Genomic DNA, 286,297 nt, shown 5'->3' with positions numbered 1-286,297 from the left:
GCAGCCACCTATGTCATGCAGAACATAAAGATAAAGACGGAGAGAGTAGAAAAGAAAGAGAGCTTTGAGGAGCAAGAGCAAGAACCCATCTCTCTTCCTCGTCAGTTTGACTGATTGTGTGGATGTGAGTGCAAGTGTTCGTTTATGTACAGACAGACAGACTTTCTGTGATGTGATCTGATGTAATCTCACAGTAGGAAAAGATGTCCAACAGGGAGGGGGACCCTGGGAAAAGCCACAGGACAGAAGCAGCAGGAAAAGGGGAGGAGAGCTCACCGTTCCAATTAGTCATCTCTCACCCCCACAAACCACCTTCAGGGCCTCCGTGTGCCCCCCACTGCTAGTATTAGCACAGTGTCTCACTGTTTCAGGGATGCATCATCCTCTTATCTAACACCCCTTAGCTTACAGCAGCTCCCTTCATCCTCACAACACAGATTTAAACCCTTGGATCAAGGGATAAAATTGGTTAATAATCATGCACAAACAAACAGGTGAAATCCTGAACAGACAATAAAGCATGTGTCTGTGTAAGCCGTTTTTTTACTGGTTACACTGATTATGTTTATATGATTTTACTGAGCCTAATTACACTAATAATGTGGACTAACTGGGGAAAATATCCTAAAATGTTCTATGCCTACTCTTAAGAATAAAGGTTCTTTATTAGCATCAATCGTTCACCTTTAACACCCATTGAACAAAAGGTTCTTTATAGTGGAAAAGGTTTCTTTAGATTATTAAAATGTTCTTCACACTAAGAAAAAAATTGTTCTTTGGGGAACCAACATTTTGACTGCGAAAACCCCACCTTTTGGAACCTTTATTTTTAAGAGTGTAGCTACACTGATTTTACTCAAGACCAAATATTATAATCAAATTAAACCCATTGTGTTACACTAATAAAGCCAGGTTAGATCAGGTAGAAGCTCGTTTATGTAGGCTAGCTAATAATTGCAGATTAGCCTACCACTTTTTTAGTGTACAGTTAGTTTCAAATCTTCATTGACAAAAATGACAAACCAATTACGTGATTCTCACCTTCCATGTAGAGAAAACACCTTCTCTTGCCACTAAACAGTTAAGAAAGGAACATAAGATTTGAGTATTTTAGCGTGGAAACGGTAAAACGGTCGATTTTGCATTTTATTTGCAGCGAAATGTGCGTCCACTCAATCTAATGGTCATTAACATTAATCACTAGCGTTTGAAGTACACGCACGCTATTGTGTCTTTGTGAAAGGTTTAGTATGTGAACACAATGACTTCTAACGCGTTGACTGAAAGATGGACTGAAAGGAGCACAAGGCGAGGCCCTACTTAAATCGAGCACTTTATGCTAATGCGACGCTCTGTGCAACATTTCAATGAGGCCTTTTACTCAGGAAATTGAGCCGTTCCTGTTTTCCCAAGCTTTCAACGACAACAACGACCATTAAGACCGACGCAAGTGCCATTTCGAATCAAGGACGGTTTCTGGGCAGAATGTGCGCAGCAGGAGATTCCCAGAGTAAACACTGAGAAAAGAGATACATTCACATTAATTTAGTTGAACTGCATATCAGTGCTTAATGTAACAGTCAGAGATAGGAGTAAATGAGTGCAGGTGGCGAACTGCTTGATTTGACACGCAGGTGGCAGTAGCGCATATGTTTGTGACTTTTCCCAGCTCGTTCAGATTGAGTGAAAATCTGCAGCTACGTAATGAGAACAGATTAGCTAAAACACACAAAGGTCATATGTGACAAAATTCGGCATTTAGGGTTTTTTTTTTTAATTGGAGGGAGCCCGACCGAACAATGTGGTTTTATTGGGTGTTTCCTAACAGCTATAGCAAAAATATGATGATATTGCAGCTGTAGTTTACATATAGGCCTATTATTCTAATTCCACAATTTGTGTAACTGCTCTTGACTTAAAACGTGCAGTTACTGAGATATAGTGTGACCAGTGCTGGGTAACTGATTACATGTAATCTGGATTGGCCTACATAATCAGATTCCAAAAATTAAGTAAACAGAATACATTGTTTCGAAATACTCGTAATCAGACAGTTACACTTTAATTGATTACATGATTACATATTATTTACACAATGGCAGTAAATCATTCATGTCCATTAAGTCTTAAAATTCCCTTTCTAAAAAATGCATATCGCTTAACGTCATACATTTAGAAAATCTTATAGTTTTGTGAAATTACACACACACATTTCAGCCACTATATGACTATAATTACAATTACAAAAATGAGGGGCCACAAAGGATTTTAACCACTGGATTTACAGAAATCATTTAACTTTTAAAGGGATAGTTCACCCAAAAATGTTGTCATTATTTACTCACCCTCATGTTGTTTCAAACCTGTATGCGTTTCTTTCTTCTCTTAAACACAACATTTTTAATATTTTGAAGAATGCTGGTAACCAAACAGTTGACGGTAGCCATTCATTTCTATAGTCCCCCACTATGGTGGTCAATGGCTACCGTCAACTGATTTGTTAATTTTTGTAAAACTATCCCATTAAGGAGTTTTCTCAACACTGCAACATTGAATAAACATGTATTACTGTCTTTGGGAGGCTTTTGTATGTTAAAATTATTTATTTAAAATTTTTATGATTTATGTAATTATTAACTTTTCATTAAACGAACCCCAACCTGATGTAATGTTTATTGCACTTCATGTTGTTAATAACAAAGAATGGAATTTATTTTCTTTCTCTTTGTATTTTTATCAATAAGGTACAATATTATCCTATTCAATTTGATGTGATAAACTAATTAGGTCAAAAGTAATCTAAAAGTAATCTTAAAGTAATATGATTATGTAACCCTGTTAATTTTGCCCCAATAAAGTCCCTGAAATGACCTTTAATGCAAACACTCAAAAGTAAAGTTCAATATCTAGTTCGCCACTAGGTGGCAGTGCACAATGAAACGTTCTTCTTCTGCTGTTTTCTGCCATTCGCCTTGCCTTAAAAAAAAAAAAAAAAACCTGAATTTAAGTTAAATATAAATGATCACTTGAGTGACAACTGCGTGATCTGACTGCTGTGATCAGTTTGTATATTAAACTTAAATTCAGGGGGTTTTTTTATTTTTATTTTTTTATATAAAACTCCGTCGCTATAGAAACAAAGACGCTAAAATGCAATCATGCAATGAGCTTCTCTACTAATTGTGAAATTGATATTTTTATATTTTCTATTAGTATTATCCATACTGCAAAATCCTTATGTTTGTATTCAACTATGTGTGGGCCTAATGAAAAATACGGGACAAATCCCGTCCCTTATTGATTTGATACGGGACGCATCATCTTACTTGTAAATACGGGACGATTCCGTATTTTAAGGGACCTTATGTACAGAGCACTGTTGAAAAATATCATTAAGAACTTTTTTTTTCTGACAAGATTTAGTTTAGCTGTTATTATTTCTTGCTTTCACTCAACAGCAAATGACCTGAATAAAATAAAATGCTTTATTTTAAAATGTTCTGTATACACGCAATAAATCCATCACATTTAGGTTTAAAATCATGTGATTTAAAATGTTGTAAAATTAACTATTTTGCATGTATGTAGAGAGAGAGGAAAGCATCACATTTATGTAAATAATTACTTATTCATCAATAATTACTTATTACTATTTATCAGTAGGCTACTACACAGGTTAGAACGTCATCTCACCTAAGACCAGCGCATGCAAATTATGTTCATGAACGTGACAAATGAACGAAAGACTTGGAAGGTAAAGTAATTATTTATGTTCCCTGTAAATTATTTTTGACTGCATTATAATGATTTCTTAATTCAGAATATGATCAAGATTGCGTAGGTGGATGTGTTCGGGGAATTTGCCAGTTAAAAGTATAACATTTAAAGCCCCTTAAATGAACGAAATGACTCGAAAAAAGATTCATTCATTTTGATGAACGAGATCGAACAAGAGAGTCAGCAAAATGATCCGAACCTCCTATCCAATACGTATTGGATCATCCAACTACGTCATCGTGCTACAGGCTGCAGCGAGGACTTCTTGGAAAAAAGCCTGGAAAAACGGGAGCCAGAGCAGAAGTAAATATTAGGATTGAAACTTATTTAGAAAACGAAATATATCCTCGAGGTTGAACTACATTGAAAATTAGATGACACCTGTTGTAAAACAAAGTTATCTCGGTGAGTAAAAATTATCATTTTGTGTTGATTAGCTTGAAGTTAAAATGGTGAAATGACTAAAAAGTTTACATTTCAACGTTACAGTGGATTACAGTGGATTAAAAAAAAACAGTCTGGCTACAATAGCAGTGGATGTTACCACACAGGTACATTTTGTTGTATATTTTAGTTGTACATCTGTTGTATATTTTGGTACAATGAAAAATGCATTTTGAAAGGAAATAATTTTGTTTTGAGTCAAGTATGTCAATTTTGAGTTACTATGCTATACTGTACTTTTGTTTGTCCAATTCCATTTTATTGATTTTAATTTTAAGTTGTATTATTGAGCATATGGACTTTTAAATGATGAAAAGATGGAAAAATGACATTTAGTTGAACATTAGTTAATTTTCTGCACATTTTTGTGTAGACTGTTTTTTTTTTTTTGAGGCTTCTTCTGGTCCCGGATCCCTGGTGTTCTTTCCACCGAAGTTGGATTCCTCTCTGTTCGCCCTGGTGCCTGGTTCCCTTGTCCACTGCCTCAACTAACAGCGCTGCAACGGTCCCATTGGGTGGTTTGATATGGACGCTAAGTATTAAAGGGGTGGTTGGACAGTTAAAATATTTTGAGTGCACTCAAGGGTAACAATTTTTTTTCTTTGAAAGATTTTTCCTTTTGTTTTGTTTCATGAGATCTCAAAGTTGTGGCTGATTTGTTAACATCAATGGTACTAATGCTGTGTGAACTGAACTAAATATTGAATTTTGAATAAGAAAATAAGAAAAATAATTTGAATAAGAACTACATTTAAACTTTATTCTATTGTCCTGTGCTTCCTTTGGAGTGGAATCTATGAGTCCTTTGACCATATGATTAGTACATAACCAGCCTCCTCATCGAATCTAGATTTAGATAACTCCTACAATAGATTCTTAGCCTGCCTATGAGCAGAACTACCACCGTAGGGTTACAATTATATTACCTAAAATGTGTAATGTAATGGATTACGTTACTAAACTATTGCTTATTTTCTGGTAAACCAGGCACAGATTATCCAACACACTAAAAGATCAAGTGCCCAGAGGCCTCCAACCACTTGAGGGCCCCATACTGCAGAATGTATTATGCACATAATAATAAAGAGACATTTTTATTTGACTTCCATTGTGTTGAAATCCTCCTTCACAAAAGTGTAAAACCTCGTATCTGCTTTTTAAATGACTTAAAAAAGAAAGACGACAAAGAAAGACGACATATTTAAGCAAATCTAGGACATATATATTCATGTATCCGGTTATAAGAAGCACAAACAACATATATCTGTCATCACAAAAGCATGTTTCAATTTATTTTGTCTTAATAAAATAGTGAGTTCTAGACAACTATACCTTTAACACATTTGCTTATCTCATTCAGAGTATCTTGAATTGTGACTTGAAAGGACCTCTACAATCTAGTTTACAATATTATTTTTGAATTAACTTTGTTTCTTATACTTTTTGTGGGTTGTAAACTCAATTTGCCCCAATGCATGTAAATGTCATGAGAGAGACAGAAATCCTAGAATATGCAGGTATAAGTTCGCAAATGCCAGCAATGGGTTTCTTAATGGGTTTCCCCTGCTTTCACAGAAAAAAATCTAATCAGATTCTCTTGTTGCAGGGATGGAAACCCTGTTATCTGCAACCAACCGACTCATGATTCATTCATTCTTCCATTTTTATCTATTTTCAGAATTAATCAATAGTTTAACAAACCATACTCGTATGAGTAATTACAACCTGGCCGTATCTCCCACGAGACTGTGAATAATTATGGGAAAAGAGAGAGAAAACCCATTCTGTGACTTTGTGGAACCTTTCTTTTTCTCATCATCTGTCACTAAACCTCAAATAGCTCTTATATAAGATTTAGGAGAAATTGATTTAGCTTGTTTAAACAAATATAAGATCACAAAAGAAATATTCAACTTAATTCACTATTAATTATTTATATTATATTCACAAGGAAGGCATGACAGAAACAGAAACGTGATTGATTGATACAAGAAATATACTGTAAATAATACGCGGAGTTTTAAAGTTGTGTCTGAAATTACATTTCAAACCACATTTGACATCTTGGATCCACAAATTGAAAACCGATGAGCAAGAGACGTTTCTCTATACGCGTTCTTCAGCGACTCCATCTTTACAGAATCTGTTTTGGTCATATAGTGCATATTGATACTCATAACTGACTCCTCAGGCTTCCTTCACTGTCAGAGACATTCAGCAGTTCCACCACTTCATCTTCATTGCTGTCCTCCTCTTCCTCTTCCTCCCTGGATGTCTGCAGCTCCAGGTAGCCTTTGGCGGGACGGTTAGCGCCCCTGCTCCACACCCGAGGGTCGGCCTTGTTCTTATCAGCCTGGGCCGTGGAGGTTTGATCATCCCAAATTGAAGCTTGCATGGTGCTGTCAGCTTGGTCTCCTGAATCAGTGCTTTGAATCCCAGCATAGGGAGCCACTGCAACTGTAGACTTACTGGAGCATAACCCCATGAGTTCTCGCTCGGTGTCGCTTTCAATACGAAAATACTCCTTCCGCATTAAGACTCCTCTTTGGATAGGAAAGCAGCTAATCTTGCACTCACTTCTCATTGTAATCCAGAAAAAAAGGTTATTGGGAACCTATTTTAGTATTTCCCTCTCCCAGCTGGTTTGAACAGAAGTCTTTGTCTTAACACTTCTACAGGATCTGGAGAGCTCTTAACTTCACATGTTCCAACAGTCTGCCAGCAGAAACATATGAAGAATGGCTAAAAATAGTCCAAATCATATATTATATTATAAACAACAGCTAACCCGGACACCGACGTCACTTCACTGAGTTGAGAAAAGCGTGTAAAAGTCCTGACAGAAAGCGATGCATAAGGATGTAGTGGAGCACTACCATGTAGGGCCTTAAAAACAAATAAAAGTATCTTAAAATTAATCCTATAGAAAACCGGCAAACAATGTAGTTCTCTTAATACAGGGGTAATATGCTCATTTTTCCGAGTGCCTGTCAGTAACCTTGCGGCCGCTCAGTGAAGTGACGTTGGTGTTCGGGTTAGCGGTAGCATGAGCCGTCAGGCAAGTGTTATTTAAATAAACTCCTGACGTACTTACAAACTTTCCAATGCCTTGTTTTATGAGTACAGAACCTATTTGTACTGCTGTAGAAGTTTGGTACCATTCTGGGCATTATTAGTGGGGTAATTTACGAGATACAAATTTGGAGCCAATAGCGCCTGCACTAAGCCATTCGGCTGATATCTCTAAATAAGCTCTAACTTTAATAATGTTCGACCAAGGGAAAAAAGGCTTCTGGGGGGGTGTTTGGCTCGATGTCATGGTGCAAAGGACCCTAGGTTGATTTTACTCCGAACCATCCCTTTAAATTCTTTCTCATATCAATTATAGCAGGTCGTTATTTGTCAATATTTCTAACAGTTATGTTACACACTTCCCAAAAACGAAAGGAACGATTCGAGCGGTGTCTTCTGTTCCTGTTTTAGATAAAAAGCCAAGTCTAACTCGTTCATTGTAGCGGCCAAAGCCGTTTCAAACAACTGGTATTCATCCATAGCCATCTTGCAATGTTTACTAATGACTTCGACGTCACAGCGCTGTCGTCATCTGTTTAGCTCGCCTCTGGCAGATAACCCGATGTGATTGGTGCAGCTCAGATCGAGGGGCATATTTAATGAGCATCATTATTGGACACCAGAGTAACTCACTGAGCAAATTTCAACTTGTGCTCTCGCAAGAACTCTGGATTACCAGGAAAAGACTCTTTCTTGCTTAGTTGGCTTGCTAGGTAATTTTGTTTATTTGTTTTTTGACTCATTTTGATTTTAATTTGATTGTTAGAGAGTTTTAAGTTTAAGAATGTTGCAAGAGGTGCAATATTTTCTGGCCTGTTGGATTGAGAATGGAAGTGCGTGCTGATTGTTTAAGAGCTGTTTATTGCATTATGTTAACAACCATTATAAAATCCATTACTATTTTTACAACAGTTTTTTAAAAACATTTTTTTAAGTAAATGTTTTTTGGGGAGAGGGTGGATATAATTTTATTTCATGATATATTTTTTACATACACACACACACACATACACATATATATATATATACATATATATATATATATATATATATATATATATATACATATATATATATATATATATATATATATATATACATATATATATATATATATATATATATATATATATATATATATATATATATATATATATATATATATATATATATAAATTACAAAACAACTAGAAAAAAAAAAACATTTTTGTTGCATATCAATTTGTGCTTATTTTTAGCTATGTCAGAATCATTTGTTAGCTTTCAGTGAGTTGCTCATGCTGGCCATATGAAGACCAAAATTTTTGTGATGCTTTAAACTACCACGATAATGTAATACATGTTATAGACATTCATAAAATTGTAATGCGTAGAGCTTGTATGCAGTCTATAGTCAAATCTTTTTAAACATAATTTATAGGAGCTTTTGAAATGATATGTTGTTCGCATGCAAATAAAGAGGAAAGCTGGTTAAAAGTAAATTAGTTCAAAATTCCCTTATGAGAGATAACCTTTCACCCATCATAGAGTCATTTTCCAATGTACATTGTACATTGATGGATATTCTCATAATGATGCTGATAAATTTACAGAGAGATTCAGAAGATTTGCTAATTTGCCATTGGGGTTGTGGGCATGAATACTAATAGTAAGCAAGCCCAGCAAGGAATTTCCCTCTATGGATTTTTTACTCCATTGTTTTCAGGAGTTTAAAAGCTGAAGCACTCAAAACACATCAATCAGATCAATTTAAAACGTATTCACGACAACTCAACGTAGAGATATGGATACCAAAGTATGCTTCGTACTTCTGCTGGCCATTGGTCTTTCTGCTCAGAAGTCGATTCATTCTGTTCATAGGTCAATTCGTTCTGTGTCAGAGTTCCAGATTGACTTCAATAATTTGGTGAATCAGAATGCTGTAAGACTGCCGGACGGTAAAGGAACTCTTTTGGTAAGTACAACAGTTCATGCTACAAACCTGACTCTTTTGAAGACGTTTAAAAATCACACATTTCTAAATGTTCAAATAATCTGACATTCTTCATTTCATTTGCAGAACTGCATAGAAAATTGCGATAAGGTAAAGGTAAGTACTCACAACCCGTTTTTGATTACTTGATTCAGAGCTTTTGGAGTGAGTGCTGGGCTCCAGAAGGTGCTCAATTTGAAACGTATAGACGTTAATACGCTGGATCTCATACGTGCTGTTGAACCACAGACTAATGCTTATCAGAACAACATGAGATGGTATCACAATTGTGCACTGTTCAAACTTCCTTTCCATTTGCATGATCGTTCCATCTGTATAAACAAATCCTTTTGTGACCAAAATAAGACATTTTGTTTTGACACAGCAGGTCTTCTCATTATTATTTCTCATCCTGCTGCTGCTAGACTTAGAAAGATTTTGCTTTAGATAGACAATACTTTAGACAACAAGTCTGCTTTAATAAAGCAATAACAATGGATTCTTTATCTCATCCAGGAAACTGCATGCAAATGTGTCCACTTCGACCACTGTATGGTAAGAGATGTTAATTTTACATCACGCTGAACCACAATCAGTTTGGTGATGCGTGTCATTTATTCATTTCGATTTTCATTACTCAATTGTGCTTAAACCGTCTTTCCATTTTTTAGAAAAGCACAGTTTTCAACTGCATTTCAACTGGCCTTGATAGGTTCAACTTTCCCCGTTCAGAAGAAACAAACGAATTCCTCGAAAGACTGGTATGTTTGCCTTACATTACATAAAATTATTTGTTTGCCTATAATATTACAGGAAATTATGCTTAAGGGAGGAAAAGCCATTATGATTTACACCAGTTAACTGACATGAATAATGTGCAACATTAAAAAAAAAAATGGCCTCATTTTGTCACAACACATTGTGTTCAATCCACCTAATATATTTAAAAGTGAAGTTTACTTAACCTGTGTTGGGACTACATGAATAATTTTGGTTGAGATAACTAATTGGGCAGTGGGTCTTCGGTTCCCAGCATGAAATATGAGAGTAAATTTAGTTGGGTTTTTTTTTTTTTTCATTAAAGGTAAATATATGTTTACTATTCAGTTATGTTGGATATTTAGAAGAGTTTCTGTAATGTTTTGGGATGTTGTGGGCAGCTGTGATAGTTATGCTGTGAGATTTGTTGCTTAATTTAGTGAGTAATAACAATACTATGTCAAAAACAGTCTTCAAATTATTTTGGCCCTCTAGTGGTAAAAAAAACCTACATTTATTTTGCAGAATAACATTGTTTTGGTTGTGATTCGGCTCTGCGTGACTGTGGATGAATATGTTTCTTTCTCATAACAAAAAGAGAGAGAGAGAGAGAGAGAGAGAGAGAGAGAGAGAGAGAGAGGTTATCCTACTGCTCATAAAACATTCACTACTAGGCTTAAGAGATATAACCAGTTTAGATGAAAATGATCTCGACTCAAGCTGACTAGCTGAAGACGTTACTGTAGCTATACACATTAATAGGTACTTCCTTGAAAATAAATTCCAGCACAGCTCTACAACAACCATAATGAAATAACCCTTCATAACAGATCATACAATGCACTCTGTTAGAGAGCTACATATGGCAATTTATATGTTCAATAAAATACACTACTCACCTGTTGAGTAATAGAAACGTCATCTCTACGACGCTTTTACAACATTTCAAATCACTCAGTTCTCTATCTCTGAAAAGCCAAGCCAATGTTCATTCTTGTTTTATTACGAGCTCTGTCTCTTTTTGCCAGCAGACTCTCCTCTGTTCTGCATGTTTTTAAATGGGAAATTGCCTGTATGATGTAGATCTGTAATGTAAATGTATAGACCTTATGTAGCCCCGCCCCTTTTCAGCGCTGCCCTCGCTTCCGGTCTGTATTTTCACAGCGATCTTGCCTATTTATGAATGAACAGCTCGTTTTAAAATCTTCCCGGTCTACTGACATTTGTTGAGACATCAGCTTTAAATCCACTTCAAAAGCTAATTACCCCTGGACAGCAATGCCATAGAAATATACAGAGCGACCGCAAAAACGGAAGTTCAAAGACAATATTCTAAAGATGGCGGCGCCCTCGTTTCGTTTCTCTGGCGCATAAGGTCTATATTGCAAATTTTGAACAAAAACGGTTACATGGTGTTCCTTTAACCCACAGTAAAGTTTTTTTGTTTTTGTTTTTTTTTAAAGTTGGGCCAACATAAAAAGTTTAGTTTGACAAATGTTATGAAGTTAATTTATACATACAGTACATTAATTTTATTTAGTAAATAAAGTTTTTTTTCTGTTTGTTTTTTGAATGAGGAATCACAATGAAGAAAATAAAGTCTGTTTTCATCATCTGAATTAGATATGCAATTTTGGTTGCATTTTGATTGTAACTTCAACAGAGTCTTTTCTTTCTCCATTTGACAGAGTGTTAAGATTCCTGGCTTGCTTACAACACCAGCAGACCCAGAGCAATGGCAGAAACCAGTGTCTCCTAGAGTCTTCCTCAACTACATCCTAGAACAACATCAAAAATCAAATGCGCAAATGGGTTGATATTTATAATTATCTATTTGTTTGATTTGTGACAATTTAAAATGATGCATGTTTGTTTAATTTATGAATTATTTATATATAAAAAGTTCAGATGCAAAAGCCTCTAAGTGCAATCTGAAATTTTCTTCTAGAATGATCATTTTTATCAAGCTTGTATATTTAAGTTCAGTAAAACTGAACTCTGAACTCTTCATATGCATTCATCAAGATAATTATTTATGTTTAATTTATTAATTATTTATATATTTATTCATTTTTTTATTCTTGCCAGTATGAATGTTTCTAACTGTCAAATGGTTACACAATAAAGTCCACTTTAAACAAATCCTCTGATGTTTGTGTTAAAATTCAGCAAATAATGGTATCTCATACAAAACTGTTAAATAATACACATTAGGCCAATGTGTTAAATGCTCTTCGAGTTGAATTGAAATCAATTAGAGGTAGTGTATAGTCTTGTCAGCACATAGGCTATATGACCATTCCTTTATATTCTGATGCTCCACAAAGATAGAAATATAAATATACTATACTTGAATAAGATGTCCGAAAATCACTATTGTCCACTGGTTTCACCTTGTCATGTTAAGGTTGTTATTAAGCAAGCAGCAAGCCATATTAATATTTGATATGTTGCCCCTTTTGACATGGTGTACAAACTGCTGCTGGAATTTAACAATATTATAATATTCATATAGAATAATTTATCTTAAAACAAAATCTTTTTTTTCTTCATGCACTCATTAAAATACATATGACCTGACCATCATTTCTCCTATATGTGAAAACCGGTTCCCAAATACACATTTTCCACCACTAGAGGGCAGCAGCGGACAACAGGACACACAAACAGAAACTCCAAACACTATATTGCGTTGTTGTGTGTAATGTGTTATCAGTAATGTGTTCAAATTTGAGAAAATAACAGTAGCCTAACTGCTAGTTATTTGTGGTTAGACAAATATGAGAGGACAGTGATGAATGTGAGAGTTTGGAAATTGTAACAGAATATAGCTACATATATTTAAATTATATATTGATTATATATATATATTAAAATATATTTATATATAATTCATAAAATATAAACATTGAAATATAATTACGTAAAAATACATAAATGTTATATTTATGTAATATATTAATATATTAAATACATATTAAAATAATATATCAGGCACAAAATGATAAAAACAATCAAATAATATTGTTTTGTAATATAGAATAAATATTTAGAATTTAGTCCACCCCCATGAATGTAATTTTGCCTGTTTAACGTGTCCAAAATATTTTCAAACAGGTACATCTCTCGCTTGCATAAGAGTTGCATGTGTGTGTGTCCTAGTGGTTAAGTTCTTCAGTTCTTTTCTTTTTCTTTTTTTTTCTTTTTTTGAGGTGCTGTGAATCTGAGTGTCTTGCTTCACTTGAAATCAGGGGATGGGATAGAGAAAGTGAGAGCTGCCTTGCTGCCTTTAGGGTTCCTTTTGGTGAAAGGTTTAAGTCTGTCTCCATCCTCCCACCACTCTCTCTCTCTCTCTCTCTATCTCTCTATCTCTCAGCATGGTAGTTTTTAATTCTGTGTTTGTGCAGATGGCTGGTTGCCCCATTAGCATTCATTACAGATTCCTCGAGCACTTAATTATGGAACAAGAGAGAAGAGTGGCAGACGGAAACATGGAGGAGTCTCTCTCTCTTTCCCTGTCACTTCATTGCACCTTTAGGTCTGTGCATGGCACAGAAAAGATCCACGAAAATGTTTTTCAGAATGCCAAAATACCATATTCTTGATGTGCAGGGGGAATTATATAGATATGAAGTATGAAAATATAATTTGTGTGACATTTACTGCAAATTATGATTCACTGCTCATTTTATGCAATGCCGTGGACACAGCTCTGTCAGAAAGGTTGAGCATATAAAATGCTGAGTTTTTGTAACCAATGATGGTCCATTAAAAAATTCTCAAGGATAATAAACAGACACATTAATTAACACTTGAGTAATTGTTATGAACAGAGATGTGAATGCTACCACCTTAATTTCAGATATTGAGAATATCTTTAAGTCATTATTACTCATTTTTTATGGCTAGAGAATGCAGGCAAAATGTTTACAACTGCTGCATTGCCACTCATCCAATCAAAACACTAAATGCCAAGGGCACTTGAAAGTACTGGAAGTTTTAATTAAGTGTAATTTAATGTAAGTAATTTAAAGACTCAAATAAACAAGTGGTCTGTCTGACTTAATAACAGGACATATAGGAATCACAGGAAAGGCAGCCATGTGCAAAGGCTAAAGTTGTGTTTTGATGGGGGGGGAAACAATATTCACAAAGACCAATTTAGAAGATATAGTTGTTTTATTTGCCATATAATGTATAGTAGGCCTACTAAATATGCTTCTTGTTTGTCAGTTATGATGTGCATAAAACATTTTTTTCAACGTTCAACAAGCCTTAAACAATTTATTGAATGATCTTGGCACAACAGCTAATAATAGGCCTAACATTTGAACAATAAACAAAACGACCTTTATTCCTTTGATAGCGCAAAGAGGTCCATCTTAAAGCATGACTGTGCGCATTCACGGGTTTTTGCTTTCTAATTAGGCGCTCAACATGTTGTTCTGCCAACTGTAATGATTTTCTAATGCGCACTGGAGTTAACGAGCCAGTCAAACATTTAGCCTAATCATTACCTTTAAAAACACAACATGAAACGTTCGCTGAACAGCCACTCAAGTCCCTAAATATACATGGGCTTGTAAATTAATAGCGAGTCAGAAGTTTGTGAGCTATGCCGCTTGAAGGCTTCTTCCCAATGTTTGCGCATGCAACTCTTGTCAAACCCTGAGCTGAGACGGAATATTTTCAATAATTTACCCACTCAGTCGCATGAGCCTCATAATGCCGTGTTGTAGGCCAGTCCTCCGCCCGCGGGTGAGGGTTCGGGAACAGGTGCAGGCGGCTCGGCCTGACATGAGATCTTATCGATGTGCAGTTCTGGAAACACGCAGTGACCAAGTTAATAGGTTACTGCGTAAACGGGTCAACGATTCCCCATTTTAATGGACAGGCACTGGTTAAAGACTAAAAACGAAGACTGTAATAGACTACAGTTTGTACAGTTCTTTAGGCTGGTCAGTAGGCTAATGTCCGCGTTATCATGCAAAGCTTCTGTTTTCTGTTCTCTTTTGTTTTGTTTTTTTGTTTTTTATTAAGTGCTTTATTCTATAGCTCTAATAAAAGTATAGCTTCAAAATAGTAATAATAATAATAATAATTATTATTATTATTATTATTATTATTATATAAATAAAAAGACATTTAATACATACAATATAATATAATAATAATAATAATAATAATAATCTTCCGGCGGCATGATTATAATGCCGCCGGAAGATTATTAATTATTATTAATAATTAATAATAATAATAATAATATTATTAATAATTAATAATTATTATTATTAATAATAATAATTATTATTATTATTATTATTATTATTACTACAAGGCTATTAGCCCAGTAGCCTGAATAAAACATTTTTATACCGAAATTATCTCATTTATCATCTATATAATTATGTAAGTTAGGCCTATTAAAGGTGGATGAATGATAATAAATAAAACTCATCGCAGGCATATTTGTCAGAGAATTATAAGAACAGAGAACTTTGGTCCACTCTCAACTCTGTGGACGCCAACATTATAAAGATTTCAAATTTAGTACAGCAGGGATGTGGATTTTGGGTTTATTCAATTGAAAAACTCTTATATTTGTTTCATAGAAATGCTCTTGTGGCTTTTGTGGCAACAAAAAAACAATCAAAGCAACAGAAAAATCCACGTTTTTACTGTACTAGGCTATATTTTGGATTACTACGGCACAGCAACGTCGCTGTAATTATGAATAGGCCTAATTGAAAAAAAAATATAGGGCTTTTTATGTTGGTCCATACTATCTATATATTATGAGTTAAATGAAGACAAGTTCAAAAGCAAACATTTTGCTATAGCCTCCTTTTAACGAAAGGCTGGAATGAACTGCAGATTGTAGTAGTCTACACCCTGAAGGCTTGCGTAGCCCATAGTTGGAAGTGTGACAAGGAAAATAGTTTTTGATGATCTACCAGCGTAGGAACTGACCTGTTGGAGGCAGCCCCATTGAAGTGAATGATCAAACTAATAGAGTTCATTATCTAACCCAAATGAACATAGGACCCGCCCAACGCATGAGCTCTATGCGCCAAGGGCTTTCATCCAATGAGTGGCAGTCTCACACGACACTGTGACTGTGGCGTCCCTCAAATCCAAATCCATATCCATGGGTCTCGAGCTTCTATTCTCACTTTTTCTTTCATGATTTATGGACACTCGTGGATCGATGGATTACACGGCAATTGGCAAAAGTAGGGAACATTAAAGTGTTTTATATTTAGTTTATGTCTGACTTAAATACTGCTGCTGACAGAGGTCACTAAAGGAGTTGTGAAAGGACATAAAGGCGAACCTCTTCTGTTGGACCGTACTGGTACCGTCACGGACAATGTTCTCGGCAACGGGGAAGCGCTGTTTTACCATTGAGTCTTTGGTGGCGAAGGAAAACCCTTTAACACCAGAAGACCCCATTCGCCCTACCGCCCTAAGCTATTCGACGCCTGCTGACAGTTTTCTTAACGGGTATCAAAGCCCCGCAGGCCGCGCGCTCTATCCAAACCCTGAACTGGTGTTTTCGGAGACTGTGAACCACGCACCTCTGAGCATGCACCCACACCCTCTCGGCAGCACACACCTGCAGCACCCGCACTTCTTTGGCACGCAGCACCGTGAGCCACTCAATTTCTACCCGTGGGTCTTAAGGAACAGGTTTTTTGGCCATCGGTTTCAAGGTAAGAATCTAACTCGGTATTTTTGTCAATCACGCATTAAGAGATATTAAACTTTTTCACCTAAATAAAAATAATAAAATAGCATATGCAGAATTTTTACACGTACGCAGGATACGTGTCCGATAATAGAACAGGTAAAATACAATGCTGTGCGCCGGTGCGTGTGTCTCTGAACTTTTCTTGAAATAGGCTATTCTCATAAATGCCCCCCGCGGCAACAGGCTATTACCACTGTGGAGCGGGATAACACTGATAGATGGAGTTTGTATTGGAAGGTAATTCCGGTTAAGCTGCAAATGAAAATCACAAATGATATGCTTACAGCTTTGGCCATGTCCTGAGGCGATACTTAAAGAGGGACACATAGATTTAGACAAAGCTGTCCACGCACAAAAGCTCAATGTTATATCTCCCAAAATGAATGCATTATGTTCGTATAAGCATATAATAGCAGCATTGGAGAACAGCTCTGATAACAGTTATTGCTTGATCTTGAATTCAGAATTTCCACCAGTTTCATGTTGTCAGCCTATACGGCAAAATGAGAGGTGTTTAAATATAGGCAAGTAAATCTTAATGTCGTTTGTCAGTTGTTTTTTTTTTTAACGTCATATTAGGCTTCCTCTTTTTTAGTGTCTAAGATAACCTTTAATTATTTATTTATTTTTTATCTTATTGGGTGACTTAATTATTGTTATTTTGTAAAAATCAGCTTACTATTGCACGCTATCGCCTTCTAATCACTGTCTTTGCAACGAGAGATAATGACAGATGACGAATCTGCTCTGATGAACTCGTTACAGCTCATCATTATCACTATTTAATTGTTATAGGTCATTCGATAAATTGTCCTCTTCTGGTGTTCAAGCTGTTGTCCAAAGACGACGAAAGTAAACGAATGTAGCCTATGAATTTAATTAATAGGCCACAAAACGCTTATATAAAGGTCAAATATTTATTAAGCTAACAGTGTTAATAATTTAGCTAACTGTGATGACCTTTAAAGAAGAATCTAATTTATGAGGGTAAGTGCATGAAAAAAGTCTAAATAATAGGTTGTTCTTAAAAATGAATTCCTGTTAAACAACACTTGTTCGTGAAACCTTTTTAATTGAGAACATTTAAAATCGACAGACTTTGTATACTCCATCATACGGTTGCAAAGCTATGCGTAATGAGTGTTTAATTCATTACATGGCCATTAATTATAAAATTGCAGGCCAATTTGTTGCATAGGCTAGCTATCAATTTTAATTAATGCTTACATTATTTGGACTTTATATTTTATAGACAAATATATACAAATAGACAAATATACAAAATAATTGATTCTATTTTATTATGTCCTAGCTGTAGCCAACTGTCCGCCAATTACCGTGATTTTATTTAAAAAAAATATATATTATTTTCCAGTCAGTTACAAATAAATCGCTTAAAATAGTAGGCCTAATTATGTAGTCAATCATTTAGCCTTTTCTTACAGAATTAGGCTCAGGCTAAAATAGCAGGGATAGCTAAAATTACAAAAGCTCAAAAACAAGTTGGAATGGCATAGCTTATGTTTACAAACAGTATTCAAATATTCTAAAATTATAACGAATACACTATAGTTCATATTATTTAATCAATTAAAGCCCAAATAATAAAGGCATTAAAGCAGGGTAGTCTACATTTTTGACACTTTTTGATAAAGTCGATAGTTGGTGTTAACTTTTGATGAAATATGGGCTAAATCCAGAAAGCTTTCATGGTCCCTCTTAAGCTAGTTTTCTTCTTGGGTTTAATTAACATTAGCTACTTCAAGTTGTCCCGTGCTGTAGCTTGAATTTCACTGACCTAGTCTACGCTCAAAAAGAATCACATTGCTATAATCAAGCTGTGTTTTATTGATTAGTATTATTATAATTTCAGGGAACGACGTTTCACAGGACACGCTGTTACTACACGGACCTTTCGCGAGGAAGCCCAAACGGATCCGCACCGCGTTCTCGCCCTCTCAGCTCCTGCGCCTGGAGCGCGCCTTCGAGAAGAACCATTATGTAGTCGGAGCCGAACGGAAACAGCTCGCTAACAGCCTCAGCCTGTCTGAGACTCAGGTAAACACGAGGGAACGCATGCTATACCACACAACAACAACAACAACAAAAAATCTAGGCTATTAAAACAATTAAAGTAAAAGTGGTATTTTGTAGCCGCTTACAATAGAGAAATTGCCCCGTGGAACTAACTAGCCTATTTCACAAGTAGCTTAATTACAGACAAAAAGTAGGATATTGCTAATTAAAATGATTGGATCAGTAGAACTACATGTTCGTTTAAAAAAAATTAAAAAAATATGTTTAAACGGTAGCCTAAATGTTGTGCAATATAGGAAACTGGGGACTAGCCCATATTAACGAGACACTGCTTTATTTTGAATGATTAATGTTGTACTGACAAGCTGTTGCTGTTGGCCTACATGATAATGTAAACAACACTCGCTAAATCCAGAAACGGGCCAGAATCCCCGAGTCTGCAAGGACGCTGGCTGGCCATGTGTCAGTTGTTTGCGGCGCTCTGACTGTGATATCATTTTATTTTAGACCAAGACTTCAGAGGGATGAGTAGCTAGGCTATTAGTTGCTTTGCACAGATGCCACTATAGGAATAAACCCATTTTCCCTGATCCGTTAAAACAATGATGTAAAGCTGATTTTGAAAACGTTATTTTAAATGTCAGAAGAAAATATATTTGATTCGTTGAGTTTTAGCCTACATTTCCAAAAATCCAAACGGTGGCAAAGTTATTGTTTTCTTCAACGTTCGTCTTCATTCGCCACATGAACTCGTCAACTGGCATGATTTGAAGCATCGCAACATAGCCTATATTTTAATTTATAATATCTAGGTCTGACGCTGGGAATGATCATGTTCTCTTGCTGCTTTTTTAATACTTTTTTTGTGGTGGAGTTTTATTGCAAAAACTAACCTAAAAACTAAAATAACACCAAACATGCTTGACACGGATAGCACACATCTCAGGAGAGAGGCAATTTTGGTAAAATAGGCTACTGGCCAATACATAATCAGCCACGTGACGTTTGTGAATTGTTTTATTAATTTATACGTTTTATGGAAAGCGATTCAGAAGTCAGTCAGCATCTTGATAATTTATTCAATGAATAGCGCATGAGACCACTTCAGAAATAAATAAAATAAAAATGGTAAGCTGTGGTAAGCTATTTTTTTTTCCACTTCTGCGCGGTTGTTTTCAGCTATGTTCCTTATGACAGTATTAATCTCTTGAAATGTGTGAAATGTGAACCGTTGTTGCAAAAATAAACCCGTGTCTTTTTAATTAGAAGGCCAAATACACTAAATGCCTACTTTATATTTTGAAAATCTGTTAGTGGATGTAGGCTATTTGAATTAAATTAAAATGTAAAATCTATAGACCTGTATGTTTTAAATGGCATTATCTGAAGAAACGTTTGGATTTCTTCTGATACACAACAGTTCTGAAACAAGTGTAAACATTTACACAGTAGCCTAGACTAGCCTATCATATAACATGAATGAATTCGAACGTATAGGCTAGTCTCGTCGTGGACTGCGTGTCATGTGGTGTAAAAATGGTTCGATTAGAACTCTAAATGCGTTTGAACTTTCTTGCGTCACTCACAGTCTGTCGCCGTTTACCAACTGTGTAACGTATAGCCATACTCACCAAAACGGTTATGGCACTGATGTCTTGTCTTGTGCTCCCCTCAGGTGAAGGTGTGGTTTCAGAACCGCAGGACCAAGTATAAGCGACAGAAGCTGGAGGAAGAGGGCCCGGAGTGCACACAGAAGAAGAAGGGAAGCCACCACATTAACCGCTGGAGGATTGCCACCAAACAGAACGGATCTGAGGACATAGATGTCATGTCTGATGCCTAAGACCAACCTAAACACTGCCCAAATGAACACACAAGACCAAGAAAAGCACTATTTATTTAATGTTATTAGTCATGGCATTTCAGATTCTAAACCTAACTGCAGAGGACCTGACCACTTGAGTGTGGGAAACGTGAGTTATGGATGAATTAAACCAGTCAGCAAGTAATCTTAACCAAGGACTGAACACTATAGTTGTGTAACATACCTCTGCTGGAATTATCTAATGTTTGAGACATGCCTCACCTGTAAGAAGAAATAATTTTATAGGCTATGTCTTTCTCTCACTTTTTTTTTTTTTTTTGGGGGGGGGGAGGGGGATTGTATTTAAAACTAACAATTAAGTTAATTTTCACAAGTCAATATATTTTTTTCTGATTATTTTGTTGTTTCTGTGCATAGTCAATTAGTAAATTTAGTTTTAATGGATATTTTTTATTAAGTTCAAAACTATGTTGCCTAACATCCAAAATTTATTCAAACAAAAAAGTTTGAAATGCTTTAAGACATGCTAATGAAATTGGTGGCAGTTTATAATAATTATTTTGTGATGACTCAGTGATGACTGATGTAATTAAAATTAAAATGACTGAAGTGATGTGAGGAATCAGTTTTACCAGCCAGTTTTAACATGAGCCATCCTGTACCCACAGCATAGAGGCAAGGTGTCTGTGTAAATAATGGTCTCTGTATCTAAAGAAGTTTAGGAATTTGTGTTTCAAGAGCGTTTGAGTGTGTGTGTGTGTGTGTGTGAGTAATTTGCGTACTGTCATTCAGTAGGCCTACTGGTAAATACAGGCTGATGTATGCAGGTCCTTGATCATTCTACTGGAGTCATAAACAAATGAATGTTTGCCAATTTACACATTAGCTTCTTTAGAGTGTTCATTCACCTATACTTTGCAAGAAAAACATGATAAAAAATGTCCATTATTAATAAAGATGTTTCAGAGACAAACCTCATTTGTAGCTCACACCTTATTGTTCTAAATATATATATATATATATAGCCTATATATATGTATGTATTTTTAACTTCACTGATTGTAAATATATGTTTTTATAACTTTTTATAAAAACTATTTACTCTTTCAAAATGTTTGCACACACACATACACATACTCAGACAAAGGGATAACGCCTGCTAGCAATTTTCCTCTCATCTCACCTTGCTAACTTCCTGTCAAAAGACATAGAGGAAGATTGTTAAACGAACCCGCAGGAGACCTTTCACCTCAACATTTGACCCTGAGCCTGCAGAGTGATCAAGGGTTGTGAGAGTGAAATGCACAGACTGATGACACCCGAGTATCACTGTCAAGTACGACAAGAGCCAATTGAGATGGGGTGAAAAAGATTGTTTTGGTAGGTTTGTTTTGAGGCCATCAGATATCCAATCCTGTGTGCAGGTGCACACATCACATCCTCTGTAGCTTTACATCACACATTCCATTCATTCCCTAACAGCACTCTTTCCTCTGAGAAAGTAAAAAGACTGAGAAAAAGATGGGTGTTTGTTTGTGCGCACGCAACACAAAAGAGTGCAAACACGCATTTCATTTTGTGCGATCGCAAAAACGAAATAATAATCAGTAAATTTGATTATAATTTTACATTTTAATGGCAAAATGCAACAGTAAAAACTTAAGTCATCATGGAATCAAAATAGAATTTTTTTTTTTTTATGGAATATTGCAGTTGTTACAAATTATTTATCTGAATACTTTTTAATTAATGTGCTCTAGTAATCTTTAATCAAAATAGCTTCCCCTCCCTCTTACAATGATATCTCTTCTCTCCTCTGATGATGCGTTTACTGGCAAGAGGGCGGGGCAAACCGTCACTTACTTGAGATCGACCAATAGCAAACCACAACCATCTAACCATTCAATCAATTCCTGATGGACAAAATCAAATCCCAACCTACATTTTTTTTTTCTTGTTCAAGAAGCCGTTTATAGGATATATGTCACAATAGGGAAAAAAGATTATCATATCTTCCTTTTCATCTATACGATGAAAACTGTAATAGATCTACTGAGATATTTCATGTAATCAACATTAAAATATTGTTAAATGTACAGTTTTTTAATAATAAAAAAATGTAAACTGACATTCCCAGAATTGTGTGGAAGCTCACATTTAATGTTTTTTCCATTGAACATTTATTTAGCTTTCTTATCAGTTATGTTCATTGGGGTTTTGTTGCATCTTATGTTGTTAAATTTATGCCCATTGCATTATTTTAGTATTGTGTGTTACCATGATGGTGTTTTGCATTTGTGTGCACCTTTTATGTATTACTATACCTCAACTTGTGGAAAAGCTATTTGTGATTCACTTTGAAAAGGGGCTAAATGTAGAATTCAGAAAGCCTTGTTATTAGCGACACCGGTGGTCGTTAAGTGAACTGCAGTTCATGCACACCCTCCATAGTGATACGAGTAAGTCTCGGATGGCCAAATCAGTCACATAACGTACAAGAGACTGAACATGATTCAAGGCCTAATTTACTCACGGGGAAGTTCTTGTTCGTTCTTTGCTATAAGTAAAAAGAAGTTGGAAATACCTTTGTTGTAATATACTGTTAACGACATCCTGACGCCATGAGAGCGACATTTAGATGAGTAAATATGTGTTGCGCGTTTTCCTCTCAATAATTACAATTACAATGTTGATTATGTTTGGTCTTGGCGGAATAGATCTGCTATGCTGCTGCAGAGCAATCTACTGCCAATACATACACAGTCACGCTGCTGTGAGCAGTAAGACATACTGTTGCTGTACAATGTAGTATACATGAATTACCTGAAGCAGATCTATACAGGTGGAGCTGGGGAAGGTGGAGGGTTTCTGAAAGTGCACTGTTACAGCAAGTGCTGACCAAGTATTTGAAAGTTGAGCAACGAGCTAATTGGCTACTGATACAGCAGGAAACAATCAGCAGTGCTCTATAGAGAATGATGTGCTTGCAAGCAGTTAAGGACCTATATCAGCCTGCGCCATCTAGTTTCATGACAGAACTTTGAATTTAACAAAGCATCTGATCATAGCGATGTGGATATTTTTGCACAAGCTCTGCAATTCACCGGCATAATGTCGACAGATGATGTAATTAAAATTACACTGTTACGATAGTTTGATTTAAAAGTATATTTGAAACTATAGTTTGAATTAATCCCTTTTCTTTGCATTAAACATGGACACAGTACAGAACGGCTCTTTTGGAATTATCCTGAACATTTTATAAGCATTCATTTCATTTGTCATTGAACGGACATAAACGTCACATCCTTTCGATTTTCCCGGCAAAAACATGAAAGTCATTACATGAAAATTCTTACATATAACCCCTTTAAGTTCAATCTGTAAAACTTAAATTGTTGCTACCATATTTTCTACGGTAAATTTCTGGCAACCACAGCTGCAGGTTTTTTATGATTATTAATATTTTTAGGTAAATTTCACAGATCTTTACAGTGTGAACTGCTTTAAGCACAGTGGTGTAATGGAGAACCTATGGTAGGTAAACAAAAGCTTGTTGATGTAGAGTGCCACTCTAGTGGAACATGCTTGGCTGCTCGCTGCAAGAACTCAGTCTTCTGGGTTAACAAACTATTATTTAAAAAAAAATTGAAAATTGAAAGGATCCAGTTGAAAACTTTCTTATGACAAATTATGAATATATATGACAAGTGCAAGTGACACACTACACAGTGGGTGCATGTTCAACAAGTAACTACACTAACACTGGAACAAAGAAAATGGTATTTTATGAAAAGTATTTTATAAAATTTTTAGATAATTTTTTGTATTGTTTTTTTCTGAAGATGAGAATAGATAAGCCAGACCTGTCTGTCACAGGACAGATCATATTCTCATAGACCTGATTCGGTCATAACTCGATTTTGACAAGATGTTTTGTCTTTACATGGCACTGTACTCACAGGAAATCCAATTTTAATTAGGCAAAACCCCATAAAACCATTTTTATCTTGATTTTGAAATTAAAGCAAAAGCTAACAAAAAGGTAAGAATAAGAATGTTACCCTCATTAATCCGGTTGTGTGCATGTTGTGCAACTGTTTCTGTGTATGGAAGTCTAGCACGGTTAATGATTCTACATGCGGCTTCATGTCATGTCTCTCCTCACTACTGCCCACTGTGATCTGTTCCCGTGACAACCAGGTAGAAAAACACACAGGTCCACTCCCTCACTCTAGCGATGGATCTAACGATAAAATAGAAGTTTACAGGAATCATTTTACAGCCCTGTCAAAGGAACTCAAACACATCCAAATAAAAGAAGATATAATCATCTAAAACCAATAGAACGAATGGATGGAAGAGGAAGAAAGTAAAGCAGGAATTGTAGACTTGTGTGCATTGTTTCCATTCATTAACCATGATAATAATGTTTTCTCGAACAAAGCCAAAAGGCAAAAGCATGTGATTTTATGTACATTTGAGTGCTTGTACTTACTGCATTGAAAGAAATTCTAGATAAAATCAACCTAGTCTTATAAAGTATGTTAGTACTAACTTGTATTAAACAGTTATAGAATAATCTTTCTGTAGCAATAGTGCATATTCTGCTATATATATGTATGTATGTATGTGTATGTGTATATATATATATAATGCTGTCAAATCATTTAGTCGTGATTAATCGCATCTAACATTAAAGGTCTGTGTATATGTGTGTCTATATAATATATACACACATACACACACACATACATTCTTCAGACTAAAGTAGTTGCAGTAGTAAAAAGAGAAAAAAAAAATATGATAATGACAAAAATGTAACAAATAAGGTTTATTAAGTAATATAGATCATAACAGAATATATATTTTATTTATCTTTTTCATAAGTGAACTCATTTTATTTTTTAAATTTCAGTTTACATTCCTATTCATTCTGAGAATGATTTGTGGTTCGTAAAGGAATTATAAGAAAATAACACAAAGGCAGCTGAATTCTGTGTAAACAACATTTTTTCCTAATTACAATACAGTTTAAAATATCAAAACTGGTTATTTATCGTTTTAAGGCAATTACTTTGCAAACATTATAATTACAGGCAGTTTGTGTGAGAAGGCTGATAATTATGTAAAATTGTAAGTAGATCAGAGGGAAATTCAAATATCCTCTATTCGCCACTGCCATGTTCAAGTACAAGTACAAGGCAAGAGGATGATTAGCACTGGTGTGAGTCTGTCTCTGTGTGTGGCTGGGAGAGGATTCACACACAGCAGGAACAATCCAGTGAGACGCAATCAAGATTTGCATTTTTACTGTTCGCATTAGAGTTTTACAGTGAAGGACAAGGACATTAGTTGCTAGGTGTCAAGCATTTACTGGTTAAAGACCCTTGTTGTAGGTCAGGATCTTGCACTCTGTTGCAGCAGAGATCTCTGGCTCTAGCTCTGACACGTGGATCTGAGAGACAGAAAGCAGGTGCAGTCAAAACACTCTTCAGGTCAGCGTTTACAGCTCCATTAATACTTTATTAAAATGCTAATTTATATCTCAATTATATTCATTTAATTCAGCTTCAGCAGGAACAGAAAAACAACACGTATATCAAAAAGCGGTAAGGATAAGGTTGTAAAATAAAATCGCCTCACATATGAATCTGCTGTTTTGATTACGGAGTGTTTTTATTTTTGTACTGACATTAAGATTCAGATCGTTTGGCTACAGTGAGACAACCATTCACAGCAATCGTTAAGTCATTAAGATGTTTAAAATGTTTCATCAAATGAGAATTAAAAGTGTGCCATGTCTTTCCAGCCTCGAGCATTTTTCACAGTCAAAACTGACACTTCTGCCATCATAAAAAGCTAAAATGAAGCAGCGAGCACTGGTAAATATCCAAACCAGGGCCAAAACTTGCAATATTTTGCTCAGAAACAGATGGCAATGAGTGTGTGAGTGTGTGAGGCAGAATCTGAAACAGACATCCTGTGGGGTGTGAAAAGGTGGGGGGGGACAGGAGTGGAGTTTTTTGGGAGCGTTCGTCTGGAACCCTCGGAAAAGTGTAAAGAGGGAGCGAGAGAGTGAGAGGAGAGGAGGAGGGGAGGGGTGGGAGAGGAATAGAAGTAGTTGGCAGCACATATGTCTGCAGTTCAGTAACCATATGGATGAACAGCTTAATAAACACCATTTTAAACCATAACCGTCTTCATGGCAGACAAAGAGAGGGGACGGAGAGAAAGTGAGAGGGAGAGGGAGAGCAAGAGCGGATGGATGGAGGGAGGCGTGTGCGAGTGCTCACCTGACTGTTTTGGGGGAACAGGCTGATGGCAACAGGCAGCGCCAGGCCGAATGCAGAGAGACACACCATGCTATGAACAGGCAGCGCGAGACGAGGGTGCTTCTGCAGTGAAGGGAGCCTAATGCACAAACACCCACAAAAATGCACACGTTATTGGCAGAACACTGAAAATCATGAGCATTCCCGCCATTATCGTTATTGAACTCGCTCGCTGACACTTTGGAACTGCTGTGCCTGATTGGTCTCTGACACCTCCGCCCTTCCCTCCCTGGCCGCAGTGTGTGTGGGGGGTTGTGGGATAGCATGCTCTGCAGGAGTCCTCCAGAGTAGCCCTGTTTTAATGAAGCCAGCGACTGCTTAATGATGACTTCATCAACACATACGCATGATGAGCTTTAATTGGCCACCAGACACTCTCTCTGTGCGCGCATGCTTGTGTGTATGCTAGGGAGAGAAAAGCTGCGGTGAGAAGGATCAAAGTACGTTAAAGACCTTTCATCGTGTCCGTCAACTGCTCTAAATAAATCACTCATCCGTCACACTTACGTGAAGAGGTCAAAGCCAAACTGAAGTGACAGAGCAAACAGTAGTGCTGACTTTACACGAAATATACACATAGGAATTCAATGTTTGCACGACAGCCAGTCTACTCAGATGAATTGATCGGGGTGATGTATCCTTTGCTGCTTATGATATCCGGGACGCACAATATTTATTTTCATGTTACGAACAAGAACCGATAAAATGGGCGAAAAAAATAGTTAAAATGTAAACTAACAGGCTACTAAAAACTAAATTCCATTTTAAATGCTGCAAGTGAACTTAGTATAAAAACTGGATATTCATCTGTAGATTAGCTAAAGATTACATTTAACAGTTTTATTATCCACACTATTGTGTTGCTTTACAGAAGAATTTAATTCTTTGATCATTATCTTCCTTTTTATCATTGTAAAGTTGCTTTGAAACAATCTGTATTTGTACACAACAAAGGTGACTTGACTTGACTTATTAAATTAGTGTTTTGAAGATTAACTTTAAGTGGGTTAGATGGCAAAGGTAATCTCAATGTAAAAATGAGTAAAAATGGCATACACAATTAAATCAATAAAAAAAATTATATAATAAAAAGTCAATATATTTTTGAATAATCTTGAAATGTTACAAATTACTATATTATTTATTGGCAGTCAATCCCTATAACATCAGCATCTGAAAGTAGAAAAGTAAATCATTAATATCCTTTTTTTTCCAACTTGTAATATTTCAACCAACAAATAAGCATTGTAGTAATGAAATATTTGCTTGGTTATGGCTAAAGCTCACTTAAATTTCCTCCAGGTCATTTGATGTGAACCTATTTTCCCTATGGTCCTCCTGGGAAGTTCATATACGACATTTAAGTCACTTTTTTCGGAGTAAGATGGCAGTGTTCCTTCTCTTAATTAACTTCACAAAAATATAGCAATTTTTAACTATACTTCAAGAAAATGAAGAACAAAGAATGCTCATCAGGTGTATTTTGCTTTTTATGTTTTTGACTAATTTATGAAAATAAAAGTACCGTAAACTAGAGATGTTGATTCCATTGATTCCGCAATGTTTCTCACATACACCCAACTAGTAAACTTGGAGCTCAAAGAAAATCCTAAGTTTCTCACTCATAATTCCGACTTTTTTCTGGCATTCATGTGCGCTCAACTCGTAACCACAATATTTCCGACATGACTTGAACGCACCATTAGGCGGTACCTTCATGTAAAAATGCCGTCAATAAAGCCACTGACTGTTCAGCAAAGCAGCTGCCTTCGGACAAAGCAAGAGAAATAGGTGAAAGGTTGAAACGCCCCACATATATCACACAGACTTCTCTCAGCGCTCTAATTAATCAAGGATACCCCTGCCACTCGGTCTCACCCTTAAAGCAGTGACCCTCCTGCATCACTGTTCTTGCTCCATTGAGAGCCAGTGAGGGTGAGCTGACAGTCAGCATAGCAGAGCACAACTCACCATTTACTGCCGCTCACACAGACACACCTACACACACACATAACCGTACACACCTGCGAATCAGAGCAGCAAGAATTTGAGGAGGTTGCAACATAGTCTATCAGTCATAAAACCAAACAAATTCTGTTGAAGAGTCGATCCTATACATGCAATGAGGCCCAGAAGTCACAGAGCAAGCGAAAATGTGCGTTTGCCTTTTATAATTTGATATAAAAGGAATTATATTATCAGCATAGCAATTTGAGTAGTTATAAAACTTTTTTCCCCCATACATTCTAAAACTTCTCTTTAAACGGAAGAAAATCACAGATTTTTAATGTGGACTCCAATGTCACATAGCCTACAGGACAGATAGCCAGACACTATATATGGCAGCCGTCGGTGTATGAATGAGTGAGTGAATGGGTGAATGTGAGGCAATGTAAAGCGCTTTGGTGGCCATAGGTCTGTGAAAGCGCTATATAAATGCAGTCCATTTACCATTTACCATATATATATTTAACCTAAGAGCTAAAATCTCATTCCAAAGTGTCTATGATTTTCTTTCCTCAGGGAAACATAAAGTAGATAAACTACTGTTTAAATGTTTGTGCTCAGTTTCAATTTTTTGAAAGGAGTCTCTTAAGATCACCAAGGCTGTATTTATCATACTGAAAATCCAGTAAAAACAGTAATGTTGTGAAATATTATTACAATTTAAAATAACGGTTTTCTGTTAAAATGTAATTTATTCCATTGATGGCAAAGCTGAATTTTCAGCATCATCACATCATTCTAATATGCTGATTTTCTGAAATAGAAATCTTTTGTAACATTATAAATGTTTTTACAGTCACTTTTTATTCATTTAATGCATCCTTTCTGAATGAAACTATTCATTTCTTTCAACAAAACAAAATTTTGTAGAATGCTGACAGTAGTCGATGTGACCTGTGACTATTTTAACTTTATTTGTATTGAATATTGAAGTTGCAGTATATTTAAGAGCTGTGGTAAAGGGGAAGATTTTAGTGATTGTATGGCTTCAGAAGCATATTGTATGTACCACTGTTAAGGAACTTTTATAAATCATATTTTGAGCATTGACATTTTTTTTGTGCCATTTTGCATTAAATTTGTATGTAAGCTACTCCTTTAAACACATACACAAATGTGTTCACATCAAACTGTGAAATAAAAATATACCAGGACATATGGGTGTGTGAATTCCCGAGGTGATGGAGCTGTAAAAATAACTCTGAAGTCTGAAATACAAGATTTTCTCTGACCTCTCCAGTATGGCCATTACTAAAGGCGGCAGCAGGAGAACAGGCATGGGCAGCACGACACGCGTCAGGGATGTCTCCATCAAAGCCTGAACAAAAAGACATTTTGTTCATTTAGTCATTTGCTAACAACCTTTCCCTTAACACATGCAAAATGTCCATACTCACATGCCTGGCAGCCAGCTTTGAGGTGCCCACCACATTGCCTTTGTCATCCAGTACACTGATGCCCTCTGATAGCTCAGTGTGGCGCATCAGCAAAACATTACACACGTTGGCACTTGCTAAATGAAGGTAGAATTGCAGTTAGAAAACAAAGGGACTTCCATTTGATGCCCAACTTTTCCTTATTTGGATCCAACACAGACAACTGATTATGATTGAAGAGAGGATCGTGTGAACTTGACTCTCTTTGTACCGTCACTATCCCGGATCCGTTTTGAAACAAGAAAACACACACACAAATGTAAGAGGCAGTCAATGGATGAATGTCGCAGTGCATTTTAACTTAGAGGAGAATAATGGTGTAAGCTGTGCAATTTTATTTTTAAATTGTCCTCTAGGCCAGGAGAAATGAGACAAAACTAATATACAGTGAGGAAAATAAGTATTTGAACACCCTGCTATTTTGCAAGTTCTCCCACTTAGAAATCATGGAGGGGTCTGAAATTGTCATCGTAGGTGCATGTCCACTGTGAGAGACATAATCTAAAAAAAAAAATCCAGAAATCACAATGTATGATTTTTTTAACTATTTATTTGTATGATACAGCTGCAAATAAGTATTTGAACACCTGAGAAAATCAATGTTAATATTTGGTACAGTAGCCTTTGTTTGCAATTACAGAGGTCAAACGTTTCCTGTAGTTTTTCACCAGGTTTGCACACACTGCGGGAGGGATTTTGGCCCACTCCTCCACACAGATCTTCTCTAGATCAGTCAGGTTTCTGGGCTGTTGCTGAGAAACACAGAGTTTGAGCTCCCTCCAAAGATTCTTTATTGGGTTTAGGTCTGGAGACTGGCTAGGCCACGCCAGAACCTTGATATGCTTCTTACAGAGCCACTCCTTGGTTATCCTGGCTGTGTGCTTCGGGTCATTGTCATGTTGTCATTGTCATTGTCAAGACCCAGCCTCGACCCATCTTCAATGCTCTAACTGAGGGAAGGAGGTTGTTCCCCAAAATCTTGCAATACATGGCCCCGGTCATCCTCTCCTTAATACAGTGCAGTCGCCCTGTCCCATGTGCAGAAAAACACCCCCAAAGCATGATGCTACCACCCCCATGCTTCACAGTAGGGATGGTGTTCTTGGGATGGTACTCATCATTCTTCTTCCTCCAAACACGTTTAGTGGAATTATGACCAAAAAGTTCTATTTTGGTCTCATCTGACCACATGACTTTCTCCCATGACTCCTCTGGATCATCCAAATGGTCACTGGCAAACTTAAGACGGGCCTTGACATGTGCTGGTTTAAGCAGGGGAACCTTCCGTGCCATGCATGATTTCAAACCATGACGTCTTAGTGTATTACCAACAGTAACCTTGGAAACGGTGGTCCCAGCTCTTTTCAGGTCATTGACCAGCTCCTCCCGTGTAGTTCTGGGCTGATTTCTCACCTTTCTTAGGATCATTGAGACCCCACGAGGTGAGATCTTGCATGGAGCCCCAGTCCGAGGGAGATTGACAGTCATGTTTAGCTTCTTCCATTTTCTAATGATTGCTCCAACAGTGGACCTTTTTTCACCAAGCTGCTTGGCAATTTCCCCGTAGCCCTTTCCAGCCTTGTGGAGGTGTACAATTTTGTCTCTAGTGTCTTTGGACAGCTCTTTGGTCTTGGCCATGTTAGTAGTTGGATTCTTACTGATTGTATGGGGTGGACAGGTGTCTTTATGCAGCTAACGACCTCAAACAGGTGCATCTAATTTAGGATAATAAATGGAGTGGAGGTGGACATTTTAAAGGCAGACTAACAGGTCTTAGAGGGTCAGAATTCTAGCTGATAGACAGGTGTTCAAATACTTATTTGCAGCTGTGTCATACAAATAAATAGTTAAAAAATCATATATTGTGATTTCTGGATTTTTTTTATTTAGATTATGTCTCTCACAGTGCACAGACATGCACCTACGATGACAATTTCAGACCCCTCCATGATTTCCAAGTGGGAGAACTTGCAAAATAGCAGGGTGTTCAAATACTTATTTTCCTCACTGTACCTAATTATCTTTCAGAATATATCCATTCAATTAGAAGAAAGCTTCTATAAAGTGGGGCCATAGAAAAAAATAGTAAGGGGTAAGCTGTGTCACGTGAAGGGAAAGTTAAATCACTGGGGAAGACATTAACAATTTCCATTTGAAATAAAAAATATAAACATAAGTCCTTATTTAACAGAAGACAACTTACCATTTACAGCCACACATCAGTCAACATGAACTAACAATGAAAAATATTTCCAAAGCATTTATTAATCTCAGATAATGTTAATCTCAACATTTAATAATACATTTTTAAAATCAAAAGTTGTTTCTGTTAACATTAGTTAATGAACCTGGACCAACACATTGGGGTAGATTGGGGGTGACACATCTTACCCCACTGCTAAATACTATAGAACTAACAGGACAAATTAGAGTACTAATAATCTGTTAGAGAGTCACCGCCTGTGAATATTGAAATAAAAGCAATCAAAACTGGAAAACATTCTTGATCTGGAACGTCTGCGTTAAGAGGGGTTAACTGGATATAAAACAAATAGTTTCATATGGTCATGTCAAAGTGCGCACATGAATTACAAGCGTAAAAATGATTAGAATAATGATTTACTTTCTGGCATTATCATCTGTGGCATGTGGTGAGATTGGTGTGGGTGTGTGTGTGAACAGAGAAATAAAGAGAGCCTGAAGCATTTTTAATTTACAGACCTTGTGTTGTGAGTTATCAGTGTTCAGTGCTGCAGTGTTGTGGGGCTGAGTTAATTGGCTGAGTAAATAGCTATTCACCTCTGAGGGGTTCAGACCCAGGCCAATTAACCACACACACACACACACACACAGAGAGGGAGAGAATCAAAAATGGATAACAGTGAAAAACATATGCATACTAAATTTTACAAAGGAAGTCCTGCTTTAGGTCACCATATAGATGCCAAAAATCATTATAAACTGTCTTTATATAGGCGCTGATTCCAAGTGTGTCATTTTGAGGTTAAGAAAAATGATAAACGAATGCTGTTTTGCATAAAATGTATATAATTGTGAACGCAAAAAACGAAGCAAAATAAAATCCAAGGCAAATTTGTTTCCACTGCGTTTCATTAGCTGTGTTTGATTGCCTTTTATAACTAAACACTGAAAAACAACAACAACATGGCGGCCTGGAGACAGGGAGCCCAGTGCTAACACAGAGAGCACTTTAGGCCTAATTAACCAATTAGAGAGCGGCAGCCGAGAGCTAACAAGGTCCCGTTACTCCAGTCCAGAGAGGTGAGGGGGGAACCTGCTGATTTAATTAAAGGGGTGGGGTGGGGGACGAAAACAATTTAATTACAGCCAAGGATCCCCAAGGCATTGTGGGACAGTCTCCCTCAGCCCCTCTGGACCTGTTTGAGCCTCAGCACGCTAATGGAACACTGAGATAACATTTCAGTAGCGTCCCCCTCTGACAACAGGATCAGTCAAAACACAACATGAGAACAAACAACAATAAACAAACGCTCGAGGTTTAATGAAAGTCTGAGCCAATGCTCATTTAGAAATTGAGTGTCATTACAAATGCAAAGACGTGCGCTTTCAGACAGCAAAAGAGCTGATAGAAAACGGCATGCATTAATTAATATCGTATATTACTGAATCAATCATTTTATGTTTTACTAATCAGCAGTTTAGCAAGACCACATGACAGGAAGCCGTTGCTTGATTTCTGTCATAAATACATAAGGGCAGAGTAAGTGGTGCGGGAAATCAAGCTCACATTAATCGCTAACACGTACATAAGTACACTCTCGCACACATGCACATACCAACGGCAGGGAACGGGATGAACCTCTGGACCAGGATTCTTGTAGCCGGACTGAAATGCTCAGCTTTCTTAATAAGAATATTCAGCCCCACCTGTGCACATAATTTCATTTAATTTTAGTATTTTTATTTAAAAAATGTCATTAACATGATAAATGTTTACATTTGTAGTTTTGGGTCAGTAAGATTTTTTTTAGTAAAAAAAAGAATAAAAAAGAATAAAATGTTATTCAGCAGAGGCATAAAAACTGATCAAAAGTGAGAGTAATAACTTTTATAGTGTTACAAAAGATTTCCATTTCAAATAAATGCTGTTCTTCTGACCTCTCTATTCATAAAAGAGACCTTAAAATGTACCACAAAAATATTAAGAACACTAATATATTATTATTATTATTACTAATTAATACTATTACAACATTGACAATAATAATAATAATAATAATAATAAATGTTTCTTGAGCAACAAATTATCATATTAGTTTTAGACACCGAAGACTGGAGTAATGATTTGCATCACAGGAATTAATTACATTTTAAAATATATGAAAATGATAAATTATCTATTTTAAAATTAATTGTAAAAATATTTGACAATGTTACTGTTCTACTGATTTTTAATCAAATAAATGCAGCCTGGGTTAGCATAACAATTTTACAAAAACACATATACACACATATACATACATATACATATATATATATATATATATTTATATATATATATATATATATATATATATGTATATGTGTGTATATATATATATATATACACACATATACATATATATATATATATATATATATATGTATATGTGTGTGTGTATATATATATATATATATATATATATGTATGTATATGTGTGTGTATATATATATATATATATATATATATATATATATATATATATATGTATATGTGTGTGTATATATATATGTTAAAAAAAATCTTACCAACCCCAAACTTTTGAACTGTGGTGTGTATATATTTTTTTATTAGAAAACATATATATATATATTTTTTTTTTAAATGAATTCGAATTTGAGTGCCCATGAACACAACAGCTTTCACATAAAAAAGCTGTGCCACAGCTCCGAACTGAATTGTTTTTTCATGTCTTCAAATTTAAACTCAACTGAAAAACAGAAACATGTGCCTAGTGAAACAATGAAAACTTACATTAATCTAATATGGCAAATATTACACGTGAAGTCAAAGACGTTATGGTGACAATGAATACACATTTGTTTTCATAGTGACCTTAAAAAACTCCCAGTGGGCTTTATGACAGGTCACGACAGGCTATGCTAAGTTGTTTCTGGTCTCGCCTTGTGAGTCTCTGGTCATCTCTGAGAGCCCGTCTAACAAACATCTGAGAACACATCGCTTCCCTTCTCAGCAGGGGTGTTCAGAGGGATTGTAGTTTTAATTAGTGCCCCCCTCCCGCATTTCTCACAGGCATGGGGCCATTTGTAGTTGTCGTCACCATGGTTCTGCTTGTCATGCCCCTGGGCATCAAACTGCCACCCAGCAGGGCAGCTAATTGGCTCTAGAGGACACATGGGCGTGACTAGAAGGATATGCAATTCAGCAAAGTGAAATACAGCATAGGGCTCTGTGTGCCTATATGTGATGCTATTAGACTCCATTAGTTTGCTTATTAAAATTAAATTCACATAGTACCAGAAAAGTCACAGATAACATTATTCTCTGTTAGCGTGAAATGGCAATTCAAAATTTAAGGATTAAAAGAGAATTCTTTCTACACATCAAATTACATAATACAATTTTGTGTAGCAGACATGTGAACTCACTGCAATAGTAACTGCACTGCTGACTGCACCAAGATAACCCTGGAAAAATGTAGACATTGGTGTGGGCTGAAAACAAACAAAAAATATAAATTAATAAAAAAGTGAATTAATATGGCATTTTTGGTAACACTTTCCATGAAGCCTGTATTTATAATGCATTATAAGTGTACCCTTACGGCATTATAACGCATGAATAATGCCTTACAGAAAAAAGAAAAAAAAACGAGTATCACAGAGCATCACTTTACAATAAGGTCTAATTTGTTAAAGTAAATGCAAGTAAATTAAAAATAAAGTAATTTTACAGCATTTATTACCTTTTTTTAATGTTAGTTAATAAAAATAGAATTGTTGATCACAGTTCACAGTTTGTTAACTGATGTTAACATACAAATTTTGATTTGAAAATGTCTTAGTAAATGTATAAATTGACAAAGTAAGTTTTGTTCAACATTAGATCATGTTAACTAATGTAACTTAACATTAACAAATGAAATCTTATTGTAAAGTATTACAAAAAAACATACATGTTGTATCATATCATGAATTGTAACAACAGCTATAATACCTTTTAATTACATATGGGCTATAACTTGCAATGCCAAGATGTGAGACTTACAACACATTATAACTATGGGAACTATAATCCATTATAATTTAAGTGGATATAACATGGTGTTCAATGTGTATTTTATATTATCTTACTCCTAAAAGTTATAACCACAAGTATTATTATGTATTATAAGAGTTTTTACGATTATTCATAAGATGATACAACATAGTATAATTTGCATTTTAGTACTTCCAGTTCCAAAGATCTGAAGTCAATGGGTTTTTTGAATGGGCGTTAGGTTAAATATCTGAAATAAGGTCTGTGGGTAAACAATCTGAAGACATTTTCATGTTTTATTCTATGACATAAAATACATCCATAATACCACCTTGTGATTTTTTTAATGCTCATAATTTTTATACTGTGTTGCTAACAGTGGTTAACTGGGGTTGCTGAGGACAAGTTGAACAGGTAAACTCATCCACTCGCTAGTCCGCTTTCACAGTCTCGGTGTGTTTAATAATCACGCTTTTGCAAACTATTCTTCCTCAAACTTTAAGGGAAAATGTTCTTTTTTAATTAAGACTGAAAGAGTCTTCAGAAGCTTAATGGTGGTGACGTTGAAGTCATGTGACAGTGGTACAGTTCCTTTATAGCCTACTTTTAGCTTTTTACTTGTATTTAGGCCTCAAAAAGTTGTGTTCATATGTGAAGAATATTATGATGAACAAAATGAGTAAGAATCAAACTTATTTTCTGCAATAATCTAAAAACCAATGTAAAAATCCTGTATTGGTTTTGTCGAGGGAACCAGGGTGATGCTAACTTATGGGTTGGCCTACAAAAATATATTATCTCTGCAGCACTCGTTTAAATGCTTTTTAATAACTTTAGTTTGCCTGTGAACATAAAATATGCCATGTCATCATATGTACTGGTCAAAATTACATTAGTTACACCATACCTTAGTTGCATTACGGTTGCAGTAGTTGACACAGGCGTTGTGACTCTGGTTCAGCCACTGTGAGAAACAGTGAGAATGAGTTCATAGCAAAGCGAGCTTGAGGTTAAAGTCAAGCATAAAGACCAGAAAAACACATGTGTACCACACCTGCCAGAAGATGGTGGAAGCAAATGTCTGATTGGGTAAAAGAAGTCCCACAACCTATAAATGGAGGAGTGAGTGATTTGACATTGATTTAATGTTAACATTTGGTGACCAAGACAAGGAAATGTTTAAAAAAAAATTTCCACATCGACCTACCACTGGAGTACCAAAGGGGACAAAACCTGAAAGAAAGAGGAAAAACATGTGCCAACACAAAGAATAGGAAGGAGGTGATTTCAGGAGAAAAAAATAATCCTTGATTCAATAATGGAATAACACTAAGAATGTAATTTTGACATTTGAATATGCTGGATCAGGCCGCAAAAGTACATTTCAAGTCATGTTTGGTTTAATAGTCAGAATTATAGTCTCTCATATGACATTATGACATTATTACTGACCTTTAACAGATTAACAAAATCCTCATTACTCATAAAAGATAGCATTGTTCAGAGGTAGCCATCATAATTGTCAGGCAGGTCTCTCCCTATCTGTTCTCCCTTTAAATAGTAGTGTTAAGAGAAGACTAAAATACTCCTATTTCTGAGTGGCCCAACAACACTTCCAGACAGCAGGAGGGAGAGGGTTTAATCAGAGCCCAGCTGAGTGTGACCTTTGCCAACAGATCGGTCCAGAGAGACCCCCTACCACCAAGCTCTAGTCTCCAGAGCTGGTAACAAGCAGAAAACTGCCTACCACCCATGACACAGACACACACACACACACGGAAAACACACTCACACCCTTACCTGACATGCGAAAGGGCATGGGGATCTTCTCTCCTGTGTCTGGATGGATGATGGCCTGAGGACATAATGAATCCACAGACAGCAGACAGGATGAAGAGGAGAAAACGAGAGAGAATAAGAGGTGAGAGCGGACTGATGGGAGAATTACCATGCTGAGGTTCTCCGCAATTCTCCTCTCATTACACCACTATTCAGAACCACAGCTTGCGAGTGTGTGTCACACTGCGCACGAAGATGTTGAGTGATTTGAGCAGGTTCTTTCATCATAAGAACCTGTAAAAAGGCTTTCAACGCTGTTCACACTCACCTGTTTAATCTTCTGTGCTTCCCAAAGCTATGCGAAAAACAGAGAGAAACATGCATTCCACATACATGAAACATTCTTTACAACTGAATTGTCAAATTCTGATAATTTGATGTCTTCTATTCTGCTTACATTCTCATTAGCTAGACACACTCTTTAAATACACTCTTTAATTGGCATATATGGCTCCATGAATAGCCTTTTACATCCATGGAACCTTTTCATTCTTCATAGTGATTATTAAAATGTTCTTCACATAAGAAAAACATGGTTCTTTTAAGATCTGTTTGCTGAAAGGATCTTTGGGAAATCTAAAATAGTTCTGTGGGATCACTGTGAAAACCCCCGTTGTTTTTAGGAGTGTACCAGAAATGTACTTTTAATGGGCCCCAAACTTACCTGTACATTAGTCACACCCAGAGGCAGAGTTCCATTTTTGAACTGATCCAGAAGTTTCATACATTCATTTAAATGTTTCTAAAATAAAAAAAGAGAAAACAGCATTCACAGATAAACTATCAAATCAATTGAAGCTTACATTTCAGGAGACTCTCGCTTACCTCTGAAACAAAGAGCGTTCGAGGGTCGATCACATTCAAGAAGTGTCTTAATCTGCCAGAAAATGAACCCTGAAGTAACAAAGAAACATTAAGAAATTAACCAATAAAATGCACTCCATTAACATGTTGGGAGTTTCAAAACACTCTCATGGCAATTCAGAACTACATTTTGGTGAACTGGTGCCTAATTCACATACATTTTTCATACAATCTGCTTTTGCTCCCCTAAAGATTAGGTTTAGGGGTGGACCTTCATGCTTGCTTTTCCCTAAAAATCAAGGGTTTTCATACGAATCACATGGAACGGATTTGTACGAAATTGTCACCTTGTAAAATAGTTCAGTTTTCTCATATAAATCAGTAACAAGTTAAAGGCTTATAGATTTTAAAGATCTTAAAAGTTGAGAGAATGCAATAAAAGAAGTAAAATCATCATAAAACCCCACTTGTCCAAACAATATTAATTCCACCTAATTAGATCTTATATAATTTAGAAGTTAAACATCTGCAGTGCAGTGTGCAGTGCATACCTGGTTTGTTAAGAGGGTCCATTGTTTTTAGTTTAAAAATGCAATAGAGATAAATGCAGAATAGGAAAAGTAAGACAATTTTGTATTTTATATGTCTTCCTTTTTACTGAGTATAGTGTAGTGGAGCTATTTAACTGTTTAAAATGGCATTGTTTGATAATCTAAGCCATTTGGCTTCATATTTTAAAACGTCAATGACAAATAATCAGATATTTGTCTCAGCTCACTTGCACTAACCCTATAACTACCATATCTTATAAACTAAACTATCTTGTATTATTTGTTGGTTAATTTTAAGCTTGTGATTGTTTAGACTGATTTGTTTATTTATTTTATTGTGTAAAAAAAAAAAAAAAAAAAAAAAAAACTGATTCCCCCCTAAAGAATCAAATGAATTCTACAAATATTACAGGCAACTCATCTTGAGGGGCAGGTTTGTGTGGAACAAGAACAGTTCTCCCGAGAATAATTGGCATGATTATTATTAATAATCATATGTTCACAATTTCTTTAAATTATTCAACAAATTATTTCTGAGGTCCCAGAAACTTTCTCCAGACGCGGGAGTCAGCTGCTGATGCAGACTCCGACACCAGGGCCGAACCAGTTGTTTTCGCACGCCAGGTGTGTCCGCCTCATTATGCGTGCGCACAAACTGCTGCTGGCTGATCTGTGGACCTAAAAAAACTTCTTCCAATGCAATTAAAATGTTCAAATGTGTGTGAGAGAGAAAGATTTCAAAGCAGCACGCAACATATTCTCTGTTTATCACATCTAACAGGCGGCCCTTTACACATATGAAGGACGGTAGCGCTAGAGCTATAACAGCAGATGTGAATCATCTGTATTAAATAAATCAATGAATAAATAAATTACCTCTCAATTCCTCTTCCTCTGAGGTTAAAGTTATTGAATCACTAATGCATATAAAATGGCTTAAATTGTTTTTTGTCGCAGTGAATGTTCGAGTTTCCACATGTTTTAATAGAGTAGTGTTGCTAATGAACTTGCTTTGGCAAAAAAAACAGTTGACGATGCTTTATCTCTTCATATTTGATGCTGAAGCTTGAAAATAATTAATTGAGGCCGGGGTTTGAATTATAAGGGTCTGGGGCCTGACCTCAAGTAAAACTTAACTACTAAAGACTGTCAAGAAAAATAAAAAGTTTGCAAAGGGTCTCTAAATATGTAGTTTTTACATACAAGTAATATATAAGTAATTTATATATATTTACAAAAAAAGTAACTCTGAAAAAAGTAATCTGATTACGTAACTCATGTTACTTATAATGCGTATACTATAAATATAGTAACGCAAGTTATAATATTAATCAGATTACTATTTTCAAAAGTGAGCATGCATTTACTCACCTCACTTGCACAAAAACAGATTCAGTATTCCTCAAAATTAATAAAAACTGTAAAATGCAAACTCAGAATATTACACAAAACCTGCAATTAAATGTTAAATAACACAATTTGTGTACTCTATGTATTTAAATTCACTTTATTAACCAATGTATTTGCCTCTGACCTTCGATGATCCAATTCAACCATACTAAAATAAACAGATATAAGATATATGTTTATAAGATAAACATCACATTTGTGTTTCTTTTTTTCTTTTCATTGCTTAAGTAAGAGTGTTGAACTTTCTTCTCCTGCCTCCTATTCTTTTGCAATTCAGAATGACAGAACCGCTGAAAGGTTTGTTTGAGCTGCGCCCTTTTATATTGTTATTAAAAAACAAACAAGCAAGCCCCATGAAAAATTCATGCAAAAGTAACATTACTTTTCATAAAAAGTAACTAAGCAACAGTTTGTTACTTTTGTAAGTAACTCAATATTGTAACGCATTACTTTTAAAAATAACTTTCCCCAACACTGTGTGTGTGTGTGTGTGTGTGTGTGTGTGTGTGTGTGTGTATGTACACTTAGTGTATATATAGTGTATATACTATATATACTTTTGTGGCTATGTTTTGTTGAAGATAGGCCTATATATAACATAGCCAGTAGTCACACCAGTTAGATTACAAGTTAATCAGGGCATACTAGACAGACCTTACGAACAGGCGCCAGCTGCATAAACATAACCACTAAGTTATACTGTGTCTTAATTCCTAAATTCCTATTTTCATGGAATATTGTAGTATTTATTATAAAATATTTAACTATAGAACATTATTTTTGCAAAACTCATTTATCCTCGTAATGTTTAATCAAAAACAACTTTCCCTCCCTCTAGCAGCGACATCTCTTCTCCTCTCTGATGACGTTTTTATTGGCGCGAGGGCGGGACAACCTGTCACTCACATGACATCACAGCAATATCAAACAACAAAGATCCGATCGATTCCCAATAGACAAAACCAAGTCCTGCACTACATTTTTTCCTAGTTCGAAAAGCCGTTTCACTCGGATATAGCCTGCTACGTCACAATACAATCTTAAAAATAAAGGTTATTTACTGGCATCAATGGTTCAATGGAACCTTTCCATTCCACAAAATATTCTTTATAGTGGAAAAAGGTTCTTTAGATTATTATAATGCTTTTCACACTAAGAAAAAAAGTGCACTTTTAAGAACTGTTCACAGAAAGTTTTTTGGGGGAAACAAAAATTATTCTTCAATGGCATCGCTGCGAAACCCCGCTTTTGGAAGCATTATTTAGTTAGAGTAGGGAAGAAAATACTAATTTCGTGCCGAGCAGTTAACCGCGGTCACGGTGTAACTTAATCAGTCTTACTTTCCAGATTTAAACTAACTTAGATTAAAATATTTTTTACGTAACTGACCTTAAAAAGTTATGAACAGTTTTGAAGAAAAAATGATGACTAACTTAAGCAGTTCATAAGACTAGTCTAAGCAGTTCATGCAGCCGGCCACTTAAATCTGGTAAGCCTTATGAAGTAACCATAGCAACAGCATGTACCATCATTATTTATCACAAGTTGTACAAATTGTAGCTATATGGCATTTTGGGCTGACCCATTGTTTGAGGTTATACTATTGTATTTGACTTATTCTAGGCAACAACATCAATATTTAACACATTTTGCAAAGTAGTTATGTTACCAACAGAGGTCACTGTTAATGCGACTGAACCAGAGTGTGAGGGAGGCAGGCGGAACAGGGAAACACTGCAGAGCACTGTTTGGTCTTGTTTTGATTTGGTTTGGTTTAGCGAGTAAAGTAAACGGCAGCTCATTCGAGCAGCAAAATGCGATTCCTCTAAATAAACAATTCACTTGAAACATTCTGTCTCCAAACCCGTCTGCAGTGAGCCTGAAGAAATCCACCAGATACAAAAACACAAAGGTCTCACATTCGTAACGTTATATGAACTGGGTCCGGTTGTTATTTACCTGATCAAACCGAGACTCGCCGAGTCTAAACGGAGGGTACACAGTCGATTTAGGCATGGCAGATTTTGCAAACTAGAGTAACTGTAACGTTAGACTTCCCTCAGAGTGGGCGAGTCATCGGTATCGATGCATTTTGGGTAATGTCGTTTTCTAACAGGTCAAAGGAAGCTTGTTTCCGCCACAGAATAAAAAATTAAAAAGATAATTGTGACTTTTTTTTAAAATCTAAATTTAATTTCAATTTACATTTCTGCAATTGTGAGTTATAAAATCAGAATGAGTGACACGCAATTCTAAGGAGAAAAAAGTCAGGGTTTTTTTACAGTGGCAAAAACAAGCCTCCATAGATGGATGACGTTTGAAGAGTAGTTTTAAGATTTGTCATAAACGTCAGTAAAACATTGCTTTTCTTTTATTAATAAATTAGTTAATTAATTAATAAATTAATAATTAAAATTTCAATCGCCTTAACTACCTACATCAATGTGGTTCAGTTTAGTCATTATGACCTTGTTATTGCACAGGGTGTGACATATAGCTACATAATTTATCCAAGATAGTCATTCCCCAAATTGCTTGTCTACAAGCTGTGTAATATTAATTGTGCTAAAAATGATGTTCTCCTAGTAATACTCTCTAAAAAAATATATTAAAAAAATGAACTCATTCAGTGTGAGCACATCAAATCAAAACACTTGATCACAAATGATCTTGGGGAATCTTTTTAGCATATTTGTTTCACTAATGATTGCTTGAAAGATAAATATATCATCTAATCATTGAGGCAAATATAATTTAGGAGGATATATAACTACAGTAGTGTCATTGAAATAGTGTTGTAGTGTTTAAATAGTGGTTTAATATTCAATATCACTGCATACAAAGACATATGAGTGCTTTGTCTTTTTTGTCAAATAAGGACAGTCAGAGATGCATCCCAAAGTGAAAAGTTTATTTCATCAACAGAGACCTTTTCCTAGCAGAGATGCATAAGAGTACACCAAAAGTCAATTGAACATCTCTCAGATGAGGCATTGAATTAAAAAAATACATCACAACCTCCAGTGGACACTCATGTAACTACACCCTAAACATCCAACCAAACAGCACCTCAGGGAAGCACTTCAGATATTTTGCACCTAAAACAAATTGTTCATCTGAACATTCCTATCATGTTTGGTGCTTTATATACGCTACTTAATATGTGAGGTTAATTTATGCCATTCTCATCCACTGAAATTTACAACCAAGAAGGAAGAATTGAGCCTATACTTTTAAGAATGAGGATTCGGGCATCAAACTTCTTTCCAATGCATTCTTACAACTTTAAAATAAACCCATTGTAATTCTTTAAAAAATATCTAGGTTTTAAATTACCTTAAAAGAAAAAGGACATTCCGCACCTCTAAAAATAAAATGAAATGTAGTCTAGTAAACACAAATTTTTATTTGCAAGTTCCAGAGTTTGTACTACATAAAATGTAGCTTTGATTATCAACTTCACCATTAAAAGCATACAAATCTTCTTCTACACACACATCTCATGACATCTCATGATATCATTCAGCCAAGGGCACTTGAACACTTTCTTGTTAGGCTGCAGGCTGTGTGTGTTTGTGAATATTTATTATATAAACTGTTGTTCGACACAGTGGCAATCTAAGCAAATATTTCGTATTACATTCCATCTGTTTAGACCTAGAAAAGTATGAATCTCTTAAATTCTGCAAAAGCCTGGCCTTCACATCTATTGCTTTCTGTTACTACTGACCTTTAGAAAGGGAATCCTAGGCTTAGTAATCATGATGTACATAAACAGCATTCAACAAAATGAGCAAAAAAAGATTGTACAAACCTTATTACCACCCCAAAATAAAGGTGACAGAAGACCTTCCCACAAAGCAAAATACAATAAAAAAACCATAAATAGATATTTGCATGATTAAAACGTAACATATTCTTGAAAACTTGTAAACTTTTAAGTTTAATCCTTATTAAATGAACATTCATTAATCCACCTTCAATAGTCAGAGACAAACCTTCAGAGCACACAAGTCCTTAACTGCTTCTAATCACAGAAATATGTTGATAAATCTCAAGATTTCTAGAAGGGACTAGCACTGAAACACCGTTAATATCCTGTGTTTAGAGGATTATTAGTCTGTGCAATGAACGTGTGCGTTTGACTGTGTGCACTTCCTAAGCTGTTGAGAAAGAATTGTTGCAAATGCCTCAGTGTGAGGTTTGAAAGTGCTGCGGCCTACGCCTCTATCACATATCTACATATAAGTGCTACATTGTACACAGACAGTGGCAACACTGATGGTGGCGACATCATAAAAACACCAGAATAACATTACAGTGACATTAACAGAGCCGTTGCGGTATTGACAATCCTGTAACGTTAATTTAGAGCAGATAGTTTCTGGCATTTGCATTTTCATGGCTTTCGTTCTCTCTACAGATCCATTTGATCATTTTGTTATTTAACAGTCTTGGGGAAAGTTAAACTTTGTACACTTCATCACCTTTTTTTTTGTAATATAATGTGCAATTTAATTAAAAGTGATGAGTTTAGCGACAACAGAATGGAGAAAATACTGTATGATAAGGCAGCATTTGGCATTTTGTCCGAGTGGCATATATGCAATGAATACAGTATTATATATCCTATTCATTACACCTGAAAGCACTGGCAGCGATGTACGTGCATTGGCTCAAGCAAAGGAAGGAAGAGGAAGGACACCGACCTACAAAACAAAGCTAGAAGGTCGGTTGGTGTGAGCCTCTGCCCTTAAGCTCTTAAGTAAAGTGCAGAGACATGTAGGGAGGCACAAGCAGATTCAAAACTGGCTGATTCGTCTCACGCTCCCTCTAGCACGCTTTCAAGCCACCTCGAGTTCTCAAACCTGTTCTTTTGTTTAAGCAGCTGAGCGTTACATGTCAAAACGTGATAGAAAAAAAAACGAAAGATAAAGCAATGCTTTTCTTCGTGCATTAAAAACCATTCACACTAGCACTAGAAGACTGGCACGTCACAGTCTTGCCTTCCTTTTGACTGACAGGTGGTTTTGGTGCTTAGCTGGACTATCATGTATCTTAGTGACATGTCTGGTGAGTGAATGGATCATACCAGCTTTGAAGTTTAGCAGCAGAGTGCCAACCTTTAACCATCAACGCAAACCTGCAGTACTATACAGACCCCATAGAAGCCCAGGTATTTTTGGACACAGTTAAGAACAGCAAATCTACACTCTCTCCTCCATGTCCATCACCTAGCTCCAGATAGCTCTCTACATTTATATGGTTGCTGTAGCAGTGCAAGGTTGTGACGTACACCTGGGATTTATGGAAGGATAGTGAAGGCGTTTGTTGTATCATTTCATCTTGTTGCGGACCTGCAGCAGCGTGGGGGTCTGCTCCATGATGCGTACGAGCAGCGTGTCGATGTAATCCTCGAGATCTCGGATCAGAAGCTTCATCTTCTTTATCTCCGTCTCACGTTTCTCCAGCAGCGCCCTTCGCTTCTCGTAGTCCTCCCGCTCCTGCCTGAGCTCAGTATCTCGCTGGATCAGCAATTTAACCAGATCGCTGTGGTTCAGGTGATAGTACGAGCCTCCTCCCTCCACTAGCGGCTAAAACAAGAAAGACAAGCAAAGATTTACATTGCAAGACTATTTTGAAGTTGAGAAAAAAAGTCACTTCTGAATTATATTTTGATTTGTGATCATGGTGATGGATTTAAATGACAGAACTATCATAGAAGTACAGTAGTACACTGCAAAACCTAACAATCAAATTCATTAAATGAAAGGGGTTGTTAATTCACTCAAATATTACTGAAACTTCATTGCACTTAATAGAAAAAGTTATGTGAACTCAATAACTGATTATATTAAGCAGAACTCAAACTGAATCTGAACTGAATTCTAGTTCCCAGTATACTTTGCTTCAGACTCTGTAGAGAGAGTAAATGTTAAATGAAATGCTATTTTATGTTTTTGCACAAGATTAATGCAGGCAGAGATCTCTTAGTGTTTATTGTTGCTATGTTGGGATTTAAAAGGTTTTCTGTCAAGTCTGAGTTTTTGGGGCGTTACCATTATGCTGAAGAGTAGAGCCTGTGGTTAGCTCGAGGATGGGCCAAAACATGTTAAGACTATACACTGCTTTGTTTAAAAGTAGTAACTGCACTTACCAATGCAGTGATACGGTGCCACAAAAACCATGTACTGTCTGAGTAGGTATTACATTTGCATTTAAACTTACTTCGCGAAAAAGGATGTTTTATATAGTATGAATGTGTGTAGTATGAATGTAATCCGGACGTACTACATCCGCCATCCATCATTATCATGTGACCTACCAGCGTCAGTTGAGTCGCTTCACCTCCATTCATAAATCCCCTCCCGTGGCCTCATGGGATAGTAAAGTGTCCATTGAATGTGCACTTCAGAATCTCGCCGGAAGTAGTAGGTCATCCGGGGACTTTCCGCCTACTGTTTTTCGAATACTATGTATTTGGACATACTAATTTGTTGGCGTTCTGTTTTTCGCATGCTATATAATAGAGAAGCAATAGTCTCTTGTGGTATTAGCACATGTTAAGCAGTAGCCTGCTAAGTAGCTAGCTAACTAACAGGTAACTATAAGGGAATAGAGTCAATGGATTTTACATTGAATAGTTTTAATCAATTCAGTTGAGTTTCAGCAACATAAAATATTTGAGTGAAGTTTAGGAAATATTATTTTTGTGAACTCAACTGAAATAAGTTTACAGAACTCATAACTATTGGTTTGTAAACTTAAATGAATTGAAGCAATCTGTTTCCTCAATTGAAATTAGTTTACAGGTGTACTATTTTACATTGTAGTAACTAGTACTAGTGCTTGTTTTAATTTGATTAACATTTAAACATTTTAATGTTAGTAAATTAATATTTACAGAATGTTCATCTAAATATATTTTAAAAAAAAGAGGAGTCATGTCTGAGCATGATAGGTTTCTACAAAAATGTCATGGTTTCTGCAAAAATATTAAGTAGCACAATTGTTTGATAATAAGAAATGCGCCAAATCAGCATATTCTGAAGGATCATGTGACACTGAAGACTGGAGTAATGATGCTGAAAATTCAGTTTTGACATTACAGGAATAAATAGAAAATAGAAATAGAAAATGGTTATTTTAAACCGTAATATTTCACATTTGTATTGTTTTACTGTATTTTTGATCAAATAAATGCAGTCTTGGTGATCAGAAGAACATGTGGGAAAATTACATCTAATACTTTTGAAATAAATAGTGCAAAAATATTACGTATACTAAAATAATGACAGAGTAGGAAAAATGTTTGCATTGTATTGAACTGTATTTAGATGCCAATAAGGAGACATGACAAGTGAAAGCTGACAAAAATATTTTTGGGTTCATCAGTGTCAATGAATTCATGTGTTAAATCAGTTTACTCAAAAGGTAGCCAGTACCTTCTTGTCAGCATCCTGATCTGAGTGGTGACTTCGTCCTGAGTGGATGGTGGATTTAAGCTTCTCTAGTACGGAGCGACCCTCTGACCTTTTCTCATCAGGGGGTGTCAATGGCTTCACTGGGTGTGGACTAAAAGACATTGACACAGCAAGATTAGACAGGGTACAGGGCAAAAAAGAATGGTGACAGCTTAATATAATAAGTCAATCAATTTATTCACAACAGCACACCATTTAAGATGTTTTCAAGAAAAGCTCTTAAGGCCCATTCACACTAAGGAAGATCTATAATGATAAAGATATAGCTCTAAAAATCGTTCTAAATATAAATATAAAAGAATAACAGAGTCCACACAACAACTATAACGATAACAGCACAGAGAAACAATATAATTGGAAAAATTCTGAACAATTACAACAGCAGACAGTGAAATGAATGATATCGTCCGCTGGTATAGACGCTAATATAGTTATTATCGTTATAATGATCTTTAAAGTTATAGTTCTTGGTGAGAACAGCCTTTAGTTCTGAGACAAGGAGATCTCTTCTAGGACACAATAAATGTTACCTTCAGTCATCATCCAACAACTCATTAGACTAGCTGCAGTAAGGGTAATCAAGCAAACAAATATGAAGCTAAAATTTACTCAGGCAAGCTTCCTGTGGACCGAACCGAGTCACTCAATTGGTTAACACCTGCTAATTGAAGTGAGGCTCCCCCATCCCAACTGTAGGATCCACAAGAGAGTGTGAGCCTATGTGTGGTTGTCCATGGAGAAATCAGTAGACATGCTGCTACCACAAACAAATTAACACAAGAGAGAAGATGTGGATGAAGGGAAAGAGAGTCACCCTGCAACCCGAGAAAGTGAAGTGCATCGATTGCACATATAATAAGGAGTCCCAAAAGACACCTTGCCCAACCCCATAACACCATTTTCACAAGAAACATACCTTGCACCACATATCTGCTAAAACAGGAAATCTGTAGTTACTGAAACTGGCAAGACTGTAGAAATAGTAGATGTACTGTGAGGAAAATAAGTATTTGAACACCCTGATATTTTGCAAGTTCTCCCACTTAGAAATCATGGAGGGGTCTGAAATTGTCATCGTAGGTGCATGTCCACTGTGAGAGACATAATCTAAAAAAAAAAAATCCAGAAATCACAATGTATGATTTTTTAACTATTTATTTGTATGATACAGCTGCAAATAAGTATTTGAACACCTGAGAAAATCAATGTTAATATTTGGTATAGTAGCCTTTGTTTGCAATTACAGAGGTCAAACGTTTCCTGTAGTTTTTCACCAGGTTTGCACGCACTGCAGGAGGGATTTTGGCCCACTCCTCCACACAGATCTTCTCTAGATCAGTCAGGTTTCTGGGCTGTCGCTGAGAAACACGGAGTTTGAGCTCCCTCCAAAGATTCTCTATTGGGTTTAGGTCTGGAGACTGGCTAGGCCACGCCAGAACCTTGATATGCTTCTTACAGAGCCACTCCTTGGTTATCCTGGCTGTGTGCTTCGGGTCATTGTCATGTTGGAAGACCCAGCCTCGACCAATCTTCAATGCTCTAACTGAGGGAAGGAGGTTGTTCCCCAAAATCTCGCAATACATGGCCCCGGTCATCCTCTCCTTAATACAGTCGCCCTGTACCATGTGCAGAAAAACACCCCCAAAGCATGATGCTACCACCCCCATGCTTCACAGTAGGGATGGTGTTCTTGGGATGGTATTCATCATTCTTCTTCCTCCAAACACGTTTAGTGGAATTATGACCAAAAAGTTCTATTTTGGTCTCATCTGACCACATGACTTTCTCCCATGACTCCTCTGGATTATCCAAATGGTCATTGGCAAACTTAAGACGGGCCTTGACATGTGCTGGTTTAAGCAGGGGAACCTTCCGTGCCATGCATGATTTCAAACCATGACGTCTTAGTGTATTACCAACAGTAACCTTGGAAACGGTGGTCTCAGCTCTTTTCAGGTCATTGACCAGCTCCTCCCGTGTAGTTCTGGGCTGATTTCTCACCTTTCTTAGGATCATTGAGACCCCACGAGGTGAGATCTTGCATGGAGCCCCAGTCCGAGGGAGATTGACAGTCATGTTTAGCTTCTTCCATTTTCTAATGATTGCTCCAACAGTGGACCTTTTTTCACCAAGCTGCTTGGCAATTTCCCCGTAGCCCTTTCCAGCCTTGTGGAGGTGTACAATTTTGTCTCTAGTGTCTTTGGACAGCTCTTTGGTCTTGGCCATGTTAGTAGTTGGATTCTTACTGATTATATGGGGTGGACAGGTGTCTTTATGCAGCTAACGACCTCAAACAGGTGCATCTAATTTAGGATAATAAATGGAGTGGAGGTGGACATTTTAAAGGCAGACTAACAGGTCTTTGAGGGTCAGAATTCTAGCTGATAGACAGGTGTTCAAATACTTATTTGCAGCTGTATCATACAAATAAATAGTTAAAAAATCATATATTGTGATTTCTGGATTTTTTTATTTAGATTATGTCTCTCACAGTGGACATGCACCTACGATGACAATTTCAGACCCCTCCATGATTTCCAAGTGGGAGAACTTGCAAAATAGCAGGGTGTTCAAATACTTATTTTCCTCACTGTATGTACGGTCTTATCTGTATCAACCAATAAATGAGAATTTTTAATGATCCAATATATTTAAGCCTATACATAACAGTCGAATAATTTTTCTAGTTGGCCTACCTATCAATAATTATTAGTTGTCAGCATTAGCCAAAATTTCCATATTACTGTGGAAATGACCCGTTTCAGTAATTACAGATTTTACCTTTAAACATCATTGAAGACAATAAGTTTTAAAGCTGAATGGAAGTGACTGGAAAGCCCAAGGAATAAAAACATCTCCAGATGTGCCCATTAGATGTGCACCAGATGTGCCGATCTCCCATAACAACCACAACAAAACGAACTGAGACCTCACCTGCTCTGATGATCAAATGTCTGTGTTTTATCCTGGATAAAAGGATTGTATGATGTAGAATTCACAGGCTGCATAGTAGGAAGAGGAGCATGTTCTGGACGTGGTAATGACTCTGCTGTGGTAGGGGGAATTATGGGAAAGGGGAATACTGCTATATGTGGTGTTGAGGAAGCTACAGGTGAAAGGTCGAACAAAGAAGATGTAAAGTTAAGGTTGTGGTCATGCCTTGAAGCCAGCGTTGGCTGTTCACAGAGTGAAGGTGCTGATGGCTGGGGTAAAGAGGGCCAGTTCACTGGAAATAAGTCAGGTGTCTCTGAATCTTGACCAGCTGGGGTTGTCCACATTTCAGCATTTCTATCTAGACTCTCTGCAGATTCAAGGTTTGCGACTGGACTTGTGATAGTACAAAGAATGTGCGTTTCAGTTGGTTGGGGTAGAAAGATGTTTTTCAGGCCAGAATCAGTTATGACAAGGTCCTGTGTGATACTGGAGGTTTGTTCTAATGCACAATCGGATAAAAACACGTTAGGTTCAGTCAGCCTGGATAAATGTAGGTTGCCCTCCGATAAAATCCCAACCGATTTAATATTATGGGATTCGTCTTTTTGCAGTTCTTGGGAATCGTTTTGTTTGGTTGGGCAGGTTTTACAGTTATTTACCAGACATGTTTCTGTATCTAATGGTGCAAGCTGAGCCTCAAGTTCTGCTATCATATCTGAGGTAACAACAATTGGCATCATATCTTTGGAAAAGTCATATTTTTCAACATTGTCCCCTGAAGGGTTGCACTGTACCATTGCTTCGTCAAAATCTGACTTTATCATGTCAGACATGTTCTCAGATGATGTATTGCATGAGGGGGCTGATTTTGGTGTTAAGGTATGTGTTTCTGGCAGGAGGTCCAATAAGCAATTTCTTGGTTGAACATCCTGAGGGGATTCTGGCTTTGGCAAGACTTCTTGAAATGGTTTAATGTTTTCCTCTATGACCTGATTTTGCTTACAAGCCATTTCTGGTAAAGCCTTTACAGATGTGTCATCTTTTGGCATGGCATTAGAGATATGGTTTGGCAAGGACTCAAATATTGAAGTGTCCTCTACAGACCAATTGTGTATGGGTTTCACATCCTGTGTGAGCTCTAAGCTAGGGGAAACTGAATCCTGCTGAGATACACAAGTAATGTACTGGTCTGATTCTGCACTCTTGTATAGGCTGTGGAGGAGCACACTGCCAGGTGAGAGCACAAAGTTTGGATCTGATGCATCCTTGTCTGTCCCTGTTCTAATTCCAGTGGTGGGGAGGAGATGTCTTACAGGATGTGTTGTCCCATTAGAATTAGTTATTTCTTGTTCTTCACTGATGCTGGCGAGTAGATTACCCGTTAAGTCACTCTTGCATGGACTTGTGGGCAATTCACTGACTTTCTGTTTGTCCTCCTGCATGTCATTAGGCATGGTTTTTGAGAGCCTTGGAAAGGAAGGGCCATCAAATAGGTTCTCAGGAACAGACTCTTCGATTTCAGAACGGATATCTTTACTACTCCCACCCTCTAAGAGACCATCTCCTGATTCATTCTGAAGCATGGTGTCCATAACTGCATCTGTTTTCTCCCCATTCTTCACTGGCAAAGCAGCTGACACTAGGGAACTCGGTGCTGACTGAACATGGCTTCTTGAAAGCTCAGTGGTTTCAACTAGGGACTTTCCACTTACTGCCACAGTTTGAATGAGTGAGGCATTTGATCTCCAAAATTCTTCATCAGATTGTATTATATTACCTGGAATGATGTCACTCTGTGGAGAAAGGCAGGGCTCAATAGACTGGTGGGCTAGATCTCCACCTAGGGAATCAGATTTCACAGTGGACTGTTTCGGGGTGTCACCTGAGCTGTTGTCTCTACAGAATTGCAAAGGATCCTCATGGTCTATCACAGACTCAATATCTGTAGCAGACTCGGGTGCTTCGGGCCTCTGTGATGTTTCAGGATTCACAGACACCCCCTCTGAGAACTCAATGCAGATACTATGAAGAAGGTCAACAGTGTCTGCTTCTGATAATGATGGCTGTGTGACATCTGATCTGGCATTTTGTGAGTTTAGGGACATCTCTGGTTGGTCTTCAAGAGTTGTGGCATCAGAACGGTCTTCATTCATGGAGCAAGGTGACAGTGCAGGATAAGGGCATGCAAGTGTATTCAGTTCAGAAAAATCTAAACTGGAATTTTCGGGTAAGGAGATTTCGGATAAATTCATATTAAATTCTGGGAAGCCATGTGCCCCGTGATCGGTGTGGTCAGGCTTGTCAGAACTAGAGCAAATATCATTAACATCACTTCCTGAAACTTGAATTGTGTCAGCAGCAGTTTCCTTGGGTGTCTCTACACTACTTGCTGAAGCAGTTCGCTCTAAATCAGTTAGATCATTTGTATCCGACACCATTAAGCCACCCAAAGCACCTGAGGGCTCTTGATTATTTGTTTTCAGAAGGAGAGGAGGGGGTGTAACCAAATTCGTTGTTTCATTCACCTCATCTGAAGACTTCAGTCTATCCTCAGCTAAATGTTCAAATTCATCCTTTTCTGTCTTTCCCTCGAAGTGAGAAATTAAAGGATCAAATGAAAAATCCATTTGGGAAGGTTCTTTTTTGTTTCCAATCCTTAGCAAATCTGGGGTGGCATTACCGCCAGACTGTGAGCTAAAGAGAGAGGGCACATCGGGAGTTAAAGGAGCAGCAGAATGAAGCTCCTGAAAAAAAGGATTCTGCTGTGCAAGTGGGAGGAAGGGATTGGCTTCAGAAAAGGGTGGGAGAGAAGTGAACGGATTAGCGTGTTTGTCAGCCATACTCTGTGAAGGGTCATTAAAGTTCAAGGGTACAATTGGACAGATTGCACTGGCACCTGAGTGTGACCGAGGAGACACCAGCGGGCTGTGAAAGGAAGGTATATACAGTGCACTTCATTAGAAACCGTGACCTCCATTAAACCCTTAATAACAGTGAGAAACAATGATGGCCAAGTGCAATGACCAGTGACCTTCACCATTTAAAATGCAAAATCCCTAAAAAAAAAAACAATTGTGCACCATGCATTCTAAACAAAAAAGATGTTTGCTATAGGAAACTTCTAAGTAGAGAGCACTAAATATTTGTGTTAAAATTGTGTTGTGCTCAAAATCATATTTCTCATAAAACTCCTTAAAGAAAAGCAGTTTCCAGTGTGCATACTGTGGATAGTATGTTTGTTTTTCTATATGTGTGTTATCTTAATGACATTTTATGATGAATTTTATGTGCAGTATAAAATCAGAGCACAAAAGGTCAGATAGTTTCCTAAAAAGCAATGCTAAACATCTGGAAATATACATGATAATATGCCATATGACAACTACTAAATATATTACAGTTTTATAAATTTACTAATGCGTACTCAAATGAAGTTTAAAGACTTAGCATGCAATAGTGCCTTGTGATGTGGCAAGCAGTATGACATAGGATAGTATTTTGAAAACAGTGTCTGGCTGCTCTACACTAAGGCATGTAGAAACGCTGAGATTGAAAAGGCCATAACAAATCACCCAACCGTACTAGAGGGGGAGGTGAGCGATAGAAAAAAGAAAGAAAGATTGAGCAAACAACAGACTTTTACAGACTGACATCTTTGCCCTTTTAGTTAAGTTCATACATAAACTAAATCACTTTTTGCTTCAAGCAAGTACCGTAAACATAAGAGAGCATGTGATATTGGTTGGGGTATTTGACATGTTCCAGTAGCTAAACTTAAAAGAAATACCTATGAAATAATTTGAACTAGATGTCACAGTTAATAAAAACATGCTAGAAGCCAGTTGCTTAGTAAAATATTAACAATACTTGTGAGCTAAACTGCATTGTAAATGGTGATTTTCAAAAGAAAACTGTTTTTATGTTAGGTCAAGGCTTAACCTGTATCCATTTAATAGGTCATTAGCCATGAAGATTTAGTCTGTTATGGGACATTTCATGGGTGAATAATAACTTGATCAGCATAGATTATATTATCTTTGAGATCTATGTGTGTAAATCCGTTTATCTCACTCCAATCAGGATTTCAAGGGACTTTTTTCTAATTATTGCAACCCAGAAACGGCACTGCTATTTGATGCATTTTTGTGGGTTTTTTGCATTGAAATTCCACCATAAATTATGCAATTAATGTCAGTAACAGCAGAAGTGCAATTTTTACCTGTAAATATGTTTGTGCATAATAACTGAATATGCATTAATAAGCACGCACCAACTAGGCTCAACAATGAGTCAATAAATTTGTATAGTAAACAGTTTATTTTTGATCTTTACATAACCAAGTATCAAATTCCAAAAGGAATTCTGCATCTTTGACAGATGCAAGTATGCAAACATTTGTGCGCAAAAATGGCGCATTTAGTAGGGCATTTAAATGTAAGCAACTAAATTCTGCCAAAAACCCTTCCTCAGGGCCATTAGCAAAGAGTACAGATGACTGTCATTTCAATGAAGTCAAACCAAGTATGATTATTTTAAAGGAGAAGGTTTTACTTGGACTTTCAAAACCCAAGACACAAAAGAACAACATTGGAAGCAAAATCGCCTGTTTTGTTTAATAAATAGGATTTAAAATAAAGTGGCAATGACGTCTTCGCACATGTACCAAATGTGAAAATATGAGATGTAAAGCTGCTCTCTTCTGGGTAATCTCACTTCAAGTGCCCTACAGAGTGAGTACAACATAATGAAGCTCACTGTGGAATTTGCTCCAAGACCTCAGCAGGAAACTTCAACATGAGATTAATTTGATAAGCCTAGAATTCACAGACCTTAATTAGTCAATATTGCTTTCTTTTTTCCTCTCAAGTTTTCATTTTTTGTAGATGTGACATAATTGCAACCTTTAGCAATTAATGCAGGGATTTGTTTAATTAGCCAGTTTTTGCAATTGCAAAAGTTAATGCAGTTTATGAGTGTGTGTGTGCACATTTTTGTTGCACAGCATGAAGAGGCATTTCCCTGCTTTTCAAAAACCCAAACCAAAGCTCAGAAAAATGAAACAGAGTGTGATCACCATCACCCATGAAAAAAGAAAATATTTACCAAACAATGGACAGCATACACACCTACACCAGAAACAAGAATGTAGTTATACTGGTTTAGGTCAGTGACAGATTTAAACTGATTGACTCCTCCCATTCATAGCGAACACAAACACTCCCACACACACATTCAGATCCATCTGTCTGCAATACAAAAATAGCACTTTCCGATTAAAATTGAGAAATCATAGCTTGGTATTTAGGGAGAACACATGTGAAAGAGAGAGAGAGAGAGAGAGAGAGAGAGAAAGAAAGTTAAAGGAAATAATTCAAGAGTTCAGGTTTCCAGGCAACACCTCCCTCTGCAATGCAGATGCTGAAACTAAATCTATGGCTGTATGTCACAGCATTTACTCTCGCCGAACCACAAATACACATGTACACACTTCTATTTGGCATCTGTAACATAAATATAGCAAAAATAAGTTACCTGGGTTTACTGTGCGAGTCCTTGGAGCCGAACCATCCTTTGTGTTTGACTTCTACAAGTGGTTGAGCGTGTTCTGCTTCCTCTTTACTCCTGATTGGCCCTTTCCCAGCCAAATCACCTCTCTCGTGTGAAAACAGGCCCCTCCTTTTCTTCCTCTGAGTCTCTGTCTCTCCAGCAGGTATCACTGTTTCCATCCCCGCCTCATCCGTAACTCTTCCAGCATGCTCTAATGCTGCTACGATGGCAGCTTTTTCTTCCTCTCCGGGTTTATCGAAGGACCAGCGACGGCCATCCACAGGGCCGCCGTTTTGCTTTTCCTCCCCACGGCGAGGGAGGTTCTGTAGGGAGAGGGAGAGAGAAGAGCCCTTCTGAAGCACCCCGAGGGCTGGGAGCTGGGGCTCAGGCCTTGGCTTTGACTCGGACTTGGATAGCCGGGTTTCTTGGGATTTCTGTTCAGTTGATTGAGTTTTCTGAGGCTTAACTGGCAGCTTGGTTGCCTGTGGTTGACCTGACTGAGTTACTGGTTTGGTTGACTCTCGTTGAGGTTGCTGTAGTATGAGTGACGGTGGGTGGTGAGTAAGAGGAGACGTTTCCACCGGATTCCCGTTCACGCACACTGAAGGAAGTAGAATAGGGGTGTCGTTGTCTGACGTCACAGAATGAGGCACTGGTAAGCTGATGTCGTACATCATTTGTCTGACAGGAGAAACCTGTGGTGAGGGAGCCACTGTGTGTTCTGAAAGAGAAAGAGTTTTATTGTTTTCTTAAAGTCGCACTGTAATGGATGTAGTAACATCTTTTCCATGTCACATATCCGAGTGAAACAGATTATTGAAAAACAAAATGTAGCATGGGGACTTGATTGGATGGAGGGATGCAAGTATGCAGTCGATTGTAAGAAAGGATTGGAATGACTGGAGAGTCCAGCATATGTCACAAGAGATAAGTCTGACATTTCACCCAAAGGTTGAGTTTTTTTTATTTAAGAAAACGAGGGATAAATCCAAATAATGTTTTTGTGGTACATACAATATAACTTAATGGGGCCAATTTTTGAATGATTTAAATGCAGAAATGTGAAGCTTATATTTTAATAAAAGCAGGGTCACACTTATTAATAGTTAATAATGTAGTTGTTAAGTTTAAGTATTGGGTAGGATTAAAGGATGTAGAATATGGCTATGCAGAATAAGGCATTAATATGTGATTTATAAGTACCAATAAAAAGCCAATATCCTAGTAATATGCATGTTAATAAGCAACTAGTTAATAGTGAGAATTGGACCCTAAAGTGTTACCAAAAGTATATACTAGTATTAATGCTGTCAAATTGATTAATCGCATATAACATAAAGGTTTGTATTTCTATAATGTGTGTGTGTGTGTGTGTGTGTGTGTGTGTGTGTGTGTGTGTGTGTGTACTGTGTATATAAGGCATTTTCAAATGGCGGACTAAATCCAGAAGAACTGTGGCAACGAATGAAGACACATGAAGACACCTTCCTCCAGAGCTACAGTAGTGTGAAAAGTTTAAGGCACGTGTGTAACAATGCTGTAAAGTCAGGACGCTTTTAAAAATAATACCATAAATAGATTTTATTTATCAATTATCTTCTATTAACTAAATTAACTCAATATTTGGTGAATAGGTACACTTGCACATAGTTTTTCAGTTAGCTTTGCAGGGAAGGTTTCTTCAAGTGTCTTGGAGACATTGACGCAGCTCTTCTAAAAGAGTATTATTATGTTTAAATCAACACTTTTACAATCATTTTAGTGTTTTAGAATTTTTGACGTTACGTGGTCACTTCAGCAAAGTTGTACAAATGCATATAACTTTACACAGAACAGGTTAATAAGCTTTTTTTACACTAAAATCATGTGAACATACTTATTGTTTATGTCTTGTGGCTCAACTACTTAAATGTTAAAATACTTGCTGCTTATGGATGCCTCACTGTAACCCAGATTTTAGCTTTTTGTTTTTTTGAAGGAAACCAGAGACAAGTTGAGATTCATTTTTATATTGACTGAGCTGAACTTGTACTGAACCCAGGATATTCCTTTAAAAAACATCAAATGCTGTTGTGCATACCTGGACTGCTGTCTGCAGTCAGGTTGCTGCTGTTACTCGGAGAGTTGGACAGATCTGAGACCACCACACTGATTCCTGCCGTCGGGCTTAGGCTTCCGCCCCGCGATGAAGACTCGCTGCTCTCGGAGCCCAGTGACGTGCTTGAGCGTGTGTCTGAAGACTTCCTCAACCTCCCACGCAGGAAAAAACTTCTCATCTTACTCCTGCGGATCTCCCCGCCTTCATCATCCTCGTAGTCTTCCTCGCCGCCCCCATCACTTGGCAGCCGCCCCCGCACACTTACCATTGACCCGTATCCTCCAGAGACGATGGCGGAAGAGGAATCTTCTTCTCTAGAGCGTTTCTTGGCCCGCATGCGTTCTCTGAGCTTGTCGAAAGCAGAGCGAGGTTTGTCCTTCATGGAAAGGTCATACATGCTGGCTGTCAGGTTGTGCCGAGTGAACTGCACAGTCAACTGAAGCTCCCCTCTTTCCTTCTCCTTTTTGCCAGTTTTAGAATGCAGCAGGTGCCACCTATGAACAATAATGAGTAAAGAAAACTGTTAAAGGGAGGCACAAATGATATAGTGGCCAAAATTTGTTTTAAAATTTTAATGACAAGTTTAAATAAACCAACAAAATATGAGGAAAATATTTTATATATTTTACGAGGGAAAATCAAAACATTAAAGTTGGTTAAGGCAAACCTTTTATTTTACCATAAAAAAAAAAAAAAAAAAAAGCTCACAGGAAAAACTAAACACGGACTCGTTTTTGCATGTTTGTAAGTTTGTATGACAGCCTGCCCAAAAATCATGTCCACACAATCTGGCATGTTTCATTGTGTGTTATCACAAATAAATTGACTCCAAGCACAACTACGCCATATGCTTACAACATCTTTAACAAATTGTTAATAATATTTGAATAAAGGGTGAAGATGGCAAGTTTCCTAGGCCGGACATTACTTTTGGCCACTGCTGTACACCTAAACAATACTTTATACGAGAACAATATACTAAGGGAGATCAAAACAAAGCATCAAAGTATTAGGCATCTAAAAAATAAAAAAAAAAGTTCATTAATTTCCAAATATTGCTAAGCCAAAAGTAATTTCAGCTATGAATGCTGACCTTGCAGATCTGAAAAATGTCTGTCTTTTGGATTGATGGAATTGTGAGAAAAACATTGTACTTCTAGCAGTCAATCTACTGAAGGATAGAACTTGAAGGATAGATTAATAGATTAAAGATCTGATGTTCCAATGTTTTACCAAGTGCCCTTTCCCCTACATTCACATTCACATACAGTTTTCATTTTCAAGCAAACACAAATACACAAGCTTTATGTTTGAACTTAGATCAAAAGGTCTCCCTGCTAAATTAATTGAGGATTTCCTGATACTCTGTTTTTTTTGTTTTTTTTTATGTAAACACATACAGACACACACACACACGCTGACAAAAGCAGAGCTGGGACAAGAAGGTCAGCTTTCTTCAATCAGCATTATCGCTCTTCTAGACACTCCAAGAGACAGCACACACACACACACACACACACACACACACGCTTATACACAATTTCTTATTGTTAGAAATTTGGCTGACACATTAAAAGAAAACAATTAACCAATTAACAGATGAACAGATAGGCGGATCCACCCACACATGAATGCCCATTAATTATTCACATTTACTAATAAACACATTTGGCATTACTCCAGTGCACTTCTGTTGCTGTGGTAGAATCACATTGAAGTGACACTGGGATATGTTGTTTTATATTGCAATTAGTAAAGGTGATAAATACTTTTTTTTTTTTTCAGTGTTAAAAATAATTTCTCCAGTTCAAATTGAATATGCAGACACTACTATATGTAGGTTGAACTATATGTAGATTTGATGAACATTATATAACTTGGATTCCATCCAAATCCATATATAGCTGAAAGTGAAGACAGAGGGCGTTTCTTTTCTTGTTTTCTTTTTTTTTATCTTTTTTTTTTAATATAGTATATTTCACTTATAATTCATTATGTACATTTTACAACATGTAGACACATGCACACCGTCTCATTGGACTATGGCTTTAAATAAGGGTAGTTTGATGTTCTGATTCCAAAGCAAATTAAAATGTTATCAGTCGTAGTTCATCTGGGAAACACAAATATTCACACACATATACACAAACAGAAAAATATACCGGCCTTGCGATGTCATGGCAAAGTATCAAAGACCACCAGAATAATGTCAACGTTCTCCTAGGTCGTACATCTACAACATTTCTGATATTCTCACTTTAAACACAGAGGAAAGTCACTTCATCCAAAAAGGAACACAATTTATGTCTCACAGATGTGAGTACCTTATTATATTTCATCCATTCCCACTGTTGCCTCACCATGCCTTTTACAGTCTTTAAAATCCATATATTTCTATACAATTTTCTTTCATTTATGCATAGTTCCTTTGACTAATGAACATTATTACGACCTATACTCAAAATGAGCAGACACAACCTTCTCAAAGCACAATAATCTATTAGTATGTATAACAGACACTTCGAATTGGGCAGCTTGTTGAACAGGGATGTGCTATTTTTTAAGTGATCAGACTGAAGACTAGATAAAACTGGTGAATACCATATTCCATAGAATAAAGAGACAGGCGACAACAACGTTGTCAAAACGATCCGCGAAAACGATTCAAAAGGCTGTATTATGCTGCCAGGTCAGTAGTTGACGATGTCACTAAAACTATGCGCCTATTGACTGAACAAGTAATAGTCATGCGCATTACATCACCGTTTTCACAAATTCGTGTTTTTGGAGTTTACACATAGACGATAAAGGTTTAGTTTTCAAAAGTCTGCGTCTTCAGGCCCCCAAAACCCCGTTGTCGTGTAAATGAACGGCTAAAACGCATAAAAAAGTTTTCCGTTTTTAGTTCAAAGCGGTTTTGTGTAAACGGCCCCTCAATTAATGTTAATCTCAGCATTTACTAATACATTTTTAAGATCAAACATTGATCTGTTAACATTAGTTAATGCACTGTAAACTAAAATGATCATGGACATTTTTATAAACTACCATTAACAATTGATTAAAAAATACTGTAAAAATATATTTTATATATTTTTTTCTTTTTGTTAACAAATTAGACCTTTTTGTAAAATTTTGCCAAAATGTACAAAATGTGAAATAAATTAAGCCACCATTTTTCCTTTACCACTTGAACTTAACTGAAGTAAAAGCTTCTGCAAAATACCTTTTCTGCAAAGTTTATTAAGTTACGAGGTATTATGAACTGTATTATGCACAATGGTGTGATCAAACAATGCCTGGCCAACTAAGCAACAGAAAAGCAACATGAACCTACTAAACTAGAAATTAGTTACTGAATATTTTGTCTTCTTTTACTTTTTATTAAAAAACTTTGTGTGGTGGTTGAAGCACAAAATGTAACTGCCTGTGTCTTTGAAGAGCTTAAGATTCAAAAGTGTCTAGTCAGCAAGTCAAATAAGTCCTTTGTTTCCTTTGTAGCATCTTTTATGTTTACCACACCAAACCAATGGGCCCCAAACACCCACTAGTTCCAGTATCAATGTGAATAACCCAGATTCAACTCTACAATCATTTCACCTCTGTGGTGAGCAGCAGACTCCTGCCCAGTGTGGTTAGATGTGGGCTTTATTACACGGCATCCAGCGGAACTAGCTCTTTCAGAAAAATTCTGTAAATACATGGAAACACTTTTTTATATCAGTGCCAAGTATAGAAAACTCACATCTGACGGATTCAAGTTTTAATCATGAAGTGCAGAGTCAAGAGTAATCTAATCGTTACGTCTTACAATGGTAATTTGCCAACCCACACACTAACTACATGATTCATCAGTACCCGACACACCTCACCTACACAAACAAGGGGAGATACCAAAACGCAATCTGGAAATCACCAGGAACCAAGAAGTGAGCAACATATACAGCATATATTAAACCCTCAGTGTCAACATTTAGTGCACTTAGTAAATTGAGAATAGAGGTCTGCTACCCAGGCCTGATGGCTTTGGCCCAGGCTCAAGTGTTCTTCCATGTATAACTTTGGGGTTGTAGTTTATATGGGCTAAAAAATATTTATCCTAAAAACTTAATTTACACACACCCTCCATCTTTGAGTCAGAGCCTGAGAGAATCTGTGCATCTGGTCTAGTCAAAAAAAGAAATAAAAAGAAAGCGAGCGATTTTGGATAGTTCACCCAAAAATTCTGTCATCATTTACTCACCATCAAGTTGTTCCAAACCTGTATGAGTTTCATTCTTCTGCTGAACACAAAAGAAGATATTTTGAAGAATACAGTTGATGGGTCCCATTGACTATGGAAGTCAATGGGTGCCGTCAGCTGTCTGGTTACCAACATTCTTCAAAATATCTTCTTTTGTGTTCAATGGAAGAAAGAAATTCATACAGGTTTGGAACAACTTGGTGAGTAAATGATGACAATTTTCATTTTGGGGTGAACTAGCCTATCCCTCTATGGCTAAAATGCCATTCCTGTGCATACATTTAATTGGGAGCATTATGTAGGCCATAGTATACAGTTACAAAATAATTGTCATTGTGTCACATGACCTACTCTTGAGGTATTACTACCTATTCGTGTCTTATATAAAGGAGTAGGCCTACCTTTTTTAAAAACCTTCTAATAAGTTAAACACATCCGTTCTGGTTACATCTCAACAGAAGTATAACCAGAAGAGCACTGAAGGGCCTCTATATAATAGCCTACAAATAAATGATTTCATATTTGGTTGCCAGTTACAGGAAGTGGGGCGTATACTGTGAATAAATATCTCACAGCTGTAGTGTTAGATAAAAGTGTAGAGCCTCACTCATCCACAACCACCCAGGAAAACAGAATCATATAAATATATGCACAGAGACTCTACACAGAGGTTAAAATGCATCTTAAAACACTTTCCTCTGCATGCTACAGTGAAACACATAAGAATAGATTTTCTTTAGCCTCAGGATGAATGAGAAATGTTCAAAAATGTATCAATAAATGAAACATGAAGAAGTCATGCTCCACTGGTCTGATCAAGCATCCATCTTGAGCTATTCTGAGCTTCTGATATCTGTTATCTAATACCACAGATGCTTTTGTTATTGCTCAAAAACTCTTGGTTACTGGAGGATAATAGCTTAATGTGAATGGACAAGTATGGCACGTCCTGTAGCTGACAAATGGTCGTGCAATGTAACAAATTATTTTTGTAAGTATAAAAAATGCATTTTAAAATGGTTTGAGATGCTACATAGAGTTTAATAGCTACACTGCAGTCAATGCATGTTAACTTAATTAATTAATAGTGCGATACTTTTATTTTGTTAGGAAACTTAAATGTTAACCACCTTTGAATCACTAAGATTCTAGCATAAACGAAAGAAGGGCAAACCCCATCTCGAGAAAACAGCTATTTTATGAGGTGACAATCTCGTATTAATTCGTACGAAGTGAATCTTACGGGGAAAAAACTATTTATTTTGAAAAAAGTAAGCATAAAAAAAGTCTATACCTAACCCCGCCCCAACACACTGGAGTGTACGCAGATAGAATGAAAAAGTATGAATAAGATTGTGCAAATTCATACGAATTAGCCACAAATTCACCAAAAAGTGAAACATTGCCATTGCCATGCGATTGTGTTGGTGAAGCCCACAAAAAAGGGGCATTATGAGTAAAGAGCCCTGATGCACCTGGTAGAGTCAGCACATGACCCAAGCCTTCATTTTCCTGCTTGTGCCTTTATCTTTCATAATCAGAAAGCAGACAGAGCAAAACTAGACTGTTCATTCGCATAAGCAATGACACATTACTAAATCAGACAGATGTGAAAAATACAGATCTAAACAAGCATTTTTCAACACTGATCCTGGACGCCCTCTAAGATATGTTTAAACTGTCGGTCCAAATCTGTTTATTTGTGTATCCGAATGGAATCTGATCTAAATGATTAACTGTCCGCACCGTGTATCGCAACTGTTCAGATCCGATTTGTGTGGCCTGCCGCAGCACACTTTCGATATTCGAAATAGCCTATCTGCGTTGGTTTCTTGGAAGTGTTGCATTGGAAGGCCTATGCCAAAACTACATGGAGTGTCTTACAATATGACAATGTGTAGCCACGGCACTGGACTACTACGTCTAATGAAGCAGCGGCAGAAACGCAGGAGGCTGGCATGAGCAACTTTATTCCATGCTGCCGTCTCTGCCAGTCTCAAAATTCAAAGAGGGGTTTTGACCAGGCCGACTAGCAGTGACTAGAGGACTCGTGCGGCATCACCTCATCACTGGACCACGGTGATATCTCCATTATATTATCATTTTCTGAGCGACCTGCACATCGACAACACACCCTTGTTTCTGTAATGACATCTGACGTTTTTACGTGGCGTGAGAAAAAAAGCTATGCAAAATCCAATCAGAACGGTCAGAATAAAACAGATTTTCAGAAATGAGATTTGAATAGGATTTCAAACCACATATGAACGCAGCTTGAAACTAATTTGTAAAAATTTAAACATAATATCCTGGCTCTTCCAAGCTTTATAATGGGAGTGAATGGTACCTTAGATTTTGAAGCCCACAACAGTGGGTTAATAAAGCTCAAGGGGGTTAATAAAGGCCTTCTGAAGCGAAACGATGCGTTTTTGTAAGAAAAAAATACATTTTTATAACTTTATAAACTATAATCACTGGCTTCTGGAAACGACCATGTGTGAGTTGAGTTCCGGCATAAGAGTGACCTCTGACCCGGCGAGTAGCATAAGCTTTGACGCCTCTCGTGGTTCAAACTAATAGGGCTGAGCAACAAACTCAAGCTTCTCTTCTCTTATATCGAAATCCTTTGACATTTCTCTTTAAAATTTTTGTTTTAGACTTCCAATTCGTGACCGGTGTTTTGTTTTGCTCTATCCTCTGCGCTTCCGCGTTCATCAATACATCATGCTTCGGGTCAGAGGTCACTTTTCTGCCGGAACTCGACTCGCATATGGCCGTAACCAGAAGTCAGTGATTTTAGTTTATAAAGTTATAAATATGGATATTTTTCATTACAAAAACGCATCGATTCGCTTCAGAAAGCCATTATTAACCCCCTGGAGCCGTATGGATTTCTTTTATAATGGACTGATTAGCTTTTTGGGGTTTCCAAAAAAATGGAACAATTCACTCCCATTATAAAGCTTGGAAGAGACAGGATATTTTTTTACAGAACTCTGTGTTTGGCTGAAAGAAGAAAGTCATACACCTGGCATGATTTTTATTTTTGGGTGAACTAACCCTTTAACACATTTAGGCTGTCTCCCTTGTGGGACACACCCATCTTCAGGTCTCAGGGGTTGAATCTGCAGTGTTTGATGAGAAAAATGTTCAAAATTTGTACCATTTTAAAGCCTCCAGAAACAGGAAAGGAAAACACCAATGAAAATTCCCCTACTTTCCTCAGTCAACATCCAGGCCCACTTAAGAGGGCGTGACTGCAGAGGAACAGATTGCAGCACTCTGAGAGTCTGAGCAAGACATATCCGACTGGGCTAATGGCACATGTATTAACCCTTATTCCTTGAGCCACAGCTGCTGCTTCAGACGAATAAATACATAAACAGTCAATGCAAAGACAAACTTACTCGTTTTTCATGCTTTTCCGATTCTGGAAGGCTTTATCTACCGGTATAACAGCCTGACCCAGGAACACATCAAGTCCTATGAGAGCACGGTGCATAACGGTGAGGGTCAGGTCGCCACTACCGGGTGGGTACGCGTCTCGCCCTCCCTCTTCCAGGATCCCCGGCTGCAACTCGAACGCGCATTCCTCGCCCCATTCCGGGTCCGTAGTCTTCTCCATCACGCACGTGGAATATTTCTCTTTGCCCAGCTGGATGATGGTGTACACATCGCTGGTGCCGTGTTTACCCTTCCCGCGCAGCCCTCGGGCCCGTAGCACAGTTACCTGCACGTGCGTTGGCACCCATCGCTGCTCCTCGTCATTCTTTACCAAGGACATGGTCACCGGTGCACCGCACACGGACACATAGACAGTGGGGCAGCTGATAGCGGCTGATCTCCCGGTCGAGCGTCGCTTAGTAACCGCCAGCCTATCGTCGTGGTCCACAGTGAAACATTTTTAAGATTCAGCTCGCGATAAAGTGGCTGGTTTGTGTCCGGGTCGGGCGGACAGGTTTCCCTCTGCAGCGTTACAGCCACCGTGCAGACCGGTCCACCGACGTCACTGCTTTATCCTCTCCGCAGGACAAGGAAGTGACTAGAAGCGGTACGGTACCCCGGCTACATCATGCTGCATGCGTGTTGCTCAAATACACGTTCCCTCGTGTGCATTTAAGAAAAGCAGTTTCACTCGGCAACCTCAGATTGAATAAACAGTCGTTCGTTGTCGAACTTTGCGAAAATGCCGTTCAGGCGAGCTATCCTGCGTGAGAATCCGAACACTGCCTTACGATGACATAATATTGCAGATATACGAGGATGCGCGGAGTTTAAACCGGCAATCCTCTGATACAGGGCAGGGTTTTAACCCTCATGCTATCTTGAAAAACTTCACCCACCAGGATCCTCTTGTCAATTTTGGGCCACATTGAAAACCATTAAAAATGAATGAATTCTTTAGTAGGATGTCATGTTCAAAAATGTGTTAGTTGTTGAAAGTTAAAAATAAGAAGATAAATAATTTAATATTGAAGGAGAGACACGATTTCTATACAAATAAATGTTTAAAAACTTTGAGACTCAACTTTGGCACATGGTGTTTCTCTTCCTGGTTCATTTCAGTCATTTCATAATATCTAATTTAATAACAACTTATGTATTATTGTGCATTTAGTTTATTAGAGCTAACACTCCCCATGTAGTTTTAGTTTTAACACAAGTTTTAACCTTTTTTTACATTTAATTTAATATGACACCACAGGTCAATTTCCACATTTTAAAAACAATAAAATGAAAATCAATGAAGCATCTGTTTACACCAAGGTATAAAAAGGTAGATTACAGAGTAGATTGTGGTAGATACTGTTTGCACCAAATAGCAGATAGCATCCTGTTTACAATATAGCGATATATGATTTTCACACAAATACTAAGGTTATATTGTCTGAGCAATGGTTGGTGGAGTTTGTTAATATAGCCTTTGCCAATATTTGCACTTAGAGCAAGGAGATTTTAATCAATGATCAGTCATGAATCGGAAACCTGTTGTCAGGACCTCTGACACGTGAATTGGGTTTGAAGCAATGCACTAAAATAGCACTGACAACCACAACTTCAAAGGGTTAGTTCACCCAAAAATAAAAATTACTCACCTTCATGTAACTCAAAACCCATAAGTGTTCGCTGATATTTGGAACACAAACAAAGATATTTTTAATGAAACCTGAGAGATTTCTGTCCATTTATTGAAACTCTGATGCTTCAAAACATTCATAAAGAGATTGTAAAATAAATCCATATGAAACTAGCAGTTTAATCCAAGTCTTTGAAGAAACACTATCACTTTGTATGATGAACTGATTTAATTTAGGCTTTTATTCACATATAAACATTAATCAACAAACATACATAGCACTCAAATTTGGTAAACGGAACCTCAAGCATGAGAACCAATGAGGCTCATTTTTGCGCATCACCCGAGTTTTGGGTGAATAGACTTTCAATGGAGGCACAGACAAAAATCTCTCAGATTTCATTAAAAAGATCTTCACATGTGTTCCAATGATAAACAAAAGTCTATTGGTTTGTTACAACATGTGTGTGAGTAATTTATGACAGAATTTTCGTTTTTTTAGGGTGAACTAACCCTTAAATTGTAAGTTTAATAATGCAATAATCTCAATTTCTGCTTTTGCTTGATGACATTACATGACAATTAAAAAAGAGAATAAGCTGCCTCCCTAATGATGTCTTACTTTAGACCTAATTAACTTCTAACTATGCTATTCTTAGAGATAAGATGTCTTTCCACAAGAATCCCTTACATGCGCATTGTCCTCACTTCGATCAAACACACACACACACACACACACACACACACAAAACATTTGTGCACGCTTGCTAAATGACAGTGGAGACACAGAGGTGCAGCTGACATTCATAAGCGCACTATCTGGGCCAAGAGAAACACACACACATGGACCCTCTCTCACACATACTTATCTGGAAAGGGTTCAACTCCAGCACCAAAGTGCAAATAGACCACTTACAGTCTAAACTGGGTAATTAGATACTTAATCAGGGATCAGAATCACAGAGTGGCTTCTACATAATGAAATTCCTCATTCTTCTGAACATACTCATATTCAACCTGACCCAATCTACTTGCAAGCACACTGCCTTGAACAGCTGTGACTGACACACTTCCTGTCACTCAAAAATAAACACTTGCACGTACACACAGACTATTTCCCATGATCTAGTCGTCAAGCATTTCTAACAAGCATCATATAAGACAGAAGAATCTAAATAGTGAAACTGAATTAATATATATATAGGCTAGGTCGAATTTTGTCAAACATGTATATTTACACTTAAGCTAATGCATTTAAAAAGAAAAGAGTTTAGGGGAGAGTGGGGTGATTTGTGCAAGGGGGGGAAGTAGTTCCACCCTTGTTTCTGGAAAACCATAGAAGAAATTGGTCATGTGACCACATCATTTTGAAAAGCAATCACTTTTACTCGTCCTCCAAAGAAGAGAGACACATGGCATGAGAGTTAAGCATATTTTAGTGTTTTTTCCCTTTCAAAGTAAAATTTCTATGATTAAGGTTTTTTGATTGTAGTGTCTGAACAATTATAGACAAGTTTGAAAACATTTCACACATGTTTTAGTGCTTTAGTAGGCTACACAATGAGTCTATACAGTTAGCATGATGTTAGCTCTTAACTGCTGGATCATGCTAGTTTTTCAAACTTGTGGGTCCGGGGTGATTTGTGCCAAAGGGCCTGGGTTAAGTTGTGCCAGATCCAGACCACCTAGACCTACATTCTCACAGGGGATAATCTTGAGAAGTGAGGAGATGGGCATGCCTCATCATTGTTTTACTTGGGCCTGCCTGTTATTTGTTTAATTTAGCTAACACTGATTTCAGTTTTGAGTTTGCACTATGTTATTAAAGAGAAGTTTTATTCCGTTTTTAAGTGGCCTATGTCACAATAGGATGTTTAGAAATGAGCCTAGTCACTTTATTCTTATATGTTACATAATTGACAAACAGCGCTATGTCAACAGGCATCTATTGCCAAAGCCTTTTTGCCTGAAATGATTCACAAATATCATATATTGTGTTGCTATGGTGCTCTAAATGGTTGCTAGGGCGTAGCTTGATAGCTTCACAATGATCCTGAGAGACTTATTGGTCGTCTGAGTAAAATGAGCCCGCCCCCTTGTCTCTATGACACTGTGATCCAGAGTTATGTTCAATACAAAATCCCTATGCAATTGACCATAGTAGGAAAAACGCATGCTATGGTATTCCAGGGTGACAATATCTAAATAAACCTTAAATGAGTAATTTTGTATTGAATTTATCTTGCTTTCATATAGCATTATGGTTCATAACATTAAAATGTTCTGTTTTACTTCAGAAATCACGGGCACAATTTACCCCCATTGTATTCCCCCAAAGGCACAACTTCCCCCGCACCAGGGGCAAGTTGTGCCATGAGACCACTTTTTTTCCAAGAGCTATATTTCTGAAACAATTTATTTCAGATCCAAAGTTATTGTTCTCAGGGATGCACCACATCCTGAAATATATGTACATCCTTAAGTTGAAGGCATTACTGCCATGGCCTCACTTTAAAGTCACTTTGAGTAAAAACTGGCACAACTCACCCCACTCTCCCCTAATGGTTGGTCAGTCATGAACTGAAAACCTGGTCAAGGCCTCTGATATAGCCTATATATCCTTTGTTAAAGGGATAGTTCACCCAAAAATCTAAATTTGTCATCATTTACTCACCCTCTGTTTCAAATCTGTATGAGTTTCTTTCTTCTGTTGAACACAAAATAAGTTTTTTTTTCCTACTATGGAAGTCAATGGGTGCCATCAACTATCTGGTTACCAACATTCTTCAAAATATCTTCTTTTGTGTTCAACAGAAGAAAGAAACTGTACAGGTTTGAAACAACATGAGGGTGAATAAATGATGACACAATTTTCATTTTTGGGTGAACTATCCCTTTATTAAGGTAAAGATTACAGTGATGGAAAAAGCCCATAAAGGCAGTGAAGCCTCAGAAGTCTTGAAGGAAAGGTAAGCGACATGTGTCCCATTGTCTTGCTGGTTGTTCTATTTGTTTATGAACTGGTGGTCTCATGGGAATAAACCGAATTCGAAATGCCCAAGTGAGACGATTAATAATATGCATGTTTCCGCTCGCTCAGGCGGATATTATCCTGTCAAAACAGCTCGTGAGACTGCAGACGCGTCTCGAGGCCTTGTCCTACTAGACTGGCGTCATGGCCGCTGCTCCGGGCTCAAAGCGCACACTTGTTTGACGCAGCTGGCCGCACGCTGCGCTTTTCTGTGTTCTAGGGCTTTACTCGCGGTGTCAACTTTCAAACTAGAGGCATCAAGATTTTCTTTGAGCGGTTTAACTCGATTTAGAATTTAATTATCCGCTAAACTGCGCGCGGAAGCATTTTGTGGGAACAAGCGGCACTTCACAACCTCTCGTGTCAATCATACGATAAAGAGGGAACACCAATAATCTCAACAAGCGATCACGTTACCCAAATCAAAATAAGCTTAAAATTATATCTATTATAAAACATAAAAGTATTTTAACATTTCGACAGATTTTATATTAGGCTTCTAAAGTGTGGATGGTGGATTTATAGAATTTGATTAGATTTAACTATCTAACCAGTGTATCCAAGGACTAGGCCCAAAACAGAATTCATTAGGCCTATTGATATTTTAGGGGGATTTTTTAAAACATACTTTTCAGTCATTTTTCCTTCACTGTTAAAACTTAAGTTCGGTTGCTGTCTTACATTTTCTAATCATAATCAGTTTGGCTGTACAAGTCATTTACAATTAAATTATATCAGACTTAGCTACTTAAAGTCAGAGTTGAATCTTGTTTAACTTATAAATTTTTTTTTTTTTTTGATGAGTTAAAAGTAATGTAAAACATATTTTACCATGACTTATTGATCATTTCATTTTGACAGTGTTGTCACTTTAATTTAATAATTTATTTTATTTATTTTATTCATTTATATTTAATTAAAATAAAGCAGCACAATTAAATAAATTCGGTCACAATTTTATTGCATGCAATCCACTTAATTTTGTAAACAGAAGTTTAATGCATGTGTATTGGGACTATACAAAAATAGTGTTTGTTTGCATTAACTGAAATTTGGCAGGGGACTGTTAATTCCCAGCATGCTTTGCATTGGACTGGATGGGAAGAGTGTGTTTTTGAGATGAGAGATGACTTTTTAGAGTCTAATGGTTTGTTGGGGTTTAAAAGTTTCAACAACCTACATTACATAGTAGAAATGTACATATAACATGCTAACATGCACTGTTGCTTGCTAGCAACTGAAAAAGACTAATGTACTTTTGGTTTATGCTACACAAGGTTTTAAGAGGAGTTAATTAGAACACTTAACAACAACAACAACAACAAAAAAGCTTTTCTATCCACATATATATTCAGTTTAGCCAAATAATTATTTGTTTGAGTGCAGTAAAACAAGTGTACTTCCATCAGCAATGTTAAAACATGTTATTCAGTCACATTGCCCTCCACTGGTAGGTTTTCAAAACAGAAATGTGTACTCATAAATACCAGATCTGGTTCAGCAGTACATTTTTGAATTTTGAAACAATATTACATAACACACACAATAACTTTTATTTATCAGCACTTTTCACAGCACTTAAGGACACTTTATAGCATAAAAGAAACAATCAAGCAAAATACAAAATAGCAATAATCAGTTATAAAAAGAATAAGATCATTTGAACAGACATGTTTCAATCTAAGATTTAAACATAAATTTAAACATGATAACTTATATAGTTACAAGTTACATTTACAAAGTTGACATGTTCTCAACATCATGTTCAAATGCAAAAAATAAAATAAAAATAAAGTAAGCCTGTAAACGAAACAAAACTGATTAAGTGCAAATAATGGCCTTTAATGTTGCGGATAAAAAAGAAGAAATAATTATGCACCCTTTTCCAAGTATCTGTGTATCATTCTGATGACAGATGTCTCTTTTGAATATATCACTTAATTTCAATCACAGACTGATCTTTTGAACAGAGAAAGAAAGATTACAGACTCAATTTGCTTTAGGTTTTTGAGCTAACTGTGGTGTGGCGTTTGAATGAGGGTCCGTGTTTGAATCATAATGGTCCAATCTGTCAGTGATCTTCAGTGTTTATCTAACAGCTTAGACAAGGCAAATAGACACTTGGGTTTGATCTTGAGGTCTATTGTGATTGGACACCACAATGAGCAGACACATTTGAGCAGGTTAGAGGTTACAGGTCAAAGGTCACAGGGTTTGTGGTCATGATCATGGGTGGCATATCCCCACAAACATCATAATTTGAGATTCTCCTAGCCATCTGTGTGCATTTATGTGTAAGATGACTGAGTATGACAGGATAGAAACGCAAAGCACACATTAACCTTTCTCCTCGTCTCTGAATCAAGGGAGATGGACCTCAGCAGAAAATATTGATTATGAAATTGTTAAAGATTCTTTGCTTTTGCTCAACACTCTTAGAAGAAAAGGTTCTATGTAGAACCTTAAAGGATTATGTCATGTGCTATATATTTTATAGATTTAGTTTTAATTAATTACATTTTATTTGTAAAATAACCAGTTAAACATGAAAGTATTATGTAATCGTTGAAGACGTTTCTCTTTATATTCTGGCATAAAGGCTTCTTTAAAATAAAAAGAGTAAAGAACCCTATTCAACCCTTTTTTCTAAGAGTGTTGGGAAAAAATGGTTTAGTTAACTGTGATATGAGGACATTTTAAATATCAATTTATTTAGTTAACTGTGAAATATTTTAAACTAAATTTATATATATATATATATATATGTACATATATATATATATATATATATATATATATAAAACACACACATCACACATATATAAAATATCATTGCATGTGAATTTATATTAAGAAAAAATTAATAAGATAGATAGATAGATAGATAGATAGATAGATAGATTTCCTACCTAGCAAAAGGCCTTTTCTTATCAAAAGTATTCTTCCCATGTTCATATTGACCCGTCCCGCACACATGCTTCACTTCTGTGTGACCCTGGATTAAAGGCGTACATACACCATAAACTCTGGAGCTAATCGAACAGCGTCTGCAGGTTTAGTTGTGTCATTTGTTTATTTGTTTAGTTGGAGACCATCATCTCTGGCAGTCCATATGTTGTGTCAAAGCCAAAGGCGAATATCTCTGTGCATTAATCAAAAGGATTTTAGTTCATTTATGAACATGCTCGCCCGGCACCACTGTTTTAAACTCTGCTGTCTTAATCTGAGTGAACTGTGCGTCTGCCGTTGTTTTGGTCTTTGCCCTTGACCGCTGATTGATTTGTGCTCAAACAGGTCGGTAGTGATGCATCTGCTAGCAGTTTGAAAGCCAAACATCATTAACCTTTATAAGCATGGCCTTCGATTTTTAACTGAGCATAATCTGATGACCACAGAGAAAATGTTACTGTTATTAAGACTAAAATTAGCGTTCATTAAAGGTACACTATGTAACTTTTTTGTTTAAAAAAATTGTTACAAAAATTTTCAACTCTGAAATTGAGTCAATATCATCATCAGTCCCTCTTCCAAAATGTGTTGTTTGTCTAAAATTGATTCGCTATGGTAAGCATATTATAAGTGTTTATATTTTAGACCTGACGGGATGCCGAGCGAGAAAGGTTGACATGGAGCAGCTAAATCTTGAACCTCTGGAGAATCACCCTTTTTTTTAAAAACGCAGAACAGAGGAGAGTCTGCGGGTAAAAAGAGAGCGTGACAGAGCTTGTAATAAAATAGGAATCAAGACTGGCTTGGCTTGACTTTTTAGAGATGGCGAGAACTGAGGGATTTGAAATGTTGTAAAAGTGACGAAGAGATGCCATTTTTGTTACTCAACAAGTGAGTGAGGTATGAACAGATAAATTGCCATAGCTCTCTAACAGAGTTCATTGTAAAGCATTATCTATTGTAAAGGGTTATTTCATTATGGTTGTTGTAGCGCTGCCCTGGAATTTATTTTCAGTACCGTGTCTATTAATGAGTAGCTAGTAACGCCTTCAGCTAGTCAGCTTGAGATCATTTCCATCTAAACTGATTAAATCTCTTAAGCCTAGTAGTGAATGTTTGATGAGCAGTAGGATAATATCTCTCACTTTTTTAGTTATGAGAAAGAAACATATTCATCCGCACGGTCAAGCAGAGCCGAATCACACCCAAAACAAAGTTCTTCCGCAAAATGCATGCAGTTTTATTTTTAACTGCTAGAGGGCCAAAAGCTACATAGTGTACCTTTAAACAAAAATAGGCAGCTATGTAGCATGTTGTCCATAATATATACAGTGGACAATATACTGGATAAATTATCTCACAATTAAGTGACCATAGAAGTAAAGACTTTTTTCACTACTTTGTTTTGTATGGATTTTGACATGGATTATGACATGCAAAAAATGTGTTTTTCCATTTTTCTAATCAAAATGAAGAAAAAAAAAATGAAAAAAAATTGGGTATTTTGTTTTATTTGGTTCTTATTTGATTGGTCTTTCCTGTGTCCTTTATTTAACTTTCTAACCAAGTCTTTTGTAAAATCATTTTAATAAACAAAAGCTAATTCCTGATGGAAGTGAACATCACTACTCAGTCTGGAGGCCAGAGCCCTTGAAATGAGCTGTTTGAAACACATTTAGCGAATTGAGTAATGGAAAAACAACCACATTTTCTCTTTATATGGATTGACCTTTCGTATGACATCCAGGCCTTAATGCGACATTATCCTCCAGGAAGTGCTTTTTTTGTTTTGTTAGGAAAACCAAGCTAGTTTTAGCAATGTGATGTTTTGTCCTTAAAGTTTTGCCTCATTCTAAAACATTCCATCCCATTACATCAGAATTTCAAAAGATATTTACATAGAATTGACACCCTGTAAACAAGTGAACTCACTTTGTTTAGTTCTAGGGGTGAATCTAGGTTTATTGGGACACTTTTTGCCATTGAGAGGACTGGGAAAAAGTGTCCCACTCAACCTGAGTTCACCCCCTATATTTCTATCCTAAGGCAGCTGTTGGCATCCTGCTCATTTTCTTGCAATGTTTAAATAAACAAGCTATAATTTAAGTTTAAGGACTTGAGCTTGACTAGAGCATATTTCTGAAAGTTGAGTGTATTTTACAGTAACATCATGGGAGGAAAATTAAAATAGTAACACAAATCGTTAAGCTTAGTTACCACATACAGTGCCAGTGGTTCACAGAAGGGCCTCAGTGTTTGTATAGGGGACGTGTAAAGCAACAATCAGAGAATATTCAAAGAGTTTCAGGAAACGCATGCAGAGCGCTTAAGGGCAGAAAGCAAAGGAGAGGATTACCACAACTGAGCGTAGGAAATGACATTTAACTTGTTAATATTTCTAGCTTTAGATTAATGATAAATTGTCTATTATTTTTCCGTAAAAGAAAAAGATAAAACTGGTGTTTGGCCGTGGGCCCGAGCGCCGTTCGTATGCAAAGTGACAGCCAATTAATGAGCGCCGAGCTCGGCTAATGACGTCATGCCTTTCAGCGTCTAGTTTCGGGTAATGACTTTCAAATGAATCTACTGATTGAAATGTAACTTGCCTGGCCTCGGGCGAGCAGCTAGAAATAGCTAGAACAGAGGCAATCAGAAGATGGTTGAAGACAAAGGATACTCGCCTCCTTACAAATCAGTTTCTCCGTACAGAGCTGCAGCCAGCCGATGTTGGGAATCTATAGAGGAGATATGCATAGGCCTATATTGATGAAAAAATTATTACGCCAGAGACTGCTTCCAGCAAACATGCATTAGCATATTCATAGTAAATATGAAGGCTGTTTACGATAATAAGGTCGGATTATTCAATTCAATGAATGTTAAATAGATGAGCAAATAGTGAATGCGTTATCTACAATGACTTCTATTTATTCTTCATCTCTTCCCAATTGAACTCTTCATTTCATTTAACTTTTCTCCTTTTTTTAATTTCAGTCGATTTCGTTTTTTTTTTTTTTTTTTTTTTTTAGGTCTACCTAACGTCCGGGTTATGTGCTGAGTAGCTTATTTGTGGGAGAAAGCCCGGCCTGCGGCCAGCGCGCGGGATAAGCGCTTTTTATTATACACCACCACAGATAACCGTGGAGATTAGCGCGCGAATGCTGCTGTGCATAAAAGTATATGCGTGTGGATCAAGATAAACATTGTGCCATTTCCGCGCGTTTGGCGCCTCACTTTGTGTCACAATTACTCTGCAATTGTGTGAGGAAAGTTTTTAAAGCAGTGTGTCAAACTCAGTTCCTGCAGCCTGCCAAAGTCCTGCAGAATATACACTCTTAAAATAACCTTTTTTTCCCCTCAGTGTGAAGAACATTTTAATAATCAAAAGAACCTTTTTAGGGTTCTTTAGATTATTAAAACCACTATAAAGAAACTTTTGTGCAAAGGTTCCATAGATGTTAAAGGTTCTTCATGGAACCATTAATGCCCATAAAGAACCTTTATTTTGAGTGTAGCTTTAACCCGCTCAGAATTACTTCAAACAATGGCAAGTGGATTGGAGCAGGTTTGGAACAAGACTGTGGGCTGTGGCCCTCTGAGACACCCTTTTTTAAAGTGGAACTTGTTCTCTTGCCAAATGTAAAGAAAGGCTATATAGAAATAGACCCTGAGTTTAGCTAGGCTACTTCTGGGGCCGGTTGCATACACCACTAATATTAGTCTTAGTCATCACATTTCTTAAACTGTTTTAAGTCAGTTACATAAAAACGTATTGGTCTAATTTGATACCAAAAAGTAAGACTTGAGAAGTATTACTTAAGAAGTAAGTCATACTAGTAGGCTACTTAAGACACAGTTTTAACATAGCCTATGTTTATGCAACTGGCTCCACTGAATATTTGTATTCAGAAACAGAGTCGATGACCCCTCCATTTAGCTCTTCAAAATCATTTCACATGCAATATTAAAATATTAAGGTTTATAGAGCCTCTAATGTAATTCTAATTACGTCATATGATTATGATAGTAATCGCTTACCGCTATGGTATTTGGCTTTATGGACTCTGCCTCCCTCTTCAGGATAACTACATGTATTACAAATATCTCTCTTTTTTCATTCAAAATATTGAAAGCTGTGGAGATTTTAAACATTTGCAAATTATTTAATGTTTTTGTGTAATTTAACTTGTTCTTAATGTATTGGTTATTATTTGGTGTAACCTGATAGTTGTTGCAAAATTGTCAGTATTAGGCCATAAAAAATAAGTTGGATAGGTTGTGGATTCATGTGATATATTTTATTTTAAAAATAATTATTTAAAGTCAGTTTAATTAATTGTATCTTTATTTAATTGTTCATTATTTAGAGAACATTATGAAATATCAAATCTAATAAATGTAATAATTACAAAAAATAATAATAATACACTGCATGGTTTAAATTATTGTTTAACTTCTTGATTCTAATTGACAATAAAAAATATCCAAACCCTGAATGAAGTAACTATTTTCGTTATTGTAAACATCATTACAGATTCAAGTTTGGGATGGCAGCATTATATAATCACTAAGCAAATTTGCAAAATGGAGATTCAATCCCTTATAGAGATCACCTGTTAAAGTAAGACAAGTGAGAAAAGTGCTTTTGAGAAACTAAGTTAATATGAGAATGCTCAATATCATGAATGATTAATTAATTTATAGTGCCTCAGTGTTGCTCAGTTATGTACTAGCATGTGTTTTTCATGAAAAATGGCAATAAAGGTCATGACATTTAGCTAAGAGCCGCCATGATGGCTCAAGAAGCCCCCCCCCCCCCCCCCCAAAAAACATAGCCCTATCAGTGGGTGTTTTTTTGTTAGTTTGTTTACACTAAAAAATATATTTTATATTGAAAAAAGGAAAGTTCATTTAAGCCCGGGTGTTTTCCTGCCTATGGACCAATACTCTAGAATAGGCTCCAGCATCCACACAACCCTATACTGTGCATATAGGACCAGCATTTTGGAGAATGGATAGATGAGATCATACTTTGCTGTTTTCCAAATACATAAGAAACCTCTCGCTGAACCCCATTCCATTGAATATGCTGCCCTGATTTTTCACATTGTTTATGTCAAAGAGTGTTATTAAGAGATTTGTAATGCCCCAGGGGCAATTACATACATACGTCTAAAAGCACTGACTGACAGCGGAGAGAAAAGGCGAGATTGTGTGTGTTTGTAGAATCTTATAAAAGCTGGTCCCTGAAGTAAAAACATTACTTTGACCGTAAGAGAAATTCTCAGAGAGGGATAAAAATAACCTCCCCGGCTGTCTTTGTGCACATTAAGCAAACATTTTTTGCTCTTTCTTTGTTGTTAGAAATTGCAAAAGCAAAGCCAAGGGCATTGTCAAGAAGAAAGTACATACACTGGCCCTGAATTATAAAAGCAGGTCTGAAAGAGTGACTGTAGGGCCACAAGATGCCTGAATATAGTCAGAAAAAAGAACAAATATGACAAAGCAAAACACCTTTTTTCAGTGGTAAGTCACACAGGAGATGCTATAGGCCTATCTATAGGACATATATAGCACATATATATATAAAGCAGACATGATGTTATTTTACTTAAAATAGTTTTCAGACTCCACTGTAAACCTCAATTTATTCATAATTCTTGAAGTGGTAAAGATCACAATGAGAGTTAGGCTATGTAGTCAATGTTTTGATAATTATCTGAACGGTTGTCTTCTCAAATGTTTTGTATTTATGATCAGTGACTTCGGTCACCATTTGCACAGTAAAAACACAATCCACAAAAAGTATAGCCTAAGATTTTTTGGGATTGTTTACTTCATTCAAGCTGCACTGGTGAGAAAAGGGGAACGCCATTAGTATGTTTCAAACACACAATAGGCAAATCTGGGTTTGTGTTTCCCTACAGCTACGATGACGTTGATGCTGGACGACAGTGAATGGCATCTCTTTAAATATCATTTGTGCAGCCAAGCGCGCGCTCAAAAAGGTGCATCCACAGCCACAGCAGAGTAGTTCCCACTGGATTACGTCTGGCATTGGACATGGCAGCAAACAGCACATTTGTGAGCTTCAATGGTGGCATTCAGCAATTAGAAGGTGAAGATACTAAAGTAATTGTACCGGCTATTCTCAGCACAATCAGTGGGCTTGGGATCGGCGGGAATTTTTTGGTGCTTGTGATACTAATGTACGTTTTTGCCAGCCAGAGTGCATCCGAGGCATATATCATGCTCGCCAACTTGAGCGCGACTGATTTGTTAATACTCTCTCTGTGCGCTCCTGCGCGCGCTCTCACATACTACAACCGCTCTTGGACACTCGGACCACTGGCTTGCAGAACTACTGAGTGGATCCAGCATAGTTGCCTGGCGGTCAAAGCTTTCACACTGTTTGCGACGAGTCAAGCACGCCATGAGTTTTCCACCCATCCCGAGGACCAATCGAATTTCCGTCAAAAGAACGTTGTGATCACCTTAGTGCTCATATGGACGGTTGCACTCGTCTTTCCAGCTCCTGATATCGTTTTTTCCAGGTTAAAGGAAGAGGGAAATATCAGTCTGTGCGTCTCTGAGTTAACCTTTCACTCCCAAGATGCTATGCGAGTGTTCAGTAAGATGCTACCATTGGGTATCTATGTTCTTCCCATCATCCTCTCTGCTGTGTTCCACATCAGGACCATCTTCCTCATCAAACCGAGTACCAACGAAGAGGTTTTTCTTTCACGCCAATATGAGAATTCCTTGATGTATTTAAGTGTCATCGCCGTGAACACGCTCATGATGCTTCCTGAATGGGCCTCTTGGGTGTGGATGCGTCATAGTTCTGGCGAAAGCTGCAAACCTTCAGCCGGTTTGCTGATTTTCTCTCAGGTGTGCATTTACCTGAGCAGCATGTTCTTTCCCGCCATCCTTCTCACCATGCATGTGCCGCTCAGAGAAAGTCTTAGCAATCTGTGTTCGCTGTTGGCTTGTCGAGGTGCTAAACACAGGCTGAAAATTGAGGGCAACGGAAATGAGATGCGCACAATGGTTATGAAGGTGTTGGATGAGCGGGGGTGTGTGACCATAACAGAAAGGCATTCAGATGCATTCTGTCAAACTCTCCCAGATCTCGAGCATTTTTGGAGCGAACGGCGAAACACCACAGTAATGGAGGAAAGTGACCCGTTACCATGGGAACGACTAAATCAAAGTAATGTTGAACTCTAACCCTCGTTCCCCTGTTGGCAATTCCAGTTTAAGATGATCGCTGAATCTAGCTTGTCTAAAGGCATTAGCTGGTCCAAACTAGGAAACCATCAACAAACCAACTGCCAAATGGTCATACCATCTTATGTTGGTCTTTGGAACATGAATAATGTAATTCTTTATTAAAAGTGATGACAGAAGTCTAGTAATATTTTGTACATATGACACCTTGGAAAATAACTGTGCAGTCATATATTGACTAATGCATGTATTGACTTTGGAAACCTTTTCTGCTTGCCCTGGATAGTTACACAAGGCCCAAAAGTTTTATTTTTATTTTTATGAAATAATGAATGTTATTGTCATTAGTCAGCTTCTGTTTTGTCTGTTGTATGTTTAATTAATATATCATATGTTCTGACTCCGAAATGTTTTAAGTATGCAAACAATAAAAAAATGCTTTACAAATTATGAGTATCGTTTATTCCCATTCTTGGTTAATTTCAAACGCAGCTTAGAATGTTGGCTAACATTTCAGAACATTCAGCATGATTTGTTGATAAATGTTTCATAGAAATATTACATATTTACATACATTGCACTCTTTTTACCCATGCTATATAAAAAAATCGAATCCAGCATAAACCAGCATTAATTGCATGTCCAGGCTGGTTTATGCTGGTTAGAGCTGGTATAGAGCTGGTCTAACTGGTGGACCAGCATAGTCAAGCTGTTCTCAAACAAAAACTGAGATGGTGTACCTGTTCCACCAGAACTCCTCTACTACCAGAAACCATATCTTCTCATGCTGGTCCCAGCATGCAAAACATACCTTATAGTATGCAGACCTCATACCAGCAGAGACTATACAGGTATATATATATTTAATACTGTGGGGCCTATATGTCTTTATTTGTGGTATCAAAATATGTGATGTAAAAAGATGAAAGGAAAGACTGTGGCCCACAAAAACCATGTGAGCATGTTGTATTATCAGTCAAGAGCTCACAGTGGATGCTGTTTTAGTGGAGGCTCTATTAGTGCCGAATGGATGATTACCTTTAGGTGCTTTTTGCAAGAGAAGATTACGGTTCTTTCAGCTAAAAGCCTTCTTGGTTAGTACAAAATACACTCTGACATTTACTCTTCCAGGGGTGAACATACTATGACATTCAATATGCCAGCAATGAATGCTCACCACAGATGTGATTGGAATACATAAGCAAATGCATATGTTTACTTAGAAGCTCTTCAGTTAGATGTGACCTTAACCAAGCTGAACTTATTTTGTACAGCTAATCTATAACCTATAGCAGCTTGGCAGAATTTTTTTTTTTTTTTTTTGGTGGTGGTGAACATGCCACTACTTTTGAAAATCTTAGTATGTGTATTCATGCCAACAGTATTTACAGCAGTTTAATTTAGCCTACAAATATTTATTCACTCAATGTATTTACTTTAGAGAGTATGAAAAGGAACTGTTATACAATATTTGAAGTAGGTATTTGCATCGTTTGTTTTAGCTAAACATACGTCCATTTGTTACACACAGCATTCTACCTTTAGTGGCCCATACTGAGACACATACTTAGAGGGATTGGCTGTAGCCTCAGGAGATATTCTTATATTATTCATGCATTTTCATGTAGTAGTAGTAGTAGTACAGCTCCACTCTGTGTACATGGCCATGGCCAATATTGTGTTAACCCTTATGTCATTTTTGAACAAAAAAAGTTTTGTTTCTTTAAAAATTGTAACTTGGTATGAAATTTGACTTGGTCAAATGACGACCAGCTCCTCCTCCTACAGCTCCAGCGAGGAGGAGCGAATGTAGAGCTCCAGAAAGCAGGAGCTGGACTAACCACGCCCCATTGGAGCTCCAGAGAGGAGGAGCTGGTCGTCATTTGACTCTGCAGTGAGCACCACTTGACTTTTAACTCAACTGTGCAAGCATAAACGCGCATGTCTGAAAACGCGCGTCTGCGCAGTGAGTACACACACAACCCGTACACAGTCTATTCATATCTACACATTTAGGCTAATATATATTTTTAATGGTGACATTATCACCCGGGCCACAAAAACTTTGGCTTGAGGGACTTAGACCCATAACTGGAAGTAGCCTATGTGGCACGTTCAGCATATCTCTCTGTCGTTACCTCGGAGAGTTTATCAGTTTTTCATTGGCGTCTTTATCAGCTTTTACAGCTACCATACCTAGAGCTGTATAATTAAAATATGTAATCATGTATTTCAAAGTCTATCTGACCAGGCATAATTTTAGTTAAACGTACTTTCGAGTTTCGACCTCACAGTTGGTCCCCTCTGATCACTAGCTGCCACCATAAGATAGCCCACACATAATAATATTAAGGTTTTAAAAGTCGTCCAATTCCAATAAGATTCCAAAATAATTTTATCGACACGGAAATACAAGAATTTAGTGGCGTAATGTAACAAGTTGAAACACAGTTCGGAGATCCAATGAAAAAGACAAACAGCGTGTGATGACAGGGGAGGGTTGTGCCTTAAATGCTGAAAGGAAGACGTGCATATCGAAAGTGTCTCAGTCTGCGAAAGAATTGATAGACTGACTTTCCTCTAAAGGGTAAGCTCAAATACACTTTACATTTGAGGAATTTTAGTTGTTATGTGCGTTAATTAGCCTATAGTGCAGGCCTAGCCTACTTGTGTTTCATGTGTAAATGCATAAAGCTCGCGCGCCAGTTATGCTAAGGGTTCTCCTTACAAACAGCCGGATTGTAGCCTAATACCCGTCGCATAAACTCAAAATGTTATACTTTTATGCTTGGGATTCAAAGGTTTGTTCCTCGTACTAAGTCAGGCACAATGTAGCATAGCTACTTTAAAGTGTGGTATACTGTATATCAAGACAAGTAGTGCTTCCTGGTCACCTCAAAATACTTGACAAGGTTTCTTTAAGATTTTACAGGGAAACGGTTCGGTCGTTTAGAGGACATTCCACATAAGAGTAGGTTTGCCAGTTTCCTTGAACAGAAGCCAATTAAGCTGTCTGTCATTGTGACCTCAACCTCGTGCTTTAAAGCCTATAATAGATTATTAAAAACTGGGAATAGTCTTGAATCTGGCTGGCTGCACCTGAATACTTGTCTAGTTTAGTGTGTCTTTATTAGAAGAGTGAATGGACCCTCATGTGCCTGCTATCATACATGATGACAGATAATACACATGGCTCTGTTCCAGTTAAACTATTTCATGTTTGACCTTTGAGGGACATGAACTGTGGATTGACCTGCCAGTGCCTTAGTTTAGAAGAGCAGCACTGTCATTGAATCTGACAACAGATTATAATTGCTGAGCTGTTTAAGTGCAAACAGACCAAAGTCTGATGACCTGTTCCCACTTCACCGTTATTCTGTCGATTGAACCTGTAGTCTACTTGAATCCTCCTTTTGGCTATAAGGAGAATTGAAAACTTGATGCAAAAAGTGTGAACAAATCGCACTGCGTGTGTCACAGATGCAGGTGATGCTTGTGTGACTTTGTCTGCTTTGGCAATCTTGTCTAAGGTAGGACTTTGGACTGTATTTGTGGGCTTGTTTGGTTGGACTGGCTTCAGGGGTATGAATGTCAAAAGTTTGGTTACACATGACTGAATACTTTTTTTGAAAAGTATTCACATTCCATCTGTTTTCATTTGTTGACTTTTATTCTGTTATACTTTTTATATTGTATACTGTTATAAATTAGTATTATACATTATGCAGTACTATTATACTGTACATTTTTTTCTATTATTCTATTGGTATACTACTTATATACTAATAATCTAACATGTGGAAAATAGTACTAATAATGAATGAGTACAGTAGGTGTGTCCTGGTAGTTTATAAAATGTTATATGGAGTGTATTGAATGGGAACATTTTTTATTTATTGCGAGTAAATATGCAGACTGAACAGGTCAAATGGTATATGTATCTGTTGAAGAGCAGGTCTTCGAGATGTCATTTTACTCCATTGGCATTGATTTCCTTCCTTCTAGGAACAGCATATATATGTGTAACTCGACATTTTGAGGGAAAGAGGAGCAATGGTTGCAGAACAGCAGTAGTTTATGCTTTGATGTTTGGAGATCATTAATTTTTCCACTAGCTGGGTAATGTCCAGGTCACATCAGTTTTGTGCTCTCTACCAAACAGAAATACTAAATTATTCATACATTTCAAGGTCACTTTGCTGTGTAGTTCTATAATATGCCTACTAATGACCATTTTAAGTGCAAATTATTTAAATGTTTAAATGGTAAAATGTTTAACACAAATGAAAATTATTTACAGATATACTGTACATGTGCTCAGAAGCTTAGCACACATATTGATTAACTAGTATATTATATGAGGTAGAGATCTGATCTGTCTGTCCCAAAATAACATAAAATATATATGTCCTCTTTACATGATGGCACAATTTAGAAATACTTAAGACATCCACATCAAGAACATCAAATACTTTATATTAGTCACATTACATTACAAAAGCTGGCAGAAAAAGTTTGGGAACCACTGCAGTAGAGAAACATATTTTCATGCCCCAAACATGCACCCATATATAGACACTCTCAGACATGACCTTACTTGTAAAATCCTATAGGATTTATTTGAAACATTGTAATTTATACAGTACTACAACTTCTCAACTTCAATGGGCTTTTCTTTGTGTGATGTGAAGTCTCTAGGGCTATGTTCACGCTGTCCAATTATTTGTGTATCCGATTGGAATTTGATCTAAAATTAGACTGTCTACATTGTGTGTCACAACTGTTAAGATCCAATTGGTATGTCCCATGCTTCTTTCATTTTCTGAAATATCTGCATTGGTTTCTATGGCAATAACGTTGCGCTGGTAGTTATACGCCAAAAACAACAACAACTGCAACATGGAGGGATTTGCAATGCAGATGTTGTCGATTTACCACATGTCCATATGTGTAGCCATTGCACTGGACATTCATTTAGCTGGATTTCAATCGGATATGCACAAAAAAACAGATTTGAACTCACAGTGTGAACGTAGCCTTTGTGGCGTCTTAACATGTTTGGTTTCATATACTGTCAGTAGCTAATATTTTGAGGTACACAACACACTGTGGTCTCTCTTCATTAATCACCGTTGTCCTGGATAGTCATTTAATAATAAACTGCAGAGCAGCAGAGCCATATGTCACAGCAGTCTGAGGACAGCAGCGCCAGGCCAGCCCAGCAGTCTCAGACCGGTTTTGGGGTGAAGCTTATAGCGTCATTAAGGGTAGGTTAAGTGATTGGGTGGGGCATGGTGTTGCCCTGGCATCCCAATATAGTGAATAATGCTGTACTCCTGTGAGTTTGGGCAAATATGGGCATTCAGGGACATCCCCTGTACTGATGAGTAAATGTTGCAAAAATGATCTGCTTTACATTCATCACATCTGCTCTACATTTCACAAACATTTATTTCTGGTTGCAGTGATGTCAGATGAATTTTCATTTTTCTGTTCTGTTCTAAACTCTTTTTTTTTTTTTTTAATGAAGGCCAAATGGAAACTTAAGGATTTCCCTAAAATTCTCAATATACACCAGTTTCACTTTCACTTTTAGCTGAAAGCTTTCCTCATCCAGAAGTGCCGTTCATGATGGATTATGAGATGATCATATTTCTGGCATTGTCGGTAGATTGTACTCTGCCTAGCTGATGATAATTTAAGCCAATTCACAGTTAACCTTCACATTCAACTTTTAAAAAAAAGGCTTTTAAGGGTTTCACAACAAAGATTTGAATGAATAAAAAAATTCTAATTCTTTTCCCAGGGCTAATTTGGAGTCCAGATTCAAGGAAACAAAGAAGAGGCTGTTGAATTTTACTGTTTAAAGCAGGTACTAATATTCAAGTATGTGTTTTTATTTAGTGTAATTGAAGACAATAAAATCACTAAATAAAACTCTTTTTCTATCACTCTCTTTTGAAGTGCAAAAATGTCATTGACACGTGAACAATTTTATAACAAAGCGATCAGGCCAAATTTGGCTCACTTTTCATCAACGGTCAAAGTGAGAGCTATCATAGCTCACCTGCCATGCCTCACACTCTCTGATAGGGTAAGCCAGATCACATTAACCACAAATAACATCACCACTATAACCAGATATGCAAGAGTGAAAAGCTCAGCTAGCTAAATTGTTTTTGTTTACTAATTATAATTTTACATTTTGCAGGAAGAGATTGAAGCCAAGAGAGAAACTTCTGGAAACTTCACTGCTATGCAGACACTTCTGGACAATCTACGCAGACGAGAGAACTGGCCTAATGAGTTCATCACTGCACTGCAGAACTGTGAACATTGGGAACTGGCCGCTGAGATGCAAACTGCTTATGACAGAATCAGAGGAATCACAAGTAAGAGCTATCTTGCTTGTGTTCAAAGCAAATTTTGAAAAGGATGGACATTATTTATGAATGCCTTTTTTGTTTATGTTTTGTCTATAGATAATCCAGCTTCTGCTGCTCCTGTGCACAGACCTGCACCTACTCCAGCTCCTTCTTATTCTCCAGCTGGTGCCACAGCAACCGTAATCACAGCAACAATTCATACTGTCCCAGCGACCACTTCTTTGCTGATTCCACCCGCAGGGGACGTCCCAGCACATTCAGCTGCCCTTTCCAACATGCCAGCATCAGAACCTGCTCCTGCTCCTGCTCCTGTTCTCGAAGTTCCAGAGACACAGCAAGTGCAAAAACTTCCTACTCTGGTTCCAGCTCCTTCTCTTGAACCAGTATCCCAAGCTGAAAATGCACCGCTGGTTGTTGCTCCTTCCCAAACACCTCCCCCTGCTGAAGTCTCAGTCTCCAAAGTCCCAACCCACACAGGGCCAGCTGAGAACAAAACGCCTGTTTTAGATACTCCAGATGGCTTGGCTTTAACAGAACAAACCACCAACTCCTTATCAACTGGTGAAACTCTCTTCTCCACCTCAAGTGCTCAAGCATCCTTGTCAAACACCTCTCAAATTCAAATTACACAGCCTTGCACCACCTACCAGAGTTCTCAGATGTCAGAGAAGATCCAGGTGCCAATCGCAGTCAAGGACACCAACACCTCTGTGAATGTCCCTGTCCAAGAAACTAATTCCCCATTGAGAGAGGAAAGGACAATGCAGGGGCCTGAAGAGATCTCTGACCCAACTGCAAACGAGGTAATGCTCAAACCAAAGCAATCCACTGTTGTTCTTAGCCAAAGCTATAATATAGCAAGTTTGTTTCAATTAAATTCACAGTTATTTGTATAGCACTTTTCACAATACATATTGTTTCAAAGCAGCTTTAACAAAAATCTACATTACGGTACAATTAAGAGCAGGGGTGGGGAACGTTGGTCCTGGAGGGCCACTATCCTGCAGAGTTTAGTTCCAACCCTAATCAAACACACCTGAACAAGTCTTCAGGATCATTAAGGCTACAATCAGTTTTTTTCTTTTCAGGGTTGGAGCTAAACTCTGCAGGACAGTGGCCTTCCTGGACCAATGTTCCCCACCCCTAATTTAGAGTAATCTGCTATCAGATGTAAATGTGTGCCCAAGTAATGTCCATATGTCAGAATGTACAGTTCTAAGATGAAACAAATCATGTAGTTAGCTAACATCATGTATTCATTTAGGCAGAAACAATGAGCTCATTAAAGCAATTATTACAAGTTGTGATCGTAATGATATAAAAAACTTTCTCAGTAGGCCTTTCTCAGTTTTTCAATGGTTAATCTGTTGTATTCTGTGCCTTAATCTTCTGTTTTCTCTGCAGCATGTTCAGAGGAACAACACTGCTGGATTACCAGTTTTTAATGGCCAAACAAATTCGACTAGAACAGGTCAGGCAACATCATCTGCACCTGCTGAGGTGCACCCTCCCTCTTCCATCGACCAGGAATATTTCAGCAAACCTGGCATCCTTCAGCATCCAGAACCCCAGCAGAACAGAGCAGAGATTCTTCCTGTCTTGCCAGAACAGCCTTGTTCAGTGGTTTCAGGTGATTTGGAGATCAGCAGATCAATAGATTGTTCCACAGAACCTCGAAGGTCTCCTAGTCTTGCAGAGCAGACCTCCACTCCCATTGCTTCCCTTGATTCTGCCTCTCAGTCCTTAAATGACATTGCTGTTCCCTTGACACCTAACCAGCCTGAGGAAGACCACTATGAATCTTTTTATGAGAGTCAGACACGGGTCAATGTATTACGGTTTTCTGAGGAGCCACCTGCTGAAAATTTTAATGGTCAGCCACCAAGCATGCTGCAACGTAGCAGAGACCAGCATACCCTGAACCATAGCGGCACAGAAAATGTAGTTCCTCTCAGTGATCCATCTGGGCATGATTCAGAGCCATCAGACCGAGAGCAAGAATCTAATGCTAGGCCAGCAATTATTCTACAGCCAGTGCAGAGAGAAGTGGGCGATGCAGGGTTATTCAGGATAAACAACTTCCAACTCATTGCTGCTGCTGGGATTGCTGTATCTGCTGTTTTCTTGGCCTGGAAGCTCAAGCATTAACTGAAAAGGTCTTAAAATGATAGTTCACCCCAAAATGATTTTTTTTTTTTTTTTTTTTTTTTTTGATGAAATGCAAAAGGTACTTATTAAGAAGAATGCCCAGGATGCTCTTTTTCAAAGAACAACAGTGCATGGTAAACGCTGCTGTCAAGTTTAGAAAAGGACAAAACGTACCATAAAAATATACCATACCACTATATACCAAGTATTTTAAAGCCGGAGCAGATTGAAATTCTAGTTACTCACTGAAAATCTTGCCTTCAATCTTACATAACTTCTGTCACCAAACTCTTTTGTGGTTTCATCCTTATGTATTTATTTTCATGTGCGTATATTTGGGGCTATATATAATACTTGTCTGCCATGTGCCTAATGCATGCCTTGTATGCCAGGGCCGTTAATGAATTTGACTGCCGTTGCACCTGTAAAATCAGATTCACTAATGTACCTTTTAAATCATTTGGAAAAACTAGCTTGACAGGTGGTATTACATTGTACAACAATTGGTTGTATTGTCAATTGTAAAACATTGCAAGAGTATATCCTGTGTGACTGACCATGAATATAAGGAGCTGTTGCATAACCCCTGTTGGACATTAATAGAAAGCTCATTTGGAGCACTTGCTCAAGCATTATGTAGTAGACTGTGCAATTGTTCCAACCCTCTCCGTTAGCCCCCTCACAGAAGATTCTGGAGCAGTGTTTGTTCTCAGACTTATCTTGTTTCTCATGAATCCTCATTCACAGACACCTTAGTGAACTCTCTATTTCATCACTGTCCTGTATTTTGAAGGCAGTTTAACCTCTGTGAGACTGTCCAACAGACACTTTCTGTTTTACTGGAACATCAAAGCATACACACATGCACACAGGAAGCATTTCACCATTGACAAAAATCTCATTTTTTTGGTGGGAGGGGGGGACTGAGTCCAGGGAGTGAATTTCAAGGGTGGGACATCCATGAAATGGCCTCAAAAAGCTATTCGGATTTCATACATAAATGAAATAGGATTTTTCGGCATCTGTGTTTTAAAAATATACAATATGTCCCCCACCACTGGCTGTAAGAGGTAGGCCTGCCTATAGCGGAGTAACTGTTAAGATGGATAAAACTAAATTCAAACAAAACCAAGTGCCTAATGTGTGGAGGGTAAAAATCTGTTAGGTTTATATTGCAGCCTTGATGTATATAAGGTTTGTGTCTGTATACATGTTTATGTCCATTTTGAAGTGTAGTTGAATAAGATAATTTTTGTCAAATGCATTTCTTACATTGTATATGTTTTTGTTTTTTAAATTCAGTTCACATGTTCTCTTGCATTCAAACTCATGTTCTATGGGGTTGCTAGTGGCATTTGCTACCTTTTGAGCTGGAGAATGTGATACGATTCATGCTCATAGCATCAAATTATCTGTGTAAGAGTAAACTGAATTATATTGTATGTAAACATTGTGAATGACTCTGAATGAACAGAGTACACTTAAATGCCCGGTTTCACAGACGAGGCTTAAGCCTTGTCCCAGACTAAAATCCAAGCTGTCTTCATTGAAAGCAACTTGCACTGACATATCTTAAAATATATAAGTGCCATTGTTTTGTCTCAACATGCACACCAGTAATATTTTTTTCTAAGGCACGTTTATAAAAGCTACTTAAATGTTCTAATTTAACGAAGGCCTAATCCTGGCTTAATCTAAGACCTTTCTGTGAAACCAGGCCTAAATGTAATATTTTAATCAGCAATTGCACTTGTATCTACACTTTTTGGTATGAAGTTTAGACATGTATGATTGAACATGATTTTAAATGCACTATGTGGTATTGTTACTACTGATCTTTTTAAGTACTGGTATTATCTCTGGGCCTTTATTTTAGGGGAATATTTATACTTACTAGGTTCAAGTTTTTTGTGTACTGGTCATTCTTGATGATGCGCAGTCTTAATGATTTCCTGGAATGCTTCTGAAATAAACTGTCCTACCTTGTGTCTTTCTGGTCAGTCATCATAAGCATCAGTAAGGGTTTTGACCATAGGGTTTTGACCATAGACTGTAAAAAATAGGTTTTGACTCGATGATGCGTGTAGTAGTGTTGTTATTGTGAAGCGCGCCATCTGCTGGTGATGAAGAGAACTGATCGCCAATGTAGACTGAGAACTTGATTGGCTCGATGCGATTTCAGTTGACAGGAGAAGCGCATTCATTGGTGACTCGACTAACTGTGTTGTAAACACAGCGACGTAAACATTTTCTATATCGACCTAAATAACAAAATGAAATAATGACAATTCATTTATATGTGTTAACGGTTATTTTTCTGCTTGACAATCGATGTAGAGATTTTTGTCAAACGACATAATGGAGCTGAACGGCTTTAACTGTGACGGCGAGGGATGTGCCGAGGAGCAAGAGGAAGAATCGACAGCGCTCAAGCTGCCTCGATCAAAGACGGAGACGACATGTAGCATAATTGCTACACCGGGAGCAGACAGTGCAGCGGCCGGTGGCAGTGCACCCATAGAGCAGCGGATGTCAAAATCGACGCCGGCGATGCTGAGGCTCGATTCGCTGAAAAAGAACAGGCCGCGTAGGTGAACCATCTTGTGTTATGGCGATAAGTAACGGGGTTAACGGAGTTCATGCTCACATCACAGTGATAAAGATGTCGAATATAAATTAATAAAACCTGTAGTCAGATATTTGATAGCCAAGTTTTTCAATTTTGTACGCTCACAATTAACATCGATTAACACTTGCTAGAATTTTTATTTATTTTTTAAATCGGAGGTTCCTTGTAATCTACATAAACAAAATAAGCACTAGTTCTGGAATTAAATATTGTTTAAATTATAGATGATGTATAATTGGATTTAGAAATAAACGTAACAGTTAACACAATTCAGAATATTTGCACAAGGAATTGATACAGTCTAATTTCCAGTTGATGAATTTAGGCTAATAAGCAAATGGTTCTTAACTAGATTTTTTTAGGTATTTTATAGGCTATTGGACAATAAGTGGCGACTCAACACTAAAGTAAAATTGTGCATTAAGTATACATATACACAGTATATTCACACATACACATTGGCCACTTTATTAGGTACATCTTGCTAGTACTGGGTTGGACTCCCTTTTTGCCTTCAGAACTGCCTTGATATGATAGCATCACACAGTTACTGCAGATTTGTCGGCTGTACATCCATGATGCAAATCTCCTGTTCCACCACATCCCAGAGATGCTCTATTGGACTGAGATCTGGTGCCTGTGGAGGCCATTTGAGTGTAGTGTGTGTCTATCTATCTATCTATCTATCTATCTATCTATCTATCTATCTATCTATCTATATATATATATATATATATATATATATATATATATATATATATATATATATATGAAGAGTTCAGATGCAAAAGCCTCTAAGTGCCAACTGAAATTTTCTTCTAGAATGATCATTTTTATCAAACTTGTATATTTAAGTTCAATAATTTCACTGAAATGGCAATGACAATTACCTATTAATTGTCATTTAAGTGAAATTACTGAACTTAAATATACGAGCTTGATAAAAATGATCATTCTAGAAGAAAATTTCAGATGGCACTTAGAGGCTTTTGGATCTGAACTCTTCATATATATATATATATATTTGTGCATCTGCCATCTCAGACGTTTTGATATTATGATACAATTACAATAATTTTAATAATAACCTATTAAACTAATATTTAATTTTAATAAATTTGGCAATTTTACTCATTGCAGTGTTGACATTGTCAAGTGCCACCATTCAACCCTGCCCAAGTGATTGTACGAATAACCAATATTTGTACTTAATTTAGGAGAAATATAAGTTAATCATTAACTACAATTTATTAAAAAAAAAAAAAAAAAAAGCTTAAATAAGCTTTAATTTGTATTATTGTTTACTTGCAGAAAATGTGTTTAGAAAATGCACAAGGTACTCAAATCACTTACCTGTCATTGGTCCCCAGCTTTCCCATGGTTTGGCATGGACATTGGTGGCACACTGGTGAAGCTGGTCTACTTTGAGCCCAAAGACATTACAGCAGAAGAAGAGCAGGAGGAGGTGGAGAGTCTGAAAAGCATCCGTCACTACCTCACCTCACACACCGCCTACGGCAAAACAGGTATTCGAGATGTCCACCTGGAGCTGACTGACCTATCCCTTTGGGGTCGCAAGGGCAGCCTACACTTCATTCGCTTTCCTACGCACGAGCTGCCTACCTTCCTGCAGATGGGCCGAGACAAGCACTTCTCCAGTCTGCACACCACCCTCTGTGCCACTGGAGGTGGTGCATTTAAATACGAGGATAACTTCCGTACAGTATGTCCAAGCTCATGTTGTTTCACTTTGACCTCATCTATGCAATCTGTTTAACTAAATGGCTCACTGTGCTCTCTGTTCTCTTAGATGGCCAATCTGCAGCTGTTGAAGCTAGATGAGCTGGACTGTCTGATAAAGGGGGTTCTGTATATTGACTCGGTGGTCTCAAGCGGTCTATCCGAATGTTACTATTTTGAGCACCCAACAGAACCTGACCGTTGCGAGCAGAGGGCATACAACCTGGAGAACCCCTATCCTTTGCTGCTTGTCAACATTGGCTCAGGTGTCAGCATATTGGCTGTATACTCCAAAGACAACTACAAGCGTGTCACTGGAACCAGGTCGGTCATGGCTTTATAATTTTGCTTTCATTTCCTAATAAGTTTAACAAAACAGTATAACAAAATAAAAATGGATTTTTACTGTAAAGCTATGGTAATTTTTTTCTCCAGTCTTGGTGGTGGTACATTTCTAGGGCTGTGTTGTCTGTTGACTGGATGCTCCACCTTTGAGGAGGCATTGGCAATGGCCACTGAAGGGGAAAGTACACGTGTAGATAAACTAGTCAGGGACATCTACGGTGGTGACTATGAGCGATTTGGCTTGCCAGGATGGGCTGTTGCCTCCAGGTACAGGCATATACACTACAGTTCAAGCATTTGAGGGCATTTGTTATATTTTTTTTTATGTTAAAGGGTTAGTTCACCCAAAAATGAAAAAAATTGTCATCAATTACTCACTCTCATGTTGTTCCAAACCTGTAAGTCTTTTGTTCATCTCAAAACACAAATTAAGATATTTTCAATGAAATCAGAGATATTTCTGTCCCTCCATTGACAGCTACACAACTACCACTTTGTCGCTTCATAAAGTTCATAAAGAGATTGTAAAACTAATCCATATGAATTGAGCGGTTTAGTCCAAATCAGCAACATAAATTCATCAACTAACCAATCAGAAACGTCCTCTTGTCACTTCTTCTTGAGTCTCTCCATCATTGTCCGACTCCAGTTTAAACATAAAAAGCAGAACAGTTTCTGACATTTTAGTGCTTGTCTGCTGCTGACACACACAAGCTGTTGAAGGGACAACTTTAATATGCTGTACAAAATTATCTGTGGGGTATTTTGATCTAAAACTTCACATACACTCTCTGGGGACAACAGAGACTTATTTTACATATTGTAAAAAGGGGCATTATACCACCCCTTTAAATGTTCTTCATGGAACCATAGATGCCAATAAAGTATCTTTATTTTTAAGAGTGTATACTACTAATACATGTAGGCCTATATGGCGAACAATTACAACGTTATTCATTATGTGATACTGTTATAATTTAAAAATGTTTCTGTTATGACACATATAATCAATATAATGTGTATGTATTGTATGTTTTTTTGTAGCTTTGGGAACATGATGTGTAAGGAGAAGAGAGCCTCAGTCTCAAAGGAGGATCTGGCTAGAGCAACACTTATCACCATCACAAACAACATTGGCTCAATCACGCGCATGTGTGCACTTAACGAGGTACACATGTACACCCACACTATAAATCGCTATTATGTTGTCCTTGCCCTTGTCTGTCAGCCTCTTTACGGTGCTGCCTTGTGAAATCTGGATCAAGCAGCATTGTACAGGGCTATGAGAGACCAGGGGCCAATCAACTCGTTGGAAACTTCTCTTAAAACAAAATTGCATTTTCAGGATGAATGCTTATCATGAGTTTCTTCTATTTAGAACATTGAAAGAGTGGTGTTTGTTGGGAACTTTCTGCGAGTGAACACGTTATCCATGAAGCTGCTCGCTTATGCTTTGGACTACTGGAGCAAAGGACAACTCAAAGCCCTTTTCCTTCGACATGAGGTGTGTGCGAGTCTGTATGATACATCCAAAGCTCAAACAATATCTAAACAAATCACTCATAACCATTTTATTTTTGTTTTTCAGGGATATTTTGGTGCGGTTGGTGCACTTTTGGAATTAACAAACCCGTTCTGATCTAATAATCAATCTTAGTTCATGTCTTTTAACAAAAGACATTTATGCAAACAGACCAAAGTTGCCTTCAAATATCAGACCATGTCCTCAACTATAAAGACCAAGCCCTGTCATCTACCACATACCAAATATATTATAGTCACTATAATAATATTACACATTCAGGTCAAACAATCAGGATAAACCGCATGGCAATACTAGTTTTAGGAATTGCTGCAAGCTTTAAAAATGTTAAACCCTTTAAACTTTTTCAACGTCTTATATTATGGTATGTCAAAATCAACAGCTGATATGAGAATAAAGCAATAAGATTTGATCTATAGCTTTATCTATAAAAGTTGCAACACTTTTTATATACTGAAATGTGTCAGCTATCATTTTATACCATTAATGGTTATGGATTGATTTTGCATCAAGCAGCCGTTTACTCAAAACCTTTTTTTCTCTATTATTTATTTAACTGATGCAACGTAAATGCAAAATTAATAAATATAATTGCTGTAGAGGTCTGGTTATGAAAACAGTTATTTTATAACTGTTCAGAATCAGAATGTCATGGATATACGTAGCTCATATTATGTGCTGTGTTGTGTGTGTTGCTCGACAGCATTTTGCATAAAAAACTATTAGAGAGAAAGGGACCAGGCAAAACTTTGACCAATTATTAGGGAGGTTAACAAAAAATATTACAATATGGATAATTCTCCTCTTCAAAGATGAGAGCCTGACGTATCGTTTTTTTTTTTTACCTTTGGAATAATTTTGGTGTCCCTGTTGCTGTAACATTGTATGAAACAACACAAAACCAACATGTGCTCTGTTACCGTCTCATAGTCTTTTGTATATTACTTGCTTGATTGCTCATGTCTGTACAAGTAATAGGCAGTTTGTTCCTACATCAGTAAATATTATGCCTTGCGTATTGTGTTCTACAACAAAATGTACTTTTTTTTAATCCAAATGATTGTACATTTTCTTTGTAATAAAAGATGTAAATCACAATATAATTAGGCTTCTTCATGCTTTTGACAGGAAGAAACATTTAAATCGAATTTATTACTGGTAACACTTTACAGTGAGTAATACATTTGTTACAGTGTTTATTTGTTAGTTCAAAATAAACTGTTCATTGTTAGCTCATGTTAGCTCAGGTCCATCAAATAATATTTACAGATACAACTTTTGATTTTAATAATGTATTAGTAAAAGCTGAAATTTTAAACTAAGATTAATGAATGCTTTTTAGGAGTGAGAATTTCTCATTGTTCATATAGTTAACTAATGTTAACAAATGAAACGTTATTGTAAAATGTTAACCTATTACTAGCAACATGTGATTTTTTTTTATTTTTATTTAAACAATTACGCATTTGATTTAAATTTCACGAAGATCAAAATCCCTCCATGCAATTTTACAAACGTAAAACGTGTCTGACCAGAAGAACGTTCCGTTATGTGGACAGTAGGAAAATCTTTTCCTGAACTGTGAAAGGGCTATGTGTTTTTCCTCAAATAAATCCTGCCCCTTTTTCATTCGAGTGAAGTCGTCCACGAGTCAGCTCCACCTCTCCCTCCTGCTCCCCCTGTGCCCCGTCTTTCCCATCTCTCTCTCTCTCTCTCTCTCTCTCTCTCCCTCCCTCCCACCCGCACGATTGTCCAGCTGGCAATTCACTCCCATTACAGTCATTTATCACCGCTCATTAGGTGCCTTTCTTTGCTTCATACAAGTTTTCGCTCCTGAAACAGGTATCCCATTCTTTTCTGGATGCTTTTCAGGTTCTGTGCATAAATACAAACCGCTTGAAACGGTGCTAAGATTGTGTGGGAAGAAACCGACTACCTTGAGGTAAGGGAAAAATGAAAATGGTCTGCCTTTTTTATTCGTCTGTGAGTATTGCAAAGTCACAAAAGTTTACTCTTTTGTAAACAAGTGTCAAATAGCCTAACGTTAGGCTACTGTTGAATAGCGTGTTTGATCATCTGAGAAAAAGCAGCTGGACGCCAAGTAGCCTACACTAGACTTTTAATCTTAGTTTTGTCAATAAAAGATGTCAATGCATTTTTAACTATATAGGCTGCCTATGCATACTTATATATGTTTTAAAGAATACTGTAACGGAAGTTTATTTTCTCCTCATCCGCTTGTATTGCTTAAGAATGGACAGCAGTGTTCAACGGTCCTTTCTTTGCGCAGAGACGTTGTTTAAGACCTGAACTAGATTTGGGGTCACTATAAATTAATATATAAACATTTGTATTTTATGTTTAGGAACTTTATGTTAAGTAGTAAATTGGTCCACTTACTTACCCCTTTAATCTCCTCATACTATGGGATCCACATCTGGCTGAGTCTCGCCGCTACCTCAGCACAATTGTTTATGTAAGCATTTCAACTTGATGTTTACAGATGACATGATTTAAAATCGTGTACTTAATTGTGTCAGTTTGATTTAAATATGATTACAGTTGAAATACCATTATAATTTCATGTGCTTGGGTATCATGTGTTCCTGAGCTACCGAAAATCTGTTTTCAATTGCGCGCCAGTTCTTTACTACCTTGTATAATTGGATCCATCCACGGTAGGAAAAGTCGTTTGTCTATTCAACTTTGACATGCTTTGACACGTTTTGCACATGTAACATTCTTAAAATTACTAATATGACTTGTCTTATAAAGATTGAATAGGCTATGTGGATCAGCATTAGTACTTTATTACAAAATTGACAAAGGAAATACGAGACATTGATGTAAAATAAAGGTAAATATCTCTTGTGAACAGAATAGTTTATTTGTATTTCATATCCAGTCAAGCTTTCATGTTGACAAATTATGCAAGTATGAACATTTTAGAGTGTGTATACCATACATAAATGCTAGCTACGAAATTCCCATTGCAAAACAAATGAGTTTGCCATTTTATTCCCAAAAATGTTTAGGCTACATTTTGATTTCCTTCACCGTCATTTCCATTGTACGTAATTAAAGATGTGGCGGAAATGACACCGTGGTGAAAATGTTCATAACAGAAATGAAAGAATTCCTATTGGATACATTCCCCCAACTGTGTGACATTGTTAATGGTCACACTTTATATTAGGTGGCCTTAACTACAATGTACTAACAATAAAGACCTACAAGACTGTGGATTTACTGTGCAACTACATGTTGTTCTGGAAAATTCCCACATTTACTTCTAATGAGTTTGATGTATGGTTATATTTGGGAGTAAAGGTATAGGGGGAGTAAAGGTATAGGGTTATATTAGGGGTTACAGTAAGAGGTAAAGTGTATCTACAAATGCTAATTAAATGCAAGTACTTTTAATGTAATTACAATGCATCAACATGTAGCTACATAGTTGTATCAAATGGTATAGTTAAGACCACCTAATATAAAGTGTGCCCAAATTAAGTAAAGCTAATTGAAAAGTGAGTTTTAAGAGTCTATTTTCTTAAAGTTCACTGGAACAAAAGTGGCTATATTTAAAGGAAATATTAGGGAATCACCTTTATATGAGGATCTGCATGTAAAGGCCATAGAGTTAGTGAAGTTTTTATATGGATTTAAGTTTGTGTTATGGCTTACTTGATATTCAAATGAAGGTAATGCAAAGATGCTGTCTAGTCCCAAAGCTGACAGTTGAAGGGCATGTGTTTGGGTAATGGGTCTGTTACATTCCTCTGTGGCCTACAGGCTCCAGAGTGACTTGTCTGTTAAGCTGTTGTTACATTAGTGAAATCCCATAACCGCACTGGTGAGGGGCTGTTATATCATCATCACAATTTTCAGTCCAATGTTGTACTATATACAAAGGATTTAAACTATTCTGTCTACAAACACTATAAGATGAACCTCGTCGTGTCATTCACACATGCAGTAAGTGGATGGCTCAATTAAATGTTTTATTGCTTCCTTTATACCAGCTGGAAATACTGGCTACTGAATCAAAGGAGAGTGCTGTATACTGCTGTATTACATTTTGGTGTGTTTTATTGCTAAATGTAAAAATTCTGCTTTGAATCCACAAAATGACATTTACAGCTTGTTCAAGCCAGGTTTTTAATTCATGTACCTTTTTTGTAAACCCTGAAACAGCTTATGGTGTTCAAAATATCAAAATAGGTACTTGTACACGAAAGTATTGAGTACAAGTTTATGTTGACTAGAATATGTGTGTGTCAAAAGCAGTAATTGTCAGTTTCCTACCCACTTTTTCTACAATACACCGGGTACCCCAGGGTGTGTTGGGAATTCGGGAGACATGCTAAATCTTTGATCTGTGGGTGAATCTCAAGAAGTCATTTCTAAGACACATTTTTGTTCCAAATAAGTTATTATAAATCATTATGATTTCATGGTGACTTAAATTGTCTTTAAGTAATATACGATTTTGCAGTGAAATGTGACCCAGACATAATCCCAGGTTTAATTAGCTTCATCCTGTCTCATCGAATTTGCTGTAGAAGTGACCAGCATGCAATATAAATTTAACAGTGAGCTGGAACATGTTCTGTGTGGACAATTTTGTACACATGATAGTAAACAAATCCAAACATAGTCGCACTCACACAACAGTAACTGTGTTTCCCCTCTTTGTTTTTATTCTCTGCTGTAGAGCCACACATGGAGCCGTGTCAGTGGTTGCTACACATTGTTGTCTTCGTACATAATGCTTGGATTCAATCATGCTTTGCCCAAACCCCACCGCCAGTACGCTCAAGCCCCACACCGACCCCTCTGACGGCACAGGGGCCAGAGACTCTGAAGTTCCGGCTGTCTGGTTTCCCCAGGAAACACAATGAGGGGCGAATTGAGGTGTTTTACAAAGACGAGTGGGGGACCATCTGTGATGATGACTTCTCACTGGCCAATGCTCATGTCCTCTGTCGCCAGCTTGGCTTTGTGTCCGCCACGGGCTGGGCACACAGCGCCAAGTATGGGAAGGGCACAGGTAAATGTGCCTGCTCTCATTCGCACATTCACTCAGACTAGATATAAAGCGATATCTGCATGCCTGGTATGTGCTCAGAGAGTTTGTGTTTGTTTCAGGGAAGATTTGGCTTGACAATGTGCAGTGCAGTGGCAGTGAAAGGAGTGTGTCGGTGTGTAAGTCTCGTGGCTGGGGCAACAGTGACTGCACTCATGATGAGGACGCTGGAGTGATCTGTAAAGATGAGAGACTGCCGGGATACGTGGACTCCAATGTTATAGAGGTAAAGGACCCTACACCAGTGTTGGGGAAAGTTACTTTTTAAATCTTAGTGCTTCAACTTTAACTTGTTTAAGTTAGTTGCCAAGGCAACATTTACAATTTTTAGTCTATCATCTTATAGTCATATTTTATTTTATTTCAGCTTCATTTCAATTAACATTTTTTTTTTTTAATAGTTTTAGGTTTAGTAAACAATAACCCTGATCTAACATGCAGGAAGCACTCCAAGCACTGCTTTCTCACATGCTTCTTCACTCTGTTCTGGTTTGACTGTCCACATAGATTCTATTCTTTGCATTGTGCGTCTCTCTCAGGTGCAGGTAGATGAGAATAAAGTGGAGGAGGTCCGTTTGCGTCCTGTGTTTACCATGGCAACTAAACGGATGCCGGTCACCGAGGGAGTGGTGGAAGTCAAGAATAAGGACGGGTGGGCTCAGATCTGCGATAATGGTTGGACACCCAAAAATTCTCGAGTGGTTTGTGGCATGATGGGATTCCCCCATGAGAAGAAGGTCAACAAGAGCTTCTACAAGTGAGTGTTGATGACATGTTGAAGATAAGGCGGGAATTTTATCCATCAGGATTGTGATTGGCCATGGAAACATTGGTAAAAAAAAAAAAAACCCTACTAAAACCATTTTTACATAGATGAATATTGCTCTTTTAAGACTTAGAGCATTTGTGTATTCATATGTCTTGTGTGTGTTTGTGTGTGTGGCATCTCACTATACTGTGGCTGTTTTGCCAATGTGAGAGGAAATTATGTTTACTTTCTCAGTCATCCGTGAAATGCAGTTTTGCCTAGCAGCATACACACAGTTTAAACCACAGACAAACACGTGAAGAAGGAAACTATTGCATAGATGCACAGCATTCATGCACACTAATTAGTAGAAAGCACACTGGGGTCTCATCCCCCAAATCCAGTGGAATGTTACAAGAATATTCCACTTACAGGAATAAGCCCTTTGTAAAACACATATGAATTTAGTTTCCAGACCTAGACTTAGACAAGACAACCAGTGAAGATTTTATAATGAGTAGAAGCTTAGAGGATGTCTGTGTGCCTCCACTGGACGACTGTCTGCATTTATTTCCCATGTGTTGTTTTATAGACAACATGAAGGTTTCATTTCTCAACCTGTCTCCCTACGGCACGTACGCACCGTTACTGACCCCACATTCCTGAATCAATGGCACACTGTGACTAATGAGGTTTCCATAACCTCAGGAAATCAGAATCCGAAAAAAATTTCATAAGTTGACATCTTTAAAGCATGAAAAAGATTATTAAAACTTAATGATTTAGAATGTACTTTAAAGTAAAACTTTTAATTTGACCATTACAAAGTGCAATTTTTAAAAGTGCGTTAAGAAACAGTGAACGTATACTCTCTTTAAGTACACTTAAGTGGCCTTTTATTTCATTAATATTATATTATCTGCAAGTACATTTTTTTTTTAATTTTACACTTTGAAGCACACTACAAAAGCACATTCAATACAAATGAGCAGACTTCTTTTTCACAATAGTATGACCATTTCTATCAAGTAAGTGTTATGGTGATGCAGATGCAGATGCTACACAACCTTTCCTATCTCAAACAGCCTGAAGTGGACAAAGAGAAAGAAAGATACAGTAGTCAGTGTGTATGTGTGCTTGACCCCATTTCCCTGTTTTCAACAGGCATCTCAGAAAGAGATCTGCTGAGCCAAAAGCTAAAGTTAAAGTAACAGCGGCCAGGTACCATCTGAGGGAAAGAAACCAGTAGTTTTCTTTCCCTAGAAGACTGAAGCACATATCGTGGCTTTAGTAGTGATCTTACACGCAGCACTATTAGTGTTTGTCATCCTCTAACTAACTTCAATCTAATGCGTGCTTTAGTCAGTTATCCTATTTTGTGATTGAGTTGTGTTGATTTGCTCTCTCAGTAGGGTGTGTGTGTGTGTGTGTGTGAGTGAGTGAGTGAGTGAGTCAGTGTATATCTGAGAGAGTGGTGGACGTAACATTTCCCCATGAAGAACTTATTACCATCTGTTAGTTTTACTCACATAGTTTTGAGATGAGACTGTGCTTGTGTAAGAGTTAAAGCTTTCGTGGGAGATATCTTGAAACAGAATCCCTTATAATAATACTAACACAAATCCCTTCTTCTGCTTACTGCACGTTCACCTCAGATATGTGCGCTTCTAATGTGCTTGTTTCAATGTGTATATAACAGTCATGGGAACGTTAAATCACCTCTAACATTTTTTTTAATTGATGTGGTATTTTGTAGTTCTCATTTTACGAAGTTTCTGTTTCTGTCACCTAACGTAATTATATGCCAAATAACTTGTGACGCACTGCATCTTGTTAAATCTTTAAAAAAAAAAAAAAATTAATAAAATCTCATCGCCTTCTTTTCCATGCAGCTGGTATGCATATGTGTGCACATGCATGCTGGATGTTGCAGTGGACATTTTAGTGTTTCTGAATGCTTAATGGATGTTTGCATTACAGGCAGGGGCCCAAAGCTAAGGCTATCACTAAAACTAGCTCTAAGCCTAAACCGGGCAAATCAGCTGCAGATAAAAGGTAACCTTGGTAAAAAGGGGAAACATACAGTACAATGCCTTCGTGTCTCAGACCTTTCTAACCTTTTCTTTTGTTCTCTAAATCTAAATGTGTTGCCAGTCAGAAAGGCTGCATTACAGGTGATTCTGCAGCCTAAACAAAACCTCTAACGAATTATAACGAATAATTGGTTAAAAGATAGAGAAGCCTTGTGGAATAAAAAATATGTAGACATACAAGTCTGCCAATCAAAGGTTTGGAGTCAAAGATGTATTTCAGAAATTGCACATTAAAGGGGCTATATGTAAAAAAAATATTTTTTGATTGCCAATGTATGAACAGCTTGTAACAAAACTTAAAAAATGAGATCTTCCCTGAAATCCTAGGTTGTCTATAAAAGCCTGAAGACTGATTTTAATGTGAAGGACTCGGGACGTTTTTACCGGGAAAATCAAAAGGATATGACGTTTCTGCCTGCTCCCGAGAGCCTCTTCTGTTCAATGATACATGAAGCGAATGCTGCTTATACAATGTTCAGGATAATGCCGAAAGAGCCATTCTGTACTGTAATGTCAGTGTTTAATGCAAAGAAAAGGGATTAATTCAAACTATAGTCTCACATAGCCAGATCTATAGTATATAGTCTCAAATATAGGCCCAAACTATCATAACAGTGTTATTTTAATTACCCCATCTGTTGACATGATGTCAAGGCTTACCAAAGTTACAAAAGATTTGTATTTAAAATAAATGCTGTTCTTTTGAAATTTTAAACTGTTTTTAACATTGATAATAATAATAATAAATGTTTCTTGAGCTCCAAATCAGCATATTAGAATGATTTCAGAAGGATCATGTGACACTGAAGAATGGAGAATGGAGAATTTTAAACTTGAATATTTCACAATATTACTGATTTTACTGCACTATTTTGATCAAATAAATGCAGCCTTGGTTAGCAGAAACAATTGTACCGACCCCAAACCTCTGAATGGTAGTGTACATTATGCAATTCTGTTGTGCTGTTGTATGTCATTGTTAAGGACATGAATGAGAATGAGATAAGTTTATTAAATATACTGTCCAAAATTAATATAATGCAGCAAAAAAAGCATCTCCAATATTTCAATTTAAAAAATCAGAGAAAAAATGTGTGACTACTCAAGAATATTGCTGTAGCGGTTGAGTGTGTAAACATCTTTATCAGAATAAAGGCTTTACCTGACCTTAATCTGAAAAGGATGTGCATGTAAACATGGTAAGTGTGTATTTCACTTATCCTCTCTCAGGCTGTATGCTGAGCGGCAGAAGAATCGCTTCCTGGTTCATTCAGTGGCATGCTTAGGCACAGAAGTGCACTTGGCTGCATGTCCTCTAGAGTTTAACAATGGCAATGCCACAGAGTCGTGCCCTGGAGGAATGCCTGCTGTGGTCAGCTGTGTACCTGGTCCACTTTACGCTCAGAGCACTGCCATGAGGAAGAAACTCAAGATGCAGGTAAAGTGTGTTCTTGTATATGATACATGCAAAAGACTCACTTTTACATGTATTTCATTAGCGCTGTGGTTACTGTTCATTTGAAACTTTCTTCCTCTCTCTCTCATCAGTCTACTGTACGCCTGAAGGGTGGAGCGAAACATGGTGAGGGCCGTGTCGAGGTGTTGAAGGGCAGTGAATGGGGGACGGTTTGTGATGATCGCTGGAACCTGCTCTCTGCCAGCGTCGTATGCAGAGAATTGGGCTTCGGCTCTGCCAAAGAAGCCCTCACAGGAGCCCGCATGGGACAAGGTAAGAATGCAAAGGAGTAACCAAATGTGATACAGAGTTTTTTTTGTCTGCAGCAATGGAATGCACGGAATGCCTTATTACCTGATCAGTGACTTGGACTCTCATCTCTGAGGTCATCAGAGATAACAACCCATCACTGAATAATATAAATGCCCTCATTTATTACCCTACTGCCTGGAATATTTCATTCTGATTGGTCAGTTGCTACAATCTGATAATGACCAGGAAACTATAACTGACCATCGTCCCTGGCAAACCAGTCTCCTATATAGCTATGCTAGTTTTAAATCGTGTAACTAAAGCATTGATTTCTTTAATCTGCGCCGGGCGTAACAGCTTAAAAGCGCATGGATTTGTGGACATCCATTTTGTCCAGCCTTTCATTTGGAAATGTATTTTGCATTGTAGCGACATTCATACATTTTTAATTGTGACCTATGTGTTTTAATACTTTTTAGGGTCACTGTTTTACATGGATAAAGTTGTTAGTTACACACTTTTATATTTGTTTTAGCTATGTTGGTATGAATTTGACATTTTACTATGCATTTGCTTCTGTGTTTTCTCTCAGGGTTGGGGCCTATCCATATGAATGAGGTGCAGTGCACAGGTCATGAGCGCTCTCTGTGGAACTGCCGCTATAAAAACATCACTGCTGAGGACTGCAAACACACTGAAGATGCTTCAGTCCGCTGTAATGTCCCATATATGGGCTATGAGAAGACGGTCAGAGCAACACACATATACTCATACTCATAACCTTTTTTCTTTTAGTTGTGTATTTGTTATATCAAAATAAATTTATTTTATGGCATTTTAAGAAACTGTATATTACACCCACTTGCATCTATTGCTTGTTTCTCAATTCAAGGAGAACACAGCAATGATCAAATGAATGAATGATGTTATGCTTAATATTCATTTTGACTCAAAATGGATGACTGGAGTGTTGGGTATCATTGTCTGTCTCAAGAGACAATTACTGTAATTAATCATCTGTTGCGATTTACGATTATGATCTCAACAGATGCAACACACCTTAACCATTATGCCCCTACTGCTAGAAAACCTCCTTTATGCATGCAATGGTCACCGGGGATAGTTGTCACACTATATATATATACTTAGTATGTTGTTTCCCATAGCATGTCTTTATGAGTGAGTCACTGAATAATTCACTCAGCTGATTTATCTTATATATATGGTCCAATTACACCAAAACAAATTTTTTATGAATTATGTCTGTCAAATTAAAATTCAGATATCAGATATGCAGATAATTTTTTAATTAATTTAAAAAAACAAAAAAGCTGTTTGGAACCACATTCATTTTTTTATATTAATACTTTCATTCAGCAAGCAGATCAATTACTTAATACAATTGATCAAAAGTGACAGTAAAGACATTTCTAATGTTACAAAACATATCTACTTCATATAAATTCTGTCCTTTTGAACTTTTTATTCATCAAAGAATCCTTTAAAAAAAGGGTATCATGGTTTCCACAAAAATATTAAGCAGCTCTATTTTAAACTTTGATAATAATAATAATAAATGTGTCTTGAGCAGCAAATCAGCATATTACAATGATTTCTGAAGGATCATGTGACAAGACTGGAGTAATGGCTGCTGAAAAAAACAAATAAACAAACAAAAATACAACCTGAGAAATATTCACTAGAGTAAAAAGTGTGACAATTAGCCCCAGTCTCCCCTAAAATCCCTCTTACCCCTTGTCCCTGGTTGTGCCCTGCTCAGGTGCGCATCTTAGGGGGCCGATCTCGCTATGAGGGCCGTGTGGAGGTGTTATATACTGAGGCCAACGGGACGTTGCGCTGGGGCCTGATCTGTGGAGAAGGCTGGGGCACTGAGGAGGCCATGGTTGTGTGCAGGCAGCTGGGCCTCGGGTACGCCAACCATGGTCTACAAGTAGGATGCTAACAGTAACAGCAACACACACTTGCATGCTAACAATGCCTTGAACTTCCTGCTACCATCGAAAAAAATCAGATGGTGCTGGCTTACACACTCCCTCGTACATATTCAAAGCCTTGAACTTTGAAAACCACATGAAAACACAGTCAGTGCATGTTGTACAGAGACAGAAGGAAAAAACCCTGCTGAAAAGATCGGTCACCACAATTTGCTAATGAACAACTTGGTTACACTAGCTAGACCAGCACCAAACTAGTACTAACCAGCCATGCTGTTCTATACTAAGGCCTCCTTTATAAAGACATGCATAGAATGATCCTAAATGTGAATGAACGACAATTTCCGAAATGTTCCTATGAAGGATTTATGAAATAACACAGAGACCCAAACAATTATCATTAAAGGGGCAATAAATGATTTCTGAGAAACGCTGTTGAAAATTTAAATCAACACCTAAACAAAAAAAATTCTGTGCTGAAAAAAATATTGCATTTATATATATCCATGGCTATGTAAATAGGAGAAAAAAACAAAGTGGATTGAACCAATCTACGAAACACCATAACACTCTTTTAGCCAATCAGCAATAGGGGGCGTGTCCGCTCATGATGGGGGATGAGCAAGCATTTGTAGAAAGACTGTAGAAAGAGAGATGGCTGAGAAATGACTTAATTAATTAAAGCATATTGTGATTGTCTCATTTATCTCACAATTTAGTAAACAATGTTGGATTATTTTGATTACTGGTATATACATGGTCAAACAATTTGTACGCTTGCTCTTCAGTTGGCATATGCATAAGAATTTTTTTTTTTTTTTAGTTTTTGCCTTTATAAATTCCAATTTGTTCCTCACTTTTGAAGGGATTAAATCCCGGGAATTTCGGTTCAGATGAAATTCTGTGTTTTATAAATGAGGCTCTTGGTCTTCTCAGCAGGGACGTCTGTCTTGGTATGTGGGTTAGCATTGAATGGCAGGAGCCAGATTGGTGAGCGTGGTAAGAAATGAGTGTGTTTGACGTTGCGTAGGTTGTGATTTCAGGTGCGTCTGTCGGGTGGGCGCTCACAATATGAAGGGCGAGTGGAGGTGCGGGTGGGGCAGCGTTGGGGCAGTGTATGCAGTGAGGGCTGGACCACCAAAGAGGCCATGGTGGCATGCAGGCAGCTAGGGCTGGGGTTCAGCATGCATGCTATTACAGTGAGTACATGACATACACACATGCTGACGCAGAAGCAGCTGTTTTCCTTCACCAGGAATGTTGTTTTAAGCAACATGAATGATTAGGAATAAGATGTTTCTTGTATTATTTTTATTTTATTTTATTTAAATTTTTCAGGAAAATGAGTTGAACACTTTTGTGACAACTGTATAGACTAGAACAGCCAATGACGGTTTGGATGCTTTGCCCTGTTTTTGTCTTGTGAATTTGGCCCACATGTCTGGGTCATATTTTACCCCAAATAAAAGAAATAGCCTAATTGAAATTATATTTTAGGACCTCGATTTTTTGCATTGTGACATTTATTTTCATAACAACTGAGCACATTCCACAACCCAAGCCCCCTCCCCTCCACACCGCAAATTCTCATTACCGTAATGCAATAAATAAATAAATAAATAAATAATCTTTTCTTAAGGATAATTTTTTTTTTTTTTTTTTTTTTTTAGAGTGAAGGATGACCTAATCATATTTTTCCCTGAAATAAGGAAATTACATTATTTTACATTACATTATTTATTTTAAGGACCAAGATATTTTTTCCATTGTGACATTATTTTCATGACAGTTAAGCACATTTCCCCCAAAATTATCATTACCGTAATAAATAAATAAATAAATAATTTATTTTTCTTTCTTTCTTTTAATTTGTTGTTTTAATTTTGAGATTAAGTGTGACCTGGTCATGTTTACCCTAAAAGAAATAAGTTATAAAAAATACATATTTATAACCAATTTGTGACATTATTTTTATGACAATTAAGCACATTTCCCATAAATTCTTATTACCATTATGCAACAAAAAAAACTTTTTTTATTTTGATGTAAAGTGACTTGGTCGTGTTTTCGTGAAATTCACACAGTTGTTGTAATTTTTTCTTGAGTATAAAAGGTACAGTACTCAACAGTACAATCTTCAAATAGTTATGAAAATGATATTTGAAAATGGCATGTTTACCATGTAGGTCTGTTTTGGATTTTCATTCTCTTCATAGTAAACCACTTATCACCGTCTGTCTGTGTCTGTTTGTTTGTTTTGATGCGTGTTTGCTAAGGAAACATGGTATTGGGATAGCAGTAACGTGACAGAGATGGTTATGAGCGGAGTGAAATGTACAGGAGATGAGATGTCTCTAAGCCAGTGCCAACACCACAGAACGGTCAACTGCCAGAAAGCAACTGCACGATTCTCAGCAGGAGTTATCTGCTCAGAAAGTGAGTAATCACATGCACACACGGAAACAAAGTGACCCATTTAAAAGGTCCTCGAATTTGATTGGCTGAGCAGCTGATGTTATTATTTTTAGTAATTAGACCAAATGCACCAGGACTTTTTACTCATTTTAGTACATCTGTCTTTGTGATTTACAGACAGACTGTCTTTCTTTGGTGTGGTATAATATTTTTCAGTGACTCTTTCTGCAGGTTACATTGTTAAACCAGTAGGTGACTGTCTTTATAAGTGAGTCATTGAATCATTTATTCAACTGGTTCATTCAGCAACACTGAATAATTCAGTGACTCTCTGAGTCCGAATATGCCTACTTCCCTACTATATAGTAGGGGGAAAAGAGTAGTATTTCCGAATTCATTGTATTCATAAAACAGTAGGCGAAAAGTACCCGGATGACCTACTGCTGGCAAGATTCTATAGTGCGCATCTTATGGACAATTTACTATCCCATGAGGCCATGGGAGAGGATTTGTGAATAGCAATGAAGTAACACAACTAAAAAGTAACTTGTCAAATGTCAAACGTACGTCAGAGTTCATTCATTCTACATACATTCATACTACATAAAACATACTTTTATTAACAGCCTCCAAGTAGGTTCTTAATTAAATATAGTACCTACTTAGTATGCGATTTTGCATAGTATGTCATTTTGACTACAGTCACTGAATCAGAATCATTTTCTCAACTAATTTGTTTAAAAACCCTGATTCATTATAGGATCGAAACACCACTACTGCGTGTTGCTCGGAAACGCACAAAAATAGACTAAGTGATTGGCAATATTGTGTCTAAAATGTAGGTTACTCAGTATAGACTTATGGTTTATGGAACTGTTGTATAAAAGCAATGTCATTTTCAGAATCTAGTTTTAGAGTAGTACATTCAGTCATTATATTTTTTATGGATGACTGGAATTCTCACCTCTGAAGCGGTCAGTCTGCTGCTGATGCTAGACCTAAAAGCTGTGGTCAGTCTTGTTTATCTTTCTCTGAGCACTAGGCTGTCATTAGTGAACCTCACATGGCAAAGGCTTGACTTTAAATGACTTACACCTGTCTGGATTATGTATAAATGAGACAACATATCATTTTCTTAACTGTTGAACTGTTTGTTCAGACATCAAAACCTCAGAAATCCAGTTCAGTTTCCAACATGCAATGCCATAAAAATAGAAACAAAACTCTAAATCAAATTCCTGGACCAAAAATATATATTTATTTTCATCTTTGAACTTTCGTTTTAAATTGCCTGCATGCTATTACAGAGTTTTCATGTTTTAGCTTGATCTTGATATGTACAAGTTTATTTCCCCAGCTGCATCAGATCTAGTGCTGAACTCACCATTAGTGCAGCAGACGACGTATATAGAGGACCGGCCGTTACACATGCTGTACTGTGCAGCAGAGGAGGACTGTCTGTCCAAGAGCGCTGCTAAAGCTAACTGGCCTTACGGTCATCGCCGCCTGCTCCGCTTCTCCTCTCAGATACACAACATCGGACGAGCTGACTTCAGGCCCAAGGCTGGTCGTCACTCGTGGGTGTGGCACGCATGTCACGGGTAACCGTACTGTTAAAATGTCTTTTTTCAGTAGAGTAAAAATAATTGTTATTCATGTTGTGTTGAACATCTGGGTACGCCTTTTGTGTTGCTGGTCAAACTGACCCCCCATTGGTTCCATGCAATTTGTATGAAAGATTGTTTCTACCACAGAATAAAATAATAAAAAGGGTAATTGCGACTTTTAATTGCACAATTCTGACTTTATAACTTGCAATTGCGAGGATATATCTATATTGTGAAATAAAAATTGCTATTACCTTTTCTATTTTTAATTCCGTGGCAGAAACAAGAAAACAAGAAAAAATTTGGCTAAATCAACACACACAAAAAAACAAAAACAACTAAGGATTCATGGAAAAACAGAAAACCACTATTATAACATGTCAGAGATTAAAAATATCACAAATGAGAAATTATAAACTCCTATTGTGTTAAAAAAATGTGTTCCTCCCTTTGTGTTTGGGGTAAATTTTACCCACATATTTTTTTTGTTCAAAATTAGCCGCAGACACAAAATGAAAAGATTTCCTTGATGTGACTATTTGCACACTGATCTGTTACAACCAAGTATAAATAGTATCTAACATTTGTACAAAATGTAAATAGTATGTATCAATAGGCTATTTGTAATTGGTGTAAATAGCCTCTGCCTTTTTATGTCTGGTTCTCAAACCTTTGTGAGAGTAAAATGGGTTTATCACACTTCTTTTAAGCGCTGCAACAGACTAGTAATTGCGATCCAAAAAAAAAACAAATAACCAAAAACATCATTTCAAATACTTTTTGTCAAATCAATTAGACGAAGAAACAGCTAATTGACTTTGCATTTAATGTTTCACCAAAATGAATTGTTTATTAAGTGTTTCAAGCAGTTTAGCAATCAAGTGTGGGTTAAATTGACGGACAACACAACACCCACTGCTTTTCTAGCTGGTTTCTTTTCAGTCAGTTCTGATGGGATATGGATATACAAGTTTATATATGTTTGATATGTGTGTATGTTACTCCACAGGCATTATCACAGTATGGACATCTTCACACACTATGACCTGATGTCTGCCAATGGCACTAAAGTGGCAGAAGGACACAAAGCCAGCTTCTGCCTGGAGGACACTGATTGTGAAGAGGGTAAATCACACTCATCCAAAAACACCATTTACAGTCAGCTGTTTATTTAGACACATTATCAGCGATTAAACATCTGTGTTAATTCTAGGTGTTTCCAAGAGATATGAGTGTGCTAACTTTGGTGAGCAGGGCATCACAGTGGGATGCTGGGATTTGTATCGCCATGACATTGATTGCCAGTGGATCGACATTACTGATGTCAAACCAGGAAATTATATCCTTCAGGTCAGAAAATGGGTGCAGATCATTGTCCCAATGTTGTCCCAACTCATCTTTTATTGATTCAAGAGTATCCAGACTTGTTTTTGCTTGCTTTTTCTCCTAGGTTGTCATAAATCCTAACTATGAGGTTGCTGAGAGTGATTTCACTAACAATGCCATGAAATGTAACTGCAAATATGATGGCCACAGGATCTGGGTCCATAATTGCCATATTGGTGAGAAACGAATACAAACAAAGCCTCAAAATTACTAGAAAATGTCTATGTTTGGAAGCGAATACTACTGTCGCTTACTACTTACTGAATTCTTTTCAATATATACTTTTAAAAGTAGGATAAGAAACAGAATTATTTTTTTATTTTTTTAATACAGTAGTGTTCTACATTCATGTCACGTGACCTCACGTGATGCAATAACATCGTATGTAATTCAGAGAGTGTTGTCTCTTTATCATCTTGGAATTAAACTGTTATTTCGCATTTTGACAAACTTTCTTGGCAGTCTGATGAAATAATGATTCAAGAAAAAGATTGTGGTTGATATCAATTCCAGTTCAAGTGTGTACTCTTGTAACAATATAGATTATGCATTGAAAATAGTAAGAGAATATGGTAGTGTGATATGGTTCTGAATATTGTCAAAGTGTTCCCATTGAATGTCAAATACTGAAAGATTTATTTTTCCATGTCTTCATTTCAGGTGATGCTTTCAGTGAGGAGGCTGAGAAGAAGTTTGAGAAATACCCTGGACAACTTAACAACCAGATCTCGTAATCATATCACCAGATTGATCTAATTAGCATATTGAGACAATCTAACATTGTAGGTTAATCCAGAGTAAAATATTTATTCATTCAAACCAGCCATAAACTAATTATCGTCTCACATTGCAAGTTACAGAAACCCTAAAATCTACAAAATCTACAGTATAATTGTATTGACATTACCAAAAACAGAACTCCAAAAGACACTCTGGGCCACTGAGTCTGGCTTAAGTTGTGTGAAGATTCGATGTAAATGAACATTTGCCTCAGGCGTGCAGTGGTACAGGTACAGCCTGATCTGTGTTTACAGCGCAACCAGGTGCTTATTTGCTTAAAAGGTTTAAAAAGCCTTGTTGATACATCACAGCCAATGTGCTGCTGTCTCTGTGAGTTAAAAGTACTTGAATGTTTCGTATTCCAGATGAGCATTCGTGTTTAAAAGCTGTTGCAAAGTGTGAATGTATGTTATGCTTCAAAGCTCTGACTCAATGTAGGATCCTGTTTTACTTTCAAATGGTCTTTTATGTATGACTTGTTAAAGCTTCAGTGACGTTTTTTTTACACACTGTCCTGTTTACGCATTTATGTGTCCAGCTACAGTAAAATTAACATTTCATAGGCAACTTTTAAAGATGAAAAATAAAGTTTTTAAAGTTGTAATACAAATAATTTCAAGTTTCATGAGACATTAAACATAAATGGTCAATAAATTATTAGTCATACCTTACTTTACCAACATACGGAAGCTTGTAATTGTGATTAATCTCACAATTCTGACTTTTTTCTCATCATTGCATTCTGCGATTTACCTGTAGCGTGAAATGTGTTTGACTGGAACTGACATCGGCGACGACGGTTGTGTAGAGTGAAAAGAACAGCATTGGATCTATTTCACACACGTTTCCAGTTTTCTAGTTTCAAAAGTTTTCTATATTTTCATTAAAAAAAGAAAAGAAAATTATATACACAGTAGTCAACATTTTAAGTGGATCAAAGTTGTCCAGACAAGAAACAGGTATTGTTCAAAATTCATGAATAACTTCAATTCAAATGTTGACTACTATATATATATATATATATATATATATATATATATATATATATATACACACACACACATAATGCTACTTTGTGTTATATAAACTTGGCAGTAAATTACCTTGGCAGTTAATTAACGCTGATGCGAGGGTTTCTAATAAAACGGTTGAGGGAATGATGGCAAATTTGACACTTTATTCTCTCCTCTCACTCAATATTTTTCCCTCATTCGGAAAGTCTTGGAAACGCTATCATGGATTTTTGCTATTGTAGAAAATAGGGATAGGGCCTACAAAAAAATAATGTTTGCTCTCATTTCCTGTTCATCATTTACCAAACTATGATGATTTCCGCTTCTGGAAATGTGAAACGGTCCATCATACAACTTTGAAAGCTGTGTGTGGGTGGCTTAACAAGTTGATATTTTCTGGATCAAACTCTATTTGGTTTCATGCACATGTGCTCTTGCACATTCAGAATGGAAATTCAATAACCACGCAGCAGGACTCAGGGTAACAACTCTAAAGACATCTAAACTGAAGATTCTACAACTCAAAATATCAAAATAAGTCGGTGGGAGTTGATTACTTTGAATATATAATGGAGATGAGCCAAATACTTTAATATTCCAATGTTTTACTGCAAAATCACAGCTGTTTTTGAAATGTATTAGAATACAAACGTGGAAAACAAGATAAATACAAAACATCTGCAATGTTGTAATAATAGCACCCACTTTTATTAGGGTAGTCAAATGTTCATTGATCTTTTGACAATCCCAAAAAAACAATAATTAGAGGTTTTCCTTTAAAAACAATACTGATACAGTGTAGTTTGCGAGAATTCACATACGTCCAAAACCGTGGACAAACTGCACAATAAAAAGATTTCAACTACATGAATGTACAGCTTTGCTAAACAAACTAGACTGTTCAGCCTAGTCATTAGTTACCTTCTTAAATAATTTCCAACAATAATTTTTCCTCTCATGGATTCTCAAATTATCTCTCGCTTCTCATTTCTCACCATCTATCCTCAGAAAAAACATTTCTTACTCTCTTTTTCAAATTCATACGCTTCACATAATGTCACTCCGTGGACTCAGGGGTCATGTGCAGCATAAGGAGGTCTTCACCCCGGCGGACCACCGCGTTTAAGCTGTCACTTGTCCTCACAGCGTTATAGATCTCCTCTGACGTGTTCACCTTTGTCCCGTTTATCTCAACAATAACATCCCCTGATTTCATTCCGGCTCTGTGAAACAGGAAATGACATCAACAATAGGAGGCCTCTATCAACAGGCTGAGAAGAGCGCAGTGGGGTCAGACCATTGCTGCTTACCTACTGGCTGGAGATCCTATAATAACACGGTGGATAAGAACTCCATGAGAAACATCAGGAAAGGACATGTCACGCATCTTCAACTCTTCGATTATACTGAGGGGAGAAAAAGACACCATTTAAAGTTTTAAAAAGTCACTTGACTCAGTGTCCATCTCACAAATACTTAAGGACCCGATATACTACAAGCGAAATCTAAGAACGAACTACTGTCATTTCCAACAAAATCAGGCCAAAGCAAAGTTTGTTTCTGGAAGAAACTTTCAAGAAGGGTTCGCTCTGGCTTGTAAACGTCTTTCGAACAACCATCAATTATGTATTAGGCATATTTGACACTGAGGGAACGCCTTCTTTGACATGGAAATCTTCAGGTGCTGATATACTTCAAGCTAAATAGAAGAATGAATTGGTGTGATGTCATTTCAAATAAAAACAGGGCAAAACAAAGTTCATTTTGTGTTCATTTCAGGAGTTCGAAAAGGCTAGCCAAAGCAAACTTTCCGGAAAAGGCTGGGAAACACCTTTACTACCATTAGTCTGTGGCGATTACATAACAGGTAGGTGTGAGCGGAAAGACATTCATTCATCTTTTCTTTCACGCAAGACATTCTTTCTTTCATGTTGGATTTTTTTTCTAGTTCACTTCGAGTTCAAACATCCGTGGGTAAAAACACAAACACACTGAAGAGTCAGTTTAAAGTAGATAATTAAAGTTGTACTTTTGATGACACTGTTTTTCATGTTTAATACTGTAAATATGCATGCTTTTCAGCAATCTTTTGTATAAAGTGCTGTATAAATAAACGTGAAGTGCAGATTTGCAGAGCTCAGGCAAACATATCCAAATAGCTTTGATCAGATGCTTTTCTTAAAAAAAAAAAAAATGCTTGCCGTTTTCTCATTTATATTTACATATTCATCTAACCGTCGCTCTCAGCAGTGTTGGATGTTCACTAACAGTATATCACTGCTCACGTATTTCAACCTTCTTTTTAACCCTAAGTGAAGAACAAAAAAGAACTTCGCCGTGAGTATATCGAGGCCTTTAGGTTCTGGTATCAAAAAACAGTTTGTCACCTGGGGGTCAAAGTCAACATCATCACTCCAATGTAACGCCGTTTTGATCCCGATTCTCCAAACCAGGACTCTGGAAACAACAGATACATATTAAAAACAGTCAATGAGCTCAAAACAAATGATAACAAGAACCTCTAAGGTCAAGGGTCACTCTTACTCTGCTTGTCTGCAGCACGCTCAAGGAAGAGGCGGACTCTGTCTGAGGGAATAGCAAAGGAAATCCCTGCAGTCACTTTCATGGTATTAATTCCGATGACCTCCCCATCCTGAAGGTTACAAACATTTCATTCCATGAGGCTAACATGTGACCAGTCATTAGGTTCTCAGATAGATTGATCAGATATTTGTTCTTGTTGGTTATATTTGTTCTTCTATTATTAGTCAAATGAACTGTAAATGAAATTTGATGAGCGAAATGAAACGCCTCAACTTCTTCGTTCTTAAATCCAAAAGGCACAAGCAGTATGTTATTTAAATGTCAGTGACTCACCAGGTTTATAAGGGGACCTCCTGAATTTCCAAACTGTAAAATAGACATTAACTACTGAACGATGCAATATATTTATTATTCGATTAATGAAATAATTGTAATGACACAAATATAGTGTTCACATGCAATTACACCCAAATTCTCCAATGCCATTTCCTGTGCGCTTACATCTATGGTGGCATCAGTCTGGATGTAGTCTATGTTGGAGTTGGACAGGCCGAGTTCTTTACCACCTCTATGGGCAGAGCTGACGATTCCAGATGTGATTGTGTTTTTAAGAGAAAAGGGGCTCCCCATGGCAACCACGAACTCACCCTGACGCACATCAGTCGACTGACCAAGACGCAACGTTGGGAGGGGATGCTGGGATGAGACACAGAGAACACCATGAGAGCATTGATGCGTCCGAAATCGCATACTGAGTAGGTACAAACACACACACATACACTACCATTAAAAAGGATTTTGATTGAAAGAAGTTTATTATGCTCACCAAGGCTGCATTATTATTACAATTCAAAATAACTGTTTTCTATTTTCATATATTTCTAAATGTCATGTATTCCTTTGAGCTGAATGGTACCTTAGCATTGATTTTGATGGTGGCGATGTCTGCAGCCTGGTCTACATCCTGGACTGTGGCATTGTAAGTCTCTCCATTGGTCAGTTTGACACGGACGCCACGCTTGTTGGCAACCACATGGGCATTGGTCACTATCAGGCCATCACTACTTATGATGAAGCCGGAGCCATTCGAGATGGGCACCTCACGGCCAGAAAAAGGGTGTCTATAAAGAAATATTATTTAATATAAGACACAAAGAATCCCAAAGAATCAATCTACTCATGTTAACAGATTCAAAAGTTCCCTGTTGAGAAAAACAACTTGAACGAGCCTAAACTGGTTTGCTCGACTCCAAGTCAAGTCAGGCTGACTGGTCTGTTGGCTGGTTTAAAGAGTTAGTTCATCCAAAAATGAAAATTCTGTCATTAATTAACCACCCTCACGTCGTTCCAAACCCACGAGACATTCGTTGATATTTAGAACATAAATGAAGATCTTTTTGATGAAATCTGAAAGTTTCTGTCCCTCCATAGACAGTTACGCAACCAACATTTTGACGTTTCAAAAAGTTCATAAAGAGATGGTAAAACTAATACATATGAACTTCTGAAGAGACTCGACCATTTTATATGATGAACAGATTGAATTTAGGCTTTTATTCACATATAAACATTCATCAACTCACACATCAGTTGTGGTAAACAGAAGCTCAAGCATGTTTGCTTGAGGTGCAAGAACCAATGAGGTTCATTATCCAGTGTTACGCAGCAGTTTGAGCTTCAGCAAGAACCAATGAGGTTTGTTCTCCTGCATCAAGCAGGTTCGGTTGAGCTTCTGTTTATGTTCGCTGATCAATGTTTATATGTGAATAAAAGCCTAAATTAAATCTGTTCATCATATAAAGCGATCGTGTCTCTTCAGAACATTTTGGACCACTCAATGTATATGGATTAGTTTAACAATCTCTTTATTAACTTTTTGAAGCACCCGGGGTAGTTGCGTAGCTGTCAATGGAGGGACAGAAAGCTCTCATATTTCATAAAAAAGATCTTCATTTGTGTTCCAAATATGAACGAAAGTTTGGAACGACATGAGGTTGAGTAATTAATGACAGAATTTTCATTTTTGGGTAAACTTTTCCCTTTAAGAAAGGTTTGGGTAATGTTTCAGCAGCTTGACCACGGTAGGAGACCATATTAAACAGACTGCGAGACCCTTTTAAACCAGCTAAGACTATTTTAAGCTAGTTTAAGATGTTTTCAGTGGAGCTAGTACACAGTTACACAGACTCACCGCCCAACGATCTCGATGTAGACTACAGCAGGAGTGGACTTCTCAACCACATCCGCGATGAAATTGTACTTGTGCCGCGGACTGTCAGGTTTAAATGGAGAGGCACATTGGACAGTAGGTAGTATGCTGTCAATCAGCAAATTTCTGACCGAGACTGTGCTCTGTAGGGCATCTTTATTGTTCTCGTTTCTTAATGAATACAAGGCTGCTGCTCCTCCGAGTCCCAGTCCAAAAGCGACTGCCAGGCGAGCGGTGCGACTGTTGTCTCCCGAACTCCGGTGTGAAACTACAGTTCGCACTTCTACATGATCCTGCTTACCTGAAGAGGAGTTAGAAAAGTGTCCTAAAGGTCTTACTGTCATCACATTTGGTTGGCGACGGCTGTCCCGGAGACATCTCGTGATCGTCCTTATGAGACATCGATTTACATGTGTACTTGCCATGTTGCATCAGACGTACCGTAGTAAAAAAACAGTCAATCCAGATGGAAGCAGGGACTTCACTTGACCGCTGGGTCTAACACATTATATTATCAAAAGTTTCTTTGAAAATCTTTAAATAGTTCATCTTTATTCTACATAGGAATATGAGGTTAAAATAGTCTTCACATACGCGTGTAGAGGTGACTGTCCAATCCTCGGCTCTGACTGACTGTAGAGTCTGTGACAGTACCGGAAGTGTTGGTCAACGCATCTGCGCATGTATGGACATGTCTGATGAGAGGATGAGTAGGAAACTCCCTCCTGCTAGAAATTATTAGAATATCTGACAAGTCCGGTGTGTAATGTAAAACTTATTTCATCGGAAATATTTTCAATATTTGAATAGATGAAAGTGTAATAAATATAATTATTCATGTAACTATTATTTAATCATTAATTTATTAACAATGTAGTATTCATATTAATAATAACCTATTATTGAGTGGAATTATTCAATCTGCATTTATATAGAAAATATGTATATAAGTATTGTGAACGTTATTGCTATATCACGTGAACGAACTAAGAGCTGGTCTGGAATAAGATAAGTGTGAAGCGGACGGAGAGTTCTCCTCCCCGCTTCTGAAGTCGGTCGGCTCCAGCTCCTAATCCATTCCGAATTTTCCATGTCCTCGTTGCCTTCAGCAAATTAACGTAGATCTGCTTTTACTATAAAACCCGCTTTTCGCTCTGGGCAGAATCACACAAACTTAGCTCTACTTATTATCTAGTAGTGCACATAGTGATGGGGAAAACGAAGCTTTTCAAAAACCTCGAATCTCGCAAAAGGATTCACTGTTTCGAAGCGCTCGAAACACTACAAGCTGATGACCCCTGCTGGTCAGACCAGTGTGTAAATGCTGCGAAAACTCAGCAGACATAAAACACCTTTTACAAACCAATTGCAAACGTTTTATTGAAGGTTTAATCAATTAAATGCAATTAACAAATAATCTAATACCATTAAATATTAAGTGTCTTTATAATATGTGATATTTTATTAAATTGTAGGGCTTGTTTTGTTCATTTTATAGAGTTTTGTAAATTAGACTTTTAAATACAACTCTTCCTTTTATTATACAAATGTCATTAAATGTGTACACATTTATAATTGATCCGAGATCAGGGGCCTGTACCATGAAGGTAGCTGAACAAATTCGGGGTTACAGGATTGGTTTTGAGTCGACAAAACCAAACCGATGCAATCAGGCTTTATTGGTACCATGACGCAGCTCATCAACTTTCTCTGTCAACTCAGGCTTTGATCCTTAAACTATGATTAATCCACGCGCGCATACACATAAAAGAGTGACGTCGACACTGAACAACCAATCGCGTTCGATATGGATAGAGCGAGAGCTATATATTTTTCCGCGCAGGTGCAAGAGATTATTCTTCAAAAATAAGAAGAATATAGAAGTGTTTTTCAAGCACGCAGTAACACTGTATCTGCTGCCAAAGCAAGAGAACAATCTTGGAGGAAGATTGCGTTAATGCGTAGGTTAAACAATTAATGTACATTTATGTAGGCTAATCATATTAAAAATATATTAAATGCTAAAATGAAAATGTATTCGTGTTGATATATACATACATACGTGTGTGTGTATGTATGTAAAATGTGAATGTATAGGCTATTACATCCTAAGAAAGATTGATATTCATTGATTTTTAGATGCAACCCCAACTCCAAACGTTCTTGGCAGCAGATCAAGACAAAATATAAAATATATAATTCAAAGTGGTGAGTATTTACCACAACCTTTTATTATTTTTGTGATGGGATTGCAAGTGCTGTACAGTCTGACCCTGGTGCTGGCTCCTCTAAGCAAGTGACACTGGGTATGTGTGTGCAATGCATTACTAATGTTTTAAAAAAAAGTTAAATATGGCTGACTCTGTTCTGCAGTAGAGGGAAATACAGTGTCCCTGTTGAAGCCAGCACACATACACACAGTCTCCCACACAGAGGTCAGTATGCAGCAGACAGAACACCAAACATAACCTGCTTTATAACAGTTATGCTTTACATTGGCCTTTTATTTATTAGGGTGAACCAAACGATGAAGACACTCTGTCTGTGTGTTCTGAGACAGTTGCTGAGGTGAATGCACTGAGCTTTTTATTATGGCACACATTTGAATGTCATAATTAACTGACTGGCCCTTACACATCTCTTTTGTAGGATTTTTCACAACCTGCCCCAGAAACTGAGGCCTCTACCTCAATGGGCTATAGAAGGAATGTGAACAAGGTAATGCTTTAAACCCTTGACATAAATTACAGTCAGTCCTGTGTTTGTAGAAAGAAAACGTGTAATGTTTGTGGTGGAATTGTTTCAGGTGGAAACAGACTCAGTCAGGGCCCTGTACAAAAGGAGTCTAGAACTAGACTGTTCACTGAAGGAGCTGGACTGTGAGCTGAGGAGGCTCCAAATTAAAAAAAATTAAATTGGAGATCAAACAGCTGGAAAAAACAGATCTCAGTATGTGAACTTTTTTTTAACCAAGTAACCCTTTAGTATGAACACTATGAATGTTTATTAATGTAATTTTTCTTGCTCTCTTTCTTCCCCCCTAGCCACATGATGACCAATAAAATAGTTTGAGACATATCTGCAGTGTCAGTGTGCTTTTATTAAGTAAAATATTGTGTTGTGATTGCATCTCTGACAGCTGCGCCAGCTGGGTGGTCAAGTGTGATGGGGTCAATTTCATCAGGGAGAAGCTGGTTTTGTGGTGGTACTCGCTCCTTTCTGATAGTGGCTATATTATGCAGAATGGCACATGCAGCCACTATCTGTGATGCCCGCTCTGGTGACACTCTTAAACGCCTAAGGCAGTTGAAACATGCCTTTAGGATGCCAAAGGTCATCTCGATCTTGACCCTGGTTTTACTGAGGGCCACATCGAAGCGGTTTTGTGGCCCTGTCTGAGGGTCAGGATAGGGGGTTAGCAAAAACCTCTGACATGCATAATCTCTTACCAACAGGCCATCAAAAAGCCCTGTCATAGAACAGAAAAGGGGAAAATTGTGTAAGTTTTGCTATTAAAATTAAAACTTTAAAGTGTACTGTACCAAATTTAACTTGCCTTCCTCAAAGCGCTGACACAAAATAGACTCACGGAAAATTTGTGAGTCATGCACTGAGCCCGGCCATTTGGCATCCAAACTTGTGATCATGCATTCATGATCACAAGTCATCTGCAGATGAAATGTACAGTAAATAATCTGTTAGTTACTATTTATTTAAAGATTGATCTCAATGCAAATAAAAATCATTTCACATAGGCTATATAGTAACCCTACCTGAACATTAAGGCTGTGAAAGGACTTTCTGTTCACATAATCTGCCTCATGTTCTCTGAGAGCTGTGGAGATTGCAACGTGTGCAGTCTATTGCTCCTATGACTCTAGGGAATCCTATCATAGGAATTAAAAATATATATTTAAAATCATTCTTAACAGGTAGCTACTGCAGACTACTGTATAATAGATTTCTAAGTGTGAAATATGCTTTTTTGAAGAAGAAAAAAAATGAGTGTGAAAGGTTAAATTTGTTCATGTGATGTCACCCTATCAAGATATCTTACCGGCAATTTTATAAAAGGCCTCTTTTATGGACATGGTCGATAAATGTCCAGGGAACACAATGAAGCTATTTATGTACCCCTGCAGAGGACCACCTTTCGAATGGTTCGACAGACCGTGTTTTTCCCTAGATTCTCTGCATCCCCGACCGCATACAAGTATGTACCACTTGCAAAAAAAGCAACGCAATACATACCATTTGTGGTACAGTAAGGGCATGGCTTCGACGAGTCACATTTGTTATGTGCGGCTCAAGAAGTTCACAAAGATAAGACATTCCTTCCGCGGAAAATCTGTATCTTTCATACAAGTAAGTAGCCTATCAGGAAAGTCAAATGGATTTTGTCTGTCCCTAAAAACTCTTTCTCTACGAAGTGCTCGTCTAACAATTTGCGCGGAGATGTCCACCGGATTTGGGAGAAAAGGTGAAGCCATTGCAACAGAGAACAGACGCTGGGAATTAGTTACGTCACCTATATGTTTCTTTGCTCACAGCTGATTGGTCAAACTTCAGTCTGAGATCTTGAATCCAGAACATAACCTGCCCCGGAGCAGGTTAGCCGTGCAGCGTAAGAGACCATGGCAACGAACACCGATTAAAGCCGAGCTACTTTCATAGTACCTGAAACCCAGGGTTGGCGGAAACTAAACTGGAACATAGCTGGCTAGCCACCTAAACCGGCTTCATGGTACAGGCCCCAGGTAAAAATCGTAAGATAGACACTGGTTCATGAGATCTCTCCTAGTGGTGAACCATTGAACTTTTGTTTTGTTTTTTGTGAATCACTAGCGATCACTAGGCTTGTTCGACTTGAATCGGCGCTGCACAAACCGATGGGTGAATGACATCAAAATACCGCGACAAATGATTCGCTAAAGTTTTTTCACTAGTGTTTCAAAAAGCACTCATCACTACGGCATAGGGAACTTCACTTCTAATTGGAACTCATCCATAGTCTCTTGCTAACATGTTGCTGTATCCAAATGGTCAATGTATAATGTCTTTTTAAGAGGATGCAAGTTTCTTCCATAAATATTCATTACTCACTTCTGCTTTGTCTCTTCTACCTCTCTTTTCATTCAGCAACGATTTTACTTCTTTTATCCTTCTTTCTCTATACTCTCATCCTCACAATCTTCATCTGTTAGATACAATACTTTGGATTTTATTATAAACTAGATTTAAAAAGGTAGGTTGATTGATCGATAGACAGACAGATAGAGAAAAAAAATGATCCTCTGTGTTAAGTTCCTTTTTTTACATTTAAGGTTTAGATGAATTCACCTGACAGGGACTTTTTGGCATTTTTAGATGCCAATTAAGACATAATTTGTTGCATTCACTTCAACTAATGAACAAATCACTTCCAAGAGACTTGAGTATATTTGAGACATTTTGAAAATGAGTTTCTCACATAGTACATGCACAAAGATATCACTCACCACAATTTTGAGAAAAAAGAAAAATTGTCCAAACAAACAGTTTAAACTATATCACTGACAGTGTATATTTTATGTACATAGGTATTTTTGTTCTTTAAATTGTGTATTTATCATTGTATCGCAGTCCGTTTGACAACACGTCCTTCTTTATCAATGGCAAAATTGTAGTTTTTCGGGTTGTCAAGAGCTTCTTCGATCCGTTCATCTAGATTGTCCATTGTGATGAAGTCCTTTGCCTCTTCCTGAAACATGAATGCAAAGGGTTGAATCATAAAACCATCCTCCCTCCAACCCACCTCTAAAAAAAAAACTGTACTTATTAACTGCACAATCATAATAAACATCCTTTTCAAGAAATATATCAAATAACTTAAAGCATGCCAATACAACTCATTCTTAGTTTAAACTTGGACAAAATGTATAGAATATACTGTCTTTGTCAGAGGTCTGATATTTTGTTCTGTTGCATTCCATTATTGCTCAGTACTGAAAGATTCACCTGTAGTTGAAGAATTTGTCTTTCTTTCTCTTTAATGTAGTCCTCCAGCTCTTGCTGGCGTAAGAGGACTGCTTCTCTCCTCTTCAGTTCCGCGGCCTCAGTCTCCTTCTGCACGCGCTGCTCTCTGGAAGACCAGATGACACATATCCATTTTAATCATCAACAAAATACGGTGTATCCGACTGCGTCTTGCAGTACTACAAACGAATCAGAGCGGTATTCAAGGCTAAAGGCCCGTTTACATCAAGAACGAGAACTAGAATGATAACGATAAGGATATAGTTCTAAAAATAGTCCACACCACTACTATAAAAATAATGGCAGAGAAACGATATATATATATAAAAACTGACAGCCAATTAGAATCCATCCTGCTTTAAAGAGGTCACACATTTAAAGCGGCAGACGATAAAACTGCAGGACACACTTAGAATAAACAGAACGATATTGTCCGCTGGTGTGAATGCTTATATAATTACCGTTCTTGGTGTGAACGGGCCTTAAAGGAATAGTTTAACCTAAAATGAATAGTAAGTAATTATTTACTAATGCCGTATGCCCTTCTTTCTTTTGTGGACCAAAAAGGAGAATTTTAAATAAATTCCCACTCGCTCTCGTCCTTATAATGGCAGTGAATAGCGACCAGCATCAAGCGTTTTGAAAAAGATGAAAAAGTATCACAGAATGACCCCATGTGACACATATGTATTATATATTCCAAGTGTTCTGGGGGTAAACGATAGGGTTTGGTGAAAAACAAACAAAAATTGAATGCATTATTTAATGAAATTCTTGACATTGGCCATTGGTCTTCTCTGCACGATGTGTGCGTTCGTGAGACGCTATTAGCTCCGCAGTTCACTTCACTTCGACTCGCCCAGAAAAAGCACACAAGTTGTGAGAAATCAAGATAAACAAGGTACATGGGTTGTATTTTATGTCTTGTTTTTGTTCATCTTGATTTTCACAACTAGCGTGCTTTGGGCGAGTCGAAGTGAACTGTGATGCTAATAGAGTCTCACGAACATGCACGTCTTGCAGCCATGCAGAGAAGACCAAAGCCCAAGGTCAAGAATTTTATTAAATAATACATTCAATTTCATTTAGTTTTTCACCAAACCCTATCATGTACCCCCATAACACTTGGAATAGGCCTATACGACACGTGTCGCATGGGTTCATTCTATGATACTTTAGGGTCTTTTTAAAAAAAGCTTGATTCAGGTCGTATTTACTGACATAATAAGGATGAACATGAGTGGGACATTTTTTTTTTTTAAATTCTTCTTTTGAGGTCAAGGGCATACGGCATTAGAACAACACCAGGGTGAGTAAATGATGACTTTATTCTAATTTTAGGGTGAACTATCCCTTTAAGCATATCCCAGCCAGAACTCATCCCCTCATGACCCACATATCTGATATCTCACAGCATCACATCTAAATGACTCACCGTATTTGACGTAATCTGAGGTTTTCAGCATCATTCCAGGCCATTAGTGACCGATGCTCTTCAGCCTCCCTTTTAGTTCTCTCCTCTGCTGCAGAACCAACCTCATCTTCATATTTCTTCCTCAACACCTGCTCCTTGAACTCAAATCTACATGCATAAAATGTTCAAGTATGTTAAATCGTCAACCTCAAACGGCAAAAGTAATAATAAAGAGACAATTAGAGGGGTAGAGTGACCTTGGTAATGACAGATCTACATTCACTAGTCATCATAATCATGCCTGGAAATCATAATTAGTTTTATGATTTAATGTCATGCAATGTCTTACCGCAGGGCTCTAAGGATCAAATTGTACTCAGTGAAACGCTCCTTTAGTACAACCATTTCCACTGGATCCACGGGAGGGGGAGTCTTGATTCGGCCCAGTTTTGACTTCGCTTTGGGGTCTGTGCGAGATTTTCTTCCCCTGACAGTTTCGATCAAAACAGTATTGCGAGGAGCGAGAAGACGGACTACAGGATCATGACACCGCGATAAAGCCCGCAACATGTTGAAGATTATATATAGTTATGATTAACGGTAAGCGTCTATACAGTTAAAACCTAAAAGCATTAATGAATGAATATAGTACAAGCAACAGATTCCAGCATGGCTATATAACATTGAGCATCTTCGCATAGGCCGCCATGTTCTTGAACTTTAACCACGGAAGATGTTTCTTCGCTCGATGTAGTCACGGCTGAGCTGAACGCAAAGCGCTCTCTACTGCCGCGCGCTGGAAATAAACAGAACTGTCTACGAACGTTTTCAATAACTGCTACAGGGAGGGAGATCGTGAGGTAATTAACGATTCTATTTCATCTTTATGGTTTTCTGTTCCTTAACGATCTATTAAATGTTCTAGCCTACTTCTGAGGAAGAAAAAAAGCGTCTAAAAGTGGTTGGAGGCGGCATAAATTACGGTAAGTTCAGGTAATCAAGTGGTCTTAACTGTCGGAGAAAAATACTAACTTAAAGTGCATTTTGTAACATATTTCGAACATTTGTTTTTGATTTAACACCACTGACAAAAACGCATAATCTTTAAACAATGTGTTATGAACAGCCACTAATACTGAGAGACTGATTTATATGGAAGGTATGTTTTTTTGTCATAATTATGACCTCTTAATATGTCATAATTTTGACTCATGTCACAAAGAATTTTTTTATTATATGGTGGAATGTGTTCGTGATTTTATATATATATATATATATATATATATATATATATATATATATATATATATATATATATATATATATATAATTATTATTATTATTAGCCTATTATTATTATTATTATTATTTAATTGGACATGACAAAACTTAGGTTCAGTACGTGAGTTAGACTGAATCAGTGACCGCTCTGGCTGATTTATAATGGTTTTGTTGACTAAAAATAACTGGCTCAAAAGAGCCACTTGCATGTTTCTTGAATGAACTAAAAGAAGCCAGTTCAAGTCGTTCAGCATTAATTGAAAACCTGATTATCCATCATATCCAGCATAAATATTCCAAAGAGGTTTTAATAAGCAAGTTTCTGACTGTCTTGCACACAGGCTCACACTCAAACACACAGCAGAAGAGGTACTGTTGCTTTATTCAGCATGTATTTAGGTACAAACAAACAGCACCATTCAGTTCAGAGACTGTCATGATAAACAGACTCGGTTTCTTGTTCATTTTCAAATTACTGATAATTGACTAACATTATAACTAAGATGACACAACAAAAGCAGATGAGAGCCAGTTGTATTTTAACCACAAGTCTAAAAACTCCAGTTCTAGAGCTTTTATTATTACTCTCGATTTTTCAGTCATGCTTTTATCATGTCAAACATTGTAAATGCTAAAGCAAAATAATCAAATATCCTCAACAAAACAAACATATGAGAAGCAGAACACAGACAGATAGCAAACTAAATGTTATGCTACTACAACGTTTACAAAAAAATAATACATTCTAACCTAACTAACATAGCTAAAACATAACTTGCACTTAATACATATAATCTAAAGAGCCAGGGATGGTGGACAGTGTCCTGATGGCTGATTCTTGGTCTAATTTCAAATGAACAAATTGGCTTTAGTCTATTCCTAGCATCCAAAGCAAGCTGAGATCAAACAGCGATTCACCTCAACAAACAATTGGTTAAAAGTTTGCATATAGGGGATCATTGGTGAATCAGATGCTCAATGGGTGCTGGGAATCAAACAAAGAAGTTACAATTTAGTGAAAATTTCAATGGATTTATTTGCAGAACCGTATAGTATATAGTGTTCTTGGACTGGAACCTTCTATGGTCCTCCACGAGAATCGGCCAACATGACACTGAGCTCTGGCTGAGTGAGTGCTGCCCCTAGTGATGTCTCCAAGGTGGTCATTTTTCCATTTCGAGTGTAAAGAAGAAGGGGGACCTCCTTATGTGTACCTCTTGTGTGACACAAGGGCTCGTCTGACTTGAAAGCAATGATATGCTGAGGCTTAGTTTCATGGTTGGATGGTGTAATTTGGGTGTAAGTGACTAATAAAGAACTAGGATCGGAGGTTAAAACAATGGTTATGGATGTGATTTTGACAAAGAGGGTCATAAATGGTGGGTCCAGTTTAGTCGTTTTTGGAGAGAAATAGTAGGTTTATTCACCTATCAATATTTGAATCTGGGGGATGATGTTGTAGGTTAGTATTTTAGGATCTTAAAGTGGGTCTCTCCCTCAGCGGTATTCAAAATATGAATATGATGAATGTGAGTTATGATGATTTTGTGTTTTAGGGAGTTAGGCAAGGGCTGGGAAGGTGGAATATGTAAATCGAATTTCTTCTCCCTCCAGGAGTTTCCTGTTAAGGCAAAAATGAAGGTCAGTTCAAAACAAACTACAAATCAATACCCATTTGTGATCTACCATCTAAGTTACTTAATTCAAGTTAGTACTCCCATATTTGTAATTCTATTTTCAATTAACTGTGATTCTGATTAAAGAAACTACAGGTGTCCTTCTGTCAAGAATATTACCTGTAAGCTGCAATTTCAACATCCAAAGCCATCTTCACGTTAAGCAGATCTTGATACTCCCGCAAATAGCGTGACATTTCCTCTTTCGCATCAGCAATGTCGCTCTCTAGGTCATTTATCCTCCCCTAGAAGTTATTCAGAGAAAATTTCAAAGCATCAATTCATGCCTAAAGGATTAACTGACAGAAACATTCCCTCATACTGGATTTGTGCCAGAGATACAGAGTAGTAGCATCATAGATCTAACAGATTTTGCTCAGCAATACCTTTTTCCTCTAGAGTCAGTCTCATTTGTTCTACTCAGTTTGTCAGTCATGACTCAGCACTGATGGAATGAGTCAGCATCAGTAACATTTCTGCAACTATCGTTTGGACATTACAGTGACAAAAGCACAGCAGAAATAGTATTCCATCAATGCTCAATCTGTAGAATAGTAAAGGTCAGCACACTGACTTATGCAAAGACTTAAATGATGAAACAGACTTGATACAGAGACTCGGGAATATGTTTTCTCGTGAGGAAGCACAAAGACTCTAGACAGAGAAAATGTGCAAAAATTGTTTTGTTTTTTTTGCAAAAAAAAAGCTTTTATGGGTACAACAGCTTATCACTGGGGAAGTACCCTTAAAGGGATAACTTTAAACCTTTTTGTCTGTAAAATTATCACAGTAGTACCTTAAAGGTACATTAATATTATTAATATTAATATGTATCTTTTATAGGTAGATACGGTACAAAGTTGTCCTTTTAAGTGTATGGCCTTAGTGACCTTAATGTGCCTTAGTTTTTGCACATTTTGTGTATTATACCCCTAAATACAAATAAAGATTGTTTCATTTATTTTATGTTTATATTAATCTTCTCTTTATCTATAATGTTTCTGCAGTCAATATCAGAATGACTCTGATAGTGCCTCTACAGAGGCATTTATTTGGTTATATTGCAATTATGATAAACGACTGCCAGTGATCTATACCTGGTATTTGGTGACCTCAGTGTTCTGCGTCTTCTCTTGTTCCGCTAGTTGTGCATTCAGTGAATCGATGACGTTCCTCAGTGCTTCGACCTCAGCTGAATGGGACTGCAGCAGCCGCCGGTACTCATTGGTCTCCTCGCGTACCAAGCGCACAGCCTCCTCCTGCTTATCTGTGAGCTCCACTACGCTCGCCACCTTCCCCTGGAACCAAGCCTCTGCGGTTTGCATGTTGCGTCCAGCCAAGGTCTCATACTGCGCTCGGATCTCTCTCAGAGCGGCCGACAGGTCCGGTCTGCTTGTGTCCAGCTCCACGCTGAGGCTGGCGACCTGTAGCTGGACCCTCAGCCCCTCCTGCTCCTCAGCAAACACTTGCTTCAGGAAGTCCATCTCCTTTGTCAGGGAGACAACGCTGGCCTCCGCATCACAGCTGCACAGAGCGGCTTGGCCCGCCTCCTCTCGAAACCTCTGCAGGTCCACCTCGGCCCGGCTACGCAGCCGTGCCTCTTCCTCCCAGCGCGCGTGCAGCTGTGCGTGCGCCTCCCGCAATGCCTCCCTCTGTGCCTCCATACGCGCTTTAGCCTGGGCCTCCTGGTGCAGCTGCTCCCTGAGGCCCCGTACTTCCTGCAGGTAGAGCTGCTGCAAGCGGGACGGCTGACTCTGCCTGCGCCGCAGGGCCTCCAGCTGCAGGAGCAGAACCCGGTTTTGCTGCTCGAGGTGTCGAACCTTGTCAATGTAGGACGCAAAGCGGTTGTTTAGACCCACCAGCTGCTCTCGTTCTTGGGCCCGCAGGTCTAACAGCTCGGCGTTCCCTACGGTCACCTGACTCAGGTCGCTCTGCTCCCAGCGCTGCAGAGGCTCCAAACGCATCGGCCACCTGGAGGAAGACAAGGGCCCCCGGGAGAGCCGATAGGTGGTGGTCCTGGAGTAGGAATGTTCCCTTCTCCGGGAGAGGGAGGAGGAGATGAATGGGTCAAAGCTCATGATGCAGGATTTTTTTGTTTTTTGGTTTGGTTTTCAAATGATGTTAATGTTTTGTTGGTTGAAGAAGTTTTTCTTTTTAAGTCCCCCTTGTTCTGCACACCATTAGTGGAGATGAACCGGCACTGCACCAGTTCAGAAATGCTGCAGAGCAGTCTGCTTTATACAGGACACACATACACACTCTCTCCGCACACACACACACACATAGATCCTCAGCCAATCAACAGCTCAGCAGTGTCATGATGCTGCCGATTGGTTTTGTGTTTCTTTTTTAGCTGGAGTAGCATATCAGGAGGAAGGGCTGATTTATATATTAAAGGGTCACTCTGCATGTTTTCAGTTTGAAATGTTATTCAAATGGCTATATGAGTCTGTGTGTGATAGATACTTTAAAATATGGGAATAAACAATAATGTTAAGGTAAGTTTTTCATATACAATTATTAATACAATTCATTACTCAAAGAATCAGCAAAACAGCATTTAATTGTACAATAATGCTTGATTTTTCTATTGAAATATATAGAATTAAATAAAGTTAGCACAGAAAGGTTAACATTATAGCTCATCATACGTTGTGTTATTGCTTAAACTGAGATTTTAAACCTCTAGTTCTCGCTCTTCCAGGAATGGTGCAGCCTCTGGCTGACATCTTTGAGTTTCAGAAAGGTGAATCTCTGAGAAATTATCTGATGCACCAATGTCTCCTTCCTGTAATGAACACACAGTTATTTCAGGATTTATAGGATAAATGTTAAGAGCAATAAAAGTTTAGTTCCCCATTGAGGAGTTTTTCCACTAGATTCTGTCATCAGAGCCAAGATATTAGGGTAACCTATATTACTGCAATGCAATAACATGCTTTTAAAAAGCGTTTAACATTATTTTAGTCCCTTAATTTTGTTACAGAACAACTAAGTAGTAAACCAAACAACATAAACCTGTGACTTCACTCTTTGCTATCAAATATTCAGCCTCTAAAACAGTTACCTGTGGTGTGCATTGTGTCGCAAAGTCCGTCAGCGCGTTCAGCTCCTTCTGTACACTGAAAGACAATCAATTAACACCTGTACTAATAAACTTGAGCTGTGAAAAAGTTCCATTACTGGGTCATCATATACTGCTGGCTTCAAATCCCACAGGTAAAAAAAAAAGAAAAAGGAAACATTTAAACTTACTCTCTCCCTGAAACTGTCCCTGTAAATCAAGAGTAAAGACAATGACAGTGAGCTGGGTCATTAACATTAACAGCTTTTATACATGATTTAAAACATACCAATGAAACTTACAGTATGCATGGATCTGTAAAACCAGCCACACACCAGACATAATGCTTTCAAACGGCAGCACTATTACACGCAGATCATCCACTGTTCTCTCTCCCTTGTCTAAACAGAAGAATTTAGTGCTCTCTCCAACAGAACCTTACAAAAAATATCGTTTAGGTGTTGACACTTACACACTTGCTGTATTAATTCTGTGGCAAGAGAAACAGAGTTGACCACTGGCAGAACTGCCACCCCATACATGAACAAAGTAGTGTAAATGACATCTGCAAAAGAGGAAATGTAAGAATTACTGCAGAATAAGGATGCATTTTTAAGCCCTACTGATTCATTGAAATTGTTTACGAATGCTTTTGCCACAAAGTAACCAAAAATCTGTATGTTTTCTTGACTTTCTTATCCTCATTTGTTACCAGGAACTGTTCTGGAGAATCGTGAGGGTGCAATCGCAGTCAAGACGTGGAGCAGAACTGTGACAAAGATCCATCCAAAACGCTCTATGATCAATAACACATTATAATAGTCAGGTTACAATTGCTGGAAAGCCATGCTATTGCATAAAAGCTAACAAAAAAAATTAAGAAAATGTTTGAATGACAAATTTGGATGATATATTAGCATAAACCACACAAAACATTTAAGTAACAATGCAAGCAATTTGTTTTGTTTTTTCAAAATGGATAGGGCAAATGATTTTGCTGACATTTGAAACCAACTTACCGTTAGTAAGTTGATACTCCAGAATCTTGTTAACATAATATAAAATAAATGCACTATGCCCGATGAGCGAGACAACCATAACGTTGACCCAAACTAAATCTAGGATAGCGAGAGACAGAAAAATCATCATTTATACAGCCAGCATGTTACTTTAACAAATATAATTTAACACATTCCAAGTGTGTGTGTGTGGGGTGTGGTTTCAAAGCCAGTGCCAAACAGCATTGCTTTTGGAGTATTTGTCTGTAAGCTAATTATTTACTTGTCCTAAAGCAGTGGTTCTCAACCAGGGGCCTTGGGCCTCAGCAAATTTCCAAGGGGACCTTAAGATGACTTAAAATTACATTAAAATGAGCTAAAATGACTTAAAGTCAAGATATTTATTATTTTAATTCAGTCCTCTTTTTTTGTCTCTGAAGAACCAGGATTTCCAAGGTCTTGAAAAAATTTGATATATGAGGTGGCTTCATTTAAAAGTGATTTGTAGATTATTTGTAAATTAATAAAATCTTAAAACTGGGGGCAATTTTAGAATGGCTATGCATTTCTAGTTATGCCAACCTCTAAAATATTTTTTACAAATCTTATCCAGTAAATTATGAACAACTGGCAAATGTATGGGGCCTTTGAATATTGTTGTGGACAACAGGGGGCCTTGAATTCAAAAAGGCTCAGAATCATGTCCTAAAGCATTTTTTTCTGACCACCATTCTGATTTAACAACTAAATGGTTTAATATTCAATTTAAGCGGCCTCACCAGTCAGAGGGAACATTACAAATAAACATTTTGATTTGTGACGTGTAAAAAGAAACATTTGTTTGTGTACTTACAGCATCTCCATATAAGTGCATAAAGTTGATTTTTGTCAAGTTTAGAACAAAGGTACTGTCGAATTGCTGGAATTGGAAGAACTATGAATGAAATGGCAGCAGATATTCCCCCAAAAGCATATGTCATTGTAATCATGTCTGAAAATAAAAACAGACACATTTTAATGACTGTCAGTAAATAAATATCTAAAACAAGAGACAGATCCTGGATAACTTATAAATACAATATCTACTTACATTCATCAACGCTTGTTGATCTAAAGAATAGGAGACGCATTTGAAGAAAGTTGCTTAACTGCATGAGAACATGTCCTAACGACTCTACATGACAAAAATCACACATATGACCATTACACATAACATGCAGCCTAGTGGTTAAAGACCTGAAAATCTGGCCTTGATGTAATTGTAGATGATTTCTAAAGCATTAAAAAAAAAAACAGAATAAATGTTTACATACTTGTTACAAATTGAAGGGAAAAATGAATATCAAAAAAACGTATGAAGAAAACGTTGCTTAAAGCTAGAAGAGATGCTGGCAGGGATGACAGCAGAATAACCCCAACACTGACAACCACAGCTTCACTCCACTGAGATGCATTCCAAAGATCATGAAGAACAGCTACAGAAGAAAGATGATACAAGAATTACATATATCCATAATACAGGCCCAGGTTAATGTATTCTGCAAAATTTAAGTGCCCCAGCAGTCAATAATTGAATCCCTTAAAACTCATCTTTGATTATCAAAATGACATTAAATTATAAGTTTTTTTTCCCTTTGGAAATAAATTCTGTTGAAAATAGCTTGAATGTAACTATTCCATAAATATGCAAATTAGACCCCACCTCCACTCAATCACACCATCTGATCCACTCGGTAAACTGTAGTAAACAGTCAGAAGAAGGAAGAGCGAATTGCGATCATCTACAAGTCGATGTATCTGATTGGTAATGCGTTTTATGTATCGCTCTAGTCTCTACAATGTCGGACAGAGGCTAACGGTAATTGATATGATTAGCCTTTGGCTTGACTACATTATCAAACAGCTAATAATGTGTTTTTAATTATGTAATTTTAATTATATTGTGCTTTTCTCAAACCCAAAGCACTACAACACAGTAATTATAATAAAAACAGTAATACAATTTTTGTTACAAAATACAAAGATTGCTCCTGTCCTGATCGATTGCTCCTGTCTGCCTCGCTGCCTGCTGTGTGAGTTTGTTTGCTTCGGTGCTGTAAGCTCCGTATTTCTTTGTTTTGAACCATCATTTACTACAATTTCTAGTTGTTTATACTACTAAAAACAGCTTACCCAACATCTCAGATTAACCTGACATCGCTAGCTTCCGTTACTACTAGCACAACACGCTAGTAATTCGCTAGCTAGCCTGTTAACGCGCCACCCGTGCGCTCAGTTATTTTTTTTCTTTATTGTTCTCTCGTGCCTTTGAGTTCATAAAAAGCTCAGGTGAGTAAGAATCAGTCAACAAACACGGTGAGTAATGTCTTGTCCTGTTATTGTCACCTGCACTTCATGTCACATGTTTAGCATAGCCTTCTCTGTCGGCAATATAGGATTTATATGTGATAAATGCAAGGAGACAGTTAGGCTGACGGAGAAGATTTCAGAACTAGAGACACGCATCCAAACTTTAATTGAGGATAGTAAGAGTGCTAGAGCTTCAGATACTATTTTGGATGCGCCTAGCATAGTGAACTCTTTACATGATGCGGTTCCGGCTGAATTAGTGCCTGTGCAGCCAGGCAAATGGGTGACAGTGAGGGATCGCTCTAGTCGCGGATCAAAAAAACACACTTCCGTTCCGATTACCATAACAAATCGATTTGCCCCGCTCAGTGAGAATTCTGTTGATTGTGCCCTAGTTATTGGCGATTCTATTACACGGAACATGAAAATAGAGACACCAGCCACCATAGTCACATGTTTGCCGGGAGCCAGAGCGCCTGACATCAAAGCAAATTTAAAAGTGCTGGCTAATGCTAATCGTAAATTCTCTAAGATTATTCTTCACGTCGGCACTAATGATGTTCGACTCCGCCAGTCGGAGATCACAAAAATTAACATTAAAGAGGTGTGTGAACTCGCAAGTATGATGTCAAGCACTGTAATTTGCTCTGGCCCCCTTCCTGTTCGCAGGAGTGATGAGATAGTTAGTAGATTGTGTTCACTGAATCGCTGGCTGTCTAAGTGGTGTCCACTTATTAATATAGAATTCATAGACAATTGGAAAAGTTTTTTGGGCAAACCTGACCTGTTGAAAAGAGATGGTATTCATCCCTCCTGGTGCTGCTCTTCTCTCTAGTAATATGGCATATAGTCTTAGAGCTCAAACATGACAATCTGGGGCTCAGGTCAGGAAGCAGACAGACTGGCTTAACCGACTGTCTGCTAGCGGCCTCGCGTCACCAAGGTCAGATACATCCCATCACATAGAGCCTCTTTCACCTAGATATCATCATATAGAGACTGTGTCTGTTCCCCGAATTTGGAAATCCGTAAAACGTCCAAACCCATCTAAGGTTAAAAATTTAATTGATGTTCAACAAATAAAAAACAGCTTAATATAGATGAGCAAATGATAAAGCTTGGGATGCTGAATATTCGATCCCTTACTCCAAAAGCACTCATTGTTAATGATATGATTTCAGATAATAATCTAGATATGCTGTGTTTGACAGAAACCTGGCTAAAACCAAACGATTACATTACTTTAAATGAGTCCACCCCGCAAGATTACTGTTATAAACATGAGCCTTGTCTGAAGGGCAAAGGGGGAGGTGTTGCTGTAATTTATAGTAATATTTTCAAAACCACTAAGAAATCAAGTTTTAAATATACTTCTTTTGAAGTGTTGGTTCTTAATGTAAAAATATATAGTGTAAACGATAAATCACATTTGAGATTTGTGCTGGCTACTGTATACAGGCCACCAGGGCACCATAAAGATTTTATCAAAGAATTTGCGGACTTTCTATCAGAATTAATATTGACTGCAGATAAAGTACTAATTGCTTAAAGAAAATAGTCCAACGCTGTGGTACAACGAGCACACTCAGGCCCTTAAGAGAGCAGCCAGAAAAATGGAACGCAACTGGAAGAAAACAAAACTAGAGGTATTTCGGATTTCATGGAAGGAGAGCTCGATTACATACAGAGAGGCTTTAAAAGCTGCTAGATCTGCTTATTTTTCAACCCTATTAGAAGAAAATAAACATAATCCTAGGTATTTATTTGAAACAGTGGCTAAACTAACGAAAAAGAAAGCTTCAAGCCCAGAAGTTTCCAAGCAACACAGCAGTAATGACTTATGAACTTCTTCACTTATAAGATTGATAATATCAGGGAGAAAATTATAACTGCAACCGTCTACAACAGTATCGCATCAGGCAGTGCACTGTAGTGTCCCTGAGGAAAAATTTCATTCATTTATTGCTATAGGAGAGGAAGAATTTTGCAAACTCGTTAATTCATCTAAATCGACAACATGTATGTTAGACCCTATACCGACTAAGCTACTGAAAGAGATGCTCCCAGAGGTCATAGATCCTCTTCTTAATATCATTAATTCGTCTTTGCCTCTAGGATACGTACCAAAAAACTTTAAGCTGGCTATGATTAAACCGCTTGTTAAAAAAACACAACTTGATCCTACAGAATTAGTCAATTACAGGCCGATCTCGAATCTACCTTTTCTGTCAAAAATATTAGAAAAGGCAGTATCCTCACAGCTATGTTCCTTTTTAGAAAGAAATGATATCTGTGAGGATTTCCAGTCTGGGTTTAGACCGTACCATAGTACCGAGACCGAGCTCTCATTAGAGTCACAAATGATTTGCACTTATCATCCGATCGTGGTTGTATCTCGCTATTAGTGTTACTCGATCTTAGTGCTGCATTTGACACCATTGACTACAACATTCTTTTAAATAGACTAGAAAACTATGTTGGCATTAGTGGAATTGCACTAGCATGGTTTAAATCATACTTATCTGACCGTTATCAGTTTGTAGCAGTAAATGAAGAGATGTTTTATCGATCACAAGTTCAGTATGGCGTACCACAAGGCTCAGTACTAGGACCGCTGCTGTTCACTCTGTACATGCTACCATTAGGAGATATCATTAGGAAACATGGAATTAGCTTTCACTGTTATGCTGACGATACTCAGCTGTATATTTCTTCAAAACCTAACGAAACTTACAAATTCACAAAATTAACGGAATGCATAGCAGATATAAAAAATTGGATGACTAGTAATTTCCTACTACTTAATTCTGAAAAAACTGAGATTCTAATTATTGGACAAAAAACGTCCTCACGTAATAATCTAGAATACTGTCTAACACTTGATGGCTGCTCTGTTAAGTCTTCGTCGTCAGTTAGGAAACTGGGTGTGCTCTTTGATACCAATCTTTCATTTGAAAGTCACATGTCTAGTATCTGTAAAACCGCATTTTTCCATCTTAAAAATATATCTAAATTACGCCATATGCTCTCATTGACAAATGCGGAACAATTAGTCCATGCGTTCATGACCTCAAGGCTAGATTATTGTAATGCTCTACAGGGTGGTTGCCCTGCACGTTTAATAAACAAATTACAGCTAGTTCAAAACGCAGCAGCTAGAGTTCTTACTAGAACCAGGAAGTATGACCATATTAGCCCGGTTCTGTCAACACTGCATTGGCTCCCTATTAAACATCGTATAAATTTTAAAATATTGCTGATTACTTACAAAGCACTAAATGGTTTAGCTCCACAGTACTTGAGCGAGCTCTTAACGCATTATAGTCCTTCACGTCTATTGCAATCTCAAAATTCCGGCCAGTTAATAATACCTAGAATATCAAAATTGACTGCTGGCGGTAGATCCTTTTCCTGTTTAGCACCAAAACTCTGGAACAGTCTTCCTACCATTGTCCGGGAAGCAGACACACTCTGTCAGTTCAAAGCCAGATTAAAGACACATCTCTTTGACCTAGCATTCACATAACACATTATAGACTTCTATAATCCAATGTTAGGATGCATAGATTAGGTCAGCTGGAACCGGGAACACTTCCCATAAATCCTGATGTACTCGTTACATCATAAGAAGAATGGCATCTACGCTAATTTTAGTGTCTTTGTTTATCCCGAGGTTTTCCCGCAGCCTGCCGGATCCAGGCCGTATCCAGATCTGACAAAGGACCTTCGCCTGGACCCGATGACAACGCAGTGCTGAAGTGCCAACTAGTCTCTCCCTATGGAGGATCCCTTTACCACTCTACAGATAAAGCGTTTTCAGGAAATTCGTTTCGCGTACCTACCCCGAAGTGATAAATAAAATAAAATAAAATTCTGTATCAAAATTTGTAAGGAAAGCCCAGTACTTTGTTTAGGCTTGGTCTGTAGGGATTTCCAAACCTGCGCACATATATTCAAACGTACATAACTATAGAATTAATTCTTGATGCGCATGTGAACGCCATCAGCGTTTCTCACAGGTTCGCGTTTAAAGTCTGTGTAGAGAAAATGGTGTCGTCTTAGCGGCCCCTAATTTAATAACAAATGATCGTTGCGACGGAAGCGAATCAATCAAAACTAACTTTAGCTGGAAATTAACTTTAAAGAACCGCTATAAAGCCAAAACAATCTGTTACCTTAAATTATACGCTTATCTCTGTAAAGCTGCTTTGAAACAATCTACATTGTTAAAAGCACTATAAATGAAGATGACTTGACTTGACTTGACAATTAAAAAACAAGATTACAAATACAACAAAAACAAGCAAAAGAAAAAGACACTCGAAGACAATAAGTAGAATATGAGTCTAAAGAGATTTCTTAAAACAGTCCAGTGTTGCTCGACTCCCCCATAGACTTTAATTTAAATGAGGGCTGCTGAATACAACCAGAAGAGCGAAGAGACCCATGAATGGCCTTATATGTCAGAATCAGAGTTTCAAAATAGATACGTGTCTGTATGGGAAGCCAGTGTAATTGATAAAAGTACAGGGGAAATATGCTGGCAAACAGTTGTTTGAGTCAGTACAGTTGAATTATGAATATTTAGCCGTTTTTTTATTAGGAGGACCAGAGTAAAGTGCATTGCAATAATAAAGCCTAGACATAATAACAGGGTTGCCAACTTTTCATTTTAGCTCGGAGTGAGACTTCTCCAACGGGGGGGGGGGGGGGGGGGGGGTTCTAGTTGTTGTCCCCCCAAAAGTTGTTGTCTAGTTCTCCCCCCAAAAAGTCATAATTTACTCTCTTAAGTTGTTTTAAACCTGAATAAGTTTCTTTCTTCTGTTGAACATAAACGTTATTTGAGACAATGTCGTTAATGTCGAAATTCTATTCAGATCAGTAAATTACCAAACAATCATAAAAGAAAGAAATATTATTTTACCGTCATCGTGAGGTGAAAATGAGGATCCACTCTGCCAGACTTTCATGAAAGTGCTTATCTATAGCACGAAATTTATTTCTCGTACCATTTATTCGCCAAAAATAGTTTTTGCGTGCATATGATACGCACTTTATGGCGTGTAATACGCACGTACTCCACACCCCTAATCCTACCCAAGGGGTTTGCAGTGTTGCAGTGCGTATCATTTGCACGCAAAAAAACAACAACTATTTTTGGCGTATTAATGGCACGATAAATAAAATGTGTCTGTTTATAAATTCAACAGTCTGTAAATTCCTTCAGAAAACAGCGTGTGGCGCACTTGAGCGTCTTTTCAGACGCAAATCTAATTTTAATTACTTTCTAATGGGAGCGGCAGTGCAATACTTTGATTAAATATATATATACCAATATATATTGGTTTTAATGAGAAACCAGGGGACCCCCCAAGGTAATTTTTTTTTGGGCCTTATGGGGGGTCCCGGACCCCCCCAGCCCCCCCTCAATTCGAACACTGAATATAAGACTCAAAAGATAACTTTTAGTCCAGTAACAGGCTTTTAGTGCATGTGCGCGTCGAGTGTACGCGCTCAGTAAAGCGCATATTTGAACAGCTCATCAGCAGCGAATGACACGTTTAACCGGCAAGGCTTTAAAGCACATGCAAATAATTAACTTTTGTGAAGTGCAGTGTCCCGTTCCTCTGCGTTAACATTTGATGTGAATATACGTCGTGCTGCAGTGTAGCAGATGAAGGCGCCGCAACTGATAAAATGCGCAGTTGTAAGACTTTCCCTCTCTGCCGTGCGTGCGCGCGCTATCGGTTGGTTTGCACGACAGTCTCTGTCTCGCATGCGTGTTCGCTCTAGGTTCTGGGAGATTTTTTAACTAATTTGCGCCATAACTAGTGGTCCATCCAGTAGTTAAGAGCCGGAATTGTTTATATTAATTCTGAAATTTAGTGCACATGAGTGAAAAAAAAATACAGCACAGAAGAATGTCTATTTTTGCGTGAGATTTCTTTGTTGAGCGTGAGAGCGTGAGACTGAGGCTGAATGCGTGACTGTCACGCGAGATGCGTGAGAGTTGGCAACCCTGTAATAAAAGACATGAACAAGCGTTTCTGCATCGGGCAAGGAGAGAGAAGTTCTATGTCAGTCTGCCAATATTTCTAAGGTGGACAAAAGCAGTTTTTCGAGACCATTTTAATATGGGCATCGAATGTCAACTTTTTCCCAAACATACATACTTGGAAACTATCAATGAGATAGGATTTAAACCAATCAAACACAACACCAGAGATGCCTAACCACCTTTCAGAGAGGATGGAATGGCATACAGTGTCAAAAGCAGCACTAATGTCTAACAAAACTATAATGCTGCAAGCACCGGTGTCAGCATAAGTTAGAAAGTCATTCGTGGCCCAGACAAGAGCGCTCTCAGTGCTGTGTCCTGATCTAAATCCAGAATGAAATGGTTCTAATAGATTATTTATGGACAAATATTTCTGTAACTGACCAACAACAACCCATTTAAGGACCTTAGCCAGGAAAGGTAGATATAGGCCTATAGTTAGATAAGCCTTCAGCATCACACCCAGGCTTTTTAGGAACTGGTGTGATAGCCGCTGTCTTAAGGGCCAATGGAACCTTCCCAGTCATTAGAGAATTATTGGTAATTGCAGTAATAGAAGGGCATACAGATATTAAGCACTTTTTAAGAACCTCGGTAGACAAGGGGTCAAGAGAATGTAGATGAACTCATAGACAATTTTGAAATGTCATCAATACTCAGTAACAAAGTTGTAAAAGAAAAAATGGAAGGTGGATTTTTAAGATAAGTCCCAGGAGCCAGCCAGGTAGAGCCAGATTTAATGGAGCTATACATCTTTTGGACTGTCTCTGTAAAGAATTTATGGAATTCTCAACAGAAGAGATTTTTGCTTTGAGGTTTAACAAGTTTATTGATGTTTAACAAGTTTTGTTGTAAAAGTTCATGTTCAAAGCCCCGCCCCGCACGTTAATGGGATTTGTTACATATTTGTGACGGGCAGCATCAAACTGCAAAACTTGATTTTCACCACAGGAGGTCTTTAGATATTTGAACATAGTAAATTAATAAATTATTTACATTAAGACTTTGAAACTGGCCACCTTACCTGAGCAAAATGCAGTGGAAATCAGAAGATATGCAACAGGAATACCTGTATATTCAATTATTCTGTGAATGAAACCTGGAAAATCAACTGAAAAAGCAAAAAACAAAAACACACACATTTTTTTTTTTAGATTTATAAAACTTTCCAAACATTTAAAATTTGTAAGAATTTCAGAGAACCATATTTTAAATGTAAACCATTTCATAAAAATTAAATCATATTCATATAGTTATATTTACACAATTAGATTAGCCGATTCCATAGTCAGATAACAGCCTCTAATTACTGTAGAATTTTCTGGCAAACTAAGACCTCAGACCTCAAATTTGTGGGCTTATCACAGATCCTCAAAGCACTAAGTAAGATGCATTTATGTACAATGCGATTTGAAATGTATTACATAATATATTTAATACAATGTACAAATCAAACAATGTCTTTCATTAAAATGCACATACATACCAGAAACTGTTGTATTCCAATTATAATAAGGGGCCATAAGAAACAGTAAAATGATCCTTGTCAGATTAATTATTGCACACATTGTTACCTCAACAACAGACCCTGGAAATAAGCAGTAAAAAAAACAAAGTCATCAGAGAAAAAAAAATAAAAAGGTAAATAAAACCTTTGCTGACAATGCATGCAGATTTAGAAAAGTTCATGTCACATACCTTCAATTAAACCCCACAGAATAAATGCAATAGATAAACAGATGTTGGGACAGACAACTTGCAAATAATTTATGTACATAGGCTTTGTCCCAGTATCTGCAGAAGAACATAAACGTCATGTACAATCATTGAGTAAGACTGTTTATTATTGTCTTTTTTAGAGTTGCTCTACAGCAGAAATTAGTTCAATCATTATTCCCGTTTATCACTGTAAGCTGCTTTGAAACAACTTGACTTGATGTTTACATATAAACAGTGATGCAGTGGAAGAATAAAAGAACCACAGTTTAACATCTTATTAATTTACATTAGCAATACATTAATATAACACTTTAAAGCATGTTTCATATTGCTTGGCCTACCTTTTCTGCTTATATAGATTGCGACTGGAATACTTAATACAAAAGTCACAAGGAGGGAAATAAAGCAAAGCATCAGTGTAATGATGTGCAGAGCAGACATTCCTACATGAGAGAGACATAGATTTTACTGGCATTAGATTTAGTTCATGTTAAAAAGAACAATTCGACATAACATTTGATCCAAAAAAAAAAGTTTTCACTATATAGAATTATATAAAAATTACATACTGTTAAATTGTTTGGGGCTGGTAATATTTATTTTTAAATGTTTTTGAAAGAAATCTCTAAGGTTCAACAAGGCAATTTAATACAGTAAAGGCTGCAAAAATACAGTAAAATTGAAAATTTATTGAAATAAAAAAAAGAGGTTTTCTATTTTCATATAATTTAGAATATAATTTATTCCTGTGAAGCAAAGCTGAATTTGCATCATTGCTCCAGTCTTCAGTGTCACATCATCCTTCAGAAATCATTCTAATATGCTGATTTGCTGCTCAAGAAACATTTCTTATTATTATCAGTGTCGAACAGTTGTGCTGAGGTTATTTTAGAATTATTCATATACAATTAATTATTATTATGTATTCGGTTTTCATTTTAGTTTAAATATTAATAGTAATCATTACATGCTTTTGACATTTCTCTTATTTAAAAAAAAAAAGATATATATATATATATATATATATAACTTTTAGTTTTAGTAATTTTAGTACTTTAACTTAAAGACCGTTCGCAAAGACCCGCCCCCTTTAGTTACTGTTGCTATGTCCGACAAGCCACGCACGCCGCTCTCACGCCCCACCATATTCTTACACAGTGAAAAATCTGTGAAAAATACATTGCGGAGCAGAGAGGACAATGACAACGCACTGACAGACAGGACAGACCAGGTTACTTTTGATATGAAACAAGTCTCACCAGGGGCGGACTGGCCATCTGTGTGATCTGGAGCATCACAGAACGGCCGGTACTCCAGGACGGCCGGCGGGCCGGCCCACCACCCGCCACGCACGCAGTCATCACCTGTTTTTTCCCCCCACTAATCTGTTTCACACTCCAGTACTGTAGGTGGCAGCAATGCACCTTTAAGTTGGATGGATGCCAGCTGCACTGGCCGTGGCCGCCAAGTAAGGAAAAGCAAAGACGTTAGATAGAAGCATAGAAACAAGCAAACAATATGCAACGCGGCCGCGGGTAAAAAACGGAAAGAAAAGGGTGTGGCTGAGAAGGCGAGAGAAAAAAAAATTGCGGAATTTAGATACTGAAGCCGCTAAATATCGCAAACTAACTGAAATATTTAGCAGCACAGCCAGCAGCAGCACCTCGCAGTTAAATATTAGCAGCAGTGAAGAAGTGAGCCAGACAGCTATGCAGCAACATGCCACCAGTGATGAGGGACAGAAAGATGAGCTGGTTCCACAGGCAGATCCAGGCCAAGTAAGTATGGAACATGAGAGGAGAAAGAGAGTTACTTGCTAGGGATGATGTTAGGAAGTGATATTCAGGTTGCTACGTTTTTAATGATTACAGTAGTTAAAACAGCTAAACTTCAAAATTTTAGCTGTAAAATGCCACATGCAGTAGCTAATATTAAGAAATATGTTGTGCTTTTACTTTTAAAAATGTTGGTAACGTTACAGTTAATGCTTACAAACTTTGGTTACATTTGTAATGGTGTATTTTCATTTAGATGTGGTATTATTATTTGTGCAGTAAGATTAATTACTGCATAAATTAATTAAGATTATTAAGTAATAAATTCATTTTAAGACAGCATGGAATAGATTGTATAATATGCTGTTATAACAGCATATTATATAATCTATTCCATCCATGCTATCTTTGAATAAAACCTGTTTTTTTTTTTAAATCCATTCGATCTGTTTATTCAGGTTGAGCTTAGACCAAGTCCATTTATATGTGAGTATTCAAGTTAATCTAGAATAATATGCTTTTAACACAACATCTAGTCAACATCAGTGCTATTGCTATAATTTGGATGGTATAGTATCATGAGCCACAATTAAAGTCTTGTGGCACTCATGCCAGGCGTTATTGTTGTTGTCGAGTTTCCGCGCGCCGATTGCTTTGGGCCGGGCCTAGTCAAAGTCCAGGGCCGTTTTTTAGTCCCAGTCCGTCCCTGAGTCTCACCTTTCAAATTTGGTAATTTTTTAAAGAAATTTAAACAATAAATACCGTTTTGTGGCTCTTTAATGTGTCTGACAGATCGCTGTAGAGCCTCAGTTAAAGCTACTCGTGAACCAGTCATCTCTTCCTTCTAGTTAATTTATAGCATCAAATAAACATGAATGAACATAAGAAGGAATGTTGTTTTAACCGCGGAAAGACATCAAACTTGTTTTTCAAGTTTAAATCCTCCAACGTTAATCTACTAACTCTCCTGACTGTTTTGTCGGATAAAAATGGCGGATGGCAGATTATGATTGCTCAGATCGCCTGTCAATCAAACTCCCTGCCAAGGGTCAATTGGACTGCTTAATATTTTTGTAGAAACAATTATTTGAAATAGAAATATTTTAAATGTCTCTGATGTCACTTTTGATCAATTTAATGCATACTTGCTGAACAAAAATTCATTTTTTTCAAAATCTTTTTTTAAAACTTTTGAACGGTACAGTGTATTTCTCAGATGACTTACCCAACCGCCCTATTTCCACAGTAGCAGAGCTCACTGAATATTCTACGTGGACTTCACACATGTATTCTCCCTTGTCGGCAGTCTGGACATTTTTTAGTCTCATTGAGAAGTTGCCTTTGGAAATTTCATCTCTGAAGAACTCTGCTCTGTCGCTGTAGCGCTCGTTAAGCGTTCCTGGGAATATTGTTCCATTTTGGAAAAGCAAGACAGGGACGATGTCTGACTTTTTGTCCACCTTCATCCATGAGACCTCGTCAAAGTGTTGAGGAGGAACATGCGAGTCAACCATGCAATTTAGAACAACCTCCTCACCAACATGTGCAAACACAATTTGATCTTCTCCTGTCACAACTACACGCTCTGTCATAAATAAGACAAATAATCATTCTAAGAACAAAATAGGCATGTTTAAAGACTCTTTTAAAATTGGATACTTACCCACATGTTGAATTGTAACAGGGATTTCCCCAACATCCTGGTCAAAGTAAACTACACATTTGTAGATACCAGTGTCCTCGACTGTTATATTTTCCAACAGGATTGAAAAGTTTCCTTTAAAGATCTGCTCAGGAAAAAAATTTGCTCTGCCCCAGTAAGACGGATACTGAGCCTCGGGTCTGTCCTCACCATTCTGAAACAAGTGCACTAATGCCTCTTCATCTGTCTTCTTCCACTCGACCTCCAGCTCCTCCACAGGTAATGGGGTTTCCACAGAGCAGGGCAGGATGATGGAACCCCCCAGTTGAGCAACCAGAGGCTGAGCAGGTCCTTGAACCAAGAGACCTTGAACCCCTTCAAAAACAAAACATGAAACAACAGCAATTCAGATGGGACTGTAAGTAAAGAACAGTGCACAAGTCATAAACACATAATGCAAGCAAGTATGGAACAAAGCATGTGATCCTTACCTTCAGTTGTAAGAAGAGCTGCTGCTGATATCAAGACTCTAAACATGTTTAAGGTGCACATATCTACAGAGCTGGGAAAATCTCTGAATTTAAGAGTAAAAATAAACAACCCTAGTAAGAACTGACTTACATTATCAAAAGTTCTTCCCACTTTTATTTTATTCCAGTTGTGCAACATGGACTTTAACCGAGGATGCACATGATTGACTTCATACAATCATAACTCAGCAGCTGAATTTGCTCTTAATCTCAGTTGATGGCTCACCCTTCAAAAGCTTGGGGTTGGTGAGATTTTGTAATGTTTTTGAAAGTCCCTAATGCTCATCAATACTGCATTTATTTGATCTAAAATGCAGTTAAAACTGTAATATTTTAATATTTTCTATTATTACAATTTAAATGTAGGTATTTACTACTTGAATCTATTTAAAAAGTAATTTATTCCTGTGAAAAGCTGAATTTTCAGCAGTCATTACTCCAGTCTTCAATGTCAAACAATCCCTCAGAAATCATTCTGATTTGCTGTTTAAGAAAGCTTTTTATATCAATGTTGAAAACACTTCTTTTGCTTAATATTTTTGTGGAAACAGTGATACATGTATATGAAAAACTAAACTTCATAGTCCTGAGTTATGTTTATCTTTTTATTTATCTTTGTGTTTATTTGATGTTTATCTTTGAGACAATATGTATATGTATAAGTATATCTTTTGTTTCCAATAGAAATGTCAGAAACAAATGTCATAATTTCCACGTCAGTATACACTAGTGAATTCACTAGGAGACAAGTGAACAGAAATTATCATTATCAACACTGAACTGTTGAATGACACTATTGTATTTTTTTAAGAGCTGCTTTACAGTAGAATTGATGTTTGCATCATTGATCATTATATTCCTGTTTATCACTTTGTAAGGCCTGCCTATTTGTCATTCAACAGTTCAGTGTTGGTGATAATTTCTGTTCACTTGTGAATTCACTAGTGTATACTGATGTGGAAATTTGTTTCTGACATTTCTATTGGAAACAAAAGATGTATAGTTAATTGCAGGCACATATTGTCACAAAGATAAACATCAACACAGGACTATGAAGTTTAGTTTTTCATATACATGTATCACTGTTTCCACAAAAATATTAAGCAAAAGAAGTGTTTTCAACATTGATATAAAAAGCTTTCTTAAACAGCAAATCAGAATGATTCTGAGGGATCGTTTGACATTGACGACTGGAGTAATGACTGCTGAAAATTCAGCTTTTCACAGGAATAAAGGACTTATTCAAGTATATACTTGAAAATATATTCAAGTAGTAAACGGTTACATTTAAATTGTAATATTAGTAATTGTAATAATATTTTACAAAATTACAGTTTTAACTGCATTTTAGATCAAATAAATGCAGTCTTGAGCATTAGGGACTTTCAAAAACATTACAAAATCTCACCAACCCCAAGCTTTTGAAGAGTGAGCCATCAACTGAGATTAAGAGCAAATTCAGCTGCTGAGTTATGATTGTATGAAGTCAATCATGTGCATCTTCGGTCAAAGGCCATGTTTCACAACTTGAATAAAATGAAAGCGGGAAGAACTTTTTATAATATTCAGTTCTAGGGCTGTTTATTTGTACTCTTAAATTCAGAGATTTTCCCAGCTCTGTAGATATGTGCACCTTAAACATGTTTAGAGTCTTGATATCAGCAGCAGCTCTTCTTACAACTGAAGGTAAGGATCACATGCTTTGTTCCATACTTGCTTGCATTATGTGTTTATGACTTGTGCACTGTTCTTTACTTATAGTCCCATCTGAATTGCTGTTGTTTCATGTTTTGTTTTTGAAGGACTCTTGGTTCAAGGACCTGCTCAGCCTCTGGTTGCTCAACTGGGGGGTTCCATCATCCTGCCCTGCTCTGTGGAAACCCCATTACCTGTGGAGGAGCTGGAGGTCGAGTGGAAGAAGACAGATGAAGAGGCATTAGTGCACTTGTTTCAGAATGGTGAGGACAGACCCGAGGCTCAGTATCCGTCTTACTGGGGCAGAGCAAATTTTTTTCCTGAGCAGATCTTTAAAGGAAACTTTTCAATCCTGTTGGAAAATATAACAGTCGAGGACACTGGTATCTACAAATGTGTAGTTTACTTTGACCAGGATGTTGGGGAAATCCCTGTTACAATTCAACATGTGGGTAAGTATCCAATTTTAAAAGAGTCTTTAAACATGCCTATTTTGTTCTTAGAATGATTATTTGTCTTATTTATGACAGAGCGTGTAGTTGTGACAGGAGAAGATCAAATTGTGTTTGCACATGTTGGTGACGAGGTTGTTCTAAATTGCATGGTTGACTCGCATGTTCCTCCTCAACACTTTGACGAGGTCTCATGGATGAAGGTGGACAAAAAGTCAGACATCGTCCCTGTCTTGCTTTTCCAAAATGGAACAATATTCCCAGGAACACTTAACGAGCGTTACAGCGACAGAGCAGAGTTCTTCAGAGAAGAAATTTCCAAAGGCAACTTCTCAATGAGACTAAAAAATGTCCAGACTGCCGACAAGGGAGAATACATGTGTGAAGTCCACGTAGAATATTCAGTGAGCTCTGCTACTGTGGAAATAGGGCGGTTGGGTAAGTCATCTGAGAAATACACTGTACTGTTCGAAAGTTTAAAAAATGATTTTGAAAGAAATTAAGTTTTTTTCAGCAAGTATGCATTAAATTGATCAAAAGTGACATCAGAGACATTTAAAATATTTATATTTTAAATAGTTGTTTCTACAAAAATATTAAGCAGTCCAATTGACCCTTGGCAGGGAGTTTGATTGACAGGCGATCTGACCAATTATAATCCGCCATCTGCCATTTTTATCCGACAAAACAGTCAGGAGAGTTTAGATTAAAGTTGGAGGATTTAAACTTGAAAAACAAGTTTGACGTCTTTCCGCGGTTAAAATAACATTCCTTCTTATGTTCATTCATGTTTATTTGATGCTATAAATTAACTAGAAGGAAGAGATGATCGGTTCACGAGCAGCTTTGACTTGATGCGATCTGACTGTCAGACACATTAAAGAGCCACAAAACGGTATTTAATGCTTACATTTATTTAAAAAATGACCAAATTTGAAAGGTTAGACTTTGTTTCATATCAAAAGTAACCTGGTCTGTCCTGTCTGTCAGCGCTTTGTGTCCTCTCTGCTCCGCGATGTATTTTTCACTGCGTGAGAACCTTTTACAGTCTATGGTGAGAACATGGTGGGGCGTGAGAGCGGCGTGGCTTGTCGGACATAGCAACAAATGGGGCGGGTCTTTGCGAACGGTCTTGCTTAAGTTAAAGTACTAAAATTACAAAAACTAAAAGTTATATTTTTTTTTCAAAAGTAAGAGAAATGTCAAAAGCATCTAATGATTACTATTAATATTTAAACTAAAATAAAAATGAAAACCTAATTCAAAATAATAATTAATTAAATAATACTAAAATAACCTCACAATTGTTCAACACTGATAATAACAAAAAATGTTTCTTGAGCAGCAAATCAGCATTAGAATGATTTCTAAAGGATGATGTGATACTGAAGACTGGAGCAATGATGCTGAAAATTCAGCTTAGCATCACAGGAATAAATTACATTCTAAATATATGAATATACCTCTTTTTTATTGTAATTTATTTCAATAAATTTTACTGTATTTTTGCAGCCTTTACTGTATTAAACTGCCTTGTTGAACCTTAGAGATTTCTTTCAAAAACATTTAAAAAGAAATATTACCAGCCACAAAAAGTTTAACAGTATACAGGTGCTGGTCATAAAATTAGAATATCATCAAAAAGTTGATTTATTTCAAGAATTCAACTTAACAGGTGAAACTAATATATAGACTCATTACATGCAAAGTGAGATATTTCAAGCATTTATTTGTTATAATTTTGATGATTATGGCTTACAGCTTATGAAACCCACAAAATCAAAATCCCAGAAAATTAGAATATTACATAAAATTACACAGTAATAACACAGTAATACCATGGTCATTGAACCAGGTTTTGGTTCTGCAAATCCTGCTGGAAAATGAAGTCAGCATCTCCATAAAGCTTGTCTGCTGAAGGAAGCATGAAGTGCTCTGAAAATGTCCTGGTAGACGGCTGCGTTGAGTGGACAGCACAGTGGACCAACACCAGCCGATGACACGGCTCCCCAAACCAACACAGACTGTGGAAACTTCACACTGGACTTCAAGCATCTTGGATTGTGTGCCTCTCCATTCTTCCTCCAGACTCTGGGACCTTGGTTTCCAAATGAGATGCAAAATTTGCTCTCATCAGAAAAGAGGACTTTGGTCCACTGTGCTTTATTAAATCCAGAGTCAACGCAGCCGTCTACCAGGACATTTTCAGAGCACTTCATGCTTCCTTCATTTTCCAGCAGGATTTGCACCTGCCCACACTGCCAAACGAACCAAAACCTGGTTCAATGACCATGGTATCACTGTGTAATTACTGTGTGATTTCATGTAATATTCTAATTTTCTGGGATTTTGATTTCGTGGGTTTCATAAGCTGTAAGCCATAATCATCAAAATTATAACAAATAAAGGCTTGAAATATCTCACTTTGCATGTAATGAGTCTATATAATATATTAGTTTAACCTGTTAAGTTGAATTCTTGAAATAAATCAACTTTTTGATGATATTCAAATTTTATGACCAGCACCTGTATATTATTTTTATATAATTCTATGTAGTGAACTTTTTTTTTTTTTAAATCAAATGTTATGTTGAACCGTTCTTTTAACATGAACAAAATCTAATGCCAATAAAATCTATGTCTCTCTCATGTAGGAATGTCTGCTCTGCACATCATTACACTGATGCTTTGCTTTATTTCCCTCTTTGTGACTTTTGTATTAAGTATTCCAGTCGCAATCTATATAAGCAGAAAAGGTAGGCCAATAAATATGAAATATGCTTTAAAGAGTTATATATATATATATATATATATATATATATATATATATATATGTGTGTGTGTGTGTGTGTGTGTGTGTGTGTGTGTGTGTGTGTGTGTGTGTGTGTATAGCAAATGTAAATTAATAAGATAAACTGTGGTTCTTTTATTCTTCCACTGCATCACTGTTTATGTAAACATCAAGTCAAGTTGTTTCAAAGCAGCTTACAGTGATAAACGGGAAGATATTGATTAAATAATGCAAACAGAATTCAAATCTGCTGTAGAGCAACTCTAAAAAAAAGACAATAATAAACAGTAACACTAAATGATTGTACATGACGTTTATGTTCTTCTGCAGATACTGGGACAAAGCCCATGTACATAAATTATTTGCAAGTTGTCTGTCCCAACATCTGTTTATCTATTGCATTTATTCTGTGGGGTTTAATTGAAGGTATGTGACATGAACTTTTCTAAGTCTGCCTGCATTGTCAGAAAAGATTTTATTTATCCATCTTTTTTTTCCTCTGATGACTGTTGTTTTGTTACTGCTTATTTTCAGGGTCTGTTGTTGAGGTAACAATGTGTGCAATGATTAATCTGACAAGGATCATTTTATTGTTTCTTATGGCCCCTTATTATAATTGGAATACAACAGTTTCTGGTATGTATGTGCATTTTAATGAAAGACATTGTTTGATTGTACATTGTATTAAATATATTATGTAATACATTTCAAATCGCATACATAAATGCATCTTACTTAGTGCTTTGGGGATCTGTGATAAACCCACAAATTTGAGGTCTGAAAAAGAATTCTTAGTTTGCCAGAAAATTCTACAGTAATTAGAGGCTGTTATGCTGACTATTTAATCAGCTAATATAAATGTGTAAATATAACTATATGAAAATGATTTAATTTTTATGAAATGGTTTACATTTAAATTATGGTTCTTACAAATTTCAAATGTTTGGAAAGTTTTATAAATCTAAAAAAAATGTATGTGTGTTTTGTTTTTTGCTTTTTCAGTTGATTTTCCAGGTTTCATCCACAGAATAATTCAATATACAGGTATTCCTGTTGCATATCTTCTGATTTCCTCTGCATTTTGCTCAGGTAAGACTAGTTTTAAAGTCTTAATGTAAAGAATTTATTAATTTACTATGTTCAAATACCTAAAGACCTCCTGTGGTGAAAATCAAGTTTTTCAGTTTGAAACTGCCTGTCACAAACATGTAACCAATCCCGTTAACGTGCGGGGCAGGGCTTTTCCTATCATTGAGCATAAGAACGTTTAACTTTAAAGCTAAAATCTTTCTTCTGTTGAGAATTTCATACATTTTTTTACAGAGAAAGTCCAAAAGATTTATAGCTCCATTAAATCTGGCTCTACCTGGCTGGCTTCTGGGATTTATCTTAAAAATCATAAGATAAATCAAAAAACAGTTCTTACAAGTTGTTTGGATGAAAGAAAATTTTCTAGTCAAAAATCTACTTGTTGGTATGCTGACGGCTCTGCATAAACTTAAATTATTTTTTTTGTAATTTCAACTGATTCCAATTCAGTATCTCCATCGTTTCAAGTGCGCAATCTTGGTGTTATTTTTGATACAGAGGTTGACATTCGATGCCCATATTAAAATGGTCTCGAAAACTGCTTTTTTCCACCTTAGAAATAATTAGCAGACTGACATAGAACTTCTCTCTCCTTGCCCGATGCAGAAACGCTTGTTCATGTCTTTTATTATGTCTAGGCTTTATTATTGCAATGCACTTTACTCTGGTCCTCCTAATAAATCCATTAAAAACTGCTAAATATTCAGAATTCAACTGTACTGACTCATACAACTGTTTGCCAGCATATTTCCCCTGTACTTTTATCAATTACACTGGCTTCCCATACAGACACGTATCTATTTTGAAACTCTGATTTTAACATGTAAAGCTATTCATGGGTCTCTTCGCTCTTCTGGTTGTATTCAGCAGCCCTCATTTAAATTAAAGTCTATGGGGGAGTCGAGCAACACTGTTTTAAGAAATCTCTTTAGACTCATATTCTACTTATTGTCTTTGAGTGTCTTTTTCTTTTGCTTGTTTTTTGTAATCTTGTTTTTTAATTGTATTACTGTTTTTATTATAATTACTCTGTGTTGTGGGTTTGAGTAAAGCACAATATAATTAAAATTACATCATTAGCTGTTTGATAAATGTAGTCAAGCCAAAGGCTAATCATATCAATTACCGTTATGTGTCCGATGTTGTAGAGACTAGAGAGCGATACATAAAACGCATTACCATTCGGATACATCGACTTGTAGATGATCAAGTATAATTCGCTCTTCCTTCTTCTGAATCAGTTTCTGGTTCAAACATATATGGCTGAATTAAACCATTGCGTTTACTACAGTTTACCGAGTGGATCAGATGGTGTGATTGAGTGGAGGTGGGGTCTAATTTGCATATTTATGGTTTAGTTACATTCATGTACATTCACTACATTCATGCTATTTTCAACCATGAAGAATTTATTTACAAAGGAAAGAAAAACTTAAACTTTAATGTCATTTTGATCATCAAAGATGAATTTTAAGGGATTAAATTATTGACTGCTGGGGCACTTCAATTTTGCAGAATACATTCATCTGGGCCTATATTAATAATTCTTGTATCATCTTTCTTCTGTAGCTGTTCTTCATGATCTTTGGAATGCATCTCAGTGGAGTGAAGCTGTGGTTGTCAGTGTTGGGGTTATTCTGCTGTCATCCCTGCCAGCATCTCTTCTAGCTTTAAGCAACGTTTTCTTTATACGTTTTTTTGATATTCATTTTTCCCTTCGATTTGTAACAAGTATGTAAAAATGTATTCTGTTGTATTTTTTATGCTTTAGAAATCATCTTCAATTACATCAAGGCCAGATTTCCAGATCTTTAACCACTAGGCTGCATGTTATGTTAATGGTCATATGTGTGATTTTTGTCATGTAGAGTCGTTAGGACATGTTCTCATGCAGTTAAGCAACTTTCTTCAAATGCGTCTCCTATTCTTTAGATTCTATAGACCAAGCGTTGATGAATGTAAGTAGGAATTGTATTTATAAGTTATCCAGGATCTGTCTCTTGTTTTAGATATTTATTTACTGACAGTCATTAAAATGTGTCTCTTTTTATTTTCAGACATGATTACAATGACATATGCTTTTGGGGGAATATCTGCTGCCATTTCATTCATAGTTCTTCCAATTCCAGCAATTCGACAGTACCTTTGTTCTAAACTTGACGAAAATCAACTTTATGCACTTATATGGAGATGTTGTAAGTACACAAACAAACGTTTCATTTTACATGTCACAAATCAAAATGTTTATTTGTCATGTTCCCTCTAACTGGTGAGGCCGCTTAAATTGAATATTAAACCATTTAGTTGTTAAATCAGAATGGTGGTCAGAAAAAAATGCTTTAGGACATGATTCTGAACCTTTTTGAATTCAGGGCCCCCTGTTGTCCACAACAATATTCAAAGGCCACATAAATTTGACAGTTGTTCATAATCTACTGGATAAGATTTGTAAAAAATATTTTAAAAATATTTTAGAGATTGGCATAACTAGAAATGCATAGCCATTCTAAAATTGCCTACAGTTTTAAGATTTCATTAATTTACATTAATTTTCCAAGTCTACAAATCACTTTTAAATGAAGCCACCTCATATATCAAGGTTTTTCAAGACCTTGGAAATCCTGGTTCTTCAGAGACAAAAAAGAGGACTGAATTAAAATAATAAATATCTTGACTTTAAGTCCTTTTAGCTCATTTTAAGCTCATTCACGCATACACTTTGAATGTGTTAAATTATGTTTCTTAAAGTAACATGCTGGCTGTATAAATGATGATCTTTCTGTCTCTCGCTATCCTAGATTTAGTTTGGGTCACCGTTATGGTTGTCACGCTCATCGGGCATAGTGCATTTATTTTATATTATGTTAACAAGATTCTGGAGTATCAACTTATTAACGGTAAGTTGGTTTCAAATGTCAGCAAAATCAGTTGCCCTATCCATTTTGAAAAAACAAAACAAATTGCTTGTATTGTTACTTAAATGTTTCGTGTGGTTTATGCTAATATATCATCCAAATTTGTCATTCAAACATTTTCTTACATCTTTTTGGTAGTTTTTATGGAATAGCATGGCTTTCCAGCAATTGGAACCTGACTGTTATAATGTGTTATTGATCATAGAGCGTTTTGGATGGATCTTTGTCACAGTTCTGCTCCACGTCTTGACTGCGATTGCACCCTCACGATTCTCCAGAACAGTTCCTGGTAACAAATGAGGATAAGAAAGTCAAGAAAACATACAGATTTTTGGTTACTTTGTGGCAAAAGCATTCGTAAACAATTTCAATGAATCAGTAGGGCTTAAAAATGCATCCTTATTCTGCAGTAATTCTTACATTTCCTCTTTTGCAGATGTCATTTACACTACTTTGTTCATGTATGGGGTGGCAGTTCTGCCAGTGGTCAACTCTGTTTCTCTTGCCACAGAATTAATACAGCAAGTGTGTAAGTGTCAACACCTAAACGATATTTTTTGTAAGGTTCTGTTGGAGAGAGCACTAAATTCTTCTGTTTAGACAAGGGAGAGAGAACAGTGGATGATCTGCGTGTAATAGTGCTGCCGTTTGAAAGCATTATGTCTGGTGTGTGGCTGGTTTTACAGATCCATGCATTCTGTAAGTTTCATTGGTATATTTTAAATCATGTATAAAAGCTGTTAATGTTAATGACACAGCTCACTGTCATTGTCTTTACTCTTGATTTACAGGGACAGTTTCAGGGAGAGAGTAAGTTTAAATGTTTCCTTTTTTTTTTACCTGTGGGATTTGAAGCCAGCAGTATATGATGACCCAGTAATGGAACTTTTTCACAGCTAAAGTTTATTACTAGGCCATTATTTTGCATTGTTTAATTGCTTTAACAAGTGTTAATTGATTGTCTTTCAGTGTACAGAAGGAGCTGAATGCGCTGACGGACTTTGCGGCACAGTGCACACCACAGGTAACTGTTTTAGAGGCTGAATATTTGATAGCAAAGAGTGAAGTCACAGGTTTATGTTGTTTGGTTTACTACTTAGTTGTTCTTTAAAAAAAATAAGGGACAAAAATAGTGTTTAACGCTTTTTAAAAGCATGTTATTGCATTGCTGTAATATAGGTTACCCTAATATCTTGGCTCTGATGACAGAATCTAGTGGAAAAACTCCTCAATGGGGAACTAAACTTTTATTGCTCTTAACATTTATCCTATACATCCTGAAATAACTGTGTGTGTTCATTACAGGAAGGAGACATTGGTGCATCAGATAATTTCTCAGAGATTCACCTTTCTGAAACTCAAAGATGTCAGCCAGAGGCTGCACCATTCCTGGAAGAGCGAGAACTAGAGGTTTAAAATCTCAGTTTAAGCAATAACACAGTGTATGAAGAGCTAATGTTAACCTTCCAGTGCTAACTTTAACTCTATAAATTTCAATATTAAAAAATCAAGCATTATTGTACAATTAAATGTTGTTTTGCTGATTCTTTGAGTAATGAATTGTATACATAATTGTATATAGTGAAACAAATATTACCATAACATTATTTTTTTAATCCCAAATTCTACAAAAAAAAAAAACAAAGAACTCCTGCTTTTTCTACTTTTTTTGTAGATTTTTTTTGACCTACTTATTTGGTCTTTTTTTCCCATGCACTTATTACCTGATTAATCCCATATTCTAAATCGAACTGCATGGATTTCTTTAAAATATGTTTTACACACAGACTCATATAGCCATTTGAATAACATTTGAAGCTGAAAACATGCAGAGTGACCCTTTAATAAAAAAATATAAATCAGCCCTTCCTCCTGATATGCTACTCCAGCTAAAAAAAGAAACACAAAACCAATCGGCAGCATCATGACACTGCTGAGCTGTTGATTGGCTGAGGATCTGTGTGTGTGTGTGTGTGTGTGTGTGTGTGTGTCCTGTATAAAGCAGACTGCTCTGCAGCATTTCTGAACTGGTGCAGTGCCGGTTCATCTCCACTAATGGTGTGCAGAACAAGGGGGACTTAAAAAGAAAAACTTCTTCAACCAACAAAACATTAACATCATTTGAAAACCAAACCAAAAAAATCCTGCATCATGAGCTTTGACCCATTCATCTCCTCCTCCCTCTCCCGGAGAAGGGAACATTCCTACTCCAGGACCACCACCTATCGGCTCTCCCGGGGGCCCTTGTCTTCCTCCAGATGGCCGATGCGTTTGGAGCCTCCTCGCACTGACCGCTATGCAGGCCCACGATCACAAACTCGTCAGTCTGAGCAATAGCCAGAGGTTATGGCTACAATGCCACCCACGCTTGCTATTGTTAAAAAGTACCAATGTAGCCCCCTACAGTCGCCTATATAACTTAAAGCCCAAATAATAACCAGAGGTTATGGCTAGAACATTAAGATAATGCCGCTCCAATGCTTGCCATTACCTCAATAGTACTTTTATCTAGCGCCCTATAGTAATGCGACTGCATAACAACTTAAAGTCAAGCAGTTAGTCAGGAATCTAGAATCCCACCTGATGTGCCTCATGCTCCATCTAACCTGGGATCTAGTATGTACTTAACCCTGAACGCAGACTTGCGGAAACAAAAAAGTTCAAAAGTTAATTTCCTTAGTTTTCTCAGAGTTGCCCTCTCTTCCAGTCTTACAACTGTAAAAGCTGCTTTGAAAATGTTCTCTCTCTCTCTCTACACAGACTCAAACACTAATAAGGCTCCAGTATTTAAATCTTTTATTGTTTTGATGTTAGACTTATTATTTGGAGATTATATCAATCAGATTAAAGCTAAACATCAGTGTAAATATGTTCCCTTTTTATTATAAGAGTTTGAGGTCTAATGAACCCAAATATAAATTTTCATTTTAACGAACTGAAGTTGCAGCAGAAAGTCTATGTATATCAGTAACAAGAGAACATTTGTTTGAAATGTGCAGTCACTAGACTGGAAAATGAGCCAGAATATTAGGTCACACACATTACGGATTAAATAAAAGATCAACAATAAAAAGAAAATTCAAGATTTTCCCATTTTCAGGGCACCTTTTATTGTATTAGAGAGCCATTTTACATTGCTTTACAGGTACAATTACAATTTATTGTAAACTTTTCCTCATCAAGATATGATAAGATATTGTTTACGCCAAATCGTTTCTATATCAGACTTGGCACAGGTGTTTTGAGAGATTTGATTTCAACTCGTGACATTTAAACTTTTACAGAGGCAGGTTAATACCGCAGGTTAGAAGTCCAAATAAAACCTCTCAGAGAGAAACAATACTTTTGGTTTGAAACCCTCAGACTGGGTCATAAGGCAAATACTTTTCCCAATAGTAAAAATGAAATAAAAAAATTCGCAGTGACCATTCATTAAACTTTTGACAGCCTTAAATTATATAAAGCTTCATGCCACTATCTTGCAAACCATTAAAACCAATAACTGACTTAAAAGGGAATGTATTATTTTGTGGGGAAAAATTAAGTTGATTAAAATCGCAGCCATCATACCTGTTTGTCCAAACTCACTCTCTTTAACTTGTATATAGACTGATAGTAAGACTTGAACTATTTTTAAACAAAAATTATGAAATATTCAGATGAATGACCAAACACGAAAGCCCCACGCTGTTTTATGCATGTGAAAGTTTTTACTGTATCCAACTAATTACACTGATTTTGAGATGCTTAAATCCCTCTGTCAGTGTGCTGTGAATCAGGGGTGTGATTTGGCGTTGTGTCGCTCTATGCCCTTGTTTTCTGGAATATGCTTGTAAGTGCAGCGATCATTCTTTAAGCAGCCAGTTGTCCTCCAAAAATAACATTCATCAGGTTGTTTGCTGAGAAAAGAAAAAAAAAGAAAAAAAAGAAAAGTAAAAAAAAAGTAAAGACAAGTTTCAAATTACCATGAAAACATTGCATATATTCCATTTATACTATTGCTCAAATACTATCTATTTGAATCTCATTGTATTGTATTATACTGCAAAACAGCATGCAATAACATTCATTGTATATGATTATATTTATTAAAATCATAAATGGATACTGCCTTATTGGGACATTACTTGTCCCTGTCCCTCCTGTACACCTAACCCTAACCACATTTAACCTTCTGATCAGTAAAAGTGTCCTCGAAGGCTGAGGAAGGAAGCCATGGTTGTACATGGCATTTCTAACCTCTAAACACAGTGATATTTAAAGCCACACCGCGGACTTTGTGACCTAAAGAGTTGACGCATACGAGTTATTTTAAATGATTCCTCAGGCCAATATACAGCGTTTGACACTATTAATGCTCCGAGCGGGGCTGCCCTCTTGAAATACCGCCTATGTAAGTTTGGAGAAGACAGACCGTCGTTGGCCAGGTCATGTGACCTGGAGAACGTATCGCTTTACGGCCATCACGTGACCATAGGCTCTGATATACTCATGGAGCAGACTTTTGCGACAGTGCTGCGGCGCTTGTGGCCTCTAGGGGCGCTAGACGTGAAAGTTACAGGTCTAGCGCCCCTAGCGCCCGCAAAAGTTCCGCGGTGTGGCTTTAAGTTTTGTGCAACAATTCAAAATCAGCAAGTTTACTCACTCAATCTTCCCTGAGGACCCTGTAGATGCATCTCTGGACACTCCAAGACGCGTGTGAATCCTATCAGGATAGCGCACCACTAGAGTTGTCCCATCAATGGCATAACCCTGCAATACACAAGAAACATACATAAACTGTAATGTTTCCCTCATTGAAAAGACAAAATGTATTCCATCCCCACTGCAAGATCTTCATTTGACCTCCAAAATCACTGGACAAGGGTTAAACATATTATAAGCAGCTATATTATCACCGGCATGTTTAACATTCAACTGAACAAAGCAACAGAGCAAACATACTTACATGAAAGTCTTGTATGGCTTTCTCACAGTCCTCCTTCTTGGTGTAGTTAACAAACGCACAGTGTCTCATTTGTAACACTCTGACACTATGGACTTGTCCAACACTGTTTCACAAAGATGAGCTCCATTACATCAATACTGAATTAGCATTTTACTAGTTTTACAGTTTTCAAAACCAATGAGGTCACTTACATGCTGAATAGGGCATAAAGCTTAGCCTCTGTTACAGAAGGCACTAGGTCTCCAACCCAGATAGGGAATAGCTCTCTGTTTAGGGATGAAAGACACATCAGGATTCAGCTGATTTTAAGGAGAAAGGTTGTCTCATGAAAGCCTGTATGTGTGCATCTTACTGGGCATGATGACGAACTGGAGCAGCGACTGGCATACTGGGTCGAGGCTGATTCTGAGGAAGAGGTCTGAGAGGGAAGTTAGCTGGAGGTTTTGGGTGACGCTCTACAGACACAAACTCACTTTCTGTGGGAACTAGGACAGGGGCTAAACCTAAAAAGAATGAGAGTTATCAATGCAATCTCAATTAATGATTTTTTTTTTATTGTCTTCCTCAGTATTTGCATATATATTCACACATGGAAATCAGTGTCAAATAAATAAATAAATAAATAAATAAATAAATATAGGAGTGAAGGAAATGTATCAGGGTCAGAAATAAACAGGGGTTTGAGGCACCAAAATGAACATTAAATGCCCCCCAAATTCAAGATACAGGGGTAAAAAAAAAAAAAAAAGCTCCTTCAGTAGTAATAAAATTACATTAATGTCAAACCATTATGAAATTGTTGTGTAAATACATTTATGCCACATCTAAGCAGAATGAAATGGTCTGTAAGTGTAAATAAACATATCAGATTCAACTTTGCAATGTAAAGATGGCATTAGTTGAACAAATTTTATTAGTAACAGACTACAGTATTCTGATTGAGTGAATTAATTTAATAAATGTAAATACTGGATACAAAAATCAATTATATACTTATTAAAAGAGAATTATAAAAATGACAAATGCTCCAGGAAATCACTATTTTTACTTATTTATTAAGGGGTGGTATAATGCCCTTTTCACAAGATGTAAAATAAGTCTTTGATGTCCCCAGAGTGTGTATGTGAAGTTTTAGCTCAAAATATCCAACAGATATTTTTATATAGCATGTTAAAATTGTCACTTTTTGAGGGTGAGCAAAAACGCACCGTTTTGTGTCTGTTCCTTTAAATGCAAATGAGCTGCTGCTCCCAGCACAGAGGGCGGAGCTACAACAGCTTGTGTCCTTTTACCTCACACAGACATGCACTGAACATTTCAAAAACTTTTAGCCTTATGTTCAAATCGGAGTCAGATGATGTCAACAGAGTCAATGATGGAGAGACTCAAGAAGAAGTGACAACATGTAGAAGCAACAGGACATTTCTGAATGGTTAGTTGATGAATTTATGTAGCTTATGTGTAGTTATCTTCTAGTCATTGATTAGCATATTCTGTCTTGATAATCTATAAATCGTGTTCCGGGGGCGGGGCTTATGTAAATTCTAGTGTTGGTGATGTCACTAACCCGGGAGGATGTCGTGTAGTCCCTACCAGCCGTTTGTTGTAGTCCTTAAAAAGGAATTTCTTTAAAAGCAAATATCTTCCTTTGCTTTGAACTTTGAGCGTTGTAACTTTTCAGATGTCCTTTATGCTCAAACAGCAACATTACACACTAACTATAGTTAGAAAAGTGAAATCATAAACAACCATCCCTTTAATATGAAAATTACTTAATACTTCACAATATTATTTACCCATGGGGCAAATATATCCCCTGAATAGAAAAATTTCTGTATGCATCTCACTGATATGTAGATGCATTATCATACCTGATACCCCAGAGAGAGCTTCTAAGGCTTTTTCTACAGTTCCATAAAGAATAATGGCATTTGAACTCTGCTCTTTGGTGAATCCCATTTCCTGTTGAAGAAGCAAGCGTATATTGATATGCTCATTCAGGTGATTTATAACAAACGGGCAACTTAAAACCGATATTCAGTTGCTGACAACATTGAAGCAGTATCAACACTAAAATAAAGTGTGGTCCATTATTTACTCATATCCTCTCACCATAAGCTGCATCATCTGCACCCTCATCATCTCCTCAGCTGCTTCCTTAATTGTACTGTCCAGTTTTAACACTTCATTATATGTAAGTCTGGCTTCATAATAACTCTGACAGAGGGGGAAACAACAAGATTGTGTGAGAATAAAATAGCAGAGGGGAATTTGCAGGTCAGTCTGTACTCTAAATGATGGATGACAATGGCAAAAAGTTGTGGCAATACCTTCAAACCAACCAGTGCTTTGCCTTTTCTGTAAAGCCCTTTAATCCATTTGGGGTTCATAGAAAGAGCAATATCAGCATCATTTAAAGCTTTCTCATACTCCAGCATCTGTTCATAGCAGTAAGAACGATTTCCAAACAACCTGCAAAGACAGACAGACACACACGTTATAAATGTAACCTCTTCAAAGACATGCTCTGCTTGATTTATAACTAGTTTTTTTATTCACAACTCATGTTTTAGTTGAAACTGTTGACATGGACTCTTACTTATACTCTTTAGGGTTGTGTTTTATAGCATCTGTAAAATATTTCACAGCCATCTGCAGGTTTCCTGAGGCGGCATACTGGTTACCTATAACTATAGAAAAGATGTGGGAATTAGGAGGGCATTTCATGACTAAACCCTTTTTAAAGAAAAACCTCACACACCTGCCAGCTCCACGCTTCTTGTAATAAAATAATTTGCATTGACAGTCTCCTCTGACTTCTCCTCCTCTTTGTTGTTATCAATCTACAGGAATAAAGAATTTAATGTTATGGAAATACTGTCAAGAATTGGCAGCTTCAGAAAGGCTGGCTCAAAAGGATCATGGTTATATAAAGATACTTTTGCAAGAATATGGTAAATAAGCCTCTTATGCTCACCAAGGCTGCATTTATTTGATAAAACAAAAACAGTAAAAACAGTAATAGTGAAATATTAAAGTTTAAAATAACCCATCTACTTGTATTGTAAAATGTTATTTATATTCAACTACAATTTCATAGCCATCGTGTGAAAATCCATGCTACTGCATCCTGTTCTGCAAGTGCTTATGTACACACTGTTAAACAGTAACTTTTGAGAAGAAAGTGGCACTTCTGCTTTCAGAGCTGCTCGGGGCTACTGAAATAGCCTTCTTTGAAAATTGCATCAGGTTTGCTGTATGAATGTTATTTTCATCTCTCTGGTTTCCCTTCTGGAATATACATGTTTTCTCATTGCCGCCTTGTACAGGCATATCAGTCAGTTTTTCCTTTTATTTGTTTTGATCTGATTACATGTATATTTAGAGAAATTATTAACCATCATCTCTGTCAGGATTTGATCTACTACCATTTCAATACATTCTTTAAACTACCCACTTTTTGTATAATGACAACTATTAACTTGTTATCCTAATCTCCTATTTCAGTAATGGTTAAAGGTCAGTTTTATAACAAAGTACACCAAGAACACTGCATCACGCCTATTCCCGTCTTTTTGTCATCTTCCCACCAATAAAAAAAAAATATATATACAAAAAAATAAACTCACAATCTTGTGAAAACAATTTGGCAGTTGATCAAAAAATACTGGACATAATGGATTACATATCTCAGTTCATTTAAAAATTGTTCAGTTTCAACTTAAGACTACTTTTATTTCCACTAAGACATAAGAACTATAGCTATTACATATTCACCTGGTTGTCTCCAAAGCTCATTTGTATCGAGATCATTAAACATGATACAACACTGAATCACTAGGCAGTAAACCAGCTGATTTCTATTTTTGACACGCCCAATGGCTATATTTTCATTCAAAGTTGTGATTTTAACTCAAGCACAAAATTGGAACATCGCATAAAACATCTGCGAATAAAGCAGTGTTTTCATCCCATGCGAGCAAGAGAACAAAACAGTCACTTACTGGGAAATTGGTGCAAAATATCTGTAAAAAAGGAAGTTGCAGCAATCAGGGAAGCTACCGTGGCTCTTTTTGCCTATATCATAAATGACTTGCATCTCAGAGTGGATGAAACAAACGCAGGAGTTTCTTACTATCATACCAAGAACCTTTCCTCAACCTATTATATATATAAACTACATTTTCCTACATGTCCTCTTATTTCATCCTTTCCAACCTGTTTTTGTGGCGTAGTGCTGGCTTTCTGCTCCGACACATGCTGTTTTCTTGAGTTTGCTTGAGCAGGTTTCTTGTCAGGTTTGGGTTTTTGTTCTAGTTTGCGCTTGGCGATAGCAGCTGCGTTTGACACAAAGCAGCTATTCATGTCAAGCTCCTAAGACACACATAAAGCACTGTCACTGAAGAGCTCTTCATCTACAGCATAAATCATATCACTTTTGTAAATGACAAGGGACATTAAGTCATATTGCCCACCTCTGGTTCCATAGTTAGCTCTTCCTCTTTGTCGTCTTCATCGTCATTACTGCTATCACTGCTCTCCACAGGTTTTGAGGTGTGTTGAGGACCAGAAGTCACAGATGAACAATTTTTGTTTTTAATTTTATTTTCATTTTCATCTTTATCTGTATGTTTAGTCTTTTCTGGTCCAGGGTCAACTTGTACCTTAGAACAAAGAAAGAAACACCAAGATAAAATTAAGTCTGTGGACTTTCGGTGAGACAGACTCAAAACGATGGAGGCATGACGAGTGACCATATTAATACTTAAACCATGCAACATAGCAGTCACACACAATAACATTTGTTTTCTCTTACCGGTTTATGTTTTCCTTTATCTGCATTTTCCTTCTCTAATTTTTCCAGTCGACGTCTCTCTTTCTGTCTCTGTTATATTTCAGAGAAATTGAACTCAACAAAATATTCCTGCTTATGATAATCAGACAAAAATACTTCTTTTTTTCTTCATGTATGCCCTCACCATCTTTTTCTGTTTCTTCTTCTCTGCCTTTTTCTTAAGTTTTTCTTCTTCATCCACTAGTTCTTTTGCATTTCTTTCTGCTTCCTAAAAAGAAGTTAAATAATAATATGTTAAATGAAAAGTTAAATAAAACAACGAGTGAATCACAGGTGTTAGACACAAACCTCAGCTGTTAAGTGTTTGGATGGTTTTGGCAGGCCTCTATCAAGGAAGTTGTGAGAAAAGCCACAGTATCTGTTGTTTGTACGGACATCATACTTATCGTTATCGTCGTCATAATCATAATAATCCTCATCTGATGAATCTTCATATCCTGTAAATTGAGCTGCAAACTGGTCCAGTTCTGGAACTTTAATACAAAAAAATAAAATAAAAATAAATGCCACACAAACCTAAAGTTCATTAAGTGGAAATGAGTAGAAAAACACTATAGTTATGAAGATTATAATGTGATCCAGTTCATCTTTTACCTTAAAACGAAGAAAATTGATTTACAAGAACTTTAATGTTGGCATGAAATGGAAGTTAATATAAATAAGAGTGGTCAGTAAGAGTAATTAAATGAGTGTGGTCAATTATGATTTCATGGTGACTTTAATACCATAGGGACATTTGTTTTTTTGTATCCAAAGAAAAGACATCATGCACTCAGTCACTTTTGAATATTTCAATCTGTGTTGCTGAACAGAGTTCAAAAGCACATGGTTTCTCTTTTTTTGCATTTAAAACTTAAGAGCACTAGAACAAACAATATAAGGAGTAGTTTTAAAGTATTGCAATTGCAATAATAGCCAAGTCTGAATATAAGACCAGCCCTACTATACATGTTTTAAAGCAGGGTTTCTCAAACTCGGTCCTGGAGGGCCACTGTCCTGCACAGTTTAGCTCCAACCCTCCTGATCAAACACACCTAGCTGTGAGTTTCTAGTGATCCTGAAGACATTGATTAGCTTGCTCAGGTGTGTTTGATCAGGGTTGGAGCTAAACTGTGCAGGACAGTGGGCCTCCAGGACCGAGTTTGAGAAACCCTGTAAATAAACGACCATGTATGACTATTAGCCTAGGTCATGTTTGTAACAAAGACGTTTCTTACCAAATCCACAACCAAAACTTAAAGCATCTAAGAAGCTGCGGTTTGACTGTCTACCGTTGATCAAATCGACCATAGCCTCCTAAAAAAGGGCAACACAGAAAAATATAAATTACGGACACAAACTCACCACCCCAGATTAATTAAAATTTAAATAACGCTGAATAATGTGATCAATTAATGCACAGAAACGTAATCACTCACGTGAGTCCGCATGAGGCGCTCATTATCACGCATCCGGAAGTATTCTGAAATAATCATTAGAAAAACATCTTTTAAAAGTTTGAACAGGACATACATTAACACAGATACACTAAAAGTGCATTGTGTGGCTCAATCCGCAGAATGTGATCAAAACATGGCTTCTCTTTCGTATACTGTTAAAGTTTGAGATATACAAAAACAGAAAATATACTAAAGACATTATAAATAAAAGTGGAATTGGGATCTTTCAGAGCCTCTGCACAATTTTCAGGCCTGTAATTGTTCAACGACACGTCCTCTCCATTGTGTTAGAGCTACATGTGTTTGCATGAGCTGGCGAAGTTTTAGTAGACGTCATGAAAAGAGCCGAGCAATACTTACCCGGTCCTATGGTGTTCTTTCTTGACATTTTAGCGAATATATTTATATATGTTAAGTAATTTTAAATTATAAAATATTTAAGTAACTTCTATATGGTGTTACATTCCTTCCAATCGTAATGTTTTCTCGAGATTCGTCTCCACCTTTGCTCACACAAACAGTGCCCGTTTACACGCATGCGTACCTACTTTCTAGACGTGCGCGTAACCATGGTGCACCACGTGGTGCGGTTGGGAAGAGAAAAATAATTGTATACGTTAAGATAACTGCATTTATGCATACTGTGCAAATACTTAGTTTTTCAACTTAATATAATAGACTTTATTTTAATGTAAAGACCTTTTCTAATTTCTTTGTTTGTTACGAGGTTGCATATTTTAATTATACAATAAAATGCTAAATGAATCATTGAACCATGTATCAGCCTCTCCACTGTACAGAGATATTATGTATTTTTGGCTTGTGTTTTCTGTCAGTATTTGGAAACCTTTGAATTATATAGTCTTGTGAGTGAGGTAATAATCATACAATATATTTTAGAGGGTGGACTGTGGGTCACACCACAGGCTTTCTCTCCCATTGGGGAGAAAGCCAAGAATATAATGAAATAATTGTGGCAAGAGTTTAGGCATGTGCCAAAAAAAAAAAGAAAGGAAGGAGAACACCTTGAGGTCATTAACTGTATAAAAGTGAAAGCTGCTACTGGGATTGGTATGTTCTGCAGGCATCTCAGCTTTGTTGTCTTGACCAATAAAGTCAAGCCTTCAGTTTGGCATCTGGAACTCCCTGACATTTATTTATTTATTTTTTGAAAGAGAGAAGACAACAATAAGAGGTAACAACTTTCTACAATAATAATAAGTACAATATGAGTTTATCTGGTGGTTTATTTGAGGGACCCCCAAGGGATACAGCAGGATTTTTCCCTAAATACACATTTGACACTTGAACCTTGCACTTTTGTGTTGTTAAGACTTGAACCTTTGAATCACAAATAGATTTTAGTGCAACTAAAAATGATATCTCCAAACCTGTCAAAAAACTGATTTCAAATTGGTGACCAAATGTTTTAAATCCTAAGTAGCCTATACAAAAATAAATGCTTTCCTGGCTTCAACTGTTTTGTATTTGCATAATCTTTTCTTTATTTACTGCCATATGCCCTCTCCAAAACTAAATTTGCCTGTGTAACAACAATAGCGTTTGGTCAACAAAACATTTATTAGGTAAAATAATCAGCAAAATGTGATTTTGGTTATTTTATTATTTTAAACTATTTCCCAGTTTACTAGTTTGTACTCTAGGCACTACACTAATTTCAGGACATTAAACATCTTTAGTTAAAATTGTTTAATTTGTTTGCTGGATTTTATTTTTCTCTAATATATCTATGCAATTTTCTGAATCTGCAGCAGATCGTCAAGACACCGGCATGATGAAAACTGTTGTAAAATACAGTTAATGCACATTTTGTATCGATAGTTCTCAATAAATTATACTTAAGCAATTATCTTGAAATAACGTTTACACCACTCATGCCTTGTACTTCAGTTCTATGTCAAGATCGGTCAAGATAGAAAGACAAAATACTCTTGTACAATGTAAAGTATAAATAAAGCTTAGCACTTTTTGTACACTCACTTCCCGCGCAAAGCCGCGGGCTTTTCTTTTTGCCATAGCAACAGCGTCATTTCGCCTCGCTACTGTCTGGATCTCATGTTGTCTATTCAGCTAAACCGTGTGTGGCTATGGGGTTCTTGTGTTTAACATCATATTTTCGAGATAACTAAATTCGCTTAAGAAGCTAGCAAGTTATTAGCCGATGACTACACAGTAGATTTTGCTACTGGAACCGTTTTACATCCTGTTACACATTACAACCTGGTTGTATTTTATTAGTTTCACGGTCAATTCAAACTCCTGCAAGTGCGCATGCGCGCTAACGTCTGCGTCAGTGCGTCCGTCACAAGCACAACATGGATTTAGAGGAGGATGCTGCAAACGTAAACAATGTAAGTGTATGGAAATTGCTGTCAAGTAGTAAAACTAGAAATATTTTCGTGGAATGTGTGAGCTTTCGATATAATTTCTGCATGATAGATCTTAACTCGCTAATCGAGACAACCTTGTAACGTTAGCTAGTAACTGCATGGCAACAAGTGAGCTGTGCTCAAAGTCATCGCTAATGACTGTCCAGTGACTTGCTGGCACTCAACGTATTATTATTTATTTATTTAGTCAACATTCAAGTGAAGGCACAAGAACAGACTTGGATGAACGTGGAAAGCTTTGCAGTCATCGGCTAAAAACTTGCTAGCTTCTTCAGGCTAAATAGTGGATAGCAGACACAGCATCACAAAAACAAGAGTTTCTAGTAGTGTAAATCACTCTAACTTACTCCACTTAACTGATAAGGATTAATAAATGATAAATTTTGCCATATGTAATTGATGGCCGAAGTAATCACAGACAGGTACTTGCATAGATAATTGTGTCAGTGTGTAACGTTATATTCCTGACACAGTGTGATAATCTAAGGTAGACAAGAAATTATGAGAAATGTAATTGTATAAGTAATAACCAATTTGAATAACGAAGAGGTAATTAGAGTACTATAAATTAGAGTCTCATAATAATTATGTAGAAATACAATAAAAACATAAATCAGATTAATGATGAAATTCAACTACCTGTTGTAGTCCATAAGAACATGAAATGTACTAAGCTAACAAAATATAACGATTAGCTGATAATAAATGTATGGAAAAGTAATCATAAAAGATACAAGGAAAACAGTGAATATATGGATATAGAAATGTGAAAACAATGAAATAAATTGGAAAATAAAAAAAATACAATCTTGAATACACTAATTCCTTTTAATAGATGGGTATGTTTTTAACTTTACAGACCCCTGCAGAGGCTCCCTGCCAGCAGCATGGACACAATGTGCATGGTTCAGAGGCTGACAGACCATACACAGATCCTGACAATCATGGAAGACCATTTATTAACACTCAGGACATAAGTGTGCAGCCACTGATAGACAGATCTGAGACTTTACAACTAGGTACAGAGAGCAGGTGTATTTATACAGTGGGCTCCAGAGATCTGAGATTCAATCTAATTTAAACCTGGGATTTTTGGATTTTGACATTTTCAAATATTATGATCTCTGCGCAAATAAAATAAGCAAATCTCTTTGTACAGGTGGTCAGATGTTATTTCAATCAAGTTCAAGATGCTCTTTGCATCATATCAAATTATACTGGGGAATATGATCATCAGGGTTTCACACAAACTTGTATAGTTAAGCAGCCTGAGTGATACTGTAATTAAAGCAAAGGGCGATTAACCAAATACTATGACATTCTTGTAACGTTTTCAGATAATCTTTTCACTCAGATGCGGACAAATTTGTCATGATTTTTTTTTTTTATTAAATGGAAGGAAAAAAAAAGCATCTCAGACGTTTGAACCCCACTGTACATTACTTCGTGCCTTAGCGCAAGTTACCTACATACATATTTATTTTAAATGTACATAATGACATATATAATCATTACATCAAATGATTTTCTTTTTTCCCCAGAGTTTCAGGATAGCCAGATGTCACCTGCACTTACCCTGCTTCCCTGCCTGGACAAATCTCACCTTCTTTCTGACTCTGCGTTTTTTCAGCATACAGATGCAGAATTTGTCCCTCTTCGGTACTGTTTGTTTAGTCATGTTCATGGTTTGAGCTTTTCTTTCTTTACCTTTTTGTATTTTTTAGATAATATTTTATTTATTGTATTTATGTACACAGGGGATTTCCTGACCTCTCAGTTGTCTCTGACAGATGTCCCAGGATTTCAAATGTAGTTGTAACTGATGCTTCTCACCTCCAAGATACTATTTATGACCAGGCTACGCTTTCCCAGCATCCTTTGGAGGTACCAGCATCCATGTCAGAGGGTGAAAAAAGCTGCTGTTCACTTTCCCAGCACAGCTTGTCACCTGGAGACCATTGCAAAGGACTTGAGGATCAAGGGAGTGTTTCATATGTTGCTGTGGACAAAATCAGCAGATATATGGAAGGAGAGGAGCAGACCACTGCTCAGCAGCTTAGTGAGGGAATGTCTGCTCAGCTCCTATTAGAGTACAGGGGAGAGGATGTTATTGTGGCTGTTAGCAGCAGTAGTGCTGTTTCCTCTGCTTCAAATACCCAAAACACAGACAAAAGCCAGTTGGATCCTTCCATGAACCTTCAAACAGGCCGAGAACAGCCACAAGGAGGTTCACTGTCATCACCATCTTCATTTCAGAAGGCAGGAAGTTCAGTTGTTGGCTCAGATGTGTCAAATATTACTTTTCGTGAGTCACAGATGCACCCATACCAAGCAACTGACCATCTCCATGATCAGCTTCTGTTTGGAGGACAAACAGGCTCAATCTCTGCACCAGCAAGTATGCATCATAGTGGGAACAAAAGTGGACTATGTGTCACACCAGCTGGTGAAGGAGTGATGCATGTACCAGGTCTGCAGAGAGCACTTTGGAGCTCCGGTCATCTAACAGCGACAGATGGATCATTTTTGAGCTCGCAGCCTGTGTCTCAGTCCACACCTGCAGTACTTCTCATGAGACCCCCACCAGCATTGACCAAACTCTCACTCATACACTCCAAACAAGAGGCTGTTGCCTTTGTGGCTGCATCAGCCCAAAACAGTCACTCTAAAACTGGCTTATTAACATCATTGGACCTAAGTGATCAACATTCTTCTCCCATCTACTCTGAAACAACAGCTACAGCCTTTGGTGGACCTTCAGAGACTGCACAAATGATGTCACGTGCCCATCCTGTCTCAAATGAACAAGTCTCTCTTCCGGTTTTAAATCCTCCGGCCTCTGATACACTTCACTCCGACGCTCAGCCCTTTTACTCTGGTACTCTTGGGAGAGTACAGTCTCTTCCCAGTCTGAGCTACTTACAAAAAGTAGATGCCTGGAAAGCCAATCAAAGTTCTAGCAAGTCGTTTTATGATAATTTGGACCTCCAGGGGTTTGATGGTGTGTTTCCCAAGAAAAAAGCACAGGATGCAGTGTCTGAGGCACTTATGCACATGCTTTCTCGAGACATGCGTCAGGCATTTTGTGCTAATGTTAGCTCCCAGGTGACTCAGCCACTGTCCTGTAATTCTGGAAGTGGCTCACCCCATCGGGTGGATGTAGTTGGGGCGGGTGCACGTAGAGGACAAGCATCTGAGTCACCTGTCAATCGCTCACATTCTCACTCCTCCCTGAGCTCTGTGGTGACCTCTATTCAGAGAGACACTGGCACACTCAGTCAGCGAGTTCCAGCGGCACAATCTGATGACATCATTCCAGCCACCAGATCATTGGACAGTCGGCCATCATTACTTTCAGGTGGAAGTTCAGCTCCTCACATGGACAAAAGCTCCATCAAGATGTCTCCTCTCGTCAGTCTTGGTCGCTTCAGTGATGTATCATCAAGCCTCAACAGGAGCAGCACTCTCTCCAGCTCTCAAGGCAGTTACCATGGCGAGCAGAGTATGCGGGCTTCAGTGGGTGCTGCTTCTTCTGTAGTGAGTCTTGAGGTAGATAATTATGCACCCTACTGGACCTCCAGACCTGCGTCTCCTCCTCACGCTAAGGAGCTCAACATTGAAGACAGAATCCCTGTAAGTTCACATAGTGCTGTAAAAGAAGTAGTAGGATGTACTTAAAGGAAATTTAAATTCTTTTTCTATTCTATTTTATAAATGCATCTTGATCTATTAAGAACAATTTATACATGCATTACAATACAGAGGAAATTATCTGTTGCTACTTCTGTTACGTTGTGACTTTAAAGTCTGCATGAAATCAAAAATTTATCTTATTTTTTAATGTGGATTTCTGTTCTTATAAAGCATGGTTCCTCGGTGCACGTTATTCAAAAGAAAATATGTATAATTGTCTTTATAATCTGCCATCAAAATGCTTTACTTCTTAAACACTTACCTTTTTATTGCTGAGGCTTTCCATCAACTGGACTGCATGGGCTGTTGGTTAATGTCAACTTATAGCCGAATAGTTATTCAGATATTGTTTTAGGCTGCTGTTGTTTGTAACAACATTTCTAAAATCTTGCCAGTAGTCAATGCAATGCAATTTAATTAAAGTTGAGTTGTCCACCATTTACTGCAAACTCACATTCAGGTCTCTAATCTGGTATGGAATGCCCTACTTTCCATGATCACATAGATAAAATCAAATGCCATACATTATGGTAGTAAAATGTTGAGTTTAAATATGACATATTTAATTTTCAGTTATACTCAAGTAGGAGGAACATTGAGGGCAGCTTTTCTCAACCTTTTTAACTCTCAAGGCCCTTATTGTCAAAGTCAATATTCAACAGGCCCCATATGAATGAATATATTTATTTGTCCTCAAAGAGGAAATTATTTTCCACAGTGGTGCAATGCATACATAACAAAGACACTAGAACATCCAGACTTATGTAAAATTATACAATAATAAACTTACCAAATCACAAACAATGACATAGGCATAGCTCACCAGTGGCTGATGCTCTATGTGCATTGACAGGATTGTTTGTTTTTATATTTATGATACTTCTGCTGTACTGACAGCTCATTTTCAAACTCAATACAGTATATAAAATAATAAAAAGTGTATAATATGAAATTATTATATATCATAATTAAAATAATTACATTCCATAATTACTGAACTTTCAGTAACTGAATGATATTTTTCCCCCTCAATATTTCCTACTCACAAATAGTTATTTCTGCCTGATAAAATATTTTAGAGCTTGGCATATCTAAAAATTATATTCATTATAAAAATTGTCATGACTTCTTAAGAAATATATCTTTCTTTATATATCTTTAAAATGAGTCTTCCTCATACATCCAGGTTTCCGTTTATTTATTTATTTATTTTTTGAGGGGGTGAATTAAAATAAGAAATATCTTGATTTTTAGCTGTTTTATTTTAATGCTTGTTTTGTCTAATTTCAAATAATTTGAAGTAATATTTAGGCCCCCTTTTTGTCATTTGTTTATCTACCCTTATAGACAAACCTTTTAAAGTTGTGATTCTGTTTTTATATTTCTATAGTTGTACCTCCTAAATTTGGGCATCGACCAATCACCTTCAACAATCCTAAATCCATTTACTCGACGAGGACCAATCAGAGAGCCTGAATTCTCTCCTACTGACTTATGTACCATCAAAGGCTCCATAGGAACACCAACTAAAAGCACACAGCCATCTGAAGGTGAGCCAAAGACATCTGACATCTTGTTCACTGTGAAAGTTTGATATTGGTTTTATTTGCATTCTGTTGCTGGACATATTTGGTTATAAAGCCGTATGTTTTTTTCTGTGTAAGTTGACAGTCTTCAGAAGGAGACATTCTCCAGTTCTAGTCAGCTGTCAGCTGACTCCAGTGCTTCGGTCACACACCGCTTATCAGTGCATGAGCAAAGCCAGCCAGCCAGTGACAGAAGTGTAAAGATGATATTCAACCAGGCGGATACTCAATCACTTCATTCAACATCACATCCTTCATCAAGCCTACAACAATCTAATATTCTACAAAGTGAAGGAAGCTTTGGCCTCCCAATCCAGCTCAGCCCAGAATCTGTGCCGCCTCCAGATCCCAGAGAAATGGTAAAAGAGGGTGATGACTCTTTTGTGGGCTCTGGCACACTGCATGAAATCAGGCGTTTGCTGGGCCGTGCAGAAAGCCTGGTTTCTGGACGATCCTCTCTGTCTTCCTCCCCTGCTTCACACCGTCTCTCAGAGAGTGACACGTCCCTTGTTTCACTTGGACGAAACACTCGAGGTTATCACGATGACACATCTCTGTCGGCTGGTGGGAACCTTTCTCTGCTGCTAACTCGATCTTCATCAGATTCGGCTTTAAAAGGAAGCTTGTCGTCCTCCCAGGGGCCACAACAGACAGACCACACAGCTATAGAACCTGCTGCTCTCTCTTTGAGCAGAGAGGAAAGTTTGAAGTCACGTGACCTCTGTGTGACCCCAAGGCGGGCTGAGCCTGAGGGCTGCAGTGCTGCTGACCCAGACAAGGCAAAGCCACCTACAGCCACATCTGTCATGCAGATAAATGTCCCTTCGATACCAGGGAACCTTCAGCAGAACCAGGACAAGACTGAGGATGCTGGGATTGGCTCCTCCGAGAATAGTTCGTCTCATGTCTCAGCTGAGGTTGGAAGTTTGAGCGACAGTTGCAGCGAGAGTTCATTGGCTGCCAGAGTTGCCAAGCTTCTGCAGAGTGAGTCACCTGTTTCTATGGTTACAAGCCGGCCAAGCACCGCTGACCCAGAAGATAGCCGTGCCCGAGGTAAACAATGTGTCGTATAGTCATTTACATGTTTTGTCACTACCAGTGGTGCTTTTCTTAAGTTGTCACTGGTTTGACATTGTGAAAATGTCTGTTTTCTAGATTGGATCCTGATGAAGGTTTCTGGCCGCCGATGTGAAAGTTTAGAACTAAATGCAGAGGACAGGGAGAGAATTGAAGACATCAAAAGAGAGCTTCTACTAAACACCAAATACACCAAGGTAACATTCATACGACAACACAGTACACAGAAAGGTCTGCCGATTTTATTTCTGTGAATGTCAGCATTGGTTGACTTGCTGTTGTAGTCAGATCTGTCAGATAAATAAAATAACTAAGTAAATAAAAGAGATTGTGGTTATTTAATTGTTTATGCTCAGTTTCTCTATTTTTTGCACCATAAACCACTTAAAGTTTACCTTTAAAAACACTAAAAAACTATTTAATAATACCTTTAAATGTAATCTTTTGCAAATCTCAAAATATCCATTTTTCATACCGTGTTTACAAGTATTTAAAACGTTTGTAGTTTTTTAACTAGTTTGGACAATATATATATATATATATATATATATATATATATATATATATATATATATATATATATATATATATATATATATATATTTTTTTTTTTTATTATTATTTTTTTTATATATAAATATTGGCCACTTATCACAATTCATATTATGGCTGATAATCATCAGCCAGAAGTTTTTATTTGATTTTATTTGATTTTGAAATAATATGAGTTTTGTTTCTGGTGCGGCAGACTGCATTGTGAACAGTCCTGATAGAGAGTGTTTAAGGTAAAGCTGTTGTTTGCTCTCACGCTTGCAGTGTTTCTTCTGACTCTCCCACTCAACACTATCTTCTTCCCACAATCCTCCCCAACCCTAGATCTCATAATAACACATCTTTGTTTCATTCTTTTGCTTTGTTTCTCAGTGGAGCTCAGATTCTGAGGGCAGTGCTCAGTCGAGTGTTGGTCCTGGATATCAGCTGACGAAGGACTTTGTTGGACTGCGTAACATGGAGAATCATATCTCAGATCAGCTGCAGAAAGACACAGACACAGTTCCAATTTATACGCCTTTACAACAAGATCCAGAAGCCAAAGTTCCCCAGAGAGAAGGGCTTACCCCTCAGCCTTTTACTTCTATTACTATTGCAACCAATCGCCGTACTCCATCTCCACAGTCACTGCCAAATTGCCCTATCACAGGTACTGCAGAATTAGATAGTGTTGTTCCCGAGCATGAGACGTTAGAGCGAGAGATCCACCACAGAGGAGCAGATGCCAAATTTGGAACACACCTGAGACATCAGCCAGTCATTAAACCTTATGTATCTGACAGCAAAAAAGAGACACAGAGAGAAGGACAACATGGAGAAGAGAAGGAAAGAGAAGAAATGACTGATGACAAAGAGAATGCTGTTACGAATGATTCCAAGAGTGTTCAGAAAATGCCTCAAATGGATTATCCTGTCACGGGCAATAACCAGCTATTATCCAGTGCTGCGTTGGTCTCAAACTTTGGCTATGAGTCCCACCACTCTCACATGCACGTGACTTTATCACCCAAACCCAAACATCCATCCAGTCCTGTGAAATACCACTCAAGCAGACTATCCAGTCAAAACACCAGTAAAGATGTCCCACTTCAAAGACATTCACTTATGGTGTCAAGCATGACTGATGAACATCTGCAGTCCATCCCCCGAATCTCAACATCAAATCATGCCAGTTCCTATGAACATAGAGAGCCGGTTCAAGGCCAGAATGCAGGAACAGTCAGTGTACACTTACAGTCCAGATACCCACAAAATTTTGTTCCCTCTCAGAGGCTGGCTGGGACATCCAGAACTCTCTCTGTCCAAGCGGCAAGTAAGACAGCATTGATATAAGCTTTTCAGTGTCATTTGAATATTCTAACTCATTTTGGTAAATTAATCAGTTGATTTGTTTTTCCCTATGTACACTTCCTGTAGATTTCCCTGCACTATTGCCATACAAACCTCATGGCAGCTCCGAGCTGTTCTATGTCCCGCAGGCAGATCCAGAGCTTTCTCCTGGTCGCTCTGATACAACTGTAGAAAGCTCTCACGCAGGTATATCACAGAGAACTGTTTTAGTTTTAGTTAACAATTACAACACTGGTTCCATATGTCGGGTTTCTCCTGTCATTTAGTCTGCATAAACCCTGCCCTTTTCTTACAATCGACTGCAAGTTTGCATTCAGATCTGCCTCCATCCAATCATCAACCAATGGATAGAACCAATTTTTTTAAACAATTTTTTCACTCGGATGTATGTCCCAATACGGAAGGAAAGATCTGTCACTTCTTTTGTTTTAAAACATGTTCTAGTTCAGATCTGTCTATAAATAATGTAATTGTAAGGGAGAATGTAGAATGTTTTTTTTTACTTCAACTATATTTTCAAATAGTTTTTTAAATTAAGATACAACATTATTTCATGGACCACTACAGGTTATTATAAATATCCAAGCAACAGAGGCTATTACGTATTTTCCATACATTTTCCTATATTTAACCTGCAATTGTGTATATTGGTTGTTTGCTCCTCTACTGGCCCCTCCTCCCGAGTCTTGCAGATGGTTCATACTCTCACCCAGTCCTGCATTATTCATGGTCTTTGTCCATGAGAAAGGCAATCCAGCAACACAAGCCTCATTTGATCCACATGCAAAACCCTTCAGGGGCCCTCTGCTTCAGTGCTTTTTGAGTATCTGTCTGATCCAGCTCTCTCATGCTCTCTCCTTCTCTTTCGCTCCCTTTGCAGGTTCTGATGATGCTGTCCCTCCACACTTTCATATAGACGTTTTAGGCTCTAGAGAGATAGAAGACAACATAATTACACCAAAACACAAGGAAGGCATCTACAGTAAGAGGGCCAATATGAAAAGAGGTAAGATGCACATCAGTGTTTCTATTAGCTCTACAATATTTGCTGAATTTAAAAGAATAGTTCACTCAAAGAATTTAAATTGTCATAATTTACTCACCCTCATATGACATTCTTGTAATAGAAGATATTTTAGATAAGAATCTTTTTTTCCCCCATAAAATGAACCCATATAGTGGCTGTGAAGCTCAGAAAAGCACAAGAAAAGTGGTCCATCCAACTCGAGCACAATATATCATGTCTTCTAAAGCCATACAAGCAGAATTTATTAGTGTGGACTACATTTATCGTCAGGTTTTTTGCTCTTTTGTCGATTTTGACAACCTCTGGAAATGCTTCAAAATGTCTAAGGGACTATTAACACACAACACGTTTTTGCGGTTAAACCAGAACAGAAATAGACACAAGCTCTTGAGACGCGTTTTTAAAGAGTTGAACTTCTTTCAACTTGAACGCAGCGTTTTTAGAGCACTGTCATGTGCGAGACTCTGCAATGCAGTGCAATGATCGAACATGTCTGTCTACCTTGTGTTTACATAGAACAAAAATCGATAAGTAGCGCAGTGGAATGCGGTCCATCTGTGTGAATAGACCTTTATTTATGTTCCATGGAAGTCAAGTCAAGTCACCTTTATTTATATAGTGCTTTTTACAATACATATTGTTTCAAAGCAGCTTTACAGTGATAAGAGGAACATAATGCAACAAAGTTTGTTTCTGCTGTACAGCATCTAGAAGAAAATAGTGTCATAGTCCAGCTTAAGTAATTCAGTGATGGTTAATTTCTGTTGTTAAAAAGTTATAATTTAGTTCATTTATCTATATAGCCGCTCTGGGGAAAACAGTGATGTCATCGTCCAGTTCAGTTTAGTTCTCTTATAATGGTGCCAATGCAGGCAGATCAATAATATTGTTGAATATTAAGTGTCCCCAACTAAGCAAGCCAAAAGCCAAAGGTGACAGTGGCAAGGAACCAAAACTCCATCGGGTGACAGAATGGAGAAAAAACCTTAGGAGAAACCCAGACAAAAGTCATATGGATTTAAAATGAAATGGTGAATAAATGATGACAGAATATTTAATTTTTGGAGTGAACTATTCCTTTAATTAAAAATTAACTGTGGACTGATGCTATTACATATAAGATATAAATGTAAAGTAAGCATTTTTGTCTCTCCCGCTGTCAGTTTCAAGTGTGTCTGGAAATGGTCTTCCAGAATCAATAGCCACTTTTGCTGACCAAAATGACAGGACTGCTCCTGAAGCTTCTTATGTCTGTAAGAAGAACATAGAGACTGTTAGTATAAACGAGCAATATAAAGATGAGGAAGAACATTTTGTCCCTCTTCACATGGAGGCAGACTACAGTACAGATGATGTGCATCTTCACAGCAGCTCCATGCAGGAGCCTAAATTGCCACTAGAACCACTCCATTTACCTTCTCAACCAATCAGAAGGTCCTACAGGGGGAACAAGAAAAGGCAGGATAGAACACCTCAGGATACTAACATAGAGATTAGCAGTTCTCTGGATCAGCTGTGGCGTCGCTTCAATGAAAAATGGAGCATGGATGAGACCCGACTCACCAATGACGGAGAGATGTCTCTGCTTGATAGACTGGAGCGTCTGTCTCGTCTCATTCACAACACCACTCCAACTGAGCAAACTATACTACAACCAGACGGCAGGAATGGAGACTATGACAGGAGAAGGGATCGAGACGATGAGACCACAGAGGGAGGAGAGCAGAGAGGAAGAGTCCAGTTAGAAGCAGCTCCACAACAAGCATGGCCTGAGCATGAAGAGAGTCAAGAGAGAGTGCATCGCTGTCCTGCCGAGAGAGATGAGTCTTCGAGTGTGTCCATGGAGATGAGCAGTAGTAGCATGTCCACCGTTGACACAGAGCGCCTGCTGCAAGCTTTTGGACCTCACCGGGTCACCAGTAAAGGACTGAAAACCAGTGACAGCTTGCTTAGACTTTACAACTCCATCAATATGCAGAAGACGGGCCGAAGGAAACCCAGTACTAAACATGCTGCTGTCTCTGTTGCTACCAATGATGTGATTACGGATGACTCCACAGTAAGCCTCTGCCTGTACATTTTTCATACAGACTGTTAATTTTCTTTTATGTTCAAAGATAATCAGCAAATTGAAAAGAAAGATGCTATTAGATATTTTATATTGTGTTATATATTGTTAAAAACATCTCAGTATTTTTTCAGCCTTTTGATCGTTAAATATTAATTAACATTTTTCTATACTCTTAGTTTTTTTTTAAATCGCTTAAAAGGCTTATTTTGTTCAAATAAAAAATCATTATAATATTTTGTTGTTCTTCCAGGTCTCTGCTGACTCTTTGTCATCTTCAAGCATGTTTTCCCATCATTCTCAAAGAGGTGTCTCCCACAGCCTCAATTCCAAAAGGTCAAAGGTCAAACTGCTCAGCAAAGGTGTACAGGCAGGTCAGTCACACAACAACAGTCCACTTTTTAAACAAAGCAACCTGTGTAAATTAGACGGAGACTAAAAAAATATGTAAAGACAAAGAGTAACAAAATATGTATTGTGGGATATTGTACGCTTTTTTGCAGGTGATTTGGAAATTGTGAAAAACGCCACGCGCAGACACACTCGGGACGTAGGAACCATCTTTCCCTCCCCAGGTGCTTTCAAAAATGGCCATTCACCAAACACGTTTGGCAGTGGCGTTCCCATCCCCTCTGCTTCCACGGCTAAACCCACCCAAAGCCTGACAGGTCTGAGGAGAAACACCGGCAACAAGAGTGTCCGAACCCCTTACCCAAACGGTGCATATTGCATGTTCACAGATAAGGGCATTTTTCATCAACTGATCTGATTTCTCCTTTTGTCTTACTGTTTTATTTATCCCAATCTCTTAAAGGTGTGTCATGGTTTGTCTCAGCGGATGAGCTGAAGTGTGATGGTCGCAAGGAAAACCAGCCACAGAGTGAATCAGCACCTTGCCTAACCCAAGCCTGGTTTGAGCCTTACAGTAAAATCCGACCCTGGAGAGAACCGACCAGAGAACCTCTGAGAGAGAGACAGAACCAACAAGAGCATGAGAGGACAACAGAGTCTAGAACAGCTACCGAGACAGATAACAGCGACAAACCCTCAGCTCTTGTTCGCCTTTCACTACAGGTGACCAAAGTGTAGTTTTAAGCCCTGTTCACACCAAGGACAATGTTTTAATAATCGTTTTAAGTCTTTGAGAATAGCAGTCCACACCAAAACTATAACAAAAACAGCACAGACGAACGATATTCTTGCAATTACTTTAGAACCATTTTTTTCTGCTGATGAACGATAAAAAACACTAATTGTCAGTCAATCAGCTTGAGCATTTAAAGCGGTACATGACATAACTAATTATATATAATACACAGAACATTATTGTATGCTGGTGTGGACGCTAATATAGTTATCATTTTCTTCCATATTTTGCAACACTGACGTAAGCTGTTTTCTGTGAATGTGTAAGATTTGCCACATTAGCTGCTATATGTAAATAACTAGAAGAATAACAAATGCCGTAAACAGTAAAACTATTTGTGCTAAAAACCAGTGTGTTTATGATTATTATAAAATTAAATGATAAATACCAGATTACAATATCAATCAGCATAATAAACTGTTTTTGTACAGACATTTTCATAACTGGAAGCGACTCACACCAGAGGCCTTGCTCATTTAAGTTACATATGGTAACACTCGCTCGTACATTAAAAATAAGGTGGATAGGTGTCATTATAGTTATCATTCTTTGTGTAAACGGGCCTTTACTCTGATTTGGAGCTAGTGTTCATTTTGGAGAGTACATGGATGTTGATTGTTAAATTAAGCATAACATTAAACATTTGCATTGATGGTTTTCCTACAGGAAGCTCTGGCGCTCCATCGGCCGGAGTTTGTGTCTCGTTCACGGGAGCGAATGAAGCGTCTGGGGTTGCTGGTTGAGGAGAGGAGGTTACAGGCAGGCTTCAGCAGAGAGAGAGAAGAGCTCTTCAACTGCCCTGGACCATCACGTCCACTCAGACCAGGTGACTGAATACCCTAATATTATTTAGATATTACTTTGGTAAGATTACTGACTACTTACTAGTCAGCTCAGTATATATTTTACAAGCTTGGTACAGCTTGCATCAAGATGTAAGCTAAAACATGCCTCTTTCACCAGTGCCAGTACCCTGTAAACGAGTCGTTCCAAGAAGAGAGATGGTCCAACGATCCAAAGAGTAAGTATACATTATCACCAAGACTATTTTCAAACCATCTGGATAGTTTATGTGGTGGTAACAGACAGAGCACATATTACCTAAACATGCAAATGTGGGTCATTTAACTGATTTAAACAGGATTCCATAACTTTGTTTTATTTGCAAGTTGTCTTGTGCCTTCTACATGCTTTCAGTTGGGTAGAGAGGAAATCACACAGTCAGAGAATAGACAGGACAGACAGATTCATGAGGTAATAATGTGTGTGTGTGTTTGTGTGTACCTACTTAACCATGATTTGTACCCAGGCCAACTTACTTTTGGGGATGTTCCTATTTGTAAAAAACAGTATAAAAATAAAGTTTTTTAAAATGGTAAAGAAAGTTTTCGGTTAGGGTGTAGGTTAGGTTACCGTATTTATAAATAGCTGTATATAAAAACAATTGAATGTCCCCCTATTGTGTTTGTTGAGTGTGGGTGGGTGTGTGGGGGAATACCTGATGTGATTCAACTTCAAGTTAGGCCCAGTCCGAGGCATGTGTACCCCACCTGCAGTGTAGTTCAATATTTTATGTGGATTTTATTGACTTTGACGTTCCGGTAATTATGCATTTTAATTGTCAAATAAATGTGTATTCTTTCAGGAAATATGCTCAACTTCCTGAGGTCCAGAAGAGAAAGGAGGAGGAAAGGAGACAGATGGAGTACCGCTCCTACCGCCTCAATGCTCAACTCTTTAACAAGGTATACCGGCTGTTCTGGGCGAGCAGTTACACAATAGGCCAGTTTTTAAATCAGTGTTATTTCAAGAATTTCAGGAATACACATGACCGGTTTGATTAACAATTCAAATGCATTGCATCTTTCTTCTGCAGAAAGTCACCAATCGTGTGTTGGGAAAGAGAGCACCGTGGCAGTGAGGTCAACTAAAATATACTCAATTTCAAAAGCCTTGCTGTTCCATTAATGTCACAGGTTTTTTTATTTTATATGGTGTTTTTTTAATAATGGTTGTGTGCATTCTGATTTTAGGTATAAGATTTTATTTAAAATAGTTGTATATGTGTATTATTTATGGCATTGCAGTGTTCGATTGTTTGACTATGACTATATTATTATTGCAACATTAATTTTAGTCATACTTTTTATGAAGCAAATAAACAGCTATTTGTAAGAGCTTTTGTGTGTGCTTTTTATGTGGCTCATCAACAACAAAAAAGCTTGTTTTCAGTTTCTGATTAGTTATGCATATAACATTAAAAAAGAGAATGATGCCACAATATAATGGTCATGTTCACTACACAGGGGTCGAAGTTCGGCACAACCCCTGGAGCCCTAAACTCAGTGTTTTTTCCCTCACTGCACCTGCGCGAAAACAGAAGTTTAACCATTTCATCTGCAGCAAAAGTTCTGTAGTTCAAACTAGCTACAAATTACTGTTGCTTACTTCCAGTTCATGTTGCAAAATGGATTAACCATTACCCACGTCTTCCAAGCCACCTGCGACACCGGCCGTGCCTCTTTTATTAATTTGTTAAATAATGTTTTTGAAATAAATCTGTTTTTAATTTTCATTGATGATTAATTATTGCAGTGTTCGGACATATAATAGACTGTTAATAATTAATTATATGCCTATAATTCATTATAATCGACCTAAATGTTTTAGACCATTTTCAATAAGGAGGAAGCTTCTATGTAATATTTGATCATCCTCACAGCGCGTTGGTTATGCGGTGATGCGCTATGAAATTATTTTGTGGCAAATTCATTGTAATAGCCTATCAGTTTAATAATAAAAGTAGCCCAGGCCTTCCCTAATAATAATAATAATAAAAAAATACTAATAATAATTGAATACATAAATTGGAAATGCTAAATCATTTTGATATTGATAGCTGATGCTTGTTTTGACAATATCTCTGGATATCGTCTATTATTGGCACGGGGGTTTTATCGCACATTTCACACGTATAGTGTGAGCAGTGAAGTCGCAGCTCGATGATCGGACCGTATAGTGTGAGTGAGCACATAAATCCTGAGCTTTGGCTTTATATCGCATGCGATCAACTCTGTGTGAGTAGCGTAGTAACCTTGCTGAATTCACACAGACATCGCACAGTGTATGCCCGCCTTTACAGTCTCCATGGCATCAGGTAGTAAACAAACTAGTGCTAATCCTGCATGAGCACAGCACTTCACATTGAACACTGACTACGGCTGTGAGATGCCGATTAAAAAAGGAAAGAAGGGAAAGAAAGGAAAAGGGTGAGTAAAAACATTCCTCGGTCCGTAGATTTCGAAGTAACCCTTGAGTTTGTTTGAAAAACTGCGAATCCAACTGGTCGAATTTGAAAAGTATATATAACGTTATGACTTTTACTTTATGATGATGATCATTTGCCTTACTCTTAATTTATTTTTATTTTTTTACATAGAAAAGGAAAAAAAGATGGCAAGCAAGAGTCAAAACGGGACAAGGAGTCTGATATAGAGAAGGCGAAAGCAAACTTGGCTCTGTGGGAGGCCAGGTGTGACATGACAGAGAGTTCCCGCGTGGAGTATTCTGAAGCAGCGCGACGACTGAACAAAGCCAACCAGCAGCTCACTGATCTACAGCACAACACAGAGAAGAGCACCATCGAGACCATCGCTGTTCTGAGGAAGAAACACCTGCAAAATGATGAGAGGGTATTTTGAGTGTCCTGTAAATTAATAAAAAATGTTGAGCTACAGGATACGTGACCAGTGTATGATACGTTCTTCTTAATTTCATATTGTTAAAGGGGATAGTTCAGTCACTCACAAACGAAAATGGTCATCATCCCTCAAGTCGTTCCAAACCCATAACCCCATACATCTTCAGAACACAAATGATGATATTTTTTAATGAAACTTGATGTTCCTCCATTGAAAGTCTAAAGCTTTGATGCTTCAAAAAGTTCATAAAGAGATAATCCATAAAAGTAATCCATAAAATTGAGTGTTTTAGTCCAAGTCCCACTCAATGTCGATGGTGGTTACAGCCATGAAAGTAATCGTGTCTCTTCAGAAGACTTGGATTAAACGACTTGATTCATAATGATTACTTCTATGATCTCTTTATTAACTTTTTGGATCTTCAAAGTTTAGGTTGCATGGACTATCAATAGTGGCACAGAAATCTCTCCGGTTTCATGAATAGAGTGAAACACCTTTTCAACTAGAATATTTTCCATCTGGAATTGAATGGATGGTTGTGGTTTGTTGTGATGTCATGTGAGTGACAGGTTGTCCTCCTCGCTCCAGCAAACACATAAAGAAGAGAAGATAAGTCATTGTAAGAGGGAGGAGGGGGATTTATTTTGATTAAAGATTACGAGGGCACTTGAATTAAAAAATAATGATGTGCACGGATAAATCATTTGTAACAAATACTGCAATATTCCATAAAAAATAAGAATTTAGAATTTTGATTTCATGATGACTTTAAAATATCTGTGTTTTGAAGATTAATAAAAATCGTATGGATTTGAGGGTAAGTAATTGTAAAAATGTCAACGTTGATTTAGAAGGGTTTTTGTTAATCTTTTTCAACAACAAACTGACATTATTTCAACCATATTTCAACGTTGAAGGTCGGTCATGTGCTGGCTGGGTATGTACTCATTTCCCATTAGTGAACTGACTAGGTCCCACATAGGGAGCCCATCTGGGTTTGCCCATGTTGGACCTACTTAGTTGACCCAAGTGGGCCCCAGATAAGAAGCCCATTTTGAGCCCATGCCCACTCTGTACCCCTGTAGCCCATTTGTAACCCATATGGGCCCCAGATAAACGTGTTGCTGGGAAATGACAGATTTTCATTTTTGAGGAAACTAACCCTTTAACATGTTGTCTTCTCAGATCACTGCACTGGAACAACAAATACAGCTTGAGAAAGCGAGGGCCTCTCAGGAAAAAGAGAATTTGGTAAGATGCCTTTCCTCATATGGGAAAACAAGTATAAATTCAGTTATTGTTCTCATCATTGTGGTTTGAGTTTTATTTTGTCCATTTAATCTGCGAGCAATACAAAGATCGCAATATCACAGAAAATACATCATAGAGATAATATATATATAAAAAAAATCATGATTTTTTTTTTAAACAATAAGAAATAAAATTTCAGTTAGTAGTTTTACTACTACAGTAGTTTTTGCTGAGGCAACATTCTTCATTTTTTTTGTTTTTTAATTTGAAGTTTTTAATGTAATATATTTTTTTTAAGTTTAAGATAACTATACTGATTGACATTACAGGTCACTGAATACATGCTGAAGATCAATGAGCTGGAGGAGAAATTTAAGAAGAGATCTAGCGAGTTCAGCATGATTCAGGAGGAGCTTAAGATCATCAATGATTTCCGTAGGAAGAAGCCCCAAATGGAGGAAGAACTCAAAAATGTATATTGATTTCATGTACACATTATACAGAAGATGTATTTTTATCCTTGTGCTTTGTTGAAAATCCTTTAACTTATTTATCCTTTACCTTATTAATTATCAAAATGACCGGAGCACAACGTAAGGGATAACGGCACCATTGTTTTACAGATGAAAGAAGCTATGGACAACGCTGATCTAGAACACAGGAAAACACTTGCAAGAATGGAGCAAAAGTTCTTCAATAATAAGGTATTTATACTAAAAAACAAACAAAAAAACATTTCAACAAAATCTTTTCTCATTCACTCTCTCGGCCTTTCTTCTACTTTCTCTTTAGGTTCACCTAGAGAAGGAAGCTGAGCAAAAGATTGCTGTGCTGGCAGAAAAAGCTCACAATGAAGCCATCATGTAAGCATCTTCTCCATCTCTCAACACCACTAAACATTTCTACCTGATGCCACTGGGAACTGTGTGTGAGATACATTTTACATGAGATAAATGAGATGACATCCTCCATCTTGGCCCCATCAGACAGCTGGATGACGCATCTCGCTCGATGTTCAAGGAGAATGTGCGTCTAAATAAGGCATTGGGTTTCCACATCAAAGAGGTGGAGGATTTACGGAAGAGAAACGCAGCGCTGGCAGAAGAAAATGACATGCTTAGTCTGCATAAGGTGACAATACAACACACCATAGTTACTATTTTTGCACTGTAGTTCACCTACACTACCGTTCAATACGTTTTTGTTTTTTCTGCGCAAGAAATTAATACATTTATTCGGCAAGGATGCATTAAAGTGGTCAAAATTGACAGTAAAGACTTACATTATTATAAAAATTGTTCTATTTCAAATGGATGCTGTTCTTTTGAACTTTCTATTCATCCAAGAATCCTGAAAAAATGTATCACGGTTTCCACTTTCCACAAAAATACTAAGCAATACTCAACATTGGAAATGTTACTAGGAAATGTTTCTTGTGCAAATCAGCATATTAGAAGGATTTCTGAAGGAATTAGAAGTGAAGACTGGAGTAATGACTGCTGAAAATTCAGCTTTGCCATACTAGGAATAAATTACATTTTCAAATATAATAAAATGGAAAACAGTTATTTTAAATTGTAATACTATTTCACAATATTACTTTTTTACTGTATTTATGATTAAATAAGTGTAGCCTTGGTGTGGTGAGCATAAGAGAAAAACTGGCAAGAAATTGATTGACACTTTTATTTAGCGTAAAGATAATGAAAGCCTGTTTTTAAGACAATATTTTGCACTGTGACATCATTTAATTTCAATTAAGTACATGTAACCTCCATAATTTGTCTGTATTCTACTGTTAAAAAAGATATAAATTGTTAAGTACATTTTTATCATTTTAAGTATACATCATGGTCCTGAATATCATTTGATTGAAAAAAAAAAAGAAGGGACAGGGTGACAATCATGAGAATGGATTTTTAAAAATGTTTCTTAAAATTTAACTAATGAGAATTTGAGAGATGTGCTTAACATGCATATGAATGAAAATATCTTAATAGTTTTAAATACAGGTTTAATAGAAAGTCACGGTCAAAAGGTGGGAGGTTAACAAAAAGAGGCATTATGATTATAAAAATAATAGTCCATTATGTCATTTATTTTATTATTTTATTAAACTATATTGTATTAATTATAATTAAATATAATTGATGTATATTATATTAATTATGATATAATTACATAAGAAACACCTTTCTTGTGCACCCACAAAAACACTCATACATGCATACTTACACACACTTACAAATACAATAAAATTTAAAACTTACTAGACCCTTGGAAAAAACAGTCCACTATAAAGCTTTCCTATAAAGCAGCAGATATTGATAATGAACCCACAATTTCATTCACCCTGCAGGAGATGAGTCAGGACACCTCGAATGACACCATATCTAAGCTTACAGCCCAGCGGGCCACAATTTCTGAGCTGAGGGAGAAGGTGTTGACACTGGAGCAGACCCTGGTCAGCATGGTGGCTGAGTTTGAGTGGAAGAAGGCTGACATCAAGCAGCGTGCTGCGGTCAGAACTCAGGCCAGCGGTGTAGAGCTGGACAAACTGCAGAAGCTCCTGAGCGCACGGGACAGGGAGTTGAGCCGATTGAAGAGAGTAGCCCGCACCGTCGTGGAGCAGTGCTCAGACACGGAGATCCTCTTCCATGAGGCTCTAAATCATGTGAAGCAGGAGATGTTAACGCACAGGTGCACTTCATCATTCATCACTTTGCAAAAAACAAACCAACACGCCTTGATAGTGCACTAGTTTTCAATCAATTAGATGCTATGGTCCTCCAAATATGATCATACTCATGTGAGAGAACCACCACATCCTAAAATTTAAAAGGCATCTGTTTTTTTAAACACAATTTATATAATGAAAAATGTATATTATAAAATCTATCTAATTTAATATATTTAATAGATTAATTAATATAAAAAAAACAATTGTTTATTCATTCATTTATTTTAATCAATTTTTATTTACTTTTTTATTTAATCTTTTTCTCTAGACTTTTCCATAGACCCCTGTCACTCTCTTGCGGCCCCCTGTGGGTCCCTGGACCCCAGTTTGAAAACCCCTGGTCTAGTAGAATGCAGTTTGAATGCATTGAATACAGGGCCATTTTCCCCCATGAGTTTTGTCTTATATTTATCACATGATATAGTTAAATAATATCACACGAGCTAGAGTGCTGTTTTCCAGAGAGGCGGCATGATTGTAAATGCCATACTGTTTATTGAACTGTTTTATAAAATCAATAAGTTAGCATTTTGAGTTACTATATGTCAACAAAAATTTCCAAATGAAACCAGAGCAGGCCTAAACCAGTCAAGCTACCAGCACAAAAACGCACTCAGCAAAATATAGTCTAATTATCGTTATCGATAAAATCCCAGAAAATATTGTAATATATTTTTTTGTCAATATCACACACACCCCAATTCTGTCTAGAGATAAAAGTTCCAGGCTCCATTTTACTGCAGAAACTTCAAGCCATTTGTAGATACATTGTTATAAGATACATTATGTTATCCAGACAGGAAGAAGAGGTGAATCGTAGCAGGCGGATGGATAAGTTCTTTTCAGGCAAAAGGGCATACAATCACGTTCAAACCATCAAAAAATCTCCCCATAGTACCAACAGCATTTCCATTGGTATTGAAGAGGCTGAAAAAGGGTAAGAGTCTTAAACTTTTTTGTGTGTGTGTTTTTGGACTATTTGTAAAATTCTGATGAAATGATAACTCAACATGTTATTACCTGGAAGATGCTTATCCATAACAAATCTGTAATAACACTGTGTTATTTCATCAGCAATCTAAAGAAAGCCAATATTAACATATCAGAGATGACCTGGGAGCAAAAAGAGAGCGTTCTCAGACTGCTCTTTGCCAAAATGAATGCCCTGAAATCAAAGTAAGCAAGTACTTAGCAGATACTGATCTGTATTTTGGGTGATAAACAATTTAGCACAAATGTTCAAATATATGTGACCTTTTAACCTTATTAGGCACATGAAACCACATTAAGATAAATGGTAAATTAATTTTGTACAATTAACCTTGAAAAAAAAAAAAACAGTTGGTAAGACGAAGATAGTGATAAATAACCATAGTAAAAATAAAAAAATAAAAAAATATAAAATCTCAAGCTTATTGGCACTTCTTAGTTTAAGTAAAAAATGAAAGAAAAAGAAACTGACACAAAGGAGTAATAAATGTGTATTTTATTGTCTTCTCATGTTTTTTTTCTACATTTCTGAAGGAAACCAATTCATGCTCCAGATTCTGAATGGAACCAGTGTAGCAGCAATCCAGGGTGAGACATGCCAACAGATGTATGGTTTTCTGGCTGATAAAACAAGATGACATTTTTCTATTGTAATTTTAAAGTGACCCTATTATGCTATTTTAAAGGCTCCTCATTTTGTTTTGGAGGTCTCCTACAATAGGTTTACATGCATCCAAGGTCAAAAATTTTTTTTTTCTCATAATATACTGTACATTGCAGCATTACCTCTTTTTACCTCTATCAGACACTGATGTTGAATGACAAAATAACCTTATAAAATTCATACACTACACAGTTAAATGTGCTGTATGTAATTTCTTTGACTGTACTAAAGCATAAAACTACCATAATGTTTGCAGAGATTTTGGAAATATTCTAAGTTCAAATACTTGTTCCTCCGAAAATCAAAGCAACAACCAGTTATTCTACTTTTAAATGTGCGTTCTGTGTCGGAATGTCTGTTTTTGTTTTGGTCTGTGTGATCCCGCCCACTGCCAGTATACCCAATAGTATTTCGACATCCTAGGTTGCCAGTTGGCAGAGAACACCAGGTATTGCAGCCATGGAAGCCAGCAAACAAATTTGGTCAGAGATCACAGATTGCACCAGACCCTAAAAATCATCTGCAATTAAAATATTGCTACCATATACATTAGCTGATCAACTTACAATGTAAGGCTTGTTGCTTTCCTGTTGCGTGTCCTCAATCTGGCAACCCGCATGAGCATTGATTCTGAGGAAGAGGGGGCGGGAAACTAGCCTAGAAATCTAGACGCACCCTAGCGGCAGCAAAATGTATTTCGCAGCCAGGTGGGTCTAGCAACTCTCAATAGACCTTCTAGCTGCAAAAACCTAAATTGGGTCAGGCCAATCACTTCGTGTATAGAGTAGGCGGGGGCGGGCTTAACATATGACGACAGAGTTGCGACGGCTGCCACTTGAAAACAAAGAATGACGGCTGCTGATGGAGAACAACGGTCTTTCGAATCGGCTTTGGCCGCGACTCTGGAGGACTTGGAGTTAAGTTTTTCTTTGAGAAAAGAGCAAAGAACGGCACTTAAGTCATTCTTAAAAAAAGGAAGATGTGTTCGTCGTTTTGCCGGCCAGATATGGCAAAAGTTGAATCTATCAACTAAGCTCCGCTGTTGGGAAAACGCTCTGGTTGGTTTAAGCGCTGTCCTATTGCGTGCAGAGGGAATTTGAAAGACAGCCGTTTATCCCGCCCCTCGGATTAAACCGCGTCTATGGTGAGTTTCCAGACCTAACATCTTGATGTAGGTCTGGCTTGCCAGGCTAGCGGGAAACAACTCTCTCCAATATTTTGAATTTGGATTGCAGTACCCATTTCAACCACTAGCTGTAAATATTACATACTGCACCTTTAAGTGCATAAGTACATAGTGTATAGTGCATAATTTGGGACACAACTATAAACTCATATTGCAGTGATCTGTCTGTCTTTTCCACAGGAATGAAGAGGAGGAATCCCATGCAACATTTTTAACCCAAGCAGCAGTTTCCAGTCTGAGCTCCAGTGATTATTCCAGTGCTCTGCCAGACCTGTAGATCACCTGACCTCATCACAGATAAGAGAGCTAAATAATGTCAAAGTATAAGTTGGATATTGCATATGATATACCAAGAAGTGTTCATGAATGTCTATACCACAACTTAAAAGGAGACAAAAGTTGTTGTTTTTTACATGTAGTAATGCCCGTGTAATATTGGCATTAAAGATTACACAAATTCCGTAAAATAACTGTATTCAGGAAAGACTTAAAAAGTATTGGAACGACACAATTTTAAATTGCTATTTTTTATTGCAAACAAACAATTCAAACTATAGTTAATATAACACAGAGAAAAGAGGTTTGTGTTTCATAAACAATGAATAACAATTAAAAGTAATTAAAATAGTTTTTTTGAGGGAGTATGGTAAAATAGTTATCATGCAAGCTAAATTTCCAAAGTAATGATGTATTTTTGAAAATGTAAGAAATACTGTACTACTTCATGTAAGTGACTCATTAAAGTCAGCATTCAACTGAAGTTGCGATATTCTTTTCTTCTCTATTGTGATGTATAAATATGTGAAACGGCTCAAACAAGAAAAAAGTTTGGGCAGGAATGGATTTTGGCTGTCAGGAATTGATTGGATGGTTGTGGTTTGCTATTGCTGAGATGTCATGTGAGTGACAGGTTGTCCCGCCTCCTCGCGCCAGTAAACACGTCATCAGAGAAGAGATGTCGCTGCAAGAGGGAGGAGTTATTTTGATTAAAGATTATGAGGGCACATTAATTAAAAAAATAATATTAATGTGCATTGATAAATCAATTAAGCCTATAATAAATACTGCAAAAATAACAAGAATGACAGTTTTTTGTCCTTCCTCCATATTTCTGTAACCATTTAATAAGAATCATTCTCATGAACAGATACAGAATATAATTTAATGGTACAGTAATTGTACTGAACAATGAGTGGTCAGCATGTTGTCAGTCACAGTCAGTATAGTTGACTGGTCGGATCTACAGATCATCAGGATGGCGTTACAACATGACCTCCCTGCACAGTGACAGTGCTTCTCAAGTAAATATAGAAGACTATTAATAGCATCATATACATGCATACAGCAAAACAGCTGCTCAGTGACCAAGCCTCAGTACAAACAAACCAAGATCTTTAAATCAAAGCCAGACTGACTTCAAAGGACATATAAAGGTAAGAACATAAATTCAAACTTTTTCATATCACAACTGACCTTGTGTACACATGTTTCTTTGTTTTAAACAGAATGGGAGACTTTCAGAACTTTGAACAAGACTTCTATCAGTCTGGATATTATACGGACAGTCCGCAGGAATATGATCCAGCCTACGTTAATCCAGAATACCATGATGTGTAAGTGTAACGTCGCTAACGGCATACATGTGTTTTGATATACCATTTATTATATGAGCTACTTGTTTCTGTGTGCAATTTAATTGTTAGTTGTGCAGTTGTGATTCATTGTTGACCATCTGATTATCAGTGATAATTCCGCACACTTAGCAGAAGAATATACCACTCCAGCATCTTATACTGGACAAGTGTATCAACCTGTGGCGCCACCCGAGCAAACAGACTGCATAGGCTCATATGAGGAAGAACCGCCACTCTTGGAAGGTAATAAAAAATAGTTTATAATAAAATATCTTTAAGCTGAAGTGTGTAACTTCTGCACCACCAAATGGAAAAGAAAACAAAATATTTAATTTTATGCATTAATCAACCTTAACAGAAAATACACTTTTCAAAATGAAAATATATGTGTATTTTTTCTCAGAGTTGGGCATTAACTTTGACCATATCTGGCAGAAGACTCTGACAGTGTTAAATCCACTGAAGCCCGCTGATGGCAGTATTATGAATGAGACAGACCTCACTGGGCCTATTCTCTTCTGCGTTGCCCTGGGAGCCACACTATTGATGGTACAAACTAAACCTTGAACCTTTTACGAAACCATAACTAGAGGTACACTGTGATTTATATTGCAGAGGAAATGAAAACATATGTCATGTCCAGAGCACACACCTGTGTATTTGTGTAAACTCTCTCCGCAGGCAGGGAAAGCGCACTTTGGATATGTGTATGGCATCAGTGCTCTGGGATGTGTTGGGATGTGCACGCTGTTGAACCTGATGAGCATTTACAGCATATCCTGTGGATGTGTGGCGAGTGTACTGGGATACTGTCTCCTTCCAATGGTCTCGCTCTCTGCGTTTGCTGTTGTTTATTCACTTCAGTGAGTATCCATAACTCTATAGAAGCATTTCCCATTCCATTTCTTTGATTGTTTTATAGCCACAACTAAAAAAAACAGTTTTAGGCCAATAAATTTGTCTATTTACATTTGCCATACACTTTTAAAAATAAAGGTTCTTTATTGGTGAACAACATATGAAGAATCTTTAACGTCCATGGAACCTTTCCATTGCCCAAAAAGTAATAATTATATTATTAAAATATCTAGTTCAGTCATGAAACTGCTGATTATTCCTTTACATGCAATCTGCAAGCTATCTCACCATGGCACAAGCTGATTGGCCATTGCTGATTCTGAATGAGATTGCTTGCACAGCATTTAAATAGTTTACAGTTACAGAAGCGAGTCTGTGTATCTAATAGCAGTAGCAGATCAGGTCTGTCAAGACCAAATACATTAACTGAAAAGATCTTTGGGGAACCCAAAACAGTTCTATGGCATTCAATACGAAACCCCCCATCTGAAACCTTTATTTTTAAGAGGGTATAATTTCAGGTACATTGCATTTGAATAACAAAAGGCTTTTATTTTAATGCAGGGGGCTCTTGGGAACGCTGTTGGCCTTGTTTGTGGTTGGCTGGTGCAGTCTATCGGCATCTAAGATCTTCAGTTCCACTCTTAACATGAGTGGGCAGCAGCTGCTGGTGGCGTATCCCTGTGCTCTTCTGTACGGGGTCTTCGCTCTCCTTACTGTCTTCTGATGATAACTCGTTATAAATAGTTAAAATGTGAACTATAAGAAATGATCACTCTAAGATCAGATGAAAATCAGTGCACATAATGCACATTGCTGTCAAAGTGGCAACAAATTTACATTAACTGTAAATCAGGATTATCAGATGAATTAAAACAAAACTATTATAGAACTTCATGAACTAGGTTAGCAGAATAAATGTTTTGATATTGGAATGCACACATAATCAGATACTATGATGAACTCACCCGCACTAATTTAATGCTGAGCTTGATCCCAGAGAGTGAGAGAAAGTGAATTTTTTTCCCATCAATTTTTGGTCAAGATCTTGTATTGACAATGCAAGAGTCCAGCACTCTGTAAAGTCTCTTCCAGCACATACTAAAGACTTTCAATGAATTTAAGGTCTGTGAAAATAATTCTTCGTGCTCCCTCCCAACCATACTTTCAAAAGTTGGGCCTGATGAATCTTGACATTGTCATCCTGGAATATGGCCATGATGTGTCTTTCTACATGGTTGTTTAAAGGGCCTATATGCAACTTTTTCCCCAAAATAAACGTAACAATAGCCTTTTTATTTGACCATTTATGACTCAAACATCTCCTGATGAGCATACTGACACCTTGTCCGCTCACAGTGGGTGCACCTATAAGCCTGTATTCTATTTTTCCTATTTTCTGTCGGGTCGGATTTTTCGCGCGCTGTCTGCGGATGTGACGTCAAGCGCGTTCATGTTAAACGTTTCAGATCACTCTGCCACCACCGCTAGTCAGCAATTAGCCTTAGTTTCTCAAACAATATATGTATTTGACTGTTCTTACCTCTGTAAACATAATGTTGACTTCTTTGCAGCGGATGACTTGTGAAGTGTGCACGTACGAGAGCGAGCAGAAAGGAAGAGCAGTTCCATTTTTTGACCACAGGTGTCAGTCGCGAGTTTAAATTTCAGAAAAACGCATATAGGCCCTTTAAGAAATGAAAAGTTACACACTCCATCAATTAGGGTTAAAAGAACTGTTGCCAAACATATAACATGCTAGAAACATAATAATCACAGAAATAATGATCAATTCATAGATCAATGCATTTACATATTTAAATCCAAACAGTGACTTTTTTTTCTAGGTCAGGCAGTGTATATAATGTTTATTCTTGTTCATTATTGAATATATTTATGTATGTGGAGGAAGCAGCTTTTTTTGTTTGACTTAATTTATAAAGTTCAAGTTATTAAGTTAATTGCTTATGCATAATTATTCAAAAATTAACATTCAAGTATTAACAAAAATAAAAAGGTTGATGTGACTTTTTTTTGTTTTTATTGCATTAAAACATAACAGAGATATGTATAAAAACATTTTATTTTCTAAAAAAAAAATCACAATAATTTCAATCACAAACAATGAAAGGTAAAAATAAAGAAAATGCACCTCAAACATAGGCAAAAAGAACATTCCAAGCAACCAGTTGACTTTACATATCCCTTTGGTTCCTTTATTCAAAAATGCTTTTGCAAAAAGTTAATATAAAATATATTTACAGAACTACAATATACACAAATGTTGAAAATCACATAAAAGCAAAAACGTTGGCCGCTGTTCATCACTTTCACTCGCTTTAGCCTGCTGCACATCCACTCAGGGTGACGCCCTATTTTGTGACCCAGCATCCTCTGCTGCAAGCAATCTCATGGTCTTTTAGGCCGGTTCAAAATAAGCGAGTCCTTTGAGAGACACATATTTATTAGATATTATAGATCAATGGTGTTACAGTCCTCAATAATATAACAACTGGCAACTAGTAACTTAGTAAGAGTCTTAATTATAAATAAATCTGACATTTGTTATGTCATAAGGAGGACAAATAATACAAATTAATTTTATTTTTTAAGAGTAAATAATGTAGGCCTACGGGTTAATTATACTAACAGTACATTGAAAACACTGCCAAAACTACCTAACTGAATTTATTTTAAAAATCTTAAAATTTCTTTAAAGTTCTAAAAATTAATTTTGTACAAAAACATAAATTGCAACACAAAGAACTTCTTCTGAAAATTAAACTTTAATTTTTTTTATAATAATAATAAATAATAACAAAATAATTATTATTAATAAAAAATAATTATAATGAAAAGAAGCCTGGACTGGGTAGTGAAGGCAGAAGCCAACAAATATCCCACATACAAGTGAACTGTAGTTTAAAAGCACAGGGTGCAGTAATTTCATAGTTTGTATATTTGCTATTAAGTTAAAATGTTTAAATATAATAAGAAATAATGAGGCATGTCCAAACTTTTAACTGGTTGTAACACTTATAATGGAATATATAAAACACTAGTAATGAAATATAATAATTCTTATGATAGGCCTAATAAACAATCCACTGCTAATTGGGAATACTTAAGCAGGAATTCTATAATTTTCCTCCAAATGTGGCAATAAGACATTTGGTTCATGAAATCAACCCGAAATCAAAAGGTAAAATTATATATATATTGCATAAATGCATATTCTGTGCGTTTAGTGTTAGTGTTTAGCCTAATTGTCATAACACATCGCAGAAGAGTCCTATAATCCTATATTTTTTTAAAAGAACGTTGTGATTTCTTATTTTTTTCCTGTGATTTTGGGGTGAAAAATAACCTGGACGTTCTTGAAATGTTATTCTGTAAACATAGCCTCTTTCTTACAGCAATTAGTCAATCATTAATTCTAAATGTCTTAATAAGGGTGATAGGGTTCCTTTTTCCAGCTATAGAAACTCACCCTTCCGTTTACAGCTGTTTTAAACGTCAATAAATGTATTAAGTAATTCTATTGCTCTTAATAAAACTTACCCCGTACATTTTGGACAGGTTGTTAAACAACACCTGTCCCGCGCTCACTTTGTCTCTCACGCCCCGAATAGTTCCGTTCTTGCTGAAGATTTTCACGCGTTTTCCGGTGAAAAGCTTCTTCTTGGTTGCACTAGCGTACATGAGCAGCTCGTCGGGTTCGCTGCCGCTGTCGTCCGGTTCTGGTCCCGGTCCCGGTCCCGGCAGGCCGCTCAGGTGGCTGTTTGCCTCAGAGATGACGGGCGAGCTCGCGCGCTCAGGCTCTGGCTCTGAGCTCACAGTGGTGTCCGTGTCCGCGGAGTCTTCGAGCGCGTGCTCTCTGAACACCTCCTGCAGCACGCGACCACTGTGCGCGGACGCCACGCGGAACCTCACTCTCCTCTCTGCTCGGTCCTCCTCAGCAGCCCTGGATGTGCGTCGCTCCATTCTGCCTTAAAAAACTACATTATACAAATTTTGTTTGCCTGAAATTAGAGTGTGCTACTGGTGCATTGCCATGGCATTAAAGGTCTACCCTGATCTTCAGATAAAGGGTTCGTGGCGCGAGGGTGTTAATTCTACACCACATTCTTTAATATTTAATAAACGTTATCCATGGAAACTGTGGAAGCCTACTTGTGTTCTCTAATGAATAAAATATATCTCACGTATGGGTCAAAGAACATAGTTTGTATAACTAATAACAAAAGCACCTGAAGTGTGAAATGTTTTTTTCCCCACTTTTGGGAAAATTGTTTGGCTAGAGGCCTCTTGAAATTCATATAGCTACTTCAGTAATAAGCAGATCCACCTTGAACTATAATACTTTACGTATTGACATGAAAATATAAATATCCTGTTTAAAAAAAAAAAAATGTTAAAAAAAAGTATGGCCCTAAAAAGTATTCTAGGCACTTAAAAATATTTTAATTTCATTGCATTATACAAAATATTAAACGTGTCCTAAATGTTAGAAACAAATTTCATAATGTGAAATGTTTTTAATAAAAGTATATTACTGTATTTCCTTAAAATAAATCTATACAATACAAACACATTTATAGATACTTTTTGGGGCACGCACGCTTACATATATACATTTGCGATACACTGTCAAACACTTAGATAATGCTTTATATATATTGCTTTACTGTATATACAGTAGCCGGGTCACTGACATGCATATTTTCGCAGCCAAGTGCATTATTTCCTTTTAAAATAATTTTATAAATTCATGACATATATGTCGTAGCCGGCCGAGGTGGGTAATACATCATACACAGTATCATATGGCATGTGTTTATGTCGAATTGCTGTAAAGCAGTTCGTGTTTCTCGCTTCTCGTTCTCGCTTCTCACAAGACTTCCAATTTCTATCTTGCCGGGACGGTAGTCCCCAAGTTGCAAGGTTGGTTTTCCGCATGGGAACGCTGGGGGGAGCGGGGAAAGTCACCAATATCACCAGAACAGGTTGTTTAACCATCCAAATTATTTCTAGACAGTTTTATTAAGTTAAAAAAGTTGCCAAGTTCTCCTTTAAAGGCGGAATACCTCAGAACGGAAAGGCAAAGATGGAAGAAGAGGGTGGAGGAAGGGAAGCTAAAAAAATAGCAATGACTTGAATGAAAGGGAAAAGAGAAGTCAGAGAAAGGCTTGGAAACATAGACAAAAAGTATCAAGAGAACGTAAGAGAAAGGGCTCAGATCACCTAGAAACTCCCCCAAACAGTCCGGTGGATCAGGCCATACATGATCCAGCTCGAGTAGGCAGGCTAAATGTTTATCACAGTGCTCAGGATTGTTATTTTTTGGACCAAATAGTTAAATAAAGTTGTTAAGCAAGAAGCCATTGTATAAATTTTGGAATTGTATGTTGTAATGAGGCCACTGTCACCACCGTCAGATTAGTGTCACCACCATCAGTTCTAAAGTCACCACCGTCAGAGGGAGTTTTATTTGTTTTAAATGAATATGCTTACAATATGTTTCTTCAGTGCTGTTGAGTTATTAAAGTAATGGTATCTTTTAATACAAAAAATATGTTTGTTAAATAAAAAAACATCACTTTTTCTATTTAGGCTTAAAGTAAACGTTGTATGATGTTAGATCTTTTAAAGGAGTACACGTGAAACAGTATAAAACATGAAAAAAAGTGAATATTTAACACTTAACAGCAAATATGTGTACTAAGAATGCCAGATAATGATTTAAAAACTCTAAATACATATTAGACCAAATAAATAAAAAATGATTTGCTTTTTATTGTGTCTGACGGTGTTGACAAAAACAAAGTAATAACTGGAAAAACGCCTATTTTATGAAAAAAATACAAAATGAGGAGGTTGCACCGATATATTGCTGAACAGCCAAGACCTTGGTCAATAATAATATATCTTCAGATTTTGTAATTTTACTAACTTTTTATTTTCAAAATTAAAACCTGTTTTAGCCAAATTCCCAAGAATCAGTGATATATCACTTTATTCTATAAAACCTATTTAGTTTCAATTAATTTTTAATACATTTAAATAATGCATATTTTATGGTTTGTTATCTTAAACCCCCAAAATGTCAGTTGGTGCAACTGTCCGAACAAATGAACAGACTAAGAAAACTATTTAAAATGTGGTCTTATAATAAAAAAATACTATGGCATAATTTTAGGTTTGAAACCTTTTATATAAACAGATTTGATAAATATCAGTAGTTTCAAGTCTGTTGAGATAATTGAAAAACTTTTGTCCAGTGATTTGTATATTCTCAAATGTCAGGATTTCACAGCTGCAAATATTTTTTATCATATCTTTTATAATGAATTGACAAGGTAATAACAGTAAACATGACAATGCATCATCAAGAGCCCAACTGATCCTTGTGGCATTGTGAAAAGTTTTGTAGATCTCTCAAAAAAATACAGGTAAAAACTGCTAATTTTAAGAATGGGAAGGTTGGTACACTTTCCATGTCATGTGGTTCAACTACAGTATATATACATACAACTATTTGGTTACTACCTGACATAAAAACAGTCAAACAATGAATTTAAATAGTAATAGTAGAAATGTTACCAACTGAAACTTGTTGAAAAACATTGTTCATGACTCAAAAATATGCATTACATCAGTTTTGAAAAGATTTTTACCCTTTTATTCCATTATAACGCGCTATTGCGACTGCGAGGTTGTTACACCGTGATGGCGCTAGATGGCGATGTGACTCCGGGGGCCAGTGCGCTGCTCTTTTAATTATTCCATAGAGTGAGACAATCCGGAAAAACAACATTGAGAAATTTGACAGCGTGGAAACTGAACCACTAATTATTCAACGCTTGCACAAACGAAAGGAATTGCATTGGCATCGCATGAACAGGAGGACACCGCGTCTGGTGAACCAGTAGTACACATATTAATGCAAACTGGTGTGTTAAAGCCATTCATTCATGAAATCGTATTAGACAAAAAACTGCAAAATCAAATGTTTCTGTTTTCAGTGCTCAAATTACTAGTCAATGCAGCGAGTAGCATCGTGAATATAGACAAAATACTACAGCACTCCCAACATCTCTTCAATTAAAATAATTTTAAAAGTCTTTATGTGTGTCATCTTTTGTGGTGTTAAGTTACCTTTAAATAACCCAAACCTCTTATATATGTTCTCATTTTCCACTTATTATTTGTCTGAAATCTCTTTATTTGTTTTAATCAATAGGTTAAGATGTCATTATGGTTGGCACTGCTGCCTATGGCCTCACTGGGGCGAGGTGTGGACTGCCCGCAGTTTTGCTTTGCCTGGCAGCTCTCCTTTGTGCCAATCTGCTGCTGTATTTCTACCTAGATGCCCTGTATCAGGACACTAACCCTCTCTCAACACACACGCAGTGCCCGCTTCGCCACTTTAAAGTGGGCACAATGACCGCCTGCGCTCCTTGGCTACGGTGCCCGGAAATTCGCACTGAGGTCCGCCGTGTGAAGCTCATCGGACAAGGGGCTGTAAAGAAGGTGAGAAGTTGCAACTAACTATTGTTTTGATCAATTCATCTGTTGATTACTTTCTTGATTAATTGAAAAAGATACATACATTTAGTTAAAATATTAATGAATCCTTATTTAAAAATGTGCAATTTGAAGGCAATAAAAACAATTATAGGGAATGCTATACAATTAAACGTTATGTGCAAAATAGGGTTAAAATTTAAACTAATTGCTAACCATTTGAAAGTAAAAGTTTACTGTAACGAGGAAGGAGAAGCACACATTTACTCATAGCAATTAATAATAGATCAATAATTGCCTACTCTACCTTTAACCAAAAGTCCATTAAAAAAACACATTGACTTCAGGACGATGCAATTGCAAGTTCTAAAATGCTAACTTGGGTAACGCTTTAGATTACAGCCCGGAAAGTACTGCGTAATTAAAGCGATTTTACAGTGTAACTTTCTGTAATTATAGTGTACCTACCTTACATGTAAGTATAAGGGAACAACATGTAAAGTTTGGGGAATAAAGGGGTAACAACCAGGATAAATATATTTTTTTTATACTGTAAGTATTGTAGATCTAAGGGGTACTAATTCTACTATTATAATACAACAATCACATTTGGGACCAATTTATAAAGGTTTCCAAGTCAGTATTATAACATTGTCTGTATGTATTTTTTATTGTACTTGTAACTACCCTGTAACTACATTGAACAAGAGGGTAACAAGCACCACTTTAATTTACAGGACGCAATGTCACACTTACCCTGTAACTACTTGGAACAAGAGTATATTTCCCAGTATAAAAAAAAAAAAAAATGCAATAGTTTTAGCTTTACTTGCCTTGAAGCATTATGTACCCAGTAATTTGTAAAGTTTGTATTGGTACACAATTTTTTACAAAAAGGTGCACAGTGTATGTTCTCGCTAAATTGGTCCCAAATGTAAGATTGTTGTATCATAATAGTAGAATAAGTACCCATTAGATCTATAATACTTACAGTATAAATATATATTTTTTAATTCTCCTGGTTGTTACCCCTTTATTCCCCAAATTTTACATATTGTTCCCTTATACTTACATGGAAGTACTTCATAGGTACACTATAATTACCGAAAGTTACGCTGTAAATTCATCTTAATTATGTAGTACTTTCCGGGCTGTAATCTAAAGCGTTACCCTAACTTGCTACTTTCTAACTTACATAAATACATCATCCTAACAGCTCTCTATAGAAATGCGTTGTTCACTGCTATAAAGTGACGTGACTGCGGATTTAACTGCGCACAGTGTGAATTGCTAGTTGTCGATTTTCATTATCGATTTTATCGATTAGTTGTTGCAGCCCTAGTTGAGTTATTTTTCTTAATACATCCTTAGAAACTTACACTAATGCATAATTGTGTTTTCTAGGTTTATCTGTCGGAGTGGCGAGGGCAGAAGGTGGCGCTCTCTGTCTTGTCATCAGAGCAGTATACAGATGATTTCCTCCACGGGCTGTCAATGCTACGTGCCTTGCAGAGCACCCACGTGGTGACGCTTGTAGGGGCGTGTGAGGAGGATGGTGTGTTTGTTACAGAGTACCACCCTCTTGGATCAGCGCTAATGCTCGATGACATCCTTGCGCAAGACCGATATCACTGGCGAAACACTTGGCATACTCGACTTCAGCTGGCAATAGACTATGTTGGCTTCCTGGCATACCTGCACAGCAGTCCAGTGGGCATCCGAGTCATGTGTGACTCCAACGACCTGCACAAAACTCTCAGCCAGTTTCTTCTCGCATCAGATATGCGTCTTTTGGCCAACGACCTGGATGCGTTGCCCGAGGTAGAGAGGGGAAGCCAAGGGGTGAAATGCGGTCACCATGAGCTCAATGGGGACTTTGTTGCCCCTGAGCAATTGTGGCCTCATGGCGAGGATGTTCAATTCTCAGATGAAGCCATGCCTGGTTACGACGAAAAGACGGACATCTGGAAGATTCCAGAAGTGACACGTTTTCTTTTGGGGAATGTCCTGGGAAGTGATGTCATTCATTTCCACTTGTTTCAGATCTACACAGAATGCAAGAGGAAGGAGCCTCACATGCGGCCCACGGCACTCGAGGTCCTCAGTGTGTATCGCTCAGTCTACGACAGCATGATAGAGAGTCAATCGCAGAGAGTTAGAGATATGTTGTAGAGTTTGGTCATTAAAGGGAGTGTTAACCCAAAAAATCTTTCATTAATTACTCAAAACCTGAATGACTTTGTTTCTTCTGTGGAACGTCAAAGAAAATATTCTGAGAAATTATCTATATAGTGGAAGTCAATGGTCACCAAAACGGTTTGGTTAACAACATTCTTCTAAATATTTTATTTTGTGTTCCACAGACAGTCATACAGGTTTAGAACAAAATTAAGGTGATTTAAATTATGACAGAATTTAAATTTTGGGGTAATTTTAATCCCTTTGACTTTAAGAAACTATAGATACCAATGCAGTAACAATGAGTTTTGACATACTAGTATTATCTGGCACTGAAAAGAATATGCAGCAAATGTATGACAACAATATCCAGCAGAGGATGAGATGCAGCATCTCAGGGTTTCAGATTTTAATTCAGCTCCTTCTCCCTATGCTGACTCAAGCCCGTAGGCAGGGGGGGTTCGGGTGGTTCGAACGAACCCCCCCTCACTGCCAAAGGTCCAGAATTTAAGTCGTTTTTTGTTTTGTTTTTTTTCATGTGATTATTTTCATCATTGTTTTAATCAATGCTTGTGACAAATATTCTGGGTTGCTATTTCAAATTAATATGATTATTGTAGCTGGACGTGTGTGTGTACCGCGCGTGCAGTTCAGAGAGAGTTCTCGCAATGCACTTTTCAAAGCAACGGTGAAGAAGCATCGCCTCTGAATGAGGGCGGGGGGAATTCTCGCTAATTGGGCTTAAGCCCCGAATGTTTTGTCAAAAGCCCCGAATCTTTTAGGTTTTTTAAAATAACTTCAACTTTGTTTAATTTCCTCTCAGTCTTTCTGACTGGAGCGGCAAAAAATGAAACACAAGCTCCATTACCGTGCGTGGTGGCGGACGGTAATGCATCGCGCATCACTCAGCTTGTTATACTGCCATAAAAACTAACGAACGTCGTTGTCATCAGGGTAGGGGTGTCGCAATATACCGGTGTTGACGATAATCGTGATATTCAAAGCATGAAATATGGACATCGTGTTAATTTAGAGTGTGACAATATACCGGTATTGGCGATAATAACCACAATGTTTAAAATGAATAGGACTCTTATGATAACATGACACGTAAATACTACAGCGCCAGTACCTGGTTGACCTCTCAAGTGGCAGTATTGCACCCGCGAACACCTGTCAAATAAGAAGACGACGCAGCGCTCGTCCGCGCTCGCGTAGCTAGAGTGAAACACTCTGACAGTGACTCTGTCCACAACCGAAAAAAGTAAGCTCGCCAGTAATAAGAAAAGAGTTCTTCGACTTCATCAAAGAAAACAGCACATTAAAGATGGTCGCACACCGGACGAGAAGCGCAGCGCCACGTATTTAAAATTAGAACACATTCTGTATGAGTGTACACCTTTTACAGTCTATGGTGTACACACACCGGCGGCGCCCAGCAACGGCTCAGGACCTTGTTCAAAATCCTGCCGCGACACAGAGCGCCATTTACATCGTTTTATATTAAATTTACATTATATTTACATTATATTTGTCTCAAATCATCCTAAATGATTTCACCCTGTGCTGCAATATACATTTAATTTTACATTTATTTACAGAAATCAGCTGCTTGAATGAAAATTGCTGATGTTATCGGATTTTCAGGTGATATTCTCAATGCATTCAGTTAACGGACGCTCTGAGGTAAAGTGTTCAGATGACAGACTCAGCAACTATTGTATTTAATTGTACAGTATAATCATAACATAGTACAGACATTATCTCAATTCCATAATGTCCTTAAACATAATGATATTGCTGGCCATAAACTGAGAAAGTGCGTGTCCGGTGTGCGATACCTCGTCCTCGAGTTGTCATAGACGCGACGCGGCTATTATTTTACTAGACATGGAATGGGAAACGTGACATTAACTGTTAACAGGGGGTTTCTGTGTTCATATATTTAATAAAGGGTGATTATTAAAATTAAGAACCCTGTTTTCTTTACTCATCTTATATTTGTATTTGCACTTGATTTTTTTTGTTCAAATCTGCTATCTGCATGACTTTATTGGCAATAGGTTTAAGAGCTTTTCAGTTCTTCAGGAAACCTTCAGACAGTGTTTGGCTTCAGTTTAAAACCAGATAAACTTCACATGCTTGTCTTCCTTCACAAAAATTTGCCATAGATTGAGTATGCAAGAAGTAAAAATGCATGTGCCTTGTGTTTATCAGTATCCTTATGTTTGTTGGGTAAAAAAGAAAAACTATATAAACAAAGTAAAAATTAATTTGACTGATAACTACTACCCCCCGCCCCATAGATTCTATAGATATCGCGATATATCGATATCGTGAAATCTTTTGGCCACAATAACCGTGGTGTGAAAAATCTAACATCGTGACAGCCCTACATCAGGGGCTGGCGGGCTGTTGTATGTTTCACCGGCGTCGTAGCGAGCTTACTGGCTTACCGGCTGAAGTTAATATGGACATATCAAAGTTTTTTATACGGAACACTAACAGTAAACCTCACCGGCCGGAGAGAGATTCAGAAGCAGCGTCAGACGAACCGCGGACAATGTAATGATATGATGTAATGATATTTACATTAAATTCCAATTTTACCTATGCAGGCTAACTTAAAAATAGTCAGATAATGGTTGCCTCTTTTTAGTTTCCAGGGGTGAAAATGAGTCATCCTTAACATTTTTGGTGTTTTGGATTCACTACAGCTGGAGAACAATAAAATACAAAATAGGTTAGGCTCTGGGTGTTTTTTTTTTTTTTTTTTTTTTTTTTTACTGAGTAACTATCATCATTTTCCCAGATAGTGTATAGATTTTTAGGCATTCTATTATCTAAAACAGCCTGAAAAATAGTGCATTTAGCTGACGTAAATGGGAAAAAAATCTCCCCGGGGGAGTATGCCCCCGGACCCCCCTAGGCTGAGCCCCGAATGTTTACATCGTCTGGCTCCGCCCCTGGGGTTATATATATATATATATATATATATATATATATTTTTTTTTATTTATTTTTTTTTTTTTTATTAAAAGGATTTCTATATTTTATCCACTCAATAGTCTACAATATAATAGCCATATAAACGTAGCGTAATTATAATAATAAAACATAGTGGGATATTCAGTGATATTGGCTGTGCAATATGATTGGAACTGACCAGTGAACTAAATCCATAAGTGTCAAGACAAATACAGCAACAAGCAAAGAGGCATTGACAGAGAGTCAAGAAATGATGATGAGAAGAATTATTATTAATATTTCAGTAAAGTTCATTAAATCTATTCTGTTGTTAGTGTGGTCTTTAAACTTATGAACTGTGTATGGACTGACAAAGGTGTTACATGAGGAAGCAATTTGACAACAATGCAGTAAATATTTTAGGTGCATCAAAAAGCGTGCTCGTTAAGATACCAGCAGACAAGCTAATCCAGCACAAATTAGTGCATAAAAGGTCACCAAAATGAAGTATTTGAACCTCATAATTAAATACAAAAGGAGGAGAAAAACTGCAAAAAGGTCCACTTTTTGAAAAAAAGAACCCCCCCTTTCAATAGGCTGGCTACGGACCTGTGACTAATACGTTTTGCATAACTATACCTCATAAAAGTTCTTTTCAGTTAAGTGAATAGAACTTACCTTACTGATGCAGTGATTGAAGTGATCTTATTTGAATTTTAACAAGATAATGATTATCATTCTAAACACAGAACCTGCTCTGTGGATATTTTTTGTTCTCAGAATTTGGAAGCCTTTAATAAATCATTTTCTCAAAAACACACTGGGATTGTGTTGTCAGTAGTTGTCAGACGCTTTCGAAGCTCTGCTTAATTGAGCTTCGAAGCATTTATGAATCTTTTGTTCCGAATCAGTGATTCGGAGCTTGTTTTAAACTCACCAAGGCACTTGATTTCAGAATATACGCCATACGGTTTAAATTTAAAACATTGTACTTTAATGAAAACATTTGCAATTGATTTGTAAAGTGTTATACATGTTTGGGGTGAGCTATCGTTGCATTTACGCCGTTTTGACCAGCAGGTGCAGCTAGCCTGCTGTGTTTCGAGGAAATCGAGCTTCGTTTCGTTCTTCACTTGCTTAGTTGTCAGTCATGTGAATGAATCAACCATAAATGACTAGATTTTCTGGAAATGGATTTTGTAGCGCTGCTTGATGGCACTTCGCCTTGTCTTGTTATCCTACTAGAAAATTAAATGCAAGTCTGTGAGTGAATATTCACTCAGTGAATATAGTAAATTGATAGTCGCCGAAAGCACTTCTGATACAAAAGTTAAAACATATTTTCTTAGCACATATGAACATTTAAAGTTAACACAATCCCAAAGTTAAAAGCTTTTTCATTTCTATATCGGGAAACGTGCGGTGTGCACTTTTTTTGTCTAAAAAAAATATAAATCATTAAACATGGATTTAATTTATTCAGAGAAGGAACCGGAAATACGTAGTCTGTTGTATCCGCACACATCCGCATGACTCTAGTGGTTGTATTAATGGATGTTTAAGCAGTATCTGCACACATTGCAAGACAACCTGGATCGCATATCCAGTGCCTGTCCCCCCACTGCAGGAGGGTGAGTTTGGAAGAGTCTCAAAACGGAGCCGCCAGAATCATTCGTGCAACAATGAGCTCGGAGCAGCCGAGCGACAATGAGGAACCCGAAGAGCCGCGCGCTGATGTGCTGCGCAAGGAGGATGAGGAGGACAGCGATGAAGACAGGGGCTCCACGAGACCATCATCACCCCAAGCGGGCCGTGAGAGTGTTGAAAAGCAGGGCAGCTCGAGGCTCGAGTTGGCCGCAGACGGCGGGACGGGCTCGGGATGCAGGGGCTCGAGCGACTCTCTGTTCTCGTGGATTTGCAACAGGACAATCCGCAGGGGGCCGTTCGTAGACCCCGCGCGGGATCATTTCCGTACAATGACACGGCTTTATAAGTCCATGAGCCCGGCTACGGATTCGGTGAACCTTACTACACAAACTCACGGGGCTGTCTTCAACTTGGAGTATTCCCCGGACGGGTAAGCGCAGAGTCTGTGTTGCCCTTGTCATGAGTCCCGTAACGTACTCACTCCAGTTATGAGTGTTTGTTCAATTATGTGCACTTATGACTAAACATTAAAAAGATGCCTTCATTGTTAAATCAATCGTATGTTATCATATGTGCTGGAATACATGGCCTTGAGCAATTTTAGTGTTTTATTTTTATTTTTGGTATTGTGAGGTAACATTTTACATTTTCAAGTTACTTGATACCATTAAGTAACAGTCAAGTCATTTTTAATGTATACAAATGAAAAGAAATTTAGTTTTTGAACTAAATGTTCAAATGCTGATTGATTTAGTTATGACAACTAATATAAGGCCTGGTTTCACAGACAGGGCTTAGATTAAGCCAGGATCAGGCCTTAGTTCAGTTAGGACATTTAGTAGCTTTTGTAAACATGCTTTAGAAAAAAACATTACTGGTGTGAATCTTGAGACGAAACAATGGCACTGATATATTTTAAGATATGTCAGTGCAAGTTGCTTTCAGCTCAAATATGCATTTAGAATGGTAGATTTCTATATTTATTTACGTGGGGAAATTAAAATGTCTGGCTAGAAAAGTGTGCAAGGGAAAATTTGATAGAGAAACTGTGTGAATAATTATGAATAATTAAATATATTGAAATAAAAAAAAAGAATTAGATTAAAAAATAGATATTAGACAATTAGAAATTTTCAGTGTAAAGAATGTTGTCTGTTTAAAAATTAATGCAATGCTATGCAGATCACAATCGCTATCTATTCTGTATATTGAATTTATAATGTAAGCACAACGTTTTTTTATTATAAGGTATATGTGGTACAGTAAAGTTCCGCTAATTGACTTATTTATGTTTTTTTTTTTTCTAGGTCCGTTTTGACGGTTGCTTGTGAGCAGACAGAGGTGCTTTTGTTTGACCCTGTTTCTTCCAGACATATTAAAACACTGGTGGAGGCTCATGAGGACTGTGTAAATAACATCAGGTACATGTTCACACATCATATAACCGATTGCAGTGTGTGGGAACCTCAGTTATGTGAGCGAAAGCCCTTTTTAATAACTGCAGTTTATAATGTAAGAACTAATTCAAAACCATTTGCATGCAGAACACTAGGATTTGCAAAATGCAAAATATTATTTTTCCATCTTTTACACACACACACACACACACACACGCATACATATATATGTATGTATATATACACACTATACTGTCTAGTACCATCATAAAGTTCATAAGGGTGACCGCCATGTTGTCTGTGTACAAAATTGTTTGGTTGATGTTGTGTACTATTCAGGTTTCTTGACAACCGGCTGTTTGCGACCTGCTCTGATGACACCACCATTGCATTGTGGGATTTGCGGAAACTCAACTCGAAGGTGTGCACGTTGCATGGCCACGCCAGCTGGGTCAAGAACATTGAGTATGATACACACACCCGCCTGCTTGTGACGTCAGGGTTTGACGGAAATGTCATCACCTGGGATACCAACAGGTACGTGTACTAATATGTGGTTAGAGGTGTTTCCTAGCTGTTTCCTGTGTTTTCACACTTGACAGGTTTGTTTCAACGGACTCTGGTGCGACTGCTCTGTTAGTGCGGTTCATTTCAATAAGTGTGAACGCTGCCATCCGAAACCCTGGTACACACCTAACAAGCAGTTAGGTGGTCTCGTCGGTCTACTTCAAAACAAACTCTGTTGCGGTTTGAACGCATTATGGACAGAAGACATCTAAAAGAAAAACAGGACGTGATTTCACAAGATGCGACCCCAAAAGAGCAGAATGCTTAGCGATACCTGGTTCTTCTTGTCAAAAGAGCTATGTTGCCCAGTTCAGTACAGGCGTCAAAACTATTGTCTTTGCTGCAGATTTTAATTTGACACTGTTTTTAATCCTTTGCACATTTTACAAGCTCTTTGTGAGTTTTCAGCTGATAAAAATACCATGATATGAACGCACATACAAGTAACACATTTAGCCTAGCACACAACACTGTTTTGGATGTTTGGTAAGTTCCGTAATAAAATATGTCATAAAAGCTGTCCAAATCAGGTTGCTACCTTATCCTTATTTTGTACCTATACCTTATTTTTTTTGTGTCTTTAGATTCAGAGTTAAAAATGGTAGTGTGAACACTAAGTGAACCAGGGCTAAATGTATAATTTTTTGTTTTGGTCTGGACCAAGAGAACCGAACTACAAGTGTGAACACGCACCCTAAGATTGTGTGTGTTTCCTAGCCATCTTAATTAGGATTGCATGTATAAGTATGTGCGTCATTGTACTTTGTGTGCATTTAGGTTCACAGAAGATGGCTGTCCACACAAGAAGTTTTTCCACACACGCTATCTAATGCGGATGCGTCTGACTCCAGACTGCAGTAAGATGTTGATCTCCACATCCTCTGGTTACCTGCTCATCTTACATGACCTTGACCTCACACAGAGCCTTGAGGTCGGGAGCTACCGCATCCTACGGGCCCGTAGGGCTCCGCTCAGCACAGGTACATGCATAAAGCATAAACAAATAAGGTATATGTGAGTTGGGAATGAAGAATCCAGAGATCTGAAATCAGGAGATAGGGAGGCGACATGGAAATGGATTAGTATTCAAAGGTTCATATTTGCTACAGGCAGGGTTGGGCAAAATTCAGAATTGTAAGAATTGTCTTCCTTTCAGTTCATGAGTTGGAATTTAAACAGAATTTTAATTGATATTTACTGTACTGCGTTTTAGAGATATTCAGCCCAAAATCATTTAAACAAGGGATTTCATTAATCCAACACCATTAATACTAATAGTTTCTTAGCTGTTTTATTTAAGGTTTCCATGTTGTAGAATTCTTTGTTGTTTTGCTCCATTAAGATAAACTTAAGATAATCATCTTAAGGATCATTTTGGAAATGCTTTTCCGCCGGTCCATTAAACTAAAGTGAATTTATTAAATATAATGAAATGTATGTAAATGTCAAATATGTCAGGGTTAATGCCCGACGAGGTGTCCATTGTCAGGTATTAATCATTGTCCATTAATACCTGACAATGGACACCTCAAAGGGCATTAACCTGCTTATACCATGGTCACTTGCCAAATAACACTTTTTTAAAACATTAGTTTATATTTTAATTAGTTTTACAATCGAAATCTAAAGTTTTTACAAACAATAACTTGGTTTCCCTGGTTACTCCTGATGGTTTATTTACTAGGTGTCCTCTATCACTTTTTAATGGACACCCTGCAGCCAATCAGAATCGAGTATTCACCCAGACCATGGTATAATAATTATCAATACGCTGATTTCACGCAGCCGTTATTTTGAAATCGAAAGCGAGGCTCCGGTGGGAAGAAAACCGGAAGTGTCCCCTTTAATCACAGGAGAGTCGTGAATGCGATGGCGTATTGTTGTGTTTAATGATGTTGTCAATTCTAAAACTGTACATACATTTCTTTCATACTTTAGACTATATACAGTGAAATTCATTTATAAATAAAATATTTTTTTTATATAATTCAGAAAGTAAAAAAAGAAGCAGGAATGAACTATATACATATCCTATATTGGATATTAACATCCAATAGTGTAAATCGCGGCAGCAGCTTGAGGTTGGTAGTCCAAAGGCATTGTTGTTTATCTTTACTTCCGGGGTTTTTCCCACCGGAGCCTCACTTTCGGTTTCAAAATGGCGGCTGCGTGAAATCAGCGTATAACATAACAAACTCATAACAATAACACACACTACCGTTCAAAAGTTTGAGGTTGGTAAGATGTTTTTGAAAGAAGTCTCTTATGCTCACCAAAGCTGCATTTATTTAAAAAAAAAAGTAAAAACAGAGGTATTACAATTTGAAAGAACTGTTTTCTATTTTAATATATTTTAAAATGTAATTTATTCCTGTGATCGAAGCTAAATTTTCAGCATAATTTCTCCAGTCTTAAGTGTCACATGATCCTTCAGAAATCACTCTAATATGCTGATTTGGTGCTCAAGAAACATTTCTTATTATTATCAGTGTTGAAAGTTGTGCTGATTAATATTTTTGTTGAAATGCTTTTTTTCTTTAATGAATAGAAGAACGTTCAAAAGAACAGCATTTACTTGAAATAGAAATAGTATAGATGTCTTTGTCACTTCTGATCAATTTATTGTTCAATTTATTATTATTTTCTTTTTTTAAATCTGATCCCAAATTTTTTAACGGGTGTGTATGTTCATGGGTCATTCATAAAATATTAAGAAATATTAGTTTTAATATTAAGTATTATTGAAAACTGCAGTTGTATAAATGTAATATTTATAAAATAATTTTGGATTACATTTTAATTTATTCTTTTTTAATTCTACTTCCTTAAATTAAAATGATTTTGTTTGCTACCTCAGGAACTGAACTGGAATTTAAAGACATAATTCAGATCTGAATGGTGCATGACAGTGAACTGTACAGGTGAAATATATGGCGAATCTTATGCCAGCAGCCATTTCACCCTGTAGCCCAAGACTGGTTGCCCATTGAAGCTGAGCAGGGCTGAGCCTGGTCAGTACCTGGATGGGAGTCTCTTTCTGGGAAAACTAGGTTGATGCTGGAAGAGATGTTAGTGAGGACAGCAGGGGATACTCACCCTGTGGTCTGTATGGGTCCTAACGCCCCAGTATAGTGATGGGGACACTATACTGTCAAAGAGCACCGTGCTTTAGATGAGACGTTAAACCGAGGTCCTGACTCTCTGTGGTCATTAAAAATCCCAGGATGTCCTTCGTAATAGAGTAGGGGTTTAACCCCGGCATCCTGGCCAAATTTGCCTATTGGCCACTTCCTATCATCTTGGCCTCTTAATCATCACCATATTGGTTATACTGATTGGCTTCATCACTCTGTCTCCTCTCCACCAATAAGCTGGTGTGTGGTGGGCGTTATGGTGCAGTATGTCTGCCGTCTAATCATCCAGATGGATGCTGCACATTGGTGGTGGTTGATGAGATTTCCCCTTCCATATATAAGGCGCTTTGAGTGTCGAGAAAAGCGCTATATAAATGTAACAAACAAATTATTATTGTGCCTATTATTATTATTATTATTATTATTATTATTATCATCTCCTCTTTCTTTCAGAAGGTTCATCAGCAGGTTCCAGGTCAGGTGGTTCTCGTCACACCATTGACAGCAAAACCCATCCACACAGAGAGGGTAAAGCTTTAGAATGATTTATGAAGTTTGTACATATAAGTAGTTTGGTCTTGTTGTTGTTTTTATGATTGTACACTTTTCTTTTAACCAACTACTGGTTTTACTACAGTTTTTTATTTATTTTACTCCTGTGTTCACATTTTGCCTTTGGCCAGGTTTGTCACCCAGAAACAGTCTTGAGGTTTTAACCCCAGAGATCCCGGGTGAGAGGGACCGTGGGAACTGCATCACCTCATTGCAACTGCATCCTAAGGGCTGGGCCACACTGTTACGCTGCTCCAGCAACATGGACGACCAGGAGGTCAGTGATGGAACCTAAACCAAGTGTGGAACGTACAGTCTGACAGCAGAATTAATTTCAACTCATTTCTGTTTATTTTTATGTTTCTCAGTGGACGTGTGTGTACGAGTTTCAAGAGGGAGCTCCACCTCGACCACCAGTGTCTCCACGCTGCTCTCTGCGTCTCACGCACTACATCGAGGAGGCTAACGTCGGCCGCGGCTACATTAAAGAGCTGTGCTTCAGTCCTGACGGCCGCCTCATTTGCTCGCCGTACGGTTACGGCGTGCGTTTGCTGGCGTTCGATGAGCACTGCGCTGAGCTGACGGACTGCATGCCTGTGAGGACGGCTCTGCTGCGGGAGGTCCGCTCCATCTACTCTCACAGCGACGTGGTGCTCACCTCAAAGTTCTCACCCACTCACTGTCAGTTTGCATCAGGCTGCCTTAGCGGACGTGTAGCTCTTTATCAACCACACTTTTAACACATACACTGATCGCTGAACTATATCCTGCAAATGGCAGAAGCTTTTGATGTCGATGGTGGACGATGGGAGAAAGAAACTACCTTAAATGGAGTATTTTTGTGTGTGTGTGTGTGTGTGTGTGTGTGTGTGTGTGTGTGTGTGTGTGTGTGTGTGTGTGTGTGTGTGTGTGTGTGTGTGTGTGTGTGTGAGGTCGTGAGGTCACGCTGCATGTGAATGACCTTGTACGTTTTTGTCATTTTTAGATGTAATTGTTCTTTACACTGTGTAAACTCTGAACTTATCAGTCTGTGCGAGAATGAAAGTAAAGAGCATTAGTTTTTCTCCGTGATGGAGGGAGTCACATGAGCGTTAGAGAATTGTGGAATGTTTTTTGTTTGCTCATCCATGCAGCACTGCAGTAAATGCTTAAGCCAATCATTTTTATGAAACTTTACACAGTTTAAGGCAATTTTTGCATTTTGCCAAACATTTTAGACTTTGACAATGCCATATTCATTTTCAGAAACGTTTTTTTCTGAAAGCAAGTCACTTTTACTAATTGTTTGTATTTACTTTTGGACTGCTTGTCCTTAACACTAACTGAGGTCTGAGTTGTAGATTGTCAATGCAGTATATGTACCATGTACGTGTGACTACTAGGATGAATATGACTTCTGTCAATGGTTGATTTTGAAGTCTTCTGATTTCATATGCTTCTGGATTCTACATGGACAATCAGCAGTTATGAAATGTTCTGATGCTCATGATGTGTATCAGTGAGAGCTTTGTACTCTGGTCATAAAAACAATGGGATAGAGCAGTTTCGATGCAGGTTTAGCTGATGGATGGGTGTTTTATATGGCTGGACATGATGAGATTAGCCTTCTCAAGACTACATAGAGGACACAATCTGAATGTTCATCTTTTCTGGGACTATTATTAGTGGTTCCTCCTCCTCCTTAGCAGTTATTTAAATAGTGACTGTTTAAAAAAAATGTTTTAAAAGCAGAGTAACAGTAAAAGTTACCATAACTTTATTCATCCTTGATTCTCATTTGATTCACTCTATTTATGTTGACAATGACATTACTAAGGATGCAGTGCTACAAATATATTAAATAAAGAAAGTTTTTCATAGCTTGTGTTTGGCTTTCAGGAAGAAAAAGGTTGTAAACAAAAGAGCTGTTTGAGATTTTTAAAGGAACTAAAACTTGTATTAGCATTCCTTAGACTGATGGAGTACATAGTGAATATGTATTGGCGTCTGGCTCGCCTAAACAGATCAGGGATCACACTCCTTTTAAGTCAAGAGTTGCATTAGGGGGGGGAAAAGCCAACTTGTGTGGGCTGAATTTTTGTGAAACTTTGGAGTAGATCATACATTTATTAGTTTCATATACCCCAGAGGGTTTTATGCTACCGTTCAAAAGTTTGGGGTCTGTACGTTTTTTGTAATGTGAAAGAGTCTCTTCTGCTCACCAAGCCTGCATTTATTTAATCAAAACTACAGTAAAACAGTAATATTGTGAAATATTATTACAATTTAAAATAACTGTTTTATATCTCAATACATTTTCAAATGTAATTTATTCCTGTGACAGCAAAGCTGAATTTTCAGCATCATTACTCCAGACTTCAGTGTCACATGATCCTTCAGAAATCATTCTAATATGCTGATTTGGTGCTCTAGAAACATTTCTTATTATCATCAGTGTTGAAAATAGTTGTGCTGCTTAATATTTTTGTGTAAACCGTGTTTTTTTTTTCAGGATTCTTTAATGGATAGAAAGTTTAAAGAACATTTATTTGAAACTAATTTTGCAACATTATTTACAAATGTCTTTACTGTCACGTTTGATCAATTTAATACATTCTTGCTGTGTATCATAAAAGTGTACATTTCTTTCAAAAAAATCTTGCTGACCCCAAACTTTTGAACAGTAGTGTAAATAACTAGTTGAAAGTAGAGGTGTGGAAAATAAACTGGTTTGAAGTGTGTAACCCACATTAAAAGTAATGTAAAAATCTTAAAAATGACCAAGCATAAATGCAACATTTTGAATCAAGATATCCAACTCGCACACTGGTTTCCCTTTCTTCTTCATGAACTTCATTACACATTTCCATGTGTAATTGAAAGAAATGCTCTGCTTGACACCCAGAGTGATACTGTGTTTGTCGATCAAGAGCTGAGCAACAAGCTATAAGCTGTCTTCTGTCCCGACCCGTGAGACTGAAGTTGACAACCATGACCTCAAAGGATGCTGTCATGCAGAGTGAAACGGTGTTAGGTCCCAAAGTAAGAGGCTACAGCTCCCCCGCTGTCCTCAACCTGCCCCCTGCCTATACTAAGGACTCCACTGCAGTGAACCGTACTCACATTACTACTTGTGACACAGCATGACACTGGAAGCATCTCTCTACAATAGTGGACGAAAATTAATTAAAAGTAATTAACGAGTATCCTAAATGTTTAATTGAAACATTAATGTCATGGTAGTTGCAGCCCTGGCTGAAGTTTTTACCTCGGAGGTTAGGAAACCAAGTCTTGAGTTTTCTCTTAAAGTCAGCCTTCTCTTCTTCACTTGGTTTAGATTCAGATACTGGTGAAATGAAAAATAATAATTAAGATACAATTGGTGGAAATAATAATCTAAAAGAAAACTTATCTTTTGTTGTGTTGGACCTGGCTGATGTTCTTACCTTCAATGCCAGGAAACCAGGTCTGGAGCTTCCTTCTGAACTCAGCCTTCTCTTCTTCAATGTGTTTAAAGTCAGCTACTAGTGAATTAACTAGTGTGCTTCCTCTTGGGACACAGTGGGCACTGATGCTTCCACTGAGGATGAGGCAGGTACAAGTGTTTCCTCTAGGGACATGCTGGGCAATGGTAAACAAATATTCAAGATTAAGAGAGAACAAATGTGTACTTTCAAGATCTGATAACAGGAAAAAAACATGTCTTTTTCAGTGTCTATATTTGCAGCCCTGGCTAAACTTCTTGCCTTCAAAGACAGGAAACCAGATCTGGAGCTTTCTCTTGGGACGAGGTGGGCACAGGTGCTTCCTCTGAGGATGTGGTGTGCTCTGGTGCTTTCTCTGGGGAGGCGGTGGGCACGGGTAATAATATTTTTCTGTATTTTTGATCAAATAAATGCAGGCTTGATGCGCATAAGAGACTTCTTTTAAAAAAACATAAAAATAATAATGTGTCCAAATTTTTGAACAGTAGTAGTAGTAGGCTACTGTACTATTCTACTATTGCTGCATAATTATCAAAAATGTTAATGTCCTTTCACGTCACCATTTCGCGTGTTTATTGTCCACCTACACTTCACACAATAGGCCTGTAGGTGGCGCCTGGGTTTGATCAAATGGTAAACGGTGTAGCCTATCAAAATTCATTGACAAGTAAAAAGTGACTTTTACTACTTCCCATTAATGCGACTTTTGTGCAGTGCTTTGTAAGTAGCATCCATTGTTTAAACGACGCAGATTCAGATCGCTTCATAAATGTAAATTCGTCTGTCCATCTAATTTTCAAACGATTTATGAATGACTGGGAAATTACCGCTCCACTTCACATTGTCCAATGCAATTTGAACTTGTTGCGCCAGATAAAGATTGGTCGGTGAATTATACATGACAAACAGGCTTCATTGAATTATGTAATATTTTAAAATATGTGATATGTGGATTTTTAATTGAATCGACACTTTTATTATTGGAAAAAGAAAACGTTTAAAAATTGTTTGGTCATTCCTTCCTGCCGTCGAGCCACATAGGCCTAACTATTTGGCTCGGAGCATCGGTTCCCGGGCAGAATGTGGAAAACATGTTTACACTAATGCATTTTCATTTTAAAACGCATAAGTTAACTTTTGGTACGCCTGCCGTCCACACACACTACTCTGGAGTTTTAGATCCTCATCCGAAGAAAGACACACAACTTGACGCAATCAATAGCAACGCGTGGCCGACCTCAGATTGACAGAAACGTAAAAATAAACGTGAATTTAGACTACTTTAGTTTTTTACACATTGTCATGTTAATTATAATCAAATGCATTTTGTTTTATTGACCAGGGGATCGAGCTGAATTAAAATGCATATTCAATGTTTGTAAAGTTATTCAGTTTTAGTTGAATAAAACATGCGTCATAGTTTTATGTCACGGCGGCATGGCAGTGTTTTGATCTTAGTTTAGACCATTATGGCGTCACAATAACTATGACGTCATAAAGCGCGTTCGGTTGCTATAATAGACTGCAGACAAAATCGCATTTTGTAGGGAGTCGTCGAGTGATTGCAAGTAAGTCAAGTTTATACTCTTCATCTGGATGTTTCTTTTAATCAATTTTTATATGCTGAAATGTATGTAATTGCATATCAATGTTTGGTTATAATCATAATTAAGCCTATAGGCCAGTTGTAATTATTATTATTATTATTATATAATTGTATAATTAACCATTAAACAGGCAAGAGTGGAAAATAAGCAAACAATCATTTCATGTCATTTTTTGTATCATCTAGACTTAAGTAAAACATATCCAAAAGAATTTGTGAAATATTTTATATATTTTTGTGACTCCCAGTTCACGTTGCTTGATTAGGTTAAGGACCAAGTCATTAATCTGTTAACTGTTACTGGCCTATCTGATCTAATGTTGACAAATTATATATCATTCGAAAGCTTATGAACTCAAGATTCAGCCTGTGAAAACGGTGTTTTGAAATCGGGCCATAAAAATGGTACTTTAACCCCTTAACTCTCACCCCCCTTTTTGAGAATGGACATTAAAATGCACTATTCAAACTTAAATGGTTGTAATTCAAGAATGCTTTTGGTTATAGACCTAAGTTTGGTCTTGTTTAAAAAAAAAAAAAGTTATGGAAGTTTAAATTTACAGTAAATCAAGTAGGGCCTACTTAATAATCTTCTATATAAAATATATATTTTACAAAATATTTTTTACTCTAAAATTAATATAAAATCAAAGCCATATATCTAACCAAGTTGTGTTCCAAATTTGAAGTTGATATCACAAAACTTGAAGTTCCCATTTGATTTTGTTTAGGCGTAACATTAATACCAGAAATAGCCACCGGGTGACATACATTCCATTGAATTTAATTGTATGCATTCTGCCATAACAAATTAATAAATTTCTGTCCAAATATCACTTCTGTCACAAAATATTGAACCTTGAGACTCAGACCTTTCTGACAATATTTTGTCAAGATTAGAAAAGGTTTTGATAATAAATTATGAAACATGATTACGCCCAAAAGTGTGGTAACTATGGTAACACAATGTCCAATTTCAAAACGGTTTTCACAGGATGAATTCTGAGTTTGTAAGCTTTCAAATGATACCTAATTTATGATAACTACTAAAATATGATGTAATAAAAAAGGCGATAAAAAAGATAATATTATATTTTAGAGGATAATATATATTATACTTTTTAGAGGATAATATTATTTGATAATTTTTTATTGACAAATACTAGATTATATGTTTTATTATGAACTTTTAGCATGAAAGCCAAAGTTTCAATGATTAAAAGTGTGTGCGTCGACTTTTTGTGACAAACGCCAGAACTCCTGTTATGATGTAGATTTTTTGAGGTGTACTCTTGTCATAAATTTATCTATTACTGTTCCTACATAATTTGTAACAAAAAACAGTGCTAAAATATTTATTTAGGAGTCTTAGACCTTTCCAACGATACATAGTTTGTCATGATTAGATTAGGATTTAATTGTAATATAGTGAATTAAAAACTCAAAATACAAAGATGGTCAAAATTAATCCCTTTTTTATACCCTAAAAAGGCAAAGTGACTCAGGAGTCACGTATATTTCAAAACGTGCTAAATAGCAACATGAACAACATATTAATTAATTTTCTTCTTCAGCACCTTAAGACAATGTCCAAAATGAATGTTAGCAGTATTATTATTATTTTTCCAGAAGAAAAGTAAGTTTAATATATATTTACTTTCCTCAAAATCTGAATGTCCTGCATCACCGGTAGCCATGTTGGATTTAGGTCAGGTTGACTAATTTATCACAAAAAACTTGAAGCAAATCATGTGACCAACATGCTCAAGACAGACCAGGCTGTGATAAATGATAAAAAGGATTTGATGAAAAAAATTGTTCTTATGCCCCAAAAAAGACAATAAAAACTATGTGACTCCCAGGTCACATTGCCTGTTTTAGGGTTAAGTAGGCTATAATTATCTATATAAAATGTCTAAATATTTGTATTATATATATATATATATATATATATATATATATATATATACATATATATATTTGTTGATAATTATAGCCTAATTAATTATACAATTATATAAAACTAAGACAAATAATTTGTATATATTTGCTGATAATTAAAGTCTCTCTCTTTCTCTCACAGTTTTTCACAGATAGTTCACTGTTGCACACGAACAGCCATTCGGTTATACACTTTTTTTGAACAACATGTCTTGCAGCCATCAAAGATGCTTATCCATCGAACTGAGCATGTCCACCATGCCCACCTGTTCCAGAGAAACAGAACCCTTAAGCCCTTATGAAGAGCATGAGCTCATCACAGCCTTCCTCGCAGGGAGGTGGTGGGCAATAATGGAGGTAGAGGATTGTTTACGCTCATCATTTGAGAAGAACGGGTGTGGGCTCACTTCAGGCCAGTGGGGAATAGTGGAGGCCCCACAAGGAGCCCCAGTTCCTGTTAGGTACCAGCAGGGAGAGCTTGTGCCTGCCCAGTCCCCTGCGGGAGCACCCATGCCAGATGGGTCCCCACAGGGAGCACCTGTACCTGAAGCACTAGTGACCACTGTGTCCTCTGAGAAAGCACCTGTGCCCACCTCATTCCAAGAGGACGCACAAGTGCCCACTGTTTCCCCAGGGGAAGCACCTGTGCCTGCCTTGTCATCTGAGGAAGCACCCATGAATGCAGGATCCCCTGAGGAAGCACCAGTGCCCACTGCCTCCCCACAGGGAGCACCTGTACCTGCCAGGTCCCCATTCAGGAGAAAAGTGAGGATCCCAAATAACATGCACACCACGTCCCCAGAGGAAGCACCTGTACCTGCCTCATCCTCAGAGGAAGCATCAGTGCCCACTGTGTCCTCTAAGGAAGCACCTGTGCCCAACTCATCCCAAGACGATGCATCCGTGCCCACAGCCTCCCCAGAGGAAACACCAGTGCCCACCACATCCTCTGAGAAGGCACCTGTATGCGCCTCGTCCCAAGAGGAAGCATTCATGCATGCAGCATCCCCTGATGAAGCACCAGTGCCCGCTGCCTTTCCACAGGAAGCACCTGTACCTGCCAGGCCCTCATTCAGGAGAAAAGTGACGATCCCTAATAATATGAGACTGCACCTGAAAAGGGATGTCATCTTGACTCCTTTGCCCTTAAGGCCCCCCAAGGGACCACCTACGTTTGCCAGGACATCTAAAGGAGCACCAGTGCCCAGCACATCTCCAGAGGAAGCACCTGTACCTGCCTCATCCTCAGAGGAAACACCAGTGCCCACTCTGTCCCCTAAGGAAGCACCTGTGCCCAACTCATCCCAAGAGGATGCACCCGTGCCCACAGCTTCCCCAGAGGAAACACCAATGCCCACCACATCCTCTGAGGAAGCACCTGTACGTGCTTCGTCCCAAGAGGAAGCACTCATGCATGCAGCATCCCCTGAGGAAGCACCAGTGCCCGCTGCCTTTCCACAGGAAGCACCTGTACCTGCCAGGCCCTCATTCAGAAGAAAAGTGACGATCCCTAATAATATGAGATTGCACCTGAAAAGGGATGTCATCTTGACTCCTTTGCCCTTAAGGCCCCCCAAGGGACCACCTACGTTTGCCAGGACATCAAAAGGAGCACCAGTGCCCAGCACGTCTCCAGAGGAAGCACCTGTACCTGCCTCATCCTCAGAGGAAACACCAGTGCCCACTGTGTCCCCTAAGGAAGCACCTGTGCCCAACTCATCCCAAGAGGATGCACCCGTGCCCACAGCCTCCCCAGAGGAAACACCAATGCCCACCACATCCTCTGAGGAAGCACCTGTACGTGCCTCGTCCCAAGAAGAAGCACTCATGAATGCAGCATCCCCTGAGGAAGCACCAGTGCCCGCTGCCTTTCCACAGGAAGCACCTGTACCTGCCAGGCCCTCATTCAGGAGAAAAGTGACGATCCCTAATAATATGAGATTGCACCTGAAAAGGGATGTCATCTTGACTCCTTTGCCCTTAAGGCCCCCCAAGGGACCACCTACGTTTGCCAGGACATCAAAAGGAGCACCAGTGCCCAGCACATCTCCAGAGGAAGCACCTGTACCTGCCTCATCCTCAGAGAAAGCATCAGTGCCCACTGTTTTCCCTAAGGAAGTACCTGTGCCCAACTCATCCCAAGAGGATGCACCCATGCCCACAGCCTCCCCAGAGGAAACACCAATGCCCACCACATCCTCTGAGGAAGCACCTGTACCCACCTCGTCCCAAGAGGAAGCACCCATGTCCACTGCCTCCCCAGGAAGCACATTTAATTCACTAGTAGCTGACTCTAAACCCACTGAAGAAGAGAAGGCTGAGTTCAGAAGGAAGCTCCAGGTCTGGTTACCTGGCATTGAAGGTAAGAAATTCAGCCAGCACCACAACAACAAAAGATACTGTTTTCTTTTAGATTATTAGTATATTATTTCCACCAATTGTATCTTAATTATTATTTTTCATTTCACCAGTATGAATCTAAACCAAGTGAAGAAGAGAAGGCTGACTTTAAGAGAAAACACAAGACTTGGTTTCCTGACCTCCGAGATCAAAAACTTCAGGGCCACAACTACCATAGACACTAAGTTTCCTTTCGTGGTCACACTGAGTTATGTCGTGACGACGAATGGGGTTTCGCTTATAAAGCCTCTGACCTCTTACTTGAAGTCAAGTAAAAGCTAACCTAAATAAAATGTGTTTTTAAATGAGATTTGAAATTACTTAGAATCTGTGCATCTCTGATATTTGGAGGGAGTGCATTTCAAAGCCTAGGAGTGTAGGATGAGAAAGCCATGTCCCCTACAGTACGCAACCGAGTCTGTGGGACTGCCAATAGACCAACTTGTGAGGAGCATAAATGACGCTTCGGTGTGTATAAAGTTAAAAGCGCAGACACATACTGAGGTGCCAGACCATGCAGTGCCTTATATGTGAGCATAAGGATTTTAAAATCAACTCGGAGCCTGACCGGGAGCCAGTGCAAAGACTTTAAAATCGGTGTAATAAGCTCATTTCTCCTGATTCCAGTCAAGATCCTAGCAGCAGAATTTTGTACACATTGTAGTTTGTTAAGTGTGGTTTTAGGAACCCCAGCAAGAAGTGCATTGCAATAGTCAATGTGGGAAAAAACAAAGGTATTAATAAGTCTTTCAGTCACTGAGAGGGATAACATAGAGCGGAGTCTAGCAACATTTCTGAGATGAAAAAAGGAGTTCTTAACAATGTACCACACATGAGAGTCAAAGGACAGACTAGAATCAAAAATAACTCAAGTAAAACAAGTTAAGTGATGTGTCTTTTTTACCTCCTTCCAGCTTATTAAACCTGATTATGTCTATTTCCTCAAAAGGAAAATGTAGGTGCAAGTCAGCTAAGTCCATGTAAAAAGCGGAGCATGCCTAAGGATACCAGCGAATGAACAAGGGAACGAAGCATCACCAACATTTGTACTTTGTAAAATGAACTGAATAAAAAAATGTAACTATTTATTTATTAGGACGATACACATGAATTAACAATGGTGTTTACATTTAAAGCCAAAATAGCTCATTTTCATGTATAAATAGACTATATTCTCTGTATTATAAATATACATTGAAGATAAACAGAGTATGCATGTATTTCCCGATTCGGTTTTATTTGATTTATATCATATTTTGTTTAATTATAAATATGCATAAACTGAAGATATATAGATATATATTAACGTGCCCTCGTCCCAAGGACGCAATTCTGGGAACCGCTTAGAGAAAACTGCATTGTATATACACACATAGGACCAGTCCCACCATCACAATGCAATGGACATTGTGCAGGGATGATTTTTGTCCAAATTAATCAAGGCTAGAAATTATGAGAAAAAAGTCAGAATTGCAGGATATAAGGAGTTTAGAAATGTGAATTGTGAGATAAAAAGGCGCAATTACCTTTTATTCTGTGGCGGAAACAAGCTTCTATACATCACTGAATTAAAACAGCTGAAGAAACTAAGAGGTGGATCCTGTAAAATCTTTTATTAGCTTTATTATAATATCATAATCAACATCATATTCTGAGAGTAGAAAACCAGCTACAATCTCAGATTCTTGCTCACATGAGGCATTCTTAAAAATCAATTAGTGGTTAAAAAAAAAACATTCAAATCAGACAATCTCAAAATCTGTCTCTTAAATCGCAATGTCCCTCAACCTGTGACAGACCGGCTTATTGTTTTATAAATGAGCTCCTCACTTCCGTTTAACTTTGTTAAGGCGTTGCTGTTGTTCTCGACGGCGATTAAGAATCTTGGTGCTGATGCGGAGTTTGCGCATTCGCATGGCTCGGACCCGTACCTGATCATCCCGGGGAATTTTCCCACCTCTTGCCAGGATGTGTTTTAGGCGATCCTGTGACGTCTTGGTGAGGGTGAAGTCACAGATGGTTGCGTGGGGCTCTGACCCTACAGAGCAGTGGCGGATGCGAGGGAAGTAGCCTTCAGCCCACACTGTTATCTTGTACTCACCTGGGTTCAGCAGACGCCAGTAATCACCATCTAGAGCTACAAACATGTCAATCAAACATTATTATATCCTGTATTGACTAAATGTAATTGTTTTAAAGAGGACCTATTAAGCCCTTTTACAAAGATTTGTTTTTGGGGTCTACTAAAATCAGTTTTCACGCTGATTGGTTGGCTTGACAAGTGTGTTGTGATTGGTCAGCTGCTTCGAGCATGTTTCTGAAATGTCACATTGCTTGCCATAACTGCATATTTCAACTTGGGTGGGAATTATTTAAATGAGGACGAAAACTCAAGAAAACAAACGAGGCGTTTCAAAAATAATGCTTACTGGTATAGAGAATAACTCCCTTCCCTTTGGAGCGACTTTGTGCTTTGTAACTTCACAGACCTTTTTCATGCTCAAACAGAAACATTACACACTAAAGAAAGTTGAAAATGTAAAAAAAAGCACAATAGGTCCTCTTTAATGCAGTTTATTTGGCAAAGTGATTTTATAGGTATACCAGATCTTATGTCGTGGTCCAGGCCGTCCACCTTAATGATAGCATTTGCAATGCCAGCTTTAGTGTCCTTATCCCTGATGACGCCCTTTATACCTCTGTGCACCTGCAGAAGAGCGAGAGAGCAGATGAAAATGGAAAAGGTTAGGATCCATTGGGATCATGTTTCCATACAGGACAGAGGGAAAATGAACTGACCTGCTCCATGTACAGCAGGAGGGACTCTTTGTTGTTCTCCCACTCGATAGGAAGCTCACTGGCATGTGGGAATTTATCACAGGACAGTTCTACAGTTATTTCGAAACAATTCGTGTGGAGATAACTAAAGTCATTCATGCCTATAAAGCAAAAATAAAATAAGAAAAATAATATCATATAGAAATATCATCAGTACATAAAGCCTTTTATATAATGAGCATGAAACCAGGATTGACACTTAAAAAAAACAGAATACTGAATTATCAGTATTAATAATTAAATTGTGCAATTAAATTAAAATGAGTTATTACTTCATTGTTTACTGTTTCATGTAACATTTTAATTCATAATTATTACATTAATAAACAATTTCTTCATTTTATTTTTCAATTGCATTTTTAGTCCTCCATATGGAACACAACTAATATCTGAATATCTTCAGTCTACATGCTCCTAAATATATTCTACAAGACTTTTGACTGTGGACCTCTATTTGAATTACACATGTGTCATCTCTTAAAATGCACTTTTAGAAAGTACCCTGTTGCAAATGAATATTGAATGTTTACTCACTCCCTGGAACAGTGTGCCAGTCAGCTCCATTGATGATGTTGTTGTGCTGTAGGAAGTCTTCTGAGTGACAGATCCTCCGATCTGGGTTCGCCATCACTAGATTGGTCGAGGCATAGACGGTAGCTAACCAACGGAAGAAATCGTTGTCTGCGGTGGGAGTGTCCTGTTGAGGGATCCAGTCACGTGTGCAGTCGAAAGGGTAAGTGACCACCAGCTCTCCCCCGTGCAGATTAGCACTCAGTACAAAAGGAATATCTTGCATCCAGCTGATTACAGCACGAGTCTCCGGGGCAACCTTAAACATGAATGCACGAATAGTATAATATAAAATATACAATAATAATAATTTTTACATTTGTGTATACATACATTTTTTATGTCCCTGCAGCTCGGAATTATCCCGTGCGCATTTTGCCAGCACGGGTCACATATTCTGAAATCATTCTAATATGCTGATTTGGTGCTCTAGAAACATTTCTTTTTGTCAATGTTGAAAACAGCTGAAAACATGCAGCTTTATATTTTTGTGTACAACGTGATACACTAGCCTACCATTAAAAAGTTTGGAATAAGTAAGATTTTGTTTTGCAAATTAACATATTATTAATTAAATCAATAATTTTATTGCGCATTCAATTAATCAAAAGTGACAGTATAGACATTTATAATGTTACAAAAGATTTCTGTTACAAAAACGTTCTATTCATCAAAGCATCCTGAATTATTATTTTTTAATTAAGGTTTCCACAAAAAATATTAAGCAGAAAAAACGTTTTTCAACATTTATAATAATAATAATAATAAATGTAGGAATAAATGCCATTTTTAAAATATATTAATAAGAAATTTAAAAAATGTAAAAATATTACTGTTTTTACAGTATTTAAGAAACATTTTTTACTTAATTATTCCTAACATCTGGTAGTGTATATGAAAAAACATTTATATAATATATAATGTGTAGCCTACTATACAACAACTTTATGGACACAACTGCTATCTCAGAATGTGCTTTAGACTGTAATTAGAGGGTCTGGGTCTAGTTTTGACCCATTGCCCCTCCCCCTCAGGCACAAAAGTAAATCTTTGCCTATAATAATAATCTCATAATCCACAGAAAAGATGATAATTTTGTGTTCTTTTATTACGTTTCTTCACTTTTGAGTCTCCCTCAAACATCTTTCATGATGAAGAGTGAATTTCATTTCTAATCTGTGTATTGCGGTGTGTTTTCCTATCGGAGGCCCAGCACAGGGAGCTTCAGCTAAGAGGAAGTGCTCACATTCTTCACAGATCTGCTTGACCCTGATTCCCCTGTGCACAATGTGTCCTGCTCTACAAGGCAAAGACTATTGTCTATTGAAAGTCACCATCAAATCTAAATGGATTTTTTAAGATTTATTTATGGAATATTGAGGTATTTATGATTTATCCGTGCAAATCTTTTTTTTTTTTTCTAAAATCTTTAACCAAAGTGTTTCCCCTCCCTCTTGCAGCGACATCTCTTCTCTTCTCTGATGACGTGTTTACTGGCGCAAAGAGGCGGGACAACCTGTCACTCACATGACATCACAGCAATAGCAAACCACAACCATCTAACCATCCAATTAATTCCCAATGGACAAAATCAAGTCCTGCCCTACATTTGAGCTTGTTCGAGAAGTTTTACTTGGATATAAATCACAATAAGTTAAAAAGACGAACTTTAATAAATGTGACACTTTAATCTGAGATTTTCTGTGCCTCCAAATAAAGCAAACACTGAGAGCAACGTCTGAAAGAGCTTAAGACTGTTTTCTTAGACAAACAAGATGGATTACTTTGCTTATCTAAAAATGACCACAAAAAAAAGACTATTTGTGAAAACCAGGGGCTGGGGAGGGGCCAACTTACAAAACTATTTTTATATATGGAGGTTCAGAGTAGTGACAACTGCATTCTATAACCAAACTTACACCCGTAAACTTTTAGGACTCATAGCCTCATTTTCTGCAAAGCCCTTCTTTGTGAACCGAACCGAACAGGACAACTAGTTTTCTGTAACGTTACACAGTGCGAGAGAGACACTCTTTGCTGAATGCACGTCCACAAAAATGTGGATATAATTTGCGTCATCTGAAGGTTTTAGATCCAGTCACCAAGTTTTGACTCAAATGCTCTGCTTTCACTCAGGTGCTGTCGGTTAATTTAATGGATGAACATGCGTCTCTACATTTGTCGTTTCAAATGTGATAAGACAGTTTTATTTACGTCGCCATCTTTGATATGACTTTAGTCACTCTCACTGTGGTTACAGTTGACTGCTCCCGTTGCATGTTCATACAATCATGTTATCACCTTTATTTTTAATAGCGCTTTATACAATAGAAATTGTTTCAAAGCAGCTTCACAATAATAAACAGGAAAGTTATTAATGATGCAAACTTGATCAAATATGAGACAAGTTCAAATTCTGCTGTAAAGCAGCTGTAGCAAGATAATAGTGTCATAATTCTATACAGACAGTGTTTAGCTGCTGTGTAAACAGGATATTTCAACACTCAAATTTTCTCAAAACTGGCCTCATTTTAGTGACATTATCAAGGACATTTCAGCTAGAAAAACAAGAAAGTAATGTTTCTAAAGTTATGTCATTATTAATTCATGAGCACAAATGGAAATGTCTATGTATTGACTAATGACTAATTTTATTTGGGGTAGGGGGGTCTACTGTAATGCTGTAGCCCAGGGGCCTCTGGAGACAACAGTACCCAAAGTTTATTATAAGTAGGCTACACATACCAAAAGAGCATGATAATGCTTACGTACTAAGGCTTCGGTTGAGGTGTAGTACTCTGGCATGGGAATGTAGTGGTTGCTCACTCTCCTCTTGTCCGTGGCCAACTCCTGAGCGTCCCACATGATGTTGTTGAGGTCAGGGAAGTTATGGTTCATGTCAATGCCCTCAAAGCTGTAGCGTCCAAGAGCCCAGCCAGAGAGTTCTGAGCCCTGTAGAAACAAACACATGAACGATTTAACAATCTAAAGAAGCTTTTTCCACTATAAATAATCTTTTGTGCAATGGAAAGTTTCCATGGATGTTAAAGGTTCTTCGTGGAACATAGATGGCAATAAAGAACCTTTATTTTTAGGAGTGTAATGTTCTTCTCACATCAGTTTTTCAGTTTTGGATTACCTTCTCATAGGCTGTTTCATATCCGTCTGGGTTCATAGATGGCAACAGATGGATGCGTGTGTCCTTTACCAGTTGTATGACACGCTGATTGCCTCGGTTGTATTCACGGCAGATGTACTGCATAAGATTTAGCAAGAGCTCCCGGCCCAAAACTTCATTCCCATGCATCCCGGCAACATAGCGAAACTCTGGCTCACCTATACGCAAACAGTGAAATCATAAACAGTAAAATGTGTACAATTTGGAACAGGAATTCATTTAAAATCAGTGTGAAACAGTGAAACAGCGTACAAGAAAAATGTTTATTCTGGCCAAATGAATGATGAAAAGCAGATGTGTGACAACAATGTGTTACATAAAAGTATGATGAATGCGCAAAATAAAGCCTAAAAGCAAAGAAAACATCTTCTTCTATCTGTGTCAAAGGGAAAATATTAAAAGGGCATGCACAATGAATTCTCTGCAAAAACACAATTGGTTATTGCACCAGAATATATGTGTGTGGACTATTAGGTTCAGGGATCTGAATAACAAGCACCAGGGTCTTAAAGTGAACACTTACCAAGGTCATGTTTTCCTGGGTTATCGGATATTTCCATAACATAAAGCTTCAGTCCGGTATAGCTCCTCCCAATAGTGTAGATCCGTGTGATATTTGGACACTCGTCATTCACAGACTTCAATAACTAGAGGGAGAGTGACTCGTGTCAGTTCGGTTACACGAATAAGCAGGAAGACTAAGAAGATCTAAAATCACTCTAACCTTCCTCATCTCATTGTAATTATGGTGTCTGAAGTCAAGGTCATCTGTGGATCTGCTCTCAGTTTCAGAAAATTGTGGGCTGTCAAAATCTACACATACAGACAAGTTTAGTCAAACTTCACTTTTAACTGAATGACTATTCAATTATTTAATACTACAACATATTAACTACCAATAATGCTCTGATGCAAAAAAAATCATACTTATTCAGCAAGGACAGTAAGGACATTTATAAATATAAGGAGATTCATATTTTAAATAAATTCCGTTTCCACAAAAATATTAAGCAGCATAACTGTTTTCAACACTGATAATAATAATAATAATAATAAAAGTTTCTTCAGCACCAAATCAGCATATTAGAATGATTTCTGAAGGATCATGTGACACTGAAGACTGGAGTTATAATGCTGAAAATTCAGAATTGCCATCAGGAATAAATTAAGATTTAAATACATTAAAATGGATAAAAGTCATTTTAAATTGTAATAATTCTACAATATTACTGTTTTTACTGTATTTTGCAGCATGAGACTTCTTTCAAAATCATTAAAAAGTCTTACCCCTAGAGATTGGCATGGGGTACTTTCCATAAGATCATCTCTCAATGCAAATCAAACTAGCTTTTAGGCTAACTGAAATAAAACCATGCCAATCTCTAGGTATGGTGAATGCTATGTGATGATGTGGGGCTATTTTAATTCCAAAGGCCAAGGGAACTTTATCAGGATGCATAGTATCCTAAAAATTAATAAATAAAAAATACTTAAAAATAAAAATCTGCCTGCCTCTATGGGAATTTAACATAGGGGTGTACACACTTATGCACCATGTATTTTAAGGAAGAACATTTATTTATTTACGATACATTATTCATTCACAAAGAAAATTGGTGTCCTAAAAGGTTGGATTTTTCCTAATTTTTTAAATTAAGGCATTAAGTTCAATTTCCAAATTATGATTTTTTATTCCTCTTTTTAGTCAACTTTAGCATGGGTGTATTAACTTATGCATTGCACTGTATATATATGTATATATATATATATATATATATATATATATATGTATATATATACTGTATATACATATTGGCAAAACCTAGTTTTTACATGCCATGGTCTTGACCCAAATATTTCAAAGTACAGTAGTGTAATGTAGAACCTGTCATTGGGCAACCCAGCACTTCAGCCCGGAGACAAATGGTGCCATTGCTAAACCAGGACTGTGGGTTAATGCGAATGTACTGGGCCACTGAAGGCTCAGGAAACAGAGCCAAAACCGGTGTGTCCAAATCTTCATTCCCGACAAACACCTGCACAGAGATTCTGAGATGAGGAGAGACAATATAGCACACATACAGAAAAGAAAAAAAATATGGCACAAACATGCGGAAAATTCACTTTACAGACTATAGGCTTTAAATATTTATAATTCGCCTCGACTTCTTAGCCCTATCTTACAGGGAAGCTTAATGGTGCAGATTTAACAAATGTAGGTTAGCAGCACTTATAAAACTCAGAAACTTACGGCCTCCTCTGATCCATTCATGCAGGGCTGCCAGACCGATGAGTCATTACTGAACTGCACCTTATATGTGCGGACCCAGTTCAAGCTACACACACACAGATAAAGATTTTTGGTAAGACAAATATAATGAAAATAATAGGTTTGATTTGCAAACATCCTGTAAAAGCTGACTCTTGTGAAAAAGAAGTACACTTTAGCATACTTTTGAAAAGAGTACTTATTGTGGAAATAATATACTTTAAAATAATAAACTAAAGTGTGAACTGAATGCAATGTAGGACTTAAGTACATCTTTATATTTAATTTCATAATTACTTCTATTGTCCTTCTAGACGTGTACTGCCATATGTACTGACAAGCATATTTGTAATTACACATTTACAGATTAGTTCAATTAGGACAATTAAGTAGCTTTAAACGTGCCTTAGAAAAAAAAACATTACTGGTGTGCATCTTGAGTCAAAACATTGGCACTAACATATTTTAAAATATGTCAGTGCAAGTTGCTTTCAGTTAAAACAGCTCAATTATGCATTTTAGTTTAAGACTTGGCTCAAGTAATAATTATAGTAATTTCAACAGAGTGCCACTATTTTGCAAGAACTAATAAAAAAATGTGTGTAATATGAACGATGACAACGGTGATGACAATAATGATCAAAGACACACAATGACCTCCAGATAGAGTTTCGGCCCTGGAGGATGACGCCAGTAAAGAGTGTCGGTCTGAGAGCATCCAACTGCAACCACTGTTCCTGATCCTTCACCCCAGCACACCACGCTCCGTCATACTCATCATCATCCTCCAGACCGGACTGCAAACACACGTATGCAAATTCATAACATGCGACTTCGAATCTACCTTTGAAATCTTCTTAAACAAGCACACACAGTGGGCTGACCTGTATATTAAGGCGTCCTCTGTGAGGACCGAGCCCGAAACTCAAGTCTGAGGAAGACTGCAGCTGATCATCCGAGACTTTCAGGGACTCCAAACCCAGTGGTGGACAACCTGATTGAGATTTAGTCAAACAAATTTAAAGCTGACGATGAACAGTTTCTTATTAAGCCAGAAATGAGCCTAAGAATGTTTGAATGAGAGATGACAGTAAATGTGCTGTAAAGAATCACATGGCAGTACATTAAGTTCTGAAAAAGAATATTTCAGTGATCAGGTCCTAAAAGAACCATTTTTTAAAACGTGAAGAACATTTTATTAATCTAAAGAACCTTATTCCACTATAAAGAACCTTTTGTGCAGTGGAAAAGTTCCATGGATGTTCTTCATGGAATCATCAATGCCAATAAAGAACCTTTTATTTTTAAGAGTGTAGGCTATGCAACAATTTCTCTCTCTTCTCCAAGGGGTTTCATTTGGTGCACTTTTGAAATGACTTCAAGAACTGGTGGGAATACAGGAATGCTGAGCAAACAAATATCACACTGATTCACTATTGTTGCTTAAAACAACGCCTAGTGAATCAACATTATGTTTGTTGCTGAAGCATTCCTGTATTCCCAATAGTTCTTGAACTAATTTCGCCTTAAGTATATAGCCTGATGAGACCAGATAACAAATGTTTTTTTTTTTTAACACATTGCAAAACGTTAAGCACTGTGCATACTGACTATCAATAAAGGAATAAGTATGTGCTGAATAGATACTAATAATACGAATATGTGCTGAATAAACACTAACGACTATTGGAAGTAGAAGGGTAGACAATGCAGTTGGAACAGAGGGACAGTTGAAACACCTTAAATAACTTGCATGCGTATCACTCCTTACCTGTGATTTTTATTTTACACATGCATGGTAGTTTTCCACGATCAAAATGTGCATGGAAGTTATTAAAGTTCTCCAATAGGATACAAGTAACTCTGGGTGATTGGGACACTTTTTGTCAAATAACTTGGAAAAAGCGTCCCAAAATCAATCTGAATTCACCCTATAATTTGCAGTTTCACTAGTCACTGTTCATTATAGGGAAGACCGTTTATAGTTGGAACAGAGGGACACCTTAAATGTAAATTCTGTCATACCACTCCAAACTTGTGTGACTTTCTTTCTGCTGTCTGTGGAACATAGCAAACATTAAAGAAGATATTTTGAAGAATGTTGGCAACCAGTGGTTTTGAATACAACCATTGACTTCCAATGCATTGAAAATAAAATAAAATAAAAATGACACATTTATTCAAATATCTTCTATGTTCCACAGAAGAAGAAGAAAAGTGCACGAAATTTGGGTGAGTAATTGTTTAAGTGTCAATTTTAATTTAAAATATCACTTTAACATAAAAAAGATAGGCCTAATAGTTAATTTAAGGGGAAAGTGTTATAACGTCGTATAAAAGGACATTTAAAAAATGGTTTGAATTTACTTCCCTCAACTCTCCGATTGATAATGAACTCGCCTGGTTTTACTCCATAGGTCTCTTTGTTCATCTGTTCTCCATCTTCACTGGTATTCCTCTGCGCTTTTGTGTGGTCTTCAGCAGGGTTTGCTTTGTCCAAACTTTTAGTAACATTTCCATCCAGATTAAATATTGACTTTAAATCGTTCGATTCATATTTAACATGATCACTGTCAGTCTGATTTTCAGATGAAAGACAGTGATGTGCAATGCAAAGTATTATTGCAGCACAAATGTGTACGCTTTGCATAAGCATATTCCTTCTTCAATATATTTGTGTCCAAGGCTCCAAGCAGAATTTAAAAGTCAGAAATTGGAAGAACGCTTCGTAACATAATACCAGACTGCCGCCACAATACCGTATATTGTAGAATAGACGACGCGCGGAATTGATTATTGGTTGTGTTGTCAAGAAAAGTTTTAACCCTATAAAGCCTGTCATATTTGATACATGGATTTCTAAGACCTCTAAATTATCAACATGATCAAAACTTTGTTGCACACAATCTTCTACATGCCTTCTGGTCGACATTAGTAGCCTACTAATTAGGCTAAAAATAACGAATAACGCAAGATTTTTTTTATTGTAATAGCTATTTTTATTTTATTTTTTTTAAATCATGTTAAAATGTATGTCAAATGCAACACAACAAACTTTTGAGGGATGTTAATCTCAATCATCATTGTTTTGTATCGCATTATATGTTTTGCCACCACAATTTAGCCAGCTTTGATCATAAAACTAAGCATTGAAATATAATTTAGGCTACTTTTGATGATTATTGAAAGATATAGTGGTAAAACTTTTTATGCAAGTAGCCTGCTAAACTGTTATAAAATTAAATATAAAAATATTTGTCTAAAGATTCAAGTTCCATTTAAACTTTTTTCCTGACATAGGCCTATGTCAGGCTTTACAGGGTTGACACAGAAGACTCATGTTTGTATTCATGTTTATGCTACTAGTGAGGTGTTAAATGACTCCATGAAGCTATGTCACATGACATCTGCTATATTCACATCTCTTGTTTAGGCATGTTTAACAGTAACACTTTCTGGGAACAGCTGGTTTTGCAGTTACTCAGTGGTTTTTGCATAACCATCACTTTTCTGGAAAGTGTAGGCTATATTACCAGTAAAATTTGCTGCAAAAAGAAAAAGAAGAAGAAAAAAAGAAATAGCCTAATAGGCTAAATAAAAGCTAGCCTATATTCTATAATTTCCAGTGATATTTTGGAGCATTCTAAGAATTTAATTCTTTTTTTCCCCCATATATTTTTAATATAAAATATTTTTTTGCTGCTTAAATAAAGGTAGCTTTACTGTCTGCTGCACTGTTTTTTTTTATTTTGGCGCTCGATCTTAGCGCCCTCTAGTGGCCGTTTCCGTGAACTACATCATCCATCGCTCCTCCTACCTACAGATGGCGGCTCTCGACAAACACAACAGACATTTCATCATGGTTATGGAGTGTATCAAATAGACTTCCACAAGGGCTGGTACGCAACGCATACAATTTATTTTGTAAGGTTTTACATACATTTTATTCTTTTTAAGAACTGAACTGCCGTGTACGGTCAGCATCACTCTCGGTGTTTGACAGCTAGTACGGTGTGGTTTACTAGTGTACTTACAAAATGTATATTGTATACATAACAATTTGTTAGAATTGAACAACTAGACGCTCTTTTATGAAGTTAGTGTTTTATCAGACAATTGTTTTCGTTTGCCTGTGTGTTCACGCTTCGTGCTGGAGCATAATGGTAAGTAAGCGTCTTCCAACTTACGGTTGCATTTTTGTGAAATTGTTTGTTTATGGTTTTTTCATAAAACATCAAACACTTCGGTTAAAACAACCTAGGTCGAAGACTTGAACTGACGCCGAACTGTTGCCAGTACTTTCGTTTCTCAAGATTCATTTGACTAGCATACTAGCTGTTCTGTTCCCGCCCATTCACGTTTCAAAGTACAAATAGAGAAAGTCAACACAAATGAGAGAGATGCTTTTTTCCCCCAGTACCAGCGGCTAAAGTTTCCTCATTTGCCTTTCTGTTTGCAGACACACGCCCACCTGATAGAAAACTGGAAGCATGTAGCACAGGTCTGTTAAATGTAATCTCTTTCATCTGTTACTGCAGAGATGCTGTACTATGCACTGTGTGGTGTAATGGCAGGCATAGACTTAACAAAACATGATTTGGCTGTCTAAACAAATTATAGTTTTTGCATGCACGCATGTAAGTTCACTTGTTTTAACACTTGATGCTTCTTACTTTGCACAGATCACTCAGAAGACTTTTAAAGACACCTGTCTGTTTTTCATCAGTATAAAATGTCAAGTTTCCTCAAGAAGCACATTACCTCTATGGGTGAGACGTAGATCACGAGTGTGGTATATATTGTACAGGGATGCTTGGTGTGTTGGGCCGCTGTTGATCTGCGTTGTTGGTCTGCTTGTGGGCTTACTGCTATGGTGGCTACAATGGTAATGTTCAATGGATTGGCTTGCAGACTTTGTCCACTATGTTGACATAACCCTGGAATACACTACATGATTATTTGAACTGATTTTAAAGTGACCCTCTATGCTATTTTAAAGGTTCCTAATTTTTTTTTGGAGGTCTCCTACAATAGAGGAGACGTGCATCCAACCTCAATTTTCTCATGATATACATTCGCAGCATCACGTCTTATCTCACAGTGTCTGAAATGGTTCACTCAAGGATACAGTCTCTCTAAACCTAGTCTCGCATAGCCACCCCAGAAATCTGCAGACCTTTTACATTTACAAACGGTTATATGACACACTACATGCACCAGGCATCATACACTTTCAGACTTTGTAATAGAAAAACTGGGTATCATACACTGAACAAAGGGCAATCACACACTGTCAGACATTCAAGTTGTTCTGAACGCAACAAATTTGCACAGAAACGTGTGACAAATGAAAACAAAATATGTTCTTTAATTGGCTCAAAATATCAAACATTTTTGACATCATTCGACTGGATGGAATCTTATTCTGAATAAGCTTAAAGTTTGATTCTGTGCCCATCATACACTTCATGATTTTCTGCCATTTTTCAACTCTGACTACCCAAAATCGACACAGACTTTGACTTTCTGCATCTATCGCCGACTCCAGACTGCAAAATCAGGACATAAATTTGTAGAAAAAGTTGTGTAGTGTATTCCAGCCAACTGTCATGATGTTAACGCTCTTTAATATTTGCCTGTCTGATTTGTGCCAGCTAACAATCTTAAGGCTCTGACATTTAATACAGGTTTGTGAGGTGATTCATCTTCCATGTTGATATGTTTTTGATTTTGATTTTGTCTGGATTTCTGACAGTGTTTTTTTTTTTTTTTTTTTTTATAGTAAAAGAAATTATTCCACTTGGTATACCACGATGCAACAGTTTAGATGCCACGTCTCATCCTGTGTCAGGTGGTCCACGTCTTGAACCTTCTGAGAAGACTCCAAAACTCCAAGACTCAAAATGCATCCCACCCACCAAAAACCCTGAGCTGGAGCAGAGGGACAAGTCCACTTCAGCTGCACTCAAAGCCTCCAACAAGCGAACAGTACAGGATGGTATAATGAATTGCACAGTTGTTCTGAAAAAACTACAACCAAACCATGGCAACAGTAAGAATGGCTCTCTTAATCCCACGGTTAAAAAGGATAATCTGCGAAGGAACAGAGAAAGAGAACTTTCTTTTGCTCTCAGTAAAGAGCTGAATGAAAACTTGAGGGTAAATGCAACTATTCATTTCTTCTTAATGTATTTTTAAGTTATCTATATTTCTAACAGTGTTTTTTATGCAGGGATTCGGATTCCCAAACATTTGTCAGCTGAACACTTTTGACTTAATTGGATCCTTTGACAAATTTGAAAGGTTTTATTCTACACAATCGCAAGCTATAGCTAATGAAATATTTTAGAGATGAGCATAAATCATAATAATAAGTAAAAGAAAATCACTGCAAAAAGATTTGCCTTGACTTAATTTTTTTTATTAATTTCCATCACTTTTACATCCTGGAAAATCAAATAATTAATAATAAAAAAAAAAATATTAAATTAATAAATAAACAATTGAAGTACCTCTGTAGAATTTAAGTTAATATTTCAATAATTTAACAACACATTTGCATGTTCATGGTTCTCTGCACTTTTGAATACTCTTGAAATATATTTGAGGGGGAATTCAGGGCTCTCATGCTCATGTAAAACGTGGAAATATTATTGAATTTTAAAATAGGGTTTTCCAAGATGTAAAAGTGATGGAAATGAATAAATCTTAAAAGTCATGGCAATTTTTTTGTAGTGAATTTTTATTGTATTTATGATCAGATCTAAAATATTTAATTGGCTATTTATCTTACTATTATGTAGAATATAACTTGTCCAATTTGTGAGCAATGGTTATTTTTTTAGTGAATCGGTCAAAATGGTTCTCAAATCAATCTGAATGATTCATTAGTGCATCCGTCATAAATCAGAATGATTCTTTTTATTTTAAAATGTCTTTTCTAGTCATCAACAATTGACTGGAAAGGCCAATATACTGGAAATGAATTTGTCAAAAAAAAAAATGGATTTCGTTATTGTAGTCATAATTGTTATAGCTTGTCTGCTTACTGGATTCTAACTTCATGACCATTAATGCTCTGATGTTTTGTGTTCAGGTTGGAGGAAGTTTGTTTCAGTCAGCTGTGAAGGATCGGAGACATACTCTTCCTCAGCCATCTCACCACAGGCGTAATCCTGAGAGCCATAATTCCTGCTCATTCCAGCAGAAACCCAAACCCTCCGTTCACCATCCTGATCAGAAAAAAGATAGATTGGAGAAAAGAGACCACAAAACCTCCCATTGTAGCAACATGTCCTTACAGAAGGTACAGTTCATGAAGATAGCCACAGATGCTGAAATGGCATTATATAAAACTATACTGATACTGTTTTCCCTTGTTTGGTTGTGTTACAGGAATTAAGCACCTCTCAACAGAAGACTAGTCCAGGTAAGGATTATTACCCTTTGTTATATTACTGATACTACCCAGCTGTTTATTTGATAACTTTTCAAACTAAACCGGTTCACTTCCTATGTCAATTACCCCATTTTGCCAACAGAGGGCAGGCTGTCCTTAACTGCAAAGAGAAAAAGAGAGGGTAGTACAGACAGTGAGAAGGAAATTAAACGGCCATGTGTTGATTTCCAACCCACCCCCAGCTCTTCCATTTTAACCTCACCTTTAAAGTTTGTCAGACGTGCTTTTGTGAAGTCCAGCAATGACTCAGTGATAACTATAAACGAGAAACGGTCTCCTACAAAGCTGCCTTCCGCATCAAACACCAACAACAAACCAAGACCTTCGTCCTCCATCCCCAAGCAGCTTTTTAAACCATGTAAGGACTCAAACACGGGAAGTGACAAACTTCACTCATTTCAACTCACCAAGTCACTCACAACTGCTGAGCCTAAAGATGTTATGCCTAAAAATCACAAAACTCCACCCAGCCAACCACATTTGCGCAAAGTCTCTCCAAAGTCAAGCACAACGTATGATAACATCGAGACCCTCTTTACTCCAGACTATTGCGTATCATTGCCTAAAACTCATAACAAAAAAACAAATGGTGAGAGAGAAATGTGTACTGTCCCCACACACACAAGCCCCTCATCCAGCCGTGAGGAGGGTGTTCAAATTCGCTCATCCCCCCATCAGACTGATCTAAGATCACCCAGCTTTGCGGAGCAAGCCAGTTCATGTAAGATAGAACCGGATGAAAGAACACAGTTGAAAGTGGAGCAGTCACGCAGCCCCAAGGCTATCATGCCTGGCCCAGCTGCGTCGGTGAAAGTAGAAGGATCAAGAGAACAGAAGTGCTGCCCCCAGTGGAAAGATCCCTTAGATATTGAGCTGGGAGACGACTCGGGCGATGAGTTAAGAGAACCCTGTGCTATCAGCCTGAGCAGCAGTAGCAGTAGTCATGAAGATGAGCAGCTGCCATCCCTGCGGGAGATCCTGGATTGGAGTGTCCGTGTGCCGGTAACTCCCGAAAAAGATGCTTTCTCAGAGCCCAACACACCGGTCCATAAAGCAGCTGTAAGTCTAAGAATATTCAGAAAAACACATAATGACCTCATGTGCCATTAATCAATCTTTGACATGGCTGATCTTCTAAAAAAACAACAACAAATTTTCTTTTTTCTCCCTCCATCTGTATTAGCCTGAGGCAGTGAAAACCAAAGCCGTTAGTTATATAAATACACTGGAGCAGATGCTGCAAGAGAAGGAACAATATCAGAGGTTGGTTTGAAAACCTGATTTGTTTGTTTTTCCCCCAACTTAATTCCCAGTGTGTCTTATTTTGTGCTTGGCAGCCCTTGGATTGCTGTAGTGCTTTGAATTTCAATGATTGAGAGGTCAAACTATCAATGTTAATGCCAGTGGTGTTTACTAAGGCAAGCATTGCTATTAAAAGGATAGTTCACCTAAAAATGTGAAATGTGTCATTTACTCGCTTTCATGTCGTTCCAAACCCAAAGACTTTCTTTCATCCTTAAAACACAAATTAAGATATTTCTAGTCAAAACCTTATATCTCTCTATTGAAAGTCCATTCCACCAAACATAAAGACAAAGTTCATAAAGACATCATAAAAGAAATCCATATGAATCGAGCAGTTTAATACAAATCTTCAGAAGAGACATGGCCACTTTATATGATGAACAGATTTAATTTAGACCTTTATTCACACATAAACATTGATCAGCACACTTGGGTCCTGTTTATACCTGGTATTAAGATTTGTTTTGATTGGATCACAAGTAGACGAGGGAGACACATACCCGTTTACACCTGGTGTTTTAATCCATCTCTTTTGTCCATGTTCGACCACTTCCATCCTGATTTCTTTGAGGGGAGGGTCTATGGGTGGGCTAAGACAAAACTTAGATCTTCAGCTGACAAAGTTTAAATCCTGTCTGGCTGGCGCGCTTCTCATAATGTTTACGCATTAGGTCAGTAGGCGGTCTTTTGTGGTTGTTCGACCGTACTTGACCATATGAGGGTTTACACTACGAAAGCAATCCGGTCAAATGCGTTTTCGACTATCTCTGGAAGTGGTCGAAAGTGGACAAGCTCAAAATGTTTCAGACCCCGTTTACACATGTATTTAGCATCGCCCACTTGTGATCCGATTGACAAAAACGCTTCTTAATACCAGGTGTAAACAGGCCAGGGCCTTACATGGAGCACATCAAATATGGTAAACTGAAGCTCAAACCTACTTGCATGATACTCGAGAACAAACCTTATCAAGTAAGCATGTTTATCAAATTTGAGGTGCTCTACATGAATGTGTGTTTGTTTAAACAACGTGGATTTCTTAACTTTTGTTGCAACTTTTTGAAGTGTCAGTTTTTGTGGAGTTGATTTTTAATGGAGGGACTAAAATCTCAGGTTTCGTTAAAAATATTTAAATTTGTGTTCTGAAGATGAATTAAGTCTCATGGGTTGGAACGACATGAGGGTGAGTAAATGATGACAGAATTTTCATTTTTGACTGAACTATCTTTACATGTCTTTACATTGCTAGTATTTAGAATTAGGGACTTTTCAAAACTCATAAGTATTAAACTGGCATAACTCTGGACTACGGACATGAATTATACCTCAAATCAATAATGCAGTCATCTAACTTATGATTTTTGCCTGGTAGACAATAAGACCACAGAAAAATCTCATTAGTTTACATTATAGGAGATACTCAAATCTTATCTAGGGACCATACTATCATAGAGACTTAGGTGGGTTCTTTTGACTTTGAACAATTTAAGCAGCTGCCCAGGCAATATTAGAACCAATCCTAGAAACACCAGTAATGTGCTGAAAACTCCAACCAAAACACCAGTCACAACATTTGTTTTCTTCTGAAAATGTAAATGTATAGTCCTAATTCACTTATTCTTCCAAGTACTCTTGCTGTATTGATGTTAGGCATTCTGGCTGACAGTAACACTTTGGGTGTGTAAAATCGACAGATGTTGTTCATTCATACCGTCAGTCTCACAGACCTGTGATTATGCTATGACAGAATTTGTCAAGACGAAGCACGCTGCATTTAGCCTATAGTCTCACCCTAATAAATGTCTAATTACTTGACTCATTTTTTTATTTTTTTTATTTTAATACACAGGTCAAAAGAGTTGGAGAGACAGTTACTTGAGTCATGTGAAGAGGATCTGCTGAATTTGTATGAGGATGAGAACAGTGAAAATAAAGAGGAAGACATCTCACTTGAGCAAAGGTATTTTGTTAATGGCTGGCTGGCTTCATTCACACCATTTGTTTTTCAAATCCAGTGTTAATGACTCAAAACCACAAAAAAAAGGCTTTTATAATTCAATCCTGGCTACTCAATGTATTCAATGTAGGCTACTGAGTCGCTGTCCTCAGTGCCCAGAAAAGCGCTGAAACGGAGATGAAGGGGAACCCGTTTTTATTTATTTTTTGGCTTATTTTAACTGGCCCATCCAGTTTTCTGGAGGCCCACCTACAATCAAAATCCTGGCGCCGCTAGTGCTTCGCCATTCCACATTGGAATTCAACCAAGCCATGTAATAATGTTTAATAACTTTCAAACGGTAGAGCCTGTTCCTTTATAACATAGCCAAAGGTCGGTGTATTTTTGCTTTATACATTTTAGGCTTATTCTCAAATTCAGATTGTGTTAGGGGGGCGGGATTATTAGGCAATTTTAATCGGACAATTTGACCGGAGAGATTTAATTTTGTCGGACATTTCATTTTTTTTTTTCGGCCAATGTCCGGCAATTACCGGACAACGGAAACCCTGATATATATATATATATATATATATATATATATATATATATATATATATATGTATATGTATGTATGTATGTATGTATGTGTGTGTGTAAATGTGTGCATGAATATAGTTTGAATATGTATGCTGCTTAGTGTTATGTAGAATATTGTCAGCTTCTTGGATATTTATCATTAATCTGTGAATAAATTTTGTTTAATTTTTAGGGAATTTTTGCAAAAGTTCTCGGTCGCCTCATGTGCCATCAGGGACATCCACCCAGGAGAGGAAGTATTCATACCTGCTAAGTTTGGTCGACTCTTCAACCACCAGACGCTGGACCTGAGGAAGATTAGCGTGACTCCGCACAACAGATCACAACAAATCCTCCTTCAGTAAGACTGGCAACAATTTGACACTGTACCCGAACACAAGTCATGTCCAGTTTTCTCTTGCTTGTATGATACCATTTAAAAAGTTGTTAAAAATATCCAAATGTGCTATTTTTTGAAATACAGATAACAAATTGATTTATTCCTTCTGTTGAAATCTGTAATTTGCCATTGTTACTAATCAGACACCATAAACTCAATATCAGTTTGTCGGGGGTTCACTTCTCAAAGAATGAGTATTTGTTATTATTAATATTTGTGTGAAAAGGAAATAAAATGAAAGAGGGGCTTAAGATCTGCTTGCTATATGAATGTTTTGATTCTTTTTCTATAGGGCCCGTACTGAACATGTGCTGTCTCTGATCAGTGCTGGCTTGTTGAGGAAAGCCTATTTTTCTTTCCCTTGTCAGCCTGAGGTTACATGCTGGCTTTTCCAGGTAAAATCATCCTCTTTCCTCATATTTTCTGTCTTACAAAACACTGTATGCTTAGTCAGTAACATCTGGAAGTATGTATAGTGGCCCAAAAAAAACTTAAACTACACTTAAAAATGCTACTTTATATTTTGTACTTTTTGGGGACACTATGTTTTGTCTCATGCATAATGTTTTTGACCTGTTTTTGATCTGTTGATCTTTTTTTTTTAATAAGCTGTAGGTAATATATTTATTTTCAGCTTTCATTTTGTATTGTTATATGAATTTATTGCGGTTTTAGGGCACGTTGTTCCCATGATATACATCTGACTTGAGTTATACAATGTGCCTTGTTTAATGCCTGCTTCTATTCTCTCATGGAAAACCTGCATAACCTTAGGACATTTACATTTAAACCTGTCAAAACGTATACATTACAGTCAGGTTACTTTCCTGAGAGCTTATGCTTGTAGCACTCCAACATGCATACAAATTTGCAGATTCAACTCGTATCTTACAAAAGATACAAAATCAGTTCAATTAATTCTATCTAATTGGTCACACTTTAGATTAGGGTCCAATTCTCACTATTAACTAACTAACTTTTGGTATTGGGTGGATTAAGGGATATAGAATATGATCATGCAGAATAAGGCATTAATATGTGCTTTATAAGTACTAATAAACAGCCAATATCCTAGTAATATGCATGCTAATAAGCAATTAGATAAAAGTGAGAATTGGACCCTAAACTAAAGTGTTATCATATAATTTTCATAATTATTAAAAACAGGCACTTTAACAGGCAATTATCTGCCAGAAATTTATGTACAGCTAATAACAATATTGTTTTTTTCAGATGATGTCAGTTCATCCAAACCCCGTCATATCTTCACTGATCCTGCAGTCCCTGCAAACCATCGCTCTGTCTGCTGCTCAACACATCGGTACGCTCAAAATACCTCATAATGGCCAACTGTGCTGTACCTGTAGTAGTTCTAAAGAAGTAAAATTGACTGTTGTGTTGTAGTTGAACACCACAACCAAAGTTTCAAAGTGTGGGAACCCTCTATACGGGACATCACTCTGGTTTTCCTGAACATGGGGGCGTCGTTCATCAGTCTTTTCCCTCTGGATGCCCTCCAACCCCCTTTTAATGAGGGAGACCTTTTGTGAGTTTTTTTTTTTATTATACCTTTCTATTTGCAGCATTATAACTTTTGTAGTACTATTATATATTGGTCTTTCAAATATTTGATATAAGTCATGATTAGCAAAAGCGTCATAATAATGCTAAGTCTGCATTTTTAATGCATTTGTATGTTTTGGCAGAGAGGCCTTTCAGCCGGAAGACACCAGCCAAGACAGAGTGATATCTGACATGAAAGACAGTGCCACTTTACCAATGCATAATTTAGAGAGTATTCTCAAGGCAAGCTGAATATTTGAAGAAATGTTTTATCATCGGTTTGTTTAATGCTAAAATAGCTTTAAATGTAATTGTAAGTCATGACAAAATGTAAGTCATTGTCAATATTGTTTGTGCCTGTATTTTTATTTTATCTGTTCAGTACCTCTCTTTGTGTACTGCGCTGTGTCCGAGAGCGTACACTGACGAGGAGCTGCTGTTGCTTCTGGCGGTGGTGTGTAGAATTGGACTGGAGACTCATTTTCAGCTGCTACCTACTGGAAACTTCAGCCTCCTGCTTCAGAATCTGCTCAAAAACATCACAAACTGGGATGTACAGGTCAGAAAGAGTGTTAGATATTCACCATAGTTATCCCAAAAATAAACATTTTGTCATCATTTACTCTCCCTCATGCCATTACAAGCAATTTTCATTTTGGAGTCTGAAATGCAGTCAATATATAATGAATAAAAGTCCGTTCATACTTATTTTGTGTTCCGAATATTAAAAGTTAAAACAGAACATGATGAGATTTTTAAAAGTGACAAATTAATTTTCTCACATTTCGCTTTCTCTCTTTTTTTAAATGTGTAGATATCTAAAGCTTGCCAGATTCTCACTGATTTGTCAGAAGATCATCACAACCTCAGGAGACTCGTTTATCTTCTGCCAGATAGCACTCGTGGAAAGTGAGTGAAAACCTGTAATGCAAAATGAATATTTACTTTTTAATGTAGAACATTGAGATAATTAGGCGAATCAGCGTTTACTGTAAGAGCTTTCTGTAATTATTCATCTACCGTTTCATCAACAGGCAATTAAAACGGCACCTAAGTGTCTCTATCATCTCAAAGCTTTTGAATCACACCTGCACTTACAAACTCTCAGGCACAGAGTTTATGGTGAGAATAATCCATAGAATATTAGCAGCTTTTCAATGTTCAGACAATTTAGCTCTATAGACCCAAACACCCAAATGGTCTATATATGCTTTATGATTTGTGATGGGTGGAATTATGCAGATGTATAATTTACCAACTACACTTGGCAGGCCAGGCTTTTGTCAAACCTCTTTCATTTTTGAAGTAATGAGATTGTAGAAGTAATGAGATTGACTCATCTTTGTTTCTGACCATGTATTTTTCCAGCTATCTGAGCTGAAACCTTTCCTACCTCAAATGCGTCCCTCATCCCTGCTGAAAGTCCTCAGGTCTGCAAGGAGAGCAGAGGATTGTGATGCCACTCTAGACCAACAAGTGAGCAGACAGTCATCTAAAGGCTGAGAGCTATTGGATCATTACTTTTTTAATATCCAAGAGTGATATAGTGGAACCACTTAGTTTAATAAGCTGATTAATGATCTTCTTTCATACAGGCATATTACCTCTGCTACAGCCTTTTGACTTTGACAAATGAAGCCTCCAATTTTGAGTTTTTACCCTCAACCCAGAGAGTAAGTGTCCAATTTCTGTTGTTATACCATTTTATAGTAAGGGAGCCAATCTGCACAATTTGATTCAATTTCAGGGAGATAAAATCCAATTCCAAAACAGTTCTCTATGTATCTTAATTTTCATTGTTGTGCCGCTTTCATGTTGGGTTCTAAATATACTTTTCCATCCATCAGAATTATTAATAATTTTTTGTGGATCGATCCAGAAGAATCGTGATGCGTCTGTGAATAGATCCCCCCCCCCCCCAACCTTATTTTACAGTGCACTCATAAAGGAGTAGTGTTAATGAATCAGTCACAGAAAGACCCTGTCAGTGGACACAGCCCTACTCTGTCTTCTGGTACCACTCTCACCCTCAGGGACCAATTATGAATATAACTTATTTTACTCTCTAAAGAGAAAGGAGTTGTTTGAATTGAAGTGAGGGATGATTTTAATGACTAGAATGGTGATGTTTGGAGGGAGGGCTCAGTATGCATGAGTGTATTTATTGCCTTTCTTTCCAGGTCTCTCTCTTTTGTAAGCATTTCTCATTACATCTTGAATAAGATCGGTCTCAATTATTAATTTTCAGACTTTTGACAATATTCAATACAGTATGTCAAAATATTTGCATGTTTTCTCTGAAATGGCTTAACTAGATGAAAAATAAATCAGAGGAACCAACATTTCAAAAGCAATTGTTGCTAATTAGAGATAAATGGGTTGTACTTTTTTTTACAGTACGTACACTACAGTGTACTTGTGTTAAAGAACAGAACATGGTGATTAAAATCCTGTTCTTTAAATGTTTAAAAACAGTAATACAGTCAAAATAATGACTATTAAATAAAAATGTATAAATAATAATTTATTAAATAATATCAAGGTTGTATTTCACACATGAAGACAAGGAATAATTATGTATTATAATTTTCATTTATAAATGGACTAACATTATTAAATGAGAGACAATGTATAGTTAGATGGTCATTATGGTGAAATAAACCTGACAGGGTGAGCAGAACTTGTTTGATCTTGTATCATCCTTAATGGGCTCACTGTCCATGATCTTATTACACAACTGCTTACTAAATAATGCAGTATATTGATTTCATTTGAAACTGTTTGATTTTGTAAAATGAGATGGAGTGCTACGGGAGACATGGAACTGAAAGTGTAGGAAAGTGGTTGTCAGTGTTATTACACAAATGTCATTATAAAAAAATATTTGACTACAGAATGTCAAGAGTTGAATATTTAGGAGCCTTGTAATAGCCAGCAATATTATCACCACATAAAGAGTTTTGACTCAAACTTACTAATTCCTAATGGTGTTTTTTTTTCTTCTGAAGATTGAATCCAAGTGCAAAAGCTTAATGCATCAGGGTTCTAATTTATTCTCTCAATATTGTTTAAATATTCATCTGACTGTGCCTTAGTCTGGGTCTTGTCTGTTTTCTTAACTGGACTAACTTTAGCCCTCTTTCACTGCCAGAATGATCTGCGGAGTCTTTCTTCCCAGCTGGAGAAGCACATTAAATGTGACATAAGGGAGAGCGAGAAAATGCTGTACAGAAGCAAGGTGAAGAACAGCTTTATTCTGTTCTCTGAGAATCCCTCATTTTGCTGATATCAAAGGGATTCAAATTTTTATTGGCCGTGTTTTTCTTTTCTTTTCTTCTGTAGGTGAAAGACTTTGTGGCAAGAATATACACAAAGTGGCAGGTGCTTCTCAGACGAACAAGACCTCAAGAGGTAATGTGAAAGAATACAGGCAACTGATGCAGATGAAAGCTGTTATTACTTTTAGCTGCCTGTGAAGGCAACATTTTGCTCACATGTGTTTTCATAATTCAAGCAGCAGGAGACTTCAGCTAAAATGTCAGACTGGAAGAATTAGTTACATTGAAGATTGAAGATTTGAAGTCCTGTTATTGACTCACCCTTATGTTTTTCCTAAACCTAATCACTATATTTTTTTCTATAACACAAAAGGAGATTTTGTTTAAAGAATATCCTGGTCGCTCTTCAAGCTTGAGAAAAAAACCATAAAATGATCATAAAAGTGGTCCATATGACTTTTGTTCTATTTTCTTACAATATGATGGCTTTGTGTGAGGAACAGAATTAGCTGAAAATCTGTGTTCAATAAATCAGTTGATCACAAACCAAGTTATTTATGAGTTGAATCTGGTTGATGCTGGAGCTAATGTCAAGATATTCAGTGAAAATCATACAAAGCTATTGTATGACTTTGAAAGACTTGGTACATACATGCAGAATGTGTTTTTGAATTCCACTGCTTTGCTTTTTGTTTGTTTTTCTATATAAACGTGCTAGACAGATATGTTTGACTGTTGTGATGGTGTCTTTTACAGCATCCTGTTCATGACACTGCATCTTAAAAATGTAGCATTCAAGTTAAAAAGTAGCTTTTAAAAACGTCTCTCTAAACCTTGCATCTCGCTTTTTAAACACTTTCTGTATGAATGGCCACTAAGAGTATAGTTTTCATATGCACTACTTTTATTATACTGTTAATTGAATGGGAAAAAAAAGAAGGCAGAATGTTCTACCAATTTTTTCCTTTCGTGTTGCATGAAAGAAAGTAAGTCATGCAGGTTTGGCACGACAGTTGAGGGTGAGTAAATAATGACTGCATTTTCATTTTTGTGTGAATTATCTCTTCATTTGGCCTCTTGTGTAATTCACAGGGAAAGCTGTATGATTATTGGAAGCCCCCACCAGAGGATGAGGTGCCCAGCAGTCCTCAGGGCCAGTCCTGCATCAAAGCACAAGACACTTCAGTGGGTACAGAAGAAACTCTGACCGCGGAGTGGAGCAGTACAGAGTCAGACGAAGATGCTGAGAGCAAAAAGGAAGATGAGTGTGAGGAGAAGATAGAACAAGGCAATGAAAATTGTGTGGAGGACATCAGTGATGTAGAGGAGGAAAGTGAAGAGCCAAAGCAACAGCTGATGGAGCTAGGTGATGATGCAAAGTTGGAAGAAATATCGGATGAAAAGCTGTTTGAAAGTCACGAAGACTTAGAGAATGAGGATGACGATGACGATGATCTCATGAACCGAGAGGAGGAGCTTCTTAAAGATGAAGAGCCTCATGAAGAAGACAGAAAGCACATACCTGTAGAAGGAAACACTGAGGCATTAGAGGAGCTTGAGGACTTGTTAGAGAAAGATAAGGAGCTGTTAGAGATCAAAGGGGGAATGGAGAAAGGGATTTGAGAGGGGATGTATTTGGATTCTGAGAGGTCTTGAGAAACAATAGTTGAAACATTCTCAGGTCATATTAGAATTTTACACCACACCTTTGTTGCCCTCCATTCATATGCACATTATTTAAGGATCTTTACATTAATTAATAGTTATAGTCTTTCAGTGACACATGTGATGCTTGTAGTTGTTTACATCTTGTTAATAATATATATATTCTGAGTATATTGTTTTTACAAGGTTCATCTCTTTTAAGAAATAAGGTCTATTATTAAATGTTTGGCCCTGGTTTCTCTGAAAACGAGACCTTACATTTTTTTATGTACATATATTTCATTTGTTGAAACGTAACATCTATTAGGTTTATGTGCACACTGCTAGTTTTCAGGATCTGCTCTTTATGCTGCTGTATAATCTCTTCCGTTCATTTGTTTAGCCAAAAACCTGGGGTATTTCAGTATATTTATCCAGACAATATAACAGCAAAATCAAGGGCTTAAATCTTTGTCAACTTCTTCTGTAGGTTTCCGGATGTTTAAGCATCCCATTAGGTATAGTGGATATAGTGTATTTTTATTAATACTTTGTTTTTGTTGGCAATCCAGTCTTCCTCAAAAAGAAAAAAATCACAGTGATGTTTTTCATAAGGATTAATTTTTTTAAAAAAGGCTGTATTTCTTAAAAAGATAGAAAATCCTTTGGTTATTTTTTATGAAAATAAATACTTGTTCTGATAAAAAAAAAAAGAAAAAAAAGAGGGTCTGTGTTTCCATTCACACCCAAGACCAGCCTGGTCTTACAAGTGTTTTCATCATAGTCTTGTATTGTTCATCTCTTCCAAATGATGGTGTTCACGGAGCAACACGTATGATTTAAAAAAAGAAGGCATGCTTCTTTCATGGATATTCACAATTGTGTGTTTTGTGGTGAGCATCAGTCTATCATGTTCTTTGATCTGTTTTGCAGGAACATATTGTACACAGTGAACAGACTGCATGTTTTAACAGTCCTCTTTGTTTATTATAATAATTGTGAAAGCGTGCTTTGTACAATAGATAGCGAAGGAATGCGGTAGCCCAAATGTTTTTTCCCCAATATGTTTGTTGCTCGAGCGTCTTGTGAGATGGTGTCGCAGGAGGGCGTACAGTAGCTATACCTGTGACGAGTGACGAGTCTCGCGCGCGGGCACGCTCAGCACAGAGACTATCACAGCTGAGTTCATTCTGCGCCTCTGCTCTTTCTTACGTTACTCGGCTTTACAGTAACTACTAGCCGACTTTCCTGCGTTTTTGGACGGTTTGTGACGAAAGGCATTTAAGTAAGTAGACCACTTTGATACTATACACTTTTTCTTTTTGTGATATTTGTTGTCGATAATGCACGTCTGTACCTTAATGGTGAGCTTCGCACGAAAGTGAAGTTCTTTCCGACAGATCAGTATAAAGTCTCTTACATGTTGTTGAGTGAAGACAACATCATATAGACGACACGAAAAAGCTGAAATTTATAATTTCACACAGACGAAATACCAATGTATATGGCAAGCCGCCTTAACATTTGCTTCTTAAAAAGAATTGTTTTACTAGTGCTTAATTTTTAGGAAGAAATCCAATTGCACCCTTTTCTGTTTTAGGCTATATTAAATTAGTCTCTAATGCTTATTTTTTTTAATACCAATCACTAATCCCAGTAGTGACAAGTAACTATTTTCTATTTTTTGTAACTATTCAAATATTTACTAGTATTATAGTCTTCCTAATACTACTTGAACAGGCACTAATAACTATTAGACAATACTGGGTATTCAAATTGTTATAAATATTTTATTCTTGCTAGTTAGGTTTTTGATTGAACTACCAGTCTGACTAGTCATTTCATATAACTCAACTCAAACTTTAAAGCATTTTCAACACCACAATGTGGAAACCAAAGTGCTGTACAGAAGAAAAAAAAAGAAAAAAACTTAGAACCAATAAAACATATACCACACAACAACAAACAGCAAATTCCTAAACATTTTCAAATGCCAATGAAAAATGAAGTTTTAGGCACTCTGAAATACACTAATAATAAGTAAAACAATTAACTGGTGAGATTAAAATGTTACTGTAACAGTCACGATGCATACTGATTTCTCATAAATAAAGTTCTAATACACTAGAAACTATTGGGATATATATATATATATATATATATTGGTAACTATAAGAAATAAGTAATGGTAAAACTAAAATATGTATCTCCACCGAATTTGCTATTTGTTACCAGTAAAAATGTAATGCTCACTTGTAAGTATTGGTAAGTGACTAGTGGTAAAGTATAGAGCTAGCAAATGTTTGCAAGTATACGTACTACAAGAGAAAGCAGAATAGGAAAAAGCTACACTTGGAAAACGTACTAGTAGGAAGTGAATAGTTACACTAGTAACATAAAAATAGATTTATGTATCGCTTTTAGTGATAAATAGTTTATTTCTGGGAATACATGTGAGAATAGCTTGCCATACAATGTAAAAAATGTCTGACAAAGAGCAGTTCATTAAAAGTTAACCATTAAACTGTGTTAAAGGGCATATGACTGAGAGATAGGCTACTTCAGGCTACTGGTACGTGATGTGAAAGCATGCCAGAAAGATGTGGACATGTCTGCGTTTATTCAGATTAATGCATTAAGTATTACTCACCTGAATTTCCTGGGCAGTTTTTATGGCACAAACACCTTTAACTGTCCAATTTAAATGGCATCTGGGAGAAGAAAGTCTTTTAGCGACACACCAGTAGCAGAATGTACTTGTCAAGAATATAACCAAATTGAAATATCTAATAATTGCTTCATAAATATAAAAACACATAATTGACACAATTCAGAAAGTCTTTAGCGTTTAATGCCGATCTTATGCTGTCTTACATATTACGATTTTAAATAACAAAATACATGCTCTCTCAAGGCATCAACAAAGTTTAAAGCTGCATCATTTTACACCGATGCAAAGCAGCATCAGAGATCACTGATACTATAGGGGCTGATGTGGGTCAAAGCTGCATTTTTACTATGACATTTATGTAGTATTGTTTCTGAATCTGAGGCAGATACAGAGCTGCTCAGATCAGCTATAACTCAGCTGTGCAAAGAAGCCTTTAGAGACGGATTTGTTGCATACTGCCATATGATTTTTCTTCTCTATTAACTGCTTTTTATAGTTCAACAGAATGTCTTTTTTATTCTCAACTGAAAAAGAGACAGTCCCTCATGTGATTCAGCATCCGGTCAATGACCCAGTGTACAATCGGGCACTATCATTGCTTATCCTCATGGTCTTATGCATGCAAGAATAACATTTTTGTAAAAGACGGCTTTCATAATCATGCAATTCTCATTCATAAGCCAAACATTGATTTAGTTATAATATCTTAGTTAGGCTAGCTTCATTGGTCTGCCATCCTCTACGAAAAGTTTATTTATTTATTTACTTTCTTCGTTCATTGCCTTGTGCTAGAATATTGATGGATCATGTTTCAGTGAGATGAACTAGATGGTGGATGTGCTGTTGAATTTCTGTGGAAGATTATTAGGCAGATTTGTAGACACTCAAAAGGCCTTCAGCTGGTCTGCTGTTTTAGGCTGCTAAGGGTCTGTAAATTAAGAAATGCAGTGTTTAAATGTCAAAATTTTGGTTATGCATTCACTCACAAAGACCCTGCAGGTTATTAACGCATGGAATATAGCATGTCGTCGTCATTCGATTACATTCATGAAATCATGATATGAAGTTAGTGTGCTTGTCGGTGCTGCTCTCTTTTTAGAGGGACTCGGATGTAAATGTGCTCAAAGTGATTGACAGCTGTTTAAAGATGCATGAATCTTTAAGTCTCATGCAGTCACTATTGAGATGAGCTGCTTGCAGAAACAGAGCTATCGTTTTCTCTCTGCAGCTGCTCAATTCTTTTCACTTGATTCGGTCCATCCTACAGCCTGATACCATGCACCCTGTTGTACAACTCAACACTTTATTTTTAAATTAACTTGCAGCTGATTTTATATTGTTTCAAACTGGCTTTGGCCCATCTCTGCTGCTCTGTAGCAGAATAAGAAATAGCATTGTGTGTTTGACTGATCTCTTTCTGTCTGATGTGACCACACAGCATAAGACCACTGTGCTGAGCTGTGGGCTACAGTGGACGCCAATTAATATGCTTTCATTTGCTTTATTATGGCGTTAGTGCTAAGAGATTTTCCTCTGGGAAGATCTTGCTCCTTGTGTGCCTGACCTATTCTATCTTTCTTTCTTCATAGTTCTCATTCTCTCTAGGACATCTGAATTGGCAGAATAATAATACTGCTGATGGTTGTGCAGTTATAATCCTGTAATGGATTTCATTCATAAACCTCTTACACTTGAACTGGATTCTAGTTTTGGACCAAAGTATTTTTCAATCCACACTGTTCTCTGAGCATTTCAGCAGAAAAGTTATTTGATTCCTGAAACATTAAGTGATATTTAATACCACATTCTGTTATATCTGCTAATGCTTTGTTGACATAAATCAGCCCCTAGAGGAATTTTTCCACAGACCTTTCAAAGCATATTTTTGTGATGAAAAATCATTTCTTTATTAAAATCAATAATTTGTGATTATTATTTTTCCAAAGCGAGTTGAGCAAGCTATGGATATGGCCTAAAAAATAAACTTTTTAATGAATTTATAAATTATATTACAACATTTAAACTATTTACATTTATTTAAATGTTACTTCAGCACCAACTCAGCATATTAGAATGATTTCTGTAGTGACATTGAAGACTGGAGTAATGATGCTGAAAATTCAGCTTTGCCATCAGGAATAAATTATGCTGATGCGATGAACTTCTCTGGCACAGTGCTGCTGATTCCTGTGCTATAGCAGGTGTGAATTCAAGCACATCTGTGCAGTTATGTTTGAGAGAGTTTTGTTTTGTGTGTTTCATTTAAACAGAGAGGAAAGGAGTGAAATAGTTTTGAATGAACAAGAATACTGAGGCCTAGAAAGCCTCTGGGAATGTTCTCTCTGAAGTGGAGATAGAGGGAAAAGAAAACAGTGCTCATCTGGTGCGTAAGCTTGTTTAATGGAATGAGGGAGAGAGAGTGTGTTTATCTGAGAGAGGGGGAGAAGTCTGGAGTGTTTACAGAAGAGAGGGATTGAGTGTGTTAGAGTAGTGGGCGAAGGGAGGTGAACAGTTGGATGCTCAGGCCACTGTCCTTCTAAATCACATCAGACTGAGTGTGTGTTTGTGTGTCTGTGACACAATGACTATTCCTTTTTAAGTAACAACCATGTCCTTACAGGTCAGTGACAACCTAATGAACCAACAGTAGGAAGGATAGTTAACAGTGCCAATATGGAGAAAAATGTTTTAGAACTAAAGAGGTTAATAGTAGTTTTGATAGATGTGTTTATTAAATTGATGTTCGGACATTAGATCCAGTGATCCATAACTCAAGTGGTATTAGTGGCTTTCAAAAAGTAGTTTTATTCTATTCTAAGTTGAGCAACATTTAGTACTACTCACGTCATCTCAATGACCCCTATTACTGGGTGCTTACGGCACTTCATAATTTACTGACGTTAACTTGGATCATTCCTCGTTTAAAAACAAAATAAAATGGTAATGGTCAGATATGATGGCCTGAATCCTGACTGAAAATGTTCATAAATAACTTTTTTTTTGCAAGAAGGAGCACAATTGAGCAGACGCAACTTTTTCTAGTATTTTAAAGGGGTGGTTGAATATGATTTCACTTTTCTAACTTTAGTTAGTGTGTAATGTTGCTGTTTGAGCATAAAGGACATCTGCAAAGTTACAAAGCTCAAAGCAAAGGGAGATATTTTCTTTTGAAGAAATTGCTTTTTAAGGACTACAACAAACTACACAACAGTCTCTCCATCTTTCTGACTTCGGTTTGAACATAAAAGGCTAAAAGTGTTTGAAATGTTCAGTGCATGTCTGTGTGAGGTAAAAGGACACAAGCTCTTGAAGCTCCGCCCTCTGTGCTGGGAGCAGCAGCTCATTTGCAGACACAAAAACGGTGCGTTTTTGCTCACCCTCAAAAAGGGACAACTTTAACATGCTGTATAAAAATATCTGTGGGGTATTTTGAGCTAAAACTTCACATACACACTCTGGGGACATCAAAGACTTATTTTACATCTTGTGAAAAGGGCATTGTACCACCCCTTTAAACATAAATGGAAGATTTAAAATGGGTATGTAATTTGACAATTCATTTGGATTTAGTTGAGGTTTCTTAATGAGAGGCTTAATAACTGCCAGGTTGAAGGGTCTTGGGACATTACCTAGAGATAAAAACGTATTAATAAAATTGAGAAGAGGCTCTTCTGCTGTAGGTAACAACTCTTTCAGTAATTTAGTCAGTATTTAACATACAAATGTTGTTGGTTTAGATGCAATGATAAGTTTGAAAATGAAAAGCACTGTAATTGTTCTTAAGGGGCAATAATGAGGCTGAATCATAAAATGCTGCTAAAGATTGTACAATTGTTTTTCTGATGCATGCTTTAGATTTTCTCATTGAAGAAATTCACAAAGTCATTATTACCAAAGTCCCTTTAAGACAAGTCATTTCACTCGGTGGCCATCTTTGAAACGCCTCTCGGGCATGCAAGTGCAGCTCCCATCTCTTTGAATGGGGAAACATCAAATTCTCCAAAACTGTTCCACAAGCTGGATTTGAAATAATTTGAAATAAATTTTGTTTATACACGCTCGAATCATGACAGAAAACAAAATGTTTAAGGCTGGATTAAGCTAATGCTCATGCACAGTGGAAGCTCGTGTCTGACTGTTTCTATAGGAACCGGAGCTTCTAACGGCAGCTGCAGTGACACGATGACTTTACCAATCGGCGATTGGCTCTTATTTAGAAGGCGGGACTTATTCCGCCATATTAAGCGTAAAACTTTTCCCGATTCAAAACAATGCGAGTGGCTAATCTTGTGTTATTCTATAGTCTTTGTTATTACTAAACTAAACTGTGTTGGAATATTCATGTAGTTAGCTCCACATACACAGTTTAGTGCAGTATTCTCATGAACTCTGAACATGAAAACTCTAGAGCATTTCCAGACTAAGCCACTCTGCTTTTGATGCAAGGTGAGAGAAGTCAGAGATGAGCTCTGGTTGAGTTTGTGATATTTGGATAAAGTCATGGCTCTTTTGGATTAGGACTCACACTATTCAGTTGTCATACTTTAATCACAGGCTTATTATTCTACACAGTCACCTCAGACTGAGCTCAGGATTAAAGGCCTGAAAGGTCGGTGTCATTGGACGCGGTGATGCATCCAATAAAGCCTTTGATCTTCGTTTGACGTGTCTCTGGGTGTCCATGTGCTTTGTGCATGTGCCACTCAGGCTTTTTTATATTTGAAAAGAAGAGTTCATTTCTATTAAGGTAACCATTTAGTGCCACAGGGTGCACTGGTTTCCTTTTAACATGCCCACGTTCCTTTGTTCCATGCAAACATGAGAATCTTGATAGTAAGTTGTCCTTTGGCGATATGGGCAGGGAACCACAGTTGAATTGTGTTATTTGAGAAACCTGATTTAACTACAGCGTCAGTGCACACGCTTCACCCGATCACCTGTCAGCTTAACTATGACATCAGTACTGACTAGACATTTTAACCATCTTGTTTTTTTCTTGTTTTGCAGAGTGAACCGCTTGAGGGAAGGACAGCTGTTCTACTTTTTAGATAAGAGTAAAACAACAGCATTTGTGCACACCTGAGGAAAGGGTCTTCAGAGACGGCGTGAGTGACTTCCTGCTCCCTTCTAAGGGGGTGGGCGGTGGTCTTGTGGTACTGACCCCTCCTGGTCAGACTGAAGATGATGACCCATAGTGCATGGCTGCTGTTCCTGCTGTTGCTGTGTATTGTGTCCACTCTATGGGGTTACCCCTTCAGACCCCCGCTAGACCTGGATGTGACCCCCAGAACTACGGTCTTCTCCAACGGTATGATACAAATGGTGTTTTCTATTTTTTTAAAAATGCTTAGCGGGAAACTGCGCGTTGCATTTATAGTCTGAATATGCATTGAATTTGGTCTTCTAATATCACTGTCTTAGTGCATTAGTACTTTTATATTAGTAAAATGACTGGCAGGCAATGGAGGAAAGCCTTGTTTTAGCCCTCCAGGTGGGTGTTCCTATACGTCTGTCATGTCATGTGAAAACTATTAGTTAAATATGACAATCATTCATTACCATGGTAAATATCAAAGTGTAGTCATTTATGTGTCCATTAGAATCACTGTAACATGGTACCACTGTGGCACTACAATACTTTTCAGCACAGTTAATTTTCAAGTAAATAAAATGGGTGCTTAGGCAGATGCAGTGAATCAGCTGTGTGGTTACATGAGGGGGAGTGGGTTCAGGGACTGTTTACAACTATGCACTTAATCATTCAGATGTAAGCAAGAGCTCTATCACAGCCGTTTAGATGACTCGCTGCTTGCCAGCTTGAATTTTGTATCTCTCTTCGCTGTTGAACAATAAAACCGCTTTCTCTCACATCTGTGAAGCAGAAATGCAGGAGAGAAGGCACAAAACATCGAGAGAGCAGCAGGTTCACTCTCCAAGCCTCGTCCTACCTTTTCCTGCCAGGTCAGTGACCTAGAGGAGGAGCGTTGCAGCAGATTTTCAGTGCAGAAGACGATTACAAATAGTGTTGGAGGATTATATTTGCATTAAGTCACAAACTACGTTAAACATGTGGAAAGCAACATATTATTTACTATTTATAACCAATTCTCACCTTCAGGTGATTGAAACTCTCTTCCAGTACAATAATGCTGTGCTTTGTTGAAGTTGAGTTATGTGTTGTGAACAAGTTAGTTGCTTAAAAAATCTCTTGAGTTCAAAGCATACTTGCTTCCAAACTAATCAATTATGCATTCATAATCAGTTGCTCATTGATGCTACACTGTTATTTTAGTATCATTGAGATACTATAGGTTTTAATAATATTTTTAATTCGTTTTTATTTTTCCTATTTTCATTTTAAAGTTTTAGTAGTTTTGTTGTGTTTCAGACATTATTTTTTCTTTGTATTTTATAAAAAAATCTATTTAGTTTATATACATTTTTATCGGTTTTACTTCTTTTAGTACATCGACTAAATGAAAATGAGCAATGTTGCTTTGAAAACCTGCTTGAAAAAAAACGTGTTTTTATATATTTTTTTCAAAAATGTTTTTTAAAGGTTTTTGTTTTAGTTAACTATAATTTAACCCTGATTTGTACTTTTGTGCCGTTATGGTGTGTAGCCCCGCCCACAGTGAAATTTAATTGGTCCAAAATCTTACTGTATATAACTGTCTATATAACTGTATAAAAACAGCTAAAGTTTTGATTGGTTGCAGTTGTCTTGCGTCAAGCAGTGTGCAACTTCAGCGTGTACACATTTATTATATTTTTATTGAAATACAATTTTAGGGTACCGGTACCTATAAACATGACCCATTACTTTGCGTGGTGAGAAGCAGCTGAGAGGGAAGTGCACTAAGAAAAAAGCAGGTTGGAGTGGCTGGAGCCTCGCAGGACCATAATCCATCCCTGTATACATCAGTCTGACAGATCTTTTCATCAAAGTACTTAGCAGCTTCTACTGCATTTACAGAAACCAATGGGCTCATCTCTCCTCATCATTTCATCAAGCCTCCCTGTGCAAGCATGAGCTCAGATTATCACTGTGAGTGGAAAATGAGATATCAATTAATCTGAGTTCATATCAAACCCCTGCTCAGCAACAGGCAAGAGATGAAAGTGTGTAAGAAGGAATACATTAAACTTTAGCGTTCTTGGATCACTTGGTTCTCTAAAGCCAGGGACACACTTAACGACTGAATTTGATACTTACGACTGATCATGCCCAGACGCGCTGAGTCAGAGACAGTTGAGTTAAGTCGGTGTTCACAGTCGATTTTTAAAATCTGCTCCAGTCATTGGAAAAAGTCTGTAAGTGTGTTCAGTTCAGACTTAGAATGTTTCAGCTGGTCGTTAAATGTGTCCCCGGCATAAGTGAGATAAGACATGACCAAAGAAAAAAAAAAAACTTTTAAAACTCTGCATAAAGCGGGTCAAATTGACCCGGAAGGCTATGTTTTAAAAAATATTTTATCTATAAAATAATTTATTTCAGATTTCGTGTATTCCTCAAAAAACTTGTTTCTGACACATATGAAAAAATGTCATTTGGTCATAGGATGGAAAGAAATTCAATTTGTGTATCACTACCCCAAGACTGTGTAAATTAGGTCAAAATTACCTCTATTCATTCATTTCTTAGTCTTTTTTTGATGCGTTTTTGTCAAAAATAGTTGCCTGTTGTGAGATATATATTTCCTAAAATATTTTTTTCAATCGAAATCTCAATATTCTCTTCGTCAAATATTTGTATATAATGACCATTAAAGTGTATAATTGGTATATAAAAGTTTCATACATAGCCGTGTGTCTCAATCATAGCAATCTGTGCTCTCTTTCTTCTAACATGTAATAATGTAATGTTTTTATTTAGGAATTACATTAATGGACATTTTTAATAAAGTTTATCTTGGGAAAATATAAGAATTTTTATCAAATAACAAATTGAAAGATTTGCTATGACTGTTGTTGTATTTATTTATTGTTTTGTTTTTGTTTGTAAAGATAATATTGTTAAATTATTGTATACTATTCATTTTCAAGTATTATTATCTTTATGATTATTTTAAATTTTATTACTTTTGAGTTTACAATGAAATATACTGTTTATGGTAATATGGTATAAATAAATCTTTTTTTGGTAAGCACTATGTCTGTCATTATTGCAAATTAAACCCTTCATGTTGATGCAAGATCATTAAATTTAACATACAAACATTTAATTTGGACTGTATGTCTCAGGAACCCCAAAGCAGATACAGAGTCAGTATCCTGCACCTCTAAAAACCAATCATTACTTCTCTGAGGCTGCTTAATCATTAATGAGTTCAGAGAGCTCTGTACTTTAGTTTATACCTAGTAACCCTCAGAGACATGAGAGAGAGAGAGAGATAGTGACAGGCTACCTGAGGGAGGACAGTGTAAATTATATTTACACCGTATGTATTGTAGCCTACTCCTCAAAGACACACTGAGCACACTCATTATGCTTCTGTCAAATATCAAAGCTCACACTGCTGTGAAACTGCATGATATGACTGGTTGAAACATGACGGTGAACGCCGTGTTCCTAGCTGGTTCTCGGGAGACCTTCATTTGTTTATTTAGCAAATACACACGTCTCTCTCTCACAACACATGCTCAAGGCCTCTGGGACGACAGTCTGAATCATGTTGTGGATGTCATATTGATTTGTTAATTAGTTAACCTTTACAGTTCAGGAGACAGAGGGAGGTGTGTGTGTGTGTGTGTGTGTGTGTGTGTGTGTGTGTGCAGAGCGCAGACTGGATGGGAGTGTCTTAAGTAAATGTACTACTGTAATGTCAGTTGTTAAGGTCTGATGTTATTCATTGCATATTCACCACATGGCTTGCTGCATGTTGACATCCCCTTCTAACTGACAGGTTCGGTTAGGCCCTTAATTCCAGTGAGGACAGATTTTAATGTTACAGTTTACAGTGATATTCTAGAGAATTTTTGAGCTTCCAACTTTGTGGCCAGAGTTTGGTGAGGGCCTGTTTCTCTTTTCATTATAACAAGATCTACTGGAAAAGAAGAGTGATTTTAGAGTGGATCAACCCTCTATTAATACTGATGGTTGATCAGAACGTTCAGAAGAACAGCATTAATGAATACTTGCTGAATAAAAGTTTGTTTTTTTTGTTGTTTTTTTAATCTTACTGACCAAACACTAGTGTATATCGTGAGTTTCTTGTTAGCAATGTTGTGTATTGCAGTGGTTAACAAATAAAATATGCTACAGTCAGATGGCGTTTCTTATAGTGGGTGAGTCATTTTGGTTGGCTGCTGCCTCACCTTACCTATCACAATGGTTGGATTATACTTCATCCAGAGAACAAGAAATGCTAATATTGTTCTCTGTTGCTTCATTGTTACACCACAGTGGATCTTATACCAGACTGAAATACATCTGGTAAAAGCAGGAGAGTGTATCAGTTGTCTTAGTTCTGAGATATTGTTTTTAGAGTCAAAACTATATGTTTGAATAACAATTAAATGCCTGTTTATTCCTGGAATATTTAGATAGAGTATTCTTAAACATATTTGCTATGGTGGTTACATTGAACAATAATGTCAGAGGGTTATACCATGGTATTGAATGATTTGGATGATAAATGTAGGGGAGTTGTAACATCATCCGTTGGACCACATCAAACAGACTCCTTTATGTTTTTAGAGTTGTTAGTCTGTTTTATGTATTTAGTCTATTCATTTGGTACATTTTAAGGTGTCATTGTTATAGTGTAATATATAGGTTATTCATATATTATAAAAAAATATATATTTAAGTACTGAGTAATTGTAATTAACACATACTTTAGGGTTAGGATAGGATTAGGGTTTGGTTGAGGGTAAGTTGCGTGTAATTATGCATAATTTACTGTTATTACTAGTAAGTACATATAACATACTGTATGTAACAAGTACTTATAAAGTCTTACGCAGCATTCTTTGTACTTGGCATTCAGTTACACAATTTAGCGATGAATTGTAGATTTTTGAACGGTTGTTGAACAATATGGGAATTTTTATGGGTTTACGACCCAAAACATTACCATTGTATTTCTATATAAAACAATAGTATTAGCGTGGTATCATATCCAAAAAGGTAAGGTAAAAAACTGATTTATAAGCAGTGTTAGGTAAGTTAGTCTAAAAAGGTAATTAATTACTAGCTACTTATTACATCTTCAACAGTGCAATTACATTGATGTACTAATTACTCTCTCTAAGAAGTATTGCATTACTAATTAATTACTTTCTAAATCCCATATCAACCTCCACCAGTTGAACAATGCTTGAAACCGCTCTTTTAATTCTTTCAAATAAGTAATATAAAATTGCATAAATTATTATTGGACTGTATTTAAAGGGAGAAGGTTACATTAAAAATGTTACAGTTTGATGTTAAATCCACTAATGTTTTAAATAGAATTGTTCTATGCAGTATGTTTTTCAATTACATCAGCCTGTAACTGTAATTAAATTAGAGAAAGGTTAAGAGTAATCCCTTACTTTACTTTTTCAAGGGAAACACTGTTTATAAGTTGAGCTACACTGATAATCCTAAACTTTACGTTGATAGAACTTTATGGAGGTTGAAGCCAAAACTCATTTCCACTGAATAAACTCATTGTCTGTCTGTTTAATTTGCCAATGTTTCAATTATCTACATCAGTTCCTTGTAAGATCTCATGACCATGTTGAACAGACAACCATTTGTACAGCTTTAAAATCTTGAGACGCTCTATTCAAGCATTTAGGAAAACAAGTAATTCTGGTTTGGGGAAATAATAGCGTTCTTCCACTCTGCACTACCATGTGCCTGAAAATGACACGCACTTGTGTGGTTTGTGTCTGCGTAATAGCAGGCCTGTAGACTGCTGTCAGTCAGGTTGCTGGTCTGGTTAGGAAAGGCGTTGCTTTATGCTGGGACGGTGCCATTTTTACACATCTCTTGACATTTGTTTGAAGTTCAAAGCTGCTCTGCTTACCCCAGCGCGGGAATATTGTGGAGGTCTCTGTGCTGTGCTCACGTAAACCTTGGTCATGTTTGAATAACCTTGGCTTGTAATTCGTTTACCATTTTGAACTTCTGTTTGTGTAGCATCTGGTGCCTAGTGGCAAAGTACAACCTAAATGTGATGTGTCTGTCAGTATGACAACGTTCAATATGTCTAATGCATTTTGTGACCAGACATATTTTACATTGCTACACTAATAATTTGTGAAACTCTCAGCCCAGTTGGGCTCCGTGGGTTTGAGGTTGCCATTATGCTTCTCCAGGCTAACACTGCCCACTGAAGAGTGGCGATATAATATCCTGGAGGACTGTGGAAAACACATTTTGTAATCTGATAGTGAATGTCTGAGTGAATCAATCTGTTCTATTAACATTGTTGGCTCTGTTATGGGGGGGTGGAGGTGAAGATATTAAAAGGAGAGATGACAGCAATTGGAAAAGACCACAGAGTGGATCATTCTTCTATTTAACTTTGAGCCAGTGGATTAGACTCATAGCTTTTCTTAAGGTTCAAGAAATTGGTTTGATAAATTAAATCTTCCAGTCTAATGTCCTCTTGCCCTCTAATTGTTATTTTATAATTCTATGACTGTTCGGCAGAACAGTATTCACAGTAATGGATATGTTTTTTCAGTTGTTGATTTTTAAATTTCCATTCACCCCAAGAGGTCAAATTTCATCTGGTTAACATTGTCAAAATCCCTGTAAGGTAATTAATTTGATGGATATATTCATAATGCTATTTATGAATCAAATTACAGCCCTTGAATAAGGAAAACCTGAAATCTATAGATTGTGAAATTAATCTGAGGGAGCATTGAGCCAAGGTGGAGCTGTTGGGTCGGTGGACTGAGGTGGAGTCCGGGGCTCTGTGGTTGGAGACAGAGAAAGTGGATTCTCACAAGGCGAGGCTGGGGACTGGAAGACACAAGACGGATCCGCCGCACTGCAGGGGACCAACTGTGGATGAGCCGAGGGACTGACAGGGACCAGCGGAGGAAGGGCTGATGAATTTGGTAGAGGAGGTTTGAGAGGGACGCAGGAAACTGGAGACACAGGAAACTCTGGGCTGGGCGGGACCAGCGGTAATGGGAGGTACAAGGGTATTACTTCCTCAAATAAATCCCCAAAAATGACCTCTAGGCTGGGTGGGGCTTCCATTCAAGTCCACAAGCTCCACTAGTACTCCCTCAGGGACAGGCGTTGTTGCAGTCTCGCTTACCTAGTCAGACGTGTGTATGGGCACAGGCTCCGGGCAGTGGAGTTCTGCTGTAGCTGACTGGCCTCTGGGTCTGGAGTGGGACTTGAGTCCTCCGTCGGGCCGATGGTGAATGCCGAAGTAATGTTCACCAGTACCCACTCCACACATTCGGCCAAGTTGTCACTGGGACCGCTCCCTGGAAGGCATGCCCTGGACCACTCGAGAGGTAAAACAAGCAGAGCAAGCGGTCCGGATAGTGCGTTTGGCACGCCAACTCCAAAAAGTCCCTGGTATGTGGTTCCAGGGAGTGGTCTTTCTGCTCCAGGCATAAAAGCTGGACAGTGGGGAGGTCCGTGGTGACGAGAGGTAGAAAAGAAAAGACACTGCAAAAATGATCACTGTATTGGTCCTGTCTTCTGTTACGAGTGGCTGTATAAAGCGCATGAAGACAAAGGCAAGGAAAACTTAGGAAACAGAATGATACAACCACATAAACACTGACAAGACAGGACAAAGGAGTGAACAAAACAGGGACTAAACAAGGGAACTAATGAGATAATTAATGAACACCAGGTGAATAAAATGAAGCTGACACAGACTTGGAAACTAGGTCACACAGAAAAAGCAGGGATAACCAAAACAAAAATGAAACATAGCAGACATGTTACATTTGATAACAATATTTTTGTTTCTCAACCCATGCAATTTTTTTGGGCGATTTCAGATAATGCTGATGTGCATTCAAAAGTAAACAAACTGGCGAATGGCTCTCCTAACTGTAAAGGCCTGTTGTCACCCACAAAGAACGTTAACTATATATAAACAATAACTATATTAGCATCCACATAATGGATAATAACGTTCTGTTTATTATAAGCGCATTCTGCAGTGGGACAGCTTAAGCATTAGAGAGAAGTTTAATTAAGTGTATTGAGCATGTGTGTGTGAGCAGGAAGCATTGAGGAAATGCAGACGATTCTGCATGTTAGCGAAACACAGCAGAGCTATGTCAGCAGGGAGTCACAGGGCACAGCCACTTCAAATGCACGTGTCAAAATCAGGTGGAATCTGATTGGCTGTCAATGTTTTTATCATTCATCAGCTGAAAAAATATAGTTCAAAAGTGATTCCTATAAAATCATTCCTCTGAGTAAGTATCGATGTGGTGTGGACTTCCCTATTCTCAGAATCAGAGTGATTATTAATATTATAGAATAGTTATCATTGTCCTTGGTGTGAAGTTGTTTGTCAAGAATTGAGTTGCTGATAGTTTGAATGTATTTGATAAAGACGTTTTGGTCGTAAATAATATAATTTGTTTGTTTGATGTTAATACACGTAAAATCTCAGAGTAGGTTATCATTTCTACCACAATCAACCTACTCAGTCAGACACAAAAATAGAAGAGTGAATGAATGGGACAGCTTAAGCATTAGAGAGAAGTTTAATTAAGTATATTGAGCATGTGTGTGTGAGCAGGAAGCATTGAGGAAATGCAGACGATTCTGCATGTTAGCGAAACACAGCAGTGCTATGTCAGCAGGGAGTCACAGGGCACCTTAATTAGCTTCTCTTTTTCTGTGCATCTCTACTTCCGTCTGTCTCTCTTACGCTGTGCCTGTGGCCGGCTCCCATCTTTCTCTCCATAGCTGTTTTTGTCAGCTCTGCTGTCATTGTAATGCTCTGGGTCGTCAGCCAGATCTAGCTGTGCTGCATAACCTGTCCTGTCCCTGCATGCAGTTCTGCTGCCTACACACGAATGAGATGTGTGTCCTGTGTGTTGATGCTCTACAGCGTGTGGTGTTATTTTTGCAGTGCACATACCGAACACCACGTGTCGTGAAAACATCATCACAGTAGTGCGATACACAACAAGCAGTTGTGCAAACAAGAAACCAGGAATGTGCGTGTGCGTGTGTGTGTATTACCTCACCTTTATGTTAAAAGGGCGTTCTACCTCCTACACTTATGGAATGAGTGATTGTCTTTTACTAATATTGGTGTCTTAACTGGTGTTATCCATGTTCATTTGTGAATGATGGGGACACACACAGTATCCACAGCATGCATCCCTCAAGATTAATTGAAGATTTGGAAAAGCAAAGCTGAAGTTGAATGCCAATAAGTCAAACATGGTCTCACTGACACAGGAAACAGCTCGTCCTCTCAACACCAAGCACCCACAGATCTTACTGAAGTGTTTACAGATCCCTTTTATGGATAAAATATTTCTTTAACTGGTATGTCCTGTGTGTTTCAGGGCTGTTGGGCTGCAGGCGCTTCAGAGGCTTGACGCTGAATTACAGTTTATTGCTGCTGGAGGAGGAGACAGGCATGTTGTACGTGGGAGCTAGAGGGGCTTTATATGCCCTGCAGGCTAGTGACATCTCCAGCAGCTCTCCGCAGACCGTATGTACCCACAAACACATCAGCACTTCATTACAGAGCTTTTCCAGACAAAACTGTATTGATATTTCTGAAATATCCTATTTTTTATTCCTGTTCCCCTCTAAAATATTCTGTAATTAATTCATCAAAAACTGCTTAAGATGCAGACTGCATCCAAACATTATGTGAATAATTTCAGTGTTGCCATCTATTTTTGGTTTATGCAAACTTTATACTTTTTGAGAAATGTAGAAATTTGAAAATCTCCTGGGAATGTACATTGCTAGTGGCCTTTCAAACATGATATGGAACAAAATGCACTTCTTTAGCTGTATTTTAAAAGTATGTTAAGTTGATGCTTTGTCAAAGACAACCTTCTAGAGCAGTGGTTCTCAACCAGGGGGCCTCAAGATGACTTAAATGATTTACACAATTTCAAGACAAAACAAGCATTAAAATTTGCTAGCAAACTCCATAGACCTTTTGAGTGCAATTCTGAGGGGAAAATGCAGAACATTGAGTTTATATCTCACAATTCAGATTTTTTTTCTTCTTGCAATTCCTTGCAATTATATCTTACAGTTCTGAGAATAAAAATAAGAATTGCAAGATATAAACTCAATATTCTGCTTTTCCCCTCAGAATTGCGAGTTTATATCCCACAATTCTAAGTATTTCCTTCTCAGAATTGATATATAAACTCGCAACTGCAAGAAAAAAGTCAGAATTATGAAATAAAAATGTTATAGGTTTAAATCATAGACTGTAAAAAAATATGGACGTAGTGTCCGTGACGTCACCCGTAGGTTTCTGAAGACCGTTTTTGAAGCCTAAAGTGGGCGTGGCCGACCGTCGCCATCTTGGTAGCACGTCACTTCCGAATTTATTTATTTTTACAGTCAGACAATGAGCTGAGGTAACGTGACGGCTAACAAACAGCAGACAAACGGCTAATGATGACTAATGACCACAGCAGCGGGAATCCACCTGTCACTCAAAAGTGGACACCCTTAAATTATGCAGAAATTTAAGGCTTAATATAATTTAAACGGATGAGTTATAAAAAAATTCACCCCCCTCACAGTTGTCATGAAGGGCAAAATTAGCTGTATAGACCAAAGCCACTTTTTGCTCCAGGCTGTAAACATGTTTTTTTCTGCTGTAAAGTTGGGCATTTTAACATGGGGGAGATGCAAATTTGACTCACTTTTGCAGCCAGCCTCAAGCGGCCAGTTGATGAATTGCCGTTTAATTCACTTCCGTGTTGGTTTCAAGAGAGAGACAGGGAGGTTGCCGCTTGGTTTAAATATGTCATTCTGTAACTATAGGGCTAATACATTATGTACTGCATATCTGAATATAATGTAGATTAAGTGAAGTGAAGTATGGTAACCCATACTCGGAATTTGTCCTCTGCATTTAACCCATCCAAGTTAGTGCACATACATTAGGAGCAGTGAGTAGTGAACACTTCACTACTCAAGGGCACCTCAAGTCATTTCCTGCCGGTACTGAGAATCAAACCCGCGAGTCAGCGACCTTCGGGTTACAAGTCCGACTCTCTAACCAATAGGCCCAAACTGCACAAATTATTCTGTACTGTGTTTTTTAAAAAAAAGAAGAATTATAAAAAAGATCCTTAATCAGCTCCTTGACATCACGGCCACTATGGCATTACTGTGATATTTGCATGTTGATTTGTGATTGGTCTTCTTTCTTTTTTATCTGCATAGCGAATTTCTTTCTTCTTTTTTTTTCTTGCATAATATTGGTGCATGAGTGCTGCAAAGGAGAACAGAAGTCAAATTATGTGTTGCAGTATCCTACACTTAAAGGGATAGTTACTTACCCTCATGTTGTTCCTAACCTGTATAACTTTCTTTCTTTTTTGGAACACAAAAGAAGATATTTTGAAGAATGTTGATGACCAAACAGTTTTGGTGACCATTTTTTGTCCATTCAATGGAAGTCAATGGGAACTAAAACTGTTTAGTTACTAACATTCTCATTTTTGGGTGGACTATCTCTTTAAAACTTACAAATGGTTTTAATTTTTTATAATTTGTAAATTCCTTTCCTCCTGAAAATACCTTAGATTTTTTTTCACTGTGTTCCACTTCCAACTAATGCACAGTAGGTTAATGTGAGAGTTGTTTGCAAACACCAATTAGTACAATTTGGCACTGCAACCTAGAGCAGGAAGTTGTTTTGCCAGGAAAACATTTTTACAAGTCTTGACATTTCAAGAATTCTTGTTAATCTTTTACTTGGACAGATTGACTGGGAGGCATCAGACGAGCAGAAGCAACAATGCTTGAACAAAGGGAAAGATAACAAGGTTAGTCAAGATCTCCATCCATTGTGTTCTCATCTCTAGTACACATACTGATGTAGACTTCCTCATCCTAACAGACGGAGTGTTACAACCACATACGATTCCTGCAGAGGTTCAACAGCACACACTTGTACACTTGTGGTACACATGCTTTCAGCCCTCTTTGTGCATACATAGTAAGTAACTGTAATGGCTACATTTTAAGTCTCTTAACACCCAGAACTCTTACTTTAAGATGAGAACCTTCACATTTAGGATTGTCTAAATAATTTTGTTGCGTTTTTCAGGATGCGAGGGAGTTTAAAATCTCATCAGCCTTCGAGGAGGGTCGAGAGAAATGTCCATATGACCCTACCAAAGGCTACACTGGCCTGCTAATTGGTATGGCATCAATTAATAAGCAAAATACATTTCGTCCTTGGATATTAATAATTTTAAAATCTTAAAGATATTAAGCTAAACATTCTTGAGCTATATTTTGGCCCTCTGTTTCCCTTAGATCAGCAGATGTACACAGCATCTCAGTATGAGTTCCGGAGCTTTCCAGATATCCGACGCAACTCTCCGAATCCCACATTGAAAACCGAAGAGGCTCCAACTCAATGGCTACAGGGTGGGTCTACTGCAGCACATTTTATTAGTAAAATATTTCATCCCTCACTATCAACATTACCGTATGTTTGGATCTCTCAAGTCATAGTAGGTTAATAATATTTGGACATTTAACAGTACAGTGGCGTCCACAAGTCTTGAGTCCACCGTTTAAACTGGGAAATAATCAAAGTTGTAGAATGATTTTAAAAATATTAGAAATATTTAAAATTCTGAATTATATTAGGTCACTAATCAAATGGTTCTCCACTGTGTGTTTACAAGTCAAAAATAAAATTTTAAATGCAAATGTAATATAATCATATATTATAAATGTAGCAAGGTTAGATGTTGTGGGAAGAAGGAGGCGGGAACCGGCGAACGTTTCACAACTTTTAATAAAATAAAGAAACGAATACAAAACGAAAGTAAAGGTGTAGTGTAGTTACTTTAGTATAATAATAAAAAAGATTAACTTTTAACTAAGCATTTTAATGTGCAGTATATTTTTATTTCACTTGTCAGAATTGTGGCGTGATGTACTAACAGCAATCTACTGTCATGTCCCACACAGAAGCTGATTTTGTGGGCTCAGCGCTGGTGAACGAGAGCGTGAGCAGCTCAGTGGGAGACGACGATAAGATTTACTTCTTCTTCACCGAGAAGAGCCAAGAGCTCAGTCCATACTTCAGTCACAGCAGAGTAGCACGGGTCGCACGTGTGTGCAAGGTACGAGACTACAGAGGATCTCTTCACTCCACCCGTCACTGTACCTTTTCTTTTTCATGTGACTCTAAATTAAATCATTTAATTGAATTCTTAAAATTAGTAGGTGTAAATCCAGAGTGTGGTAAATATGCTTTGCATAGTAAAGTGGAACAAATGGTTGAGAGTTTAATCTCTTCCACACGGGATGGAACAAATGTTTTATTCTCTTCACAAAATAATAATACAGATGGCAAGACATGGTTCTCGCATTTAATTTGTTCAGAGACATCCATTGCCCTGCCCTGAAAAATAACACACATACACAAATGTTATTCACAAATCTGTTTTTAAGTGCTAAACTGTTCACAGCATTGTAAGGGTTCTGTCTTAAAAATGCTCCTTTATTTGTAGTGTGGTTTTCTACAGGTTTTCTAACAGGGTTTTACAGCAGTGTGGTTGCCAGGCATTTCTCTCTTTCTCTCCGTGGCTCCCTTCCCACGAGACTTGCCTCTCTGTCTCGCTTCTCAACCCATCAGTCTAGCTCTACACATTCAGATCAAAGTGTCAATTGAACATGTCTGCAATTTCAAATTTTTTCAAGACTGCTACTCTACAGTGTTTATTTACCATCCGATCTAGCTGTCTAACATCTAGCTGTTAGCATACGAGATGTAAATTGTGAGTGTATTTGAGTTCAGCTGACATAATTGTGAAATTAGACATTACCACAGAATTAAGTTGCATTTTTCTTTATGGGGATGCATGTGAATTAAACTTTTCTTTTAAATGGGTTAAATCCTTTTTACGATAATATAGGCTACTACATATCCTATAGAGTACACTAAATATACAACAAAAGTCTATAATTTGATACTTTAATGAAATAATTAATTTGTTTTTCAGTTTTTAAATCAGTCGTACAATTTTTATTTTACAATTGCCCCTGACCTCCCAGCTGTGATACATTTTTGTAAAGTAGCCACCAGCAAACTGCTAGCAGCTGTCATTCATATCAACTTTTACCCAAATAACCTGCACTGTCATTTAAATGTTTGAGAATTGTTTTTGAAAAAAGTCCCATATGCTCATCAAGGCTAAATTTATTTGATGAAAAAAACAGTAACATAACATAATACAATTAATTATTAATTATTTTCAGGATTTTTTGATGAACAGAAAGTTCAAAAGAACAGCATTTATTTAAAATAAAAATCTTTTTTAACATAAATGTCACATACTGTCACTTTTGCCCAATTTAATGTGTCCTTGCTGAATAAAACTATTAATTTATTTCAAAATGAATAAATGAAATAGTATTGACTGTGTACATAATTAATAGTAGCTTAGATAACATAGACTGAATTACACTGTATTCAAGTGGATTGAGTCCGGGGCTGGTGAAGTGTGTTAAGCAGGCTGAGGATTGAGGGTAAAAGCAGTTCTCTGTGGCAGTTCACACAGCAGGGTCACATTAATGAGTAGATTATTGTTCATTATCCACATACTAGTGGGGATGAATGCTGTTAATACACACTAACTGACATTGAGCTGGGAGGAAAGACATAATTAAGGATAGTAACTCAGTTGTTGTGAGTAACTGTCTGTAAAAAGTCTCAATAAAAGCTTTCAGTTTCTTCATACTGGTGTAGGCTAGGCACATCCTTATTTTGAGTTCCTGGGTCAACATATTCCTGTTTGAAAATCTAGTCCTAACCCTATCCATAACTTATCCCTAAAATCAGAGGGAAATTGTAGGTGAATAACACCTGATTGTGAGCCTAAACTTTATAATTGTGAACTTTTCCCTCAAACCTGATTTGGTTGAATGGACTGTTTTTCCAGGATCAACTAAGATGTTGATCCAGGAATATGCTGTACTTGGCGAAATCAGGTTCTGCATAGGTTAGAAATCACTAGAAATCATATTATTTTCCAAATCTCCAAAAAGATCTGCAGTGGATTATTGTAAAGTGCCAATGTTTTGTGCTCTGGTTTCATATTACCATACATCTGCTTCTGAATATCACCAGTTGAGAAGATGGCATCATGAATCAACAGTCAAAAGCCTTTTTTTCCCACAGTGAATTAAAGGTCATTACATTATAATGTCAGTGTTATTACTGAAAACTTAGTACTGGAGAAACCAAGAATTGCTAAGAGGCTTTGGGTCCCGTCAAAGTAATTCCTCCATGAGGATTTATTTTCCTCTTTGGAGGCAGCATGGAAAATTCACTTTATACCCCTGACATGATGGGGGATTCCTTTACATGCAAAAACCCCCCATCCAATTTAGTGCGTTTCCTTTTCCCACAGTCACACTGATAATAATGTTTGCTTCCAACAGCCATGCCAATAACCAGTGATCCATGTTAAAAATAAGTTATAGGCCTTCTTCAGCTGTTTTCGCAGCACACTTGAGTTTTTCTAATAGTGGTCAATTATAAAAGTTTTTTTTTATGTCACTAAGTGCGCCTAATGAAAATTATTTTTATTGTGTTTACATTTACTTTTACTGTTTACTTTTATTTGAAAGTGGCTTCATATGCTTAATGAATACATGTTAAATGTAGACCCTCTTTCAAAAGTTTAGGGATGGAAAGAAGTCACCAAGGCTGCATTTATTTGATAAAAAAACAACAACATTTAAACAGTAATATTTAAAATGACTGTTTTCTATTTTAATATATTTATAATGTAAGTTATTCCTGGCAAAGTTGAATTTTCAGCAGCCATTCTTCAGTGTCCAACTTTTGAATGGTAGTGTTGGCACACTTTCTGGAATCTGCTGTTGCGTCTTATGATTTTCTTTCAGCTGTTTTCTGTTCTTCATCTTGTAGAGAGACAGAGGAGGTCTTCTCACGCTACAGAAGAAGTGGACCTCCTTCCTGAAGGCACGTCTGGCATGTTCTTTACCGGACTATGAATTTCACTTCAACGTGTTGCGGAGTGTGTTTTTTCTGGAGGGTTCCAGCTCTCAGGACTCTGTTTTCTATGGCATATTTGGCCTGGAATGGTAAGATCACTTTTGTACAATCCTTCAATATCCGTTTTTCGCATAATGGGCTGTTCATTTACATGCAATTGTGTTTTGATGTCCATTACATTTGTTATCTGTCATGATGATCTTCTGGTTCTACTTCTCAGAAAGACTGGATCTTAGTGATCTGCAGTGGGTTCAAGCTCTTAAACTCTTAAATGAAAGCAAACCACCTTTCTTAAATGATCCTGGTAGTTGAGCATGGGAGCTTAAAGTGTTGTGTTGCCATACATGGCATGCAAATAACACCTCAGTCGATAATGATTAAAGGATTCTGCGAGGTAGCATCATGTCATTTTGCTGTGACTGTTGAGTTTGTTGAAATAGATTTTGTCTATTATCTGTCAGCCTGGACACACTCTTTGCTTTGGCTTATTCTGGCCGTATACATCAAGTGAGGCGACAGTATTTACAGTCCACCAGGATCATCAGAATCGCTGACACCTCCTCTGGCTGCCTGCAGCACAAAGCATGTTTTATTCATAAGCAGGTCACAATCTCTCAGGAGATCAGAAAATTTGCTCTGGACACGTATAGCCAGGCTTTGACTCGTCATTGCTAAAACTGTAAAATCCTAAAAGTTGTTCTTTGAAGCTTGAGGGCCACATTTCTATTTTTGTCAGCATGAGAGTAAAGAATTTTATTTTTATTCAATTGTTTCCTTTCACACATATTTTCAGCGCTAATCTGGTTATAGCACATAGGTCACACGCGCGTTACGTCTGCCGTTGTGACTGACGTGACAGTTTTGATGCCCTGCTGAAATCAGAGGGGAGGTTCTGATGAGCTGCCAGGCAATCAATCTGTGGGTTGCGGCTGCCTGAGGCGCAAACCGCAAACATACGAGTAACAGTGATGAATGACAGGACTGGATGAACCATAATGTCTGCTACGCTAGAAAATAATTAGGGAGCAGAAGAAGAGCGAGCAGCGAAGTGCAAGAAGTGCGTCAGCTGAGCTCTGATGACCTGACCACACTGACCTCTGGCAGCGCAAGGTTGAACGACTGCTGTGTCACCATGTCATCAGCTTGGGTGTAAAGTTTACATTGACGTGGGTGTTTGTTTTCCTGAGTATTAGGCAAGTTTGAATCAGACATGGAATCTCCAGTAAAAGACCTTTTCTCTTAAAGGGGTAGTTCACCCATAAATGAAAAATTTTCATTGTTTACATCATGGGTTCCCAATCCTGTTCCTGGAGATCTACCTACCTGCAGAGTTCAGATCCAACCCTGACACAACACACCTGTCTGTAATTGTCAAGTAATCTTAATTAGCTGGTTCAGTTGTGTTTGATCAGGGTGGGATCTGAACTTTGCAGGAAGGTAGACTCAGGCTCCATAAAGGTAGATTTTATGTGCTATATACTGTTTTATAGACATTAAATCTTATAAATCATATATCAAATAAACCCACTGATCTCTCAAGACAATCTTGAAATTTCGCTAAAAATCGCAAAGTAACGTTACCCTGATGATACATTCAAATCAGCATAATTTGCAATGACTAGGCATATTTCAAGGCATAATGTCACATGAACTTTCCACTATATCCGACATTCACGTACGATTTTCACATTCTACTGTCACTTTTAATAAGTGCCCCTTCCTCTTTTTCTCAATAGGTTTGCACTGATCACTTGAGGAGCTTTGTCTATGTTCCTGTCTCGCCCCCTTCACCCACTCACTGTCATCCCTCACCTCTCTCACACGCTTTTTAATAAATTTGTAATCTATTTTTCTTGTTTCCATGGTTACACAGTGGGCTTATGAGGGTTCTATGCTGACATGCCAAGACCTTGAGAAACAATGAGCGCAGCACAAGCTGAGAGGCTCTTCGGTTAATAAACCCAAGTGTACCAACTAGAAACTGGATCAGCTACAAAGCGCTCACACCTAGGCTGATTCACCACTTTCATGAATGCTCCTTCTATTCACTAATTTTCTTTGTGCTTCCTTGAAATATATCCTAAAGAAATGGCTGAGTGTGGGTGTTCATAGTCCCAGCGTTGGTTCAGGGTTTTACCTGACATCATGTAGTGTTGGATTTCTCTCCTTTGTACTGCTTTGAAAGAATACTCACCAGAGCTTCTTTTTCAGGAAAAATGTAAAAGCATCTGCTATCTGCCAGTACTCCATTTCGGATATCCAATGGGCCTTTGAGGGGCCTTACATGGAGAGCAAAGAAGACTCCAGCTCTAAATGGGCACAGTACACAGGGAAAGTGCCAGAACCTCGACCCGGCTCGGTAAGGCCTATACAGGATTACAGCTATACTGATCCCCTGTTTCATCTTACACTGGCCTGATTATCCTCATCCCTGAAACTCTGCCTGCTTGCTGACTCTGATGGGGAAGCACAAGTCAGCACTTCACAGGTGGAGCTACTAAAGCTCTCTAACCGCTGTGCATGGTACAGGTAGAGCCTTGATCTAGTTTCATCCAGAAACCAGACGCTGATGAGCAATTTTATAGAGTGCACATGGAGAAAAGGGGTTTATTTCATCAAAGCTTTTGCCATGGAGATTAGCAGCAGGCAGAAAATCATTGCTGATTGGCTGCATTATGAATTTTGAATGTGTGATATTTGTAATGAGTGAGTCTGAATGCGAGTGAGGGTTGATATTGCACCTTTAATTGATGTTTGGAAGTTTTCAGAAATGTAAAGGAAAGAACAATTTTGGTTTTCCCAGGCCTATTTTAGCTTTTTGAAAAAGAAGCCTTTCCTGTAAGATTTTCTTTGTGAACGCTTAGCAATTTCTGTCAGATAATTAAAATGACTGTTAAATTGTACATTTTCAGTCAAGAGACTGTGAATAGCTGAATGTCCTACATTCTCGATGAGTTCTTGGAAATTAGTTGGTAATCCCACTGAGCAAGAAGAAGGGATCATTTCAGACCCTGCATTGTTGGTGTCTGCTAGCCTTTCAAGGCTGTGAAAATATGGCTGCGTACAGTAATGGCCAAAAGTGATGTCTGGTGGGGATATTTGTTTTTAACTCTTTTCCCACCTGCGTTTTTGAAAAAAGTTGCCAGTCATCGCCAGCATAATTGCATTATTATCAACATTTGAATGTGGGAGTTTAATAAAAAAAGCAACATTTTGAGCAAAAAGGCTGAGAAAATCGCATTTTTGTCAAAGGCTATGTCTGGATCGGATTCAGAATGATTATCAAAACATAAATGGAGTAGATCGAGTCCATCAACACCCCCAAAGCTTGCTCAGTCCTATTGCTCATCCTGGGTCGACATTTTCATTCAGTAACGTTAGACATCAGTTTTGATTTATATGTGGTTTAATGTTGATGGTTGCATTATTTTACATATGCACATGCTTACATAGGCTATTGCTTGTTTCCACTGCTTCTTCGCCTGTGTTTTGATCAGGTGATAAGTCTTTCGGAAGATGCATAATAGCGCCCCCTACCGTATAACAGTGAAAACACGGAAAGCTGGAAAATACTATATACATATATATATATATATATATATATATATATATATTTATATTTTAAATATAAGGGCATTATTGCGTTATCACAAATAAAACAATTGACTTGACTCCAAGCACAACTATGCAAATCCTTACTAAATCATTATGAATTTGTAATAATATTTGAATAAAGGGTAAAGAGGTCAATTTTCCTAGGACGGACATCACTTATGGCCACTACTGTGCGTGTATTGTTAGAAGGTGACTTTACCTCGCTTGTGCTTTCCATTTCTCTTCAGTGCATCACAGATCAACTTAGAGCAAGAAGCATCAACTCATCCACCAACCTGCCAGATGACGTACTTCATTTTGTCCGTCGCCATCCGCTCATGTACAGGCAGATCCTTCCTCAAGGACAGCGCCCCCTGCTGTTTAGGAGGAATGTGGACTACACTAAAATTGCCGTACACAAAGTGACTGCTCTAGATGGTCAGATATACCACGTACTCTTCATTGGGACAGGTACTGCAGTGACCTCCCTTTAGCTCTTATCTATCAAAAACCTGGCAGTTTATTTGAGGTTTTTTGATCTGCAGGGTTGTGCAGGTCCAAATAAAACATAATCTGTAGTGGTAATTTACAAAATATATTCAGTGAAGCCAAAAAATATTGCTTTCTATAACAATTTTTATTAAAGTATTAAATCATTTATCTGAAATAAAAGTGGTTTGACACTGGAATGTCTTTAATCTGGTTTCGATGTTCCTCCAGATGAAGGTTGGCTACAGCGGGCTGTGATGGTTAATGGTCAGCTGCACATCATTGAGGAGCTGCAGCTGTTCGAGGAGCCACAGCCAGTGGACAGTATAGTCATCTCTGAGAAACAGGTGAGAAAGAAATGTTTACATTCTTGAAGTTGTAAATACATTATTACAACAGGTTGTTCCCATTATAAAGTTTGCAAGTCCATTATATCCTGTTTAAATTTATATGGGTGTAATTTGATTTTTTGCACAGCCCACAATGTGAATCTTACTACCCACTTGAACCTTTCTTTGTCAGATGAGTGTGTATGTGGGTTCGCCCAGCTCAGTGGTGCAGTTGCCCTTGTCCACATGCAGCAGATACTCCTCGTGCTTCGACTGCGTGATGGCACGCGACCCCTTCTGTGGCTGGGATGGACTGGAGTGTGTGGACATTACATCACACAACAACAGGTACGAATGCATGGTCATAAATACTAGTACCTCTGCTGTCCTTATTAACTATTTAATTAACTGAATGAAACTGTGCGATTGGGATTGACATCATATCTCAACGCAAGTACTCTGTTAATAAGGACAGCTTGATTTTTTTAATTTTTTTATGCATGTCATGGAACATGGAATGCGTATTGGAAAAGGCCAGAGTTGGTGAACTTTAATCAATGAAACATTAGTAATGCACAATATGTGTCAGACAATTTATTATTTATTATTTTCTGCATCAGAATATTTAATTATATTTTATATTTTTACATTTAGATTACCTTTGCTGTCACCTAACGCTCATTTACCTGAAGTAAATCAAGTACTTGAATATCCATGTATTTCATGCTGTACATTATATTGATGTGATACCTAGATTCACTTGTTGCATTAAAAATCTCTGTTTATAGTTTTTAATGTTTATTTTTCATTTAGATAATCACACATTTATCGGTGACCAGCCATTATATGAGTAATAGTAGTAATAATAGTATCGGTCAGAATTCTAATGCCGGTGTGTCGCAAATCTATCTTCAGAGCTAATCTGACCCAGGATATTCTGAATGGAAACCAGGGCTGTGAGGAATCCACAGCAGACGGTATGAAATTTTTTTTTTGTATTAGTCAGTGTTACGGTGGTGATTCAGTGTTATTTTAGTTTTATATACTATTATGGTTTTTATTAATATTTTGAATGAGCATTCATTTTTATTTTCTCAGTTTTCATTTTAATTTCTATTGTCTTTGTTATTGTTTTTTGTTTTCTTAAAAAATTATATTTAGTTATAATTGATTTTTATTTCACGTTTTGTTTTAGTAATTTAGTACCTCAACTTATTTCAGCAAAATTTGTAATTTAGTTTTTTTTATATAATTTTTCAATATTTAATTTCAGGTTTGTTTCAGTTAATGAAAACTATTTTAATAGTTTTAGTCAACAATAACAACAATAAAAAATCAGTGTAGTCAGTTTGTCTCCTTATTCCACAGTTAGTCATAGCAAATGGTATATGTCAGATAAGTCGGGATGGGATGAAGTGGATATTAGCCAATATCTAAGGTTACAGGTTATTCCTAATTAGAAGAGTCCAATGAATTACCATTACTGCAGTGATATAATCAAGCCAAGTAACCCTGAGTGACTAATATCCCTGTAACTGATGTTTGTGTGTGTCATAGACCAAGTGTTACACCGCTCTCGCTCTGTGATGGCGGGCGATGACGTGCTGCTTCAGTGTGAGCTCAGCTCCAATCTGGCAACCCCTGAGTGGACGGTGAATGGAAATAAACTGCAGGGTTACGGGCTGGACTCTGGCTACCGCGTCGGCACTGACGGTCTCCTGGTCATCGAGGCACGGTCTTACCAGAGTGGCCTCTACTGCTGCTTCGCCCTGGAAAACAGTGTCCATGTTCCTGTGGTGATCTACAGCTTAACAGTTCGCCAGGAGCTTCCTGCACCTCCTCCTGTGGAGCCAACGCAGCCACACTTGACCACAGCGATCTACTGGACCTTTCAGACTTCCCAAAGTGACTCCCCGCCCCCGGAGGACTTCAATCCAACCCCAATGTCTCCTCGCTTCGAGTTCCTGTCCATGAGGAACATGGAGGCCATGTACCTATCCCTAATCACAATCCTAGGAGGCCTTTGTTTTGTTCTAACAGTCGTCCTGCTGTACGTGGGATTCTGTTTGCAAGGGCGGAGAGGTAAATACTCTTTGCGGGCCGCTTCTCATGCTGAAAAGAAGCGAGGTGCTCACATGGAGCTCAAGACCATCTCCAGCCACTGCAACGGGAAAGCCGACGCTCACGACGGCCTGCTGCAGATTGTTCCCGGAGAAGCAGCAACTTCACCCAACAAAGAGCTTCCTCCCGCTCCACCTCTCCCACCGCCTTCAGAATCAGAGTACGTCAATGGACTCTCTGCCACCTTACCCAGCGTCTTACGCAAGATGAATGGCAACAGCTATGTGTTACTGAGACAGACGGATGGAGATACCACATCTCCGCTCTATTACTCCTTCACGGAGGAGCTCAACAGGATCCTGGAGAAGAGGAAGCACACGCAACTGTGTAGTAAACCTGACGAGAGCTCGGTGTGAACCGTACCTACCCCGTGGAGATGTTTTCGAACTGCTGGTGTCCTCTAAAATGTTCAAGGGATGTATCATTGTCCAATACCCCTTTTTTTACTTCAACAGGATGCTAATAAGTAGCCACAGCAGCAGCTTTTATTGGAAGATAAACAAAACATTGGTGTTCTTCTAAAAGGACAAACTGCCTCTCCGTTTACATTTCAAAAGTAGAGCTTTTGACTTTCAAGCAGACTGAGGAATGCCCACCGGTTACAAAATAGCAAAGAACGAACACATGGAAATTCTACCTCAGCAAGTTATATCACACAGCTCTCGGCTTATTTCAGCGTGCTTGTGTTAAAATCGGGGATGGAGTTGGGGATGTATAGTTAGGGACACGCAGCAAGGGAATCTTCAAAGCAAAAGAGTCCATCTTGGGGAATCATATAAATGATTCCGTTACAACTGGTTAGAAGAGACGTTTACAAGGAAGAATTGTAAAAAAGCTACGAGATGAACTCAAATGGAGGTTTTGCGCCTGGACGGGGCAAGTCGCGTGGAAACTCTAGTGCTGTAAAGCACTGAATGTGTCTGATATGTGCTTTATTTCAATATTTTCTAATTTATGCCAACACTGACCATATCAGTAACAGCTTGTAATAATAATCATGATTAAGAAGAGCAGGGATAACAGACTTTGAATACAATGAGAAATGCACTTGATGGTACTAATTGTGTAAAAAAGGCTTTTATTAATAGTTTCACAGGGGTGGGAACCAGGGAAGATGACAGTATTAACCACTGAGATGCACTTTATGTACCGGTAGCATTTGTTTTCCCTGAGGTGCTGCTTATTCTGACAGATCTGGAGAGGATGGAATGGATTACAAGGACGGGAAGATTGCGAATTATGTGAAAGTGACAATACGATAAAACTGTGTTGCTCTCTGAATTGAAAATGCTGCGAGAGGGAAGACTACAGTATGTGGACAGAATGAGTACCTGTATGACCCTGAAAAATGGACCACTAAACATGCTAAATCTGGATTTGTCTGATTCGGATCTGTACGTCTCTAATAAGTCAACATGCACAAGAACTGACATGATTCCTTATTAGATTCCTTGATCAGAATTCCAGTCATTAGCTGCGAGGTTTCCATGGCAACCACAGAGTAGAGGTAAAGCTGATGCTGACCTTTTTAGATTATCCTTTTGACATGACCAATTATTTCACCACCTCTTACAGTCAGGTCTTAACAGCTTAACAGCTTGAAATTGGGCTTCTGCTGCCAGTAAATAAACTAAATTCAGTTCTAGTCGGGTCATGATGAACAATGAGTATTGTAACATGGTTATATTGGGGTGGTTTGATTATCCTTTCTCTTCCAGTAAGTCCATTAAACTGTTGTGTAAATGTTCATCCTGGAACTGGTCCAGCTTCAGCTGCCCACACTTGCGTGCAAGAGCGTTTTGGCGTATCTCCCGCCACTTAAGGAGAGCGTAGCACCTGGTTCTGTCTGTTTAGATCAGAATATGCAGATTGCAGCGGAGCCGAATGGAGAACATTAAGGCCACATGTTCAGAACAGAGCTAAGATGAGCACTGCTGATAAGTGTAGTTTGCTTTCTTCCTTAATCTTTGTGTTTAGACTCATTGTTTTTTGTCTTGTTGAATGATTCTGTCTTTTTTAGTAGAACTTATTTTTTCACTTTATTTTTTAATCCAAAGTGCTTTGTTGAAGGCATAGTGCACATAAAATTTTTAAATAATGTCATAATTTAATTGTTTACTTACCTTCATGTCGTTAAAAACCTGTACAGTATGTTGTTACTTTTTCATTGGGCTTAGTCATTTTGAAGTATATTCCCTCAGTTCTTTCCATACAACGACAGTTCATAGTGACCTAAAAAATGTGCAAAAAAATACAACACACATTTAAAATCTTCCGAAGCCAGATTCAAAATGGATCACGATGCTAAAATCTCTTGAATATTCTCATTTTAAAGCAATGAGAAATGCACTTGATTAATAGTTAGTGCGAATAAAGCACATAAGACACGTGGATCACTTTTATGATGCCTTTATGGAGCTTTGTCATTTTTAGAGCCATTCCTGCCATTAATCTTTCTTTTTTTTACTCCATCATCTCTCCATCTCTGAATCCCCCACAATTTCCATTTGACAAAAGGCATTCATGTCCGTGCATACACCTCCATCATAGTCTCTAATGAGAGCAGAATAGATCTGCATCCACGTCTGACCTCGACTCTCCCAGAGGGTCACAAGCTGTGATTAGATGCTTGTCTTCATGCAGCTCATACGGTCTGTGCTTGCAATGTTTAC

The 286,297-nt window shown here is 37.3% G+C and overlaps 23 protein-coding genes, 1 long non-coding RNA gene and 1 pseudogene across 35 annotated transcripts; 14 read left to right on the top strand and 11 right to left on the bottom strand.

Moving 5' to 3' along the window:
- Positions 1–16,110: 16,110 nt before the first annotated feature.
- emx1 (empty spiracles homeobox 1) lies at positions 16,111–21,607 on the top strand. The gene is made up of 3 exons (XM_084092424.1): positions 16,111–16,737; positions 18,649–18,833; positions 20,488–21,607. The coding sequence occupies exons 1-3, from the start codon at positions 16,395–16,397 to the stop codon at positions 20,653–20,655; spliced, it is 696 nt and encodes a 231-aa protein (XP_083948550.1). The 5' UTR covers positions 16,111–16,394; the 3' UTR covers positions 20,656–21,607.
- Positions 21,608–25,456: 3,849 nt separating this feature from the next.
- sfxn5a (sideroflexin 5a) lies at positions 25,457–43,350 on the bottom strand. The gene is made up of 14 exons (XM_084092421.1): positions 43,220–43,350; positions 39,321–39,389; positions 39,160–39,237; positions 38,764–38,790; positions 38,457–38,511; positions 37,864–37,889; positions 37,711–37,764; positions 37,564–37,620; positions 36,047–36,112; positions 34,234–34,324; positions 30,377–30,492; positions 30,212–30,297; positions 26,934–27,051; positions 25,457–26,095 (listed from the first exon to the last, which is right to left on the bottom strand). Exons 1-14 carry the CDS (start codon positions 43,274–43,276, stop codon positions 26,018–26,020), a joined length of 978 nt encoding a protein of 325 aa, XP_083948547.1. The 5' UTR covers positions 43,277–43,350; the 3' UTR covers positions 25,457–26,017.
- An 806-nt stretch (positions 43,351–44,156) lies between these two features.
- rab11fip5a (RAB11 family interacting protein 5a (class I)) lies at positions 44,157–67,598 on the bottom strand. Its single transcript, XM_084092405.1, has 5 exons — positions 66,974–67,598; positions 59,306–59,817; positions 57,211–57,946; positions 48,706–48,835; positions 44,157–46,854 (listed from the first exon to the last, which is right to left on the bottom strand). The coding sequence occupies exons 1-5, from the start codon at positions 67,348–67,350 to the stop codon at positions 46,597–46,599; spliced, it is 2,013 nt and encodes a 670-aa protein (XP_083948531.1). The 5' UTR covers positions 67,351–67,598; the 3' UTR covers positions 44,157–46,596.
- Positions 67,599–80,686: 13,088 nt separating this feature from the next.
- On the top strand, positions 80,687–81,853 carry LOC311069466 (G-protein coupled receptor 151 protein; the record flags this gene model as incomplete). Its single annotated transcript, XM_084092645.1, has 1 exon — positions 80,687–81,853. The coding sequence occupies one exon, from the start codon at positions 80,687–80,689 to the stop codon at positions 81,851–81,853; it is 1,167 nt and encodes a 388-aa protein (XP_083948771.1).
- A 1,953-nt stretch (positions 81,854–83,806) lies between these two features.
- On the top strand, positions 83,807–92,373 carry mavs (mitochondrial antiviral signaling protein). Its single transcript, XM_084092407.1, has 6 exons — positions 83,807–84,440; positions 87,660–87,725; positions 87,818–87,947; positions 88,065–88,245; positions 88,336–89,042; positions 89,644–92,373. The coding sequence occupies exons 3-6, from the start codon at positions 87,825–87,827 to the stop codon at positions 90,385–90,387; spliced, it is 1,755 nt and encodes a 584-aa protein (XP_083948533.1). The 5' UTR covers positions 83,807–84,440; positions 87,660–87,725; positions 87,818–87,824; the 3' UTR covers positions 90,388–92,373.
- A 191-nt stretch (positions 92,374–92,564) lies between these two features.
- Positions 92,565–97,745, top strand: pank2 (pantothenate kinase 2). 2 transcript variants are annotated; one of them, XM_084092416.1, is made up of 7 exons: positions 92,565–92,974; positions 94,387–94,739; positions 94,827–95,080; positions 95,192–95,368; positions 96,146–96,269; positions 96,480–96,605; positions 96,690–97,745. In XM_084092416.1, exons 1-7 carry the CDS (start codon positions 92,746–92,748, stop codon positions 96,738–96,740), a joined length of 1,314 nt encoding a protein of 437 aa, XP_083948542.1. In that variant the 5' UTR covers positions 92,565–92,745; the 3' UTR covers positions 96,741–97,745. The 2 variants fall into 2 exon arrangements, with proteins under 2 accessions (XP_083948542.1, XP_083948543.1); XM_084092417.1 differs by having other exon boundaries at positions 92,596–92,978.
- Positions 97,746–98,388: 643 nt separating this feature from the next.
- On the top strand, positions 98,389–115,100 carry loxl3b (lysyl oxidase-like 3b). 2 transcript variants are annotated; one of them, XM_084092402.1, is made up of 17 exons: positions 98,389–98,586; positions 101,359–101,694; positions 101,793–101,956; positions 102,270–102,487; positions 103,643–103,699; positions 104,459–104,533; positions 105,802–106,009; positions 106,120–106,300; positions 106,872–107,026; positions 108,060–108,230; positions 109,278–109,433; positions 110,511–110,670; positions 112,007–112,250; positions 113,266–113,381; positions 113,470–113,606; positions 113,707–113,818; positions 114,303–115,074. In XM_084092402.1, the coding sequence occupies exons 2-17, from the start codon at positions 101,367–101,369 to the stop codon at positions 114,374–114,376; spliced, it is 2,556 nt and encodes an 851-aa protein (XP_083948528.1). In that variant the 5' UTR covers positions 98,389–98,586; positions 101,359–101,366; the 3' UTR covers positions 114,377–115,074. The 2 variants fall into 2 exon arrangements, with proteins under 2 accessions (XP_083948528.1, XP_083948527.1); XM_084092401.1 differs by lacking the exons at positions 103,643–103,699; positions 104,459–104,533; positions 109,278–109,433 and having other exon boundaries at positions 114,303–115,100.
- A 1,019-nt stretch (positions 115,101–116,119) lies between these two features.
- On the bottom strand, positions 116,120–120,867 carry LOC311069341 (serine protease HTRA2, mitochondrial). Of its 2 annotated transcripts, none has more exons than XM_084092414.1 (8): positions 120,171–120,867; positions 118,896–119,100; positions 118,481–118,675; positions 118,313–118,345; positions 117,980–118,088; positions 117,823–117,892; positions 116,746–116,841; positions 116,120–116,658 (listed from the first exon to the last, which is right to left on the bottom strand). In XM_084092414.1, the coding sequence occupies exons 1-8, from the start codon at positions 120,611–120,613 to the stop codon at positions 116,493–116,495; spliced, it is 1,317 nt and encodes a 438-aa protein (XP_083948540.1). In that variant the 5' UTR covers positions 120,614–120,867; the 3' UTR covers positions 116,120–116,492. The 2 variants fall into 2 exon arrangements, with proteins under 2 accessions (XP_083948540.1, XP_083948541.1); XM_084092415.1 differs by having other exon boundaries at positions 118,481–118,730; positions 120,171–120,834.
- Positions 120,868–123,191: 2,324 nt separating this feature from the next.
- LOC311069346 (putative nuclease HARBI1) lies at positions 123,192–124,817 on the bottom strand (annotated as a pseudogene). The gene is made up of 4 exons (XR_014609526.1): positions 124,246–124,817; positions 123,962–124,075; positions 123,745–123,856; positions 123,192–123,657 (listed from the first exon to the last, which is right to left on the bottom strand). The product of XR_014609526.1 is annotated as a putative nuclease HARBI1 (transcript).
- Positions 124,818–125,608: 791 nt separating this feature from the next.
- Positions 125,609–128,343, bottom strand: mrps26 (mitochondrial ribosomal protein S26). The gene is made up of 4 exons (XM_084092425.1): positions 127,967–128,343; positions 127,639–127,785; positions 126,186–126,309; positions 125,609–125,928 (listed from the first exon to the last, which is right to left on the bottom strand). The coding sequence occupies exons 1-4, from the start codon at positions 128,185–128,187 to the stop codon at positions 125,797–125,799; spliced, it is 624 nt and encodes a 207-aa protein (XP_083948551.1). The 5' UTR covers positions 128,188–128,343; the 3' UTR covers positions 125,609–125,796.
- Positions 128,344–129,261: 918 nt separating this feature from the next.
- neff2 (neuronal intermediate filament family member 2) lies at positions 129,262–132,789 on the bottom strand. Its single transcript, XM_084092418.1, has 3 exons — positions 131,672–132,789; positions 130,695–130,819; positions 129,262–130,519 (listed from the first exon to the last, which is right to left on the bottom strand). Exons 1-3 carry the CDS (start codon positions 132,650–132,652, stop codon positions 130,459–130,461), a joined length of 1,167 nt encoding a protein of 388 aa, XP_083948544.1. The 5' UTR covers positions 132,653–132,789; the 3' UTR covers positions 129,262–130,458.
- LOC311069340 (uncharacterized protein) lies at positions 132,687–147,377 on the bottom strand. The gene is made up of 14 exons (XM_084092413.1): positions 147,300–147,377; positions 145,104–145,205; positions 144,742–144,837; positions 144,530–144,631; positions 144,068–144,154; positions 135,950–136,111; positions 135,727–135,810; positions 135,490–135,627; positions 134,658–134,756; positions 134,351–134,434; positions 134,111–134,203; positions 133,928–134,039; positions 133,642–133,696; positions 132,687–133,362 (listed from the first exon to the last, which is right to left on the bottom strand). The coding sequence occupies exons 1-14, from the start codon at positions 147,370–147,372 to the stop codon at positions 133,252–133,254; spliced, it is 1,398 nt and encodes a 465-aa protein (XP_083948539.1). The 5' UTR covers positions 147,373–147,377; the 3' UTR covers positions 132,687–133,251.
- Positions 147,378–150,349: 2,972 nt separating this feature from the next.
- On the top strand, positions 150,350–159,067 carry LOC311069465 (uncharacterized protein; the record flags this gene model as incomplete). Its single annotated transcript, XM_084092644.1, has 12 exons — positions 150,350–150,395; positions 150,512–150,856; positions 150,935–151,294; positions 156,605–156,694; positions 156,794–156,931; positions 157,535–157,633; positions 157,857–157,940; positions 158,088–158,180; positions 158,252–158,350; positions 158,443–158,461; positions 158,621–158,675; positions 158,957–159,067. The coding sequence occupies 12 exons, from the start codon at positions 150,350–150,352 to the stop codon at positions 159,065–159,067; spliced, it is 1,539 nt and encodes a 512-aa protein (XP_083948770.1).
- A 1,662-nt stretch (positions 159,068–160,729) lies between these two features.
- On the bottom strand, positions 160,730–169,447 carry LOC311069334 (uncharacterized protein). The gene is made up of 18 exons (XM_084092406.1): positions 169,254–169,447; positions 168,873–168,916; positions 168,672–168,750; positions 167,743–167,927; positions 167,579–167,662; positions 167,416–167,484; positions 167,075–167,263; positions 166,818–166,973; positions 165,361–165,442; positions 165,199–165,289; positions 164,930–165,071; positions 164,712–164,816; positions 164,471–164,561; positions 162,952–163,102; positions 162,791–162,865; positions 162,600–162,702; positions 162,297–162,403; positions 160,730–161,550 (listed from the first exon to the last, which is right to left on the bottom strand). The coding sequence occupies exons 1-18, from the start codon at positions 169,279–169,281 to the stop codon at positions 161,427–161,429; spliced, it is 1,905 nt and encodes a 634-aa protein (XP_083948532.1). The 5' UTR covers positions 169,282–169,447; the 3' UTR covers positions 160,730–161,426.
- A 1,661-nt stretch (positions 169,448–171,108) lies between these two features.
- On the top strand, positions 171,109–185,981 carry alms1 (ALMS1 centrosome and basal body associated protein). 2 transcript variants are annotated; one of them, XM_084092393.1, is made up of 19 exons: positions 171,109–171,265; positions 172,164–172,323; positions 172,846–172,963; positions 173,062–174,937; positions 176,388–176,547; positions 176,662–177,636; positions 177,739–177,857; positions 178,585–179,524; positions 179,629–179,748; positions 180,443–180,568; positions 181,753–182,648; positions 182,911–183,031; positions 183,161–183,376; positions 183,472–183,731; positions 184,471–184,630; positions 184,768–184,825; positions 185,002–185,058; positions 185,450–185,549; positions 185,681–185,981. In XM_084092393.1, the coding sequence occupies exons 1-19, from the start codon at positions 171,230–171,232 to the stop codon at positions 185,723–185,725; spliced, it is 6,543 nt and encodes a 2,180-aa protein (XP_083948519.1). In that variant the 5' UTR covers positions 171,109–171,229; the 3' UTR covers positions 185,726–185,981. The 2 variants fall into 2 exon arrangements, with proteins under 2 accessions (XP_083948519.1, XP_083948520.1); XM_084092394.1 differs by lacking the exon at positions 185,002–185,058 and having other exon boundaries at positions 171,110–171,265.
- Positions 185,982–186,908: 927 nt separating this feature from the next.
- On the top strand, positions 186,909–194,763 carry bbof1b (basal body orientation factor 1b). Its single transcript, XM_084092410.1, has 12 exons — positions 186,909–187,073; positions 187,244–187,496; positions 188,691–188,756; positions 189,086–189,229; positions 189,380–189,460; positions 189,549–189,619; positions 189,743–189,887; positions 191,116–191,456; positions 192,293–192,433; positions 192,571–192,672; positions 193,021–193,074; positions 194,517–194,763. Exons 1-12 carry the CDS (start codon positions 187,033–187,035, stop codon positions 194,611–194,613), a joined length of 1,536 nt encoding a protein of 511 aa, XP_083948536.1. The 5' UTR covers positions 186,909–187,032; the 3' UTR covers positions 194,614–194,763.
- An 886-nt stretch (positions 194,764–195,649) lies between these two features.
- On the top strand, positions 195,650–198,854 carry LOC311069348 (protein YIPF7). The gene is made up of 6 exons (XM_084092422.1): positions 195,650–195,769; positions 195,842–195,949; positions 196,080–196,213; positions 196,374–196,519; positions 196,652–196,833; positions 197,393–198,854. The coding sequence occupies exons 2-6, from the start codon at positions 195,843–195,845 to the stop codon at positions 197,553–197,555; spliced, it is 732 nt and encodes a 243-aa protein (XP_083948548.1). The 5' UTR covers positions 195,650–195,769; position 195,842; the 3' UTR covers positions 197,556–198,854.
- A 263-nt stretch (positions 198,855–199,117) lies between these two features.
- Positions 199,118–200,942, bottom strand: grxcr1b (glutaredoxin and cysteine rich domain containing 1 b). Its single transcript, XM_084092427.1, has 2 exons — positions 200,390–200,942; positions 199,118–199,273 (listed from the first exon to the last, which is right to left on the bottom strand). Exons 1-2 carry the CDS (start codon positions 200,810–200,812, stop codon positions 199,238–199,240), a joined length of 459 nt encoding a protein of 152 aa, XP_083948553.1. The 5' UTR covers positions 200,813–200,942; the 3' UTR covers positions 199,118–199,237.
- A 2,668-nt stretch (positions 200,943–203,610) lies between these two features.
- pomk (protein O-mannose kinase) lies at positions 203,611–209,279 on the top strand. The gene is made up of 3 exons (XM_084092419.1): positions 203,611–203,781; positions 204,072–204,361; positions 205,760–209,279. The coding sequence occupies exons 2-3, from the start codon at positions 204,086–204,088 to the stop codon at positions 206,525–206,527; spliced, it is 1,044 nt and encodes a 347-aa protein (XP_083948545.1). The 5' UTR covers positions 203,611–203,781; positions 204,072–204,085; the 3' UTR covers positions 206,528–209,279.
- A 1,628-nt stretch (positions 209,280–210,907) lies between these two features.
- wdr32 (WD repeat domain 32) lies at positions 210,908–218,656 on the top strand. 4 transcript variants are annotated; one of them, XR_014603507.1, is made up of 8 exons: positions 210,908–211,577; positions 212,455–212,568; positions 212,884–213,081; positions 213,889–214,091; positions 216,699–216,773; positions 216,929–217,074; positions 217,166–217,684; positions 217,730–218,656. XR_014603507.1 is itself a non-coding variant. In XM_084092411.1 (7 exons), the coding sequence occupies exons 1-7, from the start codon at positions 211,183–211,185 to the stop codon at positions 217,535–217,537; spliced, it is 1,503 nt and encodes a 500-aa protein (XP_083948537.1). In that variant the 5' UTR covers positions 210,989–211,182; the 3' UTR covers positions 217,538–218,656. The 4 variants fall into 4 exon arrangements, 2 of the variants coding, with proteins under 2 accessions (XP_083948537.1, XP_083948538.1); XR_014603508.1 differs by having other exon boundaries at positions 210,988–211,577; positions 217,166–217,680; XM_084092411.1 differs by having other exon boundaries at positions 210,989–211,577; positions 217,166–218,656.
- Positions 218,657–219,810: 1,154 nt separating this feature from the next.
- Positions 219,811–220,319, bottom strand: LOC311069354. The gene is made up of 3 exons (XR_014603509.1): positions 220,223–220,319; positions 220,045–220,122; positions 219,811–219,939 (listed from the first exon to the last, which is right to left on the bottom strand). It is a non-coding gene; the product is annotated as an uncharacterized lncRNA (long non-coding RNA).
- Positions 220,320–223,951: 3,632 nt separating this feature from the next.
- On the top strand, positions 223,952–226,412 carry LOC311069332 (uncharacterized protein). The gene is made up of 2 exons (XM_084092404.1): positions 223,952–226,170; positions 226,280–226,412. Exons 1-2 carry the CDS (start codon positions 224,016–224,018, stop codon positions 226,282–226,284), a joined length of 2,160 nt encoding a protein of 719 aa, XP_083948530.1. The 5' UTR covers positions 223,952–224,015; the 3' UTR covers positions 226,285–226,412.
- Positions 226,413–227,806: 1,394 nt separating this feature from the next.
- cpxm1a (carboxypeptidase X (M14 family), member 1a) lies at positions 227,807–237,834 on the bottom strand. Its single transcript, XM_084092403.1, has 13 exons — positions 237,464–237,834; positions 235,948–236,057; positions 235,721–235,860; positions 235,046–235,130; positions 234,680–234,830; positions 233,519–233,607; positions 233,318–233,441; positions 232,756–232,952; positions 232,389–232,568; positions 229,581–229,875; positions 229,008–229,147; positions 228,813–228,915; positions 227,807–228,345 (listed from the first exon to the last, which is right to left on the bottom strand). Exons 1-13 carry the CDS (start codon positions 237,717–237,719, stop codon positions 228,035–228,037), a joined length of 2,181 nt encoding a protein of 726 aa, XP_083948529.1. The 5' UTR covers positions 237,720–237,834; the 3' UTR covers positions 227,807–228,034.
- A 1,029-nt stretch (positions 237,835–238,863) lies between these two features.
- On the top strand, positions 238,864–253,890 carry slf2 (SMC5-SMC6 complex localization factor 2). Of its 4 annotated transcripts, none has more exons than XM_084092395.1 (22): positions 238,864–238,962; positions 239,523–239,564; positions 239,746–239,832; positions 240,846–241,222; positions 242,160–242,369; positions 242,459–242,492; positions 242,605–243,581; positions 243,706–243,785; positions 245,677–245,787; positions 246,536–246,703; positions 247,035–247,137; positions 247,976–248,063; positions 248,147–248,288; positions 248,449–248,548; positions 248,688–248,864; positions 249,120–249,214; positions 249,340–249,427; positions 249,674–249,781; positions 249,901–249,978; positions 251,457–251,543; positions 251,648–251,716; positions 252,676–253,890. In XM_084092395.1, exons 3-22 carry the CDS (start codon positions 239,796–239,798, stop codon positions 253,204–253,206), a joined length of 3,660 nt encoding a protein of 1,219 aa, XP_083948521.1. In that variant the 5' UTR covers positions 238,864–238,962; positions 239,523–239,564; positions 239,746–239,795; the 3' UTR covers positions 253,207–253,890. The 4 variants fall into 4 exon arrangements, with proteins under 4 accessions (XP_083948521.1, XP_083948522.1, XP_083948523.1 ...); XM_084092396.1 differs by having other exon boundaries at positions 238,873–239,226; XM_084092397.1 differs by lacking the exon at positions 239,746–239,832 and having other exon boundaries at positions 238,877–238,962.
- A 462-nt stretch (positions 253,891–254,352) lies between these two features.
- sema4ga (sema domain, immunoglobulin domain (Ig), transmembrane domain (TM) and short cytoplasmic domain, (semaphorin) 4Ga) lies at positions 254,353–285,000 on the top strand. Its single transcript, XM_084092400.1, has 15 exons — positions 254,353–254,512; positions 260,906–261,206; positions 270,407–270,555; positions 272,810–272,872; positions 272,947–273,045; positions 273,157–273,250; positions 273,369–273,482; positions 274,035–274,189; positions 277,006–277,181; positions 279,304–279,451; positions 280,935–281,157; positions 281,407–281,522; positions 281,698–281,852; positions 282,420–282,481; positions 283,062–285,000. Exons 2-15 carry the CDS (start codon positions 261,080–261,082, stop codon positions 283,979–283,981), a joined length of 2,601 nt encoding a protein of 866 aa, XP_083948526.1. The 5' UTR covers positions 254,353–254,512; positions 260,906–261,079; the 3' UTR covers positions 283,982–285,000.
- Positions 285,001–286,297: the final 1,297 nt, after the last annotated feature.

This window comes from Abramis brama, assembly GCF_963993115.1.
Source record: "Abramis brama genome assembly, chromosome: 19".
Taxonomy (NCBI): domain Eukaryota; kingdom Metazoa; phylum Chordata; class Actinopteri; order Cypriniformes; family Leuciscidae; genus Abramis; species Abramis brama.
Note: the sequence above shows the minus strand (reverse complement) of the source record. Positions and strands in the feature narration are given on the sequence as shown.

Excerpts from the sequence above, each read along its gene's own strand:
- LOC311069348 (XM_084092422.1), top strand. The coding sequence starts at position 195,843 with ATGGGAGACTTTCAGAACTTTGAACAAGACTTCTATCAGTCTGGATAT. Across the intron at positions 196,520-196,651 it reads TGGGAGCCACACTATTGATG|GCAGGGAAAGCGCACTTTGG; the intron begins GTACAAACTAAA and ends CTCTCTCCGCAG. Across the intron at positions 196,834-197,392 it reads GCTGTTGTTTATTCACTTCA|GGGGCTCTTGGGAACGCTGT; the intron begins GTGAGTATCCAT and ends ATTTTAATGCAG.
- LOC311069334 (XM_084092406.1), bottom strand. The coding sequence starts at position 169,281 with ATGTCAAGAAAGAACACCATAGGACCGG. Across the intron at positions 166,974-167,074 it reads AGCTAACTATGGAACCAGAG|GAGCTTGACATGAATAGCTG; the intron begins GTGGGCAATATG and ends TGTGTGTCTTAG. Across the intron at positions 164,817-164,929 it reads AAGCACTGGTTGGTTTGAAG|AGTTATTATGAAGCCAGACT; the intron begins GTATTGCCACAA and ends CCCCTCTGTCAG.
- rab11fip5a (XM_084092405.1), bottom strand. The coding sequence starts at position 67,350 with ATGTCCTTGGTAAAGAATGACGAGGAGCAGCGATGGGTGCCAACGCAC. Across the intron at positions 57,947-59,305 it reads GACTGCAGACAGCAGTCCAG|AACACACAGTGGCTCCCTCA; the intron begins GTATGCACAACA and ends TTTCTCTTTCAG. Across the intron at positions 46,855-48,705 it reads ATCAGGATGCTGACAAGAAG|CCGCTAGTGGAGGGAGGAGG; the intron begins GTACTGGCTACC and ends TTCTTGTTTTAG.
- sfxn5a (XM_084092421.1), bottom strand. The coding sequence starts at position 43,276 with ATGCCTAAATCGACTGTGTACCCTCCGTTTAGACTCGGCGAGTCTCGG. Across the intron at positions 37,765-37,863 it reads TCCCCTTTGGTACTCCAGTG|GTTGTGGGACTTCTTTTACC; the intron begins GTAGGTCGATGT and ends CTCCATTTATAG. Across the intron at positions 37,621-37,710 it reads CTTCCACCATCTTCTGGCAG|TGGCTGAACCAGAGTCACAA; the intron begins GTGTGGTACACA and ends TGTTTCTCACAG.
- bbof1b (XM_084092410.1), top strand. The coding sequence starts at position 187,033 with ATGCCGATTAAAAAAGGAAAGAAGGGAAAGAAAGGAAAAGG. Across the intron at positions 188,757-189,085 it reads CTCAGGAAAAAGAGAATTTG|GTCACTGAATACATGCTGAA; the intron begins GTAAGATGCCTT and ends TTGACATTACAG. Across the intron at positions 189,461-189,548 it reads AAAAGTTCTTCAATAATAAG|GTTCACCTAGAGAAGGAAGC; the intron begins GTATTTATACTA and ends CTTTCTCTTTAG.
- LOC311069332 (XM_084092404.1), top strand. The coding sequence starts at position 224,016 with ATGTCTTGCAGCCATCAAAGATGCTTATCCATCGAACTGAGCATGTCC.
- pank2 (XM_084092416.1), top strand. The coding sequence starts at position 92,746 with ATGGAGCTGAACGGCTTTAACTGTGACGGCGAGGGATGTGCCGAGGAG. Across the intron at positions 94,740-94,826 it reads ACGAGGATAACTTCCGTACA|ATGGCCAATCTGCAGCTGTT; the intron begins GTATGTCCAAGC and ends CTGTTCTCTTAG. Across the intron at positions 96,270-96,479 it reads GCATGTGTGCACTTAACGAG|AACATTGAAAGAGTGGTGTT; the intron begins GTACACATGTAC and ends TCTTCTATTTAG.
- wdr32 (XM_084092411.1), top strand. The coding sequence starts at position 211,183 with ATGAGCTCGGAGCAGCCGAGCGACAATGAGGAACCCGAAGAGCCGCGC. Across the intron at positions 214,092-216,698 it reads TAGGGCTCCGCTCAGCACAG|AAGGTTCATCAGCAGGTTCC; the intron begins GTACATGCATAA and ends TCTTTCTTTCAG. Across the intron at positions 217,075-217,165 it reads GCAACATGGACGACCAGGAG|TGGACGTGTGTGTACGAGTT; the intron begins GTCAGTGATGGA and ends TATGTTTCTCAG.
- LOC311069340 (XM_084092413.1), bottom strand. The coding sequence starts at position 147,372 with ATGACTGGTTCACGAGTAGCTTTAACTGAGGCTCTACAGCGATCTGTC. Across the intron at positions 144,838-145,103 it reads AATCTATATAAGCAGAAAAG|ATACTGGGACAAAGCCTATG; the intron begins GTAGGCCAAGCA and ends GTTCTTCTGCAG. Across the intron at positions 144,632-144,741 it reads TCTGTGGGGTTTAATTGAAG|GGTCTGTTGTTGAGGTAACA; the intron begins GTATGTGACATG and ends GCTTATTTCCAG.
- mavs (XM_084092407.1), top strand. The coding sequence starts at position 87,825 with ATGTCATTGACACGTGAACAATTTTATAACAAAGCGATCAGGCCAAAT. Across the intron at positions 87,948-88,064 it reads GCCTCACACTCTCTGATAGG|GAAGAGATTGAAGCCAAGAG; the intron begins GTAAGCCAGATC and ends TACATTTTGCAG. Across the intron at positions 89,043-89,643 it reads CTGACCCAACTGCAAACGAG|CATGTTCAGAGGAACAACAC; the intron begins GTAATGCTCAAA and ends TTTTCTCTGCAG.
- loxl3b (XM_084092402.1), top strand. The coding sequence starts at position 101,367 with ATGGAGCCGTGTCAGTGGTTGCTACACATTGTTGTCTTCGTACATAAT. Across the intron at positions 106,010-106,119 it reads GGAAGAAACTCAAGATGCAG|TCTACTGTACGCCTGAAGGG; the intron begins GTAAAGTGTGTT and ends CTCTCTCATCAG. Across the intron at positions 112,251-113,265 it reads GTGTGGCACGCATGTCACGG|GCATTATCACAGTATGGACA; the intron begins GTAACCGTACTG and ends GTTACTCCACAG.
- grxcr1b (XM_084092427.1), bottom strand. The coding sequence starts at position 200,812 with ATGGAGCGACGCACATCCAGGGCTGCTGAGGAGGACCGAGCAGAGAGG. Across the intron at positions 199,274-200,389 it reads ACCTGTCCAAAATGTACGGG|GACTCGCTTATTTTGAACCG; the intron begins GTAAGTTTTATT and ends TGTCTCTCAAAG.
- alms1 (XM_084092393.1), top strand. The coding sequence starts at position 171,230 with ATGGATTTAGAGGAGGATGCTGCAAACGTAAACAAT. Across the intron at positions 180,569-181,752 it reads GAGGGCCAATATGAAAAGAG|TTTCAAGTGTGTCTGGAAAT; the intron begins GTAAGATGCACA and ends TCCCGCTGTCAG. Across the intron at positions 183,732-184,470 it reads TTGTTCGCCTTTCACTACAG|GAAGCTCTGGCGCTCCATCG; the intron begins GTGACCAAAGTG and ends GTTTTCCTACAG.
- cpxm1a (XM_084092403.1), bottom strand. The coding sequence starts at position 237,719 with ATGCTTATGCAAAGCGTACACATTTGTGCTGCAATAATACTTTGCATT. Across the intron at positions 234,831-235,045 it reads TGAATGGATCAGAGGAGGCC|GTGTTTGTCGGGAATGAAGA; the intron begins GTAAGTTTCTGA and ends ATCTCTGTGCAG. Across the intron at positions 233,608-234,679 it reads GCTGGGTTGCCCAATGACAG|ATTTTGACAGCCCACAATTT; the intron begins GTTCTACATTAC and ends CTGTATGTGTAG.
- pomk (XM_084092419.1), top strand. The coding sequence starts at position 204,086 with ATGGTTGGCACTGCTGCCTATGGCCTCACTGGGGCGAGGTGTGGACTG. Across the intron at positions 204,362-205,759 it reads GACAAGGGGCTGTAAAGAAG|GTTTATCTGTCGGAGTGGCG; the intron begins GTGAGAAGTTGC and ends TGTGTTTTCTAG.
- LOC311069341 (XM_084092414.1), bottom strand. The coding sequence starts at position 120,613 with ATGGCAAGTACACATGTAAATCGATGTCTCATAAGGACGATCACGAGA. Across the intron at positions 118,089-118,312 it reads GAGGTCCCCTTATAAACCTG|GATGGGGAGGTCATCGGAAT; the intron begins GTGAGTCACTGA and ends TGTAACCTTCAG. Across the intron at positions 117,893-117,979 it reads GCGTGCTGCAGACAAGCAGA|AGTCCTGGTTTGGAGAATCG; the intron begins GTAAGAGTGACC and ends TGTTGTTTCCAG.
- sema4ga (XM_084092400.1), top strand. The coding sequence starts at position 261,080 with ATGATGACCCATAGTGCATGGCTGCTGTTCCTGCTGTTGCTGTGTATT. Across the intron at positions 261,207-270,406 it reads AACTACGGTCTTCTCCAACG|GGCTGTTGGGCTGCAGGCGC; the intron begins GTATGATACAAA and ends TGTGTGTTTCAG. Across the intron at positions 270,556-272,809 it reads CCAGCAGCTCTCCGCAGACC|ATTGACTGGGAGGCATCAGA; the intron begins GTATGTACCCAC and ends TTACTTGGACAG.
- emx1 (XM_084092424.1), top strand. The coding sequence starts at position 16,395 with ATGTTCTCGGCAACGGGGAAGCGCTGTTTTACCATTGAGTCTTTGGTG. Across the intron at positions 16,738-18,648 it reads TTTTGGCCATCGGTTTCAAG|GGAACGACGTTTCACAGGAC; the intron begins GTAAGAATCTAA and ends TTATAATTTCAG. Across the intron at positions 18,834-20,487 it reads TCAGCCTGTCTGAGACTCAG|GTGAAGGTGTGGTTTCAGAA; the intron begins GTAAACACGAGG and ends TGCTCCCCTCAG.
- slf2 (XM_084092395.1), top strand. The coding sequence starts at position 239,796 with ATGTCAAGTTTCCTCAAGAAGCACATTACCTCTATGG. Across the intron at positions 249,215-249,339 it reads CCAGATAGCACTCGTGGAAA|GCAATTAAAACGGCACCTAA; the intron begins GTGAGTGAAAAC and ends TTTCATCAACAG. Across the intron at positions 249,979-251,456 it reads TTTTACCCTCAACCCAGAGA|AATGATCTGCGGAGTCTTTC; the intron begins GTAAGTGTCCAA and ends TTTCACTGCCAG.
- mrps26 (XM_084092425.1), bottom strand. The coding sequence starts at position 128,187 with ATGTTGCGGGCTTTATCGCGGTGTCATGATCCTGTAGTCCGTCTTCTC. Across the intron at positions 127,786-127,966 it reads TTGATCCTTAGAGCCCTGCG|ATTTGAGTTCAAGGAGCAGG; the intron begins GTAAGACATTGC and ends TTATGCATGTAG. Across the intron at positions 126,310-127,638 it reads CTCAGATTACGTCAAATACG|AGAGCAGCGCGTGCAGAAGG; the intron begins GTGAGTCATTTA and ends CTGGTCTTCCAG.
- neff2 (XM_084092418.1), bottom strand. The coding sequence starts at position 132,652 with ATGAGCTTTGACCCATTCATCTCCTCCTCCCTCTCCCGGAGAAGGGAA. Across the intron at positions 130,820-131,671 it reads CTGAGGTCACCAAATACCAG|GGGAGGATAAATGACCTAGA; the intron begins GTATAGATCACT and ends AATAACTTCTAG. Across the intron at positions 130,520-130,694 it reads GTTGAAATTGCAGCTTACAG|GAAACTCCTGGAGGGAGAAG; the intron begins GTAATATTCTTG and ends TTGCCTTAACAG.